The sequence below is a fragment of the Chroicocephalus ridibundus genome, chromosome 4, assembly GCF_963924245.1.
Source record: "Chroicocephalus ridibundus chromosome 4, bChrRid1.1, whole genome shotgun sequence".
In the NCBI taxonomy this organism is placed as follows: domain Eukaryota; kingdom Metazoa; phylum Chordata; class Aves; order Charadriiformes; family Laridae; genus Chroicocephalus; species Chroicocephalus ridibundus.
In genome coordinates, this window is record NC_086287.1 from 47522786 (window position 1) to 47811143 (window position 288358).

Below are 288358 nucleotides of genomic sequence, written 5' to 3' on the forward strand. Positions count from 1 at the left end.
CTTTGAATTTATCTCCTGCTTTATTGCGCACTGATTACCCCTTGCGGACAAGCCCATTAGTCTCTGTTAGCGTGTTTACGGTTTCCCCAGAACAGTCTGCAGCGGGACTTGCCATGATGGAGTCACTTCATTTTACAAGTGAAGCAATTTGAAAAATCAGTCCTAGTGCATTTAAAAAACCCAAAACTTTCCTAGCATAATTATTTATCCCTCCTCACTCTTTTCTCCTGTCAGCGCATGAAGATGATTTTATACCACACCATTGTGTAAGCTTTTTGTTGATGTTTGTGTAATTGCGTAACTCAGTAAGGAATAATAGAACCAAGATAAACTCAAGGTGATGACAGCTTTTAATACTGAACTGTTATATATTCTGTGTATCATGTAAAGTATTATTAACTTGTTGGGGTTACATAGAAATCAGTTAGCCAGACTGTAAAACTGTGCGACTACCAGGATAGGTCTTTGATGGTATTTCAAATGGGCAACTGAAGGTAATTTATTTGATTAAAAAATTAGCATTTACAAGTTTTGCCTTGCTGTGATTGTGAGGGCTGATTTAGTAACAAATTGAAAAACAGGTTTATTTGGTGATGTGCTGCTCTAGAGTAGGCAGGGAGAGATAGCCAAGCTTAATATTACATGGAGTGGAGGAGCTAAGGCTTCACTGATGATGTTCTTTCACCTGAGAACCTGCATTGGGTGTATTGGGTCAGATAAAAGGTCCAGCTAGCCCAGTGCTCCATGTCCAGCGCTGGCCGTACAAGATGCCTAGGGAAGAACAAGGCAAGCAGGAACGATACTTCACCCTAATACATTCCTGCTTTCAAACTGTTTTCAGCTCCTTGGGCTAGATGTGGTTTTAAGGTGTTTAGTAACCCTTAGAAGACTCCCCTGGAGCTCACGTGAGCTTTATTATCTATAAGGTCTTTGTGGCAAGAAATTGCACAAGTCCACCACCTGTCACAGGAAGAACCACTTTTCTTGTTTGCTCTGAACCTGGCTGCTACCAGCTTCTTCTCTTTTCCAGACCGAAAAGTCCTAGCTAACGTAAATAATTCTCCAAACGGAAATCTTTCCTTTCACCTTTCAACACTACTGCTAAAGTAGACCCTTTTGCCCTTTGATAGTAGAAATTATTTAGTAGCTTTTCAAACAGTTAACCCCACAACTTCTGTTGCACGGTAACATTCAATTTCTGTATAATCCTGTACACCTGTCTACCAGATTCTGAACTGTCGCAAATCCGTAAGTTTGCTGATTTCAAAGAAGCTATCTGTTTAGACCAAATGTGATCCAGGATTTGCCTTTCTGTTTATTGCTGGTGATGTAAATTTAACAGGTGTTCGAAGATTTTTACAATCTTTGTAGGTGACCTTTAAAACAATCAATGATTTAAATGCTCAAAATAATTTCTCTACAGAATTAAATGACAAAGAGAAGTTTGTAAAACAAAGTAGAACTGTGCTTTTTCCTTTTTGAATATAGGCCTACTTCCCCATTGAATTTGGTCCAATATTACTGCTTTGGTGAGAATTGGAATTATGAAAACCGTCTATGCCCTAGAAGTGCCTTATGTAGCTTATTCTGTGGATAGTACGAGAACACTGAATATTTCAATAGTGAATACTTCAATGTGAGTATGACAGCAATGGCTAGGGTGGGCAAGTAACCTCTATAAATGAAAGTCCTTTGAATTGTGCACATTTAGGAGGAACATTCAGTAGCGTTCAAAGTAAATATGAACTTTTATGAACTGAAACAAGGAAAGACTGTAAAATAAGCAAAGTGAAGCTAAGCAAATGCTTTATACAAGCAGTCTGTGGAAGAAACAGGAAAAGGTGGAGGCACAGCCTGCCTTTTTAACTACCGTGTTAAAAATCAACATGCAAATTGTTTATGCAGAAGTCAAAACCAAACCAAGCAAACTACCTCAGAGCTGGGCAGCATTCCACCCAGGGAAGACTTGTTACATCATGCCTTAAAACTGCCAGCAAGAGCTTCAGGGAACATTAGCACGCAGTCCGTGTTGGAATAACCCACGCACCAGCTAACAAACCAACACCTGGAGCACATAGCTGGCCTTACTTTGCTTTGTAGAGCTGCTCCCACCCTTATTGCATGCAGTCAGTATATAAATATTAACGCTGATCTACATATGTGCACTTGTTCAATAGTTTGATGAGTCATCTGAGGCAATCATGCAATAAAGAGTTTGTTTACAAATTCCCAGCAAGATAGCATTTAACAGGATGTAAGTTATATAGCTGACTTTTACGTTCAAACCTGCCACATGGCAAACTATGTTTCACATTTAAGATATTAAACAACTCTGTCATTCCTGGTTGCCTCTTGAGTCAAATTTTGTGCCTTTATGAGAGTGGGTTTTAGCTTTTTGGCCTAGTAAATTTCGGGCAGAATGTGGCAGCCTGAAGAATTTGCTGACATACTGTAGTTTCCTCTCCTTCAGAGATCCTCCTTCAAGAGGTCCAGTTTCAACCAACTGATTTTGTTAAAGCAATGAAATAAAAGGTTGATCAGGGATATAGACTCTTATACTTCACTGATTAAATGCTTTTAATTACTGAAAATTGAATGGAGACGGTTGCTGTGGGAGGCAGGTTATTTGGTAATGGCTAGTTGCAGAATCTTAGGCTTTTCTGTAAAGTATCTAGTGTACAATTCCCGTGCTCCTTAGAAATATGAAATATATTTCTGTGTTGCAGCAGTGGAACAAGTATGTTTCTTTACAATAGCTGTATTAGTCTTAGCTTACAAGGAACCGTGAGGCTCTCCTCCAGCACTGTTTTCAGCAGACACAAGGCATGCTGAGAGGCTGTGGCAAAACACAGTACAGGCAGAGCACTGGATGCTGGATGAAATGCTTCCAGAATAGTTGCACTACCTCTGTGCTATTTTATAGTGACAGCCTTGGACATCAGTGCCTATGCTGCTGTCTGCTAGTTACTTAGACAATCAGCTGATTTATGAAATAATCTTATTTTCTAGCAGTTTCCCTCAATTCTGCATGGGCACAGGGTGCAAAACTTTTCTAAACCATTTGTTGCTCACACCCCTCACGGTGGATTCTAATCATATTTTCCTCTTGATGTCAAGGAATAGGACCAATTCTTTATGAAAGTGCTGCCAATAGCATACTATTAGCTGGAAGTGAGCTGGGTAGCCTCCTGCAATGAACTGCCTTCTGTGCTACCTCATCTTTTAATTTGTGACATCTTATTTTAAATCGCGCATGGTGTGTCAGGTGAAAACAGCTGCATGGAGCTCGGCGCCATTCACACTTATATGAACACTGGGATTGTACTTACGTTGTTCTGTGTCCAGATTTCTGCCATTTTCCTTAAGAAAGCTGGTAGCCAGGGAGTTTTCCCTTGGTGTGCACGCACCAGCATTATGGGAATTGTAGCCTCATATTCTCTTTCAACTTCTAAACTGACTCAGTAGTACCTGAGGTCTATTGTGCAATGCCATCTGTGTAACAGCTAATATTTTCAACTGTTCGCCTTGTAGGATCCCAGAGCATTTTCCAAAGTAATATACAAGTGTCATTTACTGAGCACTGTATGAGGCTTATTAAATAAGTAACATTTGAATTTTACAGCTGAGTAAATATTCCATACATTCAATAAAATCCAAAGTCAGAGCCTACATAGGGTGGGTCTCAGTAAGAGTTGAAGAGAGTTGGCATTACCAGAGAATACAGAATCTACTGAAATGAAATTTGAACCCATAGGTCTGTTAACAGATGGAAAGAGTCCCTAGGAATAGGGTGTGTGATGAAATCTTACGATGAAAAAAGCAGCTCACCTGCACTCACTGAAGGTTTGGACTTTAAAATAAAAAAACTTCAATGCAATCAACCTCCCCCAAGATACCAATAAAAGAAAGAATTTGTCATGCCAACAGAAAAAAACTTTGCAATAACTTCTGGCAAAAATCCAGCATCCAATATTATTTGAAAACATATTACAGAGTCAGTACTTGTTACATCCCATTGCCATCCTCTGAGAGCCACCATCTAATGATTGCAGAGCTCTTTTGCAAATGTTGGCTCACTGCCTTTGAGATAGTTGTTATCTTGCCATTCTGCAGATGGGAGTGGGAAAAGGTAATGATGAACAAACTAATAAAGCTGATCAAAGTTCACACAACAAATTGTCAGCAGAGATGATAGGAGAAGCATCTTAATTCCAGTTCATCTACTGTAGCTTACTCATCTACATTTGTAAGGTATACCTAACACTGAGTTTATCCTGCCAGGTTAATATGTACCAAATATGTCAGGTTTTGTGCAGCTGCCCTGCCAGAGGTATGCGTTAATCCAGGACAGCTACACTTCTATAGCATGACACTGTGCGCTTGTTCTTCGGAGTAATGAAGTAGAATTTTACCATTTACTTTGTACAAAATTTCAGCTGTAGCCAAAAAATGATTTTAAAATCTGGACAGAATAAGTTGGAGAAGAGTGGATTGAAAAAAAGTATCAGGACAGGAAATGCATATCAGTGTTACAGTGCTGGTGGAGCTGATAGGCACTCCAGCCAAAGGGAGCAGTTGGTCTTACTGAAAGACAGATTGCATGATTATCCCACAAAACTAGCAAAAGCCACTTCACATGTTCATCTTTCAGCCACTTGCCATATTTCTCTTTCTTGTAGTAAGGAGACTACTGACATTTATAGCAACAAAATAGCATGAAGGTTTCTCTCCACTAGCCACCAAGAACCATTTCTGGCAATAGTAGCTATTTGGTTCATATCAGTGGACATTTTGAAACATGTAAAACTATTACAGTAGAGATTTAAAATGTTCTTTTACATGTGTATGTTCTGATTAAGAATATTTAGAAAGTTGTCTGTTCATGACAACAGCCCTACCACTTCAAGAGGTAAAATGGTCAAAGGTTTTGTATATGTCTGACACAGAGAACTCAGAGGAAGTCATTGGCAGATGAGACATAACCTGCTTCATTTGTTTAGGTGGGAACAGAAGCTGCTTCGCTCTTCCTGGACATGCAGAATATTCTGTCAGTCCAATGGGTAGGTGCATTTCTTTCCAAGAGGCGCTGTTGGTCAGCTTCTAGGACTCTGCCTCTAGAATACACTCTTTAGTTGCTTATGCCTCCACATTTCTGGGGGGATTTTGACTGAATGATATGTTTGCAGTATGTAAATACATGTATACATACTTCATAAAAATAAAATTTATTATTTAATTCTCTAATCGCATTATTTCATCTGTGAAAATTTTTGTGTTACACAAATGTGAAAGAGAGAATAAAAAATAGAGCTTATAATAATTATTACAGGTTTGAAGCCATCCTGGATAGTGATTATTGTTTATGGAGTGGCTACAGAGGTACCCTGGAATGATCAAAACCTGATGTATAAATCCTGCTGCTCCAAGATCTGTGTTGCCATTAACATGCTTTTGACTTCTCAGTGGTTAAGCTGTATCTACATACGTCAGTTTTCACTGGTTCCCTTTCATGGCACTCCTATTTCTGTTATCACACATGAACTTGGCTGTAAGATCAACAGGAAATAGAAACATCAAAAGGAAATAATAATTTGTTTTAAAATATGTTTGTAAAAGATTATGTAAATTTTTCATCCTTGATGTCTCCAAAGACAGAGGAACTAAGCTGTCTTCACCCCTTCCCTGGAGGCAACTCTTAGAGTTCAAACAAATAGCAAGTCTCATTTGAACACGATATAAGTATATACCACGTAGACTGTGTAAGATTTCTTTGCTGCACTAACCACGATAGAGGGTAAAATACGTTGCCACCTATCCGCTGTTCTGTGGCCACCCTGCAAAGGTACATTCAGTTAGGTGGAATTGGTAAAGAATTTTGGTTTACCTTTGCTAATATAAGACTAGATAGATAATGTATGTGTTTCTAGTTCAGCCTATCTACCACCTGCAGTATACATGGGAAGAGAGGAGCACAAGAAGAGGCTCACCCATTTTGAGTCCTTATGAGACAGGAATCCTCACTTACACACTGCATGCTTTTGGGCATAACTCTCAAATTAGTAGAGCACTTCTCCCTAGATTCCCTGTGCAAATTAAAATTTTGTCCTACCATTTTAGATAAGATGAATTCTAATCTCACACGTGCACCAGCTTCATATCTAAATTTTACTTCAGAATTGAAAAAAAGCTTGCATACAGTAGATGATAGCTTATTATTAGTACAAATAAAACACTACTACAGTAGTCAAACACAGATTTGCTTAGAAAGTAAAAGTGGGTCTTTTAGCCCTCTTTCAGCAATGGCCAAATCTGTAACTGCCTTGGAGTAACCTGGTCCAAAACCAGACTGTACAGTAATGTAAAGTAAAACCAGACTGTACTGTAATGTACAGGTAACTGTACATTACCAATGTTGAAAAAAAGTCTGGCTGATTGTTAGAGATGCTATGAAGTCATCATTTGAAAATTAATCCAAGAAAGGTGAAAAGTTAGTGATGAAAATCAGTTTCAATCCTTCATATTGTGCAACATAACATTTTTCAAAATTACTAGAGAAGCCTGAAAAATGTGGCTTTTCTAACTACATTGAACCTTCTTTTCCGTCTTTAAGGTTAGAAGTAATTGATTATCAAAAGAATAGAAAGAAAATTAAGAAACGAGATAGCCAGTTCCAAAACCTCGTAACAGTGCAGGGACTCTGAGCGTTGCTGACAAAAGCTTTGTTTCTCCCCACTGGCTGACAGTTTCCTGGTTACAGTGGGACACGGAGGGAGCTCCCACCAAGTGGGAATGCTGAATGTTAGAAGCAAAACCTTGAACAACCTTGGCATTTGGCGGAGAACCAACACAGTCGGGCATACCAGAGTAGCGTGCATACCCTTTGCTCCCAACAGCCCTTCATTTCCAGCAAAGAGCCTGGCATGTTTTGAACCAGTTGGAGGTTGTTGTTTTTTTTTTTTTCTCCCAGGGGTAATAGAGTTTAATAAGTAAGAAAGAAAGCCCTGAGTACATCTATCACTGTGGCAAGACCCATTTCCAGAGCTGCAAGTAGATGTTTTACCTCATTGCAGGAGAAGGGCTTGTTCTAGTTCCTGCTGGTGGAAGTGAAGGCTGTATTTCTTTTCTGGTAGATACTTTATGTCGGCGGGGAGGTTATTTTATTTTATGAGATACAAAGCCATGCTTTATACTTGTTTGTTAGCCATGGTCTTTGCTTTGTGCCAGCACTGCAGGAATGAAATTCAACCGAATGCCCTGCATATAACTTTTTAATTTCCAGGTAGAGTACCGTATCTGGTTTATCTGGCCCTTGCTAGGAGGCAGATCCTTTTTCTTAATGTACTTGTTAATGGAAGAAAAAACTGGTCGTTCAAGTTACATGTGGGGCATGTGATTTGAGAATGGGCTGATAAGTAAGTGGTACTGATAAATTGATTTTACTTGCTTATTAGCTGTTTCTCCATTTATGCCAAATACTGGTAGACACAATAACACAAAATGCCCTTGGGACATTTAAGAACTATTTCAATTGTAGCTACTGATGTAATAATAAAATAGCAGAAATTAATCAAAAGCAAAATAAAATAATTGAGGCTAATGAAAGATTAATTGAATAAAATGTGTTTGTCTTGCCTGGTTTTGGTTTACAGAAGTATTTATGCCCAGAACTCAGCAGAGTTTCATGTGACATGTGACAGGCTGGTGCTACAGACTGTCTTTCTCTGGCATATCTTTTATCAGTGGGTCATCCATTGAAAGTGTGTGCATAAGCCATTTGCAAAGACAATGCTGAGAAAGAGGACAGCTGGGGTCATTATTTGAAAAGGCGATAGTATTTTCCCTATAAGCCACAGACAAAATGTTCCACATTTCTATTTCAGGCAGTAAACCAGACCAGGCTGTTCTTGAGTGTAAGTTTACCTTCACAGGAAATCCATTGTTTGGAGAGCTAATGGAGCCACCACACCCCTGCGCGCACACAGATAGGGCTTTCTGATAAGTTCTTGTTCTCCAACGGACGTGAATACCTAGGAATTATCTGATAATACTATTGTTAAAGTTCCAACACTGAAAATCCTACAAGAAATGATAAATTTATTTGCACAAATTTATTGGGGTAGGGAACTTGATCTGAGCAAGGAAGAAAATTAGCAAGTAGCAATTGTAATGTCCAAACCAATGCAAAACCAAATCATCGGTCTGGAATAAATTACCGGAAGTTAGGAAGAATCCCCAACCCAAGGGCCAAGTTCTTCTTAAAGGAAAAGAGTGACCTGGTGTACAAAAATACCAACAATCCAGTAGTTTTATTTATTTGCTTGTGGGTGCATACAAATAAAAAATTACTCTGAAGAAACATTGAATGCATTGGTAAGCATTCAATAATAATCACCACTTTCCCCTTCCCTCTGGTAGTAGAAATAGGAGCTGAGTAAAGCTAGGAAATTTTCATGCAAAAACGTGTTGATGATGAACAAGCACATCTCTTTTGTAGGGGTAAATAGTGTCTAGAAGAGAAAATTGATACAGCTTTAATGTACTCTGCAAATAATGTATACACCAGAACTCGAGTGCCATGCATTCAGTCACTATCAAATAAATCTGAAAAAGGAAACCTTCAAATATTGTAGCAATTAACATCTTAGTAATACCACATAAACATATTTAGATGTTTGTAATCATCTAGAAATGCTGCCTCTCCTAGTCTTTTACAGTGGAAAAATGATGAGTTTCTGTCTGTAAGGACGTGTTAGCTTTTCCAGGAGTAAGAGATGCATGGAGACGAACTGAAACATTACAGAGAAGACTTCCTTCTTTTAGTCTCCATCTACATCTAAACCAGATGTTCAGTTTCAGATTAGGTCCTACTGAAAGAGTAGATGCAACACCTTTAGCACCTTTGGAAAATTCGGTTGGAAAACATAGTTGCAAAACTCAATTTGTTTATAGGACAGTTCTCAGGGTGTGAAAAATCTGTTTTTTAACATTATATACTCCCCTTGCTCCTTATACAAATAGCCTGGCTAAATGCAAGTAGAGTTTTAGAGAAAAAGCTAAAGGCACATTCTTATCACCAGAGTAATCCTGACAAATCTGAAACTCTTACTCCAAAACTTAAGGCACTTGAAAGAATAGGGACGGAGCTTTGAAAATACTGGTCCAAATGGCTGACAGTTTATGAAATCAAGTATTTCTGCTGTAAGCAACTGAAATGGGTTCTTAAAGTGGGACGTGCTGGACCGACTTCAGGTGGCAGTGCCCACACTGCTGCTAGCCCAGCTTGTAATGCAAGCTGCATTGCTGGATTTTAATCTTGAAGCAGCATTTACTATGCATAGTTTTGGATGATCCAAAACACAGTTTTTGGATAATTTGTATTTAACTTACTCATCTGCAGGGACAAATTATTATGTTTACAGAGGTGTACTACTTGTGGCTCAATTTAAAAAAAATATACATGGAGAAGCTCCTTTTGTCTTTGCCTTTACTGTACTGTCTTTCCAACATGATGAAGGCATCGCCTCTGTTCTGCTGGCATGCACAGGCTGCTGCTGTGACAGCAGAGCTGTCCCCGCTTCATTCACCCAGAAGAGACACCACTGTGCAGCAATATTTTCCACATAACCACAGGCATCTCTGACGTTTATTGAACATCCACAGCGTGATTTTTTGATTACGTGACCTGCCAGGCTCATTTTAATAGTGTTTGCACTTCGCTCCTTTTGACCTTTAAGTCTTTGCTTGCTATGAAAGTCCAGTGTGTGGACAGAAACAAAATGGTATGCCACATCAAACCCCCCGTCGGAATTCAAAGTGAAGCGTTGTAAAAGTGGAAGTGTCAAGAAAGAATACGCTTACACTGATTTATATAAACACTTTATTCGAATGCTTTGGGTACAGATAAACAGTCCTTGTGCAATATTTGTTATGGCTTCACCTGCTTTAAGCTGGAAACTGGAAGTGTTTTGATAAATGGGACAGAAAAGTTTGTTGAGTTGCTTGCAGCTGCAAGCACTTCTGTAAGTTATGCTGAAGCGCTATCTTACATCTTGTAAAAGCAATACGTCTCGGTAACTACTTTTTTTTTTTTTCCACAGAGGAGGAACCATTATCTTGCCCTGCGTTTACAAGGACTGGCTGTACCTGCTGGCATTTCCTGGAAAATGAAAGATACGCATTTTGGTGATATTCTTTAATAGACCTAGATGCAAGTCTTAGTTAAAGTATTTTTAAAAGTTTGTTATAACATTACTAACTTGTGTTTTTTTCAATTATTTGAAATTCTGTTTTACCTGCAACTAAGACCTAACAGGGCAAGATCAGATTTCAAACCAGTGGAAAAAGGAGGAAAAATTCTGATGGCTAGAAAAGAAATATTCGAGGGACCCTTTAAAACATTCTTTAGAATTTAAGAAATTTGGTTTTATATTAAATGACTCATAATATTCTTATGCATTTTTTAAAAAGTTTTATTTAACACTGGCAGTTTCTGTAATCTCCCTGCTGATTGTGGCTTGATTTTCCTTTAATCCTAGTGACGTGTTTTCTTTAACTCTTGTGTTCTGGTTGCATTTCTGCTGATAAAGGCATACAGCTCTCCTGACTGGTACCGTGTCCAGGTACTCATAACAAGTTGACTGCTAAATGGAGGGTAAATGAACTGATATAGATGTCTGTATTCTTTTCCAACTCATCCTCCTCCCCAATATATACAGTCTTTATTTAAGAGGGAAAAAGGCATTACACCCTCCCACTCCAGTTCCATTTTTTTTCAAATGTGATTTCTATGTTTGTTTCCTAAATATACTGGAATTAGAGCTGTTCCTGCCCATGCCTTACTCCGACTTTATATGAGAAAATAAAGTTTGGATAAATTATGCTCGAAATTGTATTATTCTTTGTAGCCAGCAGAGAAAAAAATGCTTGTAACCCTCTCCTGTTCTGATTTTGATTGTGGTGGTACTTGAGTTCTACTGTTTTATAGTGGTGTGGAATAGATAACAGAGTAGCTGGCATGAAGAAAGCCAATTTGCGCCACTGAGCTGCATATAGAGGAATTCAGATGAGTGTGTGGTTTAACTCTGGTGTCACCTGTAGAACTGGACATCCTTATCAGTGAAGTATTTGCAAGGTACAGTTATACTGCAATGAATAAAAAGTGTTCAGAAAACCTAAGGTAACCAAATCCCCAAACTGATGCTTAATAAAAATCCCCAAATCAATTCCAGAAGTATTTTTTAAAATGCTTTCTAGCTCTAGTGATCCTTCCTTTCAAGCTTACATCTACGACTACGATAGCTAAAAACTGAATTTGCTTCTGAAGTTTTTGAGGCCATCATACAACTCAAAGGGACAAGGATTTAAGAAGTCAGGTATTTTTATAGCAGTTGGTGGTATCCATTAAGACTGCTTTATGGCACTGGGATTTGGAGCTAGTAAAGAACAGGAGACAGCTAACATTGCATACAGAAAGAGACAGTTCACAAAAATAGAATTTTGTATCCTGTGAGGGTTAAATGTGGACTCCCAGTATGTGTTAATGTATTTGGGGGGCAAAGTTAAAACATCTTTACATTTCATTTTAACTCAAGTTGCTGCTCAGAGTAACTTCTGAGACAGGTGGCAGGATGTCTCATCAAAGTGAAACTAGAGTTGCCCTGCTGAGATTCCACCTGCTATGTAGAAGTGCGTCACCACCTTGCCAAATGGAAAGAATTACCTGACTCCAGCAGATTTTGAGTCTGTATCAGGTAAAAGTGATTCATTAGGGTTGTGCGATTGAGCACTAGAAAACGTACACTGGACAACTAGAACTAGAAGCTTCCACCTTCAAGCTGCAGAATTGTTCAACATAATTTGTTTCCTAATCATAGGAGTGAAAAAGCATCCCATGTTCTAGTGTAAATTTCCCTTCTCGAGGGTTTCAGAGTACCCACAAAACCAAGACTTTCACCCTTAGTCACCTTGATGAAGGAGTTCTTGTTGGAGTCACAGGTGAGGTTCTACACTTAACAATGAGATTTTCTGTGGTAAAAAAAAATTAAAAAATCAGCTACTGGCCTTTTAGTCTGATTTAGGAAATGTACTTCTATGTGTACATACCTGCTGCATTTAGGATTTGTAAAAAGTTAGCGCTCCGTAAAAGCAATTCCCTCAGTGGCTTTTCATTTCTCTCACTAGTCATTTAACTTGCTTTCTCCCATTATGTCATGGCTTAGCACTGCTCAGGTCACCAAGTCCTCAAAATAAAAATGAGGCTGATAGCAGTAGCTTCTATAGCATGGTTAGAACTAGAATACGAATAAAAATAACTCATACCTGTACAGGTTATGTGCAGATTGATCACATCTCATTTACCAGTATGTCCAGTGGATACTGGGGCAATATCAGTACTATATCGCTTTCTTTGGTTTAAGATAATATGCCCATAGCACAGAATATCATGGACTTGGAAGCAAATAAACCAGCACTAGTATCCTCATTGGATTAAGCAATCACTTGAAATGCATTTAATTTCACACCATAGCAAGTACAACTGAAATCACAAGCAGCATATTAATGAAAGAGCCCATTTGTTTTAGCATTGATTTTTGTCCCGTTTGCAGACATCGTCTCTCAAAACAGTTTGCATTGAAAGTAACCTAATATTTTGTGGGTTAGTAGGCAGATTTATCTCTATAAACCAGTATTTTCCCACTGGACAGGGAAGATCTATCAGAAGAAGGTATTCAATTTTCAGATGCCTCCCTGGACAATTTTACTTTCTTTCACAATCTTTAGGTGGATCCTCCAAGCAAAGGCAACATGCAGTTAAATGGCTTGTTTGGAAAGCTCTGCCTTAATTTCTGAATCATTTTGATGTAGCTTAGAATCATAAAATAGTTTGGGTTGGAAGGGACTTTAAAGGTCATCTAGTCCAACCCTCCTGAAATAAGCAGGGACATCTTCAGCTAGATCAGGTTGCTCAAAGCTCCATCCAACCTGACCTTGAATGTTTCCAGGGATGGGGCTTCCTTCCCTTACCTGCACTGCTTGCACTTTGGGCCTTTTTGCATATATTCAGACTTTTCAAATATTTTGAACTTGTGGCACTGTTGTTTTTTTTAATTTGGTTGTGTTTTTTTCATATTTTTTTTTCTTCCCCATGAGTGGATAGTAGGATAGCAAGTTTAAGGTTATCATAGAATCATAGAATTGGGTTGGAAGGGACCTCTAGAGACCATCTAGTCCAACCCCCCTGCCCGAGCAGTGTGGTCTTAGAGCAGGTTGCACAGGAATGCATCCAGGTGGGTTTTGAATGTCTCCAGAGACGGAGACTCCACCACCTCTCTGGGCAGCCTCTTCCAGTGCTCTGCCACCCTCAGGGTAAAGAAGTTCCTCCTCATTAATTATTAATTATAGTTATTTTAGTTATATTATTAATTATTAGTTATTAATGGTACTTTAGTTTTTCTTACTTTTTCTTATGCATGCCTCAGCAATAGCTCACTAGTGGATTTATGTCACAAATGGAAAATGTTTCTAACCTCTTTTGAAACACAAACTGTTTTGTTCTTTTACCTGTGTAAACATTGTACCTAACCCAATGGGTTTTTGGAATCCAAATCCTTGACTAAGTTTGTAGGCATGACCGCAATATAATTCTTAGTAATTAAAATAATAACTTCTATCACAGTAATAGGGGCTAGCAGAAGCAACTCAATACCTGACAGCCACTGGCAATCTGCTTACGATTTCAATTTCTAAACTAATCTCTAGTGTTGTCAGTTAGGAATTAAAACCTTAGGGAAAATAGATATATCCATTATTTTTGCATTTCCAGATCTCTCTGGAAGGTTGCTATGGGCACAGAATATTACAATTCTTTCTGTCCTCCAAACAATGCTTGCAGCAGCTATGACCCAAGCTCCATGTTAGTAGGCAGCTGACCCATAACATATGAAGTCAAAAGAGAAAAACCAAGATACACTTCCACAGACCTTATAAGCACATTTATAAATGTTTACTAGTTCTGGGAAAAAACAAACAAACAAACAAAATAAAAAAAAAAGAGGGCTTGTGGAACAAGCCGGAGAAGACAAGTATGAACAAATACATCACAGAGCACTGATAGCAGGACAGCTCTTCTGAGACTGGGAAGAGGTCTCAGAAGGATGTGATAGTTACAAAAAAAATCCATCCCTACCAGCTCTGGCTTTTACACAAATCATAGGATACCAAAACATACTCTTACTGCGATTCCCACTCCACGTGCTACCTTCCCATCTCTGCCATTTCATCTCCCAAGAACACCGAAACATTCCCAGTGCACATTACAAACTTTGAAAATGTGTACAGCTTTCTCATGTGAATGCTGAGGAAATTACAGTTACATTAAATGCCCTGAAATTCTGCATCTATCTCAGTTCACCTGTGTTTATGCGCATTTTCAGGATGCATTTTGACAAGCCACCCAAGCAGGACAAGTCGTACATGCTGAAGTTAGCAGCCAGACTAGTGAGGGGTGCTCAGACAGAGCAGGCCTCCCTCACGCCCTGCAGCCACAGAGCACTTCTTTTACTCTCTTATTACAGTATCTTGTGTGATTTCTGTCCTTCGTAGGGATCATTATATTAAAAAACCCAAACAAACCATACTGAGCTTCTTCCTTGGCCGAGATGCTCTAGCACCGCAGCCGGGGACCCGCCTGTTGCAGGCAGCAGCCCTGGCGGGGGCTCCGGGCAGCGCCGACCAGCTCCTCCGCCTCTCGGCGTGCGCTGACCGGCAGCCGCGGCCGGCCCTGCCCGTCGACACTGCATCGCTGACGGGGCGATAAAGCCGGCTCTGCCGGAGAGACGTCTCCTCAGCGGCCGTGAAGGCCTGCCCCGCACCCCCTCGGAACTCCCTCGCAGGAAGAACGACGGCGGCGAAGCCGGGCGCTGCTCCCCGCACACACCCGTCGCCGCTCCCGGCCGCCCCATCCCCGCGGGCCCTCGCCGCCGCCCAGCAGCCCCGCGCCCGGCAGGGACAGCACGGCAGCCCGGGGAGATGGGGGGATGCCGCCGCCGGCGGCGGCCCTCAGCGCCGGGGCGGCCGCTCGCGCCGGGCCGTTGGGGTCGGGGTACGCAGCAGACCGGCGGCGGGCGGGGGATGTCCCCCGAGGCGCATGCGCGGCGCGCGCTCCGGCGCTGGATGACGAGAGCGATCTGGCAGCATCAGGAGCCCGACCCGCGCGCTCCCATAGGCCGCCTTCCCCCGGCCGGCGCGCGCCCGCGGCCGAGCTCTTCCTAGTGCGCTCGCGGAGGGGCGCGCGCGCGCGAGCCGACGGTTGCCCGGGCCGCGCGCTGCCCCGGCGTAACGCCGCTCCTCGCGCTGTCAGCTGCTCGCGCGCAGCGCTCCCCGCCCTCGGCGTGCGCGCTGCCCGCGTCTCGCGCTCCGTCCCCCTCAGCCCGCCGGCGGCTCCCGTTAAGCGGCGGCGGGTTCCTGCTTCCGTCTCCTCACCGCGGGGTCTCCCCGCCTTCCTCCCCCGCGCCGCTCGCCCCGGCGTCTCCCCTCGCCCGGCACCCTCGGCGCCGGCAGCGCGGGCCCCGCCAGCGGCGCCGGCACTCGGGTAAGGGGATGCGGGGGCTGAGCCGGGAGCGGCGGTGGCGGGGAAGCGGGTGCCGAGCCGAGACCGGGCTGCTCCAGCCAGCGCTCCCCATCTCTCCCCCGGGCCTGGCGCCACCGCCGTTGCGACTCCGGCGCTGCTCAGCAACCGCCGCCGCCGGGGGGGGTTGGTGGTGGTGGTGGCGGGGAGGGGGCCGGTCCCCCGCCGTGTGCCGGGGTCCCTGTGGGCTCCCTCACCTGAGGGGCGCTGGTGGGGCCTGAAGCGGCCGGAGAGTGCGGCGGGGGCCCTGCGCCCGGCGGGGGAAGGGGAGGCCGGGGTTTGGCGGGCGGCTGGGGCATCACCGTCGGTAACGGGGCCGGGCCGGGCCCGGGCGGGAGGTGCGTGCGGGCACCGGGCGGCGGCGGTGCCCCGGGGAGCGGCGCGGGCAGCGGTGTTGCCGCGGCGGGGAGCGCGGCTGCTGCCGTCCCGTGCGCCGCGGCCGCAGGGCGCGGGGGGCGGCCTCCAACTTTCCTTGTCCCAGGAACTGCGGCCGCCCGAGGGGACGCCTGGGTTTTGGAGGAGAGAAATACGTGGGAAACGTGGGCTTTGTGGAGGGACCTTACGCTGTAGGGCCGCCTGGTAGCTCGAGGAAGTGGTTGTCTTAAAAGGGTGCGGAGCCATCGGTTGTTGTCTGGGGCTTTTCCCACGGCGACCTTTACCGTATTTCGGCACATTTAACTGCTTTGGTCTTGGATTCTATTACTGATGAGGCTCTGGCAATTTTTCCTCTAGTCAAGTTTGTGCTTAATGTATGCTCAGGTCTTTCACGCGTGTGTGCGAGTGTGTACGCACAGTGTTCTAGATGCTGTCCAGAGACCAAGCTGTGACCCTCTGCTTTCAGAAGCTCATGATTGAGGGTAAAAGAATAGGTAGAGACTATAATGCTGTGGTGCAGGTTGTACCAAAAAGCCTATGGGCACAGACATCAGCTGAAAAATTGCTTGTTGAAAGACTGTAAGTTCCTTGGGGCAGTATCTGCTGTCCTTGTTCTTCAATGAACACATGGTACACTGTGATCCACATGCTGTGCATACGTGGATGTGGAAAACAACCATGTGTTCAGAACATTCTTCACTTTGTCATTGATCTTGTATTAGCACTTAGGGCCTGTCTGTGCGCATGTGTATACTGAAACATACACATCAGCTGAAATGTCTATGTTTCAGTTATATACATATATATATGTACTTCCTCTACCCCAAAATGTAGTATTAATGTTTAGGCATTAATTGAAAGCTAATGGAGTAAATACTTCAGAAAGAGTGTTTTTATTTTATAGTAGTATTCTTTTTCCTTTTGCTAAGGCATTCACCACTGTAAATTGTCAAAACCTTTAGAAAAGTCTGAACTATAAAAGCAAATAAATGGCTAACATTGCCTGTGCTGCTGCTGCGGCTTGGGGTGGTTTTACAGAAGGCTCTGTTACAATTCCTTCCATTATTGAAGAAAGCTAGTTACTAGGAGTTGGTGTGCTTTGATGTATTTCCAGTAACATCTGTTTCTCTGATTATTACTGGTATGCTTACCGCCAAATTTTTATTGATACTTGTTTGGTTTCATATGTATATGTTCCTTAAACTGACAAAGTAACGTATTGCAAAGTTTGCATATTTTCCCCACAACACATAATGAGACTTTTTTTTCAGTGTTGAAAGTATAATTGATTATTCATATTTTCTGAGCAAGCAGTTCAATAATGAGGGAAGGGTAGGAATCAGCCTGGAGCGTTGAATCACGCAAATTCATTGTTTTAGTGATGTAGCTGCCAGGACATTTGACAACTGGGAAATACAGAGGGTCAGACTGGAAGTTGTAGCTTTCTCTGTCTTTTACTTTTGTGTCTTTGTTTAAAATTTTGGCAGTTTCATTAGCTGAGCAACTGAAAAATATTAGTTCTAGCTAATATTAGGACAAGAAAAAAATGTTAGCTATGCTTGCTGTAGCAAAAATGGAGCTAATTCACCTTACATGAATCAGTAGAGGTAGTACTAAACCATATAGGGGCTTCCTTTTGCTTTGGCATCTGTAGTTTATGATCACTTTATTGGGACTGCAAACAGAGGCTTGATTGTATAATGGAATGGTTATATATTACAAAAATTGCAGACCATTCATAGGATTAATCTGAAAAATTTTATTTTTGGTCCATTCCTATCTCTCTGTAGCTGTATAGAATTGCTGCTTTATCTGTCAGATCTGTTCTAAACAAAATGATTTTCCCCATCTTGGAATTTATGTACAGTAAAAAATAATAAATGATAATTTTACATATACATTACCTGATCAGTCTGTTCATTGACATTTAAGGGGATAAAGATGAAGCAGGTTTGGACCTGGGTATTTAAATCTTGTTGCAGAGTCAGAATTTAAAATAAAAAGTAATTACTATAATCTTAGACTGGTCTGGAGGGGGAGCTAGTGTCAAAGCAAAATGTGACATATTTTTTTCTGGATTCAAAAGCTTGCTGTTTGGTCATAGAATATGCTTCTAATACAATAAGTAAAACAAATGTAGATGATGCATGCTATGTATGATTGCATTAATATGCATCTCTTTTATATGATGAATACAATCTGCAAGTGAAGTGATGTGTGTGTATTTTAGGGAAATTGCGTGGCTGTTTTGTTATTATGCAACAAAAACTATCTTCAAAGAACTTTGAAGTTGTAAGATCAAGCCCTCATAAATCGTGAAATGCCAGAATTAGGGATTCTCGTAAGAACTGTAATTTGGCCTGTAAATATATGGTTAAATGTTACACTTTTCCCTAGAATATTTCTTTCAGTGTATAGCATAGAATGGCATATATTGTGTTCAGTGAGTGATATTGAATCTTTTTTCTTGGTATCAAATAACGTATGGCCTCACTATTTGTTATGTGCTGTTCATAGTATACCTTCTTAATTTCCTCTTTTGCTGTTTCATTACCTTCAGTCTCTAGTGCCTTGCATGTTTCACTAGTAGTATTTTTGCAGAAGTCTCTGGAGAAGTGTTATGTGTCCCTTCATGTTGAATATCCAATTTAGGGCCTTTATGATGTAACTTTTCAAAATAATGTATCAGTGTATTAATGATTTGCATGTTCTAAAATGTTTTCTCTTAAAGGTCTGTTTCCCTAGGTAATTTACTAACAGTAATGGCTTTTCTTTGTTATTTTTTTATAGATGCCTTAACAGGGATCCATGAATGCATATGCTAGAAAAGACCTTGCTGCCTGATTAGTAGTATGGTGTCTGTTGATTTAGACTGCAAATTTAAATACTTAGATCTGCTACAATGTTAACCCCAAGATACTAAGTCCAAAATTTTGATCAGTGGATTGCCCATTGAAAGGCTTTTTGTTTGTTTGTTTGTTTGTTGTTGTTTGTTTTTGGTTTGTTTCTTTTTTTTTTTAAAGATGATTTGCTTGCAAGGAACAAGAAGAAAATAAAATTCTCCAGGACATTATTAATTCCCTCTCTTTTCCTGCAATACCTATCTTATTAACAGCACACTTGCCAACATTTGCAGTGCATATGGCAAGGTCCTTATATAATATAGTGTCGTTATTTACATTTTTTTTAACATCTTGTTCAGTAATATAGCAATAGTACCTTGCACACAAGGGCACAGAGGACAAGACCAAATAGTCTTTAATTTTTGTGATGTGACTATAATTTTTTATTTTTTTTTTTAAACTGAGGGTTAGTTTTTTGGTACTCATTATTTAAAATGAATACTTTGCGCATAACAAAAGTGTTCAACATGCTAGATTAAAAAAGGCAGCAACCCTGATGGACAGGAGGAAACTTTCTATCATGTGAGATTGCATTATAGCATATAAGTCTTTAGAAAGGCTGAAATGTGTATATTTTGCCATGAGACTTCTGCCACTTGAGCTAGCAGAGAATGTGATACTGGTAATTAGTAATCCATATGTGGTTCCAATGATAAGATTTGTGAACGATTTTCTGAGATTTTTAAGTGTTTCAAAGTAGTGAAAAAACTCTGGAATTTTGGGTTCTATTCCAGGCTCTGGGAATGATCATGTCCCGGTAGACGCTGATTTTTCTGCTTATTCCTTCCCTGTTATCTACTTAAATGTCTTCCTGTCCCAATCTTTTTTGCCCTATTCTGAAATTTTTATCACAATCCTATTTTCCCCATCTAAATAGTTTGTTTCTTACTAAAGGGCTTCTTGTCTGAGATCCATAACTACTGTGCAGGGAGATTTTGACTAATACGTTGTTTATCTCATTGTTCTTTCACTGTTTGAATCCTATACGGTTATTCACACTCCTGTCTGCTAGTCTCAGACTTCTGTCCACTATCTTCAGCTTCACATCCCATTCTCTGTCATGGCTAGGATCTGTCCTCTCTATGTTTTGCTTTTCCACTGGCTCCTGTTCTGTCTTCTGAAGTTTTCCAACTTCAGTGTTGTACTTCATTCTGCTCTCCCTACCTAGCTGTTCTCTCATCTGCATTTGTTTACTCCTTTCCTATCAGTCTTCTCACCCATCTCAGACTTTGTGTGTAATCAAAATTCAAGATTCTGTACACCACATCAACAGTTATCAGCTTTTTCCTACATTACAGTTCTTTCTTCAGTGAAGTCCCGTTGGTCTCCCTCTTTTTGACCCTTTTGTTCACATGGATAGCTTACCTCTTCATGCTTGCTGGTTCCAGCAGGACATCACTGAGAAGCAATTTAGATGCCAGTGGTCCATGCTGATACTCAGGAAAACAAGCAGGCCTATCTAGAGATGAGCCTGGCTTAACAGGGAACTTTACAGGAACTCAAAAAGGAACTTCGTATGGCAAAGTAACCTGCTCTGTTCATGTGGGGTGAGCGGTGGACATTGTCTACCAGGATTGCTCCAAGGCTTTTGATATGGTGCCTCACAGCCTCCTCCTGGAGAAGCTGATGTCTTACGGTCTAGACAAGTAGTCTGTGCAGTGGGTGGGGAACTGGCCGACAGGCTGCACCCAGACGGTGGTGGTAAATGGCTCCTTTTCAAACTGGCAGCCTGTCACAAGTGGGGTCCCCCGGGGATCAATATTGGGCCCAATGCTGTTTAGTATCTCATAAGTGATCTGGATGATGGGATCAAGTGTACCCTGATGAATTTTGCTGGTGACACCAAACTGAGTGGGGAAGGGGACACTTTGGAAGGGAGAGCCACCCTGCAGAAGACCTGGATAGGCTGTGGAAGAGTGGGCTAACAAGAACCTTATGAAGTTCAACAAGCACAAGTGTAAGGTCTTGCACCTGGGAAAACATAATCCAGGAGTGTAGCATGGGCTGGGATTTACCTGGCTGGGGAGCAGCTCTGTAGAAGGGGACCTAGGGGTCTTGGTGGATAATAAGGTCAATATGAGTGAACAGTGTGCTGCTGGGGCAGAGAAAGCCAACAGGATGTTGGGTTGCATCAACAAGGGCATCACCAGCAGAGAGAAAGAAGTCATTATCCCACTCTATTCAGCACTTGTCAGGCCTCACCTGTGGGTGTGGCCTGACAAGAGAGTACTGTGTTCAGTTTTGGTCCCTGCTACACAAAAAAGATGTAGACAGGCTGGAGAGGGTCCAGAGAAGGGCCACCAAGATGATCAAAGGACTGGGAAGCATGCCATATGAGGAAAGGCTGAGAGAACTGGATTTGTTCAGTCTTGAGAAAAGAAGGCTTAGGGGACACCTTATCACCATGTTCCAGTATTTAAAGGGTGGGTACAAAGAAGATGGAGACTCCCTTTTTACAAGGAGTCACATGGAAAAGATGAGGGGTAATGGGTACACGTTACTCCTGGGGAGATTCCAATTGGACACAAGAGGAAAATTTTTCACAATGAGAACAATCAGCCATTGGAATAATCTCTCCAGGGAAGTGGTGGATTTCCCAACAGTGGACACTTTTAAGATTCAGCTGGACAGGATGCTGGGCCATCTTGTCTAGACTGTCCTTTTGCCAAGAAAGGTTGGACCAGATGATCCTTGAGGTCCCTTCCAACCTGGGATTCTGTGATTCTATGATTATGTGATTCATGTCTGAACTGCAGTGCAAAAGTGGGATATACAAGCAGTGGAAGCTGGGACAGGCAACAAAGGAGAAATTTAGAAATGTTGTCCTATTATATAGGGATGACATCAAGAGAGCCAATACTTACCTAGAGTTGACACTTGCAAGGGAGGTCAAGGGCAGAAAGAAGAGTTTCTTTGAGTACTTTAGTAGTAAAACACTGGACAAGTAAAATATGGGGTTGTTTCTAAATGTGATGTGTCATTTAGTGACAATGGACATGGATAAAGCTGAGATATGCAATGCCCTCTTCGCCTTAGTGGGTCTTCACCAACAAGGTCTCCCAGGCCTCTGTGATTAGTGGCAGGGTTTGAGGAGAGTAGCTATCAGCAGTGGGTGAGTCAAGGATTATTGAGAGAACTTGAATCGTACAAGTCCACGTGGCCAAGTGGACTGTGTCTGAGGATGTTGATAGAGCTGGTCGGAGTCACAGTGAGGTCCCTCCCCATCATCTTTGAGACATCTTGGATATCGGGAGAGCTTTCTGATGACTGGAGAATGGCGTATGTTGCACTCTTTGAAAAAGGCCAAAACCAGTTCAAGATGCTACAAAGCTGACTAGCCTCCTTTTCGTCCCTGGGAAAATAGGGCGTTGGTTATGTCCTCAGAACACATTTCTGGGCACAAGAAGAAGGAATTAATTGGCATCAGTTGGCATGGGTTTACCAAATGTAAATCATGCACGACTGTTGCATTCTATGATAAAATGGGTGAATCTTTTGATGAGGGGAGAACAAGGTAAATTTAATTTACCTTGACTTTAGCAAGTCTTTCAACTTCGTCTCCAACAATATTCTTGTATCCAAATTTGGACATTACAGTCTGAGTGGATGGAGAACTAGATGAGTAAAAGACTGGTTGGATGGATGGACTCAGAAAGTAGTGGTTAATGTGTCATATATGGAGGTTGGTAACAAGTGGGGTTCATCCTGAGAAGGTGATGGTGTGTGCTCTTGTGCCTGCAGGTGACACCAAATTGGGGGGAATAGTTGATATGTGTGAGGATGGCACTGCCATTCAGATGGGCTTTGGCGCTGTGGACACAAGGCCCACCTGGAGCCTTATGAAATTCAGCAAGGACAAATGCGAAGCCCTGCACCTGGGCAGGGAGAGTACCTTGCAGTGATACTGTCTGGGAAGCAGCTGTGCTGAAGAAACCTGGAGTCCTGGTGGACAGCGCTCTGACCATGGGCCAGCAGCAGCATGTCCCTGCAGAAAAGAAGGGCAACAGCATCCTGGGCTGTATTAACAGGAACATAGCCAGTAGGTGGAGAGAAGTGATTATCCCTCTCTACTTGGTGCTCATTAGACTACATCTAGAGAAGTGTGCCCACTTTTGGGACCCTCAATGCAGGAAGGACATCGATGAACAGAAGTGAATTCAGTGGAGGGCTACCAAGATCGTTAGGGAGCTGGAGCACTTGCCCCATGAGGAGAGGCTGAGAGAGCTGGGTTTGTTCAGCGGGAGAAGAGGTGGCTTCAGGGGGACCTAAAAACAACCTCATGGTGTTCTTTGAGGAGATCACTGAGAAGATGGAGTCAGGCTCTTTCTGAGGCCTGTAGTGGAAGAACACAAGGCAGTGGTCATAAATTGAAACAAAGGAGGTTCAGATTGGGTATAAGGAAAAACTTCTTCTCCATGAGTATAGTCAAGCTGTGGAAGAGGTTGCCCAGAAAAGCTGTGCAGACTCTGTCTTAGAGGTTTCCAAGACCCAACTGAATAAAGCTGAGTAACCTGTTCTGATCTCCTAGTTGACTTTGAGCAGGAGGTTGGACTGGGGATATCTGGAGGTCCCTTCCAACCTGTATAATTCGGTAAGTCTACAGCTGCGGATGCTTAGTTCCATTTATAATGGAATGCAGTCAGTACAGACAGAATGTGTAGGTGACTCAGCTATAACATATCAAAACAAAGTCAATAACAGTAATGTTACAGTGAGCTTGACAAAAACATCATTTGGGTGTCAGGGTATGCATTTTGCTGTCTCTTGGGAAGATGCATGTGGATCTTAGAGCACGCAAGTGATTAAACTTTTTGAAGAAAAAATAGCCTTTTGCAATGGAGCAAAAGTGTATTTTTCTGTAACTTTACTTGGGAAAAAATGTTTTGCGTACAATGAAAACACTGAAGTAGCTCAGCTTTGAGTGGACACCTGGCACAGAATCGGTCATCTTGGAAAGCCTTTGGCAACTTAAAAGAAACTGAAAAATGAATCTTCTACAAGGAAGTATCTGTCAGCCTTAAAAACAGGTGATCTTTCTGGGTCATTTGTCATTTGATGTAAATGTAAATTCATATTATGTAGCTCATAATGCATCATTTCAAGGTGGTGATTTTCTGACTTTCTGTTAAATCGGTTGCAATAAATTCTGAGTTTTTTTCCCCACCAATATGTGATATACTAGTTCCCTCACATGATTATTTTTTGTCTCTTTTCTCCCCTCTGTCCCTCCCCCTCTGTGTTTCCAAAGTGGGGATGGGGAACAAATAAAAGAAGAGAAGCAGTCCTAAGATACAAGGAATCTAGTAACTGTTTTGGAAGACTTACGGCTACAAGTCTTCAAATCGGAAGAGTTACTTGTAGCAAACAGTTACTGTTAAATGACAGGCTGGGAATCTTTTTTTTTTTTTTTTTTTTTAAATTATATTTTTGCTAATTCAAGTTAATTCAAGTATGAAATGCTACATGAAAAAGTCTTTGAATTACCCTTTTCTGAGGTTTTTACCCCTTTATATGTACTGGCTAACCTGTAGTCTTTGAGGATCCTCCCTAAGACGGTTGGTGATTTCTGTAGCAAAGCATAGTTTCCCGTGAATCAACCATTTTACTTACTTCCAGCAAATACTATATATTAATAAAGCATAATTTATATCTTTTATTTTCAGGTGTAATACATTCAAAATAAAATGAAACACTGCAGATATCGGTCATTCTAGGATTTGGTGAAATTTGTCCTGCTAGAGTTGCTTTATGGTAGCAATATTAATTCAGAAAGTAAGTGCTTTTTAGGAGTCTGCTTTTATTATATGTTTGCTTCATAACTTCATAGTGGTACAGTGAACTATTTTCTCTAGTATTAGAGAGTTTCTTTTGTGAGACAGTTAATAGCAATGAGTATCACCATGACATTATAAATTCTGCAAGGTAGAGACTGTTTTTAGAAGCTTGTGGAACATTGCTGTGAATATCTTATGGAAGTTAATTCTGACTTGCTGTGTGTTAGAATCTTTCTTCAAAGCATTACTCTTCCAAAAGATTTTGTAAAGGAACAGTAAGAATTCTGTTCCAGCAACTTCCCCATGTTCATCTTTAGTTTATTGAATTACTTATGTTGATCTCCACCATAATTTGGTTAGAACTTGCACAGTGTCATAGTAACTTTTTATGCTAAGCCTGATTTGTATGGGTACAAATAGATTTGTCAGGATTTTTGGAGTTTAAACTTTAAAGTTTTTGCCTATAAGGAGATTTCTCTTTCCCCTATTTATGGTTTTGTTTCAGTGAGACACCTTTCTGGTGTTGTGCCATGCCTTGGTATGCTTACATAGTCTCTGCACTTTCTTTCTATGTGGTCTGGGCTTTTTAGCTTTTTAAAAGGTTTGGAAAGACTTGTTTGCAGTTCACAATCTTCTGCATGCATGTCTTCATGTTTCTATTTATGTCACAGTTCTGTTCGGATTTTTTGGTTTTTTTTTAGCAGTACATCATCTTACTTTTTGGTCTGTCTTGGGGTGTTTTCACTGTTAGGACAGTATGAATTACACTCTTCTCCTGATGTGGCCCATTGTTTAGGACACAGTGGCATTGGAAGATATTTTCCTTGAGTTGTTTTGCTCTGCAGATGCCTAGTCAGTGCTCTGGATTTTGGGATGAACTGCTAGAAATTCTCTCTGCAGCTTTTGCTCTCTTTTAACTTCAGTGAGGTGGTACTCGACTAAGTATCAATACTATTAAGTTTGCCCTACCAGTCTGTAAAGATGGGTGGCAATTTGGGTAATACAACAGCTTACATCACACCCTATGACAGCATCTTCAAACAAAATAGACTTTGTTTACTTCCTACGGAGCAGTGGATGTTGTCCCTTAGCAGGTTGGTGATGGTTTCTTCTGATGGAAATTTTTTCCTGCAGTGGCAGCAGGACCCTTGAAATGCGTGTGAGAAAGCCCTTTTATCCTCCTTCTCCACTTTATTACAATGGATAGCGCTCTTACAGGATGAGGATGAAAGAAACGTTGATCTCTCAAGGAGCTAGATATACATATAAGGTACAGAGAGTTCAACATAATTTAAAATGCTTGTTTGATTTTCCTGTACAACATATTGCAGTGTCATGCATAGGTAATGATAGATAATAATTCTGCAGATTCCATGTCTACAGAAGTGCTGAGAGAACATTGTCTCTATTCAGTTGATTGCTCTTCACATCTCTCTATGCGTGTGCACAAAATCACTTGCTTGCAGTTTTTCCTCAGGCATGCTGAACACACATCTCCAATATACCCCTAGATGCTTCAAGCTATTGGGCCAAGAATAGGAAATATCCTGACTACTGAAATCTGTCAGTAAAGTCATAAAACCATGTCTTAAGATGTAACAGTTTATGCTGGTGTCTCTCAGTCAGAGATGTTTTCATCCTAGACTCTCCACAGGGTGAGTTTGAGATACCATTTTACAGAATGTTGATTTTTGCTTACTTCCAAGTCCACTGTTTTCTAAAGTCTTACAGGAGATAAGATCATGCTGTCCCGTCTTGCAGAGACAGTTACAATTTTGTGACCAATTATATTTTCAATTAGGACTTCCAGGACTCTGCCTTTCATGGCACATTTTCTTATGTAGATTGTGAGTATATCTACTGTTCCAACTGTATCACGCTCAGCTTCACTATTTGAATGGTGTGGCTGTTTAGGGTGGGCTTGCTCATTCTTCATGAGTATAGAAGGGGAACTGTCAGATTTGTATGCCTACCTAAGTGGATTAGTTAGCTGTCTGCATCTCACCAGTGTTGATCTATTCACCGTTACAATTGATTCCCTGCTGAAACAAACTCAAAATAATTTATTTTTTTTTCTGTGTGGCAGTTTTTTCTCATTGGTCTTACTTGGAAGGTTTGTCTGTGCTTTCTCACTCTACAGTTTTGATATTGAAGCAGAGAACACTCATGCCATTTTTCCCAGAAGATGTTCCATATTATGGGGATACCCGAGTCCACTGTCCTTTTCTAAAGGCATTTTTTTGTGTTTTAGCAACCTGCTCTCTTCCTTTACTTATATAAGTTATTTTCTTCGCTGTATTTAGACAGTATATGGAGGGTCAACCATTGCAAGACCACTCTCAATAATCTTTGAATGCTCATGGCAATTGGGAGAAGTGTCCAAAGACTGGAGGAAAGCAAATGTCGCTCCTATCTTTAAGAAGTGCAAGGAGGACACAGGGAACTACAGGCCAGTCAACCTCACCTTTATCCCAGGGAAGATGATAGAACAGCTAATCCTGGAAACCATTTCTAGGCACATGAAGGACAAGAAAGTAATCAGGAGTGGTCAGCATGGATTCACCAAGGGGAAGTTATGCTTGACCAACTTTGATGACCTTCTATGATGAAATGACTGGCTTGGTAGACAAGGGCAGAGCAGTGGGATTTGTCAGCCTAGACTTCAGTAAGGCTTTTAACACTGTCTCCCATAAGATCATCATAGAGAAACTGATGAAGTATCGGTTGGGTGAGTGGAAAGTGAGGTGGATTGAAAACTGTCTTTGTGTCTGGGTCCAGAGGGTGGTGATCAGCGGCGTGAAGTCTAGCTGGAGGCGAGTAACTAGCAGTGTAGCCCAGGGGTCAATACTGGGTCCATCCCTGTTTAACATCTTCATTAATGACTTGGATGATGGGGATGGAGTGCAACCTCAGCAAGTTTGCTGGTGACACAAAACTGGGGGGAGTGGCTAATATGTCAGAGGGTTGTGCTGCCATTCAGAGGGACCTTGGCAGGCTGGAGAAATGGGCAGACAGGAATCTCATAGTGTTCAACAGTGAAACAGCAAGTCCTGAACCTAGGGAGGAACAATCCCATTTGCTGGAGGCTGTCTGTCTGTAAGGCAGTTTTGCAGAAAAGGAGCTGGGATTCCTGGTGGACACCAAGTTGAACATGAGCCATCAATGTGCCCTTGTGGCAAAAAAGGCTAATGATATCCTGGGCTGCATTGGAAGGAGTGTTGCCAGCAGTTCAAGGGAGGTGATCATTCCCTTCTACTCAGCACTGGTGCCGCCACACCTGGAGTACTTAGTCCAGTTCTGGGCTCCTCAGTACAAGAGGGACATGGACATACCGGAGAGAGTCCAGCAAAGAGCCACAAAGATGATGAAGGAACTGGAGCATCTGTCCTATGAGGAAAGACTGAGGGAGTTGGGGACTGTTTAGCCTGGAGAAGAGAAGGCCTGGGGGAATCTTATCAATGTGTATAAATACCTGAAGGGAGGTTCCGGGGGCAAGATGACCTGAGGGATGGTGCAGTGTACTCCCTGGATCTCAGTAAGAAAGGCATGACAACAGGTGGCTTAATAACTGTTTTAATAAGACAGACTAAGAAGAGGGATATAGATAGCAAAAAAATCTTACGTCTCTTCAGACGCTGGGCACCGTGTTTTTGTGCAGCATGGGTTGGAGGAGCCTGGATTGATTTTTCCCCTCGCACATTGTACAGAGCAGATCCTGTCTGTGGAGAGAAGCCCTCCTTTCTGGTCATTTAAGCTATTATACAGTTCCCTCACAAAAACCCAACTCTTCCTAAAGAAAGTTCTCATGAGAAGTTCTCTCTGCACTTTTAGATAAAGGGAAGACCACACAGGTGGCATAATCACTGATACGGAGAGGGAGCTATTTGCAGGCTCCTCTGTTACAATTAGCTGGCTGAGTATATCCCGCATCCAAGGAATTCGTGCAGTGCAGCACAGGCTTGTACCCACTCAACTGTGACGTGAATCACTGACTCCTAAATGTGCAGCTGTCTCTTGGTCAGGATCAATACAGGAAGGTACAAAGAGGATGGAGCCAAGCTCTTTTCAGTGGTGCCCAGTGACAGGACAAGAGGTGATGGGCACAAACTGAAACACAGGTGGTTCTGTCTTGAACATAAGGAAACACAGTTTTTTACTGTGAGTATGTGTAAGAACTGGCACAAGTTGTCCAGACAAGTTGCGGAGACACCATCTTTGGAGATACTCAAAAGGCATTTGGACATGTTTCTGGTCAACTGGTGCAAGGTGGCACCACTGGACGAGGGGGTTGGACAAGATGACCTCTAGAGGTCCCTTCCGATTTCATCCATTCTGTGATTCAATGCAGTGTTGTGGTTTTATGTTTGTTTTCTCAAGGGAGGATGCTCTTCCCTTGACATTGAACATTTTTCCCTGTAGTTGAGACTGGATTCCAAAAAGATAGAGTTGTGCTAAAACCAATATTCAGACTCTCATCTGACAAGCAGGCAGGTCACTAGAGTTTAAACTCTAGTGTTTGCGTCTTAGTTGCCAAATGGCTTCTTGGGTCTCAGTTATGCTTTCTACAAGGATTCTTTTATTTATTGCGTAAGCATCTAGGAATGATTCTGTATTTGATTGAACGGTCTTCTGATACCTGTCAACTTCTTTCCATTGTCTTGTCTCTGTCATAACCTTACTTTTTTGCTTTATTTTTTTTTAAATTTACGGAAAGAATCTGAGGATGTATAATGTGCTTCACCTTAACTCAGATGCAGGATGGAAAGCAGTAGACCCAAGAAAGGGTTAAATAAGTTATGAAGACAGAGGGAGCATAAAACTATTAGTCCAAATGTCTGAGGCATGTAATTTGCTGAAGATCTGAATGAATAACAGAATTCTGATTATTGGTTGATGATTTTTGCAATTACGGGTAGCTCTTGTTGAAATATTTGATAAATACATTAACGTGTAATACGACTTCATTTTTCCTATGCTTTTGTCATCCGTTGTAATAATGATAAAGGAATTTTTATGCTAGGTTAGACCTACTGGCTGTAGTCAAGTGAATTGTTCAAGAGCTAGTGACAGCTTTGCAAAAAGTAGGGATCTGGTAGATAGCAGTACAACATTTCTACAGAAATTATGTCATATTGTTCAGGGAAGTAGAATGATTGAAATTAATTTTTGAAATGAAGGAGCATCATTAGTTTATCTGAAGACATAATTGCAGTGTTTGCTATACTTTTACTTGAGAAAGTTGTTTATTTTTTGGGGGCGTTTTAGCTGAATTCTCAGGTTAAGTGCCTGTGGTTTTATACAGAATTGTTAAAATTAACTTGCACTCAGAACTTAAGGATACAATTGCTTCTGGACAGTAATTTAGGCAACTCAATATTTTGAGCTTCACCTGTTGTTAAGATATCCTTTTATCTAACTTTTTATGTCAGCTTGACAAAAGTTAGCATTTGGAAAAGATGAAATATAAATCCTTTTTATCTGCAGTTTTTGTTAATATGATGTGTGTCTGTTTTTTTTCCCCCAAGCTGATTCTTGATCAGTACTTTTATATAACAAAAATTTTACTGGTTTGTTAACTTTGGGGATCCCTTCTGTAGTACTTTGACATGGCAGATTCCAGGTTTGCTCTTGGTTAAATAACATCCTGCTTTCTCAGCAGAGAGTCCTCACCTTAAAGTAGAGTAGATTTGTGAAAGAATTATGTATTTAGAAGACAAGCATAAAATTGGCTATGATACAATGTACTAAAGGTTTTCAGGTATTGTCAGTCATGCCACGTTGGTTAAGGCGTCTGTATGATATTTTCAATGTGTTTTGCTACAGGTTGTTTAGGAAAATAAGTGATTAATCTTGATGGCTTTTTGTTTTTATAGATTTATATGACTAATTTTTTATGTTTCTAAAAATCTGAGCTGGTAGCTGGAGATATGGTTTAGTGTCCCATCAGAAGTATCAACCAAAATATCAATTACATGGTTATTTTTGAAAATAAATGTGAAAAATCAGAAGCAGAATTGTATCTTGTTAATTTCAGAGTGCTGTCTCAAAAGTGCATATGGATTCTAAACAGTCTTTCTCTGACTTGCTTAATGTTTATGTAGCTAATGTAAATATGGAAACACTTTTTCACAGTCTTTAAATGTTTATTTGAATATTTTTTCTCATGACACTGATGTGAAATGTTGCAATATGCTCACACTGTGTTACACCGCAAAGGTGCATCCTGGGAGTTCATGAAGATTACTGTTTCCTGCTGAGAAGTTTGTAAATAGTGGGTGTAATTCAGTGCCACCTGCAAGTCAAACATATTTAGACAGTACAGTTTTTCATTTATTGAGGGGGTTTCCATTGATCTGACTTCTAGGGCAGTAAAGAACAGCTTGTGTGCCTAATGTTACTGTGTGCCATTTCTGTTATTCAAGCGCTCCGCAATCTTTGGATTGATAACCTTTGTGAGCGGCTTTTCTCCTAAGTCTCTTACAAATGTGTAGTATCGTTGTTGCTTGAACTTCTTACCTTCCCGTCAGAAGCAACCACAAGGAGATTGATTATTTCTTTATGTGGCTTAGACATATCTTATCAAAAGAGGTGATAGCTTTAACTGTGCTTTTTGAAATCATAAGTGCTTTGGAATGGAAGTGTATGGAATGCTCCTTGGGACAGTTCTTTTCTTAGTTGTTGCTTGAAAATGTTGCATCAGTTTGGTGTTTATTAACTGCCATCACCTGGTGTTGAAGGATATCTATAGGTCAGGGCCCTTAGATTATGGCATTTTTTTATTTATATGTTAGGTCAAATGTGATTATAAAGAAGGAAGTGCTGTGAACTGTGAATTCCCATCTGAGAATTCTTCAGCTGTGTTTGGATGTGCTGTGTGAAGATTTACTGTTATTTTGAAGGTGGATAGTCCCAGGTGTGCACAGTTAATATGAACTAACATTAAAAAACTCCCAAAATACACCGTGACAGTATTTAAGAATAATCAGTGTAAATACTTCTTGTGGTATATTAGTAGCACATATATCGGTGTGAAAAGTTTCTGATGGAATGTGGTAAACCAAAATGGAATATTGTCTTTCAAACTGTGATTTCTAATGGCATTTATACTGTTGTAGGGGCCTGTTTTCCCTAAGCTGCATTTATTACATATGTGTAGTTGGTGACAGTTGCTCAATCAGCATGTGTAGTGTGTGGAGAAAAGATACTTGGAAGGAAGAGACATCAGTTCTTGAGGATGCTGTTTGAGCCTCAACAAAACATTTTGTCTCTCAGCTATCTTTTATCTTGTTCTTTTTCAGCTTTAGACTTTCTGTTTCCTGATGGAGACGTATGAAGCATAGTGACAAATTTGTCCTCCTTTATCCAGTAGGCTCTCTAATGAGTTCAATGATGGACAGTACTGCTGTCAAACTGTATCTCTGTACAGCTATGTGTATAGTGAAAGCTAGTACAAAATCTGCTTTTACATCAGGTTTAAGATTACATCTCAATGTTTATTAACATTGTCTCAATGTTTTTTCTTTCATGCTTCCCTGAGTTCTTCCATATACTGCCTTTTCCTTTCATACTGTCCTCTTACTGGGATCAGGATTTAGCAGAAAACCTAATTTTAGGATGCTATATCCCTCAGTGTTTGAGTACTGCCTTGTGTACTTTGGATGGTGTCTGTTAGCATCTCTTGACTGCTGTGGGAAAGGGTGATCTATGGCTAAGTGAAGCTGCTGTTATGAAGGAAAACAGAAGTGATGCTGTATGAAGACTAGCTTACACATACAGTATAGATTATACATATCTGTATTATACATATATAGATATACATATATACGAAACTGTATAATTATACTAGATTATATGTAGTATATAGCTCACATAGGTATATGACTGTACTGGTCACATAGGGTAGCTTGTACCACAGTGATTAGATACTGTGGGGAAACTTGAATTACTCACCAATATATGCTTGTTTTGGGAGTGAATGAATGAAGAACTCTCAGCAGTGGAGCCTTTAACCCACTGTAAATTCATTGCAGTGAGTCTGTTTGCTTTCTTTCGTACATTATAAACTGAAAGAGATAAAAAGATAGAATTCAACTTTATTAAATTCAACATGTAACTCTAAAAATGATATTTGCTTCTTATCACTGAGCAGGAAAGACATATGGATAATTTCCTAAAAATGTCCTTCATAAATTAAGCATCAGAGGAATAAGAGAGAAATGCAAGATTGCCTAATGGATAGTGTAAGTGGGAGATAGGAAAATAACAGAACCACTTCAGGAGGAGCCTTCATGCATACATTTAACAATAGTCTTTTCTTAATATCACACTGTTTTAGTCTGTTTGTGGTGAAGTACGCTCAAGGAAAAGTTGTGTCAAAGATTATTCAAATATGAGCAACTTAAAAGATTTGAAACCTCTCTGAAATGAAATGTACCGTATTATTAGTACAGGTTTTTTACCTAACATTTAGAGTCTATAAAGCTTGGTGTATAGGATTGAGGAATAGTTTCAAAGGCATTTTCTGGTGTACATACATAAATTGCTTATTTTTTGTGTAATATTCATGTTAGTAGAATTATATTAAATACAAATTTTCAGCTTCCTTCATTATCAGGGAACATCAGCCACCTAACAGACAAATTTCAAAAAGGTCCTTCAGATTTTTCTTATTGAAAATCCCTGACCACTTCTTTGATCTTAATTGCTAGAATCTCAGCTCTGATAGTCGTCTTGACCTTTGTTTGAAGATCTATCTTTGATTAGCCTGTGTCTGATAAACATGAAGCTGCAGTGCTGTCTTGCCTCAAGGGAAGCAGTGTTGTATCCTTTTTTCTCAGCTTCCTGGATGCTGAACACTGCTTGCATCTGTTCTTAGCCTTCCCACGGAGCAGCAATGGCAGCAGTATGAAATTAATACCATCTTTGAAATCTGCATAGCTGCTGATGTGGTTCAGAATCACAGCGGTGAAGTTGACCCCAGTCTTGTTAATGTCACCTTACTGCTATTTGACCAATCAGTTAGTAAAAGCAGAGTCAATCAAGCTGTTTGATAACAGATTTTGGATAAAATGTTATGATTTTTATTTGGTTCTTGTTTGAAAAACTTGAAATGAAAGATGAAATTATGTATGAATTCCTAGTATAATTTCCATAGCAATATCAAACTGTGTGCTCACTGTGTGCAGGTTTGAAGAACGTACCTTTTCAAGGAGGAAGAAAAAAAAAAAAAGAATAGAATAGGGTAGGCATCTAAGGCGCAATAGAAGATGCTGTTTCTTTCTTTTAATCTGCTACTACATCAATTGTTTCTATACATACATAAAAGATTCTTAGTAATTCTGTTGGTATTTCTCTTGTGTGCTCATTTCTTTTTCAATATAAATTTCTCTGACTCTAAAAGACTGAGTAATGGTATTTGTAGGGGTAGCCAGTATTTGTAGTGGGTAGTAAGGTGTATGGTTTTTAATTTTTAAAAAAATTTATCTCCTTTATATCTGATGTTTGATAGACTGAATTAAATCCCACAGTTTAAAATAATCCCTCATAATTAACAGCAAGACCCTCTGGCTTTTTAATGTAAATATGAAATAGAAACAAAATAGATATTTTTTTGGCTTACGGCCGTGTTCTTTTTGTTTGTTGTGTTTTCAACATCACAATTGTTTTTCAGTGACATGCATGGTACTGGCTTTCTTCTGTGAAGCTTGCTGATTTAGATCTTACTTTTTTTTGGCTGGGATTGTCAAACATTGTATTCATAGCCTTGTCTTTTGGTAGGATAGGCTTTCTCTTTTGAACTAATTGCTGTAACCCGTAACAAATAATCATGAGGCTGTACGGCACAAACAATTTCCTTCCTCAAATTCAAACACAGGTTTTTTTTCTCATTGAGTTTCTTGACCTTATTTCAAGAGAACAGGTTTTGCCAGCATTTCAGCCTTTATTTCTTCTTCATGTTGTCTGTATTCTTACTTAACAGCTTTCTTAATTTGGCTTTCCTGACAGATTTTTTTTGGTTTTCTCTTTCAGTAGCTTGTGTTTAGAGAAAGTGTTCTCTCTGCGTGATTTCCTTGCCTCTAAATTTCCTCATTCTTTTGGTTAAATTTCTAAAAATCGTTACTTTTCCCTTCTCTTAGTTTTCCGTACTCTTCTACACTTTATCTGCACTTTGTCTTTGTTTCCTAAAGCTAGTTTGATTTCAAATCCCTTTTGGCTGCATCAACACTAATAAAGTGGACCATTGTCTGGTATTGAGGACAGCTGGCATGGATTGAGATTTGTCCTTTCTGTTAATCTCTCAGCCTTCAAAACAGGTAGGTGCATGTGTAATACCATTTGGAAGTTTTCCCGGCCATGTGATAACCCTCAGACTGTTCCCAGAGGTTGGAAGAGTGTAGTTGCTTCTATGGGGAGTATTTCAGGACTTGTTCTAACATGACGATTTGCATTTAAGTGTCTGGGAAAGTTTCAGGCATTAGTATATTGATGTAACCTTTTAGGTTAACTTTCATAAAGACAATAGTCAAGCCAGTTACCAACTAGAGGTTAACTCAGTTATGTCTATGATTGTTTCCTGAAAGGCCTATTCTGTGAGTCATTAATATTAAGTCTTGTGCTTTGAATGATTCTGATAGCTGTCTAGGAAAAAAAAAAAAAAAAAAAACCAAAAAAAAAGAACCAAAAAGAAATGAATGACCTCTCTCAACAGTCCCTCTAAAATGTCATCCACCATCCACTTAAATTTTCTTGTTTGGTAATTTATAGGAGATCTACACTTTCCTTCTCACTGTAACTTTCTCATTTTAATGTTACGTGGAGTCTTCGGCTTCTGTTGCATTCTGGATCTCAGAGCAAGTATACAAACCTTGGATATTTGAGACAAGAATTCCTGCTCCACTGTTTGTATCTGTCCTTCCTGAGCCAAATATGCCTTCTAACTTTATGTAATATCCCCCTATATGTAGTGTCAGTTGAGTCATATTTTTGTTTACTTTCTGAGATTTCCGGCTTTTCCTCTTTCATTCACTGTAGTTCTTGCTTTAGTTTACAGAGATCAAGGAAGCGTGGAAGATAGTCTACTGTTTGCCACTTTTTCTTCCTTATGACCCTTTAACTAACCATGCTCACCACTCATCACTTCGAAGCCGTGATCTAGATTGCCATTTTTAAACCTTGTTATATTACTAAAGACGACAGTCTTTGCCTTTAATTTGCTCACTGGTGATATGAATGACAGCAGATTTTTAGCTTGCCAGGCTGGGAAGCACAGATGGCACTTCACATGGCTGAAAAAAGTGGGACTCTGGGGAAAAGAAACATAACATATGTTTTCCTGGATTTGAGAGAGCTAGGAGAGGTCCAGTGCTTGCAGTGTTTTCACAAATTTTCTCCAAATTTACACTACACATGCAAGTGTGTAATGTATTAGCAATGTCACTGTAGCATACATGAAACTTTGTAAAGTGAAAAATGTAGGGCTGTGGGCGCTGAACAACTGTGACCTGTCTTCTGGGAATATTGGGATGTGTCAGCTAGTGTCATGTATTTTTTCAATGAAAGGGAAAAATGAGTCAAGTGGTTGGACCAATGTGTCTTGAAGGAGAGGAGCAGGAAGGAACTTGAGAACTGCACAGCGTCACATTGGTTTATTACATTCTGGGTGACCTACCTCCTACCAAGTGAAAACGTTAAAAATGTGTTTCTATTTGGGATGTTATTTAATAGCTTAATTCGTAGTTTGGTCCTTTAATATGTCCATGAAAGAAATCAGCGGATTATGTACTGTTCTTTGTACTGTATCAGTTTTGTAGATTGTTTTTGATTTATGTCTTGAGAAACCATTATGTGTGAAAATTTCAATATCATGAAGGGACTTTATACCTTATAGCAGCTGTTCTATATTTTCTTCTGGTTAGGATAAGCACTTAATGACACAGAATTTTGCTCCCAATTATTATTTGTGCCATTCAAAATGGTGTACTCTTAGAGCAAGGTCAAAGTGGCAAAGTCATATCTGATAAGGAAAAACAAGCGTGAGGAAATCTCTGTCTTTTAGGCTTGTTTTGAGGATTTTTGAGGAATAATGCTTCCAAATCTGTATTTTATTTGAGTAAAGTAGAATTTCATTGAAAAATTATATGTCCTTCTCAAGCCTGTGGTAGTCAAAGCTTGTTTGAAGGGGAACTTTCTCTAAAAAATGGAATCGCAGAAAGAATCCTTGCATTTCAGTGCAAAACAGCTAGTTCCTGAGAGCCTTTTTTCCGTGCGCAGTAGAAATTAGATGATTTGGCTTTGATCCTTGCATATTATGGGTTGAGTATATTCCAACTTTTCTTTATCTCTTAGCACTAAGGAATCTTAAAATAAAAAAAAGTTTAAAAACATATAATATAGATAATTTTATATGTATCTCTTTTTTAATATATGTATTAAAAAGATTATCTTTCCCTCTGTTCCCCTGGGGTGTATTTTCTTTCTATATTTATTTAAGGAAACTTGTTTCGTATCAGAAACTAATAGTGATACCAGAGAGATGGATTGATGGGTGTAAGAGAAATGAAGTTCAGTTGTTCAGCTAAATAACTGTTTCTCCATTAGAAAACCACATTCCCTCTTATCTTAAAACTGGAAAACACGTGCTCTGAACTTCACTTGGCTTACAGAAGGAATAATTTTTCATTTGTTTTTCTTTACCAAACATGAAAAAACATTCAGTGTAACATTTTAGCTGTTTTTCTGGTTTGTTTGTTTGTTTTAAAGGGTTTTGTTGTTAAAATTGATTCTTTTCTTGTAATGTTTTCTCTAGCATAGGTTCAGTCGCTTCTCAGACAGCTACTTGAAACTGTAGAGCTAGCATTGAAATAAGCAAGTGACTTCATTAAAAAGCTGGTCTGTGTGCTTCTGAAATTGCTAATGTTAGAGAAGGCAGGATTATCATACCTAGTAGTGGAGGATGATTTATGTGTTTGGAGTAATAAAAAATGACTGAAGTTCAATTAAAAAAAAATAAAATTGCAAATTCACATACTTGAGTGCTGACAAGAACTCCTGGTATAACTAGACTGGTAATCAGAGGTAGATCGCTGTTGTATGACCCAGATCCTGGTCTGTCTCCTTCGCAGATGATGTGGCTTTGTGAGAGTAACATGATTCTAAGACACACCAGCTGGTTTCTAGCTTTTAAAAAAGATCGTTAGGACCAGCCAATAAAGCATTGGTTGATTTGCAGTTAGGACAGTATATAGCTCTGATCACTGTCACACTCAGGAAAGATCGAGTCATGTGGAAACGAAAGAACTTTTAGCGTGATTGTGCTGAAGTTGCCTTCTTAAAGGAGAATGAAAGAATTTGGCAAGTAAAGTCTGGGAAGAAATGAGAGTAGTCTTTACTGAGTGTGAGGGCATATATGGGAGAGAAACAACTGAAAATAACTGAAAATCTTGTTTATAAATCACAGAGTGAGGTCTAGTCTTACAAAATCAATAATGGTGAGAAAGAAACTCAGTGGTTCAAGGTGATGTTTTACATATTTATGTACAAAGACTGTGTAAGATGATAAGGTTGATCCTGGAGTCAGAAATGAAAAATGAACATATGATATTTCTTGGTACTAGAATAGCAGAAATCTCTGAGAAAGAGGATAAAGCACCCAAGAAAATATTTGATTGTTGTTTGTCATGAAGTTTCCAATTTTACAAATTCTGTTCTTCAGGGCTACAACTGGTATGCTATAGAAATCAGAAGGGAATATTTATTTTTTTTATTTTTCTCTTGCTCCATAATTTATCTTCTTCAGAAGCAGAGGCAGTTTGCTGTTGACTAAAGCTGGTGTTCTGGGTGAGGTGTCTGATTTTTCCTGTGGTATTAGGAAAGTAATCCATATGGGTCTAGCGTCTGTGTGCAAAGTTAAATCAGTTTGCCCCAGTCAAATGGGGAAGGGAATAGGGAAGTGTTTCCAGTGTTTACTTTTCTCTTCCCGCCACCCCACCCCTTTGTATTCCTGAGATGATGCAGGCATTTTCATCTTACGCTTTTGTAGTAGGAGGGACTTACAGTGTGTATGTCATCCTTGAATTCTCTTGCTGTGGTGTGTTCAAGTTTTGCGTTGTTTCAAAATTCAAATTACATGAAAAGAGTTGGTGTAATGTTTGGACTTTGTTTTGAATGGGTTCTTGTAATGCAGGAGACTGGATTAAACACTCCAGGTGGTATTGAATCCTTTATAAGGATATATATATATATTTTTTATAAGTATATTAATTTTTCTAAAAATAAGAGGTACTGACTAGTCCATGTTCACCTAGCAATTCAGTCAGAGGTCGGGCGTATAACTAAAATTTCCTATCTGCAAGGTTACTTCATGACCTTTATCTCCAAAAAGATCTCTGCAAGAGGGGCAGACTTGTCTGGAAGGCACCACTGTCTAATTAATCTAGTGATATTTGTAAATACTGTTCAGATTATTAAACAACAAATACAAAGATTTTTTTAAATAGTTGTAGTTTTTACATTATAAATAGAATTCCATTTTCAGGGTGGAAAATTGTAAGTTTTTTGGTAGTTTTACTCTGAGTCAGTCAAAATTTTAAGCTGACTATTTTTTTCCAGGATCTTTTTATGGAACTGTGGAATAGACAGTCACTTTACATTAGTTGTGATGATCTTAAAACAAAGGAGTTTATTTTTTTCCTCTTAGTAATACATTTATGGATGGGGAAAAAAAAAAAGTAATTGCTGCTCTCACGCATCTTGATTTCAGTACAGCATTTGTTACTTCTTTGTGAGTTACTCTGAGCAGACTATGGGCTACAAGAACATATTCTAAAACCAGTGCATAATTGGTTGCAAAACAATACTTGGAACTGAGATTAAAATTACATCATCGTACAGGTAGAATCTGTTAAGTGGAGCTACAAATGACTTGACCAGACTAGTATGGACTGTTATATGTTAAACCAACTCAGCATATTTCATTGCTTTGTAATATTATTATTTTTTAATTGTTTGTGCTGTAGACAAGTTTTCCTGGAGTAGAGGTATTAAACTACATTGGAATTTTGTTTTTTCCCCTCTACTTTGTCAATAACTGTTAAGTAGCTACCTCACCTTGATGGTATGTTAGCGTACAAAAAAAGACCCAAATAGTCATGCTTTCTTTTTATTGTTCCGTGTGCTTTATATATTTTAGGATACTGCAGTTCAAAATTTTGGGGAGCTTTTTGTAGGGCATGGTGAATTGCCCAGCCTGGTAGGACTCTGGGCTTTTGGTACTGCCTGTAATTCTCTTGCTTACAGATAAATCAACTTGTAAATTTAGTAATAGTTCTTTTCATTACATGAAATGTAAACGTTGCCACTTCATGTTTGCTATGAGCCAGTCTAAGTCTGTTTTTCCATACATATGGCTCACACAATATGCTACCTTCTACCTGTTATTGAGGTTGTAAATGTGGACTTATAAAAAGATACAGCATAATGCTTCATATAAAATTAAAAGTAACTGTCATTCTAGACTGTGCTCTAATGGGTTCACTGTGGGGCTAGCTTTTGGAATAGGTGGGCTCCATATTCAGCTTTGCTTGGCTTCCTGACTCACCTTCAGCTGATAGTTTCACCTCTCCGTTTTTGTGAAACAGATAGTATAACTGATTTGATGAGAGGTACAATAAAAGAACTAGTTTAGTTTTTGTGGAAAGCTAAAACTTTGATGTTACTTTTTATAAGTGGGGTAGCAGTGTTGTATTTTTGGATGGATTTTTGTTGGATTTCCGAGTCCTTTTTCACAGGAAAAGCAGTATACTTTTTAGTGCTGCCTTAGCTGAAGTATACCCAAACTATCAATCTCAAATGGAAATGAAAATAGGCTATCTCACTCTTTTGGCAGGCATTCAGTTTTTGGAAGTTCATGGGCTGTGACCTTGTAGGTGTTGATTGTTTTAAATAATTCATTACATGAAAAAGAAAATACAGAATTCAGGTTTGGGTTTTTAAATCTCTGTTGCTGCTTTTGAGATTTTGAGAGTTGCCAGTTCGTTTGTTCATTTAATAGTACAACTGCTCTAGAGTCTCTTCGAAATATAAAATCTCTTAATTTTCATTCAAAAATAAGACTAATTTGGCAGAATTCTCATTGCAGTAAAAGACAATTATCTGAAGCATTTATCATGTTCTCTTCATTTCTGTTCCTGGTACTATTGTTGCTTTGATTGGTTTCCTATTTATTTTTCTTCTCCAGTTTTATCCCTTCCCTTGAAGTCAGGATCCCAAATTAGCTTTTTCAACATCCAATTTATTGCTGTTTCAAAGTCTGATTTGTGCAGCCTTTTGATTGCCTTTCTATTAGATGGCCAAGAATCAACACTTAGTTCAGTAGCATACAGCCATTCTGAATTAGTGAGACCACCGCTATAGAAGAATATAAAATATTATAAAATAACTCTGTGCACTGATAACCCAAAAGTAAGATTTAGTTTAAAACAATCTATCTACTGTGTTGTATATGGTCTACTATGTATGTTATGTTATGTAAAAACATAAATAAACAAGTGTTACAAATCAACTTAATTTGCTTACATCTGTTTTAAAGGTAGAGTCTGTTCTTTTCATGTGGCAAATATTTCAGTTTGAGGAGTTTACTATTTTAATTTTTGGCATCTGGTATTAAGATCTTGATCTTACAATTTTTCTCAGTGTTTTTTTCCTAAAGCCTGGCTATATATATATCCCAAGAATGAATCCACTGCTTTTTTCCCCCCTCACTTTCTTAACTTCTTTTCACAGATGCCTTGAGAGTCTATACTTAACCTTTGTTGTTTTTTTGGCAGTAAAGCAGACAGTTTCTATTTTTTGGACCTCAATATAAACAGCGGTTGTTCATACATATAAATTTCTGTTTTCATAAGAATTTTGCTACAACTTATCTAATCACAAGTCATAAAAAATTCTGAGCATATTTTTAATAAGAGTGTTTGCATGCATCTCTTGAATGTTGTATATAATAGTCAAAGGATGAAAATACAGATAAAGACTAAAAAGGATAAAAACTAATGATCTTCTTTTCCTTTTCTGCTTTCAGATAATTACCTAGGCTTCAAAATGAAAGTGAGGAAGAAGAGTCACCAGAAGTATTAATTTGTATAATAATTATTGCTGGTAAGTACTACTTTTCCTCTGTGATGTTGCCTCCACTAGGACAAAAAGTATATGTAAAGAAACTAGATGAAGACCTGTGCTACTTACACAGCAACTGAAAACTGCCCTTCTTAAGGATTTCTTAAATTATTGTCAGCTGGAAAAAGCAAACTTTGCAAAAGAGAGGTCAGGTCCTTTGCTTTTATGTCAGATCACTGACAAAATTGGCTCAATCGGACATCCGTTTCACCGTTCTTTTCTCCTTACACCCATTTCTCTCCCTTTTCCTTTTTGCCTCTCACCTCTAAAAAGAGAAATTCTTTGATAGATTCATTATGTATCTTCTGTCTTATGTACAAAGCCCTTATTCTTTGGCAGTATTTTTGGGCCCTTTCATCTATATTGCGGATACTACACGGGATATATCTTAGCAGATAACTAGAAAATCTGTAATATTCTTCCTCCCTTACTCCCGTGCCACGTGAAATATCTGTGTACTCCAGGCCCTGGAAATGAATGAAAAGCACATAGGAAGAACTTGCATGACTTGTCCAAATCTCACTTCTTATCAGAATTGGCTGGTCCCTTGTACATGATGTTACATAATGCAGCAGTTTGTCTGTATCTTAGTTTACAGTTTTGTAAACTAAAAAATTTTTTGATTTAAGTGTGAGCCTGGATAAATGCATATAAGCTTGCTTATACTTAGTTTTTGTACTTCATTTTGTACTGTGTTCATGCTACCTTGGCTTGTCTGTAAGCTGTGGCGATGGTTACATTCTCACATGTAAAATTATTCCCATGGTAGTCCTGTCCTTTTTTTTTCACATTATATTTCATTCTTGGTCTAATCCATTCCATCTATGAACTGTGGTTTTGTAGTTTATTAAAAAGGAATTGGATATTTTTTATTACATTCTAAAACACTTTGTTATCCTTTCTTGGACATACTGTAAGTTAGATTTATCTGTGATAGGCTTTTGAAGATAAACTAATCTCTGTAAAAGGTCTTTATATTTTGAGTTTTAAGGTTTATCATAGGAGAACCTGAAATTGTGGATAGATATTCTTTATTTCTACATATCTAAATAGTTCAACATATGATTCCTGATGGAAAAGGGAAATATCTTTTCAGAAGGGTGGGTTGCTGATCTAGCCCTGCCCTTTTTATCGCGATCAAAGCTGGACCATCCCTCTGTGTTACTGGAGTATCTGCTATCTTTCTTGCTTACTACTTCCCCCCTCACATGAGGATCAGCAAAGTCTCTTTCTTGTTCTAACATTCAGTTCACTGTTTTATTCTGGTAGTCATTTAGCTTGGATTCTTGTTTGAAAGATAGCGTATTGCTTGGCTGGCTCTCTGAAATACATTCTTTATTAAAAGTGTGTTCTATATAAGTCAGTTCTGATGCAGCAGTACAAACAACAGTCTTTCATGTCTTTTTCCTTCTCAAGAAGAGAGGTTACTAATGTATCCCTTGACTCGCGTGTTTAGTGCAGTGAAAAATGATACCAGGCTGAGAGGCAACAGGGAAGATTGGATTAGAATTTAACATGAACTAACAAATTAGAGTGATCTGGTAAAAACGGGATACAAGTCATTAGCGGCAAGCTTTTAAATTAAAGAAAAATGAATTAGGCAAATACAGAATAAGGAATGGATGAGAATTTTGAAGAAAAAGATTGAGGGTTAAGAGCTGACCATAAGTCAACAGTATCATGCACAAAAAAAAGTTCTGAAAATGTAACATCATACCAGGATAAATACATGGAAGCACTGTGATGAAACACTGTGTAAATCCCTCTCCTCAACTTAGGGTAGAAGTGGAGTTAACTAGCTCATTGTGTCTGGTTTTGAGCCATGCACTTAATACATGCAAACAAATCAAAATTACTTGGCCAAATTCGAGAGTCCAGAAGACAGTAGTACCAATGATCAGAACACTGGATCCCTGACTTATGAGGAGAGGTTGAAAAAATTGAGGCTGATTTAATACAGATGGTAAGTGCTGCAGTTCTAGGTCTCTGGAACACCACAAAACTTAACAAGCTTACATTTTTACCATTGGAGATTAATGCAATATGGCTTGTGAAGCACTGCAATAGACTGGGAAGAGCATATGTCTGTCTTCAGAAGTTCATAAAAAGTAGTAAGACACATAAGTATATGTGATCTCACCTTAGAGGAGAGGGTTGGTCTAAACCTTCTGATAACCTTATTACACTTTATGATTAAATGTCTAGTTCCTAGCTGTGTTACTTTTGTTTAAAACTTTTTTTATTTTTATTTTTCTTAATTTCTCTTGTGAGTGGAGCTTGGGAGAATAGCTTTTTGCAAAAGATGCCCAGAAGCACCACAGAATCTCTTTCTGGATATTACAATAAGTTTTATTTTATTTTATTTTATTTAGCTTAAGTATTTTCTTCCAATGGACCAAGTAACTTTTGGTCTTGAATGCATCTAATTTGAAAGTTAAGTATTCCAAATCTAAAGCATTGACTAAATTTGGCAGAATTAGAGATGGTAATCTGGTAGATACTATTTGGCTATAAGTTAGTAATATTTTTATAGTGCCTGAAAAGGAGACAAGATCAGAGGAAATAGCCAGACAAGTTTGTTTGCAATATGTTTCCTCCTTCACAAGTTCCTGCAGTTAAATATTTAAGGGGTTATGTTATGGTTTTTTTTTCATATGAAATACAGAGAGCTGGTATAGCCAGTTCTGATGAAAGTATCTGTGAGTTGTGAATTTTTATCTAATATTATCATTTTAGATAAAATGATAGACCGGGGGTGGTAGTCTTGCTTACTTTTTGTTATTTATTAGAAGAAATCGTAGTTGTCATGGAGAGAAGAACAGAGTGTGGATAAATGACAAGGCTATGTCTACAATGTAGAAATATTCTGAAGTTGTTTTGGCTTTGCTGCTTTTTTTTTTTAATGATGTCATTGTACTACACTGATAAGTCAGTACTCCTTTATTGTGTCTATGTTTGGATTATGTTAAATGGTGGCTAATAAATACTTCAGAAATTGTCAGAACCTGTTAGCATAGGAAAATCTTCATTTAATTGTTTTTGCACTTCAGTCGTGGGATTTTTTTTTTTGGTGAACTCTTTTGCATTTAAACAAATGTTGAAATAACCCATGTAATGAGAAAAATTAGATACCTTGACAGTATGTAGAAAAAAAACCCAGTCAGAAAAAATAGGTTAATTGTAGGGTGAGTCACTTGAGCCTAATGATACTGTCTTTTAATCAGATTGATTTTTCCTAAAGATATTTGTTGTAACTCATGTTAACTCTACTAAAATTAGTTAATGAATCGAAAAAAACTGTCAGCAAACAGGGAGCTTTTAAACCCTAAGGAAGGTTCCCTTAAGGCTGCATGGCAGGGGGTTCTTGGTCATTGTCTTTGCTGGCTTTTGGGAAGAATATATTGCTCCTAATAAATCTCTAAAAGTTGTAGTTTTAAAGATACAGCAGTTTTAATGATAGAGATCACTAACTTGAATTGCTTGGCAAGTTGAACTTAGTTGAATAACTTGTATTTGGATTGAGACAGATGCATGATCTAGATGCAGTCTAGAGACTAATATCGTAGACTGCACTGACAAGTTAGAGACAGGTTTTTTTTGAATAAAACAACCAGTAGGAGGGATGTAGGGGAGGTGATACTACTGCTGTATACAGTATTAATGGACTATGGTGGGTATATTATGGCTAGGTTGGAGGTCTAGTCTTCAGAAATAATCTTAGGAAGGGGGTTAGAAAAGAGCTATAAGAATCATTCAGGTTCTGGGAAAGTGTATCTCATTTTAAAGGTTTACGAAGCCTATTCTATTGAGGTGTTACTTGGGAAGTTTTGAAGATTTGCACGTTATTCCTATATGAAAGGGCTCTGGTAAAAGCTGAAAACAGGCATGTTTGGTAACTAACTAGTCGAGCAATTTATCTGGAAATCATTCACTGTCTCTCATTTGAGCTGTCTGAACCACATGGATGCCTTTAGTTAAAGGTATGCATTACCTTGGACAAAATGTGTGATTCTGATGCAAAAAGTAGAAAAAAGGTTCAATGATAATTGGATTTCAGTGATCAATTTGTGGGATGTCAGATTATGATGAAGATAGTATTAATACAATCTGTATAAACAAAATCCCCCCCTCCCCCAGAAGGCTTCCTAAATTAACCCTATCAATACTTGGTTCAACAAAAATTTCAGAAAGTATTGTGACTATTGCAATTAGCTTTCATTCATAGTGTATAAAAATAGGCTTGTAAGCAGCTGAACTTAAATAGGCACTTTGTTAAAAACCTCCTTATGATATGGCCATGATTTTTAAACCACTTTATTGGAATAGGAAGAATTTGTAGCAAATAGGTAGATTTGTAGCAAAGCCCACAATTCAACATTTTGCTTGTAGTAATAACACTTAGTTATGGTAGCTTTGCATGTCTCGATTTCAAAATTCAGCTTTTGCTGATAAATCCAAATCTAGTATTTAAACAAATTTTTTTTTATAAATTAAAAGTGTCTCCTGCTAACATTGTTTCACTCTATAGATGCCATGTTCCCTGTCTTGTGAAATAATCTTTCATTGGTGTTCCTCACAGTGTGGTTTGTTGGCAATTGGCTACAATTTCAATTGCCCAATGGTTACTGTGATTGTAATGAGGCTGTTGTCTTTAAAATTAACCAATGTATTTTGGGTAACTTTTTCTGTTGCAGTCTGTGTAGTGTGAACTGCATAGAACTTTTCAGCACGTGTGAATTGTAGAATCATGCTCGTTGCAAGGAATTTCCATTTAGTTCAGCCCCTCAATAGCAGCTCCAGTTAGAGCAGCTTGGTCAAGTCTGGTTTTGTATATCTTCAAAAATGGAGATTCTCCATTATCTGAGAGCTTCTCCAGTGTTTGATAATCCTTGTAGGTTTGGATTTTTTTTCTTTTTTTTTTTATTGAGCTGGAATTTACTGTGTTCCAAATTGTGTCTGTTGCCTCTAGTCCTTCCCCTGGGCAGAAAAAAAGTGCAACCCCATCTGCTTGGTACTTGCAGGAATACCTCTGTGTATATCATAATTATACAAGAAGAGAATCAAGAAAAGGATGAAAAGTTGGGTGATAAGGTGGCTTCTACCAGAAGAAGAAAAGAGAATAACTAAAATGCTGGTGCTGCTGTCCACACCTTTGACTTTCTGATGCACTTTCATGCGATCCCTGTTTGGAATACATTAGGAACATTATTACCAGAAAGTGGATTTCTTTCAAGGCTCAGAAGAGGGTACCATAGTAACATCTGAGAAAATAAATTCACTGAAAGGGGGATGTACCAGAGGATACAGAGTCTTAGAAAAAGCAGGGAGACTTTGGATACCAGCATGAGGCCTGATGAATGGGTGAAGTGAGTTCAGGGACGTAGCTTGTATTTATTGTTTTTATGTTGTTGTGGAAACTCGACATTCTCCCTCCCCTTCCTAGCAACATCTTCTGGCTGTAGCTCTGAGAACATGATAAGAAAAGGAAACAAAAGAACTAGCTCTCAAAGCATCTTAAAAACTTAGTTGGCCATGAAAAGCCCATGAAATTAAATAAGCTATTGTGTTCTGGCAACCAGGTAGGATTTATGGTTATGTATTACCTAATTGATTAATTGCAAACAAAAATATGTCACAACCAAGGCAATAAAAATAAATACATGGGAGATCCGAAATCCTCTTTTAAAGAAAGATAGTAATTAGTTGGCCAAACAAACTGATTTTTAAGCCAGATTTGGGAGGTAAACAGGAAATAGGATCATAGAATCATAGAATGGTTTTGGTTGGAAGGGACCTTAAAGATCATCTAGTTCCAATGCCCCTGCCATGGTCAGGGACACCTTCCGCTAGACCGGGTTGCTCAAAGCCCCATCCGGCCTGGTCTTGAACACTTCCAGGGATGGGCCATCCACAGCTTCCCTGGGCAACTTGTTCCAGTGTCTCACCACCCTCACAATAAAGAATTTCTTCCTAATATCTAATCTGAATCTCCTCTCTTGCAGTTTAAAACCGTTACGCCTTGTCCTATCGCTACATTCCCTCACAAAGAGTCCCTCCCCATCTCCCACCTCTCCTGTAGGCCCCCTTCAGGTACTGGAAGGCTGTTATAAGGTCTCCCTGGAGCCTTCTCTTCTCCAGGCTGAACAACCCCAACTCTCTCAGTCTGTCTTCAGAGGAGATGTGCTCCAGCTCTCTGATCATCTTCGTGGCCCTCCTCTGGACCTGCTACATCTGTACTGAGGACTCCAAAGCTGGACGCAGTATTCCAGGTGGGGTCTCATAAGAGTGGAGTAGAGGGGCAGAATCACCTCCCTCGACCTGCTGGCCACGCTTCTTTTGATGCAGCCCAGGATACGGTTGGCTTTCTGGGCAGCAAGTACATATTGCTGGCTCATGTTGAGCTTCTTGTCCACCAGTACCCCCAAGTCCTTCTTGGCAGGGCTGCTCTCAATCCATTCTCCAATAGACTTGTACCATTCTCCAAATGTGAGTGGTACAAAAGGCATTTCTTAGTGTTTTTTTATTATGATTTTTTTGTTTTTTCTTCTTGTGCTGTTTCAGAAAAGTTTTGAGCAGATGCCTTTTCCGTGCCATACAATCATAGAATCATTTAAGTTGGAAAAGACCCTTAAGATTATTGAGTCCAACCATTAGCCTTACACTGCCAAAACTACGACTAAACCACATCCCTAAGCACCATGTCTGCATGTCTTTTAAATATGTCCAGGGATCGTGACTCAACCACTTCCCTGGGCAGTCTGTTCCAATGCTTAATAACCCTTTAGGTGAAGAAATTTTTCCTACTCTCCAATCTAAACTTCCCCTGGTGCAACTTGAGGCCATTTCTTCTTGTCCTGTCACTTGTTACTTGGGAGAAGAGGCTGACCCTCACCTCACAACAACCTCCTTTCAGGTAGTTGTAGAGAGTGATAAGGTCTCCCTTCAGCTGTCTTTTCTCTAGGCTAAACAATCCCAGTTCCCTCAGCCGCTCCTCACAAGACTTGTTCTCTAGACCCTTCACCAGCTTCATTGCTCTTTGAAAGTGCTTCAGCACCTCAATCTCTTTCTTGTAGTGAGGGGCCCAAAACTGAACAATATTTGAGGTGTGGTCTCCCCAGTGCTGACTGCAATGCTTGCTATGATTGCCTTCAATATCATACAGCAGCCATAATCACCACTGCCTTTAAAATTCTGGCCATTTTTAGTGCCAAATGTTTCTACATTTGTATGTTCAGCTACTCCAACAGTTCATCCTGCAGCCTTTTGGTATCTGTAAGGTGTGATGAATGGTATACACTTCTCTTGAGGGTGGTGACAAACCTCTCCTGAAACAAGCTGTTCCAATTTGGAGAGATTCTCATAGTAAAAATGTAATTGTACTTTCGTTGAGGTATCAGATACATGAAAGACTGACTTTAGGAGAAGGGAAGACATAGATTAGGAAATGATTTTCTGAGCTTCTCTGGTGGTAAAAAGGCTACTTGGCAAGCAGAGATGGGAGGCATGATGTATTAGAGGCAGTGCAGCAAGACTGTTCAGTAGAACATACACATTAGATGGAAAAAAGGGAAGAAGAATTGCCGCTGGCTTTGCAGGTGGAACTGAGACTTTATTTTATTGCTCAGGGAACAAACATGTTACAGAGTACTACGCAGGAATCCCAGTTCAGTTCTCAATACCATACTCCCCTCTGCCAACAGGTTTTCAACATACCATTACCAAAGTCAGCATATTACTGGTAACATTTTTGTCACAAATACTGTGTAAAGTACAATGTGTAACAGGAATATTAAATTCTATGAAGTCCATCCTTGTCTTGAGGTATTACCAGCTGCTTTTCAGCAAATCAAGTGCATATTCAAGGGTCATGTTGCATCTTATGCAGTAGTTGTATCACTCCTTTCTCCTCTTTAGACACCCTGTAGAATTTCACTTGTCAGGCTAAAGGTAAGATCCTTCAGAATGAATATTGGCATTGCAGTTCTGCCACTGAATATGTGCCTTTCCAGGAAAAATCTGATGTTTTCACAAAGTCCTATTTTAAAAAGATTTTTTGCACCTTCCTGCCCAACCGTGTTAATATTGATAGAAAAGTACTGCTTTCCCTTCTGTGCTTAAGATTGGCTTAGAAAGACAGAAGCGCTGTATGTCTCTTTCCTCTTGGTTGATCCCATTTCAGAAATTCCATTGTCTTAAAATGTTCTTTTTCCTGTATGTAACAGTTGCAGTGCTATGCAGGAGGTCATGTTTTCAGTGGCTCTTTATGTGATGATAGCTATTTACTTCATATTTCCCTTCAAATAGATGATCTGGTGACTGATAGTAGTCTGGGATTGAAAACTTCCAGAGGGCAATCATTCCATTTTGCCCCATTGTCAAATGACTTTGATTTTGTTGTCAGTGGTGTTAAGTGGTAGTCATATTACCATGAACGTGATCTTCTCTATCTGAAGGGTGTGAGGAGATTGCTGATTGTCCTATAGCTGTAACAGCTTATAACTCGGTGCTTTTTTTCACAGGCCCAAAAGCACCACTCAGCACTGTGCAGCTGGTCAATGAATCTTGCAGTGATTGGTGATTTTTATGCACCATTTGTATCATGCATCCTTTCTCCTTCATTCCTTTCCTTCTCATCTTTATTTCAGCATGATTTGATAGTAGTAGAAGTCAAACAAATATGAAAAAATTGTATATGCTATTGTTAAATGTGCATAACACTCATCAGAGAAGAATTCTTTCTTCTTCTGGACTGTGGCAGAATGAAAACTAGTGCAGTGAGCCACAGGTATTCTAAAAAGTGCACGCTAAAAAGCAATGAATGGAGTTGTGGGAAGTGGATTCTGAATTTTCATAATGTCCTGAATGCTGTGATTAGCATCCCACAGACCATTATAAAACAATCTATTAATCATGTCTTACGCAGTTATAAAGAAGGCTCTGGAATGTCAACTGTATCGTGGACCTTTCTGTGGTTACAATATTTTTGTGAACAGGAGCCAGAATGTTTGCAAAAACAAGCTTGTGTATGTATGCTGTAAGGTGTCACTATTGGCAGCAGTATGACAACTGATGCCTTCTGAAATAAAGCTTTTTTTTAGTGTAATACTATTAGAATAGGTTCTTAAATTATTTTGCTCAAAATTTTTTGCTGCTACTAAGCCATTTGTAATTTAAATTAACATCCAGATTAAAGATTTTTACCCTGATTTTTTTTTTCCCGCTGGTTCCGTTCAAAGAAATCATCTAGTTGGTTTAAGTCTGCTGATCTCAATGTTTTGTTACTGTTTGATAATGCTGTTTCCTGCTTTTCCTGGGATATTCCAGGAAGAAGACTAATTTACACATGCCTGGGATCTCTGCTTTTCAATTCGTAATTGTTACTTTTAAGTAGCAGATAATTCTTAAAATGTGTTAAGATGTGAAATGATTTGTATGATGAACCTGAAGCTGTGTTACAGTGGATTATTATTTTGATGTCTCACTAGAGTAGGGATCATAGAACAAAGCAAGGTCAAGAAAAAGGAAAACTCAAGCTTTTTTCAGAAAATTAGTGGAATGCAGTTCATGTATTGTAATGGCTTCAGAGAGTATCTTAATAACATATGCTGTACACCCCTAACTGCTTTTATTTCTTCTACATGCCTTTTGGAGCGATGATCTTTCAGGCTCGAACTCTGCATATCTGTCAAAGTTGGCAGTACTTGAGGGTTTTCCCCATTTGCCTTATGTTGAAGGATTGCTTATTGCCTGCATTTAATTTATGTTTCTGCATTGACTTTTTCGTAATTTAGTAATGGTTGTAAACATATAATCTGGAGAAGGAGTTGATGGCAGACAGCATGAGATCTTTTCCTGCTCCATGTCAAATATAATCAGTAGGTTCTGATTTCCTAAAATCTATTGATTTTCTCCAACTCCGTATGTACTGAGACTCAAAACAAACTGTAAAGAAGCATCAAAAGAATTAACTAACATATAATTTGATATTCAGAAGTTTGTTGCAATTTGGTACTTCCATGTATTTATGCTCCTTCCCTGTAGATGCTCACTAAGTCATTTCCAGCAACTTCTGTTAGTGTCTTGTATTTCAGCAGGATCTTAATCTGTGCCATTTCTTTAGTGACCGTAAAAACATGTGTGTGCCTATACGCACACAGGAAAGGATGTTTTTAGTGTGGTTTTTTTTCCTTTTTTTTTGTACACACCTACAGTATTTTTTCTGAAATGGAATTTATTCTGTTACTCTGCTTAATGCTGTAGCTTCTTTTGTTTTCAGTCTAATTTCTAATCTGTTACAGTGAGTAATCAAATGTTTCTTTAATCTAAAATGATTGTTCTGTTTATGAATTGATTATCTTTCTTCAGTAGCTAAATTGCTCAATGTGACTCCTTGTTCAGGGTTCCTCAAGGCAAAAAGAATTTTGCTGTTTTTGCCCCCCTCTTACTCTGGGCCAGTTCACGCAGTCAAATTCTGGAGAGAGTTCTATGCTTTTCTGTTGTGTGTGTGGGGATTTTTTTGTTTGTTTGTGGGGTTTTTTTTGTTCTTTTTTTTTTTTTTTTTTAAATCTTTCTCCACCTGTCATTTAGTTATTCAAGATTAAGGAGTGAACAATTAAGCAAGCAGGGAAGACAAGTTATTTTATAACAAGCTAAGAACCAAGGAATTGCTAAAATTTTATTTTATTTTATTTTTTAATACCGAATATGAGGATTCTTTTGGGATCATTTTGGTAGAATTGGCTGTTGTGCAAAGTGTTTGGGGGAACCTAATGTTTTTCTTTGTTGTCAGAATAGATTCCTCTCCCCGGCCTTCATTTTATTATTGATAATGGTCTCCTGAACATTTTAACATTATCTTCATTTCCAGAATCATCAGAACTATGAATATGTGAAAAAAGTTTTTATGGTGTGTGATTGCAATTATTTAGTGAGTTTCATGCCTTTTTATTTATATCCTAACATTCATCAGTTTTGGTCTATAATACACTTTTTTGTCAAGCAGAGAAAGTCTGAGAGAATAGGGCAGGAGAGAAGAGAAGGCATAACACTTAAAGCAATAAAATGCCCCAAACCAACTAACAAGCAAGCAAACAAAAAAGCTTAAGGAAAAAAGCTCGTGCCAAACTGTTCCAAAAGCCTGTGTTGTACATGGGAAATCTTCCTCAACAGAACTGTGAAATGATGGCCCACCCTACTCTCTGGTGATGAGTGCTTCTTTCATAGGCTATAACTTTATCTTAGTTGGCTATAGTTCTATACTAGGACAAAATCCTTTTCATATGTATATATAAAACTGACTTTGTTGTGTAATTGGTGTAGGTACCAGAAAAATAGAAGGTGGCATATTTAATAGAAACTTTAAAAGAGTTCCAAAGCTTGTCTTTGAGGCAAAACGTCTATAAATATAACTTCTGTGCCAAGCGAATCTGGAGAAACTGTGAAAAAAGGGTTATTGAATATGTATTTAAGTATGGTAGGTTGAAGAAGAGCCAGTTTAGTGGTGATCTGATCAATAAACTGTTATTAAATTTCCTATTGTTGGCAAGGCTCTTCAACAATCACTTTTAGAAAAATGAAAGTCTGCTGGGAAAAGAGAAACAGTCTTTTTGTGAATTTTTAACTCTGTAAAGGAATAGAAAAACAGTAGTATGTGGTTAGTTTTCATAATAGGAAGAGTGTAATGCAAGGATTCATCTTAGTCTGCTCAAGGAACTGTGCTGGGTCATGTGTATTTCATCATGAGAATAAACTATCTGGAAAGCAGGATCTCTTGAGTTTTTCTGTATATAATTGGTATAGGAAACTTAAGCATTATGTTTCGTTCTAAATAATCTTGACATAGTGTTTACATTTTAAGTGTAATTTTTTTTTCTCCACTTCTCTAAAAGAAAGTTAGAAATGAGTACATATTGAGATTTGGGAGGAGGTCTTCCTGTGGTCAAGTGATGAATAAAAAACGCTAATCTGAATGGCACTAAATGAACCTCTGCGTGTAACATTTCATGAAGATATGGCTATTTGTGTTACTCAGTACAGTATGTGGAAGCCTTTTTGAATACTACGTGAAAAGACTAAAAAAAGTATTTTATACTCCATAAATATAAAGTTGAATTTGGTAGTAAAGAAGGTTTTGCACCCCATCCTCCCCGAATTTGTTCTGTATTTGGCTGGTATTGTTTTATGTGTACCTAAATAACAACCAGCAAATTTTTTAGCTTAGTTCAATTTGTTTTGGTTCACGTTTAACAAATGTCAAAATACTGCTTTAGGTCCATTGCTAGCTCAAGGAAGACTATGATTTTTGGGTGAGTTTTTAGATGGAGTTAAATTCAACTCAGTGTACTAAAGGTATAATTCAAACCAATGGCCTTGAATGTTCCTATTTTCTTGATTATGACCTTAATATGCATTGCTTAAGAAAAAGACCTGTGAAGAACGATTTTTGTCTGGCAGTTGTTGCTGTTTATTGCATATATAATTTCTTTGTGTATTGTAATACAAATATTCTAATAATATCTTTTAAAGCCTGTTCTGGCTTTTGATAGCACAGGAATGTTTTTATACTTATGCATAACTGAGTTTCTTTAAAAACTTATTATTATTTCGTAATCTGAAACAAATGAAAACATTCTTGTTGTTTGTAGATCTGGTTGGCAATACACCGTGATTTTTGCTAGCATCAGGAATCCCTTTTGCAGTTTTGAAAACGTTAACAGATCTATTAAAAGGAAATCAGGATAGTGTTTTGTTGGTTGTTTTTTTGTTTTTTAATACTGGAGTTGAATTTTTGATCACCCAATGCTATTTTAGACTTCCATCTACCATCTTTGCCATAAAAAGCAAGGTATACTGGTATATTTAAAATGGATATTCCATCACGTGTATGTTTTGAAAAGATTAACTTCTCATGTATGACTGAAAAAATGAATAAATAAAGATCCCCAAACTTAAGTTTCTTTGGGTTAATGAGAACTGGATCTGAAATCCTTTATTTCTCTCTGGAGCCACCTATGCAAATCACAGTGAGATAAACTCAGTATACATAATTTCTCTTCCACCCTTTGTTGCATAGAGAGGTTTTCGTGGAGAAATCTTATGAAATCTATTAATAAGTATTTAGACCATTTATAAATGATTCCATATAAAAGTACGGAGTACTGTTTTCATATATGTCAATTAAAGAACTTTTTTGTATATATTTATTTCTGTGAAATAACCAGTGACAGTTTGCAATAATAAATTGTATGCCCATCACTCCCTTTTCTCCAAAGGAAAGTAAAAATACCCTGCCAACTACCTGGCATTTGAAAATAAGCTTCTGAAAATCATTAACTAATAAAATTACCCTGGGCTACTACAGTGGTAGAATGTCATGATATTGCATGAATTTTTTCTTACTTGCTTGCTTACATTTCTCTTCACTCTCTTTCCCTCAGTGTTGCTGTCTTTAATATAGATTTGAAATGTATTTAGTAACTACATAACAAAATTCATCTGGCTGTCATTCAGGTAGCTTCTTTTTGGTTTTATTTAAGAAAACTTACATCGGTTTTTGACCTCCTGATGTATGGACACTGATGTCCATCATCACTGCGCTTCTGAAAACTGATGATCATAGTGTGAAGTAGAATATCTTGCCACCAGTTCTGTAACTATTTTAAACTGCCAAAGCATTACACTGACCATAGCAAAAGATTTAACATGCACTTGTGTTTAGCAGATACTGTGGTAGTGAAAGGTAAGATAGCAATGACAAAAGTGATTTTAGTAGTGCCACTCTAGGTAAAAATAAAAAAGCACAGCATTCTCATTTGATCAAGGTGTTATAGTTTAATGAAGGAATTTAACACTTCTTCATTTTGTTCTGAATTTAAAAAGAAGAAACGTTATCACAAAATTAGGATACATTTTCTGAAAGAAATTCAGTGTGAGTGTTCCTTTTGCCATATAAGATGTTTAACTACATAAAGGGCAAGTCTAAGATTCTATTCCAAATAAATGCAGTGGCTACTAACAGTCTTGAAGTCTTTTATGTGGTGTTAATTGACACCTGTAAAGGTTGCTTAAGAAACCATAAAACTGTTATTTAGAGGAACTAATTATCATTGCATTTTCAACATCTTGTGAAATTGTTATTTCTCAGCATCCCAAAAGCTGGACCCAATCTACAAATGTGTTCAAATTAGTATTATGTTTCATTTCAAGTTGATGCCTTTATGAAGAATCTGAAAACAGCAGATATATGTGGTCCAAGTTTATTCAAGTTTGAATAAAGTGCGAGCAGAAGAGGCAGAGTTAGAGTTTCATCTGAGATACTGTAATGATATGCTTAGATATTTTGATTCTGATGTCTTTACAAGTTAATGTTTACAAGTTATGCAGGTTGAGAACAAGAAGATTGTAAAATACAATTCAGTCAGAATTTTGGCGGCTGATTCAGTCTTTATAAAAGCATACATATCTGCAGAAGGCAAAAGCTGTCAGAACTGGTATATCTAAAAAGTTCAATTGAGCATAAGGAATCCTTTCTAAAGAAAGAATTCCAGTATTTGTTTTGTTGGTAATATTGTGTTAAAATTGTGGTGATGGATGGAGAGTGGGGAGAAATTCAATTACTACTTCATCAATGTTATTTGTCTAATTTTCAGTTTCTGTTTTTCCATGTACTTTTAGGATATTTGAATAGCAGACATTATAAGAATTCTTATAATCTTAAACTTATAGTGTTCCTTGAACTTTGAAAACAAGTTGTAATATCTTAATCTATTTTCCCCTCCCCCCTGACAGACTCGAAATGTAAGGCTTTATGGTTACTTAAATTTTAAATGAAGCCTGTGGGTTTTGATGTTCTGGCAATCTCAGTCTTTTACTCTCTGTAACGTGATTAGAAAATAGGCCAGGCACTATTGCACCGAGAATGCGGTGTTGGTATTCTGTGTTTTTATCCCCCCTGATAGGTGAGTTTAGTAAGTAGTTTATTTGACATCACTGACACAAATGCATGTAAAGGAAAAATGAATAGTTCTACAAATCGTTGACTGAATATAATTCTGAAAAGATTAGGAATAACTCAGACCAGTTTTGGCAAATGAAAACGTGTGAAATAGTGTAGGTAGTCAGGGGTTCTGTTTTTTTTTGTTTCTGATAATTCTTGTGTATTGATTGCAGCTGATACTTTGGGTGTGTATGGATGCTTCTGTGAATGTCAGTTGCAGAATCAGGATCTAAGTTAGGGGTGCAAAGCAGAGGGCAATAAGTCCTTTGAATACGGAAGGACTGAATTATACCAGCAGCAGCATGTGACACACTGTGAGCACAGTTTTATTTATTACTCTCTTTTGAAAAGTGCATTCTGCCTGTGGTTTAAATAGTAAACATACACATGAAATGTTAAGTTAATCTCCATGTAAGAATGATGTTGGTATCATTTACTATCAGATTTATGGGACCATTTCTGTCTCAAAATTGTCTTTCTTCTCATTGCCCCTTGACCTATAAACCCAGAGATGGAGTTGCTTGAGGTTTTTAAAGGTCTGTTCAGTGTACTTTTTTGTCTAAAATCTTCTGGTTTTAGCAAAGGCAACTTCAAAAAACAGTACTTCACTTCTGAACACCTCAGGGTAGATAATCATGTATATGTAATGTTTAGGGCATTAGGGAGAAGACCCTGCCCTCCACTTAGCTTCTGCTGCCATTTGTTTTAATTGTAAGTCTGTCATTTTCAAATGGGTGTAGTAGGCTTATTTTATTGTTTTCTTGATTTGTTGTTGCTTTTTCATTTTGTGAATAAATTCAGGAGTAGACGTGTAGGTCCTTTATCCTCCTTCCTTCCTGTGGAGCTGAACTCTAATGCCATCTGGAGTCTCCTTTACCTTTCTAGGTTATTCTGTCCTGAGACTCACTTTGCTGAAACAATTATCCGTCAGACTGGTACTAGATTTATTATCTGCGGCTGGGCCTCAGCCAGGCACTAAGGGTTCCTGGAGCGTGTGACTCCTGCAGGAGGCTGCTCAGAACCATGGAGAGCTCTTTCGAATACCAGTGTGGGTAATAATGGGCATCTTTCAATTTTTCTTGGTGTGGTTGCTAAAATTAGGCTGCACTATTCAGAAAAAAAGGAAGTTGAAGGCAAGTGCTAAAAAAACCTACGCTGAAAGTAGGATCAAGAAGATAATATCTGGTATAAAAGCAAGTACGTGGAAAAAATGTAACTTGCAAGTTCAGGGAATGGTGAGATACTGCTGGGGGACTACTAAACACAGGAGCAGCTGGCCGTGATATAATCACATCGTTATTACAAAGTGTTCACTACAAAGGAAAATACTGCTTTTCTCCCAATAGTGAGTCTATGTGCAGTGATTCTATGAATTTAATGGCTTGCTTTGTGGATGGTATTGTAAGCTTGCCTAGGAGACAGTAAGAAAAACACATGACTACAGGTTTTTCCTAATGCTTGAGCTTTTTAAAAAGGATATTTCAAACCCTACATTATGTTCCTTGTTATCAATCTGAAATACTTGAATGGGATTTCACTAGAAGTACATGTGAGAAAATATGCAAATTTAGCTTTTAAGTAATTATTTACAATACAGTATTCATATTTTTTAGTAATTACAGACTTTGTATGAAAACTTAATTGGTCTTATTTTTAGAATGTTTTGTTTATAAAATAAAATATTCTTTGTTAAAAAAAATTCAAGCAACTTTGTTTTGTTTCTGTTGATAAAGTTATATATTCACACACATTATATACACAAACACAAAAAAAAACCCCAGACCACCTTGCATATTAAAGAAAATAGCTCACTAGTTACGGCTGACAGTTTCTAACACTCACCATGGTTTGACAGCAAATGTATGAATTAGTGATAGTTATGTTACAAATAAAAATGGGAATTCTGACTAACAGTGTAATGTTAATACTTGATATAAAAGGGGTTGAACAAAAAGGTAATACTTTCAAAGGTGTTTTAAACTCAGTAAGTTTTAAACTCATCCATCATTTTCCCTTAATAATATGTCACACCAATTTCAGAAGGAAAAGCCATTGGCAGCTTTATGTGAGCTTTCGACTTGCAAGTTTCACAGTCTTGTTTTATGCATAGCCTTACTATTGTGCAAAGTACTTTGAGTTTTTCAGTTCCTTCACTTTCAAATAAAAGAATAAATGTCTTGCACTTCGGCCATGGTGATGGTGAAGTAGGGAGCAATCAAGTTTTGGTGGCATGGAGCTCTATGAAAGCTGCAAATGAGTGTAAATTAGACAGCATGAACCTATATGCTAATACACGTTAAGTTGCTTACCATACTTGAATTAGCTCATTAATTATAGATCAGATGTCCTTATTGTGCTTTTTAGTGTGTAAAGTTCAGTGTCCTAAAGTAAATGTTTTTTATCTCTGAAAACAGAATAGTGTACAAAAGAAAATTGGAGTGACAAGGGGGAATTTTTACAGGTTGAGATACATATATTGTGACACAGTGGAATCAAACTTAAGGCAAATACTTCTTTATCATATGGCAATATTAGTATTTACAGTGTTTAATACATTTTTTCTTGTTCTAATAAAAGCACTGCATAAAACACTGTTCAATTTAAATTAGAAAATGGTGACACAAAGCAAGGCATTATTTAGATAATGATAACTTCAGACATTCTTTCCCTGATGTGGCCCACTCAAAATTGTATTCTGGCATTTCTGTTACTGGGTTGTCAAATCATCCAGTCTCCAAGCTTCCCATGTGTAACACAGAAGGCTTTTAGCTCTGTTCCGTGACTTTTTTTCCCCAGCTTCTGAATACTGTATAGCCTTGACTACGCTTTGAGTTTGCAAAACTCAAAGCACTCCAGTTTTCTTACGGCTGCCAAGCGTCATGCATTTTTGCATAACTATTACAAACTCAGCAGCTCTCTGCCTGTTTTTCATCTTGATTTATAAATGTCCAGCTGAGTTGTGAACAGGCTGATGTTAAGTTTCTTGATTATTAGATTTTACATGTTGCTTTGATGCTAGCCAAAAGAAGAAAGATTTTACCTCCGATCTTGCTTCTGATGTTTGCAGCCATTAAGGAATGACATTGGGAAGTGGGTGGAAGAGAAGGTTTAGTGGAGAGCTTCAGCACCAACAAGAATGGAGAGGTCAAATTTCCATAAAGGTTGTCCATCTTTTTTGTCCCATTCTGCTCCTTCCCCAAGGTATCTAGATTATGCTACCGATAAGAAGCTGCACTTCCCCCAAGCAGATGAGGCAGCTGTACCTTGGTCCCAGAAAAGCACTGAAAGAGAAAGCAAAACATTTGTGTGTCTGCTTCTGATAAACTTGGATTCTAATGCAAAACTATGGAACAAAGTAATATTTTGGGGGTAGGGAGGAAACATCTCCTTGCTTTGTGAAGTTCTTGGCTGTGGAACCACGTGCAGTATGAAAGATGTTACCTTATTGTTGTGTATTGTAAGCAATGTTAGAAAATTAGCTGTTTTCTTCTTTAACCTCCTAATGAGAAGTTCAGCTTGATTTAAGAGAAATGTCTGATAAAATTTGGAGGGCATTAGCTTCTTTTTAAAATCACGCTTTTTTGTGGCTTTTGGAGAAAGAAAATCAAAAGTTTGGCTGTTGTGGATGAGATTGTCTGAAAAATCATCAAGATCAGTAGACACGTTCAAGTACATTTGAACTAGGCCATGCTAGGGTTCCTTGGGGTCCATTCTTGTAGAGAAGTGATGGCAAATCTGTAGCTTACATGCAGTTTAACTACAACTCACATTTTAGAATCATATCATGTGACCAGTAGTGGGGTCATGCTGGCACAGGGCCTGTTGGTTAATAGAAATCCCCAGCTGCTGGAAGAAGTCATCCAGCAGCAGTGAAGTTCAGCGGGATGTTCCAAGCCTTGTTCAGGGAAATTTCTGAGCACTTTATCTTTTTGGAATACGTGCTATACTGTGTGGCTATTGACCATGTTAAGGTTTTGGTATGCAGCTTGATGGGCTGAAAAGATTGGTCTTCTTTATTCTAGAGGTTTACTGATCTCCAGAAGTGTTTCACAGAATTAGGAGTATTAAGTTCTGTACACTAATAAAAAAATAATAAGTTCTAAGTTTTGTTAAGAAAGGGATGGGGCATTTCTGTTCATCAGCTCTCATCTGACTAATGCAGGCAGAAAACCCAATTCTTTTCAACAACTCCATTGAACTACTATGTATTTTTTGTAAGCATTTTTGGTTCTTCCATTTAAAGGGAATGAGTGACTGAGAATCCATTACCTCATTAAATCATCTGTTTCAATGGCTGATTCTTTTAGCTGTTATACACATACATGTTTAGGAACTCCTTTCCCCTTCCTCATGAGCTGAATTTATCTAGATTAAACTCCTGTGTTATGCTTTTGTTTGCAAGTGTAAGAAGCAATTCAATGTCAGAAATCCTTTCTTTTTTTAACGTTACGTCCTGCTAAATTCCGTAGTCTGTTCTTTTTACTATATTGCTTCCACAGATTCTCACTCTTCCTGTTTTCTTTTTGAATGAGCAGGAGCTATCAGTAGATTATTAACATATTAACTCCGATTATTAACTCTGGAGGAAGATCATCCTTGTTGTTAGACTTGATGTTTGAACTTTTATTATTCATTCTTGACTATGGCTATATTAGGTTAGGGTTGCATGGAGTCAATACAGTAAGTAAACAAGAATAAATAAACCTGCTTTCTTATATGATTGTCCTGTTCGTTTGCTAAGATAATTTTTATCTTACAAAGATGCTTGGTTAGTTCAGATAAGACAAAGGTAACTTCTTGCTTTTCTGTGCTTCTGGTTAATGTATTATCTTAATAGTTAAAAGGGACTGTAAAACTGAAGACCTTTTTATCCATTGCTTATTAAAATAAGTTCATACATATAATTTCCGTGGAGCATATTGTTTCTGCAATTGAGTCTTTTATCTTTCTAAAAGGAAAATCACCAGTTGCTTTTTGTCTTAAGTGTTTGACAGAGAATCTTGCATCTGTTTGACAAGTAAGCAGCTCCTTTCCTTTCAAGGTACAATTCCCTCTTCTGTTTAGAATTGCATCAATTCTAAAAGAATTTAGAAATTACTATATCTTTTTTCAAGCCTTCAAATGTAATATGTTACAAAAATTATAAGCACTTGTATTTATTACTGTATCTAAACCAAAGGAGTGCTTAATATTTTCGGACAATATTTGTTTTTATTGTTGGTGTAAGTCTTTTATCTAGTTTAAAAAAGTTCTTACTTCTGATTAGTTCTTAACTCATGTTAACCTGTTTCAAGGACAGTGTTCTGTGTATACCTTCAACATAAAAAAACACCAAGTGCTGTTGGTATGGATCTTTCTGAACCACTGCCATTGCGATAACTGAACCACTAGGTGTTCATATAGCATAATTTTCAGAATGTTTGGTCTGTGATATTAAAATTACTTAAATTGGGGCGGGTTTTTTGTGGTTTTTTTCCTAATCTCTGACCAAAAGCCATGTTGTTGAAGTAGAATTAGTAGTAATACTGAACTTTTTTCTTCTCCGAGTTTTGTTTTTCTTTTTTATAAATGGAAATAAATTTAATAACTACAGGGGCATAGGACCCTGGATTGGCTATAATTTTGATGAGGTTCTGCCTAGGCTTTCTCTTTATAATTTCCTTCTCAAAGGAGACCAAATGTTTTTTTTAATTAAAAAAGTGACAAGTTTTATTAGAATAACAGCATAATTCACATTCTAAGTATTGCAAACTCAGTGGATAGGGAAGACAGAATAAAAGTAATTATTTTTTTAACAACTTTTTCCCTGCCCACATTGTCATTGTGAGTATACTGTTGCTTCTCGTTCATTACAGTTAATTCAGTGACTTTAAGCTGTGAACTGCACAGTGCCCTCTGATCTGTTGGAATTTTTTCCTCTCATGTAAAGTCAGGCAGCCTATACCCTGCTCCTTGATGCAATTTCTTTGCTTGGGCTGCAAGCTCCTGTACTGCAATTTTCTTGACTGCGATACTGTACAATTTCTTGAACCTCTAGGACCTGAGCATGGTCAGGATATCTCCAAGGAATACTTTCTCTGGGAAGCCCTACCTGACCCATTCATCTTAAGCATTATAATGATTGTGAACCAGGAAACAGAATGCTTCCTGCCCCCTAATACTGTCTGTCAAAAGGAACAGAGCACACTTCTAAAAGGTGTGAAGCTATATACAACTAAAGGTATTACTAGAATTCACAAAAGGCAAGACTTGGCACAATATGTATATTGTCTCTAATAAATACTAAAATGAACAAAGAATGATTTTGTTATGAGAGCTGAATTATGGTTTTAGGTTAAGAAGTTATGAAGAGAGCTTATGTTTTTTGCAGGATAGCAGGAATTTTCTTGAAATTTTGGGAGTTTTATTCTTCTGCTATGGATATCTTTTAAAGGGCTATTAAATTTATTTGTATTTTGTTTTCTCCGGATTTGTGATTTCCTCAGTTGCATTAAGGGATTATTCTAGTATCTTTTAATATTTTGATTAAAAGAAAACTAATTTTCTTTGCAAGGTTTCCTTGATATGTTTATAATTTTTATAAACCGTAACATACATGAAAGAATATATATGAATACTCTTGTATTCATTTTATAAAAAATAAGGTTAAAAATAAATATTCTATCCTTGGTGTTTTTTCTTTTCAATTTCAAAAGTTTTGACTGGTATTTTGAACAGGGAGTAATGCTTAGAAATGGGGAAACAATTTTTTGACAAAGCTGCTAAATGGCTGATTACTTTAATTGAATATGCATATTTATATCTTGCGCTCAAGATTTATAGCATCTTTCAGCTGCAAATTTGATAGTATCTGTAAATATTAATGAATTCAACCTCAAACATAATTTTGAGGTTGGCAAATATTAACAAGGGAAACTGGGGCCTGATGAGACTGGCTTGTACAAGTTAGTCACTACATCAATACATACCCTAAAATATTCTTTGATTCAATTATTTGATTGCTAGATCACATTGTGTCTAATCTAAGTATAATGAAAGATGTTAGCTAAAAATATTTTCGTTATGTGATTGATCTTTGTGGAAATCCATAATTAGTTAAATAAGAAGTAGAAAATGCAATATTTTAAGGTGAAGAATTAGCTTCTTTCTCTATGTTATGATACAAGGGCAAATCAAAAGGAAGATGTTCTTACAGAATGTGAAACACACTTGTTTGTGGAAACTAAAGGGATCTTTTTTCTTTTAAACAGTTATTAATTTCACTTGCTGCTGGACTAGTGGAATTATTTGTTAACCTCCAAGCCCATGATGCAGTTGTGTTTATTTCCTGCTGTCATGGAGAGGGTAAGCTGTTCTTCAGATATGTTTTTTAAGTTATGATATTTACTGCTATTTATGTGAAAGATAATATACTGTCCTGGTTTGAGCAACACAGGACTAATTTCTAATGCTTGGGAAAACCGCACTTTTAGAAGACTCTAGTGTCTGAATTCATGGAAATATTTACTTTATAGTTAGTTAGGCTACGTGAGATTCAAGTTCTCAGTGTTTTCAAGCCTTGCGAGGTACAGGGATGAGGAGCAGCGAGACCTCGGCACTTGTCTTAAGCTGGCCACGGGGATTATTTCATACCATGAAATTCACATTCAATATAAATTAGGAAGTTTGCTGCGTAGTTCTCTCTATCCCTTGATGGCGGCAGTCCAGAGAACTTCTTGCCTGGTGCCAGACCCCTGAGCCCTTCCCTTCCTTCTGAAGCTGTAGCACTCGCAGTGTCCGACATTTGCTGTCCACTGCTGGGAGAGCACAGCTTCCTGTTGATATAACTGGCCGAGTATAATTCTTGTATATTTAATATTGGTATCAGTATCAATACTAGTTCTTTAGTATTATTGTTAATTATTTAGTCTTATCCTATTAAACCTAGTTATATTTCATGTTTCCTTGCTTTGCGCAATTCCCCTTCCTGGGTGGGGAGGGGTCATCAGGTGACAGAATAATTGTCTAAATGACAATAAATTGTTATGGGTTTCTCAAACCGTAACATATACATTATACATTTACATGTTGTGCACTTTAGAAATGATTATTTTTTTTTCATACGAAGAGCTGTAAAAAGTGCTGATTAAATTAAATTCCTGTGGAGTTCTGTTATTTCATGGAATCACAGAATAGCTGACATTGGAAAGTATCTCTGGAGATCTCCTAGTCCAACTCTGCTGCTTAAAGTAGGGTCAAATGGAGCAGGTTGCTCAGATCTGCGTCCATTCTCCAAGGATGGAGGCTTCACTAACCTGCCCAGCCTGTTCCAGTGTTTGACCACCCTCACACTAAAAAGTATATTGTTAGGCTTAAACAGAATCTTGTGTTTCAGTTTGTACAAATAAAATGGAATGGAATGGAAAGGAATGGAATGAAATGGAATAGAATATTTCAGTTGGAAGGGATCTACGATGATCATCTAGTCTAACTGCCTGACCAATTCAGGGCTGACCAAAAGTTAAAGCATGGTATTAAGGGCATTGTCCAAATGCCTCTTCAACACTGACAGGCTCGGGGCATCGACCACTTTTCTAGGAAGCCTGTTCCAGTGTTTGACCACCTTTTCAGTAAAGAAATGCTTCCTAACGTCCAGTCTGTACCTCCCCTGACACAGCCTTTAACCATTCCCATGTATCCTATTACTGAATACAGGGAGAAGAGCTCAGCACCTCCCTCTCCATTTCTTCTCCTCCGGGAGCTGTAGAAATCAGTAAGGTCACCCCTCAACCTCCTTTTCTCCAAACTAGACAAGCCCAAAGTCCACAGCCTCACAGGACATTCCTTCCAGTCCTTTCACCAGCTTTGTTGCCCCTCTCTGGATGCATTCGAGGACCTTCACATCCTTCTTAAACTGTGGGGCCCAGAACTGCACAAGTTCTCAAGGTGAGGCCACACCAATGCTGGATACAGTAGGATAATCTACTGGTAATTTACCTTCTTTGTAAGCTATGTAAGTCTGAAAAGTCATCAAGCTCTAACATTCAGTAGCAGAATCTCTCTAACCAAATTTCAGGAAGGATAAAACACATTGCATCTTTCTCCTAAGCTTGTTCTTGTTGGTTATGATTTTGTTTTCTAACCAAATGAAATGAGTGGGCCTGTAGCTTTCACATGGTTAAGGAAGTCTCTCAGTACCATCTCTTCCTGTCAAGGAGTTTTCTGTGGTGAAGATCCACAATTACAATATTTGAATGCTTCAGTATTGAATAAATCTCTGCTTGCAATGATATTGAAAAACATGGTGAATTCCATTAGGAAAATGCTTAATTTGAGAATAATCTGCTGATTATGTCAGATGAGCAGATCATATTTATTTATGTAAAATTATAAGGAAGTATATGAAGAGAAGGTCACCCAAATTGCTCAGAGCAAGCCATACAGATATAAAATTAGGCTTTTACAGAAACAGTAGTAAAGATGAAGGTGTGGCTGTAGGAATAAATAGTAAGCAAGTCTCGTTATTATGTTTCCTTATGTCCTGTGACAGATGTGAACAGAAGTTAAGAAGAAAAGAGAAGTAAATTACACAATAATAAAGTATACATATGGAATACTACAAAATTTATGTCCTTGTTCCAGAGAAAGCAGGGGATGGATAGTGTTTATGGATAGAAAAATAAAATCATATAACTGAAACAGTGAATTTGAATGGAAAACTAAAGGAATTTTAATTTTGGATACTTTTAGAATACAAACATGAAAACGTGTTCTGTGGATGGGTTTCTGTTCTCTGAAAGAAGAAAATAAGATATATTATTTATATTAATAAAGGTAATTGAAAAGTTATAGGTGAATGAAATGCTTTCTAAATTGTTTCCAGTCAATATTCTAAAAAGTTTGGAACTAAATTGGATAAAGTCTCTTTAAAGTTAAAAGGACTAAAAATAAGAATTTCTATATATAAGATGGGAGCTTATCAATTTGAAGACATATAGATGCAAAAAGATTTGCAGGTATTAGGTCCTTGCAAAATGGGTGCTGACTGCCAGAGTAATGTGTCCATGAAAAAGACAAATCCAGTCCTAGGATATATCACAGAAAGCCGGTCCAAGAGAGAAAAGCAAGTATTTGTTTCATACAGTACACTGGGACCATCTTGTTGTGTCCTATATACAATTCTGATTCCCGATGTTCTGAAGAGACTTAACTGGAATGGGAGCTGGTGCAGGATGTGGAGAATTTGTAAGCTTCTTGCACTGAAGTGCTTGTAAACTAGTGCATCATACTCGGAATAGCGTATAAGTCTGACAAGCGATATGGCTGCTTTCTGTAGATACAGCACTGTGTACAGAATAGGGCAGTAACTGAGCTCTCTAAACCGAGTTTATACTACTGTGAGAAAACAAAAGTATAAATTAACAAAATATAAACTTAGTTTGGAAATTAAAGAAGGCTTTTAAGCATTGGAAGAACGAGTTTTTAAACAGCCTTCCAATAATGGGGAAAGGAAATCCATTTTTTTTAGGTGTAACATGAAAAGGTTTCTATGACATGGTCACCTGAAGTATTAGGGCGTAGGATTTGACTGAAGAAATCTTATCTATATGACCGAGTTCAGATTATGAAGACAGTATTTCATTAATCAAATAATATATAAGCCTTTGTAAAGGATGCATTGCAGACCCCATGAATAGTATTTGCAACATTTGCATACTTGTATCAAGCACTGCAGAGTCATTTAAGTGTTGTTTTTGTCATATTATCCTTAGTTTTATTTTAATATCCTAAAAGAATAATTTCTTTAGGCTCTAATCCTTTGTCAAAGGCTGTGCTACTGCATCATTGTAACATAGGAACTAGAATCAGAAAGTCGGTTGGTTTTGGGGTTTTTTAAAATTTTATTTTTATTAGAGCAGAGCAGGTTAACATTACTTAGAGTAGCATGCTTTCCTAAGATAATTTTTGTTAGTGAAATCTTAAAAATACTAACTTATTTAAATTTACTTTACTTTTAAGAGAAACTAACAATGTGAAGATTCAATCTAAGTTGCATGTACAGTGTAACAGGCTTTTTAAGTGTTTCACATTTAGTGATAAGTCATTGTGATAACCCGTAACAGTGGAGTGAATTTCATGTTTCATACTGTGAAAAAAGAATTGTAGATAATGTAGATGCCATTAAATATAATGCTGCGTATATTAGCTATAGTGATGAGTTTTGCTTCGTGAGCATTTTTTTTAATTTTCAACATACATAGGTACACTTTTTAGAGTGAATCTGGGTCAGTAGGTGGTTGAGCCAAAAGTAGACTTGCTTAGCTTGCTCTGAACTGGATCTAAAATAACTTGAAACTGTAAATTGCCAAGAAAAAGCATAATGCTATTCTGGGGCCATAACTCTGCATGACAAGCAAAAATACACGAGGAGAAAATCTCCACTCCATTGATGAATTTGTTATTGAAAGCATGTTGGAAATAGCAAGTTAACAAGGACCTTAAATTTAAGTCATGGAAGGTGTCCTTTCATTTGAAATTATGGTATTGGGCTATTCAAGTTTCTAATCTGTAAGTACGTACCTTTTAAAGCTTTAAAATAACCAGAAGGCATTACGGGGGCAAGATGAGCAAAGATAGCATATGTTTATTTTTTCATTGATTAATCTTTTTTGCTGTAGCAAAATAACTTTGACATGGATGCACATTATTTCTCCTGATGATATTGGAGCTACACTTCCGTCTTTTTTTTAATTATAATTTTAATTAGGTTGGTGTTCTCTTTACTGTTTCCTTTAGTCATTTTGTATGTGCTACATTGCATTGCATTGAAGCAGTGGTTTTTAACTGAACCTTCCCTGTTAATTTAACAACAAAACATTTTTATATGCTTACAATCAATTGTAGCTTCATGTGTAGTATGCACAATTTGGTTTCCTGATTAAGGCATTGAAGCAGACCCTTATTTTTATGTAAATATTCTGCCTTCTCTTTAATGGAGTCTAAATGAATTTGTGACACTAACCACATTTTCTGCGCTATGCATTTAGCAGTAAATAAATTTTAATTTTACTTCCTTTCTCACAATACTATTTTCCATTCAACTGATGCATTAAGGATTGTATATTCCTAATTATTTATAATAGCAAGTACTTAGCAGAACTTTTTTTCTTCACTAAATAATACTGCATATTTTGTATTGATGTTTTATAATAGAGCTACAGGATTAAATTAAACCTGAGAAATAGCTTACTGTAGGTGATACTTTACTTTCAACTTAGCATTTGCTTTTAATGTTACTTTGTTCTTATTCAACAAAACTTTTTCCTGATAGTGGTTTGATTTCCTTAGTACCTGAAACAGGAGTTTGAAATAACAAATTGTTTTATAAGGAGTGACAGAAAACTCCTACATTTAATACAAAAAGCTTCAATGATAGTTGCCACCAGTATCTTATTTGTTTCTCATTATTTTGAGAAGATTTCATAGCTGTTTGTAGCCTTTTCATCTTCAGTCTCCTATGGAATCAGGAGACCCTTTGCATTCATACGTGGAAGATTTTCCACTGTTTACGTTAAGTCCACACTGCTTTATTTCACAACAGTTAAAAGCTGTGTCTTTCGAGCCTACATTCAAGAATCACTGAAGGTTACCACTTTGTGGTATCTCCATTCTTCTTTTGCCACTATACTGTTGTATGCTGCTGCCTCTACTGACCTTCGACTTTCAGTCCATGCCTAGCACCTGTGTCAGTGCTGTGACTGGGATTTCTGTGGATGGTAGCTGGGTTCTGATGAATGGGAGGTGATTTCCCTCTTAACTGCATGTAGTGAAATTTAAAAAGAAAATTAGCTTGAAAGATTGCTATAGAGATAATTCCAAGAGCTGTTGGGGAGAATAGAGGAGTCCATTCTTTTTCACTCCGAACATCCAGGGTAAGCCCTTTCAAAGAGACAGAAGAGATATCTTATTGTATTGTATTGGAAGGTGATGTTAAAAGAAAGTAGTCAACCATTCTTGGTGTCCCCTAGAAGGGAGACAAGAACTAATCTAAAATTGTAGGGAAGAAAATGCAAATTAGCCAATTGTCAATAGACTATGTTTTGATGTGCTTACCCACTGGAAAATGCAAGGGACTCTTTACTGGTAAATCCAATCAAATGTGAGGCAAGAAATCACAGTAAATCTCAGGGGATAACTAGTAAATTAAAATAAATGTCTTCCTCTGGTAAAAAAAATGTAACATAGTATTCTTAGATAAAGGATCTTCACTGTATAATAGCATAATTTAATAATAACACTAATCATTATTATTTAGATATTTTCCCATTTCCTGCTTAATAAAATATATTTATTGGTACTGCTCTCCCATACCTCTTAAGTTTGGTGGGCTCTTATTTTGATATTCAGTATCAGATGGTGTTAATGACCATGTATGTTATGATTCATCTCAGGTTTGAATTACTGGATTTGTGGGCTGCTGATGATTTTTTCTCTAACTTCAGGCTCATACTTTCCATCTTGGTAGTCCTGAGCTTAGTTTACAGTATGGAAACTCATGAACAGCTATATAAAATTAAATAAGGATAAATATTGACATTACATCTTGGCTTCCTGTCAGGCAGATATCTGTGTTATACGTCTGCATGTGGAGGTCTTTCAGAAACTGTAGAAATAGAACAGTTTTAAAAATGTGGTCATATTTCCTTTTTGTTCCCCTATTTATTTTTATATTTCTGCTAGTCTTTTATTTATTATAATTTAATTTATATAAAGATCTTGTACGGACTTTGAAATACTGAAATACTTCGACATTTTGCATTCCCAGAAGAGTATGAAATAGAAGAAAAAAATATAAAAGGCACATTACAGTGCAAAGCCAATAGCTAAGAGTAGTTAGAACTCATATATAATTAGATACCCCACTTTTTGAGATGCAGGCTGACTGTTTAATGTTAGTTCAGAATGTTCTTCCTGTTTGTTCAGATAGTTTGTAGTTCAGTTGTTCAGATCTTCATTTTATATTTAACTGTACTGTGACCTAACTTATAAAAAGAAAAATGACATCATCAGAGATTCATAAGAATCAAATAAAACATGCTATCTTTTGCATTATTTTCTGAAACATTTAAGAGTATTTTCAGAACTGCTTGTTCTTTAAAATATTAAGTCTATTAATTGTTTTAGACATAATTTTATTTATTTTCAGGAAGTAAAAACAGGTTTACTATTAAAGGAAGTTAACTTTAAAGTGTCGGTACTTTAAAATCATTTGCATAAAGCAATGTGAAGGTGCTACAAGAACAATGTACTTGAAAATAATTACTATACACCATTAATTGCTTGAGATGTACAATGATGTAAATAAAAATGGAATTATTTTCCCCCCATATACACTTGAAATTTTTATAAGCTCTTGAGAGCCAAAAGTACTTGACCAATTTTATCCTCAGAACCACAGACAAGTACTTGATGAAGCTATCATTCCATTTTCTTCCACAGAACGATTGCCTGATATTTCTCCTGTCTGAGTTGCTATTTATCCTGTTAAACCAAATACTCAAGAAGTTACTGTTTTATTAACAATGAGTTCTAAAATTTGTTTTTTTAAAGTAAATGTAGGATAGTTAGCCCTTTTAAAATTTGGTCTTTCTGTGTTTTGTAACACAAACCCTTTAATAACATTTAAAACATTATTTGTTTAACATTTTAAATATTCTTGTAAAAATATTCACACCATATCAAATCAAAGATTTATCTAGCCTCATGTATCTCCAAGACTGGCTTGTAGTGGATGTCTAGGGAAAACTGCATATTCTGGTGATACTACCCTGGTATATTCTCCGATTTCCAACAATGTGTGATTTGGGATTCTGAGAGTATTATGTGGTATCTTTGTGGGTAGCCGTTGATGAATTTTAATCTTCCTTGAAATGGTCTAATGGCCTTTGAATTGTAAACTTTTAACACCTACAGTGTTTGATCAAAATGAATTTAATGCTGGAATTGCACATTTTGAGAAATACCTTATTTGTTTTGAATCTATTCAAACCAGAAAGTTTTACTCATTATCCCCTTGTACTAGAAGTAACAACAAACAACTATACTTTGTTTACTTTCTTATACTGTTAATGATTTTTATAATTTGCCATGTTGATTCCTGAGTTTTCCGTTCTACTACTCTGTTTAGCCACTCATAGCATTGAACAAGGTAGCTTTTCTCTTAAGTAGTACTTTTATGATGTCTGTAGCATCTGTTTGTTCTCATCACAATTCCCAGCATTAAATTTACCCAATCAGGAGAAGAATATTTGAAGTCTCCTATTGTTTTTTCTTTCCTCTGCCTTCACAGACTTTGTGATTTCACTTAGTGTGTTAGAACCACAGTCAACCATTTTCTGGGTGATTGGTAGTGTAGATGTAAGAATACACTTTCCCACTTAAACCTTGAATGTCAGTCCATCGGGGCTTTGTATTAATCATTCCTGCAAGTAACTCGGCTTGCTTCGCTTATAGCAACAATCCTCCGTGGGTTGGGCATGGCCTATTCTATTTCATATAACGTGGGTTCTTTTAACTGGTGTTGTGATCTGTAAAGATGAAAAAAACACCGTCTTCCTGAAGGCAGTCCCACGCTTTTGCCAAGCTAAAGCAAAATCTATATAAAGCTTTCCTAGAGATCTGTAGAAAATGACATGCTCCTAGTGTGGGATTTTGACATTACTTTCAAAGAAAACTGATCTGTTTATAACTCACCTTGTCACAGATACATTAGATGGAAAAGCCTGAGAGGTACTACAGATGTTTTCCATTTCATTAGTAATATCCAATTTTCAAATAGTTTATCTTGTGTACCATCTTACTGGTCTTAAGTGGAATTTTCCTGCCTCTTTCAAAATTATACAAACAAAAAAAAACCCTTCTGCAAGAAAACTAGAGAAATTTTTCAGCATTTTTAATACTACATTAGGATTTTTGTGTCTGGCAGGCAGATTTCTGTGCTGCAGGCAAATCTCCATGACTGGGTGAGTTTGGAAGTTATTGCAGGTTGGGAAATCTTTTCTCTAAACTTGAAATGAATTGGAACAGAATGAAAAAACTAAATGAAATGAAAAAAGAAGTTAAGGTGAAAGAAGGATTAAACAGAGAAGAATAATTTGGGAGAAGGTGGGTATGGATAGCATCTCAGAGAAATATGGTAGATTTACAGATTTCAGAATTGGAAATATAGATTATTTTGTAAATTGAGTATAAACAGTATATATATGCCTTTTACAAAAGGTAGAAATGTTATATTGCAGAGAAGGAGGTGAGAAGTACTTGTTATTTTGGACGTGCTGATCAGTTAAATATCAAAATCTGTTCTGTATAGAATGAGGAGATTCTTGCACTCATTGAATGATGTTTTGCCAAGTAGAAAATGAGTTGAGATGATTTTTTTAAATGGTGCCGTGGTTTTAGATGAGAAAAGGTATTACCTTTAAAGCATTTTTTTGCATTTTTATAGTTTTAATAATAACACTTGTTGAAATGGGTTTGATAGTTTTAAAGCAGAAGAAAAATGTTTCTAAAAATTAGCTTTCTAAAGTCATGCCCGGTTTTCAAATGTGTGAGTATAGCAGTGCCACCTAGGTTCTACTTGAAATCCCCCTCTCTTCTACCTCTTTCAATGTTCAGTGTCCTTACCTGTTTTAGCAAGTACAGTGGAAGGGTAAAGAAGGAAGTTGTGCTGTCTTGCAATTTTAAGCAAGAAATAAAATTTTGGGTTTAATTTTAGATGGGCATTTCAGAGGCCACTATAAATTTAAGAGTAAGGTATACAATGGATTGTTTGTTTAGAAGTTATTGCTTACACTCTTTTCAGTGCTTGCAAGTTGCTTAATTACAGCTGCTGCTAGGCCAATCTACTTGCAAATAGTAGAATGTATCGTAAGAATGGCTATAACTCTTCTGTTACAGGGTGGGAGTCATAATAAAAATGGAGAAGAGAGTTCATAAAAGAGAAAAAAAGAGAAGATGCATTTGTAATTGAATAAAAGCTCGTTGTTGATAGTAAAGGAGACTATTAAGTTTACCACAGAGTGATTTTTGAACCATTTTAATGTGTGAAACAACATGCAAATTGGTAAACATTTCTCATACAAAAAGTAGCATTTCTTCTGGCCATTTCAAACCCAGAATTATTTGCATATTCTTTATGTGTTTCATTATTGAACTAAGCATATTTTTTGTGGAAAGATAAAAGCTTCTTTCTTTTTCTCCTTAACAGAAAGTGCGAACATTTTTTATCTTCATTCCTGAATGTTAGTGACAATACATTTAGCTTAATTGCCATCCGATATATTTTTATGTATCAGAATTATAATTTCAGATTTTTTTTATTCTTTTCGCAGAATATGAGTGAAGAATGATGCTATATTAATGCTTTCTATGTACAGCACCATAAGGATTTTCTCTAAGGAGTTGCAGTAAGATAAACACTGAGAATAATTTTTCTCTGGTACAATGTGGTGAAGAAGAGGAACTTCGAAATTGTCCACTTTTGTACAGGCGAAGGACTTAAAATGTTTGTTATTTTGTGAGCAGAAGCAGTTCTGGAGTGAATTGAACTTCTGAAAATGCGGCCATGGACTGGTTCCTGGCGTTGGATTATGCTCATCCTCTTTGCTTGGGGAACTTTACTCTTTTATATTGGTGGACACCTGGTACGAGACAGTGAGCACCCAGATCACTCTAGTCGCGAGTTATCCAAGATACTTGCTAAACTTGAACGTTTAAAGCAGCAAAATGAAGACTTGAGGCGGATGGCAGAATCTCTCAGGTAGGATCTAAAAGTAATTAAAACTTTTCAGAAAACAGTTGAAATCTGAAATATCAGAAATTAAATTGAAAGCGTTGTTTGTGTGTTTTTTGGTAAAATCATGTTTAACATTTAAAAGTATAGATAAGTGTTTTAATCAGTGCTATAACTAACTGAAAATGTATTAAACAAATAATGTACATTTAGTTTTGGTCTAATATAGTCATTATTTAACAGTTGTTATTTAATGGTGTCCAAGTGCTACTGTCACAATAAAAGAATTCTGTAGGTGATGAACTCCTCAATGCCAACTTCAAACAAATGCAATTACTATGACATTCGAGCCAATTAGAACAGCTAATGACTTTTCTACACTTCTGCATGCAGTAACTGGGAGAGCTCGTTTTAAAAGTGCTGAAAATTTGTACTTGTTGAAGATAAACGTGGACTCCCTGAAGATGAGCTGCAGTAGACTGCTGCATTATATGAATTCTTTTAGCTAAGTTTTTTTTCCTTGCCTTCCTGCTAAACTTGTAGCAGTACTTGTAAAATAGTAGGATCATCTCCCTTTTTATAGTTATTTGTTACATTATAGATGGGTATAATTGCAATTTAAAGTGGGTTTATTTCACCTTTTCAGACAGACAGCTTTTAATGTAGTATCTTCTTTCCCAAGAACTTGCAAGGGAGAGCTTCTTAGGCAGGATGTGTGCCAGAGTCAGATTGGATCTAAGTATGTAGATGTCACCACACACAACCTAAAAGTCCTGATGGATTGTGGGGACAAGTTCAGAGGCTTCATATGTTTTAGGAAGCTAGAGAAGAGCAAAGCTCAATACAAGATTTTACAGAATGGGAGAGTGATGTTTATTTTTTAAATCTCTCCCCGTGATCTGAATTCACTGTCTCTCTCACAACCACATACTCACAAGCATCAGGACATGCGTGTAGCAGTGGTCTTGCAAGGATCACCTGTGTAGAACACGGAGAGCAAGAGGCACTGGCAGTTGAGTCTTCATCATGTCTCTTGGGTGGTTCTTGCTTGGTAATGAGAAACTGATTTTGGACTTGCTCCCTTTAGGAGCAGATGCCATTTTGGATCTTACACCTTGCTATTTTGCTTCATAAAACATGCAAAAGTTAATGAATTGCACAAATCTCTTTGTTTTCCTTACTGGCGTGTTTTATGGTTCTAGTCCTGTTCTTGTATCTTTAAGTCAGTTTGTTTCTCCGCTTGATTTGAATGAATTCACGCATATGGACTCTGTAGCAGTGAAACAAATACCTTTCCTCGTAACCCTGTTCTGATGTTTCTTCTGGTGCATTCTCGCTTTCATGCATCGCCAAGGCTATTTGATCTGGTCAGCTGAGTAGACTTTCCTGCCTTACTCAATTTTCTTTTCACTGCACTCTGTTCCTGGTTTCTGGAATGCACTGTAGGTATGGTTGCATGCTGATGAGGCTTCTTAGCTTAGAAAAACAAATGGCTTAGTTCTGAACGTGTCAGCCGTGAAGAAGTACCTCAGCATTCATGTGGAGCTGCACAGAGGTGGAGAAATTCTGCTGACCCAAGTGCCCTCTGCACTAAGCATAGATAATCTTCACCTTGAGTAATATGGGAATGAATGGCTGAGTGGGCTCTAGTTTTCTCAGATCAATTTATTGATATATGATAACAACTACGTTGGCAAAAGGTTTAACATATTTTTGTTGACAAAATGGTGTAATGTAGAGTATGCTGCTAGGAAGAAACTTAAGCAAGATCCTATATTTGAATAAATACAGTATCTTTAAATTCCTTTAATATTAGAAAATAATAGTCAACCTTAGGGTTTCTTGCCTCAAAGTGGGAAATATTTGGCCTTGAATGTAAAGATTACCAGCCTCCATGCTTTCAGCCCGCTGTGTTTGCCTGGCACTTGAATGAGTGATAAACTGATGTATCACACAGTCATTGAAATATAACCAGTTCAAATTACACAGTGACTAGAAGAGAGTAAATGTTCTTGATTTTACTGATGACAGGGTACTCTTCCTCACAATAAGGAGGCAGTAGATACAGGAGATGCTTAGATACAGACTAAGCTATATTTTAGCAGTGATGATTTTTCTAAACACCTTTCTGTTTCCCTAACCTATTTATATTCAGATAAATACTACATTTTCAGTGGCCAAGTTTTAAATAATAGCTTATATTGCTGATAATTTTCCATGATTTATAGAAATAAAAACATGAGTTTAGTTCTAATCTAAACATGTTAGAATTGAACATTCCAATATTCCTTTTCTATGCTGCAGTTAATTGCTGCAAGTTTCTAGAATTAAATTAGATATCCAAAACTGTCTTAATTGGACTGTGTTCAGCTTCTTTTTTGTGAATATGTTGCTGAAAAATATTTCTGAGACCTTTCTTCAAAGTCGTTGGGTGTAACCACAGGATAATCTGAAACTCTTGACTGAGAAAGCCTAAAATGACTTTAAATGCCAATTTGAACACCAGCACATCTCCAGGTTCAGTAGTCAGTGCTGGCCAGAAATGAGCCAGCTCGGAACTGGAAGATATTCAGGCATAGTGTTTTGTTGGAAGTGGTCTGAGATTGGTGAAGTACTAGACTTTGAAGGAAGTGCCTTTACATTATTTTTATTGAGCAAAACCCATGATCCTGGTTTTATAGAGACTTCACAAATAGGAATGAGAAATATCCTGGTCAACCTGCATCATTAAAGTATTAAATCATAAATGAGATATAAAATTTCAGTATCTCATTTCTTTGTTTGCCAGATAGAACGAGTGATGTTAAAAAATAACTGTTAGCTTTAAAATAGTCCCATTTACAGATTTATAGCAATATGGCTGTTTAAAATGAGGCATTAACCAACGATCCATGGATTCAGAACCTGTGTCCTGGAAGAGATCACCGCTGCTATGAACAGAATTAAAGAAACAAAAAAAGTTCGTGAGTTCAGAAATTGAATTAGAATTAGACAGAAAAGATTAATTTTGCTCCAGTCAGCATCTTAAAGTGAAGACATAATTTGTTTAGGCTTTACTGATCAAAGGCAGAAAGGCTGGAACTATTATTTGAATATGACTTAATTGCTAGAACTTTTGTTTTTGTACTGAAAACTCTTAATTACTGATACTGGCTGTCAAATCCGAGTGATTAAGATGACAGCCTACATCAGTGCATCTTGTAAAGGTAAAACTCTATTGCCAACCTGGATTTTGTTACACTGAGGTAAAAACTTGGTTTTGCTGCCCTTCTCCACTAAGGTTTTATATCTAGAGAACGAGAGGGTTTTTTTATTCCAACAGAAAAGCAGGACACTTTTTGCAGTGAAGATACAGAATATATTATGGCACGCAACAGGATTAAGCTAATGCATGGATTTAAACATATTTCAGTAATAACTTTAGGTTACTTTGGGAGGTATTTAAACAAAACGAAAGTGCCTATCTTGAAAATTGTAACAATAAACAGGCTTTTGATAACTAGTTAAAGTATTTTGAGATAATTAGATAAAACTTTTGGATAGTAAAAACTCCAAGTTAATAGAATTCTATCTTAGTGGGCAAAGAAGCTTTCTGAATGGTAGAAAATTACCATAATATCTGTCTGTGTCATTAATAATAGGTAGTTAGGGCAGGGAGGAAGGGACAGAAAGAGGGTATGGTTATCAGCATTCAGTAGTTTAACAAAAGTACGTTGTTGTAACAATTTCCATTTTGAAGTTAGAGAAAACTGGTATTTAATCTTTAGTTACATTAGGACCTATATAGTAAAATACATTGCAAGACAATGCTTTTCAGTTGCCTAGCGTTTCCCACTGTAATGGGTTCTTGTGACTTCTCTGACTTGCATCTCACCTGATAAAAGTGTCAGTCCTCTGGGATGGTTGAAAATAGGAGCTGGGCTGTGCTTAGTTTCATCCAGCCATCCATGAATGCCAGCATACAATGACAAGAAGTGATCTTTCCGCTCTGAGATTTGAATGCTCTTTTGCTGCCAATTTATGTAGCAGCTTCTCATCCCCAAAGACAACAGCAAAAAAAAAAACAAAACCAAAAACATGCTTTATGAAACACACCTTATGTGTATGCAAGATTAACCATTCAAAAGTTGAGAACTGTCATATTTGTGACAAAGCTGTATCAAATATTGCTCATCCCTTTTTTGCTGCGTGATACTTAAATCATATTTGATCTTGTAATTTTTCGTCTAGCTGTTTCTTTTCACACAGGATGCATGAGGAGTAGAATTAAGGTTTTAGGGCAGTAAGAGGACTGTTTTTTGGGGAGTTTATTTTGTGGGGGTTTTGGTTATTGTTTTTGTTTTGGTGTTTTTGTTTGTTTTTTTCCCCCCAATATTTGTATGTTTGCTTTCATCGTGTTGTCCTGGGTTTTTTAAAAATATTCGCAATTTATTACCCATATTGGTCAAGAATAGGTCATATTTTTGTAAGGATTTTTGGTGAGGTTATTTTGAGATTATTTTTTTTTAATATGAACATTCACAATAGTGCAAGTTGGAACTGTCACATCTTTTTGAAAATTGCCTGAAATAAAATTGTTCCTTTAGGAGGTGAGTACACTTTTGTGGTGCGCTTCTGATGACTTGAAAGGACTTCAAGCACCACTTAGTTTTTACAGTACATTTGAAAAGCCTTAGGTGAGAAGTTACTGTAGTTTGGGTTTTTTTGCCAATATGATGCTTTGTAAAAACCTTACTTGTGGGCTGTAAAGAGGCACAGATCTATATTAGTGATGAAGAAGATAAATGAAATTGAAGGTGTTTTGTATTACCAGTGCTCTAGAAATTATGTGCATGAATACTGTGGTATAATGAGATTTGGAGAGTTACCATAGTCCTTACATGTTTATTAACAATATTGTGTGAGCAAATCTGTGTTGATTTTAGAAGCAGCCTGGATTCCATTAGTGCAAAACGTTAATAAAACTGAGTTTTTTATAGATTGTTATTTTACTATTCTATATCCAATAGAATTAGAAGAGCCTTTTCAAGAACACTTAGTTCAGATGTCATAGGTCTCGCAGCAAAAAGGGAAATCTTTACTTAAATTTTTGTAGTTATATAAGGGAAACTCGATAGGGAGTAATAATGAAATCAAAGTTTTACATAATGTTGTTTCATTGTCTGTAATGTCGTTTTAACTGAAAATTTTACTTACTGGTAGGATTATGATATAACTGCTAAAGGCTGTCACTGTTCCGTCTAGGAGATGTAAGGCTTTTAGGAGGAGGAGAGCTTAAAATTACTACTTTTGTAATGCCTGATTTTCTTAAATGGATACTGGTTGTGTTTGTGCCTTCATCTGTGTCTGAGACTTCCTTTTTTGCAATACATTCACATTTCATAGTGTTCATGTGCTTCTTTGCGTCTTGCTGGGTGATAGTCAAATTTTTATCTCTTATGCATATATCTCTTTTATATATCTTTTTATATTTATCCTCTCCTGGAAGATAAGCCTGGCAATATAGGAATCAGTAATCTCAGATTTCTCTTCAGGGAAATAGAGAATCTTGTTAAATGTATTCATATTGTGTTCATATTACTAATACATCACATTCCATATATATTTATTTCCTACAGTCTATTAAATATTACATTTCGTACAACATACATACAATTCTTTTAATAAATATGATAACCTGTTTCTTATCTGAATGGGATCATGTGTTATAAAGTAGAACAGGAGTGGAAAAGGGGAAAATGTAATCAAACAAATAAAATGAAACACCAGTATTTCTAGACATTATTCTCATAGTTCTCAGAGTATCTTCAGAAAGAAGAGGTAGGATTTTAATTTTGAAAGATCGCTATAGTTGCTTTAATGTAGTTGGCACTGAGGCTGGGATAGAATTCAAACTTGGGATCAATTAATCATAAGCAAATCTATTAAAATACTGCTGTCAATTACTCTGGGCCCAGCAAGCCTGTAGTAAGCATTGAAAGGAACTTGGATACAAGAATTGATTTGAGTTGATAAAAAATTAAATCTTTTTTAAAAAGTACTGTTTTCTATTACATGTATTTAAAGTGACTCAAGTTTGAAGCTGAGGCTATTGCACAGGCCAATGGATGAAGGAGGAAAATCACTGGTCTATGTGATGTGCGTCTCTGCTCTTTTTATTGTTTTTTGTGCAATTCTGAATTAAGGAAAAGGATACATCTTCAGTGGATATAAATCAGCACCGATCAGGGCTATGCTGATTTAAATTGATAAGTGATGCTGCGTTCTCTTTATTTGAAGGTAACATTGAGTGTTATTTTCCAGTTTTATTTACTGAAAAGGTTTTATCTTAGGAGGGTGAAGTGACAACTTATATTCTGTTTGTTTGTTTGTGTGTGTTAGTGTTGATTAATAATTAAACATAATTTTCTTCTTGTGAAGAAAAAAAGAATGAAAGAAGAAAAGCCAATCATAATGTGGCTTTAGTTAGTTATAAACCTTACAGCTCCATACAAAACCCTCAGAAAGATATAGGTGAAAGAATGAGAAAATATTTGAGTGTGACCTTGTGAAATCTTACATTTTTGATTTTGCTTATAAATTAGGGTAACCTTTGAAATACCTTGGAAATAGGAAAAGGTTAGAATGGTTTTTATGATTTGTTTTAATTTTTTTTTTGCAGTTATCTTACACAGTATGGCAGTTCTTCCAGCTAAATTGAATGACACTACATTCAAGTTTTGAGTGGTTCTTTTTGCCTTCAGAGATTCAGATTAGAGATTGCTACTTTGCTGTCCCTCCTCTATGTTACCCGAATGTGATGAGAAAGTGGCCTCAGTGATATGGATGGTGTACACAGAGTTCTTTTTTCTGTCTTTAAGTGTAGCTGGATTACTAAACAAAGGACAAAGCAGAAATGGGTTATCTCTACAAGATAATCTTTTTGATGTTTAAGGCTATACAGTAATATCTTTATTTGATAGACGTTCATTATGGAAAAGATAATTTATATTTTTATATATATAAATATATACAAATATATTTAGTGTATATAGTATATAAATAGTATATATGTAGTATATAAATATACTACAAAACGGTAGGATACAGCATGCAAAAATCACACCTTGTTGGTGTATTATCATGGCTGCCCATATAAGTGGATTATGATTTTGCCTATATTGTATTTATAACTTAACTAACAATGTTATCATAGCAATAAGTGAAGGATGTTCTGTGCTAGATGCTTACTGACATGCTCTTTTATTATTGATCAGAATCATCATAGTTTAGATAAACTTACTTTAAACTCACTTCTAAAATTTTAAGGAGCAAGTCAGTTGTCAGGACTTATTTTGGTATGAGAACTTATGTATGTGTTTTTCAACAGGAATTCTTATTCATAAGTATGCGTTATTCCTAGGATATTCTCCACTAGAAGTTATCTACATAGATGATGCCATGAGTATAGAGAAGGATTTTAATTCCAACACTTTTACCTCAAATGTTGCCTTATCTCCAACTCAGTTGATGTACTTGTAGAGGGCAGTAACAAGCAAGCTGTGCTGGTTGCAGAGAAGAATCTTTTCCTTAATTTTGAGACTGGATGAAAGTGAGGAAGACAGCAATTCCGAGTCTGATGAGGTAATAGATGTAGAGACAAAACTGCAAAAAGAACAAATCACTTCAGTTTTATCCTAAAATTATGTAATTTTTGAAAGTCCAAACAACTAGCTTAGGAGAATGCCCCCCACCCCCATCCTAGCTCCTTTTATCTTAACTACCTAAGTACAGTAAACATTTTTATTGCAGTATGCCAAAGCAAGTTGAATGTTAAATATCATGTACTTTTCTTTTTTAAAAACTTAATTATATCAAATGGTCAGAATTATTGTGCTTCTTTCATATCATCCACAACCATCCTTCTGTAGGATTCTGTAATTGCTACTTTAACAGACTTTCCTTATGTTCAGGGGATGCCTGTGCTGCCTGAAGATTTCTTATGTTGATGATTTTGTATCATTTTACCTTATTGTTCTTCGGAAATTCTATCTTTAGGGAGTATGACTTATACAAGATAAGACATTCCATTTTTCCTGGTAATTTTGTGGTTAGTTGTCCTGTCACAATTCGCAAATGGATTGTTCATACAGAGGGAGTATATTTAGGGAGTGCACACATTTACTAAACTTCTGTAGGCTATGTAGCTTCCTCTTTTGCCTCTCCCGCCCCTCTCTGAAAAAGTGTCTTAAATGCTATGCTTTGTGTTATATACCTTTCTGATGCTTACATTAGGTATTTATTCCCTTCAAGTGTTCCAGTGAAAATGGACTTTTCGTCAGTTCCTAAATTTTTATTGGTATTTAATTATCCAGATCTGAGAGACATTAAAGTTAATGATGTCTCAGTAGGATCTTTAGAATGCTGTCATTTCTGGTTTAGTGTGAAGATACTCCCTCTAACCACTATTTTCTCTATGCTAGAGGCATCTTTCGTTTGGCAAGGGGTCTTCCCTTACGCTGCCTTGAAACTCTGTATATGTGTGTGTGGATAGAATATCCCTTTCTCTTTGTGCTTATATTCCATTACAAATGAAGAATCATCTTCATGTTCTGCAATAATTCTGTATTCTTTACAGTTCTCAAGACTTTTCCTTACACATCTGTTTCCTCTTTTCCTTTTCAGGGTCCGCTCTTTCAAAGCTCTTATAGAAGGTGGAATAATTTTTAATCCTTGTATCCATAAGAAGTGTAATTTCTCTGGAAATGAAAGGGGGTTTTATTTTCCCTGCATTAATTTTTAATTTGTAAGGAAAATAGAGGTTAACATCTAATTTCTATACTTTAATAATTTCAGTTTATTAAAATGTGAATTCAAGTTGAGATGATGAGCAAACCTCAGTAATACTCTTAGGATTGATTTAGGGCTCTCACATTTCAGGATACGTGTTTCCATACTTCTCTTGTGCACACATACCAGAGATTTCACAAATGATGCTACAGTTGCTAGTGTTGTTTTAGGTGACCAGCAGTTTAGAATACTGGAGTTGTCATAAAAATTATCATGGTGGTCCATTTGAGAAGCTAGGATCTTGTTTGGAGGCCAGAAAGTACATTGAAATCATCTTGCGGCAATATGTAGGAAGATGTAACTTAAAAGTGGAGTTCCAGTGCTAAAGCTCTGGTCCTCTAAGAACATACGTCCAGCATTCAAGACCAGAATGCATTTTATGTGTGAATATAAAAAGTAGACAAAACTTGAGTCTTGTGAAAGTACGTCCCTCGATTAGGTTTTCCTGGTGTCAGTCCAACAAATGGTCTGCAAATACTGTTTTCACAAATAGAGACCAGGATTGGTCTTGTCAGTGAGGGGAAGTCTTGTAAACAGTACAGTTTAACACCAGCTTGAATCTGTGTGCTGCAGCTGTATTATGCACTGTTTTTCTCCTGTGGCACTGAGGTTTTAAAAATTTTATGTATATTAGTATGTTTAATTTCTTCTGATTTTAAGAAAATGCCAAGAAGGCCATACAGCAAAACAGTATGTAACAAAAATGAGTGGAGAACTGAATTGTTAATGCAAATAATGTAACAAGTAACAATTATATTTATAAATCATATAATTTCTTTATTTTCTATATCCTAGGATACCAGATGGTCCCATTGATCAGGGACCAGCTGCAGGAAAGGTACATGCTTTAGAGGAGCAACTTCTGAAGGCCAAAGAACAGATAGAGAACTATAAGAAGCGGACAGGAGATGGTTGGTAGATAAGTTTTCTTTTATTTCTAAAACAAGTTTGATATTCTATATCAAAATGTATTAGTTTCTTAACAAATAATTCAGCTACAAATGCTGATGCTTTTATACTTTTTTTTTTTTTTTTTTAAATAGGAGGCCTTGGAAAAGACCATGAAATATTGAGGAGGAGGATTGAAAATGGGGCTAAGGAACTTTGGTTTTTCCTCCAGAGTGAATTGAAAAAGTTGAAAAATCTAGAAGGAAGTGAACTGCAAAGACGCATTGATGAATTTCTGTCTGATTTGGGTCATCAGGAAAGGTACTCGTATGAGTTGATTCTGCATATATGTTGTATATCCAAAACATAGCACAATACCGGCTGCTAGTAATAAAGTTAACTCTATCCCAACTGAAACCATGACAGGATTATGGAAGGATTTAAGTAAACTACTGATACACTACTTAAAAATCTCTTAGGATGAATTACTGATATGTGGGCTAAAATATCCTGACTGAAGCATGAAAATAAAATTATTACTTGTATTTCATGGGACATAAAGTACCTATCCAGTTTATGTCACTACAGCTTATACAGAGTATAATACATACAGAGTATGTCCCTTTAACTTTTTCATTTTTTTTATCAGAAAACCTGGATCCTAGATGCCTGTTGTTGCTTTTCAGTTGCATCTGTCTATATATGCACATATGTGCATATTTGTACATATAACAAAACCATTAAAAAAACCTTGAAAATGTTTATTTTAGGTATCTGATTGTGCTTTTTATAAATACTGCAAAGTAAATTACACTGATCATTGGGATATTACATAAATGGAATACTTTAAAATTGGGTAAAATCTTAATTTCAGGACTAATTGTCATTCTGAAAAGTCACTTCTTTTCATAATTAGAATTTAACAGAATGTTTCGGATAGAAATGACCTTTAATTACATTGTCATTATTATGTTGTTAAAAGATGTGTTGGAATTATATTTTCAGTTGTTGTTGATCTTCTGGCCTCATTTTGAAGTATCTTTTGTATTATACTAGAATGTTCTGAATGAGTTTTGTTCATGCTAAAAAAAATTAATCCAGGAAGCATTAAAAATTCAGTAAAATCTGTCTGTAAGCCTATTATATTTATAACTCTATGTTCCCAACAGGATTGCAATGGCAATTTGTGTCTCATTAGTAAACATTCATAAGTAAATAGTTGAATTAACTAAACATACCACCATAAATAAGTACCTCTTTCCCTCAAATGCTGAGATCTGCATATGTGAACATCAGTAGTAAGGCGTTAGCCTTCGAAAATAATACTGTAAAAAAAGGGAAAAATAGTAAGAATTTTCAATTCTTTGGAAATAGTGTAAGCAGTATTTAAAATATAGTTTAAAATAATATGAATTTGATTAGTAATGTGGGCAAATAATTTAGTCTGTTAAGTTTTGTAATTTGATCTTCCACAATTCCAAAACCCAGTTTGTCACAGATTGATGGAGTTTAAAGTGAGAAGGGACTATTCAATAGTTGAGAGTTATTATCTATATAAAGTAGGCCATTACATTTCATCCATTTATTTCTCTGCTGAGTGTGATTATGTATGTTTGACTGAAGTGAAAGTAGTGCTTGTCTGAAACAGAATTTTCCAAAAGACTTGCGATCTTCAGTTAAACAGTCAACTAACACAGAAGCTGACACTTCCTAGGACAGTTTGTTTCAATAGTTACTGCCACTCAGAAATATTTGTTCTCCAGAGAATTTATTTCCATTTAGGCTTCTTGAACTTCAGGTCATTTATTCTTGATGTACCTTTTAAACTATCTGTGCCAAAACTGGAGCAAGTAGTCTAATTCCAGATTTACTGATGTCCGTCATGGGAACAAAATCACTTGTGTACACATCACTGCTCTGTTTAGATAGCCAGGATCACATCAGGCAGTTGCCACAGTGGAACCTTGAATAATGTTGTATGTCTGATGCTGGATGGTTTTTATGCTCCTGCCTCCCAGGATGAATCCTTTTCTTACTCCTTTCCTTCCTACACCAATGACTCTTAATTCATTAAGCCCACCTTGCGAGTTTTCAATATTTCTGACAGCCATATCTTCAGACCTCTCCATACCTCAGGATGAGTTGAAACCCATACTAGAAATGCATACTTCTTTGCACTGAATAATAAAAGTCTTCATTGTAGACCTTACTGTAGAAGTTATGAGATTAATCCCTCTGTCGAAGTCTGAAGCCACTGTGGTATTGGAAGAAGTTTGTATATGATGCAAGCAGTCAACAGCTGCTCTTTTTTTTTTTTTTCCACTTTATTTAAGAATTTTCTTTTGAATGAAAGTGTTCTTTAGACTGACACAGTGGTTATCAAAAGCCAAATGTCCTGGAGACTGTTGAGTCTTAGTAGTAGGTCCCCAAAGAAGACTAAAAGTAGTTTAAGCTAAAACCAAACAACCAGAAACTAGGTGTTATTAAAATAAAATTTAGACAATTTTTTTACAATATGCAAATTCAAAGTACTTGCATAAGAAAAAGCAGGTACAAAAATTTTTCTAGAATATTCAGCCTGTGTTCTTGATGTATTTATAACACTGGCTTTGAGGAATAGAATTATCTTGTGTTGCTGAGTGCTCTTCTTGGTTGCCTCTAGTCCCAAGGAAGTTCATTCTTTCACCTTTTAAGCCAGGCTGTCTGCTTCTTTCTCTTTAATCTTTCAGTCTTGCTGCATGAGGTACAGGAAAACTCACAGCTCCTTGTATGCACATCTTCTGGCCTGTGAAACACTGCTGTCTCTGGGGTGTTCTTTTCCCTTAGGATGCACAGTAGCTCCCCAGGGAAGGAGCAATCTCTTTTTCCCTCCACATGGTCCATCTGGTCTCTTCTCCTGAAAGGAGACTTTTAAACTTTGTATTTTCAGTTATTTTATAACAAGATTTAATAGAAATATATTTCTATAAAGTAAAAGGAGAGTATGCTGATTACTTAACACCACAAGTACAGAAAAGACATTTTTAAGGCCAGTGAAATCGAGCATTGGAAAATTGTTTTAAATGTGGCTGTGGTTGCATAGCTGCTTTTAATGATAGCACAGGATTATTTTTTTTAATGGTTTGACCTGAAATTTCCATTTTTTTCTTTAAATATCCAGCATGGTTGCATCCTGATTGAGAAGAAAAATATATTTAAATCCCAAGAAAATGCATGGGTTTCCTTTTTTAATTTGACTACTAGCCTATAATGCTTTCTAAAAATTGGAAAACACTGCTTTAAGAGAAGCGTATTCATCATATATTTAGTGATTTGTATATAACCCATTGCATTAGTTCTACTGCATCATTGATTCTGTTCTAATTGTCCCTAAACTGTGTTTGCATGTTATTTTGAGTCTTATGCATCTTAGTTAGTGATTTGAAACTAGTTACCTGATGATACTTTAAGTTGTTTATTTTTTGCACAAAACCAGAGTAGGGTGTTTCAAGCTCAGTTACCTTGTAAAACAATATCCAATTTATATAGTTTGAGATTAGAATGTAAGTTTGGTACTTCCACTTGATTGGCAGAAGGTGAATTTCACTGCTGCTGAACAATTTGGGTATAATGTTTAATACAGCAACGGTAGATGAAAGAGTAGGTCACTGTCACTGTTATCTTGTGTAGAGTATGGGTATGAAAAACGGAATGAGTGTATGAGAATGGAAAGATACAGATCCATAAATACAGTTATTAGCGAGAGCAGGTTGTCTGATAACTCTGCTGATAAAGGTAGCTCTGTTGCGATTTGATTTATCTCAATATATGCTGCTTAAATATTACATCATTGGAAATAGTTACCTAATAGAGATACCTAGTCGGCTTGCTTCTCACTTGCTAAGCTTATTTACAAGGGATAGCCTTAGCTAACTAGGTTTGTGGTTCCAGTACTAACAAGTGCTGCCAACAAGAGTGTCTTGTATTACTTCACTGACAAGACCACTTCACAGCCTGCTAAGAAATAGGCTTGTCTTTTTGTAACCTCTTTTTTGTCACCTCCCAAATTTCTCTGCCTTTGTTTTGTTGCATGTCTTTGTGGTGATTAAAATTGTGGCTTATCAAGAATTTCAGGCAATAAATTGCAACCTCTCAAGTTCAGGTGAAAGAATGAAGAAAAGTGGTTCAAACTTAAAATATAACATTGTTATGTAGAAATGCTTATCAACTTTAAATATTCTCAGTCTATAAAGACGACTTTGAAATTATTCGTTCTGAATTGGGCTACCTGTTACTTGTAGAATAGCCTTTAATGTTTTTAGAAATGTTTTGAACAGTTTGCCTCTAAATTTGTATTTCCTCCCCAAAGCCACAGATACAAAAAACCCTTTTCTTGAGTGTTACTCTTTGGGCTGTTTTTCACAAAATTCCTGGCTAATCTCAGCAAATGAATGTCACATACCATATGCACATACCAGAAACAAATGCTCTATAGCAGGCCTGATAGTTTTTTTAACCCATCTCCTGTTTAATGCTATAATTTGTCATGGGTATGGAACATAGGTTAAATGGACACAGTCCATTTCTTGGCTCCTGTTTGGATTGTGGGGTACAAGGTGGCATGAAGAAACTGTTTTTGAGGGTATAATTGAAATATCTGTTTAATTTTTCTTTGATTTAATCCTTCAATTTTAAGGTTGTTTCCCATTTTTTTAAGATATTTTCCATTGTCGTTTATAGGTCAATAATGACCGACTTGTACTACCTCAGTCAAACAGATGGAGCAGGAGATTGGCGAGAAAAAGAGGCCAAAGATCTAACAGATTTGGTACAGAGGAGAATAACTTACCTACAGGTAAGAGGGTAGAGCTTTTAAATCAAGGTAAACTTCTTTTATTTTTACGCATAGCAGTTAGCTATACCCTTGTAATGGAACAATTACATGACAGTTTTAAGTGAATGTTTGTATATCAATGAATTACATACAAAAGAAATTAGAAAGTTTGTTTCAAATGTATTTTATATGTATATGGAATGATAGTATTTCAAGCAAATCTTTGTGATTTTGGGGTTTTCTTGTTGGTTTGGGTTTTTTGTTTGGTTTTGTTTTGTTTTTCCATTGTTTTCACTGGGCTGTACTTACCTGTTGTATTCTTTATTTTATTATAAAAGATAAGTCTCTGCTTTCCATTTTTGATTCTTTAGAGTATCGGAATACATATGTTTGCACAGTGTTAAAAATAAAAATATGACTGTCCTTGTATGAAAATTATGAACGGGCAGCTCATTTTTAAAAATATAAGTATGCAAAATTGAAGTGCTTGTATAATGTATTGTCCAGTCCTAGACTGTTTCAACAGTTGTGTGGGATGCTCGTATTGTGAGTACGTAAAGCCATTTTAATATATGTGCTTGTATGTGTCTCAAATTTAAACAAAACTTGATCTGAAGGTTTTTGGGACTTTCATTAATGTATGAATGAAGTGAGCAGAAAGATATTTGATGTAGTCTGTTTTCTTTGTACTTGGCTTGTTTTTCCTTGCATATGTGCACCTCACCACTCTGTTTCGTATGGTCACCCCTAATGTCTGATCTTTTCTTTATGTAAATAGCTGAATTTCATTCTTAGATGTTCATTATTTCACGTTTCACAGTTCTGCTATTGGAATTTTCTCTTCTGTGACCAAGCTATATATTTGTTGCGTGTTTTAAAAAAAAAAAAAAGACACCCTAACATGGAAAAAACTCCCTGTAAATTATGCAGGAGACATCACTTTATTGTCTTCCTTCAGCTCCATGAGAACTGTTCCCCATTCTTTCATTTTGGATGTCACTGTTTGGCAGTGGTGACTATAACTACTTTTCATGCTCATAAATATGGCCTTCCTGTGACTTTTTCTCTTCTTTCATCTTATCAGTTTGTGGTCTTATCTAAGCATATATGCATTTCTGGAGAGTGATTGTCTTCCTATTGTATGTTTTACAGAACAGACCTTAGTTCAAGAATAGGACCTCCACGCATATTCAATGAATAACAACAGTAAAAGTAGTTTAGGAGAACAGAAGCTCAAAATTGAAGCACTAAATAAATGCTTACATTGTTTTCTAGTGAATTTGAAACAAATTTACTTACTGAGTGAGGAGCTGGGAGCCCAATTACCTCCTCCTAAAATGTATTTAGATGCACATAGTCTATGATAAAGGGCTTTCCTCCCTATTAAGGTAATTTATTCCCATTTTTAAAAAAAATGTAGAAACAATATTAACAATGAAACTAATGCCAAGTCACAACACATGCAGAATCCTAATATTTTGTATTTGTAACACAACCAGTTAAAGCCTTTCAGAAAGCGTATTATATCCTCAGGCACTTCCAAGAAAGGTAACTGTCTTTATCCTCCTTGAGAAGAAAACCAGATGATGAGCACTAGCAGGTGATTTACAGAAAGTTGTGGCATTAGGTTCAGAATTAGAATTAGGTCTAACATACTTGGCTCAGTTTCCATCATAAAGGCCTTTCTTTTTCTGTTTTATTTGTAAATTTGTTAAGAAGGAATCAATAATAAAATTTCTGTCAGGGGAAGAACTGAGCATTTATTCGTATTTATGCATGTAAAATATAAAATTAATCATTATGGTTTTATCCTGTAACACAGAGAAACACATAGGAAAAGGAGTGTTTCCCTCCTTTTTTTCTTTTTTTCTTTTTTTTTTAAGTTCTAGTGTTTTCCGTATTACAGAGGGAATTACATTGTTTTTTGTTTTTAAGAAGTCATCACTGGTAGATTATAGAAATTAAAAACATATAAATGCATTACTGCTGCACATCAAATTCCATATGACTGTTTCACATGAAAGGATCTAGAAACTATACAGAAGGGACATGTGTTTCCTTAGTAATTGTCTTTGACATTTAAGTTGAAGAATTTTGACATACCTAAAATTTTCAATCATTCTTTATGTGTGAAAATTTATAGTACCTTAATTTTTTTTTTTCCTGATGTTTTCCCTTAACACTAGTTCTTCACTAGGCTATTTGAAGTGAGCATCCACTAGCTGACAAATGACAATAGACTGTTGATTTATGGAATAGCACCAAAATAGGTTTTTTGTTATCTTGTTTTTTATGCAGTCTAAGGTATTACTTAGCTAGTAATAGGCCTCCCGTGAGTTCATGTCACTGTGGAAAATGATGGCCAAGATTTTAATTAATCTGAATTTTGAAACTTTAATATTTTTTCTTCGTTTATGCTTATTTTAAATGTAGTTATCAATACAAAGTTTCACTTTTCATGAGTCATGCTTAGTTTAATTATTTTCTTATGGAAAACATGACAATCTCCTTTAGACTTGACTAATTTAAAGTTTCTTAGACGTTTAATTTAACGGTTGTGCCTTTACCAGTTCTTCCATGTTTCTTGCATGAAAGTCCTGCTAAGATAATTAGAGGCCATTTCTCCGTGTATTTGCTGTTTCTCACTCCTTTTTATGGTCTGGTTTTGATCTTTGAATGGACTTTGTCCCTTACTCTATGACTACTTTGTTTCTTTGAAGCTTTGTTTCTTAGTGCTAAAAGGCACAATCCCACCACCCCCCCACCCCCGCCGCCCCAAAATTACACTGTAGCAAGAAACTGTGGGTAGAATGGTTTAGTGCCTACTGGATGATCGTTTAGCTCCAGGTGTATACTATTACTATCATTCATATAAAAGATTCAGACCCTACAGCAGGTAATTCTCAATGTGTGCAACATTGCCCAAAGTCGAGGTGGAAACCGAGCCAACTTTTCAAAGACAGAAAATATTCTTTCTCGTGAGTAGTTGCAGTCTTTGAGACGGGTCATTCACATATACAATTACTACTGTCTCTCTTTTCCTTTTTATTCTTTCGTCTGAAAAAAAACAAGGATTCAATCTCTTGCCTACATGCTTGTATACTAAGCGAGATGTAGGCTTTTGGAGCCCTTCTAAAGATAAAAATATCTCCTTTCTTGAACGATTGTTGCAAGTAATGATCCAAAACTGGAATATGTTTGTGACTACACAAGTTAACTTGCTTTCTAGTGTGGGTTTCAGGATTTTGAAAAGTATGGGGCTGATCGTGAGTATGCAGTGTAAAGCAGTCCATGTTCTGAAATTATACATATACACCTCTATTCATAATATAACTGTATTTAAAAATGAAATTTAAAAAATGAAATTGAACGACCCTTGGCCCCCAACTCCTTACCAAAAAGAACTATCTGGAACATATTTGTAAATTATTTATTTTTTGGTGAAGAATAAAGGTACCATATAGTTTTCTTTCTGGTACATGTAGAACAGTGACAGCTGCATTATTTTGGGACATCTCCCTGGGAAATCATTTAGCTGAATGATTGTGAATAGTGATGACTGCTACTTCATTTGGATGGCATTATCATAAATTTGATTTAATGAGGCTACATTTAGCTAGTTCCCTGTAGTTAGAGCAACACTTACAAAGCTATGAGCTTATATTTAAGCAAAAGACTGTATTTTCAGAGATGTTCATTATCAAACGATTGAAGAGAGTGTGCAAGAGATGTCAGACAAGGGCTCCTGTAGTACCGTATATTCTGGAAGTGGTAGAGTGAACAAATGATAATGAAGGCGGCAGTTTGTTTTCTTCCCCTTTCCTTTTGTGCTTATTTTTGTCCTATTTATTTTAGGAAGTTTGTGATTCAGCATGCAGTCACCCAATAGCAGAATATTTTTGCCTCCAATTTTTAGAGAAATCAAAACATTTTGTTCAAATTTGAAGGTTAAAAATGTAAGCAGAGAAGGGTTACTAAGTACTCAACATCATCAGTTACAATAGTCATAGTTTGCCATATCCATACTATTTATTTGGGGTTGCGTATGTATGCAAAGAAAAGAAAGTTGCTTACAAGACTTGATTCCAAGGTTTCTGGATTTTGCAGTATTTTGGGTAATTTAATATTTTTTTGTCTGTGTCTTAAACTGTATTAGATCCTCTTTCTCTGCCATTAAAATGAATGATATATACTTCTAATAAAAGTACTCATGCTAAAATGACAATAACAAAAATGGCTGTGGGCACTCTGCATTATGTGTGAAAGGATGTTCCCTTCACAACTGTAAGTCTTCGAAAGTGTAAACTTGTATCCTTCAACAATTCAAATCTAATGTATTATATCTTTTCCCGGTTATTCCACTTCACTCATGAGAAACAATTTGTAGTGTTTTGTGGCAGTTGTAGTATGCTGTTGATAAATTCAAACTAATAGGAAACAACGGGAAAAGTAAATTCCAGAGTGGAAAAAAAATTTCATAGAAAATTGTCCGTCAGCATTTACTTTTTTATGAAAGACTTCAGCTATGTGTCTGTATGGGCGCTTTTCTAGGAGAAAATATGATTTTTGTAATGGGCAGACCTTATGTCCCTTCAGTTTTCCTGTGGTAGACTCATCAACCTTAAGTTTATTTGAAAGCTTTCTAGCATCCTGATAATTCACTTACTCAACGAGAAAAATGTTGTGATTGCCAGTGTTAGTTTCTGAATAGATTTAAGAAGTAGACCTAGGAATAACCTAGTAGAACCTAGGAATAGCACACTTTAGTAGTCTCATCTTGAAATGATAAAAGCAAGATTAGATACTGGCAAGGCAAACAGTTGAAAAAGGCCATATCCTTAAGCTTAACTGAAATGTGTTCCTGGCCACAAGTGCTACTTGCTTACTTAGGTAGTGTAGATCCAGTCCAGATTTGTGGTTATGAACTCATAATGTTGGCACATTCTAGCTATGTCTTCTAGTTGCCTTAAACTTGAAAACTATGTCTGTTATTAATTTGGTTAAATTTTAATCATTTTACTTACATACACTCACTCATTTAATTATAAATAAGTAAGTGACACCAGTAGTCATCCCAATTGAAAGGAGATAATGACAGTCGTGTAGTTGCCCATATCTAAGGGGAAGTCATTGAACAGAATAATGAATAGGTTCTGTCTCAGATTCCAGTTTACTGACAGACTAGGAAGGCCTAAAAATGTAGCATCTAACAGATGGTTATTTTTACCTTGTTACATTATTTTCTACAGCGTCATCAGTTTTACATTTTCTTGATGCAGATTTTTCTGTGGAAGTAAGTGGGGAAGGTAGAGGCAAGAAACTATTAGTGCATCAACTTGAGAAAAATGAAGTTTGCACTTAGCCTTCTTTAGGCACCACAGAATCCACACAGGAAGGATTCGTTAATTAAAAATGCATAGGAAACTTGTTTGATTAGTTTTGGTACTTCCAGAATTACTTGCATTGTCGTGGGAAATGATGTAATTTAAATAGTTCATAAAAAACGAAACTGCCTTTAAAACACATTTTGTCAAGTAAGGTTTCTATAACTAGCCTACTTCAGATTTGGAAGTGTGGCTTGAATTGAAAATTTCTTATAAAGCCCCAGGAGCTCTGTTCACTAGCTGGAGGATGTTGCTCAGTCATCCAGCTCTCCGTGCAAACCAAAACCTACTCATTGAGAGATTTAGTTGTACATTTGATGGAGTCCCAGATATACGCATTTCTTTTTCTTTCTATTTTACTACTGTAGATTTTAATAGTTCTTAATTACCTACAGAATGGATTGAAACTTACCTACTGGTGGATTGAAATTCAATTGTAATTATATTTGTAATCTGACATTTTGTCCAGTGAGTGATCAGCGGATTTATTTATTTATTTATTTATTAGTTACACATCTCTGGCTCTTATTCATCTTTTTTGTGAACAGATTCTTTCATTGTGTATTGACATCATTCTCTCAAAAAATAGGATTTTCCACAGAATTTGGGTGGGACTGCCTCCTCCAGCAGACTGTGTAGCATTAATGAATAAAATATTTATGGAAAATATAAGAAAGAACATCTTTGTTAACGAGCATCATACTATCTTTATGAGGTTACTTGGTGATTTGTAGCAGACTCCTTGCCCATTCTGCTGTAGTTTTCTTGATTCATTGATGAGAATACATGTCTCTAAATTTTTTCAAATTTACAAACAACACAGTTCTCTCTCAGTAAAATGTGTGTTAAGTAGCAGGGTTTACTTTTATGAGTTTGTCATGTGCTTTGATGGGTAACTACACACTTGAAAGCAGTGGAAGGCGGTGAGATATTGAAGCAGCATTTTTGATATTTTTCCGATCTGATCCTGCTGACTGTGAATAGGCTAGCCAAGAGCCCCGGAGAAGAAGCTTCTTTGAGCACTGAGAGAAGTGGAAGATGGGGATCTGGAAATAGTCCTAAGACTATTTTTACTCCAGTCAAACAATGATAGGGGATGTTCCCAGGCACTGGAACATAATATTCTATACGTTTAAATTGTTAGAATGGTTCCTGGCATGCTTTTCACACACATCAAGTAGTTTTCTCCCAAACAGTTCTTTGACTGTATTTGAGACTTAGTACAAGACACTTTTCATAAATCTACTGTGTGTGGCTACCCTGTTTTAAGAGATTTAGAAAGTTTAATAGCATGTATGCAGTCTTTTCTGTGCCAACTAGAAGTCGTCTTAGGCACGTTTAATTTACTGCTACAGATTTTGCCTGTGTTTATATGTTTCAAATTATCATGTTTATAACAATTTTGATTTGATTTTATTTTTGTTGCTATTGTTGTATGCTAGTAATCTGAATGTAAAAATACCACGAACTGTAATTTTGGAGCTATACGTTACATTAAGAAAATGCTATGGTGTTTCATTATCTTTCAGCAGCTTATGGAGTTAGTGGAGTGTGTTTTCATTTTACTCAAGAGTACTCAGTCACCCAACAGGAATAAGAACCAAAACCGAACTCATGGTACAAATAATGTGCTAGAGACTGTTACATCTATTGATTCTTTTGTTTAATATGTAGAATTACATGAACAGGGATATGGTCCATTCTCACCATTCTTGCTAATGGTTCCATTGAAAACATTGCTGTTGTTTAGGGGAAAAATAAATACCCACTCAGTAATGGGTATTTCCCACTATAGCTATAATTTTTCCCTCAAAGCTTTTTCCAGGTTTTCAGTTATTTTACAAGACAATACTGATTTATTTTAATACTTCACAGGATTTCAGTGTCCTTTTTTGGTTTGTTTTTGTTTTAATTAGAGATATAAAATCAAGACCAAAAAGTTGTTGCATTTTAAACAATTTATTTAAAATATCTGGTTTTAATACCATCACTATTCTGCAAACTTTGTGATAAACAGCCTGAGACTAATACTTGCAGAAGAATTTTAAGCTATTAGTTCATACTCCAGTCATGTTATCTTTGAATATTAAAATTGTACATTAGTCATCTGCACTGAATTTTGTACTCAGGTACACAGAGTTATGTACATGGGGAAAGACAGTATTTAACTCACATATGCATATACAGTTGACTAATACCATTGAGTAACAAGATCTTGGAGTTACCACAGAAAATTCTTTGAAAATACCACTTCAGCGCTCAACAGTATTTAAACAGTATATCTGCATTGAGGATAGACTGTGCAGTTCTAGTCCCTTAGTATCAGAAAGGATATAATAAAACTAGAAAACTTGCAGAGGAAAGTGATGTGCATGATCGAATACATGAACCTGGTATCTCTGAGAGTAAAGACTAAATAGATGAAGATTTCAGTCTGTTAAGAGAACTGAGAAGGGGATGCGATACATAGAGGTCTACAAAAGCTGGAGTACCCTGGAGAGTTTGGGATGGAAATGACAGTCTAGCCTCTTCTCTAGAAGATATACTTCAATACAAGACTTATACTGTGCCGCTCTTGCAAAATTAAGTTTAAGTTTGAATTTAACAAGGCTTACATATTTGGGGCAGTCAGTCACAGCACAGAATCTGCTTCAGTCTTGTTAGTCTTCTTGAAAAGATTTATAGTGGCAGCATTCCTTTGGTGAACCATAGATACTAAAAATGACTTTTAAATAATTTGATTTAAAAGCTAATGGTTCATGTTTGGTATGTCTTAGTTAAAATAATTTTTAAATGGATGCAGGAGAACAGTTTTAAATAAGTCTTATGAAAATAAAGTAGCTACCCAAGCCAGTTACTCAAAAGAAGCCATTCAAGGATATTCCTTCAAACAGGCAAACCCACGAATGTTAATTAAATCAAAGACTAAACATCACTGTTTCTCTCATTACTAATGCAGTTTTGTAGGCTGCAATGTAATAGGTGATTTCCCAGCTCCATTAGTAAAAGAGATGTCAGACAGATTCTGTAACTCTGCTACGCTTATGCAGCTTGTGACCTTATCTGTCAAATACTACGGAAGAACTAGGGAGGTACATTTCTTGCAGGGAAAACCTGAGTCTACTACTTTTCTTGTAACCTAGGCAGGGTAGGTCATTTTTGGCCTAAAGGACTATAAAACTTCGTAAGAAAGAGGGAGCTGGAATCTGCCAGTGCTTACAAATAGAAAGTAATGGCATGCTCCCTTTATTTGTGTGAGAATGTAACTGTATCAGTTTAGTGGAAACCCTGAATTTTGTGAGAACAACAGTGTATGCTCGTGTTATTGGTGATGACAGACCACCAAATCCATTTTGCCAGTTATAAAAATCCTCTTTTATTTTAGGGGATGTGTAACATTCTCTTCCACAGAAACACATAATTTTAACCATTTTATAGTTCTGAAAATTTGTTAGTATTTTCAGTTGTAGTGTTTATATAAGTAATTCTGAGAAAAATAAGAGGTGTAAACTCTGGCATGGCTTGATAATCTGATCTTTTACATATTGAAGTATGTTTTGTGTGGTTAGTTGTTTCTTTTTTTTTGGTTGGTTTTTTTTGTGTTTTTGGTTGGGTTTTTTTTAAATGCAGTTGTATGGCTGTTACATAACAGGGCATGACAATCCGGAAAGTCCCTACCATCCCTCCCTTGATTATGTGCACAACTCAATTGGATAGAAGAGTCTGTGATGAGCAGTGTAGTTAGGGATGAGAACAGAGTACACTGCTCATTCAAATCAGAGTTTTATAATCCTTTTCTATGACTTTAGGCCAGGAGGAAAAATCTTCTGTCAGCCTTCACTGTATTTGAAATTGACTGTTGTTATCATTTATCAACTCAATAGTTTTATGTGTTGCTTTGGCTGGCATTTTTGGCTTATGAACACACAACCTATTCTGATGCATGCAACGTGATTGTAATTTTTGTTCCTTCGCAAAGGTTATTAATTCCACCTTTTTCAGGAAATACCAGTTGAAACTGCAGTATACCTCTACTTTCTTTTTTTTTTAAGTTTTCCACAAAAAAATTAAACTCAAATGCTGCCTTGTCTTAAAATTTAAGGATAGCAATTGGAAAAAAAACCCCATAGTCATAAAGAAATTAGCTTAACTAGCTTTCTGTTTGTCACGAACATTTGATTTATTGATTTTCATAGCTAATTAGGCTTTGAATCAGATGTTTTTTCCTTAAAAATGAAAAAAATCAAATGCTGAAGCAATTGTCTCATTGCTTTTTTTTCCTCAGATCTGCACTATTCTCTCTCTTACACAACTGAATGCACAAATTAAAATTTTTATTAAGTATTTTATGACTCAGAATATTCACATTATCTTTAAGATCATTTAATGGACAGATCTCAGTTCTGCAGAAGGTGATTATTGTTTTTTTGAAACACCTAATTTGTTGCAAATTTACAGAAATTTTATTTAAAGTTGTTAGATGTGAGAGGAACAGAGTCTATACTGATGCTCAAATATCAGTATTCTTGCAGCTTAACCAAAACTTAACTTTTCATCCTAGAGATTTTATAAAAAGCCTTTTTGTAATGCAGAAATATGTCAAGACATGTAAATATGAATGTTTACAGCAAAGTACTATATTTTACAGAAAGAGTAACTTCTGTAGGTTATGTTGTTGTGTTGTCCGTGTACCTAAAAATATTTATTAGTTTGTACTTTTAAAAGTAGCATTCACATCATGTACACATTTGCCTCCTTCCTTGTTTCTTGGACTGTGGAAGTGTAGTATATTATTTTATTGAGAGTGCATGCAGATTAAAATTCTGTCTTTTATTGGTCTCCTCAGGTATGTGTTTCATATTCTGTATTTGGTATATGGTCAGTTAGTCTGGGAAGCAGTCCATTAATAAGAGTCTGGTCTATTCTGTGTACTATAAACAGGTGGAAATTTTCTTTCATTGGATGTCATGCATGCTCATTGAAGGAGAACTAACAAACTTGGAAAAATGCCAAAGGAAAAAGCATTCCAACACTGAGCATCATGTTGATGAAATGTGAACTCTGAGTCCAAATGTTAGCTTATTCTGACAGATTTACAAATGGGAAAGTAATTTAAAATGTTGAAGGTATTCTATTTTACATTAGGATAGTGAAGTACGTTCAATAACTGTTCACGTTCACAGGGAAGAATTCACGTAAAATTTTCATAGAGCTGAAGCTTGCTCATCCATTTTAATATGAACTGTATTATAGCAGGATGACTTGCATGATTTATGACATTTGTCAGTTGTTCAGAAAAAAATATGCCTTTGTGTATATCTTCTCTTCAACTTCACTTTTTCATCCATACTTACAGAACCCGAAGGACTGCAGCAAAGCTAAGAAACTCGTGTGTAATATCAACAAAGGCTGTGGCTATGGTTGTCAACTTCATCATGTAGTCTACTGCTTCATGATTGCTTATGGCACCCAGCGAACACTCATTTTAGAGTCTCAGAATTGGCGCTATGCTACCGGTGGCTGGGAGACAGTATTCAGGCCTGTAAGTGAGACATGTACTGACAGGTCAGGTACCACCACTGGACACTGGTCAGGTAAGACTTAATAACTCAAATAATTTCTTGCTTTTTGCAGCTTCTTTCATGTAGAACTATTTTGATACGTTTTTCTTTAATTTTATGTGGAGCATAATAACTAAGGACTGCAATTGTATACATAAGCAATTTTTAAATTTTATTTTCTCATTGTATTGAAAAAATATTGTCCTTATTAAGATATCTTTGCTTTGACAGAGATTTTTTAATACAAAACTTTTGTATTTCAGATTTAAATTACAATCCTTCATCAGTCTGCCACTGTGTTATGTGCCAGATATGAATCTAGTTTTTGTGGGAAGAGACTATTAAATAGAGGCTATTTATTGTTGGTAAACTTTAAAACAGTAAAGCATGTTTCAAATACAAAGCAAAACAATTCCAAAGAAAGTTGTGCCCAATAGTCATTCACACACTAAAAAAATGAAATAATTGAAATAATTTTAAATGTAAACTGAACTGACTGGAAATTCAGGTTGTAAAAATAGTGGCAATGTTAAATACCTTTTTGTTTGTAGATCAGTAAGTTGATCTGTTCTTATACTAGGCTGAACAATTTTGCTAGATAGCTAGATGGGCATTCGTGTTTGGAGGATGAGATAGGTTTGTTTGCCTCAAAGAAAACAGCATTCGTGTTCCTGGAATTCTTGCAGTCAACATCTTGAAGTTATTAACATATGCATGGTTTTATAGTTTTTTCTATATACTTAACACATTTTTGAGGTATTTGTCAAAATTGAGTAGGTAAGCAGCACAACTGAAGGTAGCTAGCAATATGCAAGGTAGCAAAAAACTTCTTGCTCTCAATTTATGATAAATACTAGGAAGATTTTTTTAATTAAATTTCTGCACAGATAATTCTTACGTGAATAATTGTCAGCTCTTTAAAACATAGATTTTATTGACTCTTCTTCTTTTGTTAGGCATACGTATCTTTTCCTAAGTCTGTAATTGGTATTACAGTGTGAGTTTCTAAATGTTAGAATAAATTCAGGGAAGACACGGTGTTTCAAAAAGAATATAACCGACTGTTCTTACCCAAGAGTAGGTAAATATAGTGAGATGTCTTCATCGATAACAGGAGATTCTTGGTAAAAAACGTAATTAAACAATTGGGTTAGAGAGAGGTGGAACATTAATTTTAACTGTGTTTTGTATTATTGACAATTATAGTCCACATAATAATTATTGCTTGAATAGATAAGTTAACAATGGGCTAAGCTGTGGACAAAAACAATTTAGGGTGGGAAACAGTAAGGGAGATATTGTGCCACTTTTCAGGCTATAGCTGTTTTATTTATCAGCACTGATGGAAATTTTGATTGCTAGTGTGTGGAATTTTGGCTCAGTAACTCTCTGCTTAAGGACAGATAAGAAGGACGGATACTTTTTATTAGTTATGTTAATTGTGCCTACAGACTCAAGAACAGACTCAAGAATTTCTTTCCAGTGCAGCAAATGTGACTTGTATTTCATTGGAACATTTAAAAAATTGTAGGGATTTTCAATAGAAGATTACATTCATCAGTAAGAGATAGTGCACTGATGAGATGTTATTTTAGCATACAGTTCGCATATTAGAACTGCAGGAGCTATAGCATGTCTTTTGCAGACCAGTGCTATCCCAGTGCCATAGAGACAATATACAGTTTGTTTGGATTAGCAAGCAGAGCTTTGCAATTCTGGGTTGAAAGAAACTGGTTTCCCTGCTACCGTTACCATTCTTCCTCTTCTGTTGGCTACCCTGATACACGGATTTTGGATGGAGTATAAAGTCAGATGCAGGGAAGAATGGCCAAATCTCCAAGTCATCAGAGATTGTATGCTGTTCCCTAGAGTCACAAATACTCCCCTTCCGTCATTTCTGACAGGTACAGGATTACACTGTGTTTCAGGAGAACTCTGAACTAGTCACTGGGCTTGGAAATTAACGTCAGTGATGAAAGGAAAAGAAGAATGTAGATGTTCATTCCTTCACTTCATCTGTCTTTCTGTCTTTGAAATGGTGGAACATGTGGCCAGTCCCATAGCTACTTCCAGACAGGGAAAAATTGTCTCACAAGTGTCTCAGTTTTCAGTTGTCATTCCATAGTGATTGTGCCTCTCATAATTTCTTAAATTATTTAAGTCCTCAAGCTATTAGAGGCAGAACTGATACCTTTCAAGGATTTCTAGTTACATGTAGTGGAAGTGTCTGCATCTTCAACAATTGTACTGATCAGAATGATTGCTTTATAGTTATTTTACTTCCTACTGAAAATTCTTGGGAGCTGTGTTGTATGCTAGGGTTTGTTGGTTTTTTTGAGAGTGGTGTGTTGTTTTGTTTGTTTCGTTTATGTTCTTTTTTTTCCAGAGAATCAGTGACATTTCTTATTCATGTTGGATCCGATAGTGCTTGAAGCTCTTTGTTATCTGGTTGATTAGCAGTTTAGTGAGGAGGTGTGCCCTGAAGGATATGTAGAGGAAGGAGAATCAGCTATGCAGTGGACAATTCTACCCAGGGCCTATTTGAGTCCGGTCATAACAAGAATAAAACTTTGCAGAAATGTCCTTGGTCCAACACGTCATATGTGTGTAAGTGTCAACCAGATCTCATAATTTCCACTATTGTCTCTGTGGAAAAGGTTTTACAAATATTTTCTGCTTCAAAATGTTCCTCCAATTAGCTGTTCATAGCTGCTTAGAGGGTTCAAATATGATAACCTTGCTGAATTCAGAGGAAGGCAGGGCAGAGTAAAGCGTTGTAGGGAGCTGTAGTTTAGGATAAAATGCAGAAACAGTACTCGCCTTTCCAAAGCAAGCACGTATCTTTAGTTCAATAAGCTAGTCTTTTGTCTTCTGTAGACAGTATTCCAAGTCCTTATTTTAGATATCATACCAAGAACAATGCTGTTTAAAAGCAAAACCTTTTCATCATGAATATAGCCAAACAAGTTCCCTAGAGAGCGTATGCAGTCTCCGTCTTTGGATGCTTTCAAGACCTATCTGGGTGAAGCCCTGAGCAACGTGTTCTGGTCTCAGGGCTGAGCCTGCTTTGAGCAGAAGTTTGGAGTAGATGTCCTTCTGACCTATAAAAGGTATGATCTGGACAAACTTAGTAAACGAGTTCAACTGTGGGAAGTGTTGATTATGTCTAATAATAACCTGGTCTTTTAGCCTAATGAACTGGTGCTGTCCAGAACCATCTACTTTAGAAAGTACAAGAACAGCTTGCAAGTAAGGGGTAAGCTGTGTCAAAGAGGTCAGTTCCTCCTATTTTGGTTACACATATGAATCGTCATGCGTGCAGGTGAATTTTACATCTTTCTCCATGTGGTTGATAGACAGAACATATCAAAATCTTTGGTCTTCTCAACTGGACACAGTATACCCAGTGCATATGCATATCTTAAAGAATTTAACTATTAAAGTCTTAGAGATCTCAAATTAACTTTTCCGTATTTACAAAATCCTATTTACAGACTGGTGCGTAAACATAATTGTGTGTTTACACATTGAAACAACATTTGCACATTGAAATAATGTCTGTTCTTTAAAACTTCAAGGTGCTACAAAACTTTTCTTTGAAAATTATAGTAGTTTTTGTGAATGAGAATTTTTTCCAAAAATTATTTCTTAGAACTGGTTGAATATTTTCTAAAAATAAGTAGAAATGGAAAACTGATATTGAAAACTTAAGCTTTAAGTTTTATTCACGTTTGGAAAAGTTAGCAAGTTTGCAACTGAAACTGCCATCTGGGCATGGTTCTGGGCAGACTGCTCTATGTGACCCCACGATTTAGTTGCAGGCAGTTTTGTGAGCTGTGCATTTAGCATAATGAGCTGTAAATCAGTGTTCTGGAGCACTTATGCACACATGGCTTAAAAAGACTATGTTTCCATGAAAATCTATTAAAATAGATGATGATTTCCTGCAATATGGGCTCTTGCTGATGAAAGTACAAATAATGTTTCCTTTTAGCTCCCTACAGTTTGGGGTTTTTTATTAATTTCTAGATCAGGATGAATAGTTTGAAGACTGAACGCATGAAATATCTTGATGTGATCAAAATTTTTTAAAGTAAATGAATTCCACTAATTTGAGTTTTGATGTTCTAGAGATAGAAGATATTCAGCTATGAAAGACAATCTTTCTTGGGTTAGCCTACTGGCTAGCCACGCACACTCTAAACTCTGTTAAATTCTCATCTTCTGCAGTGGCGTGATCACTGAGGAAGCATGACACTGACAATTGATCTCTTTTAGTAGCTTCAGCATAGCTTCAGTTGGAATCTTCACTGGATACTTAATTGCCAGTAAATTTGAAAGACATTCTGTCTTGCTGAAGATTTCCATATGGTGTTTATATCTTTCTAAATTTATATAGATTTTGATTTCTTCTTTTTTTTCCCCCCTTTTTTTTTTCTTTTTATTCCCTGTACCTTTACAGGGATAAATAACTCTAAAATTCTTAGCTGTAATTAAAAACAGTTAGTCGCAAAACCGCACTTTTATTTCTGCCCCCGCCCCCCTCCCCTTTCTTAAATCAGCATGGGATTTTCTAGATTTTCAAAATAAATGTGTAAAAATGCATTTCCATTTCTCATAAACACAATGTTTCTTCTTTGTAGTGTACTTACTATGCTGTGTATATGGGTTTTTGATAGAAGTTGATTTTTAATTATATATCAAAAATATTCATACAAGTCAATACTTATAACAAGGTATCAGTGTAAATTACAGAATTAGGCCAAAAAGTCAGAAAATTACAGCATCTCAAAGAATTACTTTCATGTAATTTGCAGACTTGCATAGAATAACTTAGTAAATTGTGCTTTATGAAAAAAATGTTTAAATCTGTACATTTATCTTTCTTCTTTTTAATTAAATTGCCTCTACGTGACCCTTTTATTTTAGTTGTATTAGCAACATAAAGTTTTGAGGTTTCTAAAGTCTTATCTTCAGAAAACAATTTAGATAGTAATCTCTTCTACAAAGAATTACAAGGTTTATATGAGTTGATAATATATATATTTAAAATATTTTTGGTCCAGTTCTCTCCTAACTAGGCATAAAAGCTAAGCTTGTCTATTTCAGAAGAAATTAGCATGTTTTTTGAACTTGGGAAGTAGGGTGAATTTTAATAAGCAAGCTGACATTAGTCTGATAGCAAAAGATTAGTAAAACGTGTTCGCATCTGTGCGGAGAATTAGGGGTTATCTCATCCCTTGTCATCCCTGGCAGGAATTGTTCTTTGCATTTAACGTGGTATTCCTGCAAGTCAAGTTCAAGTTTTTCTAGCTTAAATATGTTAAAAGATTGAGAATTCTATCAGAGGTTTTTGCAAGTACAGCTGTTATTTTACACTGTGGCATAATTTTTCTTTTTCCTTTGTTTCACTTAAACACTTTTTTACTGTCGTTCTAGAGGAAAAAAAGTCTTAATATGAGCTGGTTAATTTTGAAATGATGTCTTGCCTGCAATTGTTAACTTACTTGCAGTTCATTTTTCCTTGATATCTGTAGCCAAACTATTTATGAATAATTTAGGTAGGAATTGCTATAAGAAGCATGTATTACTTCCTAGTAATAAAAGCCAAAATATAGAGAGCTTGTGAAGACACATTTATTATTAATTTTTTTTAAATTTTCTTTAAAATAGTTATATTGAGCATGAATATTTTTAATTTCCACGTCATAATTTTCTGTTATCATTGCAACATGCTAAAACAGGGTAGGCCTCTTTATTATTTTTTATTTGCTGATTTATGATATGCTGGTGGCATTCCCCGATACATTGAAGGAAGTCTATAAAATAACTAAATAAAAAAATGGAACCTAAAAAAAAGAAAACATATTTAGGACACATTAATATATGATTAGGAGTCATATCTGCATTACATGAGGGGGAGTGAAAGGATTTGGAGGTAAAGAAGCCATCTATATATTTTAAATAACAGTGTGTTCTCATAACTGGCCTGCAGACCAGTAAGATGAAAGGTAACTTGAAACAGAAACCTGAAACAAAGTTTCCTGCAGTTACATTTGAATATTGACTTTGGTGCCTCTGGCCATGGTTTGACGAATGAATGCTTTTAAGGCAGAGGTACCCAGAGGGGGAAAAATGGCAGAGCTCTTCATTTGGTGGTAGTGCCAGCTTTTAAGTATTCATTGAACTATAAACTTAAAATGTGAATTAACTAATACGGTTATATGTATAATTTAAGAAAGAGGATACTGTGGATACACAAAATTAATTTTTAATTTATTAAAGCAAATCAGGCAACAGTAATCAAAGGGACTAAATGAAAATTGCAAACTCAAACCATAAAAAGTTCTGCAGAATTAATTGCAATAAATAAAAAAGTTTCATTTAATGAACTAGATCTTCCTTGACAGTAGTTTTTCTTTTACATAAATCAGATGATTTTTTAGTATTAGCCTAAAAAACCCTTTAACTTGCATACAATTGTATGAATTCTGTTTTGTTCCCATACATCACTCTTCTTTATAAAATCTTGCAGAAAAAAATGTTCAATTTTTATTTCTTAATTCCTAATATCTTTTTCATACACTGACTTTCATTATTTGCATTTTAATTCAAGCAAATTTACGTTACTGTGAAGCATAGTGAGCAATAGTGATTAGAGAGAACAGAGCAGAACAGCAATCTGTCTTGTATTTTCCCTTTGTTTCAGTTGTGTTAATTTTGGAATCAAGCTACTGATGTTGCATAGATTTTTTTGTTGTGAAGGTGCTTTGTAAGATGCTCTATGTGAAAACATTTGTGTATGTAAACATGAAAATATATTTAGAAAGGTGTAACTCTTAAAAGGACCTTAGAATTCGAATGAGGTAGAGCTGAGTTTTCAGAGCAATGCAGTAGCCTAAGGGAGCAAAGTGTGATCCTTGTATCTAAGTGGAGGGTTATTGAATGGTAGCCAGAAGTTATTTTCTCCTTGAAGAGCAATGGCCAGACTGCAGCACACTGTCTGGTTTTGTTATCTGTCCTTCAGAATGGATATTGATAAATATGAAAGGATTCTCAGAAAGAACTACACTGATTCAGGACCAGAAAAATCTACTTTACAGTAGAGATTAAAGAACATAATTCAATTTTAAAATGAAGCAACGTTAAAAAACTGGTCCTGCCACATTATATAGGCATTTCTATATGAGAAAAGTTTCTACTTTTAGACAAAGGCACATGGCTGGACAATTCAGATTGGAAATAAGCACTGTTTTTTGCAGAAACATTGGCTGACTGTCCCAGCTGAAATCAGGAGGCTACTGTAATAATTTATCTAGGGGATATGGTAGATTCTCCATCAGTAAGTCTTCATTTCATCAAGATTATATGCGTTCCTGAAAACCGTGGATTATCTCCCTTTCAATCTTTTAATATTTTGCATGTGTGGCATAGAAGGATATTGTGATTTCAGTGACCCGGTTGAAGCTGCGGTCTGGTACACAGTAAAGAGGCTAGGATGAGGAAGACTGAAGAGAGCCATGGGCAACTGAGTAGCTATGCCTTGGATGAGCACACGTAAAGTCATTTATTTTAAACAGTCCTTTACCTGCTGTTACTCAAGAGATTGGAACAGCAGAAAAACCAACGGAAAAATAAGCTGACACATTTTTAAAAATGTGTATTTACTTTTTTGAGCAAGATGAGTCAATCCATGAAAAGAAACACAAGATATAACTAAAGAGGTAGATGTTGTCTTTGAGCATATGGCAAACCTTTTTGGCTTTCAGATATCAGATCAGTGCTTAACTTTATGAACAAAACTGTTAGTGGAATAAAAGAAGTCAAGTCTTAGGGACAAATAGAAATCAAATTCATTTAACCAGCTGATCTTACAGTGAAGGAAAATACATATATGGAGAGATGGGGTGGAAGGGGAGAGAGATTTATTTGTGCTTTTGAGCCTACTTTACATAATGTCTTTGAAGTCATTGTAAATCTCCTATCAAGAGTTAGGGATGGTTATAAACTCTGGAAAAAGATCTTTTCTAATGGTTAAAAATTGACTGTAAAGTTAAGGTCCTTTGGAACATTTTGAAATCCTCTTCTGATTAGAAGTCGTTGAGTCAAAAATATTCTGAGTATATACAAAAATAAAAATGAAACTGATAGAGGTGAATTCAGAATCACACAGCGGGTAATGAAGCAAAGATTTCAGTATACTCTGAAAGCAATTAAATTCTTTCTTGGTAGGAAATGTATGTCATGAGACATAAGTAAAAGAAATTGCTTTTTTGCCTCTTTTTAAAACTGACATATGTTCATGCTAATGTTATCACCAGCAGACCAGATAAAAGTACTGTATGTCTTTTTTAGTTTTACCATTTCTTAAGTTAAAATTAGGCATACAACATTTTTTTTATCATTGCAAGTCAGTATTTAGTGTTGCTTTTTATGAAATGTGCATTCTTTATGAAACATAAGTTGGTGCTTTCTGGATCTCAGAGAAACTAAACAGCTGCTTTGCCGTAGCTTTACAAGTGATTTAAAAGATGATTTGTGATTCAGTTTCTAACCATGGGTAGAGAAGATTGTATTTTTTTCCTGCTAGCACCAATTCTCATTAACTTTTATTCACATATAAAACAATTTCTGGAAAGGTAAGTTCTTTTCATATGTATATCAAAAAAAGATGCTCAGAATACTGTAAAGAAAGGTGTATTTAGAAGATAACTGGTAATGTAATTGAACTCAGTGCCAACATCCATGTCTAATAAAAAAACCCCCGTTAAATATATTTCTGGGTTTTTTTCCCTTTGTCCTTCTTTACACAGGGTTTACTTATATAGATCATCTGCCCATGGCAGCGGAAGTGGAGTCTAGGCTTCCTTGAACCCTAAAATAAGTTAAATTGTAGCCCAAAAGTACATTATTTATTTTTAATTCTTTTTAAATTCTTGATGTGGTTTTTTGTGTGTTATGAAAATGCGTACATCCAAAATCAGAAAAAAAAAAGTATTTAGAGTTCATCTTAAGAATATATTAGTATTGTCATAGCTACATTTATCTAATATAGGTCATAGTCTGAAAATTGGAAAATTGTGTAATTATTGTTTCTGGTACAGAAGCTCATAAAAGTCTTGTTGCGATAGGTATTTTCCAGGTGGATAGTATTATAGAATGTAAAATTTTGCAATCGGAATTGGGACCAATAAGATAGACACAGCAGAAAATATTAGTAGGGTGAGTAATTTTATACGTAGCGAAATCCACATGAAGACATTTACTCTTGGCTTAGTTTTTAAATATAGTATACAGCAAAGTTATGCATAGTTATAATCCCGTCCTACTGTTTAGTAGCCTGGTATTCATTGCAGACATAGTACAGAAATGAAGATACTTGTGAAAGTAATTTCTGTACCTGGTGGGAAGTAGGATCAAGCAGTAAAACCGAGAAGCAGGTTTTGAAAAAGAACAATATTCTGTTCAGAGAGCTGAGAATAAAAAATAAATCTTCAGAAGGAGTTTTAGTTTGGAGGGACTGCAGGCAAAAGGAGTAGAAGTGTCATAGTCAGAAAATGCCTGGATGGTGTCTCCCAACATTGATGTAAATGCTGTGAGTATCAACATACAGGTATTAGTTATCTCCTTATCAATTCATAATTAACTCAGTTTTACTCAACTTGTCCTTTATATGTTGTTATATTATTTTCTGTCAGCGTTATATACGTTTACATCTGTTAAAAATGTCATGCCATTTCAAAAATGAACAACATATACCAAGATGTTTCTGGGGTGTGGATTTCTTACTACTGCTGGGAAGATAATATTGTAGCAGTTATTTAGCTATGAACACAGTAAGAATTTCAAGAATACAATGCATTCTTTAAAAAAGAAACATAAACATAAAAAGGTAGTGTTTTTTATTATTGTAAGATACTCTCTTCAGTTGTTGCAACCCGTACTATAGTTACACCACTTCACTTCTTGGTATTTTTTTAGGCTCAGTCATCTATATTGCTGCAGTCACTAGACATTGTCCAGTATTATTTTTTATGTTAAAGTTCACTTTGGGCACTTCTCTGCTTTGTAGTTTGTCAGTTTAGGAAAACTTAAAAGACTGAGGATGATTTTCCAGCAAATTTTATGGCCAACATTGCAGTTAGGATTATTCTGTCCTTAAACCTCCATCCCTGTTTTCTCCTACTTATGGGATGAAACACTAGAAGGATAAAGGAGAAAATGAGATTAGAACTGAAACATTCCTTACTCCATGATAGCACTTTGTCTGGAAGAATGTTGCTGAATTAATAGAATAAACGAAATGTTAATGTTACGTAGCATCTACTTATTAGAGTGAGCTTGATATGCAATTAATATTACCAGTTGTAGCTAATTATTTTGGATGGTAATGGCTGTTGAAAGATTTTGGTTTTAGCTATGGGTCTAAAACGTAACTGCTTAGAAAGTCAAGCATGCTGTTGGAAGTTGCATTTTCTTGGAGAATGCAGTTTTTTATTCTTGTTATTATTTACATCATAAACTTTTTTGAAAATTGTCTGAAAACCCTATGTACAATGCAAAATATTCAGATATTACTGCAGGATATACCTTTATTAAAATATTATGCGAATCAATAAAAATTTCATATTCTAAGAAAATCTTTATTACATAGTCTCATATTTCTTGTCATTACATGTCTGTGAATGACTTCTCACCTAACATGTTAAATTGCAGTTCCTTATGTAAGTGGAGGTGCTGATTTTTAACTTCTTGGCTGCAACGTAGTGTTGTAATTGTGTTACTTTCAGTTTTTTTTCCTATTTTTAAGCACATAATCATGCAGAAGAATATGAGATTAGTTTACACACAAAGACAATATGTCTCACGGCACCTCTTGCAACACACCTTAAAGTTTGGGTTTAATGTGTTAAGACATTTGGCTTGCTTTATTGGTGTACTGCTCTTCAACATTTTGTAGCCACAGTGGAAGTTTAGTTAAATGGGAAGACTAAGTAAGAGAAACCAGGTAAGTTAATTTGGGGAGGGGGGGAGAAATCTGAAGTGACCATCCGTTTATCTGAGAGAAAGTTAAAAAGTTAACTTTGCATCATAGAAAGCAGAATTTAGGTAAATCAAATTTAGCTTGCGTGAGGGTAGGGATTTCTGAGTTTAGGACTCCACATATTGTTTGTCAGGTTATATGCTGTGTGTGCATCTCACAGAACTCAGAAACAAAGTATTCTCTTCCAGACAGAGGGATGAAATTGAGGAAAAAATTAGGAGAGAAACATAATTGAGACTTTCCGTGGTAATCATACAGTTGTCCTACCTTCATCTTGCAATTCTGGTATTTGTGTGGAGGAGCATTTTTTGCTAGGGTGATAAGAAGGTCCCAGAAGAAACAGAAGTCTTCAAATAGAATGGGAGGCTGAAATTTCTGATTTGAAATGTGTTTGTAGCCAGAACAGCATATCAGAAAATGATGGGATGTTTTAGCACTCACAGTAATTTATGTGAGAAGAACCGATAATGTCATGCAGCAGAGGAATAGCCATGTCTGCTTAAAATAACAAATAAATAATGGTAAATAAAAAGAACCCAAACTATCCACCACAATGTTTCATTTAAAAAGGGGAACTACATAAAAAGTCATATTGCTTATAAAAAGGGACTAAATGCTGGCAAGCAGCATGGAGATCATATAAAATATGGACCAAACTCATGCCACCTGTCAAAAAACAGGTGAAAAAACACCACCTTTTTTCTTTTCAAAGGACAAATACGATCAAGTTGCTTGATGTTGTTAAAAGGCATTTAAAAAATCAAAACAAACCAACCCAAATCAGTTTTTGTACAAATGATAAAAATAGGAAAGAATATAATTTCTAGCAAATTACATTTGAAAACATGGTAAGGAAGGCTAAAAAAGATTTTGAGAAGCTTGCTAAAGGCAAAAAACTGATAATAAATCCTTTTTTCAAACACAGCAGAATAAGGAAGCCTGCCAGAAAACCTGGAGGGCCAGTAGATGATCAAGGCATGAAAGGAGCACTGAAGAAAAGACTGTAGTACAAACTATAAAAATCTTTCATATCCACATTCATTATAGAAGAGCTGAGGGAGGTTCCCATGCTGGAATCTTTCTTCATAGGGGACACTTTGGATGCTCTTTCTCCAACAAGTGCCATTAAAATGATTTTACAACAAAACATTTTGTTTATAATTGCTATTTGTTTATAATTGCTTTTGTTTGTAATTGCTGTTCTACAGAACAATGTAAGGTGGCTGAAGGAATACTATTTTTCAAAAAGGATTCCAGCAAATCACAGACTCTGTATTTAGCAAACTGACAGAAATAATCATGAAGAATCAATTTAGGAGATACACAGAAAAACATACCATAGTGAAGAAGGGTAAATGAGAGTTTTATAGAAGGAAATAATGTCTCATAAATTTGGTAGATTTATTTGAAAGAGGCAAAAAATACGTCAGCATGGAAGACTGAGTTCATTTAATATCTTGCACTTCAAGAAAGCACTTCAGAAGGCTTCCCCAGATGTAAACTACCATGAGATAGAAGCTCCTGATGTATATAAAATTCGGTTAAAAGAAACTTCAGAGAGAAAGGGTAGAAATTAATGATTAATATTTCTTAGAGAAGTATGTCACCAGCAGAGACTGATGCAAACTTTACTCTTCAACATATTCAGAAATCATCTGTCAAAGAAACACAATGTGAGATGGCAATATTTCTAATGATACCAAGGTATTTTGGTTAGTGAAGGTTAAAATTCTTTGTGAAGAATTACAGAAGGCTCTTGCAGTGGCAATATTTTTAACAGTCTTACAACTTGTGACACAAAGTTCACTTGTGCAATCTGAAATCTCCCATACTGCACTAAATCCATTTGTATTTTAATAATTTCTTCATAAAATGCATCTGTGTGCTCTTCCACACTATAATCAATTAAGTCCACAATATTGAATGTTGATTCTGATTAAGCCATTTATATAGGCTAAGAGTACTATAGGTTCTCATTTAATTGGATGGGGAATTACGTTAAATCTATTCTTGATAAAGGAATAGTGTTCTTAGAGGTTGTTTTCCATGTCAGTAGCATTTTTTTAGTAGGATTGGAGATAAATGGGGAACATATTGCTTTTAAATACAGCCATTGTGCAGTAAATTTTCCAGTGGCAGAAGTAGAGATGTATACATTTCTTTAATGTTTGATGTATATAATTGCACTATCTGTCTGATAATGTTCAAGGAGTAAAAATGTGGAGACTTTATACAATGAGTTCTCCATATGTCATTGTTAATTTAGACTAAGATTTGATGTCTTTATAAAACGTGATTGCCTTATAATAGTTCCATGCATGGGCAGCACCATACGCAGACTAGCAAATGCATTGTTCAATGAGAATTATTTAAGTATGTTGAAGTGAATGAAGGTAACCTAGAACAAGGGATTTTTATTCATGAATAAATGTGTCCACTGAAATAATTATTTTTAAAATAGGGTAGGGACTTATGTCCCTATGTTTCTTGATTAGAGGAAGTTAAAGCCCTGTGGTTACTTTGTAGACTTGGAAGTCTAAGGAGTGCATGAAGTGGGGGAAGAAAGTACTCTTGCCTCTGTTCTCTGCAGTGGTACCAATAACTGAGCACATATTTGATCACATATCTTATGCTGTTCATATGAAATACTACCTTTTGAAGCATGGCTTTCCCGTTTTCCTAAAAAATTGATGTTGCCCCAATATACTAGCAAAACTAGTACTAGTAGGTCAGTGATTAATTGCAAACTTTTCTCACAAGCATTAAATCAGGGATGGTAAATCATAGATGGTAAACATGTTCATGAATGCCATCTAACACGTTTTGTAGAGAAATCATTAGAACCTATTTTCCTTTGTCTGCTATTACATAAATCCTGGGACAAATCTCAGAAACATAGGTATTTTGTTTGCAAGTGCCCTTAACTCCTGTAAGAAACAGTAGTGGTTTTAAGTTTCTAATAGTGTGCAGATTAATAATACTTTTATATTTATACTTTTTTATATTAATACTTTTGTATATAATATATATTAAGCTTTTATATTTGTGTGTGAGTTATATTGGTTTTTTATAAATTCTTCCATTACATTTTCCCCTTATTTTCTTTGAAAAATACAAAATTCTCTCTTCAGATGATAGACCAGTTGAAAACGGGTATACATGCTATGACTGAAGACCAGAAAAATTCCCATTTCCATTACTGCAGGGTTACACTCTTGGTTTTCCTCCTTTTATATTAGTAGACCGTATGAAATGGAATACATCCCTGTTTCAGTTTCTTTCAGATGCACTGTTAAGGTGAAGTGTGCCTCATTGCTATGAATTTCGAACAGCATTGCAGTTTTATTCTCTGCTGTTTTATTTATGGCTAACTAAAATGTCTTTTTGTCTATGTGTGCCTTGAGGGTTGTGTTCCATCTGGACTTGCATATGATGAAGGTATTTTTACTAATTCATTGAAAGAAGAGTCTTCCAAGTGTTCAAATTAGGACAAGATAAGATTGGGAGCTCAACTTATAAACCACTATCTCAAAAATACAGTAAATGTCTAAACCGGGAGCTCTTCTCCACTAGACACCTGGACAGCCAACTCTGAATGTTAAGCTCCATTCTCTTGACTGGTTGAAAACTTTTAGGTCTCCTAAAATATTGCCTTGAAGTTATCTTGGTTTTTGCATGCTTATACATGCTTGTTACAGGCTCATACATATGTCCAACTAGCATATGCATGCCAGAGATCAGTCCCTGCAGGTATGTTCCTGCAGGTAAGTCCCTGCAGCTTCTAAAGAATTATTATAAAAGTAAGCTGTTTATCTTCTATTCCAGAAAAGACAACCTAATATTCAAAGCAAGTATTTGGAAGTATTTTCAAGTATGAAGTAATAAACATTAGACTGAAATAGAGAATAAGCTTCACTGGAATTGTTTCGAATCAAATCCAAAATTAGTTTTTCTTCAGTATAGCTGTAAAGATCTTCAATATGTATTTTCCTAAGTTATTTCACCTATCCTTATCTTACTTTTAAATTATCAACTCTAACTATTGTTTGCATGAATAACTAAACCCAGATAACATGGCAAAACCCCTTTGTGTTTATAAAAGTGTATTTGCCTTTGCAAATACATTTTATGGTATTTTCTGGTAGTCAGGGAGCTGGAGCTTTTCTTAAATAGATACCCCTTTCATATAGGCTGTTTAGATGAAATGGGGCATTGTTCAAAAGCAGTTTGAGTATATAAAGATAAAAGGAAAAATAAATTACTAGTAAGCTTCTTGATTTCTACTTAGTTTGACAGTCTGCTGAAAATACCTTCACTGATTGTTACATGAAGTCAATTAGTGCAATCATACACTTCATCTGTAAACTTTCCAGCTGGCATGCTGCGTATCTAAACAACTGAGAAAGGGAAGAATCTTTACTTCTTAACGTTCCCTCGACGTGACGTGACAATTGCCATAAAAAGCTTCTAATATTTAAGCGATGAGAAGTTTTCAATAAAGTGAAACAGGAATGTTGGTCTTTATAACGCAGATCACCTGAGCTGACTAAAAGGAATAGAGGCCCTAAAGGCATCAGTAGATGCTACGGCTTTAGTTGTGTTAGGGATGTAGCTATTTCAAATGCAGAAATCAATAGACTCAGTTCATGCTTTCATTAGGTCCAAGACGGAGAACACTCATTAAAATCTCATTACTTATTAGGACAGTAAGAACACTGTTTATCCTTACATTGTGGTTTTGATTATGGGTAGAGTTTTCAAAGAACCAGAATGACATGGGAAAATAAATACTATTGAAGTCAGTGGAACTTGTGTTACAAAGAAAGACATGTTTGTAGTTCAGGAGCTCTGAAAGTTAGGGTTTTTGATGGAGCAGAAATAAGGCTACCATAAAAGTTTTATTTTTCGGGGTGGGGGTGGCTGAACTGATAAAATTGTATCTTTGGCAGAGAATTATTTTAGCTAAGTTTCTTGTGAGAGCAAAGGTTTTGTCATCATGCTGTATCTTTCTGTCTACTCTTTTTTTTTATCCTAATTTAGAACAAGTTCTGAACATTGGATGAATTTTGGCTGAATTTAACCAAAAGAAATAGGTCTTGTTGAGGTCTCTCAAAAGTCCTCAGAGTAGATAGCCTGGATATGTGTATACTGAAGTCAATATTCAGGCCTTGCAGCAAGTGAGACGCCGTGACTGACTGATTACGTATGTCTCTTTCCAACAGGCAAACAGTACAGAGAGTGGTAAGAGACATGGGAATACATGAGGGTAGTTTCAAGAGTAATGCAAGAGAGGAGAGGAAAGGATGCAGGAAAAAAGCTCTGGGAGTGCTGGGTTGAGAAGAGTAACAGAAGATGTGTTGGCATGTTTGAACACATTTTGGTTTATTCCCTCCTGAAGCTATCGAGAATCGGCCTCATGGGATGACAAATGGGACAACACTATCCATATGGCATATAAAATCTGGGGAAAAAAAAATAGGACTCTGTTTTCAGTTTCTTTAAAACTGAATTGCAGCGAATCTATTCAATACCTGCCTGTCTTACGGGGTTTGATCAGATAAAGGATGATTAAAACAGTAAGTGCAACACTAGTGAGAAAGTAGTCAGAAACCAAGTTCAAAAACTTTGTATTAAAAATGTGCAATGCAAAATCTTAGAGAAAAAACACTTAGATATACAAGTTACATTTTACATTGACTACTATAAAAGCAAAATAGGATTCTTTATCTCATTTTAATTCCATATTAATTCAATTTTTAATTCAACTATGGCATAAAGTCCTTACTAGGTGACTCTAATAATGTTTTGAAATGCCCAAAAGATAATTGTAGGAGACGTAGTCTGCAACACAGAACAGATAAAAGCATACTTTTTCTTTCTTCTGAACTAGTTGACAATTCATAAATAGCGTAATAGACCAGAACTTTGCATAGTTTCCATTTTTTATTTTGTCTGCTTTGTAAAGAAAAACATTAAAATATCGTTGAAGTTGATGAACCATGAACCTGCTGTGTTTGCAATACATAACAGTAGCCAGCAAGACAATGAGGAGCCTTGTGAGAATTCAGCAGTCCCTCTCACCGTTATCTGATGCTAATCTAACAGCATTCCTAGCACTCTGACATATCTTGTGTGATTTAATTTAGAATTGTTCACTCAGTCGGGGTGAGGTTTCAAATTGGCAGGAAGTCTTTCAGGTTGTAGAGCTTACTTAAGTAGAGCTGTGATTAGTCTATGCAAGTTGCTATCAGCTTAAATAAGTCTGTATTATAAAAACAGAAAAGCCATGAAGCTATTCCATTTTTATTTGAATTTATTCAGTTGCTTTTCTAGGAACACACACTGAAATTAAATTGAAGTTCTCAATTACACAACAGGAATGTCCTTCGCTCAGTGTTCCTTGTCATACTTCAAGGACAACTTCTTGAAAGAATACTTTCAAATTAGATGACAAATTTTGAAATAATAGGGGAATGAATAAAGTGCTCAAACAGGTTTTCAGTTAACATTAACTAATATTATTGATTGTTACTTGAAACGAGGCTGATATTTTGCTCTGCAAAGTAATGAAAACCCAACAAAAATGCCCATCCAAATGCAGGTCTGAGCCAATGTTCACATGGCAGGAAGTAAGGTAAGGTAAAATGACAAAATTTGAAAGGTTGTTTTGAGCCAAACCAACATTTTTCAGTCTTCGAAGAAGTTGATATGAAAGATACAAATAGCAAAAATTTCTAAATGTGTTTTAAATTAGGACAAAGATGAAATTTGAGAAGCAGACAGGCAGTAAGATTATGCCAAATCATGAAAATTTATGTAAGTCCTGTGAGCTATAAAATAAGCGATTAAGGTACATCGGCATATTGCAGGGAAACAAAGCTATGCTTTTTATAACACGCGCAGCTCATTTCAGTATTTAAAAAGTAATCAGTGGGACTTCTGGAAATTGAAACTGTGTTACTGATCTATTAGTGATGAACATATCCAAAAAATGGTGATAAATAAGAACTATGTGGTGCAAGTGGCATGGGTCATCTAAAGAAAAATCAGTTTCTTTACAAGTCTGTGATTTTCCTCCAGAGTATGTTTTAATGATAGAAGGGTGGGTGTTATCAGTATTGCAGTACTTCAGTATTGCAGACTATTACAAAAACACTTGATCTTTTGATTACTCAGTGAAGGAAAAATGGATTCAGTTGCAGAACTTTGTAGGACTATTTTTTAGGTTAATCCAAACTGAGAAATAGCACCTGGAATCATATGAAAGCTAGCTATAAATAGAATTATAGAGGCAAATTTTGGCAACTGTAAAAGCAAAATAAATCACCTAGGAAGAAGTGGCTCAAAGTATTGCTGAAATGTAAATGACTTAGAACAACTCCAGAGGTATCTTGCAACCTAAATAATTCCATGATTCTGTGATCAAATGTCATAGTTGGACCTGCACTGAGCAGGGAATTGGACCTGATTGCAATGATGATACTGTGATTTGAACTACTAACATGAGAAAAAAGATGTAAGCATTAGTATGGATTATTACCTTTTATGGCTTATCTGTTATTTAACAAAATACAGCTGGGAAGTGGAAGAACTGAAGTATTTTAAAATTTAGAGACTACATAGCTAAAAACTGAAGAAATGTGTGGATAAAAAGATCATTCTGTATTTTTAACCCAACTTCACTATCTTCAGTTGAACAGCTACAATTCATATCAATCAAGAATGTTACTTAATGTTTTTGTAATGCATATGCCTGCCTATCAATCTGACTGTATTTTAGTTATCTATTGTATCATTGATTTTGATTGCAACTTATTTCTGATTAAATCAAAACATTATCCTGCTATTCAAAATTTCCATGAAAGTTTTTTAAACTGTACCCATTGAAAATAGGGCAAGATCATTACCTGTTAAGAATCTTTCAATGAATACTGAAAAAAAATACAAATCAGTAGGTTAAGGAAGGTGTCACTTGCCTATATGGCTGTTGCAGAGAGTTATTTATGCCTTCCAGTTACTGATGAGTTACTCTTCACTGGTTTTGTCTGGGACAAAAGCAAACAGTTGCTGTGAGTTTTCCTTTTACTGCATCTGCAATCTCATACTTTTTAAAATGGGTGAAGACTAATAGGAAGTTTTTTTCTTCATTGTTCAGAATGATAATAAAGGTAATAAAAACTAGGAAGTTGTCAAAAAGTTTCTTAGAATTGTTACATATCTAAGTGTTTGATAACACAGATATTCTAATCAATGACGTCAAATGGCTGTGCTTTATCACAAGTTTGTATGTTTGGATTAGGTAGATTTACACACCTTGCCCACTTCTCATTTTATGTAAATTGTTAACAAAATAGAACATTGTTGAAAATAGTGATGACCGTATTGATAGTTTGATTTTTTAATTTTAAAAAACGAAAAACAATTACACGTGTTGTCTCAATGCAACAGTCTGTATGTCAGAATTATTTTGTCAACAGTTAGTAACTAGCAAAAGTCCTGACGCATGAGAGGCTTCTGTGACCATTTCAAAATTTTTAATTATAATAACAATGCATTCTTTGGTCTGTTTTTGTGAATATTTCATTTTATGACTTTCCATTTGTTACCCGTACTTTCAGTGATAGTTCCCTTGTTGAGTGTCATATTGTGTAGTTTTACAAATTAAGGAACTCTTAATCTTCTCTGTGAAATAACCATATGATATTTTCAGTTCCTTCTCAAAGAGTAGTTTTCCGTATCTCAAAGTGCACTCATTAACACTTGACCTAGTAGTTAATTTTGCACAACCAAATTGTTGTTTTGCCTTAATGAAATACATTTTGTTTGTTTCTGATCTTTATTCCCAGCAAATCTTTTGCAAGTTCATTACTATTCGAACAATGTATCACATACAGTTGAAAGCTGAAATCTTCATGTGGGGTGTTTCGCATCTTCTTTTGTATTTTTGTGATTTTGTCATATTTTAATCTAGTTTGCTCTATGCTGAGAGCTTTCATAGTTATTGCTGGCCGTTCTTGTTTTCTTCAAAACCTTAGGAGAGCCCGTGGAAATTTTTAGAAGCACACTCTTATCCTTTAATAGTATGGAATAGTATTGAATAGTATTGGGTGCTTTTCAGGATCAGAATGCCAATTAGTGGGTCAGACTGCTCAATCAGCTTTATCAATAGCAAGACTTTCCAAATGGCTGTCTTTACACAACAGCATATTTTTTCAATGATAGAATGACATATAAAGAATTGTCAGTGATACTATACTTAATAAAAATTCACCTTTTTGTATGCACCTTAGCATCTCTGCTTTTTCTCCTCAAAGAACTGCAGCAAATTTCCTTCTCTAGCTTAAGATTGGAGTCTTTTCTTTCTTCTCTTGGGTAAGATTGCTATTGCTTCTTCTGCCTTGTGTTCCTTCCCCCACTCTCAGTTAGGGGGAAAGAGTAAAAAGGATGGAACCCCAAGCATTCTTTCATACCATTCCCAAGCTAAACGTTTCCTCTCTAGACTTCTGACTAATACTTCACAGCTGAACCAGATGTAGGACTTCCCTGGCTTCAGGCTGCTTTTCTTTATTCCAGCTTTCTGAAGACATAATGATAAAATATTATCCATCTTCTTGTAAGAAAACTTAAATGCTCAGTATTTTTACTAAACTGATGAACTCTTACTAAATCTTTTTCTGTAAGCGTGATATAACGGATGGTAGAAATATGAATTGGCTTCTTGAATTGAAAAGTATCATTCATACCTGCAGTATGTATTCTATGGGAAATTCTTCTAAAAGATCCCTTTATAGTGGTGTTATACAATGCAGTGATGAAATATGCGTAGATGTATAAATAAATCTATGAAGACATGTCTTCCAAATCTATTAAAAATTAATTGAAATGTACCTGATCATAACAAACATTCCTTATTCAAATAACCATATCCCAGAGAGTTACTGCTGGATTTTGACTAGTTTTGGTGGGCTCACTGATGTTAATGCTCACTGCATTCTGGCAATGTATGACTTAATCATGCACGTGTCATATTTCTACGACTTTGACACAAATATACTGAAGTGATTTTTACTGCATGCAAAAGCGTTCTAACCTTAGGGATTTTTCACTGTTCTTAAAATAAGACTTGTTATCCTTGCTCTGAATTGATTTTTTCAGCCATTAGGTTTACTTGGTCATCAACAGTTACATGAGTTTGCTTTGCTTATATTTAAAACAGTTTTCTTTCCTGGCTGGTGGGCACCACTAGACGGAGAACGCGCCGTCTTTGCCAATAAACACTGCAGACAATGAAATATTCTTTGGAGGAAATGAGCACACTAGAAATCTTACCTGAAATGTTCAATGTTTCAAAAATGTAATGTTTTGAATTATGTTGTCATGTACTGTAATTTATTTCAGTATATGAAAATAGCTTTGAATTGTCAATTATGTAGACACGTTTGTGTAATTTGTAAAAACGCTTAAAAAATGATTAGTAGCTATTGAGCCTTCAGGAAAAGTCCCATCTAAAACATCTGTGTATTCCACTTTAGTTAGTATTTAAAAGATAACAAATTCTTACCTGTATCTAAATCACATGCTTGTATAGTGCTTGGCTGTTTTCCTTAATCTATTTAATTTGATACTTATCTTCATAGTTTAAGTTCTTCAAGACAGGAATTGTCTCTCTATCTGTCCTTTCTCCCCTTCTGTCAGTAGAGTAGCTAATTTAATGGATTTGATGATGTCTGAAATCCTGAGATTTACTACAGCAGGGCTGTACATTTATTTTTTTAATAACTTCTTAGGCCTTAAAATGTTTCTTTTTTTATTTTTTAAACAAGTAACTGAATTTTAAGCATTTTAGATAACAAGTCTGTTCAAGTAAGCCTTAGCACACAGTAATGGTGTAGCTGTATATAAAAAGGTATGAATACATAAACAGGAACATGTTTTATATTTTATTAACTACCAGCTGCCAAGGATTCAAGGACCTTCAACCTTGTTCTACTGGAGTGGATTGTTAGATACAGGTCTTACATAAATCTAGTCTAAGACTGTGATTTTTTGTTAATTTTTTTAATGCTATTTTGAAAAACTAGAGCAAAGGTTATGTAGTCTTTTTGAAGTTGAAGATACAGTTTAGCTGATATCTTTGGGATGTTACTTGCCAATGGTAAAGCTTATTAATAAAGTAAATGCTTGACTCACCCTAGTATGTATTTTAAAACAGGTGAGGCTAATGATAAGGATGTTCAGGTGGTGGAACTTCCCATTGTTGACAGCTTACACCCACGGCCACCTTATTTACCGTTGGCTGTCCCTGAAGACCTGGCTGATAGGCTAATTCGTGTACATGGGGATCCTGCAGTGTGGTGGGTCTCGCAGTTTGTGAAATACTTGATTCGTCCACAGCCTTGGTTAGAAAAAGAAATAGAGGAAGCCACAAGGAAACTTGGTTTCAAACATCCAGTGATCGGGTGGGTATTTAGTTTTCTTTTTCACTGTGCTTTAATATCTGTATATAGTGATTCATGTTCTTGACAAATTGTTTTATGATGGTTGTTTTGCAGGGAGAGAGGGTGCTTTCTAGATGAAGCTGTTATTTTTTAACTGTGCATAGTACAAGTTGATTGCAAGTACCTTTTCAGCATAGCTGTCTACCTATAGTTGGACAGATGTATAAAAGGCGCCTCAAGAGAAGGTTTGCTTATATGTCCTTCCATTTTTAGAAATATAATATAGAATTTCATTCATGTAATTGCCTTACAGCTTGTATTCCAGACACTTTTCTGTCTGGGTCTTCTTTTCAAGTGCCTATAGCCTTTACATTTGAGGAAAAAAGGCTAAGCCTACATTTTACATGCCACAATCATCAACTGTTTTTATTGTTGGCCTCACCTGAACATGGTATGTGCCTTTCCCTTTCCTGCTGATGTTTTCACTATTGTTGTTTCTTAGCAGTAACTATGAATTGGAAAGGTCTGTATGGGGAGATACGGGGAGAAGGAAGAAAAGCACCGATGGGCAATGAAGAGCAGCTTGTGGAAGAAAGGTTTTACTGTCATGTAACATGAAAAATGTCACTGCTGCTGTACAAGAATCTGCAAATATTGCTCTCTTTGCCATAATTTTCCTTCAGTCTTTCTTGGAGTGCACAATAGTGATGTCCAAATGTTAGCTGGCTTTCTACCATTGAATTGGTAGGCCACTTTATTGCTAGCGGATCTGAAGACCTGTTAGGTTTCCAGCAGATGGGGAAGATGCATTTTTAACTACCTTCATTCAAATCCTGCATTGTAGTTGGTGTCCCAGTATACCCATGATGCAAATATTCCTATTTTGCTTTTGAACTCTATTGATCAAGCATTATCTAACTATACTGGATAACTTAACCTTTTGCACAAAAGGAATGCTTTGTATGCTATAATTAAATCTCCTTCGTTCTCTTCTTTCAGTTACCCTTTGCCTTCCTTGGAAGATTATTATATTGCTTTCAAGGACAGACTGACAGCTAACTTTATGTTGCCAGTGTGTCCGATAGACATCAATGAGTTTTAATCCATTCTGGTTTTATGTAGGGTTTAAACTTAATATGCATTGTAAAAGCACAGGCATGACATTTAAAGTTAAAATTTCAGATGCTAAACTATGTATTGTATTTATGAATTAAATTCCTAGTTTCTGCCTTTTTCCAGTGTTCACGTCCGAAGGACAGACAAAGTAGGAACAGAGGCAGCATTTCATCCCATTGAAGAATACATGGTACATGTTGAAGAGCGGTTTGAACTTCTTGCTCGCAGAATGCGTGTTGACAAAAAAAGAGTGTATTTGGCTACAGATGACCCTTCACTGTTGCAAGAGGCAAAATCCAAGTAAGATGAATTATGTTTATATTACAGTTTGTTCCTTCTGGATAGCTTTACAATTTCTGACTCTTGTGCGCACAAATCTTAGTATCATTGTTTTGTTATCATTTAAACAGTTAAGATTGCATTTCACCTTCCAGTAATTTTGATTTTTCTCTCAGAAATTCTCTTTTTTGGATGATTTTTTTAATCCTAGCTATAGGACGTCCCAGCCCGCAGTAGAAAATATAACTGTTCAAACCTGGAAATGCACAGTGTGGATGCATTTACTCCTAACTTGTCCTGTATTTTCCTGTAAAAACTCATTGTTAAGTTGCGTGTTTTGCAAGGTGTCACTGAATGACAAAACCTGTTTAGTAAAATAAAGCAGATGCATATGTAAGAATAATGTTCCATATTTAACTATATCTTTCTTGGGTTATGGTGTTTATGGGATATAAACTATTTCACAAGTGCTTATTGCCATGACTCTGGAAACTTGGTTAAGTATTTTGGATACATTCAATTTAGGCGTATTCATTACTGAGTACAAGTTCACATGTTTTCCTTTTGAGTACTATTTATTTATCTGTCTACTGAATAGCACCTATTTCTGTTTCCAAAATTTTATCTCCCTTGAGCATACTTAGTTTTTCATTTAAGCAAGGAAATGAAGACTTTTCAAAATCAAGGTAACTAAAAAATGGCAAATTTTTTAACTTTTATTCTTGGTAGACATGCTTAGAAAAATATGTAAGATAACATAATGGATTACAAATTTTCTTTGGCATATACAAGGTAAGCAGAAAATGTTCTTTTGTAGTAAAGGAATTATCTACCGCATTGCAAACCTGTGTATTTCAATTGTGCCATTTCTGTTTTTCTTTTGTATCTATAAAGGGCTGCTGTTTGAATTAGAGAGTTTTGAAAAAACTAAACGAACATATACAACTCCAGATGATGGCAATCTAATCCTTCCTTTTTTGTATATGTAGAGACAAGAACAGTAGCAGAAACAATTATGATAACATAACATTTAAAGTGCAAATCTGAACAATGAAAAGACAGGTAATACAAAATTGAGGTTATAATATTTAATTCATTACATTGTCCTAAATAACTTTAATTACTGCTTGTAGCATAGCAGAATTCAATATTACTGCAACAATCTTAGTTATGCATTTTTTCTTTGTGTTCAACTTTGAATCCCTAGCACGATATACTTTGGCTTTGTGAATAATAATGAGATGCACCACCTGCGTAAACATATCATCCCAAGTTTTCAGTAGCAACAAAAACTAATAGTAGAATTGTGACTTGCTTAGTAAAACAATACTGAATTTTATTAAGCATTGCAGTCTCTGTGTCAGTTTAAAGTCCATTCCAAATCACACTTATTGAAATATAAGTACAGCTCATTAGTACAACATTCATTTTGTATGTTTTCTTAATAAAAGCCATAGAATCTGTAAGTAGTGAAGATTATTTTTTATGTGTTGCTGCTGAGTTTTCAGGCCATAGCTTACACTGAAACATAATTTCCTAAGTTGCTTGCAATCGAGTAGAAGTCATTTGAAACCTCCTGTGATTTCACAGAAGGCAGGATGCAATTTGATGTTTCAGCATTTAAGGGTGTCTGAAGGGCAGGTTAAGGTCAGGTTTTGCTCATGAGGAACCTTTTCTTCCTCTTCTTGTGAAGAAAATACAAATTAGTTTACACTTCTGACAAAAATGTTCGAGTCACACTGCACTACTGAGCCTTGATAGAATCAGCTATTGCATTGTACTGCAGCAGCTTATGTTGCATTCATTATTTGGTGCACTAATATTAGTAAGTACTAGATATTATACCTCTCTTTACATGAGAGTGATTGGCTGTCAAACAATGTTGGCATTTAAATAATGAAAATTTAGCCAACATTCACATGAATAGGCACGTTGTTTCTATTAAGAGAAGTATTTTACACTACTCAGAGTCATGAAAATGGAAATGTTTTGAATTAAGTTTCAGAAACTTCCCTTGCAGTCAGTTGTCTGCCAACTGCAAGTACAATACTAAAGACAGTGGAGTCAACACTATCAGTTTGCAGAGTGTTTTTGTTTGTTTTGTTTTCCAAAAGAAAGGAAAAAGTGATGTATTTTCAGAATTAGGATGCTATAGAACAACATGATTAGAGATAGACCGTGGTTTAGAGTTCAACAGCTGTAAAGATTATGAAATTAAAGCACTCGACAACTTCTGGTAAGCAGAGGTCATGCTGTTTGTCTTAGGTAAGTAAGTGCTGTGTTAGAGATGGTGTAAAATGCTTGTTCTTCGGCTGATTTAGTATTTTCTGATACAAAATTGAATTTTCTTGTGTATGTGTTTCTAGTCTATAATATTATTGACAGCATCTTCTCTCTTTAAGGTAGAGTATTCACAATAATGCAGCTGAACACGTACATAAATTCTTAGGAAACCATATTTAATACCTTGCTAGTTTATATATGAATCTATTAAGGTCTCTCTTTTTCATGTATATGAGCAGTAAAATTCAACAAATTGCATTCTTTCTTTCAGGACGTTTACCTGTAAAGTCATCTGTATTTTGCTGTTTCATCTTTTGCAATAATTTGCCTCCCTCATGAGGTTTTTTTTCAGCACTTATGAAAGCTTTATTCCCACCCTATTTCACTATTTATTTACTTCCGCAATAGCAAGTTAATGTCTTTTCTCCCTGTATGCTATCTGTAGTTTAGCTGTTGCAAGCTTCCCCGCCCCCAAGTCATAGTGTGCTTAATATATAGAATTCAGTACTGCTTCAAAGTTCTTGAGTCTGATGAACAGCTCATACATTTCCCAAGACCTGAATAAACACATTATTTCGTACTCCATCTGTTTACACACAGGCTCACACTGTTCTTTGAGAGGGAAGAAAACTTGCATTGCCTGTTCTGGACACTGCCCCAGTCCTAGCAAATTGATAACAGGAGCCTGGGACTCGCCTTGGTTTGCACCTGCTGCACAGTGTAGCAATAAGCTGTAGTTACACAACTAGTTATTCAGCTTCTGAAACCAATTGGAACTTGAAATAGTCTCATAACTCTGCTTAGTTTGTATCCTTATTTGAGGCTGGTAAATGCAGGAAGGAAAGATTTTAAACTATCTCTTCTCTACCTTCATCTGATTTCTTCTCTTACCTTTTTCCTAGGGGGAAAAAAAAGTAAATCCTTCCTGGCCTGTATATAAGTTTCAAGAATTTATTTAGGTAGCTTTATAAGAATTAGATGTTGTTTTTTAGATATGTGGAGGAGATATACTACATGTAGTTAGTCTGATACAAAGGAAAACGTATGGTGCCAGTTTCCCTTCTTTGTTTTTGTCTTCACAGTCTCCTCCTTTCCTGTTATAAAGAAGAGAATGTGTGGGTAATATGTTTGGAAAGCTAGAAGAGATCCTACAAAATTACTGTATTTAGGTGATTTCTCTCAGTAAGAATATGACATCTTATTATTTGTTATTCATTTACCACTGCATTCAGGAATCCTAGTAATAGGATCATGCCTGAGTTCGGCTTAAAACAAAAAAAAATCCCCCAAAATTTATGATGTAAATTTTACATAATATAAATACAGATAGAAAAGGGAATAGAAGGAAGCACTAGCTAACTATAGAGCTTTAGAAGTTTCATTTCCTTTATTCTTTGTAATCATTGTGGTAAGAATAGCTTTAAACAGAATCTAAAGCATTATATTGAGTGGGAAGGAGAATTAAACCTTGCCTTATGCAGAAGGTCAGTGGGCCACATATGGCTAAGCTTGAGAGGAGTATAGGTTTGGCCTTTTACTGTATTTTTCTTTATGCTCTGGTTTCAGCCTGTGGTGGAGACAGGATAGTGAAATAGAAGATTCTTTGGTCACGCCAAGTATGGCTGCTATTATGCTCACATTTTAGGGTGTTTAAAGGAAATGTGTTTTCCGAAGCATTAATATAGCATGGTGTGTGTGGGATAACATGAAAGTGCTTGTTTGAAAACTTAAACATATGAGTAGATAAATGCTAAGCTGGGATTACTGGTTTGAAGAAATAGGTTCTGAAACTGTTGATAAGGTGAATTTGGATCAGCTTTACAAACTGGAATTAAAGACCGGATTTAAAAGTATCTCAAAGACTGTTTCCAGAATAAAGGGGGGAAGGAGAAAATTTTAAATATGTGCATAAGATGTGCAAAAGTTCTGCTTGGGTTTCCTTTGTTTTTTAACCAGATCCAACATGATATCGGTATGCCTCATTTGTTAAGTTATTAGAATGATCTTTTGCTCGTAAGAAATCAAATTCTTCAAGAAAGGTTCTTTTGTCTATACTGAGCATTTGGACTCTGATTTTTGAAGTCTGAAGGAAGTGGTTAATTTTAACAGTATTCCTGATGCCAAGAACTTGCAAAGGGGTGTGCAAATATCTTTACTATGTTCACTGTCCCTAGAAATGACATCTTCTGTTAAACTTTCTTCATGTTGCTACCCTCAGAGCTGTGTCACTAAAATAAGACTGATGTCCATTTCCATTCCTCAGATAGTTTTCACAGTAGAGTATGACATATTTCCATTTGGTCTGTACTTTTTTTCTTAAAAAACACCAACCTAATATTCACACAATGGAAATAGAATATATCAAAAATATTGTCTTGTCATCTGTTGTATTTTGAGAACTGGTTAAATATTGACAGAAAATGTTAAACACGAGAAGATAGGAAAGAAAATTATCATTGTGATAGAGGTCATCTTGAAAAAAACTATTTCTTTGTACATATCCTTCTATAATTTCTCAGAACAGATCTTATCAGTTATTCCAAATGAATAATGTTTCCACCTTCTCTTCCCTTTTATTTTTTGTTGTTGTTTTGTGGGTTTTTTGTTTGTTTTGTTTTGTCTCGTTTTTAATGTAACACGAACTTCCCCTGACGTTCATGATCAGATGCAGCCTTTAAAGTTGTCATACTATCTCTGGGAAAATTACCGTGCATATATTATTTTTTGTTAGAGCAGATGTTTCTCTCAGGAACATAAAATTATATTAAAATTGCTATGAAGATAAACTAAAATTCTTTCTCAAATGTGGAAGTTCTGCTTACGGCTTTTTGATTGGCACTTGAGATAAATTTCCTGATTTGGTAGTCATGGCTAGTGAATGTTAGATGGAAAAGCCTGCTATATTTGCCCATTTCACTTTTGAAAAGAGTTTTCCCATAATTTTGACATTAAAATGGAGTAAATTAGGGAAATTCTTGCAAGAGATCCTCATAATCTACATGTCTACTGTGTGTCCAGAGTGTATACACAAACTGCATTGTTGTATAGAAGTGCGTGCTAACTTCAGAATCTTTCCAAGAACTTGCGAGTGTAAACTTTATTTTGAGCAATGTTCAACGCAGGACGGTCAGGCTTTGAAGCATCTACTTACAGGTCTAAGTTGTTATTGCCCCAGCATTAGGGCCTGCTCTATATTCTGATTTTCTTTATTAAACAGTATAAGAATGATTAATTCTTCCAAATGTAATATTAGCTGCCTCGCTGTCTTATATAATACGTTGCTTTATAATTGCTATGAAGTTGTAAATTTGAAAAATAAATTTTATTTTAATTATTTTGTGATTAACCCTGTACTTGAAATTTTGTAGTTGGCAGGTTAGTCGCATGAGTTGCACTCCATGGTTGAAATATAATTATTGTGTAACAGCAATGTAATTACGATCTCTGTTAATCTACCTGGAATTTTTCATGTCAAACTTATTTTTGGTAGGAGGCTGTCTGAAAATGTAATTAATTCATGCTACTTCTTACTATTTATTTCAGATTTTAGTTCCCCAGTAAAGGGGTACAAATATTTTGAGGAAGACTATTCTTCTTTTCACACTTTTTAAAATGATTTTTTTCTTTCCAAGTCATTGTTACATGTTAAAAACTTCTGATTTTATTTTTAAAATAATATAAAACAAGGGTTTATATTTCAAATAAAAATATTTTGACTTAAAGTATTATTATTTTGCTTATGATATGTCAGAAAGGTGTATTGACATGAGGTTTTACACTTCTTTTATTTCCTTTTGACCAGGAAATAGCAAAATTTGTCCTCCATAGAGCCTTAATAACCGTGAAAGACTTTTTTATTTTTTTGGTTAGTTTGGATTCATTTATTTAATATGTCCCTCTTAACAGGTTACTGATTTTCTTGCATGGTGTCATAATGAGTATCTAATAGAGAATATGGTAATAAACAAAATGTAGTCTATTAAAGACACTATCCCTTATTCTATTTAGTAGTAGGGGAAACGAAGTGATCTGTGTATACTTCATCTAAAATCAGTAGCATTCACAGAGTGTGACATACACTTCCTCATATTTTTTCACTTCTACAGTGTCAAATCTCAGACTTAAAACATTGTTTTATTTAATTTTACCTTTTCTGCATAAAGAGAGGGCGTTCTTGGAGGCAGAAGTAACACTCTAAAATGGTCAACAAAATTATAATTTATTCCCTGTAAAGCAGAGACTCACTTGAAAGAAATTAACGATCTTATCTTGCAGCAAAGATGAGGGTTCTTTAAAAAAACAAACAAACAAACAAAAAAAAAGACTTTGCTGTTAAAGGTGTATTATATTTTCACAGGTATCCAAATTATGAATTTATCAGCGATAACTCCATATCCTGGTCAGCAGGACTTCATAACAGATACACTGAAAACTCCCTGAGAGGTGTTATTCTGGATATTCACTTTTTGTCTCAGGCAGACTTCCTGGTCTGTACATTTTCGTCCCAGGTAAATTGCAATACAATACATATGTACCAGTTCTGAATCTCAGTTTTCTTCATGCTCCTGTTATCTTATTCTCAGTGGTTTCTCATGAGAATTTCAGGAAGAATTAAAGGCTTGCAATGCTATGGGAACCTTGAAGAGGACTGTAAGCACTGGTTGATGTTACTGTCTTAATTAAGGCATTTGAAATAAGCAAGAAATAGTATCAAACATGTTTAAGACTTCCTTGTTTTCCATAAAGTTAATGTATAACTTGTATCCATTCATTTCTATGCAGCTTAGTTGAGGCATTTGAAATAAGTAAAAATAATTTTAAACATGTTTTACACTTCTTAATTTTGCATAAAGTTAATATGTAACTTGTGTCCATCCATTTCTACGCATCATTGCACCCTACTACAGTTTAAACGTGTCTGCTGTTGCCTTAGTTGACTGTGGGAATGGAAAAGAATGAAGAAAGCATTTAATTTCTCTCCAGAGTCTATTAGATTTCTAGCAATCCACCAGCAGCGCAATAAGTGTGAGTTCTGACCACTGTAATCCATAGAGACCTCTTGTTGCGTAATTATAAGCTACAAGCTTCCTTTCTTGAGTTGTTTGATGAAGCAAGTTGGAGTCCATTAGAAAACTGAATCATAGAATTGTCATCATTGGCATTTTCTTCTTATTACATCATATTGTATATTAATTTCACATAACATGAAAAGCTGTTTTAAAAAGCTTTCTTAAGATTAAGAAAGACAAGAAAGCAGTATTCTGTGACTGATATGCTGATCCACCTAATTCAAGGATGGCAAAATATGATTGAAATCAGAGTGAATGGTTTTTTACCTGTTGTTGTCATATATACTCTTAGGTGACACTCCTGGTTAGGAAAGCATTCAACTATAGATGGCAATAGATTGTCATCACATGTGATTGTACTGTTACATGGAAGTGGACACCAAACTGAAAGTTAAAATTCACTTCAAAAAGAAATGTTTTCCACAGCCTGAAATATAAATTGTCTTCTGCGCTGTAATGACAATTAGATAGGTAACAAGCATAGCATTAATACTAATATATGATCGATGCGGTGATATATTGACCTTGATAGCCAGAATTCTTAATGACGTTAGCAGGACAAGAAGACAGCAAAACCAGAAAAAGCATTGAAAAGCCTCTTATCCCTCAGTCATGCTTGTGGATACATTTTTTTTCACTGTTCACCAGACCCTGTGACAGAAATGACATTTTATGGCATATTTAGGAGGCTATTAAGATAGGCTACTTCAGACCAAGACATGACTAAACTCTAAGTAAAAATCGTCACTAAGAAAAGCTTGTGAGGAGCCATCCACTTGTATAATAATGTTTGATTCAGCTGAAGTATGTCCACTGAATACATATCAAGTGAAAGAGGTGATCACCAGCCAAGACCTAGGGCTGCATGTCTTAAATACCACACATGCATTGGTGTAGAGACAGTTCATATTCTGAAGGAAGAATTATGTGCTCTTGGATGAAAACTTAATAAGAAATCTCTAAATTTTCTGCTCTTATTATATTCAGATAGCTGTGTTAAGTGTTTGCTTTAAATGAAACACTGGGTATAAACAGAAGAAACATGTTTAAATATAGGTACAAATGACTTCGATGGAATGTATTGTAATTGAATTGTAAGTATTGGAGTAATTAAAAAAAAAATGTATGTTAAAATACATTGACGTAGTTAAGCTGATATAGGTTGATGAAGACCTCCAGAGGTCATCTGGTGCAACCCCCTTTGAGCATACCTTTTGGGTACATGGTATCTTTGAGCTCCAGTCTCATTCTACATCTCCGGGCATTTCACAATAGACTTTTGCTGGATGACATACTGGTTTTCCAGAGTTGCAGAAAATTCTACTGAAGTCTAGGAAATCCTGTACTAGACTGTTACTCTCAATAGCTGAGACTATGAATTTAGTACAACTATCTACTTAATTTGTTCAGGGCAATTTCTTGTGTTTTAATAATTCAAACTCCTCAAAAATAATTTAGCACCAATTTTGCTGGTCATGGAACAATGTGGATCTCTACAGTATTTTCATATATTTGGCTTTTCTAAGGTCTGTTGCAAGTTTTCCCACTGCTCAGAAAGATTTCTCTTTTATGGGTTTAAAATTTGATCCTCTGATCTCTAACATTTGAACTACTATCTCTGTGTCCTTTCATCAATTAAATAAAAAGTTTGGTACTTACTTTGCCATTGAAGGTAAGCAAAATCAGGCTATTAATGACCATCTTTTGTCCAATCTGTATGAAGAGGAAGTAAGGATAAGGATGTAGTCTAATTTATTTCCAGTGTGATTTTTGGACTTTCATGTTAATCAATTGTATGCTGACCTTTTTCCACTTTCTTTTCCTTGCCAAAAAGAGTCAAAACTTCATTACAGAGGTATTAAGTGAAAATTACAGTATGTGTGAATAGGATCAGATGCTTTAGGAAGTCCCCTATATTAATTCTTATTTATGCTACCAAAATTAAATGGATACTGACATAAGCTGAAGAATAGATATTTCGTTAAAATACTGTTGTTAAAGAAATTAGGCCCATCAAATGATGTGGAGTCAAGGGAAACAATCTACCTTGGCATATTTCAGCCACATCACATAAATTGAGATGTACAGAGAAGCCACATGATAGTTACACAAATCATAACACAGTATCAGAATTAAGATTGCACATTAAAACAAAGAGCTTTTCTGTCTCTTCAGTCTTCATTTAGATGAAATCATAGCTCCCTCTGTCTGATGTATTTTTCTTCATAATCACATTTCCTTCCAGGATTTCTTAGTCTTTGTATTTTGCATTGTACATGTAAGTACAGAAACTGTCCCAGAAGCTATAAAATAAATAACTTCTTATCAATATGTGGGTAATCAAATTTTTTTATATGCTACGGTGTATAACAAGTACTTTGAAATAATTAACTTCATCCTGATTTCTGCAAGCTACTTCTGAAAACTTATTTCAAAGATCAGATGGAGAGGGATAAAAGGAAATCTATTACATTTTTAAAGCAAAAGCTTTTCTCAAACAAGCTAGGAAAGTACAAATGTCTAGTTTGACTGATCAGAGTTCTATTCACTGTATTTTTAGGGGGAGAAAAGAAAAGCTTTACTATATTTACATAGACTGAAAATTATGAAAAAGCTTAAATGCTTCTTCATACTGAAGAAGCCTGCTGTATTGTTAGTTTATCAAGCTTATGCAAACTCAGAGAAAGATACATTAATATAAATTGGAAGTCAGAAAGGTCACAGTGGCCAAATCAGACACCTGATGGAGAAGAGCTTTCTAGCCAATTGTTGAAAAGAGCTTTATTAAATATAGTGGCAGCCTATTTTGTTTCTGGCAATTCTGAGAAATACAACATGATTCTCATGTTGGGACCTGTTTCCTGTCTGAAGAAAATTCCCTTCATAAAATGTGATACAGTGACACTTCAAAGTGCATTTTTCTTCTTGCCAACCTCATTATTGTCTTGCTGGAATTCAGTTTCATTTAATTGTCTTCCAAGTTGCCATCACTGTTCTAATATTAACAACTTTTTAAAGCCTTGTGCTTCTGTAACTACTTGATTATGAAAATTGGAGCTTGCTTTAGAAAAGTAAATATAAAGCCTCATTATTGAAAAATAAATTTTGAAAATGCAAGTTCTAAAGGTTCAAAGGGAAGTAATAAACAGTTTTTATTAGTAGTAGAAAAAGAAAACAAATGTTTTTTTACATTTGATTGGCTACATGTAATTGATTTTAAAAAGCAGGATGGCTAGTGTTCATATGGATGTTTTCAATTTCTTCTGAAAAATGGACTGTTATAATTATTCATCTATTTATTTATTTACTAAATCTGATCACCAGAATACTAATTAAAATGCTGCAAAATTAAATGCTTGTTATTAGTAAATGTGTAGGTTTTTTGGTTTGGGGTTTTTTTGTGTGGGTTTTTTTTATTGACCTGGACATATTAAAACTTGACCGTCTTGTGAAATTTAACTGTTAAACGTTGGTTGCTGACTTGTGTGGTTTATTGCAGGCACAAACAATACTTATGACTTCTCTTCTGTTTTTATTTCTAAGGTTTGTCGAGTTGCCTATGAAATTATGCAGACGTTGCATCCAGATGCTTCAGCATATTTCCATTCTTTGGATGATATCTACTACTTTGGGGGACAGAATGCCCACAACCAGATTGCTATTTATGCTCATCATCCACGAACTGCTGATGAAATTCCTATGGAACCTGGAGATATAATTGGCGTAGCTGGAAACCACTGGGATGGTTATTCAAAAGGCATCAATAGGAAATTAGGAAGAACAGGCCTGTACCCATCTTATAAAGTTAAGGAGAAAATTGAAACAGTCAAGTATCCTACATACCCAGAGGCTGACAAGTAGATTAAAAAGAAGACATTCGGCAGTGATTCTCCATTTTGATTGGTTTGAACCAGTCAACACACTAACTAATGGTTTATATGGGATTTGGATATGCATTTTAACATGCAGTTAAAATCGAAGCCTTTAGTAATGAAACTGGATAAGAAGCTGAGAACAAATGGATGGGCTATTACCTGAACTTAAACATTATTTGTTATATGCACTCTCACACATGCACACACAAAATCACATGCAACAGGAAAACTGTTGTTTTATACTTTTTGTCTCTTTTCAGGATTTGTCCCAGTCATTAGTCTTACATGAGCTTTGGGCTCTTTTCTCTGCCATTAATTGACAATAATGTTTAGACTTACAACACTGCCACATTGTGTAATTTGAGTGACATGAACATATTTTGTATGTGCAAAATTTAAAACATGGTGCCTATATTTGAAAAATTTGTGACCTTTTTAGAAGAGCCATGCCTATTTCACAATGGGCAAGAGTCAATCTTCAACTGGTGTTACCTTGACCACTGAACTTTCTTCAAACAACAGATTCAGATTTCAGACTAGATTTCTTTACAAGTTTATTTTTAGCATTCCATTGATTACTTCTCATCATTAATAAAATAAAGAATACATCCAACAATAAAATAGTCCCTGTCTGTTAGGAACTTTTGTAAAACAATGCCATTAACAGATTCTTTAGTACTGATAATGTTTCTGGACATTGCCTTTGATTAAAAAAAACTAAAACAAACCACAAAACCCACAGAGGAAAAAACTGATGGAGTTTCACTGAATTTTTAAACACTCATTAAGTAGTACAACAACTGCTAGTGGCACAGTGTTTCTCAGTTCTGTGGACAGTGGGTTTTAGCAGAATGACTTCAGTGGCTCAATTTCTTACATTTATTCTCTAGCACTGTTCTTTTACCTTCCGTGTTTTTCTTCTGAAAATATTTTTTGGGGGATAATATAGATAGACACTTATGATTTTGGCATTGAGTATAGTTGCTTTTAAGTAAAATACTCCAGGTTATCCCATTTATAGAACCTGCCAATCTAGAGTACTCTAAAAAAAAAAATCTAACAATTTGCCCAGGAAATAGTAGGTTCCAAGAAAATATACACAAGGATGAATTTTTATGCATGAGATGATAGATTAAATTGTTAGTAATTCTTAGTATTTTGAAATCTGTTGCTAGTCTGCACTCTATTAAGAAAAGAGATAATTTACAAAACAATTTTACAAACAAATTTGTAGGTTTGGGGATTGTGTGTGTGTGTGTATATATATATGTAAAATGTACAAGATATCAAGAGATTATTTCCAAATAGAAAGAATATTAATAGCATTATACTGGTTCTAGTGCAATCCAATCTGGAATACTGGAAGTGCAGAAAATGTTTACTATTCAGACATTGAGAAAATGCCACATGAGTAAAGATTAAAAAAGCATAACTGGTTGACCTTAACAAAGCAAAAGCTAAAAGGATATTTAATTATATTTATAAATAGACCAAGAACAGTGTTGACATAACGAATGGATACACTTGACCATGAATAAATTTTAGGCTGAAAAGTAAAAGGAAATCTGTGGAGGTGTGAAGTCCAGGGAAAGTCTGCTAATTGAAATAGTGGTGAGTAAGTTGGAACTTGATTGGTATGTAAAGGAATTAAGAAAGTAGTTCTCTGTGACATTACTTGCAGGACTGATTCTGTAGATCCCTTCCAGTTATGTGTTCCTCAACTGAAAAACTATTTTGTGTCTTGAATAACAAAATCAAAGCTGAAAACTGCTGTGGGGAAAAAAACCAAACACATAAATTGCCTGTTAATAGTATTAAATAGAAATATCAGTAAAATTGCGCATAGTTACCAAATGGGATTTAAAGAGGGACTGAAGGATAAAAGCAAATGGGTAACAGTGGCCAAGAAATGCTAAAGATGATGAATTTTTGTGACTAAAGATGACTGGAGTTAAACTGGTGTTTCTTTATATTGGAGTTACTAAGGAAGCTGTTCAATGTTAGTTTACTGTCTAAGAGATTCTGATAGATTTTCCACTAACTTTGCCAAACTTGTGGTATTTCAGAGGCACAAATTTAGGCTAAATTATAACTTTTTTTTTTTACTTAAATTTGAATTGTACATATAAAGCTATTCCTATTTTCCTTTTCTACTTGAAAAAAAAAATCCAAACCTGCAAACGTTTCTTCCTCAATTTTTCAATCAGTACATTTTAGCTTTCAGAAAACTACTTTAATTATTTCTCCACAAATATTACAATATCTGTTTGATATTTATAGATGTTGAAAATGTTTTATTTTTGAAGCTCTTTACTTACAACTTCAGAGCTCATTATTTCCAGCTCACTTACTTAGAGCGTGATGCAGAAATAGTATTCATGAATGAAATAACATATGAAAATTTCTTCATAGTCAGGTAACTCAATTGAAAATATCACTAAAGAAGATAAATAGCAGAACATCTAAGAGGAGCCCAAAGGCAAGAGTAGAACTCCTGATGTAGTAACAAGAGAACTGAAAACACAGATGTTATAGAAGACGTACCTATATAATGAGGCAATTCCTCAACAGGCTATAAAGCTGAAAAAATATTGGCAAGGTACATGTGCCTCCTTACATATTCTAAGTATCTAATGAATAATGAGCTCGTTGTCTTTGAGAAAATGATTATGAAATGGTATGAAATTATAAAATTATTGTTAATAATTAGAAATGGACTAATGTAGATGCTATGACCTTATTCTCCCTGGACCGTATGATCCTCTAGTGCTTGTAATGCAGTACGTCTCAGAGGAAGGAACCTAGCAATACATTGCTTAACTAGATGTATCTGTTTCTAGAGATTTTTTTCCTTTAAGACTACCGGTTAGTTACATCTTGGAATCCTGTGACCTTGGGATGTTAAAACTGAATTTGTTTTATATTAAACAAAATGAATATTAGAGACTTTACTCTCAATTACAGTGGAGTCCAGGTAGTATGAAAGGATCTATGGGTAAATGAAAATGAGACCCCCAAATTTTTATTGTAGCTCACAGAAAAGCAAAATAACAGGAAAGAGAAGTTCTGTCTTAAATACCTGGAAAAAAGCTGAATCTTTTGAAAGTTGTGAACTCATTAAGATACTACCCAGAATGCTTGCGAGCAAGCTGCTATACATCTTGTTTCTTCCATTCACCTTGTAGCTCTGCAACAATCCAGCCATGTAATTTTTGCCTCATACCAAACCACCAAGTCTGACATCCATAAAACAGACAGCCATCATACTCTCTTAAACAAGCTAATGTTTAATTAAATTTTTCCTCTTTAAGGAGCATTTGTGTGTGTGTGTGCGCACGCGTGTTGTGTTCATAAAAAAGAATATGAACAGTGCTCTTCCCTTCTTTGCTGTTTTACATTATCATTCTTTGTCACGTTCTCTGTAATGACTTATTTTCTGGGTAAATGTAGTCTCTGTAAACTGAATATTCTACTTGCTTCTTACCAGCTGGGCTAAGAAATTCATTCTGAGTAGTTCAGTTAACTAGTTTTCTGTGACACTGGTGCACCTGGAGGCTGTGGTCATGAGCAGCAGTTCGCTGCTGCAACTACACCAACCTGAGTTCGGTCCTTGATTCTTAGTCCAGCCTGCAGTCAGATGCATGGGATTCCCAAGCCTCCTCTGCCAGCATCGTATCCCTGTAAACTGTGCGGTATTATGGATTTGTTCATGAAGGGTGATGTTTTATTTCAAAATTTTTAAATATCTGTCTCCAGAGGAGTCTTTTGTGTACCCCCTCTACCACTGAATTTTAAGGAAACTTGCAGTTACCAGTAAGATGTCTCTCCTTTACCAGTTTTTCAGAAAAGAGAACTGGTGATACCTTTCTTATGGAGAGAGATTCACAAAGTGAAAATTTCCTCCATAGTGGGTTTTATGTTTCTTTGATATGCAATTATAAAATAAGGGTCTTGGCTTCTGAGCTAGGAACATAATAGAGTATAAAACAGAAAATTTTTATTACAAATTCTTGATAAGGGGAGGGAGATTTTCCTTCATGCTAGTGGAGTAGCAACTACCATTTGGAACTTTTTCAAAACAGTGAATTGAACTTTTGTTTTTCCAGGTTGTAAGTTTCTTTGCAATGTAATCTCTCAAGTTTCTAAAGAATCCAGGTAAAAATCATGTGCTTAGTTTGGGAGGTGGGAAGGAGAGAGTCTAATAAGAAAACATAATATTATACTTTCAATTTAAGTTGCTATATCAGTTTATAAAGCCACAAATAAACTTTCAGTGCTGGAATAAGGACCTCTGCCAGCAAAATCATTCTGCTCTTTGCCAGAAACACTTACAATTTGCAACCCCTCTTTTGATTTTGCCTAATTCCAGTCCCAGTCGTGTATAAACATCATGCTGCTTATATTCTGATCATTGATTGTTAACTCTATTATAGTTTCATTCCTTGTTTGGGTGGCTTGGGAGCAGGCTGTCAGAGGGCACAAACTTTGGTTTAGTTATCATGTTGAATTAAAATTGCATTTAAAACTCACAAAAATTGTTTCCCTAAGGCACCACTAGGATTCTAAGTACAGTCTACAGACTTTTGTCAAGATCCCCTATATGTACCTGCAAGCTTATAGAAAGCTGGACCGAAGCAAAGAAAGTTCTATCAATATTAGCCACAAACAGGTTGAGTTAGAATTCATAGTATGTTGTTAATTTCTAAAAAGCATGAAAAGTGGCACTGCATTCTACAAATAAGAGGATAGTATAAAATTTCCAAGCCTACAAAAACCAAAAATTGCTAGTCTGTTTGCGTGTGTCACTAGATGCATTCACTGTGTACAAGATTATTTCAGAATCAAAGTTCATGAGGCAGAAGTCTTCCAGCATTACTACAGGCATCTGAGAATCCCTTCCATTGATGTGTCTGCTGGTCTTTACCCTTTTGGTACCATGTACAAATACCTAACAATGCTGATGATGTTTGCTAATTAGTGGAACCTTCCTTTATTTTGCATGCTTGTTTCCTTTGACTCAACTTACTTGTCAGCAGAATCCTATTGCCACTTCAATTCAAACAAGTTTGAATTAATACAAAGGTACGGCAATTGTTTGCACCAAAATCTCTTTACCATTGCTTGAAATTAACTTCATGCTCTTAGACTGACTCCTAAGGAGACGCTGTTGAGGGAAGGAGTTAGCTCCACTGGACTATAATGTATATCTTCTATGACTGCTAACACATACATGTACTGGTTTTACTTTCAATTTTGCATGATTTTTCCACTTTATACAGACTCAAGATTTTGTTTTTATTTTAGTATATTTATGAAGGATTTTCTTGAGCATGTTTGAACGAAGTCACAACTATCCTACATTTTTTTTCAAGAGGCATATTGGACCTCACTCCATTTCCTCTAATTGTATTAAAGACATCCTCTAGCCCCATCATTTTAATGGAATCATTTAGATCAATGTTTCCTGAAGACTATGACATTTTTATTAACCCTACTGCCTACTTGCATCTGAGCCTGATCTACTGTGATTTTATGAACCTTCTTCAGACCTTTGGGCGCAGTGTGTTTTGATTTCCTTGCCTAGTGGCTAGTGGTCATTACTTGACCAGGAAGTGTCCGTATTTGATTTTCATAATACAGTGTGAAATTATATTTCTTGCAGATTATTATTTTTTTTTTTTTTTTACTAAATGCATTTTCATATTTTCCCTAACTGGTATAGTCAAGAATTCAAAGAGAAAACACCATGATCCAATGTGCCTAATAAGTGTTTAGGAGGCTTACAAGGTATAGAAGTTCCTTGCCTAATAAGATTTACAGCTCGCACCGTGGCAAGTTTCTTGACCCAGATGAAAGATATACTTTCGTAGCATTCCCTATCCATATTTGCCTATCAATAGACACTAATGCTTGCAGCTTAATATACAAGTGATAAGGACACATTCTGAATGCAATTTTTTACAGGACCATAAGAGACGTGTCATTTTCTTTTCTTCAGCCTTAGAATCCTTTATTTTAGCCTGGTTTTAGTGTTCCTGCTCTCTTCCATTGGCATTTTTGTTTGTATAATAGAGATGCACAATTCTCAATTACTCCACTACAAGTAGAGCCACAAGAATATTGTATCTCAGCTGTGAGAATCCACTGAACGTAGAGATTGCTGTCCAACTGTATACAGAAGATCTGTCTCTAAAAGAAGCCAAGTATGTTTGCTGATATCTTTGCAAACAGTACCAACTTAGAAGAATGGGAGGAGACCAAAAAGCAGGACGTCCTACTTCCTTCTTTGTGAATGAGAAGGAATTGGGCATCCGTTATGTCCAACCAAGACACTGGAAAACAATTGACTAGTTGATGGGAGTAGTTTGCTTCACTACTTCAGCCTATTGCTGGAGAATGAACTGTGATGAGTTTATAATTTTAAATCTGTGGTCTCTTTGTAACATCTATAAAATTTTATTTGTTTTCACTTGAGAATAAAATTGTTACACACAAAGCATAAATTCAGGTTTGTGGGATTAAATGGACAGTGTTTCTTCATGCCTCACATAGAGTTCATTGCGCACTAGCATTTCTTAAAATGATTTTTTGTTTATGACTAAACTTCAATTATTCAGCAAAGATAGACAAATCTTGTCATATTTTTTAACCTGTGCATCACTAGAGGTTATACAGAGGCTAGCGCTAATGAGCCTTCATATAATACATTTAGGGTTGATGGATTCATTTCCTTAATTTTTTTTTTATGTACAACAGAAAAAATGTTTTCTAAATATTGAAATATGATAAGATGTATCTGCCTGCTCAAAAGGTATTTCTCTAGGGCTGCTGATATGTTATGACTGCTCTTTATTACAGTGATTCATATTAACTCATGTTCTCATGTTTCCAAGTGTGTTGTTCATTCCTTTTGTCTGATGTTTAGATTATAAGATTTATGATCCAGGAGTCTCCTTTATTTTGTGTTTCCAGCACTCTTGTCACAGCAGGACTCTCGTCATTCAGTAGGATCCCTACACAGTACAGTAATATGAATAATAATTGTAGTCATAAAATGGGTTAGGCATTTCATCTATAATGCTAAATTCAATGTGATTTTGTAGTTTGCTTTTATTTCTGTTGCATTAATATTTTGTTAAGTTATATATATTTTTTATTTGCCATCCCGTGTATATGAAAAAAAAATTGTTAAAAAAACCAACAAAACAAAACCCAAACCCAGATACCAGAAGTTGGATTCAGGAAGTATTCTTAGTTCCTTCTTACATGCTGATGACCTTTGTTAATAGTGGTAAATTTGTATGTTTGGTTCTGAAACAGCACAGTGATTTAAGAAATTACCTTATGTACTTTTTTTGCTCTCCTTCCTTCTCTTGAGACTTAGTAACTAACCATGTGTGTACTAAATCTGTTTCCATGTGAATTCAAACAGGTTCAAATCTGTGCCACTGCTGATTGGGTTCGTATATATTAGTCAATGAGTATTTTCAAAGTAAGCATGAATGTATATCCTTCATTTCAGAGCTTTTAAAATTTAATGTAGGAGAGTAAATGTAAGAACCGTAGGAATAATAGGTTTTTATTATCTTTTGTTGAATGGCTAGAGCTTAGTCATGCCCTTTTTCATGCTCAAGATAACACGTTTCAGGAACATGATATGGAGAGACAGATGCATACACTGTAGACAGTTATGTATCTAATAGGAAGGGACAAAATCTGTTGAAGAGCCTGGAAGAAACCTCTAGAAGATGAGCATGCAACCGAGGTAATGGTTGGCTTGACATGAAGGTGTTTCAGTCTTTGCTTTATCTGCCGATGTGGTTGACTGGAGGTCTTGTTCTTCATTTAACAGACATACATTATTTTGTTGTGACTTCATGCAGGATGGATGGATATTGGTTCCTGAACATGCTATTCCTTTTTGATAAGATGCATCATGTCAGTGCAGGTGCTCTGCTGTACTACCTCTGTAGTTAAACAGTCTGGATTTTCTCAGTGCAATGTTTAATTATGTTGTGTCTCTCTTCAAAATTTCTCTTTAAGCATTTTGTTTTAGTAAAGCCATACACAATGGTTAAAAAAAACAAAATAATATCATTTTTTGCTGATTTGAGTCTGATGTTTATTTCTGAGATACCTGTAATTTAACTTGCTGACCTACAAAACCACAACATAGATTTTAACTTTTTTTCTGTGGCAAGTAGCTTACTACTGTTGGCTGTAGACAACAATTTGGTGCTGAAAGGAAGCTTTAAGCCTCTGCGAGTATTTCTGGCTCTTACTGCTGTCTGAGAAACAGTGGTGACCTCTCCTGACAGTGGACATATGGAGTCCCCAGAAACTAGTTTGGGCTAATTCTGTGTGATACGCTTTTTCCTACCAACATTACCACTCTCTTGCCTAAGTCTGTTTTATCCAGCTTTACTTTGTTTTAGAATTTATCTTGAAGTTCCTGGGGTACAGGGAAATGGTGTTGTCTGTGCTTGAAAAGCTGTTGTAAATGAGTTTTCTAAGCATGCAGCTAATACAGGAGACAACAATGTCTGTTAATCTCTTCATTTATGCAATATCTTCTCCAGCAACTTCTCTACCTGTGGTGCCAACTCAATTTCTTTGTTTCCAAGTGATTTCCTCCCTGTCTCTGTCTTATATGTAGAATGATCTTCTACTTTGTTCATTGAGATCTCTAAAAAACCGGTGTATGTAAAAAAAAAAACAAAACCAGAAAATTAAATGCAATTAAATTATCAACACATCTACTTTTTTTATCAATTACCTTCTATATATCACATTTTTGAATTTTAAGTTCTTAGAAGCAAAAATTTTATTTTGTTATTGTTCAGACTTCTTAATCCTGAAACAATAAATAATATACAAAAAGGTTTCTAGAAGGCAGAAAGCTTTTCCAAAAGCAGTAGATTGTTTAGTACAAACATAATAAAAATTAGAAATCCCATTAAATTCCTAAATGTAGAACTGCGTGAAAGATTACTCTGAATGCCAGAGTAAGAAACACACAGGATTATAATTTTTTTCCCCCTGGTTTTCCCCTATTAGTTTAATTAGCCTACCTAAATTGCTGCTTATCTGTGTGTCACTGTTTACTGCACAGCAGCATGGCTAACAAATGATACGTGAAATCATTGTCCTTTTTAACTGGAATGTTTTTATTAAACAACAGTAGCTATGACTAACAGCAGGTTTCCATATTGTTTTGGTTTGAGGTTTGTCAGTTGTTTTTCATGGCACACACTCAATGACTGAATAATAAAGAATGTAAACTACTTTTTACTATTGCAGACAGATTCAAAGGATAGTTGAGTCCCTCCCAGCAGCCAAACAAATTGCTTTGGGGAAACTCCCCAAATCACTTAGATTAGGGAAAGAGTAAGTTATTAGATAGAAAGGCTCATATTGAGTTCAAAGAAAAGTCTCTGCTCTGAAGTCTTCAAACTTTCTGTCTAGGGAAGATTTAGTTTTCAAAGTGTGCATCAGAACAGTACACTGTACCCATGTTTTCTCAGTGTTACTATTTGCATGAGGATCTATTAATTTAATGTTACTCTGATCTTATACTTTTTCAGAATTCATAACGTTTATCAAGATTGTATTTGTATACGATAACATAACAACAGTATGCTACAAAACTAAACAAGAGTTTTTTTAAATTTCCAAATGCTTTTTCATAATTATGTAAATTATGAATAATTATATAATTATATAAATGCTGTATACATAATTATTAGTACTCTGGAATTGATGCATGCATGCATCATCAGATTACCGTGTGAATACTGAGGTTAAGTATCTCTAGCATGCTTGCAATTGCAGAAAGCTTTTTTCCAGGAATCACAAATGAACATTCCCTGAGTGATCCTTTTTTCCAGCAGTAGTATCATTTAGTTATGTATCCGTTTGCAATGAAAGGAAACAAATCTTTTTTAAAGGTAGTTGGAACCTGTGTTTTCCTGAGGATGCCTTTTTGATTCCAAGGTCAGGTGTGTTCCTTACCATTCCCTTGCTTCTGAGACTTCTCAAAAAAAAAAAAAAATAGGTAAAGCACTTTATACTGATAATTTCTACATAGACAAGACAAACTTAGATCACAGGGTTGTTCAAATTCTCTGCCAGTTTTCTGGCAAAAAATGGTGATTTTTTGACTGACAACAAAGTATTAGTTTCACACTAACCTTTTTCAACTGCACCTGATAAGATTGCTTTTGTATGCATTTCTACAGACTTATACAGGCTATGCTTAATAAAAGGTTAATCTGAATACCAGGAAGACGTCTACTAAGAAAACTTAATTATTTTTTTTTTAAATTGCAGCCACTGACGATAATGCCTGTAGTTTTCTTCGCAAGCTTTGGGCCACTCCCAGGATTTACTTCATGTGCACTTGCCAGCAATTAGTCTCTTCTGTCCTTTAAAAGCCAGTATCCTTTGTCTTTAATGAAATTTCTGAAATTTTACTGTTGCCATGTGCTTCATGCATGTGTTGCCTTTCTTCATCTTTTTGTGTTATGTATGTTTTTAAAGACTGAAACAGCTAGAATAGACTTTTGAAAGTTTTGGTATCGGAACAGCCTGACACGTGTGCACATATGCTCTCTTTTTCATGATTACAAGGTTTCCATTAAATCATAACCAAAGCTCCTAAAAATACTGATAAATATACACAGTTCAGGTGTCATAATAACCCTAAGCCTTGGTTTTGAATTAAGCTGTTAAAAATTTACCTCTTTTGAGAGACTGGCAAGTTCTCCAGTTTGCACCACAAATTTTCAGACTAGATATGCAGCAGAGTGCAATGCTGTGAATGGTCAAAGACACCAATGCCCAGTGTAATCGCAGCGCGTTCAAAAGTTTTCACCAACTTTGCTTATTGACATGTACAAGAAAATAACAGAGACTTCTCTATAGACCTTTTGCAAAGAATTGTGAGCAAGCATTGTTCCAGGTATGATTTCTAGCTAGGAAGTCCTTTCATCAGTACTGAAAAAGGACTGGTGTCTTACCTCATTCATTTATTGTTTGGGAGAAAATGACAATTGAATAGGGAAAAACACATGAAGGAAGAGAAAAGTTAATTGTTTCCATCTAACAGATTTGCCTTTGTAACATGCTGTTCCCATACGTATTCCACTTTTTTCCAGCTTTCCCCTTTGCTTCAGATTTCTTTATACCTCGTGAAGTCTATAGTGATAAAGAAGTAAGAGTAGAATGTTTCCTTTACACTGTGTGTAAATGGCTGAAGTGTACTTTTGAACTGAAGGGTCTCAATTCTCCAACCTTAGGTGCAGGAATGCATGCCCAGCCCCAGTGGAATGCACACAGCAGCAATACCTCTGTAAAACATAAGCTACCATACAGGTACGTATTTTTTAATTATTAAGGGTTTAATATTGAGAGAGTTGTGCATCTGCTTTTCCCTCAATAGTTGTCTTACATATTTCTTCTACTCTTCAGCATGTGATCAATGTCATGGAGGTTTTAGTTATCAGCCACTACACTCTTGGGCTGTAATAGCTCTTATGGCTGTGATGTTGGAGGGTCTAAGGCAAGAAGAGCAGACCAGTCGTCTGTCAGTTCTTTTCCTCACAGTGTTGGTTAAGAGATGGAGTAACTAGCAGTGCTTTTATGCAAATATATAGTTCCCAAATTCATAATGACATTTTTATCTATCACTGATTTAGGGTTATTTATCCATGTTCTGGAATGTGTATACATATCACTTTGTCTTTTAGTTTTGGGCTTTTTATTTTGGGAGAATGTTAAAGCAGACTGAGTGCCTTTATGAGAAACCTTAAGTCACTCATTTTAGGATTTGTTCCCTTGTTGTCCAGGTATTCACAAACAATGGTGACCAAATTAGATGTGCATGCAGATGGCAGTGTAAATGATGTATGTTCATTACCATTTATTCCTGTTCTTTTTGGTTCCAAAATCCTTACAGCTTTATGTTTTGATCTTGCCAGAACTTGGAGCCTGCTCAGTTGTTTGTTTGAAAGCAATATTAGTTTTCTTTCTTCATTAAATAACGCTATCATGAGGTCCTGAGGAGGCCTGAACTGCAGATCTCAAGGTATTGCACTAGATAAAAAGCTTAGCTTCAGTTGTTGTTTAGAGTAACTGCAGTGATTCTAGCACTACTGCAGAATCTAGTCTACATCACTATCAGCTAGATACTAGTTGTAGCTATTACTGCAATGTAGTCATATCACTGAGAGAAGTCACAGAATTCATTCCCTGGCTCAGCAGGATTAAACAATGCATATTAGTGAGACTCTGACCGTTATCTCTCTGAGAATTTAACTGCTTGGTGGTAAAAATTAGTTTAATCTTTATCCAAGTTTGGGGAGATGTACTAAATGCAGCTCAGCTAGCAGTTTTCTTTGTTGTACAATATACCCCTCACATCCAGCACAGATCTCTGTATTCTTCTGATTAGAGAAGAAGATCCAGATATTTGTTTTCCATATGGTTGTATCAGTAGCCTGTGCATACATGATGCTAGAAGTGTAGTCTGTTGGTGGAAGGTTAGGCTTAGACAATATGGTATCTGAAATGGAAGTTGAAATCTAGCAGTATGTTTAATGAGGGCCTTGGGTTTATGCATGTATTATTAAGGTCTACGATAAAAATCTAGTGTTAAGCAGACTCAGTCAAGTGAAGAAAGGGGATGCAGGAACAGGAGGGAGAGAGAGGGGTCAGTTACTTAACCATCCCTACTTTTAAGCACAGCGACAGTGTGCATAGCACTCTGGTGACTGAGAATAAATGTGGCTGAAACAAACTGTTAATTTTTAGTGAATAAAATTGTCTAAAATAAATTGTGATTTATGACATGAAGTATGTATGACCTCTATATATGCTGAGTTGTTAATGTAGGTAGGCTATTAACCATCTATTGCAGCTTATTAATTTCTTTACTGAATTTATCACAATCTCTCTCATATTCATGTTGATTCACCACTTTTCCAATATCATTTATTCAACTGCAATATCATCTATGCATATTGTGGTTCATTCTTTATTTCTCTATTTTCAGGAACAAAGTTTGTCTCTAGAAATTGACACTGATAAGGTTATAACAGATGGGAAATGAGCCTAATTTGAGCATATATATTCTGAACAGAGGCTAATACTAATTGGCCTAATTGTTACTACTAAAAATGCCATCAGGTGGTGATCTCTTTGCCTTTGCCCTGACATCATTTAGATTAGAGCAGTGGCAGGACTAACTCTCAGCTTCCAACCTGCCAGTGCGGAATACAAACATTAAAATATATGAAACATAAGAAATTAATGTTTGAGTTCATACTATGTCACCATGTATTAACATTAATAATTCTATAAGTTTTTCATTAACAAAATATTAATATTTTCTAAGTTTAGTCATGTACATTTAATCTATTTTCAATCCAAATAATTGACAATTTCTTGTAAAAACGAGGTAGCATTTATAAATTAGAAATGAGAGTAGTAAATCTAAACTGAATTGCACACCTCAAATAATGACCAAAAAACTCAGAAAACATAAAACTGCTTTGATATATTTGTATCCTGATTTTATAGAAAATTAAACGTGTCAAAGAAGAAAAGAGGAGGAAGAATTCTGAAACCTGAAGGTTAATGACAGTGCACTTACCTTCAGATAAAAAAAACCCTTGTCATTGGTTCTTGGTCTTTATTTTGAGATGGCTTCAAGTGGCTCATCTCATTTAGTTTGAAAGAGAGCTTATGTTTATGTTTCACCTTCCAAGTGGTGTTAGCTGTTTTTTTGTATTACTACATTTTTCCTTATTAATTAAAGTCACAGTTACTCGTTCCCATTTCAGCACATATTAAACCCCTGTTGGAGAATGATTCCCTACAGCATCACAGCTCAGAGAAGCAGGTGTTTGACTAATGTTCAGTGAAGATGAAAACATTTTGAGACAGATGTTCAGAGGAAAAGGAAACATAATCATTATTGCTGGGTAATTATAAATTAATTGAGTTTTGCTTTCATTGTGCTGAAGTCCATAAGTGCTGGAAGATGGTAAAGCTGTAAGAAAAGTCCTGATCATCACGTATGTCCGCATCTCAATGGTCTGCTGCCTGTACTCCAGTGGAATATAGTCAGACATACTTCAGAGAGTTTTAATGCACCAGTGAGGGTAACAGCAGCAATCTAACCATAATAAAGTGGAACTCACCATAGCCTTATTAAACCTGCATTCAGTTTAACCCTAGATTAAACATACCTATGCAACACTGAAGCCCTAATTGTAGATGCACTTGAAAAAAATTACTGTTAAGCTGACTCTGCACTCAAGAGCTTGCTAGTTGCTCTTTTGAGAATATGTCTTGAAGACTAAGATTAACAAAAGACACTTTTACTTTTGAAACTCCTAGTGGCTATCAAACCTAATGAAAACTGTTTGGACCATCCAAATATGGCTACCTAATAGTGCTTAAATGCTAATTAAAGATACTTATCATCAGGAATGGGGAACTTATTGAAGTCAGTTCACAATTTTAGCCTTTTTTTCTGGCAAGCTACTATATTCTAGAAATGATAGGTTAATTAACATATCGTAACCGTTTGGGAGGTTTTTGTTTGCTTTTTTTTTCCTGGAAAGAGAAATGACATCTGAGCAGATGAACTTGGCAAGCAGCATTGTGTCCTGTGAAGGGACCTTAAGTGAATGTTCTATTTGAAAACTGGAAAGTTTCTCAAGTCTGTGTACTTTTGACAACTGTCTCTCTAGAAAATAAATTCTGCAGGAGGAGTTAAGGCTACTTAATTGATTTTTTATTTTGGATTGAGTGGAATCTTTTGCCTTGTTTGTACTTCATTCTCCTGTGGCTCTTCCAAGGATAAGGCATAATAGAATGAAATGATTTCTTTTTGTTCACTACCTGTAATCTTTGACCTCTTATGCCTTTATGGTGGATCCCTTGTAAGGTAAAACTTTTCAGTGTTCTCCATTATCCCTGGTTCTAATTGCTCGGATGCTCGCTATTTGAGTAACATTAATTATTATTATTCTGAGAACAATTTCTGCTGCAGAACAGAAAAACCTAGAGAAGGAGTCTTTTTCTTTTTTTTTTTTTTTTTAGTTTGGAGGCAAAGGCTATTTTCTGCTTTGCCAGTGTAGAGGGGATCTGACTTCTGAGACAGTATTTTTATGAAGTTTGTATGTGCTTTTTGGTTTTTTATTTACACCACACAACTTTCCTGCAAAATACTGCTATATCATGTACCGTACCTGACAAGATTCTTCTTTTAGTTGTACTCCTCTCCAAAGCATAAGTGGGGAGCCCACAGAGGTAACATAATTTAAGCATGATAATGCTCTCTACACTATTAAATATTGAGGCTTTAATTCCCGATCAGGCCAGAAGCAACAAAGGTGCTAATCAGTTTTCCTTCTTTATTCTCATTCTCTCAAATGGTATTGCAATGAATGTATTAATTGGTTTGGAACAGTCATTGTGTTTGGAGGAGGTTCCTAAGAACTAGAAGAAAGCAAATTTCATTCTTATCTTCAAGAAAGGCAGGAAAGAGGATCTTGGGAGCTACAAACTGGTCAGTCTTACATCAGTCCGTGGGAAGCCATGGAGCAAATAATCAGGGAAAACATTTCTAAACATATTAAGGACAGAAGGTAATTTGCAGTAGTTGGCACGTGTTTATGAAAGGAATGCCATGCTCGACCAACCTGACAGCCTTCTGTGAAAGGTTGGCTGGCTCAGTAGATGAGAGGAGAGCTGTGACTGTTTATCTTGAGATTAGTAAGGCTTTTGACACAGTCTCTGAATTGCATGCTCTAGACAAACTTCTGAACTAACTTTTGACTAGAGAAGTGGACAGTGGGGTGGACTGAAAATTAACTGAACTGCTGGGCTCAAAGGTTTTTTATCAGCAGCATGAAGTCCAGCTGGAGGCCAGTCACTGGTGGTGTACCCAAGGGATGGCACTAGGACCAATACTGTTTCACATCGTCATTGATGACTTGGATGATGGGGGCAGAGTACGTCCTCGAGTTTGCAAGTGATCCAAAATTGGGAGGACAGGCTGACACATGAGGTCATTGTGCTGCTATTCAAAGGGATTTCGGTAGGCTGGAGAAGTGGGCTGACAGGAATCTCATAGTGTTCAACAAAGAGAAGTGCCAAGTCATGCACCTGGGGAAGAAGAACCCCATGCACCAGAGCAGGGCTGAGGACCAACTGGCTGGAAAAGAGCTCAGCAGAAAAGGACTAGGGGTTCCTGGTGGACAGCAAGCTGAATATGAGTCAGTTCATGCAGCAATAAACGTCAACAGCATCCTGAGCTGCATTAGGGAAGGCATTCTCAGCAGGTCAAGAAAAGTGATTATTCCTCTCTATTCGGCACTGGTGAGGCTACATCTGGAGTGCTGTGTTCAGTTCTGGGCTCAACAGTGCAAGAAAAACAAGGACTTGGAGTGAGTCCAGGGAAGGGCCACAAAGATGATTAAGGGATTGAAAAATCTGCCATGCTGAATGAACTGGGATTGTTTATCCTAGAAGAGACTCGGGATTGTATCAATGTGTATAAATAGGTGATGGGGCAGAGAAAAGGAGACTCTTCTCAATGATGCCCAGTGATAGGACAACAGGCAATGGGAAGAAACTGAAAAACAGGAAATTGCATTTGAACATAAGATGCAGCTTGTTTACCGTGAGAATGGTGGAACACTGGAACAGGTTTCTCAGATTGTGGCATCTCAGTCCTTGGAAGTATTAGTAATCCGTCTGGACATGGTTGTGAGCAACGTGCTCCAGTTGACACTGCTTTGAGCAAAGGAGTTGGACTAGGCGAGCTCGAGAGGTCCCTTCCAACGTCAGCTACTCTGTGATTCTGTTTGCTAATCGAAATACTGTGGCCTTTGTCTTCTTATATTTAGAAATATCAATGCAGAGTTCCAGGTTCATTTTCCAATGAGTCCATGTTAAGTTGGGTCAGTTTGTGAATAAACGATGAAACCATTTTGGAGGTAAGAATTACAGTTGCTTCTGTCGGATGAATTAGTTTAAGTAATTAAGTAACCCAAAATGCTACACTGAATTCCCCTGTGCAAAGCTCTGTTTTTTAAAAACTTGCTTTACATCTGTGTGCTAACTCTGTTGATGTTAGTGGCACCGAAAGTAGCATAATTTGAGAAGGATTTTTAAATGTTTTAGTGGTATTTACAGATCAATAGAGAGTAGGATTTTTCTCTTAAAGTTGAATTGGCCCTGCGAAACTGATAATAATAAAAATTTTTAAGATATTACTTTAATTATTGAGACTGATACATGAAGCTATTTATACACTGGAAATTAGAGGGAAGGACTATTTTTTTATATAGTGACTTTTCATAAGTAAAAACTGCAGCTAAAACTATGTTAAGTGTAAGGAAAACAGCCTATGCAGTGTTTTGAGTATGAAGGAAAAAAAATAGCACAGATTTTTTTCAAGCAACAAGAATATCTTCCCTAAGCAAGAGACACACATTGAGGCCTGCCTGTGCAGGTATAAGAAAGAGCTTCATCTGAGAAGATCTTCAAAAACCGGCTGGAAAAGTTACTGAATCATCATAGGACAGTTGTTGATAACAATGTTAGTGGTGGGTTGTTCTTGCTCTGTAAACGTAGCAGCTCCTTGTAAGCCCTTGTGTTTTGAAAAAGGTCACTTAGGAGATTTTCCTTGCTGTTAAAGCTCCTTTTGATGCCAGCTAGCCTAGAAGAAATTGTCACTGATGAAGAGTTGCATAATACAGTTGCCAGTAGTGTCTTGAAAAATAGTCAGGTAGTAAAAATTATAGTCTCTACCCATGGTCATGGAAAGACATCAGGCAACCAAAAAAAGGTTGTGTAGCCAGATTGGTTTAATAATATGTGTAGCAGCATGACACGTTAACTGTACATAGTTCCACATTAGGTTACTTCTGAGTTTAGTTGAATTGTGCAGCTGAGGAACTTTCTTACTCCGTGGGCCTGCAGTGGTTTTTATGGTTACTGATACTCCTGACCACCAGAGTATTTCTCTGTGTACTGAACATAATGTATCTGAGAGAAGAGATTTAAGCAGTTCTGACATTTCATGTAGTATATTTTTTTGCCTCCCTGAGCCAGAAATCCTAAGCTCTTAAATCATTATCTAAAGCTGGAGCTTCTATGTAGATTCAGGGAGCTGCTTCTGTCCTTCCACTTCACAAATTTTGCTCCTTCAATGGTATTAACATATGCACTCATCTTGCTATTTTAGTCAGAGTAAATGTCTCAGCACTAACTATCTTCTCCCTGTCTGCTTTCAGCTAAAACTTAAACTGATCATGCAAAAGAAATAGAAAGCTCTTCAGCATGCATTTTAGTGTTTAAGTCATTTTCACTTAAACATATGACTTGAGATTTAATTTAAAAAACTTGAAATATACTTGTTTTTCCTGTAATAGGAGCCAGAGCAATTGCCAGGAAGTATGAGTAGAAAATGCAGAATGGTAGTTTCAATGGATAACTACAGTAACAACATACTAATAAATGGTGATAATGGCATTTGTGAGATTACCGAAGGGAAATGGAAAAGGCTTTGGGTGATATCCATATGTGTTCATAGATCTCATTGAGTATAGGCTGTTTTATATTTATTTACCATTGTAAGAACATTTGAAGTTGCTTTCGGGGTTTTGGGAACTGTGTACACGCACAACAAAAATATATCAATGCTTTGAAAAGCTTTGAATTTATTCAAAGAAACCTCAAATAAACTGCATCAATAAGTATAAAGTAACAGTTTCAGAATAGAGACAATATTCTGTTGGACAGTTATAATGACCAAAAGCATATTTATTATGCCAGATGCATGTATAACTGTCAGATAGAAAAGCCTGGGTTCTTTCTATCTGTACCATTGGCATATGCTAGGAGTTGAAACTTAAGTATTCTGATAAGACCTCTGAAGGACTTTGAATTATTTTTTTAACTGCTAGGGAAGAATAGACCTCAGTAGCCAGAAAATGAACACTGAACTCCTAATTTAGTTATGAAAGAAACAAAATAAGAAGTGCGGAATCGTTATTAGGATTGCTGATAGAATAGACTATTTAAGTTGGAAGGACCTACAACAATCATCTAGTCCAACTGCCTGACCAATTCAGGGCTGACTAAAAGTTAAAGCATGGTAATCAGGGCATTGTCCAAATGCCTCTTCAACACTGACAGGCTCGGGGCATCGACCACCTCTCTAGGAAGCCTGTTCCAGTGTTTGACCACCCTCACAGTACAGAAGTGCTTCCTAATGTCCAGTCTGTACCTCCCCTGATGCAGCTTTCAACCATTCCCCTGTGTCCTATCACTGTATCACTGGATACCAGGGAGAAGAGTTCAGCACCTCCCTCTCCACTTCTCCTCCTCCGGGAGCTGTAGAGAGCAGTAAGGTCACCCCTCAGCCTCCTTTTCCCCAAACTAGACAAGCCCAAAGTCCACAGCCTCACAGGACATTCCTTCCAGCCCTTTCACCAGCTTTGTTGCCCTCCTCTGGACGCATTTGAGGACCTTCACATCCTTCTTAAATTGTGGGGCCCAGAACTGCACACAGTTCTCAAGGTGAGGCCGCACCAACACTGAATACAGCAGGATAATCACCTCTCTTGACCAGCTGGTTATGCTGTGTTTGGTGCACCGCAGGATGCGGTTTGCCCTCTTGGCTGCCAGGACACACGTCTGACTCCTATTGAGCCTGCTGTCGACCAGCCCCCCAGATTCCTTTGTGCAGGGCTGCTCTCCAGCCCCTCCTCTCCCAATTTACACTTGTGCTCGGTGTTACTCCACCGTAGGTGCAGAATCTGGCGTTTGGACTTGTTAAATTTCATCCCATTAAATCATAGCCCAATGTTCTAATCTATCTAGATCCCTCTGCAAGGCCTCTTGTCCCTCAAAACAGTTGACAGCACCTCCTGGTTTAGTACTGTTAGCAAACTTGCTAATGGTGCCTTCAACTCCTCCATCCAGATCGTTGATAAATGTATTGAACAGAACTGGCCCTAGAATTGAACCCTGAGGAACACTGCTGGTGACTGGTCACCAGCCAGATGTAGCCCTATTCACTACAACCCTTTGAGCTCTTCCCTTCAGCCGGTTCTTCACGCAGTGCACCGTGAACCCACTCATCCCACAGCTGGACAACTTGTCCAGAAGGATGCTGTGAGGGACAGTACCAAATGCCTTACTAAAATCCAGAAAAACTACATCCACTGCCTTCCCTTCATCCACTAGTATGGTAACCTTATCACGGAATGATATCAAATTACTTAAACAGGACTTTCCTTCTGTGAATCCAAGTTGACTGTGCCTGATGATTGCATTATTCTTCAAATGCCTTTCAATAGTACCCAGTATAATCTTCTCTGTATTTTTTCCAGGAACTGAGGTTAGACTAACAGGTCTTGCCTCACGCCCTTCTTGTAAATTGGAATAACTTTGGGTAGCTTCCAGTCAGCAGGGACCTCCCCAGACTCCCAAGGCCTTTGGTAGATGATCGAGAGGGGCCCTGCCATAACATCCACTAGCTCCTTCAGTACTCTGGGATGAATGCCACCAGCCCCCATGGACATGTGAACATGCAGCTGATACATCTGGTCCCTTACAATTTCAGCATCCATAAATGGAAAGTCGCTGTTATCACTTTCGTGGTCCTCTGACTCAGGGCACTGGGTTGCCTGAAGTCTATCAGTATTATTAAAGACTGAGGCAAAAAACACAGTAAATGCCTGCACTTCTTTATCCCTATTAGTCCTTAGACTAATCCCATTAGACCTTCAACAAGTATTGGTCCAATGTTTCCTTTAGATCTCATGCTTTTAACAAGGGCTTTTTTAAGTATGTTATCTGAAAAAACACTGGACAGTTTTAACCCTAATTGAGCTTTGGCATTTTGTGTCTTCTCCCTGCATAAACAAACCACAGCTCTTCCTGTAAAGCCTGACCTTGCTTCCAGAGATCATACAGTTTCTTTTTCCTCTTAAGCACCACAAAGAATTCCCTGTTCAGCCAAGCTGGTCTTCTGCTCCACTTGCTTGACTTACGATACAGTGGAATTGCCTGCTCCTGTGCTTCTAAAAGGTGGGTCTTAAAGGTTGACCATTCACCCCCTCTTTAGATTGCCTAACATTTTTCGTTATGAAAGATTTTTGTAATACATTGGGGTTTTTTTCCTCGAAGCTTTAATACCGTATTGTTTTTGACAACCTTTGAAGTTTGTCAGGGTCAAAGACCTTCAGCTAGAGACAGGTCTTTTGTAATTTTTTTTTAAATTCTCATTGAATTATAAAATGTTACAAGTTGCTGTTTGCCTTCTTTCGTTTGTATTTCTGAAAGAGATTTTTGTAGGCTGCCAAAAATTAATGAATGTAAGGACCACAAGTCCCTGCTGCTGCTGGGATGGAGCAATGTGTACTGGGAACATTCAGCACCTGCAGGAGCACGTACAGCAAAAAGGAGTGATGCTGACAGCAAAGTGCAATTGATTCATGATTGATCACCTGACCCAACAATGCATCCGTTTTTCTTGCGGCTTCTTAAAGGGTAAAAGAAGAGGCGAGAAAAAGATCTATATATGTCCTTCTGTTCTACCAGACTGAGCACATGACACGCTATCCCATCTCCCACTCTAGTATGAAAACCCTTGTTCAAAATCAAACATTGTTTTGATTCTGAAGTCATGTTCTCAGACATTAGGAAATACTACCTTCCTGCTTGCTCCTGTGAATTTTATTCTTTCCCTTTGAATCTCTGTATTTTAATACAGTTGTTAATTACATGATCATGTTATTGTTATATAGGAGTTGCACATCATTTAATACATGAGATTTTTACATAAGGGAAAAGATTAAAGCTTGATGAGGAACTTTTTCAGTAAGGTTTTATTTTTAATACAACATTTCGTAAAAAGTAAAGAAGGAGCAATGATGTAATTGGAATATTACTCTGTGTTTAAAATACTAAATCCAAAGGAAGAGGCAGTATGAGGAAAATAACAACTATAATATTTTCTAGGAAAAATAATCACGGTTCAGTTGGGAGGCTTACTCCTTTCCAAAAGGGAAATAGTCTAGAGATGTGTTGACCTGAGCTGGTAGGGACATCGTTCTGCATAACTTATTTGCTACTTTTTCAGTTTTAGAAATGTGCAGAGTGTTTTGACAAAGTAGTGTGAAAATGTAGGAAGAGGTAGGCAAGCTATGGGAAACCTGTTGGGTTTATAGAAAAAGTTGGAGGCAAGGCAAGGAAATATTGAGAATTAAGGAACGGCAACCAGTGAGCATTTAAAGAAAAAGGGATGTGATAATAGGGTAAACTATTATTATAAACATTTGCAATAATCAGACATTAGATAAAATAAATATCTGAATCTTAAATTTTGATGAATATAGATAATAAGTGCAGGTACTTAGAAATTATATAAATTTACAGTAAAATTAAACACAGCCATATATATGGTAACACTTTTATTGTATTTACTAAAAAAAGTGTTCAATGAAACACTTGCAGGAGCATAGTCAATTTTTTGAGTTTTTTTACTAATAACTCACAGCTACAAAGTGTGGAAGACTGACACTGTGACTGGTAAGGCTGGAGAATCTTCAGAAGGTAGGTGTGGTCACTGGGTAAGTCCAGTGTGTGATGGTGTCTGGCACTTTACTCTTCAAGTTCAGTTGTTGATATTAGTGTTTATGAAACAGAGAATGCAAGCAAAGCAGTGGATAAACAGTCAGGATGCCCATATTTACTTACCTGATCATATTGGACCTACTAGTAATGAAAGGTACTTGAGTGACGCCTGATGGAATCTAAGCAGAGAAAACATACATATGGAGAGGCTTGATGTAATACGCTGTTTGAACTAATTAAGGCAAATTTACATTTACGTCTAATTTTGACACAGATGCTGTGAAGGTTGAATAGTTGATGCATGGATCCTTTTTTCTTTCTGTTGTGCAGCTCAGGATGTGAATGCGAAAGCATTTATGACAATGACCTGAAACTACATCACAACATGTGAGGGGAGACCTTATCACCCTCTACAACTACCTGAAAGGAGGTTGTAGAGAGATGGGGGCTGACCTCTTCTCCCTGGTGACAAGTGATAGGACGAGGGGAAACGGGTTCAAGTTACGTCAGGGGAGGTTTAGATTAGATATTAGGAAACATTTTTTCACTGAAAGGGTTATTAAACACTGGAATAGGCTGCCCAGGGAGGTGGTGGATTCACCATCCCTGGAGGTGTTTAAAAAAAGGGTAGATGGGGCACTTAGGGACATGGTTTAGAAGTGGCTCTTGTCAGGGTAGGCTAAAGGTTGGACTCGATGATCTTAAAGGTCCCTTCCAACCTCAACAATTCTATGATTCTATGATTCTAACATCGTCTTATTCAGGCTTCAGTCTCTATTGTGATCTTTGGAGGAAACACGGCCTTAAAAATGGAGAATATTTGAGAGGAAAAATGTTTGGGTTTTTTTCCTTATTTTGATAATAATACGTGAGGTAAATCACAGCAAGTTATAAAATAATGTTTGCTGTGATGATCTGATTAGGTCATCATTTGGAGTGCACTTTGGTGAGAAATAAAATCACAAACTGCATAAATACCTATGATGCACACTTTTCTCCTTTTCTGAGGACTCTGTGTTTTCACTTTTTTTCTGAAATATATAGAAGGTATGACATGATAGAGGTCAAATTTGCAAGTAGGTAAATGGGATGAAAACAATTCTTCATACAGTTAGTAATGTAAAGCAAGAAATGTGTATGGCTAGTCAATCACATATGCAGTTAGCACTTGCATATGCTGATGTTCTTATTTTACCTATGTCTACTATGCTGTCTCTGCAGCTTGGTCACGTGTAACTGAACCAACACTAAGCTGTACAGGAAAGAAACTGGATAAGAGAGGGGCTGCAGAAGCAAAGAAAGTCGTGTACACTAATGGCCTAGGTATTTGCACAGCTCCTTAAGTGGGATTTTAGTCTTATGTTTTATATTGGAATTTGTTTTATCTTCAGCAATAAGAAGGGCCTATTACTTCAAATTTTATGTATTGTTTACTAATACACTGATATTAATACAGAGCTATTGATGATTAACTGTCTGCCTCTGAGGATCATCATGTCATTTGTTACAACTGACTGACTTAAACATTCTGGAATAGTCCTAGGACTTGGATATTAGTGTGCCATGGAACAAGTCTGCGTGTAAGGTTTTCAGTTGGAAAAGAGGAGGATACGTATGTTGTTCTTGAGATTTGTTTGCAGTCTCTGTGAAAATGATCTATAAATTTAAGTCACTACACAAATATATGCATTACCAGGGCTGCATAGAACTGTGGTTTGAAGTCTGAGAGGAATAAAAACATGGACTATAGTAGGCTCAGTATCTCAACATGTTTTTATGTGCTATAAAAGTTCCATAGGTTCTGCCTGTATGTGATTCTAGATAGTACTATCACATAATTATGTTTTCCAAATCTGTTCTTGTCAGAAAAGTAATCTGTTGGTACTGTTCATGTAAAAAAACAAGCCCAAACCTAAAAAACCTCTGCTAATTTTAAACGTATTATATTTACTTTCTAAATGAAATCAAAGGTACAGATCTATGTGTATATATTTCTATACAAAAATGCTTGGCATGAGCACTGGCCTTAGAGGGCATAATGATTGAATGTGTCAAATTGTTTAAAAATAAACAACTGTTAGGTAATCTCTCTGACATTAGTTTTATAAACTGCTGCTGATACTGCAATGACTTGTGTATTTCAAGTTAAACCCAGTTTAGGATAATTTCTTATTCTACTGTTCAAACTCATCAAGTGAGTGTAATTGTCACAGCAGGGTACTAGTGATGTGGTAAGAATGCTCAGACTCGCTTTCTCTGGAAGGAATAAATGATAAATAGAAAAACTCCCAGCAATTCCAATATAATCCACAGATTTTGGAGAAAGAACATTTTTAATAGGATCTACTTAATATTCTATCCCTTGGTCATTCTCGCTGGATTAAAATTTAATCCAATTTATTAAATAGCGTATATCATAGCAATATCATGCACAATACATACGTAATGAACAAATGTATGCACTGTGTAAACAGTCTTCTGCTCTGTGTTTCTTTGTATCTTCCACTTGAGAGACTTAAAATGTTAAATGAAAGTAAACTGGTTAAATTCTACAGGATTTTTATTTTATACCTGAAAATCCCATATTCTGTCCACAAGATTTCATGTTATTCCCTTTTATATTCTCTCATATAACAAACAGGATAATCCTGGGCAGTGTCATATGCAGATATTATATTTTCTGATGTATCAATGAATGAAATCCTGGCTTCATTTATATCATCAGGAATATGTTGATTGAAGCCAGGTTTTTACTTAAGTTCTTTTTCTGGATGTCCTTTCAACTGTTTTGTTTGGGATAATAATAAGGATTTTTTCTGTTCTATATTCCAGTTGAAGTGTCAAAGATGCTTGTAAGGTTGCTTCTGATGTGAAGATCAACCTTTCCAGGTAAATACCTCTAAGGAAAATTAGTTTACTTTTCCTTGCTAAGAATCTTGTAATCAAAGATATTACATAAGATTAGGCACCTTAAGCCTGTTTGGGGAGCTAAAATACTGATTAAATACAGTTCTTCTGTCAGTGTGTGTACATAGGACAGTCCCAGCAGTGTTTTTCAGCTGGTCGACAGGCTATTTTCCAACCTTAAGCTTGAGAATGGGAATGTTTCATGCATCAGATTGATATGAGAAGAAAACTTTTTTAATCTTCTGATTTTAGTTTTTCGTGGATACCTGTTAATGTGGTGGTGAAGCCCTACCTTGAGTACTGTGTCCAGTTTTGGGCCCCTCACTACAAGAAAGACATTGAGGTGCTGGAGCGGGTCCAGAGAAGGGCAACGAAGCTGGTGAGGGCTCTGGAGCACAAGTCTTATGAGGGATGGCTGAGGGAGCTGGGGTTGTTTAGCCTGGAGAAAAGGAGGCTGAGGAGACACCTTATCTCTCTCTACAACTACCTGAAAGGAGGTTGTAGAGAGGTGGTGGTTGGTCTCTTCTCCCAGGTGACGAGCAATAGGACAAGAGGAAACAGCCTCAAGTTGTGCCAGAGGAGGTTTAGACTGGATATTAGGAAAAATTTTTACACTGAAAGGGTTATTAAGCATTGGAACAGGCTGCCCACGGAAGTGGTTGAGTCACCATCCCTGGAGATATTTAAAAGATGGGTAGACATAGTGCTTAGAGATACAGTTTAGTGATGGTTTTTGTCAGTGTTAGGTTGATGGTTGGACTAGATGACCTGAAAGGTCCCTTCCAACCTAGGCAATTCTATGATTCTATGATTCTAAGATGTTAACCTTTGATCTTTTAATCCCCCTGATTTTTGTATCCATAACATAATAAAAAGCAGTCCTCTGAGCAAATGTCACTTTCATCTAGGTTATTTAGGCTGCAACAGCTTTATTTTTAGTCTTTAGAGGATGTAAAGCGTCTGTAGTAGCTGTAAAACAGGAGCCAGTTTGTTTTGTCCATATCTGAATTGATCATCTTCCATCTGAGACACTATAAACGTGAAAATTTAATGAAGTGTAGAAAGAACAGTGGTACTATAAACATCATTACCTGCCTATACCTGATTCATCTTCTCTGTTCTTGTTACAAAACTGTTCAGGCTGGTCAGTTTTTTTCTGAAGTAAAATGGAAATTTTCAATGAGTGAGTTGAAGAAAAGTCAGAAAGTAACAGTGTTGATTCCAACAGCCTGGATTTTAGACAAAGACTCTGGTAAGTACCCACAATAGTGTGGTAGTGTCAAAATATTTCTGACCTTTTCAGTTTAATTGTCTTGAAAATCAGTGGTATTTGGTTTTGTTACTAAATCATTCCCCTTTCAGCGTTCGTAATGTAAATGTTTTCTGAGTCATGTAGTTAAAAAAATTAGAGATTGCACAATGTGGTAATATAGAAAAGACCTTGATATGAAGCAAAGGAATGATTAGGTAACATCTGATTACCTTTCTTTTTCTCTGATTATTTCTATTATCTCTCTTCTTAAAAATATAAGTAGCGGACTGTTCCACCTGGGGGAAGTTTTGTTAAGGAGTAAGGCAATAACTAAGGTCATGTTAAACAGGTATATCTTAAAATGTGGGGGAGTATGGAAAACTAGATTTAATGCAGCCCAGGATACTGTCAGTGTTTGTTTCAAGGGCACATTGCTGGCTCATAGTTACCTGTCTGTCCACCAGAAACCCTAGATCCTTTTGTCCAAAGCTGCTTTCCAACTAGGTGGCCCCCAGCATTTACTGGTGCTGGGGATTGTTCCTCCCCAGGTGCAGGATGTGGGACTTCCCTCTGTTTAACTCCATGAGATTTCTGTCAGCCCATTTCTCCAGCTTATCAGGGTCCCTCTGAATAGCAGCACAATCCTCCAGATATCAGAACTGGACACAGTACTCCAGATGGGGTCTCATGAAAGCAGATTAGAGAGGCAGAATCATGTCCCTCTACCTGCTGGCCACGCTTATTTGATGCATCCCAGGATGCGGTTGACTTTCTGGGCTGTGAGTGCACATTGCCAGCTCATATTGAGCTTCTCATGAACCAACACCCCCAAGTCCTTTTCTGCAGGGCTGCTCTCAATCCATTCTCCGCTCAGCCTTGTTTGTGATTGGGATTGCCAGGTGCAGCACCTTGCACTTGGCCTTGTTGAACTTCATGAGGTTTGCACGGCCCCTCCTCTCAAGCCTGTCCACGTCCCTCTGGATGGCATCCCTTCCTTCCAGTGTGTTGACCACACCACACAGCTTGGTGTCATCGGCAAACTTGCTGAGGGTGCACTCAATCCCACTGTCCATGTTGCTGGCAAAGATGTTAAACAGCACCGGTCCCAGTATTGAGCCCTGAGGAACACCACTCGTTACTGGTCTCCACTTGGACATCAAGCCATTGACCACAACTCTTTGAGTGCAGCCATCCAGACAATTTCTTATCCACCGAGTGGTCCATCCATCAGATCCATGTCTCTCCAATTTAGAGACAAGGCTGTTGTGTGGGATAGTGTCAAGGTAGATGTAGCACACATCCAGGTAGGTCAGATAGATGATGTCAGTTGCTCTTCCCTTATCCACCAATGCTGTAACGCCATCATAGAAGGCCACCAAATTTGTCAGACATGATTTGGCTTTAGTGAAGCCATGTTGGCTGTCAGCAATCACCTCCTTATTTTCCATGTGCCTTATCACAGTTTCCAGGAGAATATGCGTGATCTTGCTGGGCCCATACTAGCCTGTACTTCATCAGTTTCTCTATGAGTATCTTATGGGAGACGGTGTCAAAAGCCTTACTGAAGTCTGGGCAGACAATACCCCTGCTCTCCTCTTGTCTACCAAGCCAGTCATTTTATAGAATCATAGAATCATAGAATGGTTCAGGTTGGAATGGACCTTAAAGATCATCTGGTTCCATCTCCCCTGCCATGGGCAGGAACACTTCCCACTAGACCACGCTGCTCAAAGCCTCATCCAGCCTGGCCTTGAACATTTCCAGGGGCAAGGCATCTACAACCTCCCTGGGCAACCTGTTCCACCACCTCACTACCCTCACAGTAACGAATTTCTTCCTAATATCTAATCTAAATCTACCCTCTTTCAGTTTAAAACCATTACCCCTCATCCTATCATAACACTCCCTGATAAAGAGTCCCTCCCCATCTTTCCTGTAAGCCTCCTTTATGTACTGGAAGGCTGCTATAAGGTCACCCCGGAACTTTCCCTTCTCCGGGCTGAACAGCCCCAACTGTCTCAGCCTGTCCTCATAGCATAGGTGCTCCAGCCCTCTGATCATCTTCATGGCCCTCCGCTGGACCTGTTCCAACAGGTCCATTTTATCATAGAAACTCATCGGATTGCTCAAACATGACTTCCCCTTGGTTAATCCATGGTGACTACTCCTGATCACCTCCATGTCCTTTGTGTGCCTGGAAATGGTTTCCAGAATTAGTTGTTCTATCACCTTCCCTGGGATCAAGTGAAGTTGACTAGCCGGTAGTTCCCTGAGTTGTACTTCTTGCCCTTCTTGGAGATAGGAGTGATATTCATTTTCCTCACATTCTTGGGCACCTATCCCAATCACCATGACTGTTTGAAGATAATTGAGAGTGGCCTTACAATGATATCAGCCAGATCTCTCAGCACTTTCATGGTGCCCCCCATGAGGGCCCATGAACTTACATAAGACCAGTTTGCTTAGTATTTTCAAACCTGATCCTCTTCCACCAAGGGTAAATATTCCTTGCTTCAGATTTTCCCCCTGGTTTCTGGGTCCTTGGATTTCTGAAAGCTGGTCTCAACTAGTGAAGACCAAGGCGAAGAAGACATTCAGTACCTCAGTTGTTTCCATGTCCTGGGTCACCAGAGCCCCTGCCTCATTCAGCAGTGGGTTCACGTATTCCCTAGTATTCCTTTTCCTACTTATGCACTTGTAAAGGACTTCACCAGGTTCAATGCTAGGTGGGCTTTATCTTTCCTAACTGTGCCTCTGCATGCTCAGGACAGTGTCTCTGTATTCCTCCCAGGTTACCTGTTCCTGTTTCCACCTTCTGTATACTTCCTTTTTGTCTTCAGTTTTGCCAGGAGCTCCTTGTTCATCTATGCAGGCCTCATGAAATTTTTTGCCTGGCTTCCTGCTAATTGGATGGGCTGCTCTTGGAGGAGATGATCCTTGAATATCAACCATCTTTCTTGGGCCTCTCTTCCCTCCAGGGCATCATCCCATGGGACCCTGTCAAGCAGATACCTGAAGAGGCCAAAGTATGTTCTCCTGAAGTCTAGGGCTGTGATCTTGCTTTTTTCCATGCTTCTTCCTCTCAGGATCCTCAACTCCACCATCTCATGCTCACTGCAGGCAAGGCAGCCTTCAACCTTCACATTCTTTTGTTTGTAAACAAGGTCCAGCAGAGCACCTTGTTTACAAACAATGTCTCTACCAACCCCATTAAGAGGGCAAGATGTGTAGTTTATTGTTTGAAGGAAACAGCTAAAGTTGAAAGATCTCGTCCCCCAAATCCACCATAAACTCTTCAGGCTCCTTTATTCCAATTCTGTTGTAATTTTCAGACCTCTGTGTGGTTCACAGGGCTGTGTAATGAATACATGTCCAACAGGACATCAATTGACAGGACAGAGATCAGGTACATCTTCTGGCTACTGTTACCAGAATCATACTGAAAGGAGCTATTCTTTGGGGCTTTTAGTGTTTTTATGTGTGAGTAGGAGAAGAGTAATATGTATAAGTCACATATACACCTAAAGTTACATTTTATGTCAAATCAACAATTGCAAGGTACGTAGACGAGAATTTTTCATGTCACCTAAAAGCAGAGAAATGTGTGAATTTTTTCATACCTCTTTTTCTATGGAGTTTTCAGGGTGCATTATCAGGTTGTACATAAAGGTAACACTTGGCCATGTTTTTTTTCAAGAAAGTTCAGATAGGATAAATATTCCCTGTACCAAGGAGAAAAGTTAAAATGATGGAGCTGAGGCAGACATGCTGGACATAATATGAGATGTGGATGGGGAGCAACCTGTGCCTGAGAATGCAATTTGAACAATGGAAAGTGTGACAAACTTCAAGAAGGTCAATCTACATGTCAAATTGTGTGTCTTTGTGAAGCTAGGAGAGTAGGCACTGTCTAAATAACTCTTGGGTTTGTGTTTATTTTTTTTAATTCCCCTCGCTGCCAAAACAAATTTCTCCTGAGTGCTTGATTGAATGTTACTAAGTTTGAATGTCTCATTGATAAACAAATCCGTCCAGGTGTGGCTAAGCACTGCTTGCTCAGAACTATCAACCAATAGTATTAACTTCACGAGACTGGACGGGATCCAGTGCTCGCTTACAGTAATGGGAAGTTAGAAATTGGAAAGTGAGTATCTTTTGAAACTTCTTTTTACTGTATAGAGGAATGGAAGCCAGACAGACAAGTGTTGTGATTCAGTCTTCAGATAATATATTAAAAAATCATTAATTGATTTCTTCCCACCCCCTAAATCTGTAGTAGAGAAAAAAAAGAGAATCTAGAAATTAGTTTTTCAAGATTTCATCATAAAGAATATGGAGAAGAAAGAGAGAGAAGTAGTATCCATTGGCGTAGTTTCTGGGATACCTCTGCCCAAGGTCCCAAAGGGCCATCAGAATGGGCAGGGTATGTAGTGTTTAATTTAGCTGTTTGGAAGTTGAAAGGACACGGTTCTGCATGACAAACTTTCTGACAGTCTTGGTCTAGCCTGATATGCTTCTGTTGAGTAAGCACAAAATTTGTTCACAGTTTCATTTATGAAGAATGAGAAAACATGTTTGAGAGAGGGGCAGCAAGGACTCAGGTGTAGCTATATAGTTCCTTAAAACCTACAAAGCAAACAGAAGAGAATTTGTGGTGTGTTTGATTTATTGATTTTAATCTACAGTGAATTGACAAAACGCTTTTGTCCTTCAGTGCACCTGTTAAAGAAAATATAATTGCAGAGAAGTATCTGCAATAGATCATGGAAATCTGGTTTCCTTCTGGTGTTTCATCTTGGCAGATGTGCTAAATGGTTATCCCTTTCTTCAGATGGTTCTCACACTATAAAATACGACCTGCTTTTTCTCTACTACATAAGCCAGGAAAACTGCCCATGCACTAGCAGAAACAAAATAGATGACCTTTCTGAAACACTTGAATTTATCAGAGCTATTTATCTGGCACTTCATTTGTGTGTGCCATAGACATTTGAATTGGCACGTTTTTGTGACTTCACCCTTCTTGCTCCACATCAAATATAATTTATGTTGGAAATGAGCAGACAGTGTGAATTAATACTGAGGCTTTATTAATCTTTAAAGTTATGAGATCCAGGATTATTTTTTTTTAACTGGAGCAACTGGATTCTCTAATTGAAGGCATTGCAAGCTAATTAGAATCACACCGATAATTCTGCAGAGGGCAGTGGTTTTAATAAGGAAAATCATGGGAGTGGAACACTTCTAAACAATACCATTAGGGTTCTTCTAACGGGACCCAGTTAATGATATGGAAAGAGGACAAAAATAGGTGTTTCATTAGACTTAGGAAAATCCAAAGCTGGGCTAAAAATAGCATATGCACCCACATGGTGATACTGAGCACATAGTTCCATCTTCTCCCTCTCAGTGATATGTTACTGTTTCGAGATACTGATATAACTGTGTAATAAATAAGCAGCTCTGGTAATAAAAAATAACATTGCCCCGAGTATATTCTTTGGAGTTTCAATTGAGGGAGCTAGCTTCTTTTTCTAACTAATTTAGTCCTGTTTCTTATTAATTAATACTTTGGAATTTGTAGATGAATGGACATAGGCATAATAACTTAGAGGAGTTGATTCATTTAAATTTCTAATTGGGATTGTATGTGTTGTTTACTGTCCTCTAAAGATCAAACAAATCTAATGACATGAGTCTGAATGATGAAAAAATATTACTCTTGCATTGTTGATGACAGCTATTCTTTAAAAAATATTCAAGGAAAAAATAATTAGCCCACAGCTGCTGTGGGCTAACTGCCCCACGAACATTCTGACTGCCACACGAACATTCTTCAGTGAAAAATTACTTACTCATTCAATACATCTTGAAAGGCTTTATTAAAGCATAATACAAAATTCTCTCAGAGAATTCACTGACACATGCCAGAGGGCAGATTAATGAGAACGGGATAGCCAAGCCACCTGCCTGATTTCTGTACTGACAATTCGGTGGAGTTTTAAGAAATTGCTGAACGAGTCGGTAATTTTTCATTGCTAGAAGTAGAGAATTTTAGACTTTCCTTGACTTCCTGTTTAATATAAAGGGTAACAAGAGAAAAGCAGTCTTAGCTGCAGGGACACTTGTAGCACTTCTGGCTGTAATATCAATGTAGCTGTCACATTTGTTGCCTGACATGGCAATTATGTGTGTCGCAAAGAGGAGACAGGTTTGCTGTAGAGTATTCACAGCTACTTAGCTAAAATCAGAAAGATTATTATAGAAAGTTGCAATTAATTACAAAATTGGCATGTAGAATATTGTGATCAAAACTGATATATCTCTCACTAGTTTTCTGATCTCTTAAATAATTGGTAAATCTATGCTGGTTTGAAGAAGTACATGAGTAAAACACTTCCGCTGCCGTGGTTGGTTGTATCATAATATATTCCATTTCAGAGAAAGAAAAAAAGACTAAAAGTCTTGTAGGTTTCAGTGATACTTGTTTCTCAACTTTTCAGAGGCATCTCTGGTAAAATACTGTGAAAATGTTAACTTCCCTCCCGGAGAAGCACTGTGTTCCTTTCTTGCATTTACTCAGCCCTTCTTAGTTCAGTTGTTGATGGAAGGGTCCTTTTACATCTCTCCTAGTTATTAACTAATGCTAAATGATTGCAATCCATAGTAAAGAAAGATACCTCTGGTGCTGCTTGTCAGACTATCGAAATCAGCCATCTTCAGTCCTGCAGACTGCAGATGCAGCCTGTCTCAGTCTCATCATCTGGCTGTCATGGTAAAAGGTTTGTCTGAGGCATAAGCTTTATCTCTGGTAGCTGTTCTTGGAAACATTTTGACAAACTAGCACCTCCTGCCTGTCTACTGCTTTTGAGTGTTTATAGGGTTCTTACTGTAACAGGAATGTCAGCAGCTATCCAGGTCTCAGTCTAATTTATGTAGTGATTATCAGGTGATAGAGATGAACAGACTCTATATCCCCAGATATAGAAATATCTGGGGAGAGATATTTGATGAAACCTCTCTGCTCTATTTAAGTTAATGAGACTCCTCAGAGCATCTTATGGAAGTTTAAAATACTGAGAATGACAAATACGAGAAATTTATTGGTTAGAGGTCTCATCCTTATTTGCTCTGACTTACAGATGTGATGTCTTGTTGAATATTCTGTATAGAATGATCCAAGGAGAGTTATAACCTGTGTCCTACTACACGTCATCATATTGCAAAAAACCTGTAATTGGAACGAAGGGCTGTCGTAGACAGCTGTATCAGTAGAGACTCCATGAGGAAATGGAGACTAAGCTCCCTTCTCAATTCTAGCTGCAGTTCCTCTTTGCATCTACATTATTGGCATATTTCCATATTTTTATTTCAAAGCACAAAGTCAATGCTGTCAGCAATTTCCTCATTCCGGAGGTGCAGATCATTTGCTGGAACCATTACTTCACCAACATTTTTGAATGGCCTTGCTTTTCTACTGGGGTTCCATTTTTGTGTGATCCTCTCTGTGGAGTTTTCCTGCATGATTCTTGTCACCCACCTTTTTATTTTACTGCTGCTACCTTTTTTTTTAAAGAGTGGAAGAAGATCCCAATGCCCACAGTTGTTGTAAAAAGTGTGATTGAGCTGAAAATACCCATATTGTTTGCTAAAGACATCTCAGTGGCCAGAAATCAAACAGATCATAGAAGTTGCCATCCTTTTGTAATTCATTTCTACAGTGTGAAATCAGGGTATGGCTCCCTAGAAAAGGGGGAAATTCTTTCTGGAAACAGATTCAAACTCATGCAACCTTAGATACAGATCTTTAGAACGAATGGAATAGAATAGAATAGAATAGAATAGAATAGAATAGAATAGAATAGAATAGAATAGAATAGAATAGAATAGAATAGAATAGAATAGAAATTTCAGCTGGAAAGGACCTACAATGATCATCTATTTTGGCCAAACTCAAGTAGGTCATCATTGCCCACAGGCTGGAGTAGAGTGTGCCAAAGGTTTCGTCTTCTAATTTAAGAAATAATCAGGTGTACCCCCAATTACAACTTCCAAAAAAGAACTTGGCTTCCTTATCACAACTCTCCAGAAAAGTTGGCATCTTTCATTCCTTAGGCACAGGAAATTCATAACAAGTTTCCTCCCAGGGCAATAAGAGTCTGACTCCTGAATTTGGAGGATTTTTTACTTTCTTTTCAGGGTTGTCTGTGATTTGGTGCAACTGGGCTTTTTCCTCACTTTGCTACCTCTATTGAATTCATCACTTGATGGGGAGCAGTTGTGATTGAATACGGTATAGGGAATTCGAACTGAATTATAGCTCATTCATTCTCACCATAGGGCAGGGTGAGAAGCTTACATCATGCAGAGCAAATCTGTCATACCAGAGCAATTCATCTGGCTTGCTCCCACCAGTCTTCTTCTCAGGGGCCCCTCAGAAGACAAGAGTCGATGGGCTATAGGTAGAATAACTTGTGCTGGCAATGCATTGCTTGTCACCCTGTTCCTCAGTAACCTTGCTCTCTCTACTCCTCCCATCCCCATCGCACAACTGATGGTTGACATGACAGCCATCCTACAACAGCAGTTCAGGTGATGGGTGCAGATTTGGCTATGTGAAGACTGGTTGTCAAGCCATGACACGGGAACACTCTCCATGCACCATTAGATGTGTGCCTGTTACACGATCAACATAGCATATTGTCCATCATGTGATCAATGTGGAATACACTGATATTTTTAGTGTAATTGTGGCATAACTTCACCTATGTAAGAGGGGATGGATGAGGAGATCTGGCCCCAAGTGTTTCCATCAAAGCCTATGTGGCTTGATTGCTCCAAAAATAATTCACCCTATTGTAGAGTATAAGGTTTGCAGAAACTGTTTTGTCCTTGTATTTACTAAGAGATCTGTAGAAAGTGGCTTAGAGGAAGCAAATTTATTACTGTTCCTCTCAACTCAGCCAGAGAGATTGCATCTAGTTCAGTTCTTGCCTACAGAGCTTGTCTCAGGTCAATGCATACACAAATTAAAATTCCCAAATGTGACAGATGGTATTTGTTTTGTGTGTGTTCTCAGTTGCACACTGTGTCCCTTCAAGATGTAGCTGGGAAGGAGAGACCTTGGAAAGGACAGCAGGGGGTGGGTGCAGCTTTGGGGAGCTACGGGGCCTGTTTGGTGGAGAAGGTTCCAGGGCTGGCAGGTCTGGCAAGAGGAGAGTCGCAGGGAGGCTGCAGCCCACAGGGGCAGAGGCTGCTCAGAGGAGCAGTCAGCATGACCCAGAGGTAACCGAATGAACTTCCTTGGGATTAGAGGAGACTTGCAAAGTTTGATGCAGTTCAGAAAGCCACTGAGCTGTCCCAAGTTATGCCTACAAGCAAGGATCTGTCTCCAAGGACGCAATGGGGAGAGGGGAGAGCGTTTATGAAGCGGTTTTATTTTCATTTTGTCTGATGTAGTCACTTCGAATTTTTTACACTTTAAAAGCTTGGTTACTTATATTTTTTTATATAACCTGTCCCTTCTTCAGGTTAAAAGTCATAGAATCATAGAATCATTTAGGTTGGAAAAGACTCTTGGGATCATCGAGTCCAACCGTCGACTCCACTCCACTCCACAAAGTTCTCCCCTACAACATATCCCCTAACAGCACATCTAAACGAGTCTTAAACACATTCAGAGATGGTGACTCCACCACCTCCCTGTGCAGCCTATAAATAATATAAGTATATATTATATGTCTTTTAATGTATATATAATATAAGTCATTTGTCGTCTTATGTTATCTTGCTAAAGAAAAAGGTAAATACATATCAAAGCGTTAACCAGCGCTAGCTTCCTACAAATCAATCATTTCTTGGCATTTATTATTTTTATTGTTCCTGTCTATACAGGACTCCCTCAGCTGATCTTTGGTGTGGCTTTCTGTTGGTTTTGGCATGATGCTGGAACTAACTATAACTTCCTGAAAGTTAAACCTTTGCTCTGCAGCTTCTGCTGTCTTAGTGCTTCCTTCTACACTAACACTGTCTTGTTTCAATGACTTCTACAGAAAATGCATCTTTTTTTCCTTTTCTGTCCTCTGTTTTTCTTAGCTCCTGTTCTGATTATGTGCTTAAGTCTGTAAAACATTTGATGACTCAGCTTGTTTGAAATATGCAGTTCTTTTCATTATGGTGCAAATAGGAAGAGACCTAAGGAATATCGTTGACTTTGACTGATTGTAGGCAGCTGGAGTCTTCTTGTGCTTCAGAAAATCTGCTAGGATGCGTGGATTGTGAGAAGAAATGGAGGCTAGTGTCTTGCGGGTAGATTTCTCAGCCATATGTGGGACTAGAGAGGTATTTATATTGTCACTTAGGACAAAGATGGATTTTTTCCCCATCTCATTCCAATTCTCTGCTGCTCAGCTCTGGGTTTTCTCACACCCGCTCATAGCATTCACAGACTTGCACAATCACACGCAGGTGAGACAATCTTCATGAAAAATTAATATAATTTTTTTTTAGATCATGACATTATTTAGGGCTTTAGGGAATGTGGTATAGTCACTTGTTATGCAGAAGTGCATCTTATCAGCAGGTGCCCTTGCCATGTTCAGCAAATGATACTTCTATTCTTTTGCTGGCAGGTGGTCTCAGAACTACAAGTGTTGAGCGCATCTGGCCCTAGTGCTTGGGGACCGCATCAGCATAAAGACTGCCATTTCTAATTACTAGCAAATCAGAAAGTGCAGCAGAAGGATCCTTCCAGTCCTGACTTCTTTTGAGTCACATGCTACTCCTGAGCTGTAGCAATATGTAATTAGCCAGTTCGTGTTTGCTGTTCTCTGCAAAGATCCCTTCAAAGGACCTTTCAAAAAGGGCTCTGCCTCATCTTTAAGTATATTCTTGCTGGGCTTTTCTCATCTAAAGAAAATATGTCAGAAAGATAAAGAATTAAGAGCTATAAAATACCCAGATAAGGAGACAAAATATAGTGTGTAAATTATCAGTGTTGCCTATTGATTCAGACAGGTAGGACAATATGAAAAGACCGTGTTTCACAATCATGGTCAGCCTTAGGGTCGAAAAGCCTTAAGCCAAGGGTATAAAAGGCACATCGAAACATTAGGCCATAATCTCCAATGTAAGAAGAACCTGGAAGACATTATGAGGTCTTGACAACTACTGTCCTTGTCCAACATGGCCTGACTACTTACTGCTCGTGAATATATGGATATGAAAGAATGGTCATAAAAGAATTAATGAGTTAAATCCGTGAGAGGAGGACTGAGTGAGTGAAATGAGTTCTTACTGAAATAAAATTCCCTTTCCTTCCTTTATGGTCTCTTACTGAGTTTAGTCACAACACTTGTACAACACCAGCACCATAAGTTAAATTCAGAAACACAACCACTTCTACATTCTGTTAGTAACAGTGATATTATGACATTTAGAGGAGGCATGAGAAGAGGCTCGTAATATTTGAATATTCAGTAAGTGTAATTCAAAGCTTAGGAATGAAGAAGCGGGAGGATGGCATTATTGTTCCTTTCCTTGACGTGTCAGTAGGTGTGTAAAGAGGTCCTGTCACTATTAATTCAATATTAAAAATATATGTTGTGTTGAGAGATGGCTGCTTTTATTAACAGCAATTACAGTCGACGAAGTTCATTTTTGAGGAGAAGCAGTGCTACGTTTCCAAAACTGCATTGCTTATGGTTCTGTGCATTGTTTGTGTAGTATTTAATTTTTGTTGTTTGCTATATTTCTCAGTTTGAACATAGTATTAGACTGTAGTGTTGAATCCATAATTCTCAGTTTGCTTTTGGGTCAAATACTGGTGTAAAGTAGGTCTGTTCAGGCACAGCCTTAGAATGTTCTCTCTGCTTAGCATTTGTTGAGGCTCTAAGCATGTGTTATTTGTGTGCAGAAAAGGAGATGTGCTCACATTCACACACAGAAGCAAAAAAGAGAGAAGTGGGATCGTGAACTGGGAAGCGCTAGGGTGTTTACATCTAGACCACTGTCCTAGGCTGATGGATTTCCCCTAAGCACAGTGGGAAGGACACTGATGTGGTGCTCAGCAATGGCTTTATGAAATGCCTTGTGCTCTTTACAATGTCACAGGCCCCTCTGCGCCAATGGGAATTTTGCCTGCTATGAGCCATTAATACTGAGGTCGCCATCTGCTTGTTTCTGCTTCTGGGTGAAGGCAAGGACTGTCTTTTTTCATATGAAGTGAATCTGCAGCCAATGTTTGTTTTTTAATATCTTTATTAAAGGAAGAGAAAGAGCTTGCATCAAATGAATAATTATCCTAGAGGCTTTGTGCCCATTAGTGGCACAGGAAAAGCTGTCGACTGTGCAATCCTGAAACCTATAGTGGGAGTTTATAGCATTTGTAAAGGTGACAGCCCAAACTATTCCTCTGTACTACAGCTCTGCAAATGTGCTGATGTGGTTTTACACAGAAAAGTATTGCCCTCAAAATATTAGTCACTGGCAATCATGTCGTAATTTCTACAACACAAGGCATAATGCTGCTTTCTGACATAATGTGTCTGAGTCTTCTCTATATGGTCATTTGCACTCCCTTTGCAGAGGTTTAAAACAGAACCATTTTCATTTTCTAATGTTACATCTGGTTTGGGCAGGAAGACTAACTATAAAAGATGCAGAGCAATTGAGAATGAGTTTGTCCAAGTCAAAATGTCAGTGACTGTCAACCAGCTTGGGGAGACATGGAGTCTCCACCAAAGTATCATTAGCCTTCAGTTCAATGCAGGACCAAACACTCTTGAAATGGATATTAACAGGGGGCTTGCAAAATGAAATGCTGGACATTCCTGCCACTTTTTCCAGGAAGGAATTAGCAAAATTGTATCTCACCGCACAAAACAACATGATTAAACAAACTACATTCTCTTTTGTTGTTGCAATGTACTTGTAGCAATGATGTTATTTAACCCTCTGATATAAAATTGTATTATATTCAGTTTATAAGTTTCAGTGATTTTTTTTAAACCAGCTGGTAGTTTTTTATTATATTGAAAATAGTAGCGAAGTTTGAATCATCTGCTTCCTACAGAATCTGCAGTTTCTCATTTTCTTTTTGACGTTTGTCATCGTATTACTGAAGAGGATAAACTGAGAACAGAAACATGTTCCCTATTACAAGGGCTATTCTAAGTGTAAGAATAACGACGGATGTTGAAGGGAGGGAAGTTCAGGAGGTGAAAAAGATGTAGCAGACTACATAAGAATTAGTAGCTAAATTCAAGTGAAGATTTCTGTGGCATAAAAAGAATGAAAACATTTTCAGGGAAGATTTTGCAGACATTCAAAAAAGGCTTCTCTCAAGTAGTGTTAGAGGAAACATGAAAGAAAGTATAATTGACATCATTAAGTAGGTGTTAATCTTTTAATAATGAATAACTGATGATAAGTAAAATTCACTAATAGAGTTAGGGCTGGTATTAAGGTTAAGATAGCTGGGGGGTAATTTTCAGGTACCACGGAATACAGCCACAGGTCCTTAGTAAAAAGAGAATGGCCAAAGTACCAAGGCACACCATGGCTTTTTACCTGGATTTGAGAGCACAGACAAAGATCAATTTATTGCCTCTGTAGGCTCTGTTGGGTAGAGAACTGACACCAATTTGCGCCGGAACTAGGATCCATAAAGTTTGTTACTTTGCTTTTCTGACTCTGCCTTATCGCTGCACGGCACAGCTCTGGCAGCTAACAAGACTCAGACCACGATCTTTATTTTTAATCAAAATAGCTTCTTTTTTTTTTTTTTTTAACAGAGGATCCTAGCTCATAGATGTGTAAAGAGCCATACCAGATCCCCATTACTTCTGTTTTTTTCATTTGATAGTGCAGATGTATTTCATGTATATGAAAAGATAGTTCAGTGCATTGTTCAACCTAGTTTTCAGAGTCATTTAGCAGGACTAGGGTAATCTGGGAATAATGTGCGCTTTTATTGGTAAACTGAGCACTTTTAATATAGGTATCAAGACACAGTAAACGTGCAAGTCCCTCATATGTTTTTTCTTACTGCTCTTCAGATTAAATCAGCAGCATAACATCTTTCTTCTGTATTGTAATGGAATGCTTAATTTAAGCCTGAGTGCTGCTTTGAGATACATTTTGTATGAAAGATCTTTCACAGAATAACATTGCTGTATTTTTACACTGTCAGGTCCAAGAAGCAAATGGAGACCTAGGAGATATATCACAGAGGTTGCTTGAGGTAAAAGCTGAATAAGGTAAATAGCAGATCCAGTGTTCAATCACTTGGGTGAAACAAACATTGGATGCCTGGGACAAAAACCAGGGAAGTCTATTTTCCTTTGAGTGTTGTGAGTTGCACCCCCAGTGTTAACCAAATCTTTCCTACTGCAGTTTCTGTTTAAGAGCTGTCTAGTTTTAATGTGTCTTGTACTCCTTTTCAGATAAATGTTTATTGACTCATTACAGGAATTTTATAAGAAAAAGCAATGTTGGGGGTTATTCACTATTTTCCATCATGTTCTAAAACTGCTTAAATGATCAACAAAGAAATTTTAATAGTTCAGCTGACATTTAGCATTTGAACATTGTCATGAAACAACTAAACATTTCTTCTAATGAGTTGTTTGGGAATCCCAGATAAATAATGCCAGGGATGAAATACATTATTCTATGTAGTCTGTTTGCTTATTTGACTGCTTAGTGACTAAACAAGTCAGATAAAACCGAGTAGTTTAAACAACATGCGTAACTGTGGAACCAAGAGTCCACCAAATCTCATTATTTTTACTGTCTCCCAGATGTCACTTTCAGAAATTTAGTACCTGACCATTGCTAGGTGAGGTCAAGAGAAAGATTTTTATTGGTATCAGACAGAGCTGCGTTATGCCTTTTGTGCCAACAGAAATTGTTTAAGATGAATGCAGCGCAGAATACTAAAGCTCAGTATATTGCAGTTTTGTGACTGGCTGGAAAGCAGGGCTGTTCCTAACTGAAGTTATAGCAGCTGGGGTTTCTGCTTGTATAAAAGTTGGATTCTTGTTTGTTTGCCGAGTCCCAGCTATCACGAGGAAGTTGAGGACTGTCAGAGAGACCATTACAAGTCACCAGTCCTTGAAGCATCTCTACGTTGCACCATATTCCTCTAGAATACAGGAACTAATATGAAGATGATGGAAAAATTAAGTCTCTGTTGCGTATTCTTACCTGATGTCCCTGAAGAGTCAAATGATTTTTTTTTTTCACCCTTTGCTATCTTTTTATGCCATGTGTATCACCTTATGGCTATACGGCTACCAAGAACTTCTGGTATCAGTAGCAGTAATGATAGGATTTATGTTTTTATATTTCGCAGAATCACAGAATGGCTGAGGTTGGAAGGGACTTCTGGAGGTCATCTGATCCAACCCCCCTGCTCAGGCAGAGCCAGCTAGAGCCAGTTGCTCAGGAACGAGTCCAGAAGACTTTAGAATATCAACAAGAATGGTGACTCTGCAACCTCTCTGAGTAACCTGTGCCAGTGCTCAGTCACCCTCACAGTAAAAAAGTGTTTCCTTATGTTCAGACATAACCTCCTGTGTTTCAGTTTATGCCCATTGCACCATTGAAAAGAGCTTGGCTCCTTCTCCTTTGCACCCTCTCTTGAGGTATTTATATAGATTGATAAGACGTACCCCCCCCAGCCTTGCCTTCTCTAAGCTAAACAGTCACAGTTATCTCAGCTTGTCCCCATAGGAGAGCTGCTCCAGTTCCTTAATCATCTTCGTGGCCCTTCATTGGAGTCTCTCCAATATGTTCATGTCTGTCTGGTACTGTGGAGCCCAGCACTGGACACAGTACTCCAGGTGTGGCCTCACCAGTGCCAAATAGAGGGGAGGGATCACCTCACTTGACTTACTGGCAATATTTTCTCTAATGCAGCCCAAGATACCATCAGCTGCCTTTGCTGCAAGGGCATATTGCTGGCTCATGTTTGACTTGGTGTCCACCAGGACCACCAGTACTTTTCTGCAAAGCTGTTTTCCAGTGGGGAGGCCCTCAGGATATACCGGTGCCTGGGGTTGTTACTCCCCAGGTGCAGGACTTGGCACTTCCCTCTATTGAACTCCATGAGATTCCTGTCAGCCCATTTTTCAACTTATCAAGGTCCCTCTGAATAGCAGCACAATCCTCTGGATTATCAGACGCTCCTCCTAGTTTTTGTGTCATTGGCGAACTTGCTAAGGGTGCACTCCACCCCATCATTCAGATCATTAATGAAGACATTGAACAGTTGTGGACCCACTATTGACCCCTGGGATACATCGCTAGTTACTGGCCTCAGACTGGACTTCGTGCTGCTAATCACCACATTCTGGGCCCTGCCATTCAGCCAATTTTCAGTCCACTTCAGTTTTGCTTCACCTCAGTTTGCTTCAGATTTTCTTCATACTGAGTATGGTTTATCACTCAAATCTAAGTGGAGCTGAAGCAATCATATAAAGAGAAACAGTTCAGGTCTAAAATTAAATATATTAAGACTGTAGTGTTTAGGTAATGCAAATGAATGTTCGGATCTGTCGCTTTATCATTTTGTGCAAAATCCTGTAAGAGTTTTCTTTTAGGTAACTGCTGGTAGTATATAAGATACTGCTAGTTTATATTTTATTTTCTTTCTTCCCCTGAATACTTTGCTACTGAGTAGTGTTAGATTTAGCTGTCTTTTCTGTTTGCTGCAGGAATAAGGGAAGTACTTGTAAACCCCCATGCTGATACTTTCATTACCACCTGAAGAGATGAGAAAGTAAGCTTCTGCTACTCATGCTGTTCTTGACTTCTGTAGCAGTTCATACTCAATATGGACAACTGAATATTTTTGAGAGGTTTCCAAACCATTGAATTTTGTCCATGTAGAAGTTATCAGACCTGCTTGCCCAAGGACTGAAGAGAAGACAGTTCTTTTCAGCAATAAGTTGTGTTCAGAATAGTGTCTTCTTGCTTATTCCAGAAGTATTGGACTAACTTCTGTACTTGTTGGTGGATTGTGGTGTCCTTTCATCTGAACTTTCAGGTTTCTGCATCAGGATGAAACTAGATAGCACGAACTATCTCGTGATACAGAAGTGTGACTATAAGCTTTGCTGAACAAAATCTGTAACCACCACTGTCCTGTAGTTGTGCTTTTCAAATTAACAGAGACTTCTGATGATGGGATTCTAGTAGGGTAATTTTCAGTCTACTCAAATGAAGGAAAAAATGACACAACCCACCTCTAAAATAGGAATGTGATTTGGTCTTTGGAGGAGACTAAAGAATAGTTGTGTAACTGTTCCCACCCCCCGCCCTGCTATTTCTGGCCAGAGCACAGAAGAGCTTGCTTTGCATTGCCAGTCACAAAAATCCAAGATTCATCAAAATCCCAAGGTTTCTGGGTGCACCATCAACCCTTTGAATCTTTTGAGATTTGTCTACAATTTATAATGTATCTCAGTCATTAGATCGTGCAGGCTGTGTTCTTAAGCTTTTTAATGTCAGAGAGTCAATGGAAATACCACAATTAACATGACAATACTTATTTTTAAACCAACCTTTTGTCAACAAAAGAACCCATAGAGCTGCTAGTTTTCCTTGTTGGCTGTCATGCCTCCTGTCCCAGGGGAAACCATCCCTGTCTGATTGTGCTGTGGCACTGACAGCTTTTTGCTGCAGGGAATCTTCACATATTTTCCCCAGGTAGACAGCAATATGATGTCATTTTAGCTGTTTTGGGGAACAGACACAGTAAAAAACGCAAACACAAGAAAGTGGAACTGTGGGGCTCACAGGATTAATAAGTAGCTGTGAGGTGCCTCTATTCTATTCCTGGCTCTGTCATTGTCTTGCGCTATTGTGAACTAGTAAATTAACCTTGTTCTGTGACTGCAGCACCATTTATAAATGGGAATGATAATGCTTAGCACCACAAAGGGGCAGTGTAATTCTTTGCTAATTAATATTTATAAAGTGCTAGATTCTCCATTGCTCTGCACCTTTGCAGTCATTTACATTTGTGCTAGATGAAGACAAAGTGGCTGAAAATTGTGTTTTATACCCACTCTGCCAGTGTGAAGGGCTGTACAAGGATTACCGCAATGGAGAATCTGTCTCAAGTAATTTTCAAGATACTTTTGCCTGTAGGCGCAGACCTACTAATTCAAGCGTGAAAGCACCTGTAATAGCTATATTCACAGTTCCTCTTAGAATATGGTACACAAAGTTACTGAAGTGTTAGTTAAGGTACAAACTTGCAGGACACTACTTTTCACAGCAGACTGTTTGTGTGCAGGTTCTTACATCCAAAGGTAGCTTATCTGCCAGTGAAAAAGGGTTAAAGTATATTTTATTTACTGTGAAAGTGTAAGAATTAATATCCTAGCTTAACTTTGCAATAACTCTTTCATATCTTCAGATATTTTTATAAGCTTAGTGATCACATATTTTTACTTCTCTCGCTGCGATACTGTAGCAAGTGTTTTAGGGATGATGACGAACACAGGAGTTCAGTGATACAAAAGAAGCCAAAACGTTTGGGGTTTGGTCCTTTACTTGCTTTCTCCTCTTTATGAGAGAAGCCTTTGGATGTGAGCATACCAGTAATGTTTACCTTGTGGAGATCTTCCAGGTGTCCCTGACAGGTTAATAGAATCACTGCTCTGTCATGATTCTCCGTTAAGCTGCCTGAAAGACGGCAAGACAAACTGCCATCTTAATTAATTGATGAAAATGAACAAAGAAAACAGGTAACAGAAAAATCAAGTTAACACAGTGAGAAGATGTATTTTTGTCATTTGGCAGTAAGATCTTTGCAGACCCTTTTGGCAGGCTGACGCTAATCAATGCCCGTTTGCCATGCCTAGCCCAGCTTTTCTTGCAACTAAATATAAAACTTCTTTTGAAATCTTACTACATGACATATTCTAAGCTATGAGGGAATGAATAAGGAGTGTCAGTACTTTTGGAATTAGGAAAAGGAAATTTATTACTTACTAGGTTGTGCATCTACTGTTCTCTTAGGCTGAAGGCAGAAGGTGATTGCAGCTTTATTCCTGCTCAGTTCAGGTGTCGTTTGAAAAATTATGGAAATAAGAAGTTTTGTTCAGTTTTTATCCACTTGTCCGCAACACTTTGCTTTGCATGCAGCACTGGCCGGAATCACGTATGTGTTAATCACAAAATTGCTTTAGTGCACATTCTTATTGCCTCTTTGATTATGGGCCTGTCACCAAGAGCCTAGCTGTTCAGAGTACTTTCTGATTAATCATGCTCTTCTCATCAGACACTTCACTTGTAGAGTATCAGATAATGATCCTCCTCACTGAGTGTTAAAGGTTTCCCAATAAATAGAAACTGTGACTGTTGGGAACTCCAGACAGTGTGGTATCCATTAATTAAAGTGACGGGAAACTATTCGGTCTGCGGCTTGTCTCTAGAAGATTAGCACAGTAATATATTCACTTTTTATGCTTCCAAGCAAAAACATAGGGTAAGAGAAATGAGGTGATATGAAGTAAGCATGAGCATGATCAGGAAGTATGAGCTGATATTAAATACCCTACCTTGCAGGCTCTGTAACAATCCTCCATCTGCTGTTATTGCACAAACAGAAAAGTGTTTTCTTTTGACATCTGTTTTGTGTTTGTGTTTGCTCATAGAAAGCATCATGTAACTGAAATAATCCAACTCATCCTGTCATAAATACAAGGACAGAGTGGCCTGCATCCTATTCGGTCTGTCTTCTGGAGCCACTGTAATATGTGCTCTAGTTCCTTGTTCAGTCTGTAGATCAGGAAACAGGATTTCTACTGGTTTCCTGTGGAGAGTCCTCTACAGTCTGACACCATGGGTAATGGCATTTTTTATTACAGATGGAAATGGACCAGTTAGAAAATAGCTCTTGATATCCTTTAGTACAAAAAGTAAAACAGATTCCAGGGGCGGAATTGAGTGAATTAGGGAGGCGGGAGAGTAAAAGCTAAAATCTGCTTGTGTGCCTTGTCTGCTACATAAATGGTTTGATGATTCAGATCTTTGTGTTGTATGCTTCCCTTGATATTTACCCTCTGCAGGAATGTCTCCTTGTTCTGTAAGGCTGCAAGATGCAAGGGCACAAAAAATATGGGACTGCCAATTCCAATGATGTGGTGATGGGAATGTTACATTTGTATGTACGTTATGTGCATATAACATGTACACTATATTACATTGGAAAGACAACAGATCAGTAATCAAATAGTGATCACTGATAGATGTCAGTAATCCCTCAATATAAATAATGGTAGTAGTTTGGTGAGGTTTTTTAGGTCTTGAGCAAAGTGACATTTGCCTTATCAAAATAAGGATTCGTCCTAGTAGCCAAGTTACAGTGGTTTACCAAGTTACTGATATAGTGCCTGACTTACAATATTGTTTATGAGTTGACTCAGCCCATAGCAAACGTAAAGCAAATTTGATTTGGTTTAGTCAGCAATGAAGGAATCTTAAAGTGAATCAGATTTCCTCATATTGAGAGCAAAATAAGGGTAAATACACACAGTGTGGCTCAGTTGAGTTGTGGTAACCTGTTAGATCACAGCAAGGTGACGGTATGCATTATTCCTTGCTCTGCTCTAAGGTGCAGACCACACAGAGAATACAGTATAATACAACAGCTGATATAAGGCTTCTGAATTTCAGGACACCGTTGTTTAGTCTCTGGTTTTCCACTGACTTGAAACATGACACTGAAAAAATCATTACAAACTCCACACCTTAGCTTCTCCAAATGTTGGCAGTCGATAATAATTCTCAGCTGCTCTTGTAAGACATTTTTGTATCCTCTGATAAAAGGTCAAATTTGAAGGTATAGCCTTCCATAAAGATGAATTAATTCAGCCTTTGTTATGTACCAGAGTTTTTATGAATACATCCCTTAACTGAGAAAAATCCTCATGTTTTCAAGTAGCTGACTACACCTAAAATGCTTTTTAAGTGCGGCTTAAGTGCAGCTAAAACCAGATACACCTTTCATCAGGCGAGTGAAAACTGTTCATGAAGGTGAAATTGAGCCCTAAAAGTCCGGTTAGTGTGAGACTCACCGAGTTAACTCTGCTGAGCTTTATTTTTTGCAGCACAGTGACTTCCTGAAAGCATAGCAAACCATTCCAATGCATGTTTCCTTGACCAGAGTTAAAATTCACAGGGATGGTAACCTGTTCTGCTCTAGACACGATGTTGATTCTCCAGTCAAAGCTAATATTCCTTCTCGCTGAGCTAGGTAACAGGAATGTCAGGCACAAATGCTTCTCTCTGTTCCTTTCTGGGGGAGGAAGAAACCATGCATGCGATTTGTTTCTGTTCTCATAGGGCATGCAGGGGGAAAGCTGGCCTGATTCTTTAAATGCATGTCCTGTAACGTGTTTTCCTGAGAGAGGGAAGGCTATAGATTTGTGCCTGGCAGTTTGAGCAGAAAACAGTAATTCTGTGGTAAGTCTTCTATTCTTTGGGACATGGTTGCACAGTCCTATGATGATTGCTCAAAAACCTCTGACTTCTGCAGCGGTGAAATTTCCATCTGGTAGTGAGCTGGTCTTGTGCCTGTGAACTGTGGGCCGTGTACCAGAGAAAGACTTTCAAAGTCTCTGTCACGCATGTGGCTGTTGAGTGGAGCTCAGAGAGAGAACAGGTCGGATGCATCTGTGGAATAAGACTGTCGTCTTCTGAAATGCAAAGAAGGAGCAGCAAAATGAAAACTAAGGGGCGAAGGTTTAGTTTAGGAGTTATCATTGGAAGCAGCATTAATTTAAGCAAGGCATATATTTACCCTTAAATGTCCCCAGGTTCCAATCTAATTATTGCAAATTGAAATTTACTCTTTAAATTATACTAACGTATTTTACTACATTTTATGTCAATTCATTAAAATGTATGTACAATTGCAGTTAAGTTTAGTCTGAAACTCAGCCTTAACAAAATAATTGTTTAGCAAGTCTCTGCAATCTGCCCAGATATGTTGAAACAAGGGAAATATTATTCCAGGTGCGACATTTGGGGTAGGAATGGACTGAGTAAGTTTTCCAAACTTTAAGAAATAGAGAGGATTAAGCACTGGAGGTAGAACTAGTTCCTACAAGCCTCTTGAGGAACATTCTGGCTCTTTATTGAGTCTCTCAGTATCCCACAATGAGCTGCTTCAGGGAGTTAAACTCATTAGAAAAAAATTGGAGAGTTGAGATTTCCTCTTCAGAATATATCTGTTTTACAAATAGGGGAACGGATGATCAGTGCTGGCAAGTGGGAGAGAAAGGAGGACATGACTGAGAGTGAGGGAGACACGATTCCTCTTAGCAGTAATGCTAGATTTGATTGCTTCAGTCATATCATATACCCACCAGTGGCTGAACCAAGGTACTGCAATTTTATTCACTGAAGTCAGTGTGAAGTATTTCAAGCCAAATGCACACTGGTGAATGAAATTCTTCTGAAGTTTTGCTCCCTTTTGATGATTTTTTTAGATAAGAATCATACTTATGCCAAAATGTTGTCATCAAGCCTTTGTTTTAATTTACCTTTTAATCAAGGTGTTATGTAATAAACTTCCACATGCATGGTTCAGCTTTTCCATCATTGTTTTATTTCATACATCATAAAAAAACGTTACTAGAAACCTTCTAGTGAAACAAGCATTCAGTAAAAAAGCTGTTCCTGTCTTCAGCATAAAATGAGATTCAAAGGGACACAGTATCACAGTGGCATGATATTATATGTGTTTGTTAAAGGGAAGAACTGCTCCTTTCAAATAGTTTAAACCAAATAAGATGGAAGTGGTTTGTTGATTTACTAATGACATGTAGTTAAAAGGCAATTATTGAACTGCACACTCAGGAGCTATATCAGCAATACACCACAATATCAGGCACTTAAAAAATGTTAATGAACATCTGCAAATGCCTAAATACCCTTCTTCAGCTAATCCTAAAAGTTCTAATGCCACCTGCCCACCCACCGAAATGGCTGTGTGGGTTACAGGCACATGCCCCTCTGTGGGTCCCTCTACGTGCTCACCCCTCCTGTGGCAGATGTGGGCGCTCTGCCTCTGTGTGGACCCGTGCCACTTCCCACAACCCACTGATGCACACGCTGGTGAGAAAACACCCCACGAGCTCACGTAGGCACACTGCAGATGTGGGTGCCTCCTTGTTGCACCCCATACTGGCAGCCCAGGAGCTGCATGCAGGCTGCCCGTGGCATCCACGAGGCAACTCTGGGAAGGCACAGGCAGAGGCTGTGATGCCAGCAGGGCAATTTCTAGCAGTAACAGACAAGGTTTGACTGCTGCTGTTTTCACTCCAGTGTGTGTCTCTTTTGCTACAAATTTTCATGCCGCGTTTATACTTCTTTTCAGGCTGATTCCTCCTTTGTTTCAAAAGTCTCTTTGTAATTCTCAGTTACCATTTAATCTGGTTGATGTTTGTCTTCCTCTTTAGCATGACCAGCTTTGATGGTCCTCATCTTCTTTAGCATGACCAGTTTTGGGCAAATGGCTTCCAGGTATCTTTGTGTATTCGATACATACTGCCCACACACACACCCCTATTTACATTCATCTTTTAACAGGTGTTGTTATCCAGGCCATTTACCAAGGGCAGAACATGCAGGCACCCCCACAGCACCCACATCTATTAAAAGAATATTTCTATTATCATACCTAGCTTATCACATAGTCATCTCTACTGTCTTGACCTGCTCAGTGTTTGCCCTTTATTCCACTGAGCGGGTCAATTAAATGTATTTGCTGCTTATAAATTAACAAATAGTCATATCAGTAAAAAGCTTTGAGAACAGTGAATGTAGAATGAGATCAGTATTAACTGCAGCTAGTTTTATTAATAACATACTATATAATGTTGTATGACAGAAGTGGGAAAATGTGAAAAAAACTGTTTTATGTGGCATCATTCTGAGTTGTTTTACCTTCTATCAAGTAAGCAACATAAATAAGGACACTCTCCACATGTATGAATTAACAGTGTCTCTGACTTTTAGCTGTGTATTCACAGCTTACCAGAGGATAATATCTGATAGTGAATAAATAAAGGAATAAATTCAAAGCTGTACAGAAACCACTCACTACCAGAGACAAAACTTACCTTGGCTTCCAGCCTTGATAATGGTCCCATCTGCATGTTTGATAATAGCATTGAATTGGCAATTATGACAAGAACTAACTCAATTTGATGCATAGGCTATATCAAAGATTCCAGAAAGACTGTATTTATAAAATATAGTATGTGTCATATATATTAAATTGGTGTCACTGTCTTCTACAGGTCAACCAATGACCTGCATACACAGAACATTTGAATCAACTTGAAGATACACAGTTTTTCTCACTGATATTGTTGTTTCCTTAACAAATGCAGATTTTGAAGAAGTTTTTCGGTATTAATTATATCTAGATGATTAAAAGGATACAAGAGATGAGATGCTTCACCGCTGATACACCTGGGGACCCAGGGACAGGCAGACCCACTTTGAAGATGAGTGTTTATTGAAGCACAGGCAAGTTATTGAACCTCTCTATGATCCTATTTTTCTCATAAGTAGTATGCCAAGATTCACTAATCAGCATTTATGGACTGATTCCCAAATATTTCAGGAAGCATACTTCATGGATACTTCATTTTTTTCACTTTTTGCCTTTTGAGTATCAGACCATTACTTTGTGTCAAAGTTTCCATTAATATTAGTGTGCAGATCCTACTGAAATATATTGAAGGAAGTTAGCAAACCCTCTTTTTGAGTTTAAGAACATGTAAGAGAGACGCAAACCGCACACCTGCGTTTGTACAAGATACCACATGAGCTGATAGTCTAGAAAATCTCATGCAGCCCTATGGTGCGGTCATCAGATTTCGTTACCAAAGAAATGATGTGAATTTCATACTTACTGTTTATACAAAAACCATTATTAAAAAAGTGAGCAATCGGGAAGGACAGTCTGACATTTAGAATCTTTCTAAATCACAACAAAAAGGCAAACAATCATCCAATGTTCTAGAAATATTAAATAATTAATCTTTGTATTTTTATTTTGATTTTTTCATATTTTAATTTCATTTTTATACATCTAAATTGGTAATTGTTTTGTTTAAAGTAGTGTTATGTTTCTTATGTGGTTATGAAATTGATATCCTCATTGATAATAGCAGTTGAGTAAACCATATTCAACCTGGTAATTCGTAATTGTTATTCTAACTCATAAGAGGGCAATGGAATGGTAATTGCTGTAGCTTAATTTTAAATTAAAAAGTCTAGGGATCTCTACATATTAATACTTTCTAGAAGAAAGTTTTGAGATATTTTATTTGGGACTCAAAAAGTAGTTAAAATCTTGACTCAGGCCTGCCGTTGAGGATCAAAAAGTTTGAATGATCCTCCTTGCTCCTATCCCCCCTGCTCTCTAAAACTAGAGTAGCTCCCAGCCGTTCACTGAGCATCCTCACTGAGTGTCTTCACAGCAGCGTTCTCTGAGACAAATTATCTGTGGATAAGGTTCATTCCAAAAGTTACTATCCCTCTTCTTTGACATTCTTTTCTCAAACTGCTTCCACTTTTTTGATATTTCAATGCCTTTTCAGTCAGTCTTTCCTTTCCCCATCATATTTTTTATTTCCTGTCTCTTTTTCTCCTTTGTCTGCTCTGTGTGAACTTCTTTTCTGTCAAGCAGAAGAGCTTGCAGATTTATTTTCTTGCTTTATTTATTGCATGAATGCAGTATCTTTTTAGCAGTTTCTGGAATTTACTTAAAGGAAGTATTTTAATGATAGTAAATACTTTGCTATCACATTATTTATTATCCCAGATGTATAAATGCAGCATAAAAATCAGTAAGCATTGATTTTAAATTAACTTTCTTTTGTGTGTTCCTTAAGGCATCTGCTTCATGATTTTCATCTACACCTGACCATGCAGTTCTGGGTTTTGCTGTGGTACCCAGTTGTCCTGGGTGGCAGACTGTTCACATTTCCTCTTGTAAAAATGGCTTCAGAAGTATAATGGTCCTGAAAGTGCTACCGGGCATTTCAAGCCTAATGTTCTCTCCCAGGGGAGGACGAAGAAATCTGTCCACTACTGTGAGGATAGCAAGTCACTATTAGCATGATCCCAAGATTGGAAAATAATTATTATCTTTAACTCTGTTGCATCTTGCACATAGATTTATTAACAAAAATGGATCTAAGAGCATTTAAGTCAATGATGTTGCTTGTGTAGGAATCCCAGATGAAAAGAAACTTGAACTCTTAAATCCTCTTCATACTCCCTTTATTCACTGTTTACTTTCTCCTCTGAAGGGTTTTTTTTTTTTCCACTTTTGATTCTCTAGTCCAATCACTTAAATAACATCATAAACAAGTCACTACATTTAATCATTCATTCAAGTAATGTATGGGACATTAGGGAATGTGTGGTCATTAAACCTCTGCATTTGAGAGCAGGAGCAATCTGAACTTCTCATTGTAGGAAGCCAGCAGAAGGGTTGTAGACTTTGCTGCTCCGTCTTATAGCAGCTGGGAGGGTGGAGGCAGATGGCTAGACCGTGCTGACTTTTCTACTGGAACATCCCAGTGTCGGTCTTATTATTTCTCCTTCTTTCTGTGAAGCAGAAAATTTCTGCATTGAATGTTTTCCGGATTGCACAGAAGCAGAGGTAACAAAATTTCAGTCAGGATGACCTGGTAGGAAAAGCACAGGGTGGGGAATCAGAATGTGTGAGTGCTGTTTCTTACTCTGCTACAGACACCTTAAATGACCTTCAGCAAACCCATGAGTTTTCTTTAGTATTCCTCCTTGCATGATACCTAACCCGCAGAGAAAATATGAGATTTAATATATTTGTCTTTGCCAACTCTAAGTATTTCTTGAATAGGAGGTGCTATAAAAATGCAAAGTATTAATTTTTTTATGTTTTTAAAAATGAATGAGAAAGTTAATATTTCTTTTTTGTTGAAGTTTTATGTGCACAAAATTAGATTGGTCGTAATGGTTGAATCAGTAGCAAACTGATCAGATCTGAGTCAGCAAGATAAAGTAAATCAGCTTTAATTCCCTATATCCAATATTCTGGATTGGCATTTACAGGGGGGAATTAATAGAATATTCCTTGAATGAGCCCTTTTAATATTGCAAGTAGCAACGTTTTTTCAGTGATGAACCTTTTTGGCTCTAGACATGTAACAAACCCTGCATTTTATTTTCAGTATAAACATCAACTAAGCCTGAGTAATCCATATTTCTCTAGCCTGCATCTGATTAAAAATGATCAATTTACTGGAACACTTTCCTATCTACTGTTTAATCAGTAATTAGTTTCAAGTTAAAAAAATACTTCTCTCTAAAAAAAAAAAAACACATTAAACTTACAATGTCTGATGAGAGATGAATACAGAGGTTGTATATTCATACAGATCTAATGCTAGTAACTGGATCGGTAACTTGTGACAGATCTGGGCTGTGCATGACATCCAGAAGTTTTTGAAATCTGAAGGAATGTGGTGTAAGAAGGCTGTGACACAAAGAAAATGTTATTCATGGAAGCATGAAAAGTCAAGTACAGTTTCACTACCGCAAGGACCACTGAGTACGAGTCATCTGCAAAGAAATAAATCCATATGTAGTATAGCTGTTAAGGAAGAAGGGAAGATAGCCTGTTACTTAGGACCTTAGTTGTAGTCTCTTCTTAGGCTTCTCGGTACAGGCAGGCCTTTATTTAAAAAAAAAATAAAAATAATTCCCATTTAACAGTCTCACCTTTGCTATGTTCATAGACTTTAAGGGAGATTGGCTTGGTCACAGCATGTACAGTGATGGATCTCAATAGCTCTGCAGCTCTTAAAGCATTAGTGGTCTGTGATGAGCAGTACAGGACAGTTATGAAGGATGGATGGCTGGTAATTTTGGTGAAGCTCTATAAGCATTTGCTATATATCTCTTTTTAGTGTATCAGCTTACCCATTTTATCACTGATGTAGACACAGTTATGATTTGCATTTTCTGGAAGAGTAAATGTGTAATGCTATAAATTATTCATTACACCTGTGTATTTCAATCAGAACAGGAGACAATAAACAGCAAGAAAAACAGTAATAAAGGCAATAAAACCTGTATTAGAGTCCATTCTTGCTAAGGTACTGTCAGACCTAAGAGATTGCCCCAAGTTGCACACAAGCATATTCTGCTTCTTTTTATTAGAAAAAAGCATTTCCATTAAGCAGTGCATGTTATTGATCTCTTGTGGAGCAACTTAACGTTTGAGCAGAGTTGACACTTTATGAATGGTACAGAGCTACATTAATGTTCCACATCACCATTCATACTTTTTTTTCACATCTAAATCTTGCTGAATAAACTAATTCCCCCAATCAAATTGTTATCTTTTATTTAGTTTTGTCAGGAGTGATTTACATCAATTTAGGGGCTTATTTAAATACAAAATATGTTTAAAATGTATTTATAAGAAACATTGAATTTTTTTGTTTCATGCTTTAATACCAGGTTAAAAAAATCTTGGCTACATTTAAGTAAGCATCTGAGTTCAGGGGTTGTGTTCTGTGTCTGAGCCTATGTCTGTCATTGTTAATGCTTATATTAACATACAAATATCTTAGCTGGCATGGGGTTAGAGTCAGGCCATACAACAATTTCTGGCATTCCTTGTTGCCTTTTATAATATAAGAATGTTAACCTCAGAATTCAAACACCACAAAATTGGAAAAAGTAGAGAGTTGTGATCCCCAAAGCTTTAATCTAGTAATTATATACAAAACTTAATGAAGACATTAAGAGAAAAAAAGGACACTTTGTGGTCAAGGATAGATCCATCCTTTTTCTGATCTTGGAATACCATAGCATCTTACTGATTTATGAGAGAAATTTGTTCTTAGTGCCAAGCCTTGCTTCCCTGGAGTCTAATCAGTGCAATGTATGTAATAGGATTTGGGAACAGAAGTCAGTTATGTTTATAGTATGGCAGGACAATTCAGATTGGAAGGGAGCACAGGAGCTCCCTAGTTCAAGCTCCTTCTCAGGTCAGGGTCAGCTAAGGAGTTGGACCAGGACACTCAGCTGAATGTTAAAAACCTCAAAGGATGGAGGCAGCACAGCCTGTTCTGCTGCTTGACTGCCCTCATGGAGAAAGGTTTTTCCTTATATCCAGGCTGAACGTCTCTTGTTCCATCTTACACCCATTGTCATCCCAGCATGTGGCACTGTGGAGAGCCTGGCTGTCTTTCCCATAGCCTCCTATAGGTGCAGGCAGGCCGCTGCTAGGTCCCCTGAAACCATCTCTTCTCCTGCTGAACAATCCCAGCTCTCTCAGCTTCTCCTCACAGGACAAGTGGTCCCCAACCATCTTGGTGGCCTTTTGCTGAACTCACTCATCTTTCCTGGCAGACCAAAACTGGATGCAGTACTGCAGATGTGGTCTAACACGTGCACAGCAGAGGCAGATAATCACTTCTCTTGATCTACTGTCTGTGCTGCTGTTAACGTAGCCCAGGATGCTGTTGGCCATATCATTTTGACATATTTTTGTTCCTTCTGTTTTCTTTGAACAATGAAAACTCAATTACATTGATCTAATTTTGCAAAGAACTAGGGTTATGACAGAACTGAACATCATTCTGTCTGCATTTCTTAAATCAGCTATAACTGCTAACCTGCCTCCCTTCTCAGGAATATCCTCTTTCAAAAGGTTTAAATAATATTAATGCATTTATTCAATTCAGTTTGATTGAAATCTGTGTTTCTCATATTTTACTGAGATGTTATGGGAGAGGAAAATATAACATGTAAATTGCCTGTGCAGGAAGAAAAACAGTAAGAGGAAAAGTGAAGCAAAAACAGTATCTGCCAGAAGTCCAGCAGTTATTCTTTGGCAGCTGACTTGCAAAACAGGGACAGTATTTGTATGTTTAAATCATACCGGTAAATAAATAAATGAAGCCCTTGTGCAGTATTTTATGCAGGATACTGTGGACTTGGTAGCTTGTTGTTTTACCATTTGTAATGAGAAAGGACAACAGATAGAAAGAAGCCAGCATTAAACCATAAATGAATGAACCGTAATGTCTTTAAATCCCATTGTGAGCTAATGTTAGATTGTCATTGGTTAAATGTGTTCAAGGACTGATATTAATAACACTCTAAAGTGAGACATGTCAGTTCCCTAATGGAATGGGGCCATTCAAGCAATATATTTGAAGACTGGTCAGCAAGCCAGCAAGAGCAAAGCGTATGCATGGAGACAAGGCAAAAGGAAGATCAGAGGATCATCACTTAATCCTTCCATCTTAGATTGCCAGAGATGAGAGAAAAATCAGTTTTTCGCAAGAACAGTTTGTCCTGCTGGGCTTGTGCGATGCTGCAGTTCCAGGAACAAAAGCAACAGGGGAATATTTTTATTACAATACTGCTCTGAAAATGAAATAAAGGAAAGGAAAAAAATCCTTCTCCCTAATTACAAAACAGAAGTTGTTAAAAATATCTTCATGTCTTCCAATTCTACAGTAACACTCATCCCACAGGGTTTTAAAGATTTTATCATCAAAGTCACTCCACTTCCCATCTTTAAGGATGGGCATCCATTTCTGCCATGTTCCACTGCAGCTGTTTAAAAAATGGAATTTGGAAATGAAGGAGAAACAACTCTTTAAATGGAAATACAGGTGTATTGCAATAGAATGTGATGGAATTTAGCCAGTTCCTCGAATAGTAATGATTATCCTTCGTTTGGGTTTGGTTTTTTTGAGATGTAATAAGACTATACTTGAAGGCATATACTCCTGGGTCTGTACAGTTTCAGAGTATTTCTCTTTCTTTTTTGTCTTGAGCAGATGAAAGTACATTTGAGGCAGAACTATATGGTCAACAGAGATCCAGCCTCTTTGTCTGTCTTTCTACTGTTACGATCCATAGGTGCTTAAATGTCCTCTTAAGCCAGAAACCATTCTCTCTGAGCTAACTTAGCCATGATAGAAAATGAGATCAGTGTTGGGTCAGACAATCTGGTACTAACAGCATGCTGCACTGAGGAATCTGTGCGATGGTTTTGAAAGCCAAATGGGGTGCTGGAGGCTTTAGGGTTGCTTGAAGGGTGGGAAGCTGGCTTGTATTAATTCTCAATAGAAGGTATGAGGAAGTCTGAGGTGGGAGAAAGTTTGAGATTTATATTCACGATACTGTTGGAGGCTTTGCCTAAACCTAGTTGTGCTTCTGAACATTAAAATTGCTCATGTATTTATAGGGATTGGTAGAGTCTGTACCCAGGCAGCATCTGGCCATCTGCTGTTACAAGAAGGGGTTTCATTTGTGAGACAGGAATGGAGAAAATGCTTTTATTTTAAAATAAGAGCTGTGGAGATTACAGTGTGGGTGATCTAGTAATTACCAAGGATGTGCATGCAGTTGATGTCTATTAAGAGTACCATATTTTTTAAAGAAACAAACAAACAAACAGAGAAACCAGGCCAAAACAAAACAACATTTTTCAAAGTGCAGGGCTTGATTACTGATTCACCTTGACCTAGGAACGCACAGCAGTACAAAGGTTGTTAAACCAAAGGGTTGCATCTTTTCGCTATTGGATGGGATGATCAGCAGGTAATGCCCTGCTGGTGGGCGTGTAGGGAGATTTACAGTCTCCACACGTAAGTCGGGTGATGTAGATACATCCTTTGGAATATGTTTTCTGCGTGCCAAGGAGCACTCCCTCCTCTAGCACACAGTGTGACTCAGACGGTTTTAGCTGTGCCTTTGTCATGGTTTCAAGGTCACACCATAATATGGGGTTGATTACGTGATTATTCTGCTTTTGTTAGTGCCAACTGTATATTGCTGTCAGATTTCTTTCTTCTAAAATGGAAATAGAGAAAAATCTCCTGCGTGTCCACAGCAATCTATTCTAAACCAAATAGTAAATTTGCAATGGCCAAAAAGGTAATACAGTGAATACCCTGCAGGGTCCTGTTCCAGTTAAACTTCTGAGAAAGGTGGATGTTCCTTTCAAATGATTTTATTGGTTAAATGTAATCACGCAAAGTAGTCCAGTCCTCAAATTTTTAGAAGATGATATTATGACCCATAAAAGGAATAGTCTTTATCTTAGTTAGTTTTTACATGAAAGACTGACACTTTCTATTAGAAGGTAGCATTTTTATGAGTTGTTTGAAAGCAATGGAACAGTGAATTTTTATTTTTGGTTTAACACAAAGGACATTATATGCTTTTGGCAAAATGCTAGATGTTTCTTGGTGAATCCAGGTTAAAAAATAAAAAGAGGGTGGGAGGGCTAGGAAGAGCAACAGATGGGGTATACACTGTGACCAGTGATAGGGGATCATCATGGGAACGTAACTATTTCTGATGGTTTTTCTATTTTAGTGGTATTGTTTGAGAAAATTCTGGATAAGGACTGCTGCAAGCTTGCGCTTCTTGCACCTATTCTGTGTGAAGCAAAAAGTTCAATAGTTCTAGAATTCCTGGATGCAGTTTGCTTGGATTTTCATTGTGGGAAGAGAGTTGTGCTTTATCATGGCGACAGCAGAAGCTCTCAACACTGTGCCAGGAATCAGTGCAGAAGCTGGCATGTGGCTGTCATAGCCAAAAGGAAAAGAAGACAGCATGGATTAAAATAGTTTTCATGTACTTTTGAGGGTGTTTTGCATGGCACTTCAAACGGTTTAAAAATCAGTAATGGTCCACATGCTCATTTGGAAACCATCACTTCAGAGAAGATCACAAGGGCTTGTGAGGCAAGGGTCGTTACCCATGTCTTCTGTCTGTGTGTGCGGTGAGGATTCCAGTCCCGTTTTAGAAAAACAGAGAGCAGAAATTGTGTAGCAGATGTGTGACTGCTGGCACAACATTGGGAGCAACAGAGAGAACTGGTTTCTACTTTTTCCTTCCCCACATGGACTATCAGGGAAGCAGTGAAGAAAAACAGTTACTGCTGTTTCCCATACTTCAATTTCCTTTGTGTACAGAGAGAAAAGAAAACGGAAAGAACATTGAAAGAGACAGCGTCCCAAATAGGAACAGAAAGCAAAGCTGAATAGCAAGGAGGGTCAAGTATCAGCTGATGACTGTGAATATTGAAATATGTGTCCATCCCTAAAAGATGTCATTTGGGGTGGCCACTCCACGCTTTACCCTTAGTGAGTGAGAGAGATTAGCACAGCTGAAGATCACGCGTATTTACTGATATTCCTTTCATCCGGTCTGCAGCAACTCTTCAACTCCACATCTGCCCATCCCTGCTTTTTATATTCAGTCCCCAAGTCTGTCCTCTTCTGCATCTCTTCAGTCCTGTTATTTTTTATCAGGGTTTGCTGTAATTTTTTTCTTCCCTGGCTTTGTTGTTGTCTTCTCATACCTGGCATGGATGATGTAGATCAAAGGCTCACAGGACCTGTCCCCATCATTCATGCAAGGGGAGAGGTCAGACTTGAACCCGAACTGGCCTGATCTGCTGCACCTCTCTGCTTTCCTCAAGCCCTTGCTCCTGGGAGAACGGCGCGACTCCACGAAGGAGCTCTTTTCCCACCTTTGGGGAGGACACTTAGTCAGAAGTGGCTTCCCAAGGGAAAACTGGAATTCATGGGAGGACTGGGGAGCTGCTCGGCCAGCTGCAGCCACAGTGGTGTGACTCGAGAACAGCACAGGCAACGTTGTAATGAGCAAGACGCTGCCAACTGTTACTTCATCTGCCTTGAGAGTTTGGGAGTGAACAGTGAAAGGAAAGGAAAGTGCAGCCAAAGGCACTTAAATATCATTAGAGTTATGTAAATCAGGCAAGTTAAAAAGACAGAACTGAAGTGTTATTTCCCTCCTGGGGAGTTCTGGGGATAACTGAAAGGGAGGGATGTCTTGAACAAGGGTGAATTAACAATTTTTCTACAGTGTGAGATTTTGTGGGTAGACACAAGGAGGAAATAACCTCATATCGATGTCTTATTTTTCAAGGCTGATAAACAGAAATACAGAATATAATCCTTTAGGAATAATGTTTTTTGAAAGGTTCATACTTGGCTCTAATATTTTAACTGTGCTGAGTGTTGGCCCATGAAACAAAAATACACTTATGTGTATTTTTGTTTTTTGTTACTCTCACAAAATGTTTAAAGTAGTTTACTTTTAACTGCACATTAATTATTTTGGGTTGTACATAAGTAATTCAAAGCTCAGAGTAACTAATAATAAATAGGGCTATTAAAGACCACAGAACACCATCTACTTCCCTAACTCTTCTCATCCATGGGCAGGATCCATTACACCTGTAACTTTAAATTTTGAAAAGATATTCCCTACAAATATGTCTGCTAGCAAGGATGATGTTCAGCTCGGGTACAGAAGGCCAGTGCGGAGCAGCCTGCCCTGCACAGCTCTGCTGTAACGGCTGCGTGGGACTGATGAGAGCAATCAGTTCCGCTCAGTGCTTGCCCTTCAAGGGAGTTTTGGTCAGCTCAAGATGGGATGACTGTATTTGTAATTGTATGTCTCTAAAAGACCCAGATCTTCGCATAGATGTTCAAAATTGGGAGGAGTTGAGTTGTGATCGTGTATGAAAGACTAATAGGAAAAGTGTAGGCAGCTTACTAGATAATCCTCTGGTCCATGTGGCAAAGGGCCGGCAGTAGCACGTTTTGAAATTCTAGGTCAGTATTTCCTACATTACAGATTTCAGCTCGTGACTCTTCCTATTCCTTATATGGGAAAATTAAAATCTTATCTGAGTTAAGGTGCTAAGGATGGAGATACTAACATGTGGAGATGTGACTTTCTGCATGTAACCAACTTACGATAGCAATGCCACCTGCAAAAAGATAGACATACTGTAATCAGAGCTCTCGGCAGTGTGCAGAGAGTAGCAGATGAGGAGGCGGGGAGTTGACATAAGAGCTGGGGAGCATCCAGCCAAGGCCAGTGAGGGTTTTTATAGAAAAAAAGTGTGCACAGAGGAGTCGGCAGCTAACAGAACATAGACAAAGCCTGGGCCCAGTACATGGAAGCATTTTTGCCTGAAACTGCCAGTACATCTGCATTGCAACATACTGTCCCACGGAGATAACCAAGAAAGCTGGCTGTGGCTGCAAGGAATTCTGCCTGGGATTACTTTTCTTCCCAGGAGCATTTTATAGCTAGCCCTGTGCACCTAAGCCAACTAATGTAAAGCTTCACCTTACAGGCTCCAGGGCGTTTTGGACATACCCTGATTCACCAAGCATAGAGGTTGAGGCTGATGAAGGTTATGACTGCTGATAAATCTGAGCATTTGTTACAGATAGTGGCTTTACTATAATTTATGAGCAAGGTCCTGACTCTCAGTGGCAGAATAGAAACTCTTCACATCAAAGCAAATTGAGGGATTCAGAAACTATTCTTAATAAGAAAGTCTATCTGGTATAAAATGAGGTTGTCTTAACACTGTATCTTGGTACTAAAACTGTGCAACTGTTTTTGCTGTCTTGAGGAGATGTTAGATTGCAAACACTTGAGAAGTCATGTATGTGTCCATGGGGTTTCTGTCAGGGCCAAGATATTCAGCTATAGATGTGCAGTTATGGAGTAAAGACTGGGTGGAGATTTCTGGATTTGTCTGAATGGCAAGAGCAGCAAGCGAGAGTTGTAGGTGCTGCAGTTCCTGAGAGAGGACTTTTTTTGAGACAGCTTTCTGGGTGTATCTTAGCAGATAGTTCACCTGAACGGCAAACACCATCTCCTGTGCGGCCCTTGTGAATGTGCAAGAACAAGAGTTTGGAGGGGTGTGCTGCAGCGTTGTAGCCTACTTGCTGGTTTGGAAGTAGGATATTCTTCGCCAGTGCTGCCCACTGGACCTGATCAGCTTTTTTGCAGGAAAGACTTAAATAAGTATATAATCACTAGGAATTAGTAAATGTACTACATATGAAGAAAAAATGCTTGAATGTCGATAATTTTAATGACCAGTGAAAGGACTTTTTGCTTTATGTCACATCATGGATATTGTGTAGACACTGCAGTGTCCTTGAGAACCTGCTGCTCTGGGGTGGCAGTGGTGTGACACAGGTGTTGTAGATTGTGCATCAGGATTAGCCTGTCTGCTTTCCCACCGACTCTGAGGGGACACTGCTTGAAACTCATATTTAAACTCTAGGTCTTTCCTACGAAAATGGTTTTTCTAGCTTTGTCATGCAGTTGCATGATTTTCTTAGAGCTGTTACGCTCAGCAGTAGGACAAAATCCACATTAAGGAGGAAAGCGTGACAGTGCCTCCTTGGAGGAGGCAGAAGTTGCCGTGTTTCAAGGAGGACAGAAAAACAGTCTTGGAAGAAAAACTGATATGTTTCAACCTTACGGTAAGATGCTGCTTTGATGATATTGCAACAAGACTGTACTTTTCAAAAATATCTAAAATGTGCCTTTAAATGTGAGCCATAGGAAATTGTACAGGTGCCTGCTAATTGAGCCACTCCATGTGAGAGGCTTTTGACATGAGTCATAGGTGCAACTAAGTCATACATTCATAACACTCTTTTATTCATAAATCTTAGCTAAGAGATACAGAAGTGGATTATACTTTTAGACACACAGGAGAAGAGATGAGCAATGGGCTGCACTTTTTAGAAACCTGAGAGTTGCGCTGAAAAGATGCGAAATGATTCCTAGCTCAGTAGAACCTCACCTGCAGAGCTGCAGCCCGCAGAGGTCAGCAGTAATAGGGAGACCTTTCCCTCAAACAGGCAAGAAATGGGTAACCTCACTGAGTCTGGACTCGAGCATAAGCTGGGAAATAAGAGCAACTGCTGCTCACAGAAGCAAAGTACAATAAAAGGCAGGCATTTCCATCTGATGGTGAGTTCAGGACTCAGTCAGGGCTTGCAGACCTGATGCTCGGTGGGGGAGAAATCGTGTGGCCTAAACCAGCAGCAGCTGCTGTATCACAGGATTAGTGATTTCTTACACCTGTGACAGGCAGCTGTCTGGGAGCCAGTTTGGTTCATTGTGCTCCCCAGCAGTGCAGTGGGTCCCACTGAGTTCCTGCAGGCATTGTAAATGGAGATTTTTCTCTCTGAAAAGGCAGCGGGACTCTTTCAAAACCAAGGAGGTGGTAGTGTATGCTGCTGTACCTTAGTGCTGCCTGGGGGTGCAGGGGAAGAGGCAGCCAGCTGGTTGTGCTCCTGCCTTGGAGTGGTGTCTTACACACTCCTCCGGGTTAGGAACCTGGGGCCTGCTTGTGCTAGTGCTCCCTGTGGTGCAAAAAACCCCTGGATCACCCACAAGGCAGCCACAAATGCCTGAGGCACGCAACAGCCCAATTTCCTGTTCCCAGGTGCTACAGAGAGTCAACTGCCTCTCCACAGAGTTTGTGTAAAGCAATTATACTGTTCCAGCAAATTTTTATAGTCTCTTTGCAGAGTTGTAAATGTTTATCCAGAGTGTTGAACTGTGGAGAATGTACATCTCAATCTCTGTTCTTCTGCAGCTTCATCCAGAAAGGGAGCAGGTCAGTCACAGTGCAGAGGTGCTGTGTACCATGCTTCGAACCCACTGGCCTTTGCTATATTCACATGAAATAAAAGTGTGAATTTCTGCCTGCAAGCATGGGGACTTTCTCCTTGCAAGCAGTGTAAAACCGTGGAGATTTGGTCCATAAAATCTATGTCTCAACTCCCTTTCACAGTGTTTATTGAAGTGGCTAACACTTAATGAGGCCTCAGAAACATTTGTGCAATTCTTGTGGGTGCTTGAGGACCTAAAGCAAGTCCTGGCCATGTGATCCCAGTTTTGCTCTGCTGTGTCTGATCAGCTTTTTAAGTTCTCCTAAGAATAACCATCAGTTCTTTGATTTTTCTTTGAGTTTGTTTTATCTGTCTTCTTTACAGTGCTCTGTAAGAACGCTGACCTCATGGCACTGCTTTCCTTGGCAAGTGGTGTCTTCAGCTCAAGTTGGAATGTGCAGTTTGCATAAGGCAAGTAAAAACCGTCTCACACCCTATTTAGAAATATTGGTTAGGTAGTAGAGCAGTATAATATAGAAAGAGGCTGTGGAAGAAAAGATATATCTCACCAAAAAATCATTAAAAACAAAAGCAATGTATACTTAAGTTGCAAGAAACTCTCCTCTAGGGGCCCTGAAAAGACAAATCCACAAATATTTTCAGATTGATATCAGGAAAAGAAAAACAGGAGTGAATAACATAGCGCATCTCTTGTGAGACAGTGAGGTGCACAATGTGAGGTGGTGCTGGGGATGATTATATTCAGCCACTACAAAGAATAAAGCCCCCTTTCCCAGCAGGTGACCAGCTGACCACAAACCAACTTAAAATGAGAACCTGCCTTCTCTAGCCATGTCTGATAGGGACCTCACATTGCCTACACCTGCTTCTCATGCTTAGCTTTTTTGCATTTCTCTGCCTCCTTCAGTTCAAGCGATGGGTAATTGTGAGCTCTGTTAGCATGCTGAAGTTAAGCGTCTGAAAGGACTGTTCATCTGTTTCAACTTGATCGCGTAGTAGCTGTAACTTAGCAAAGCGCCAGGCAGTATTTGAGGTATGGTGTCTTTTTACTATTTTTATGTTTTTCTAATAGCTACTGTGTGTGTCAGTATATTCTTTTAATCAAAGTTCCCTTTCCCTTGATTCTGTGAGTGCCTCAGGCTGCTCTGTCTCCTAGGACAGGCAATTGCATGGTGATGTACTGAGGTGGAAGGATGGTCATCTCTGAATTCTTGTCTCTCTTTTAGGTGCTAAGAATTTGCTAATGTGTTGTGGCTGTTTTGCACAGCCGCTGTGATGCATAATCCTGTTTTAAATGGCTGTTGGGAAGGCACACAGCCATTGAACTTTGCTTCTGGCAGAGCTGGTACGTCGGTCCTGGTGAACGGGAGTTCCCTATGTCATGTTGCATTGTTCTGACCTTGATTTCATAGGCTTGTCTTCAAAGGCAATTTTTTCTACACTGGTCAAGGGGAAGTTTATATTTTGTATGAAAAAGGTGTGTGTAAGAAATTGTGAGAGAACCAGAAATCCTGGCTCTCTTTAACGCTCAGCTGGAGGGCTAAAGAGAATGAACTTAAGCCTTGCTGCTTAATTACTCCAAAAGGCAAAGCTTAGGGTCTCAGGTCTGTTTTCTCCTTGCTGCTCTTTATTCTTCCTTCTGCCTCCTTTCTTCAGTTCCTTAAAATAGCAGTTCTGTCCATATTTTCCTTCTGCATATACATAGCCCTAATTTTAGGCACAATCAACATGGAGGATGGCTGCCTACTTGGCTTTATGCCAGCGTTAGACATGGTGAAAGTGGCAGTGGCTGCTGCTGAGAGGACGGGTGTCAGGATACATGGGTTGATGGCAACACCTGGCTGAGAAAAACAAAGTAGTGGCAAATCAATGGAAAAAAAGCTGCACCTCTCAAACGTTTAACTCTGCTCTTCATCCCAGTTTTGGCCTGCCCACTCTGGTAGCGAAAGTAACCTGGCCCTACCCCCTCCTCCTCTGGTGTTACTTACGTTGCTAAGAATACTCCAGTCAACTCTGTTGGTAGGCTTTTCTCCAGTAGCAGTCAAGGCTAGTTTTAATGAAATTAAAGAAAAGCCCTTGCTCTTTTTGACTTGAATGCTTGTTGGATCTGGGTTACAGCTTGTTGGAGACCTATGTCTTGATTTAGACTGCCACTAAATAAAGAACTGCTAGTGAGAGTCCTCTCTGCAGGATTCTCCAGTGTCTAAAGACATGTTTGGTGATTTCATGTCCTAATATTTTAATGCATCTCAATTGTTTTACTGTTTGGTTTTCTTTCTTAGCCTAATAGGGGCAGATGGGGAGAAACCTTTAAGTGGTCTTTGGTGCCTACTTTTTGTTTATCTGTGTTTCAACTTTTTACATATGTAAAAATGCTGTCACTTGCCTTACTTTTGTGAAATTCTAGGCTGCTCATGTAAGCCAAGATTGTTTATGCTGAACCTGTAGGCTAACTAATAGCTTCTGGGCTGTGCTACGGGCTTGTCTGTCTTCTTCACTGTTACTCCTTGGTCTTGTTGAACACATTTTGCCTTTGGTTATACTCATTTTGGTTGATGCAATAGTAAAAGGAATGAGTTTCTCCAAAGATGGCTGTAAAAGATTGCAAAGATGTTTGTTTAAAGATTTAGCAAGCGTCAATAGGAAGTGCATTTGTCTCCTGGTAAATTTATTATGAGGCCACAGCACTGGTTAGTTGCATTATCTGAAGACCGTTGCTTGAACAGTCTGCTGTCTTCTTGGTAGTTTTATAAGTGATTCTGTCTTCAAAGCTTTTGTGCATTTGTGAACTGAAAAGCTCTGTAGCAACGTTTATGCAAGTTTATTTTTTCCTCCCAGCAAATAAGTTTGAATCAACTACCGCTGTGCACATAATAGCAACACAACGCTTTTCACTCACAGAGTGCTCTCTGGGCAAAATTAGCCTCTAAAAGCAGTTGTGTTAGAAGTGGGAATATATTCTATCCAGAAGAAATCCAAATATAGAAAAAACCCAAATGACTCAAAGGTAGCATAACAAATGCTGTAACTCAGCATAACCAGGGCTTTAATTTGTTGACACCCTTTTCCAAAGTTATGAGGTATCTTTTGCCCACTGGCCACTTCCTCTAGTTGAGGAAGCGTAGGCTGAGGTTCTTAGCTTATGAGTGCATATCAAAAGCTAGGCTTATACAAATGTGTTTATGCTTCAGTCAGAGCTGGTGTTAAATCAGCTGCAGCCACCCTGGGCCGGTTCTCTAGGGATTTATTCAGCTTCTTATGTGACTCTTGCCGTCCATGCTGTTATAACTGCATAGCTACCACTGCCCAAATGAGCTAGTTTAAATCTGCCTTGGGTTGCGCTGTAGATAGCCTAAACCTCTCTCAGCAGAAGAATGCTTACTCAGTATTTTAGAAACTGAGTTTACTGGAACAGTGAGCTGCCTGTGGGATTAGGAGGCTGCCTATCTCTGCATTCCTGCTGCGGAGGGTATTGGCCCCTGGGTTGTATCAGTCCTTGTGATTTGTGTGGTTATAAAAAAAACCTGCTTGCAAGTGTTTGCATTAGAGATGTCATCTTCATCTGTGTGTGTAAATATGTTGCTGTTTCTGTTATTTCCCCAAACTGTCGATTGTTCATCTGTCATTTTCAGTGATCGCGCACACTGAACTCCAGCATGCAATAAATTACCTTCTGATCAAAATGGGTTCATTTGCCAAATGTTGCAGGGAAGCAGCCTGGCAGAAATTTATACTTAGCTGATAAGAAATGTCAGAGCTGAATATTTATATGTTAATTGCGGTACCAACAATATGCTTACATCCGTAATCTTGCCTACAGGATCACCACAGAATTACCTCAATTAAAGACAGAAAAGATTGGTGTAGACAGATCATGTCAATCCATTCTCACGGTCTATTACAGGATTCCCCTGCCCTCCCTGTAATGGCTTCTCAGGGCTTGTCCAACCTAATATTAAAAGAATCAAGAGATGGAAGCTTTCACTATGTCCCTTGGGAGATATTTCTACTCTTGCAATGTTGTTTTTTTTTCTGATGTTCATATCATGATGTAGTTTCCTTAATTTCATTCATATTAATACTCTTATTATAAATGATGGCAATCATTGATATAAAAAAAAATCATTGTAGAATAAGTGCCATATTTAAATACTATGGTGAAGTAAATGTAAAACTTAACTGATGTACTCTATAGTTGCTGATCCTTTTTGTTTGTTTGGGTTTTTTGTTTGTTTGTTCGTTTGTTTTTTTATAGCTGACATATGCTGTCAAATATAAACTGCCACACTGGGACCTAATGTAAAACAGTGTGACCCCTAAAAGTGTTCAGAGAGTAAGAGACTCTGATTTTTTTGTTTGTTTGTTTTTTACTAGTCAAGCTAGATGCTTGACTACTTCAGCCAAAAGCAATGTGACAAAGTGCCTGTATTGTAGTATAACACTATGTATTGAAGAGAGGTGTGACAAAGAATAGTATGGTGGTTTACTGCTATTAATGTGGCCATCCAGATATTTCTACCAAAGTGGTAAGTGCCATGTGGATTATCTAGCCATGCTCGTGAGCCCAAATCAGCCCTTCGCTACCTCCTTTATGGCTCAATAGGGCCACATGATCTGCAAAACCAGCAGTTTCTTTAACACATCCACCAATAATCGTGCAGTCCCAATGTTTCTGTGTATTTGTCCAGTAAATAGAAAAAAATTGCTGCTTTACATTTATATCACTATTTTTTGAGTGTTGAAATGAAAGAACCTGTGTGTATTTCTTCTGCGTATGCTTTTCGGAGGTGTACATGTTACACATTGAAGGTACAGCGTTGTCAATTTGTGCAATGGAATTGCTGTCAGTTCAGATCATCTTTCCAAACAGCTCACTGTAAACTTAGGCAAACAAATGAGTGCATGCAGTCTGAGGAGATGGGAATTACGTATCATCAAAGCGATGAGTGAACGGCTGTGATGTTTTTAGATAATTTTTTTAAAGGTATGAGCAGAAGGTTTAGTTGTTGTATTACATGTTATTGTAAGAGCTGGACAAAACCTGCAAAAAGTTACGTGTAATGCTATTAAAAATGTCATTTAGATTACAAGAGTCAGGATACTCTTTTCTTTGACTTTTCCCATTACTCAGACCTAATTGTCTTCTCAAATGCTCTTCCTTGTGTAGCTTTTGCCCTCTGCTGGAATAAAGCAAATGAAAGCCTGTGTGCTGCCACAGTAGGATTTGAAAAATGTGTGCTTGGTTTTGTTCTTCCTTAAAGGGTGAAATCAGTTTCAATTAGTTTGTGCTCATTTTGATCTAGAAAGCATAAAATACGCAGGACTGCTGTGTGCCAGGTTATTCTGCTGTCAACAGGCTGGAGGTCTGTTGTTTGGTTATACCCTTAACACTAGTGCCATGTGTTGGAAAACCTTAGGTTGCTCTGGTGGCTGGAGCCAGTGAAATACTTGGAACAAGAAGTGCTGTGTGATCACCCTTAGGTGATGACGGTCGTCCCTGCGCTCGGTAGTTTACGTTCATAGGTGTTTTTGAAACTGTGTAATGGCTCCCTAGCTGACAGCATCTCCTGTCTGTTTTGTTATACCCAGAGGGAATTGCTACCCTGTGCGTGGTGACAGGGTCTGCCTGCCACAAAGTGGGAGATGGGCACAGTAGCTGCTCCAGTCATTAGAAGCTACTGGTTGTTCATCTTAATGAATTGCAAATAACAACTCAGCTACTTGATTAAAAAATGAATGTGCTCCTGTCTGTGTTGTTGTCACTTGTAACCCTCACCTCCCCTCAAATCCTACAGTAATAAGGGCTTGAGCACTTGCAGTTAAATCTTGCTTTGTCCGGAAGGAGCAGTCCAATAGAGAACTAAATGTATCATTCCCTGTTTTTTTAACTACTATAGGGTGCCTGTCTAAGAGGAAACTATGGACACTTCTAGTAGAGCCCATTTCTGGCAACAGTGATGGTGTAGGGGGGCCTCTGTAACGCTGCCCCTGGGGCAACAACATGTCTTGAGCTTGTTCTTGGTATGGTTGTCTTTGCTTCTACGCAGGTATTGCTGACAACTGGCTTCACTGTTTAACTCTCAGCCTATTTTCAGCTCTACCTGACTCCTGCTAGGGGTCTCCACTGTAGCTAACTCCTTTGTTGGTGTCCTCCCTTCATGCACAACTTCTCTACTTGATCCTTCCTTCGTTCTGTATCTCTCTCCATCTCCCCCCTCTCCCCCTCCCGCCCTGTTCCCCCCAGTTCCTTATGTTCGCTGGACTTTGCAAAGAGTCCTCCATAAATGAATCCTATGTTAGATCACTTTCTTAGAAAAATCTGTAGTCCCAGCTCTTCTGTTTTGTGTGTCAGGGGTGTAAATGCTGTTTTAATTTGCATCTGGTTTCTGAGGCAGCTTTTTCATCTCTGTCTCAAGCAAACTGTGTTCACAAAAATGGAGAGGCTTAGACCTTTCAGAAATTGTCCTCTCAGATCTTCTGTGGAGAAGGAGAGGGAGGAGAAATCAATAACTTTACTTGGGGGGCAGGAAATCACTGGATATAATCTTGCAAAATCCTGTAAACAACTGAGTGCTGCCAAGACAATTCCTTGGGTATCATTTGTGCTCCTCAGTAAAGAACAGGCCATAGGAGAGGGCAGATTACCCTTCAAGTAAATAATCCTGGAGTCAGGAAGCAGATGAATTTCTCTTTCTTCCACCAGTTAGAAATTTTCAAGTCAGTCAGGGAAGGGCAGAACAGTAAACTGGCTACATGGTAACAGTATCTCAAACATGCATTAACAGCCTGGTTAAATAACACTGTTCAGGTTGGGTAGCCAAACCTGTCACAAATGTTTCCAGAAGGAAGCATGACTATGCAACCTTAATTCACCTATAAGTGTGTATCCTTCACTTTCTTGTAGCATTGTTCCCCTGTACGGTATTGCCTATGTACAGCAGCTGCCTAACACAGGGATGAATTAGGGAGTTGCTACAACAGGCAAACAAAGTGTGTTTATATAGGGGTCCATGTTGGGACCAGTACTGTTTAATATCTTCATCACTGACATATACAGTGGAATTGAGTGCACCCTCAGCAAGTTTGCAGATGACACCGGGCTGAGTGGTGCAGCTGACACAGCTGAGGGATGGGATACCACCTAGAGGGACCCGCACAGACTTGTGAAGTGGGCCTGTGTCAACATCATGAGGTTCAACAAGGCCAAGTTCAATGTCCAGCAGCTGGGTTGGGGCACCCCCTGGTATCAATGCAGGCTGAGGGATGAAAGGGCTGGGAGCAGCCCTGAGGAGAAGGACTTAGGGATACTGGTGGATGAAAAGCTGGACATGAGCCGGCAATGTGCCCTTGCAGCCCAGAAAGCCAACTGTGTCCTGGGCCGCATCAAAAGCAGTGTGGCCAGCAGGTTGAGGGAGGTGATTCTGCCCCTCTACTCTGCTCTGGTGAGACCCCACCTGGAGTACTGTGTCCAGCTCTGGAGCCCTCAGCACAGGAAAGACATGGAACTGCTGGAGCGCATCCAGAGGAGGGCCACAAAAATCTTCAGAGGGCTGGAGCACCTCTGCTATGAGGACAGACTGAGAGAGCTGGGGTTGTTCAGCCTGGAGAAGAGAAGGCTCCGGGGAGATGTTACTGTGGCCTTTCAGTACTAAAAGGGGGCTTATAAGAAAGATGGGGACAGGCTTTTTATCGGGGCCTGTTGCAATAGGAGAAGGGGTAGTGGTTTTAAACCAAAAGAGGGTAGATTTAGTCTAGACATAAGGAAGAATTTTTTTACAATGAGGGTGGTGAAACACCGGAACAAGTTGTCCAGAGAGGTGGTAGGTGCCCCATCCCTGGAAACATTCAAGGCCAGGATTGATGGGGCTCTGAGCAACCTGATCTAGTTGAAGATGTCCCTGCGCATTGCAGGGGGATTTGGACTAGATGACCTTTAAAGGTCCCTTCTAACCCAAATGATTCTATGATTTTAAAACTGTGTTGGGCAACTACATTCAACTGCTGTTTCTGTGTTATACAAAGCCTTCCACTTAAAGATTCTATATCAGAGGTGATTACTAGTTTTGTGTGTTTGGCATATAGAAAATAATGAAGGCTGGGGTTTGACTTGCAGAAGCACTGACAATGTAGAGATGTAGTTGGAATCTATATCTATAGATAGATAAATAATCATGGAGTTGGAAGAAAATGAGAGATGTTTTGCATCATGTGGTGGGATCGACTATACCTTTATCAGCATTAGTGATGTTTGCCAAACTTGTTCTTAAAGTCATCAGTGACAGATCCTTCAAGCAGCCTAAGTATGCTATTGCAGTGTTTATCTGTGTTTGGTTTTTTTTTTTTAAATATGTTTGCCAAGTATTTTATCTCAATTATTCATCTTGCAATAATGGATAGGACAAGAAAAATGGGCATAAACTGATATTGAAAGCATATGATTGCTGCTTTTTTTTTTTGGGGGGGGGAGGGTAGCAGCCTTTTGTGTATTTGAAGACTTTTGGCTTCCTTCATCCTTTTAAGGCTGTATGGTGCTTATCTGTCTAATCTGTTCTTTGGTGGTGGTGCATTTTAGCTTTCTGTCATCTTCATTTCTCTCATCTGGGTGTTCTTTGACTAGATTTTATCACTCTTGAAGTGTCGTCTTCCCCCAAGATGGGTAGCAATATTCCTAATGAGGCTTTATCAGTGCTCAGTGCAATAGAAGGATAACTTCATGTGTCTTGCAGGCTCTTTTCAGTGTGACAGAGGAAAGCAGGAATTTGCACTCCTATCTCATCTTGGATTTTAATAGGCACCAAACAGCTGATCCACTGATATTGCTTTCAGAAATGGGTGAAACAATGTGGCTGAAAATTTCCAAAATAATTCAGCTCAAGGGGGGAAAAATGGCTTCAAGCCAAGTAATTGGAGTCTGGTGCTTATGGGCAAAAGGAAGGCTCAGGTAATCTTGAAATTAGCTGGTCTCAACTCTACCTGTAATACAGCTACGTGTAGCCTAAGTGTCTTTGCAGGCCTTCAGGCTGATTTTTTCCCTCACCTTCCCAGAGAAACCTTAAATATCTTTGTTGAATGAAGGTGGTCAGAAAGTAGGTAGAACAGCATGGACTTCAGCAGACAGTAATCTCTACAGGAAACTGCTTTAGCGTTCAAAGAAAAATAGTTTGCCTCATGAATTGCCATCCTCATGTCTTGCACCATAGGCGTGTGTACGTGTTTTGGTTTTATTCTTTTGAGATCTCACATGTAAGCTGACTAAATCAAAACTCTCCTCGTGTTGGATTCAATGCTGATAAAGATGTAATCTATCGTGTTACAGCTGCCTTCAACATAGTGAAGCTGTGTACTTCTTTCATATATGAGTAGAATTCTTTTACTAGATAGTAAATCTTCAGTACTGGTTGGTCAGTATGAACACATGAAATATCATATCCAGTATCTGCTTCCCATATTCTGAAAAGCATTTGGCTATTAGAGAAGGCCGACCTTTGACTTGGAGGCTCAATAATTCTAATGAATATTTCAAATAAAAAGCAATGTCTAGTGTCAGCTGTTTCTGACAAGTTTCTGGGTTTGTGCTGACAGGCTGTGCAGGGGAATGTGCTGTGGTTCTCAACCCCTCATCAAGAATTTACAAGAAACCTTGTAATACTTTATTCTGTGGTTATAACCTTCTGCTGTTTAATTCTTGGTGCCTGCTTCCAAGCGATTATTTACTCAAAGCTGGCACAAGAAATGGACTTATGTAAAATGTTATCCACAAATTCTGGTGTCCAATTTATATTAAACCCCATCAAGGTAAACAGTGTACTGTTCAGGGTTCTGGATAGTTTGTGGTGGTGGTCAGACACTGTCGAGCCTTGTTACTGTCAGACTCATTAACAAAATTGCTCTAAGCTGCTAGAGAAACCATTGCATTAATGTTATGTCATCATCAATGTCAAGAGGAGTAAGATTTAAGCTTTGAAAACAGTGGCAGGGAAAAATGAAGGACATAGTCTTAAAGGTGTCTTACTTCCTCATTCAGAGCAGCAATTATCTTTCTCAGAATGACTGTGTACAAATAATATAAAGATGCAAATTTTCTCTAATAAATATGTTAGACTTCTCAGTGATACTTCTGACAACCAGAAACATGAGCATCATAGAACAAGATGCAATTCAAGTGGAAGGCTGAGAGATCCCCTACTTATGCAAACGCTCCCAAGTGTTTCTTCAGGAGATCAAATCTGTATTCAATAGTACTGAATTTTGCAAGCCTTTGGTAGAACACTTCTTACAGAACGTAGCCTGAGTCTTGCTAAGTAAGTGGAACACTTTTCTTCTCCATTTAGTTGTCTGTCATCCATCTTTATTTGCTGTCATTGATGTGACTGAGCAGAAACCATTTATCATGGTTCTTAATGATCCTTTATTAACTAATTTAGTCAGTGAAGCTCTGAAATAGCTTCAAATAGCCACAATACTGAGGGAAGGCATGCTAAAGCTCTTACTTTTGTAAGTGAATTGCTGTTACCTATTCTTCTTTTGTATTCACTCACACCCTTGGAGCATTGGGAGTCCCTCATGTTTTAAGGAGACTGCAAGGATGCACTTTGTTAGACAAAGGATGATTTTACTTTGTCACAGACACTGACATTTCTCTTTTACCTCTTCCTGGGAAACTGCTACCTCAGATCATACTCGGTTGCCTACATATCCTGGTCATGGCTCTGCCTGAAAACTTCTGAGGATAATTGCTTTGCTGTGGATCCCCTTGAAGCATTCACGGGTAGTCCGATTCAGAAACAATGTAGTGAGGAACATCAGCATATCTACGGTGTCTGGATTGATTTGACAAAAGCATGTAATGCTTTCACTTGATCTACTCTCTGAAAGTTGGAATGAATTGGACTGTTCTGATATTCTTTTAGCCCATTCTGTTAATGATTGGAGAGATCCTGTGCAATAAGAAATCCTTCTTCAGGGGATCTTCATGTGAAAGATGGATTTGAGTATGGTTGTATATTTGTATCTCCTCAGCTTTTCAGTACTGTGGATCTTGACCTTAGCCTGTGACGTACTAAGGGTGATTTGTTCAGCCCTAGCAAAGTTATTCAAATCTGAGTTTTGTGAAACCGGCCAGCAGCAGATGTACAGGGTTTAACTGGCTGCTTTATAACATCATCCAAACACTTTCATCTAATTGGTATCCAAGAGGCAAGGCTATATTTCAGCTTGCCCAAAGCTAGCGCTGAAGCCCTCTCTTTGTTGTAGTTGCAGACTCAAAAGTGCACTGTTCTTGATATTTTTCTCTCTCCTAATTGGTGATAATTACTTCTGTGTTTTTGGAAAAACAAATGTATCTTGAAAGATATTTGCAAAATTTTCTTTTACATGCAGGAGGAGTACAATGCTCAGCACAGATTACTGATTTAAATCTTTGGCTGTATTTACTTGCCACAGGCTAGGCACAGCATGAGAATGCAAATTCCAGAATGCCCAAGTGGGTCTTCTAAGTTAGCTTGCTTGTAGTGACAGACCACTGGAGTGACAGTGCAAAGGCAACCTGAAGTCCTCCCTTACAGCGTGCCAGATCAATAATTGTGAGGGATAGGCTCTGAGGCATCTGGAGACAAATCTTTCCTTGTGCTAGCATAGCTCTTGATGTGAAATATGCAGCTAAGCTGGAGGTCAGGAGAGAAAAGATATTCAGAGAGATTCTGTTGCCGCATCTCAGTCATCTAAAAATCACATGTTCAGCTTGTAACCATGTGTATTATGTGCAGGATGACGAAACTAAATACAGATATTTAGCACTGAAGAAATGGAAACTGTTGATTAATAAAATGAGAGAAGAGAACTAGGGGGAATTAACTTTTTTTTTTTTTTTTTTTTTTTCAGAAATGTTATTCGATATTGCAGTATGACCAATGTTGCGCTGCAGTCAGTGCCCTTCTGACCGAACTGAAATGAGCTGCTTCTGACAACATTTTAAAACAATGAATGTGCTCTATTTCTTAGCATAATGCATACCTGCACTGTTAAGCATAAACTATATTGCCTTGTGATGGCAGCTCAATGGTGTCTGTAAAATGATTGGGTGACTCGTGCGTAGCTAAGGCTGGACTGGAGCCTATGTTGCAAAAAAACCCTTAAAAACCAGAAATCTCAAGCCCAACGCCCTGTGCTAAAGGACCGAACTGCCTGTAGAAACAGCTTCTGTTCCCTCCTCCCCTCCTTTTGCCCTCTGCAACAGCAGCGCCAATGCACATCTGAGAAGCCCTGTGTGTAGGTGTTATGCAGTTGTGCAGTTCAGACTCTAAACAGAGGAGTCGAGTCTCTGGAGCCATTGATCTTTCCTGAGAGCTAAATTCAGGACATATTTTATGTTTTGGAAATTGTAATATAAACTAACAGGCTTGAGCAAAGCTGAAGGGAATAATATCAAGATAGAGAGGAGGCATTCGTAGAGCAAAGAATGAAAAACTGTTTAATCAGATTGAAAGCAACTTTGTACCCAGTGCTGCATACAGTTAATAAGATATAGTCATATGCCTTGCTGTATTGGGACTTCATTGTATGGTGTGTGGGTCGCTATTGTATTTAAAAAAAAAAAAAAGGGCAGGGGGCAGTTTGGTGAGGAGAGGGACCAAGATTCTAATCTTTGAGACTACATAATAGAGGTCACCCCCACGGAGGACAACAGACCTGGTGTAACAGCTTCTCCACTGTTTCTCAACCGCGTAGATCAAAGCAGTTCTGTTGATGTGGTAAAGAAAAAGAACTGACTTCCCTGTGCAGGGGTGCTCCCTGGTGCTGTAACAGAGTGCGCTGTATGCTGACACTGGCCACGAGGACTTTTATTCAGATTAAAGAATTATTGAGTGGTGCATTTCAATCAAGAAGGCAAACTTTAGAAGTTGAGAGACTGTAATGTATTAATGGTATATGTGGAGGTAATGTGTTCTGGTAAGTGAGATTGTGTAGCTTTGTCATTATTATTAAATAGAACTATTTGCAGTATTAAAGGGGGCCTATAGGAGAGATGGGGAGGAGCTCTTTATGGGGGAGTGTAGTGATAGGATGAGGGATAATGGTTTTAAACTGAAAGAGGGAAAATTTAGATTAGATATTAGGAAGAAATTCTTTACAGTGAAGGTAGTGAAGCACTGGAACAGGTTGCCCAGAGAAGCTGTGGATGCCCCGTCCCTGGAAGTGTTGAAGGCCAGGCTGGATGGGGCTTTAAGTGGCCTGGTCTAGTGGGAGGTGTCCCTGCCCACGGCAGGGGGGTTGGAACTAGGTGATCTTTAACGCCCCTCCTGACTCCAACCATTCTATGATTCTATGAAATGAATGTGGTAGTAGTCTGTCACGTCTTTGTCAGATAAACAAATCAGTTTTGTTTGAAGTTTCACATTGTTTTGACAAACTTTTACACTTGATGCCAAGGCTTTTGGGCCTGAACCCAAGCCCTAAACTCTCGAAAGCTTGCCTATGAGTTGCAGAGATGGCGATACCAAAGGAAAAGGCAGAGGAAGCCTGAGTGCCTCAGGTGACATTCATTTTGGAGAGATCTTTGCCTAAAGGTATAGGTCAGGATGTCCCATATAAGGGCTAGTTCTTAGTGTCCCAAACATCTATGCTTTGTGTTAGACTAGGCACGTTGTATAGCTGAGAGAAGGCTGAAAGGCCGCATAGAGGAACAAACTGAATTGCTCTTCTCGTGCGTGGATGAACTGGCCTTATAGAGACCTGTGAATGGTAATACTGCCTAGAAGGTTGAAACTGCAACTACTTTATTTTGATGTGGCTGAGTGAAATAGATTGTGGAAGACATCTGCTCTGGAAATGTATTTGGCACAATAAATAACTCTTACGTGACTCTTCCAGGAAATATTGCTGTGACATTTACTGTTGTGGGGTTTTTTTTGTTGTGGTTTTTTTGTTGTTGTTGGTTTGTTGTTTTTTTTTAACCTGTATCCTTACCTAACCTTTTTTGAGACTGAAGGATCAGCTGCTTTAAAGAGATAGCTCATACTTTCCTCTGAGCAGTGGTTTTATTATTATCATAAGAGTGCTACAGACACGTGTGGCATTTTTCAGACACTTCCAGATTGTTACTCAAAGGGATTTATAATTTGATCCCTGATCCTACATTAAGGTTTTTCAAGCGCCGTCCACTGGGTCTTGCAGAGCCACGTCAAAGTGAGTGAAGTGCCCTATGGTTTTGGGGTTTAAGTAAATATAGTACAACAAGGGAAAACAAGAATAGCAAATACCACCCACACTTCAGCCCCTGTCGAAGGACCTGTGCAGATAAGGAAAACAGCAATGAGTGCATATAAAATATTTATTGTTACCTCTGTATCTATTTACTCCTTTATTTAAACCAAACACGTATATAACACTGATTAATTTATTTGTGGGCTAAAATCTAGAAATAGTGGAATAAAAGAGCCATATGAAGATGAACGGTAGAAAGCAAATTCCAAGAAGAAAATAGAGGAGTGAGAATCCAAAGGTTTGATTTTTCAATTGTATCTGTGTATCATGAACAATAGAAAGTCACATAAATGTTAGTGTTGCTTTTTCACAATATTTTGGCAATGATCTTGACATTTTGGTTTGATTTGCATAAACATTTAATAATCTTGTATGGTTGTTTTCTTATTTAATATGAACTTTTTGACATAACAGTTGAAAATATGACCCCCTGAAGAAGCGAAACGCAGACTATAAATAAGAATCCTAAATTAGTGTAAAGTGATCATTCTGGGGAGTCTGGCTGACGATTTTTTGCCACGTGGTTTGCAACATTGGGAAGTTAATTAAAAAAATAATTGCTGCATGTTGCTGTTGCAATGTCCTCCCCCACTAAAGGACCTTGAGATGAAATTAACCTACCAATAATAAATATATACAGGGAAAAGATCATTGTAATGGAAGAAACCAGTAGAAAAAATGCTAGTAGATGTGGATATGAGTTTCCTGCCAGTTGTGTGTGTGGGGAAAAAAGCAACCTACAGATTGCCTTTCACTGCTTTCTTATCATCTTTGGACTTACTGTTATATTCCTTCTTTCACATCTTCTGGGCTGCTCCTTGCCTAGCTCTTCTGTATTTGCTGGGGTGCATGCCCTTACCTATCAACGCCTTGTTGTTAAAACAAAATTATCCTCCATGAGGTTCTGGTGTCATTGCCACTGAGAAAAATCTTCAACACAAGAGGAGAACCCGTCCTCATTGGTTCACGTTTCCGAGAGTTATTGATATAAACAGCCTTCTGACATCCTTAAGATTTCTTAGTTCTTTACAGCCTTTCCATCTTTACTGGTTTCATGGTTCCCATTAATATCAGCTACTTTGTGCCATTTCTAGACTACATGTGACCTTCCTATGCTACCTTGATCTCCTCTGTGCAGAAATTCTCCTTCTGCAAAAGGCTGATATTCAAATAAACTGTAAGTGACAACGATGACCACTTACATGCATAACAGAAAAGGGAACCTTCTCTGTTTCTTATGCTGCCCTGCCAGTCAGTAGGCTGGGGTTGCACAAGAAGTTGGGAGGGTACACGAGCTGGCCAGAGGGATGTTCCAAACCATATGACATCATACTTAGCAATAAAAGTTTGGGAAAGGAGGAGGAAGAAGAGGGGAAATTCAGTTATGTGAATTTTTTTTTTGCCCATGTTGTTGTTAAACATGCTGAGGCCCTGCTTTCCGGGAAAGTGCCTAGATATCTACCTGCCAATGGGAAATAGTGAATAAATTCCTTTCTTTGCTTTGCTTCACTATTAAACTCTCTTTTTCTCAGCCCATGGGTCGTCTTGCTTTTGCTCTTCTGATTGTCTCCCTCGTCCCTCTTGGGGGGAGTGAGAGAGCAGCTGCGTGGGGCTTAGCTGCCTACTGGGGTTAACCCACCACAGTACCTCATGTCCAGATGTAGGAATACCAAACAATTAAAGGAGTTGGGATACTATCTAGGCACGTCAAAATGAACAACAGGAAAGGGGACTACAAGAAGGAGTAAGGGTGAGGAGTCCTTTACACTGTGTAGGTGTCCACCCCCAAGAGCTGGACATGTTATTGCTATCAGGTGCTGTACGGACCAGGATCTTGTCTTGAGTGTGGTTGCAGGACAGAAGGATTTAATAGACTAGGTGACTCCAGGCCTAATTCCTTCCTTTGACTGATGAATTCTAGTACAAAAGCACGTCTGATAGCCTGGAGCTTACTAATATGAAGGAATCGGACCAAGACTCACAGCAAATGTATCCCAGACCCTTTTTGCCCTGTTCTTGCCAGCTTTCTTCCCTGGTAGCACTCTAGCTGCCAGCCGCACTGCAGGAGGAGACTGGTTAAACACTGTTGGGCTTTCCTTCAATAAGAGTGGGTGCTGTTGCCTGCTGAGCAGTAGGAAATGATATGTATTTCTTTTTGCCACAAGATACCGCTGTTATGGGTAGATGTGTGGTATTATTTCCCTTTTTTCAGTAATGACTTTTATTTGCATGCTCAGAATGACACAGGACGTTGACTTAACTCTCACCAATCCTCCTCCTCTCCTCTCTCCTTCTCTACCCATTTACCCAAACCTATTCCTGGCAAATAACTTTAAATTTTAAATGCTTCAGGATTCTCTTTTCTTGTCCCCACTACCCTTTCCGCCTCCTTCCCATAACTTTTCTATTTCAGTAAAGGAAAATGCCATGTGGAGATACATTATATTGCCAAATATCTTTTTGTTATTCTCTTTTGTCAATGAAGAACCAAATGCATTAGAGGAGCATGGAGTGCTTGTGCGAGCATGGAGTCGTGCCAACAGAGAGCGTACTCAGATTTCTAAAACCTGTAGTTTAAGGTCCAATGTTTAATAGCCCTTCTATCATGTGGTGCATCTGAATCATTGCGGGGATTAGGGGAAAGAGAGAGAAAGAGATTCCTTTATTTGTAAGCTCTGCTTCAAACCTGCTCCAGGTCAGCAATGCAGAAAACCTGCCTGTATAGCTTTTAGAGCTTGTATAGGAAAGAACATGATACTCTGTTTTGTTCTTTCTGGACAGAAATGGCTGGGATTACATTTGTCATGAATGATATAACTGGGCTCTTTGAAAAGTGAGGCTAAAGCTCAATGGACATGTGAAATGAATGGTATCCTTTTTATCTTTGTGCGTGTCTCTCTGCCTAGAAGTTGCCCATATATTTTGCAAGTGTACCACAAACAACCATGTTGTGTTGCCATGGACAAGTAAAAGACAGCAGGTCCTAGAACTGCCCACCGAGATTTTTTGGCAGTATTAATTTGAGAGGAATGTTCCAAGAGCAGGATGTCTCGTGAACAGTTTTGTCTGTAATCTGGTCCCTACTTATGGCAAGTTGCGTCAGTCACAATGCTGAACAAATGCAGAGAAATGTTTTTCAGTTATCCCGCTTGTTAGATTGGTTAGATATCTCACGCAGCTCCTGAGGCATGAGGGCAGTGGTCACTGTGTTTGAAAAAAGGAATGAGGGGAAGGCTGATGATATGTGGGCAATGAAGCAGTATTTGCGGAAAAAAAGCAGTGGCAAGGGACCTTTTGGGTATCTCCCCTGAACATAAACAGAATTTTTAGACTGAGGATTGTTTGTGTTGTGATTAACACTGGCTGTTTCCCCTGTGTCCTCCCCCCTTCCTCCTAACCCCAGCAGTTTCCTTGGGAAAATACTTCATTTATCACAACTAGAAATTTCTGGGACTGTGTTGGTTCTGATCAGACTTACCCAAGAACATTCTCAAAACCAGGATGAATTGTAGGGGAGGGTTTGAGAGAATTCACGGCAATAATTGCTTGAGTTTTGCATGCTTGTTGTGTATGACAAACTTAACTATGTGATGACTATTTTAGAGAGCTCCACCCCCCCTCCTTTTCCTCTCCCCATAAAGGTTGAGTATCATTCTGGTGCAGAATGGAAATACTTTAAGAATCTTTAAAAATGGCATTGCAATAGCAAGACTGTTTCCCTCTCTGATCTGGTTGAGACTGGAAATGCGGAAAGAAGGTGATGGAAGCTGTAGACCACATCATGTTCTCTTGGGATGCGATGTGATGTTTTCAAGCTGCCAATGTTCTGTGTGCAGCTAATCCATTTCCATTGGCATCACGGCTGCAGATTAGGCAGGGTGCATCCGCACACATGCGTTACCTTTTATAGGGCTGAAATAGTCCTATGGGGCTCACAACCTTCTCGTTTGCTGCTCTGACCCATACGACTCCAAGTCACAATCCCATGTGCGTGGATGTCGGTCATTTGAAAGGCTTAGCTCTTACAGAAGTTAATGTCATTCTTAACTATATTTAAAAAACATATTTTTTATTTATCTTGTGGAGAAACATCCTATATCATTAGCTCTCAACCTGTATTAGTCCAATAAAGGCAATTAGTTTTCCCTATGGCAGAAAGCCTGCTCAGTATTTGGCAGCTGCCCTTGGAGCATATCCTTGGAGCAGATGCCTGCTTGCCTGCCAAATAAGATACAAACTAGATTTCCAGATGATTGAATGACGGTGGCAGGAAAGCAGCCGTTCATCTTGACTCCTCCTCTATTGCAAATCTGGTTAATCAGTGAGAACATAACCACTCACCATTAGTGCATGCACTCTGCACAGCCAAGATATCCGCGGATGGGCCCCATTGGGAGAAGGTGGGATAAGTTAAAAGGAAATGTTTTAATCTTTGTAAACATTTGGTTTATAATGAATACCAAATCTGTCTTTTACACTAGTGAATTTCCAAGCCTGATTTAGTCCGTAAGGAAAGCAAGAAATGAGTATATTAGATCAGCAGTCCCGATACCCTGCCTCCATCAAAGTCTTGCACTGGGTCATAACTAGGCTGAACTCCCATGCAGCAGGAGGATAACTGTGGAGCTGTATTGTGTGGCAGATTTATTTATGATCAGCTTTTAGGTTCAAGCACCAACTCCACATTAGCTGCATTTGTGTATCTGTGATGAAAGTATACGAGAGTGCACTCTGCTTGGCCCAGGAGGACAGGCAAGCAACCTAGTGACCTGTGCCTCTCTTATGTATTGTTTCTTTCTGTTTTTTAACTAAGATGTATCTTATTTAAACATGATTGTTTCAACACAGTCAAAGGTGAGCCGGTGATTGCTGACAGGTAAATGTAAGAGCTGGACAAAGGGCTTTAGTTCTGTTCCAAAACCCTTGGAAACAACCACAGAATCACCATGCACTTGTGAAGCGGAGCCAGGTTCCACTTGGAACCTCATGTTCTAGCTAGATAACTGGGAAAAAAGGCAATAAAAACAAAACAGCTCTGAAAACAGAGTTAGGGGTAAAAAAAGAAATATTTTTTCCCATGGTGGAAAAATAAATACAGTAGAACCACTAATACACTTAGTTGAACAAACGTGTTTCCAATAACTTAACAGAGTTATCCGGTTACAGTTGTGAAGGGAATCTGGCTTAGCACAGAAGTCAGGGACTAGATCTTCAGTTGATGCATGCAGATGTGGTTTCTACTGAAGTCCATGAGGTTATGCTAATCCGCAAAAATGGAAAGAACTGGCCCCAGGGCAACTACAGTCTAGGGACTGCTGTTGCTCTTCCATATTCAAAATGCAGGTTTCTCTGTAGCTTTATCTTCTCCTCCTTTCATATAAACAGTGGGGAGAGAAAGATTTGTAAACCTGCACTAACTTAATGAATATAATTTTTAATATTCTTTCAGTGATTATTTCATTTTACTTAAGTGTATCAATGCGTATGTAGCTGTAAAAGCAACTGTGTTAAAATTACTGTGCAGCAAAAAAACCCCTAACCTTAAAAAGATAGAGAAAAATATTTGTTGCAGCTGTATCTAAAAATGGTTTGTCAATTTCCTACCCTTCATTAAAAATGCATTACCTTCTGAAGCTTTTCTTTGACCTAAAGAGACTTAAAGCTAAAGAAATACATATAGTTATTTAATTTTTAAAGAAGAAATCTGGAGAGGATGAGGCCAGAGTCAGCATAAAGCTTTTCGGTAGGGTCAGCAACGCCCGGGCTTGCAGTCCCAAGGGTAGCTGGGGAGTGGGCTGCTGAGACAGGGTGGGGGAGAGGCAGGGAGGGCTCAGCAGCGTCGGAGGTGGGTGCGGGGCCTGGGCAAGGGCAGGACAGCTGGACGACCGCAGGAGCTCTGTACAGAGCTAGGAGGTTACAGCAGGATGTCAGGGATTAGCAAAGGGATAAATCAGAAGTGTTAATAATGGAAGCATGGAAGCTGATGAGGAGGAGTGTCAGCAAGGTTTTGGGGAAGGTATGTGAGATTTGGGGGGGTTCTCTCTTCTTTTCTCCACCTTTTTCTCTACACCTTTTTCTCACCCAGTGTTTCCTCCCTCCTGCAAGGAGGGATTGTGTGGTGAAGTGGTAGGGCCAAGATGAAGCCCCACAGGAGGGTCCTGGAGGAGAATCAAGCTTTCTTCTCCTGTTTCTGCTCAGGATGGGGCTGCAAATGAAGGTGGCAGCAGCTGTTGCTGCTGTGGGGCTGCCTTAAACATCCGTGGGCAAAAGCAGAACTGTGCCAGCAAAAGGCCCGCTGTGAGGGTCACAGAAGAATCACACAGGGGCAAGGCAGGGTGGTTTGCCACCCCAGGCTGCGTCGTATTTTTTGCGTACGGGTTCTCTGCATGAGACTTCAAAGTTTGGCTGTGCTCTGAAAAGAAACTAGAAGAGCTTTAAATTTTCCATCTGTTATTTCTCAAAAAAATGCATGCAGTTTAGAAGTAAAAGAAGGTTCCTTGTCCTGCTGTTTCTTTGAATGTTCAAGCTGGACTTTTTCTCTGGCTTTTATCTGTTTCAAAGGCATACTGCCCTAGATTTAGACCCTCTAAAGCTATATCTATGTTTGTTGAACAGATAAGGTTTTTTTCCTAGTTTCACCTAATATTTGTTTATGTTAAAGTCTTAAAGTAGACAAAGTGATTAGCAATTCGGGTGTATTTAGCTAGCTGAGAGAAATCCACAGGTTGTCCAGTGTTAAATATCAGTAGTTCTTCTGTGTAAAATATATATTGCCATCAACGCACTAGAGATTTAGAAGGAACTAAAGACTTCTGAAAAGAGTCCTTTTTTCCCTAGTAAAAGCAGCACCAGTGGTACGCCAGTGTCACTCCATTGCCTGGAAGCAAACAGCTACGTGGATTCAGGGTCAAAAAGAATTCACTTCAGTTTACTTCCCTCAGCTGTATTGGCTCTGAATTGGTATCACAATAAAAAGCCAGTGGTAGCCTAAAATCAATAAGCCTAAAATCACTAAAATCACTGCACTAGAATCAATAAGCCTAATAGCCACTACATAAAGAAAATGTATCTGAAGCTAAGCCTGTGTCCTCGTAGAATCTGTTCACCTTGGAAAGAGTGGATATATTTCCTGTTTTGCAAGGTTGATAAGAGGTTTTTAGTTTTACTTTCTTGATGGGGAAACAGAGGCATAAACAGTACGAGACACATCTGTCAGTTCATTGTCTATGACAAGGGTAGTATTTGAACTAAAACTTCTGGAATTTCTCTTTTTACCTTCCTATAGCATCTCTAGCATCTAAGGCCTGAAACAGGCACTGCCTTGGTATACGCTGCCTGCGTACACTCAGTATGCTTGTTTCTCTCCAGCACCAGAAAAACCTGTTTCGAGTGCAGCATACGGGCAGTATACAGACAGGGAAGAGAAAATTTTCAGCAAAGCTACTTTTCAGAAATCCTTTGGAACCTTTAGCTTCCCATGAACTTTATTTATTACTTCATTCACTATTTTGTTTTAATCCTCCCTCCGTTCTGAGGCAAGAATCTTATACAGCTAAATGACACGTTTGGAAATCCTGACATGGATCACCAGGGTGAACTGGTGCTATGCACAAAACTGTATGAATATTTAGAGGTGATGAATGGTCCGTGTAACGGGACAGAGCCTGGCTGCCCACTCTGTAGAGGAATCCATCATCAAAAAAACCCTGTGAGGCAGATGGCACACATCTTATTAAATAATTTTATCTTTCTCTTCTTTGTTGTGAGTCAGGTGAGTGCCAGTTACTAAATGGTCCTAGGACATACTGTGCTTCCTTGGGACTAAGGACCTGATTATATTTAGACTAGGTGCTGGAGCTTATCCACAACTGTCTTCACGCTCATAAATCAGAGTTTCACTGCACACCTAACCGTTCAATTCCCTTCTCTCCCATAGCAGATTCTTTGCATTGGTGCTGAGCTTTCCTCCCAGGCTCCCACTCTCCTCTCTCTTCTTATTTGTTAATTCCAATTACGATGAATCTGCCCTAATGGACCTGTTCTGGCCAATGTATTCATGCTTGCTTCAAGCAGTCTCAGATCTATTTTAATTACTCTCCTTTTGGTAATTACTGTCTCTGTTTTCATACTCTTTTATTCTTTTTTCCCCACTTTGCTGATATAAGTCTTTGAAAAGAGGTTTTGCAATTTTGCAACTTCTTCAGATAGAAGTCTGTTGATCAATTAATATTGTTTCAGCTCCTTGGTGAATTGCAGTTTCTCTCTTAAGCTGTCAAGGAAGGCAAGAAAACTTTGTATTTTGTATTACAGCAAAATTGCCCAATAGTTCACAGGAAGGAGTATCCATCACTTTCTACCTGTTTACAGAAGTTAGACTTCTGTTACTTTTATAGGGAACGATAAGAAAGGACAGATAGCAAGGATGTCTCAGTCGAAGTTTATCCTCAAAGTCTAAATGATGTGACAGTATTTGTCTTATGTTTTCACAGCCACTTTAATCCTAAAAAAAGCTAACCCCACAAACACAGACACCCCCCAACACCCTCCTCCCCCACCCTGCCCAAATTAAGATTGCTTTGCTATGGATGCATGAGAAAATCTTAAGTTTCGCTTAAGGCTCTCATTATCTTTTCAGTTAAAATACAAAAATAGTCTTACAGAAGGTGAATGTTTGGTGTTTAGATCTAATTTCAGTTAAAATTGAATTAAGTGCGACTGGATAGATTATTGGAAAGACTGTCCAACTGGCAAAAGGTGGACTAGATTCTATAAATAACTGATCTTCTATTGCCTACCTTTGTGTGGTATGAATTGTATATAAATATTCTGTTATAATTTGCTTGTAAGAATTAATGATGTAGCCTGAGTAATGTCTTAGGCTATGATGCTACTTGGGGCATTTTTATGGTAAGAAGAGAGAAACTCCTGTTTGTTATATATATGTTTGTGGTTAAAATAAATGATAAATGCTTGCAGGTATGGCCCTTATGTGATTCATGTGGAGGATACTGATGACATTTCAGCTTCTTGTAGAACTGGAGCTTAGACAACTGGAATAATAGATGTGCTATAAATCATTTTCTTTAGAGCTTTGTGTTTACTTGATGGTACTCTGATCTGTGACCTACTATTAGTATTTCTTATAGGAGGAGCCTAAATTAAAAATACCAGTTCAGGAAAAAAACCCCTGTACAGCTTATGGAGTTTGGCATTTTAATACCGTATCCATACTGTGTTGTAATTAAAAAGAAAAGGGTGTATTTGGGAGAAGAGAAGAAGGAGGAAGGCTTTGATTCATACTTAGGTTTCTGCTGCTCTCATTGCTAATTGTCAACCAGTGAGACCCTGTAACCCTGTATCCGGTAGCTATGCTAAATGTGTTCTTAAATGTTGGGGAGTAGGCTGAAACTTGCATCATGGACAGATAATCTTACATCTGGTTACTAAGATTTTATTTATTTATTAATCTTTCTTCTTAAGCATTTGGTATTGCTGTCTGTCAGCTACAGGATACTGAGCTAGGTAAACCAGAAGCTTGACTCAGGTACAGCAAATAACAGCTAATCAGTAACATGTTTTTGCTTGATTAGTCTTGGTCCCCCGTTCATGTTCTCTGTATAATAGCATCCATTTCATGCTCTTTGGGGCCTTTAAACAGAGGGGGGTGTTCATCTTATTCTCAATGGTTTGCTTTTTATTATTTTTTTAAATCTAATTCAGCCATAAGTTTCTGGCTAAATCCTAAATGGTACTGCGACAAGGTCTTTTTCCAATTTGCACAGACTTTCACTCTGATTAATAATTTTAATTCTGTACCTAGTGTGATGTAGATAGGAGATGCTAGCAACCACTCCGATTGCACTTTTCCACTCCTGTCTGTGCTGCGTCCTTCCTAAAGACCATCCTTTTCTCTGGGTTATACCACTTCAGATTTTAGTACCGAAGTATTTGTGCTATCGATTTATTTCTGCAAAAGCAGTAGTCTTGCTCACTCCTGCTGTAATGCTATCATTTGCCAGTTGTCTCAAAAGCAAGGAATTAAAAATTTGCACAGGTTATTTGCTCTTTCTTTGAATCTTGAATACTGTATTTGTCTACAGATGCAATACCTCCAAAGGGCTAGCAGCTGACCACAACTTGCTAAGGGAGCAGGGGTGATTTTGGTTTTGCCCAGATAACTTGTAGGTTTTCAGATGTCAGCAGTGAATGGTGTTTTCTCTGGTATTGATTTGTTTGGAAATGTCTCTAGACTTTGATATTTATTTCCACTTTTTTTTTTTTTGGTGAATGACTTTTAAATGAGAATGAAAATAATATATAGCTGCTTTTTTGTTTGGTTGGCTTGGGTCTTGTTTTTTTTGTTGTTGTTTCTTCAGCAATGGGAGTCACTCAGCTACGAACAATCATTCAGGTACCTGATACAGTTTCTATTGAAACACCTCTGGAAATCAATATAATTCCAGTAGCATTCATAACAACTGAGGTCTGATAAATGGGATTGCAAAGAGGAGCCACTGGTCGTAAAACTCTACATGCCAAAGTCCATTTAGTGCTTCCTTTTAAGAGCCCCAACTGAGAAAACGCTGTTTTGTTAAGCTTGACAAAATAACATCTCGCTCCTCAACCAAATGCAACTAGGTGGATCTGTTTTAACTACATTGTTGGAAAAAGTATTTCAATATGCTTAACAGTTGCTAGTTTAAATGCACATTTTCTTCAGGCTATGCAGAAAACTACACTCTGCCCTACTGCCTCTGGGTTTTGTATGTTACTGTCTGTACTTTTTGACCTCTACAGGGAAAGTTATATGGACTTAAAAAGAACCATGTTTGTGTATCTCATTCCCTTTGGGTTATCTGCTTGGCTGACAGGAGTTAAGATAGAAAATCACAAGGAAACGCACAACAAGGTTTTAGAAAACAATGGAAGTATTGATTAGGAACAGCCTTTCCTGACTCCAGTTGCTCTGCATCATTTCTACAGCAAAGCCCAGGTCGGAGGGATCCTAGTGACTGAAAATGCTGACTGAAGCGAGAAGGTGAGCAAATTGAAGCTGATAAAGAAGTGCAGGAACAGCAAGTATCTGTCTTTCTGACTCTACCCAAAGATGAGAGTCAGCTGGGCTTACCCAAATTATCATTAGAGACTGAGCTTTTGTAAGAAATTTTGTATAAAGGTCCTTTGTATTAAGCTAGTATACAGAATTTAAGGACCCTTTTGACTGTTGAATAAACTCTGTCTTAGATGAAAGCAGAATTTTTGCCTCGTTAAGGTTATGGGTCCCCACAGAAAGAGATCTAAAAAGTGGCATATGATTATCTTGCTGGCCAGGTGTTAACATGGTCGATAAATGCAGCAGGACCATATTGTTTTCAGGCAAGGGAGGTACAGAAGCTGTTACCTAATGGGTGTGCTTGAGACAGACTAAAAGGGTCCAAGGCAACGTTAGACCTGTAACATCTTTCCTGTTCTACTCCTCTTCTGCTGCAGAACCTGGTTGCTGTAGTGCTCACATTTCTTGCACTTTCACCCACGTGATTTTTCGGCCCTTTTCTTTATGTAAAGCTTACTCATTGACCATAATGCCTTGGTCTGCTTACATACTTTTCATGACATGCAAGATGTCATTCCCAAGAACATATATCGGTCTCCTTATGCTCCTTCTGTTCAGCTGGACATGTTTGTTTTGGGGGTTTTTTTTGGGTTTTTTTTTTTTAAATGCAGAATTATCTTCATAACACGTAGTTGGGGGTAAGCCTCATCACAGTTTTTTCACATCCATGAATAGTTAGAAATGTACAAATTGTGAGTTCCTGCCAGTATTCATGAAACTGTGGTTGTACTTTATTTTTCCTGGCTGCTGATCCGCTGAGACTAATTTAATACCTTTTATTGTTTCCTTCATTTGGAATTACAGTATTAATCAAATATTACAGTTGTGTCATCTGCACCTCTCTGTTGGGCTACTTTTCCCCAATTATGAACATTTTGATGCACAATGATCTTTTAACCAGAGAACAAATTATTGTTGCTTCATATTGCTTTTTCTTTTCTGAGTTTGTTCCTTCAAGATAGAAAGAGAAGTCTTCTCTCATATCACTCATGCAAAATTTTATTGCTATTGCACCATAGTCATGATCAAGCCTATGTTTTCTATTGATTAAAATTTCAAGTTTTTGAGAAATATATATACCGCTCCCATCTGAGATTGGAGGACAGCCAACGTCGCAGAACAAAGAAGCTTGATTCCCGGAAAGGCTAAGTGCTTTGGACAGACCTTAGCAGTCTTCCCACCTCTGTAGAACGCAGGGAGAATAAAGCATTTCCAGTGCTGCCATTCTGGACCCTAGAGCAGCTTTTGTTGAATTAGAATTTAGAAACATATATGAGAAGTCATTTACTCAGTAAATTAAATGCTTTTATGTGAGCCTGAGTATATTTAGCATTTGGTTAAGAGGCTCCCACAGTTGTCTGAGTACTTCTTTTCCCCTCCATCCTACTCCTATTGTCGCTAATATCTATAAATCTTAATTGAAATTACAGAGCTGACAAAATGTGCTGTAGTCTGTAGTCAGTCGGGGTGAGAAGTGACACTCTGGTCCTGGGCCAGCAAAGGAATCAACTCTGTTTAACCAGTTCTAATTGCACGGGCTCAGTGCTTTCAGGTTTGAAACAAGACTGTCACACCTCAAAGTTAAAGTTAAATACAAGTAAGGGGCAGGGGGAGGGCAGGAAAGGTCCAGTGCTCAGGAATATGTGCGCTCTGTGTGTATGGCTCTGAATACTACAGAACAGGCAAGGTGCTTTTTATTTAAATGCTTTTTTCTTCTGACTGCATATTACTTAAGAACTTATTTCAGAGTTAACTCTTGGACAAGGATCTATTTAAAATGAGGATCTATGTATTTAATCACAGGTTGAACGACTTTGAGGAAGGTGCCAGGGAACTGCAGAAAATACAAGTTTGGTGGCTGAGGTGCCATGGTCGAGATGAGATGTAAAATGAAGGATTAGGACTTTGTGCAGGAATTAAACTGTTTTATTCCAACACAGAAGGAAAAGGTCTGAATGACCCGCATTGGAATTCTGACATATTTAATTGATGTAATTTTAGCTGTGCCTGTGTAGCGCTTTCTCTCGTGCATCCACATTCCCATTACAATGAATGCATCCACCTGTCTGCAGCGGGAATGTGGGATATGACCCTGCTAACCTGGCTCTGAAACTCCCCTCCAATTTTTCATTCCATAATTCGGATATCTCTGCAGGTATATGTGTGTGCAGGACAATCCAGTGAAGAATTATTCTCCCTTCACATTTTTTTTTTGTTTTTAGCTGATGTTTTGGGTCAAGAATGCCTTTTGGACTAATTCACATCTGTCCCCTAGAGGTCAATTTAACTTTTACAGCAAATACTACCTCTGCTGTGCCTCCTGCTCTGAGGTGTTTGCAGCTGTTCATATCTCTGTAAGTCTTGGGGAAATCAGGTTTGTTTCTTGTGTTGCTCTCCTATTTGAACTCTTATTGGGATGCTCTGCAGGCTCCACTGGCAGAAGGTGCCCTCCTCCTGCCCCTGGCTTTATCATGCACTCAGTATATTTAATCTCCCCCTCCCTGATGTAGTCCGAGGGCTTTAGCAAGCTGTTGACATCTTCCTGAGGAGAAAGGGCTCTAGGGAGAGACGTGCTAGACTGATGGTGAGAGAGAGAGGAGACTTTTAGATACCCTGTGTGCTACCTGTCAAAGAAGAAAAACACCAAGAAGTTAGAACAAGCAGGAAGAGTCTCCACAGACTTGACAGCTGAACTTCTGAATGAGCTGTAAAGTGCTTTTTAGCTCTTCCGTGCATTGGTGTTTAGGAGTGCAACTGCTCTTGAAGATGAGCGCTCTCTCTGCCTTCTGGTGACTTCTAGTGTTCACCGAGAACACTGTGGGACATATGAGGAAAACACAGTTCTCAGGCTTCGCCTCAAGAAATTAGGACAGTTGGGCTTAATCAGCTTGGAAGCTCTACTCCAGAGAGTGCTCTTTATAAACAAACATATGAAAAATTCTCAATCACTCTTCCACCTACGATCATACAGATTTCAGAATTTAAATGATCAGTCTCAAGGCTCTTTGAAAAAGTCAGTGCGTCTAGATTGTTCTGGTGAATGGTGAGGAGTCCGTAAGTTCTGTGTGAAATGTTGCGCAGTGTTCCCCTGTGAGAACCTCACGACGGGTACAGAGAGAGCGCAAGTCAACAGACAGTGTCAGTGGAGAGGTTATCAGAGTGTGAAAAAAATGGAAGGTGCAGACAGTATCCGACTGGTGACGCAGTGACCTTATTCCAGTCCCATTTAGTCACAGGATATAACCATAAAGGCCCAGGCGGTGGTTACAGCACAATATGGACAAATCTTGTTTGAGAGGTATTGCTGTACATAGATGCATCTTCCTCACATAAATGTGGGGGGTTTTTGTTGGTTTTTTTTTCAAAGTAAAACACACAGTGTGCTTTTAATTAAAATAAGTAATAATGTCTAAATAATAATTAAAAATAATGACTAAATTTTAAGAGAGATTACTCTGTTATGGTTTAATTGTGGGTCTTAAGAAGGCTCACGAGTTCAAAGAAAACAGTCTTCGTAGGTATCACTCTGTATAAGATAGATTCAGATGTAAGAAAAAGGATAGATAGATCAGATAGATGAGTACAAATTAAGCGTTCTGCTTATGCCTTGTGTTATAACATGCTAAAAAGGGTAGGGAAATAATGACTGACTCAAATGCTTAATTATTTTTTTCTAAAAAAAAAAATGCCCAATTCTTCATTATTGCTTCTTACAGTACATGCTTAAATGCATTAGTGGAGAACTGTGCGAAAAATGTAGGTTAAGAATGGTGGTGATATTCCTAAAGTCATACATTATTTATTAAGTCATGCTTCTTGAATTCTGATCTGATGTCAGCTACGGGAATTGTATAGAAAATGGACTTGACCAGTATAGTCAAATGATTGACTCCGCTCTCATCCCAAATTCTTATTTGCCTAAACCAGTTTTGCTTGGAGACAGCAAGTCCAAGCCTGGGATCTTCTGGTGCCAATTTCTCCTATTCTGTGAGGTTTTTCTGGGGGGTTGAGTGGTTGTTCTTTGTTTCCATGTTCAGGAACTTAACTGCATATTCAAGCAGCCTTTACCTTTCATCCTTGGTGTTTCCTAAAGACTTTTAGGTATCGTTTTATAATACTTTTTTTCCTCAGATTTTGCTTTCTGACGCTTAACAGAAAAAGAGTTCACCTCTACATTGCAAATCTACTACTGTGACCACTCCGTGCCTTGTCACTTCAGGCAGGATCTTTCCCCTAGTTGTTCGTCTAACAATGCATTCCATGCTTTATCTGGGCTTGACAGGCTTTCCTTTTTACCTTTTTACTGGGATGCTGATTTGCACATAATCCAGGCCTAGATTTTACTTCGTTGTAGTCTTCTCTAATGCTTTAAGGAGGTGATCGTCCACACACCAATCTTGCAAAAGTGAGTACAGCTATTACAAAAGCGCACAGATTATTCTGTTCAGCTACAACGGAAAAGAAGGATTTCTGTAACTGTAACCCCCCCACCTCTCACTTCTTTTTGTCATTCAGTAAGAACTCCAGAGTTCTGTTTCAGCCAGGAGCTTTATAATAATGGAAAAACATAGCTCGTTATATGATCCAGCAACTGGTTACTTTCAGTAGAAATATGAATGTAAATTAAGACCACCCTAATAGTGTAAGATTGCTATTATTTTTAACTCCTTTAGAAGGCTTTTGATCTCACCGCCTTGCTTACCATCACAGCAGTACTCTCTTTTTGTGTCACTTTACCTGCTTCCCAATAGAGCAAAACCAGTTCTTTGTTTTGAACACAGTGTTTTACACAACACACTGCTGAAATATGGGGATTTTGAGTATGAAGTATGCTTAGAATATCAATAGGGTTCAATTGTCATTAAATCAGTCCTAGATTAAATGTAATGTAATGTATTCTTTCATGATTTTGCATCCTAAATCAAGAGTTACTTATGCTGAAATCTGAAACTTTGAATCTTCTGTCAACTGTGATAGTATATATATATAGATTTAGCCAGTAGTTTGGCAAATATTAGAAGTGCTTCTAGAACAAGAACTTTGAGGCTGAGAGTGGCAGTTGAATTGCCCAGATTCAATGAGGTTAAGGAAGCTGAAGGAACTTTTTGACTCCTTTCTCGTAAGTGATTTTGTAAAGAGAACTTTTTCCTCTGCCATTGCTACCCTTGATAGATCTGTTATAAAAGTTAAAACATTTATCAAAACTGCCACAGATCTTATGACCCGTAGAAGAAGGACTATCAGCCCTTAATTGCAATAGCTGTGTAATTTCAGAACTTCCCTTCCCTTGTTCACCTACTCTCTGACCTTTATGTCAGCTTCTAATTTCCTTCTGTAATTGACTCTTTCTCTTTGTAGTACAGGAAACTATGGCAGCAGACGCATCTTCTTAATACAGTGGAAGATCCAAACAGTGCTGTCAAATGCCTAACATATTTACTTGTATCTATTTTACAATCAAGTTTTTGGAGAAAGGAATAGTCTAAAAAAAGTGTCAGATGAAAAAGGAATGCGTTTCCTTAAATTTTGAGGTTGTGGGTGTTTTGGTTTTAGTATGTAAACCTCAGTAAGGACTTAAAACACTATCTTCAAATTTGTGCTGAAGACTGCTGTTTGGTTCAAGATTAGTTCATTTCAGTGACATGTGCTAATGGAAGCCAAACCTAAGTTTACTCTGCTTCAAGAGGCAGCTAATCAATTGAGACAGGGCCTGAAGAGAGGAACTGGAATAGCCTCTGAGTATACTCTGAGAATACTTGTGTGTGAATCTCATCCAAAGTGAGGTTTTTGTATCTTGCATGTTTATCTCTCTTTTCTATATCACGATAACTCTATTTTTTTTTTTTCTTTGAGGAGACTTCCGTTTCAGTTACTGCCTTTCCCAGCTTTCCCTGTGTACTAGTGTATTTATTGACTGACACAGGAGAGAGTGATTTGTGGATCTACTCATGAATGCCCTTACCTTACTGGGGTAATCAGCAACACTAACAGTCCAGTAACTGGAAACACAAAAACCCATGGACTTTAGTTCCAGGCTACTCCAGTTGGAAGTAATGTTTAAATAGATCGAAGTATCAGTTAATAAGGTAATGTTGGCAATTGAAACAACTGGATTCCTAAAAAGGATCTACTTCTCTTACACGCCTAGTAGCCGCAAAGTGAAAAAATGAAGACAGTTCATTCTTGTTGAACTATAACCAAACAGGCCCGTCTACAGTTTTACAGGACAGAAGAGAAAGTACACTAGCAGGAAAAGAATTGCTGTAATTTTTCATGCCCTACTTATGCCTGAGTTTAGGGAAACAAACCCTAATACGCTGGATTTGCTTTAGATGTTGCACTGTCTTACAGTCCATAAACCTTTTGCTGCTGGCCATGTTTTTTGTCACTTGTTATTAAAATGTTTAGGACACCAGAGAGTAGAGGGCCAAGACTAAATCTTTACTTGGGTGTTTAAATCACAAAGTTGACATGTCTGTGTAATCTATTCAGAAGTCAAGAACAAAACCAATACTATATCTTCTGTTAGTATGTATAGCTGTCAGTAGGGACTGCATGACAAAAATTAATAAACCCAACCAAACTCAAATTTTATGCTTAAAACAACCTCCACCTTCCACCAGTGAAAAGTTTTCTAGAACTCGCTCCTCCACAGCCACAGAGAGCCCATGGTGCTACAAAGGGGAATGGCACAGAGAATGCATGTGTGTAGGGAAAAGCACAAGCCTGTAAATAGTACGTAGTCCTACAGCACCCGCTAAATGCAGGACTTCTTAATTTGCCTTAATTCTCTCTATGTTGGGTTGAAAAATAACCTTCTGACAACTCAAGGGGCAGCCCTTGGCGCTGAGGAAAGAACAGATTGTTTTTCAAAGTTCAGAAAGCAGATGAATACGTTGCATCTCTATCCCCTTCTTAAGTTTTACTAGTTTGGTTCTGTCTAGGGACTACCAGAACAAGCACGGGCCTCCACTTTCTTGTCTTTAATAACTTTTGTGTCTTGTGCTATTTTTAACCACTTTGGGCCTGGGTGGGGATATGCATCCATCTAGGAAGCAGTCTGCTTACCTTTGTCTGTCTTGATTTCCCTTCCTTTCAAGATGTTGTTCAAGATGTTAGCTAGTACCATACTTGTTGAAATCAACTGTGGATTGAAGAACAGCTATCTCTGGAGATATCCATCATCCATTTCATTAATTAATGAATTAATTCAGAATTAATTGATAACCTTCCTGATACAAGTGTCCTAGCCCTGGAGGTATCTGCCTCTCTTCATGAATTCAAGGGAGGCTACAGGACATAGCGTAGATCAGACATCTAGATTAAGAAGCTGAAGTTGCATGAGATGACTTTGTATGTAAGAGTCTTAATTAAGGCTAGTTTTGTCCAAGATCAAGAAGGCTTCTGGTGCATACTGCATCAAGTATCATTGTTAAAGTAATTCATGATTCGGTATCACAATCCATGACGACTTCACAAAAATCCAAAAGAGCTGTCTCTAAAATCATAAACTAGATATGGAAGATGCAGCTTAATATACTTTATGTTGAATCTTTGGTCCTTGCTTCCAGCACTGTGGAGTACCTAGGACAATCCAGAGATCTCTTACAGTAAAACATTATAGTGATGAACTAAATGAAACTCTTAATTCCTTGAAAAGACCAGGAGGTTTCTTCCATCTTTTGGGAGATGCCAGACTGGCTTTAGGAAAAGGAGGCTCACAGCCTGAAAGTTTCGTCATACACCAGCTCACTTCCTTTTAATTTTTCAGAAAACATCAGATATGGAGAAGATAGGAGATATTTCAGTGTGGGAGATCTGTTGCTTTTGTTATCCGTTATGGATCTGTCTCCTGGTAGTAACTGAGAGCAGAGTCTTTACAGGGCCAGTGGCTCTTTGAAATCATACAACTATTTTAATTCCAGTCTCTTCTTGATCCTCCTTGCTGACTTTTCTCCCAACTACAGCTAAAAAAGGATATTGAAGGTACTTCTGGAATTCAAAAGGAAAAGAATAACACCCATTCCTTTTCAATGACAATGACAGAGTTTTGTATGTGAGGTTCAATTTGCCCACTCTGCATTCACAATGATGAAAGGTCACCCAGGCCAAGTGCCAGAATGATTCAAAGCAGTTGACACGCAAAGAGGTGTTCTCTCCTATATTTCACTCATAGGAAGTAACTGCAGGTTTGTATAGAGGCAGTACCCTAGATAGCTTTGGTGGCATGAATGCCCAAAAACCAGTTATCCTAGTCTTGCGCTATCCTCTACATCAGCTAGTTCTCAAAGAAATATCTTTGAAAGAACAGGTATACTGTTTTTCAAAGATGAATAAGTTTAGCAACTAAAGTATAGCCGGAAATAGAAATACTTTGCATTCTTTAGGATGACTTGGAGATCTACTCAACATGTTTTCTGTTTCATAAATGCTGTTGTTTGTGTACACCTACACACATCACACTTAAATAGCATAATTCAAAGAGAAAAGGATAAGATCCATTTTTCATGCCTATGATGTCACCAAAGCAGTGACGGGCGGGGGGGGGGGGGGGCGTTAAAAAGAGAAAGTAGCAAGAAAATAATAGAAACCTAAATATTAAATGTATCCTATAAGTTGTAAGAAAGCAGCAGAAGCCGCTTCAGTGAGCTGGAAATGTGCATTCGCATACAAAACTATGAGTCAAGTGAGATACAGCTGAAGGAAAAGATTTGGTAAAAGCCCAGATGGAAGGGGAAGGAAAGAAGTAATACATGACCAACCCAGAAATAGGATGCGTGTTTTGTCTGATATAATAATGCCTCTTTGGACTCAATGAGAGGTTGAAATGGTAATTAGACATGGCTTGAGACATGCTGGGTAAGCTGAGCAATGGGAAGTAACAGAAGAGATTAGTTTCTCCAGGGAACACACGATGTGCATCGGCCTAGCTAGACAGCCTTGCTTCTGCGCTTTCTTTGTTTATAGTGTAGCTGCTCTCAGCTGTCAAAAAAAACTATGCATGATAATCTCTAGGCATATCACTGTTATTACTTTACTTATATTGAGGGAAGGATGAACAGACAACCGATTCTCTGGTTAAGGTTTCTTAAGCAGACAAGAGAAAATATCTCATATTCAGCCTAAAAAGTTTTTGCTACTGCAACTGCTGTCTGGTCCAGAATTAGTATGTTGATAGAGACTTTAAATGACATTTTCTCTGCATATAAAGTACTTGTCCCCTCATATTATCCAAAGATAAGCAGTGATCCAAAAGTGGGAATAATGTTTACCTTTTTTCTAGTTATACCCTGTAGCTTCATATACGCTAAACATTGAATCTGTCCCTTTTGTAGCAATGAGAGGAAATTGATCCAATACCCATGGAAGCCTACAGTGTTTTTAACTATAGTATTATGTGCATTACCATTTTGTACTGTAGATAAAAGGTTAAGGAAAAAAAGACTAAAACTCTAGTTTTAGCTAAAACAACGACAACTCGCATTTAACTAAGTATTTAATTCCTTCAGAGGTATTTTGTAAGGATTATTTTATTACTTAAATCACCAGTATAATTGACAGGGACTGGCTGTTACAATGGCAGACTATGATAGTTCCCATTCTGCACAAGCTAGAGCGCCCTTGCAGGAAACACAGAGATGCTTGGTAGACAAAACAGCAAAAGAGGTCCTGGCTGAGGGAGAACAGGTAGAGAACTTCCCTTTCCATTACTGTCACTTCTTTTCTTCTATCGAGTGATAAATTTCAGTAGAAGATTTCCTTAAACCCTCAAACTTTTGTGCTTCTCTTCATTATTTCCTTAAGAATTTTTAAGAACTCCCTTGTGATTATGATGTCTGAACTCTCTTTATATTAAGAGCTTTTATTTAAATAAACTTTCCCCTTTTCGTTGAAGTCACTTTGCTCTTGTTAATTAAAACCAACCTTTGGAGTATAATAGTGATTACAACCTGATCTTTTGCTCTGCATATTGAACTGGGACACCTTCTGGAGTTCAGAGTGCCATAAAGAATACGGTTTAAACATGATCTAAAGTCTTTGGAAATGGGGAAAACTAAACATGCTGATTTTCAAGCACAACTTGCCAAACATTTTGCAGTCATTTCTATGAAATATCTGAGACATCATGCTCCAGAGAACTTGAATCAAATGTGAAACTGGTTGTAAAATCAGTGAGAAGGCCCTGAAGGAAAATTTATTCTGTTAATAGATGCAGTTGCCATACAAATACATTAATTTCCTCTGTCAAGAAATTAACTGTTTTCTAGCTAATTTTGTTTTCATTCAAAACCAAGTTGCATGATCTATGTGAAATGAGAATAGTTCCAGTCAGAAAAAAAAGTGTTTTATGTAACACACAGCTCAATTAATTATCTAGCTATACAAGAAAGTCCTCTTTCTAAACATGAAAACAAGATGAATGCCTTAAATACTGTAACTCATGCATTAACACAAAACCTTGCTCCTGACTTCCATTGAGTGTGTGTTTGAGGCACGTGTGCCAGTAAGCCTTACAATGCATGGAGAAGGGGGGGAAAAAACCCTACACCAAAAACACACCAGAAAAACATATGATTAAGCCCTTATATGCTGAACCAAATTACAGAATTGCTTTTTTTTGTTTGTTTGTTTTACTGTATGTTCAGACTCACCCCAAATACAATCAGGCTTATCTTATCCCTGGTTGAGCTCTAGTGATCCTAAGCAGCAGAAGAAAACTCTTCAAAGTGGAAGCTCGGTTTCATACAGTTAATTTCAGAGCACAGAAAAAGACAGTTGTCTTAGGGGTAAGGCTGGGACATCAGGATATTTCTTATTAGGACAGTATACAAATAGAATAAATCATTAATTGGTAGCGTAAGTCTATTCCACTACCAATTTAGGTAAGTTAAGGATCCTACGTACAATCCTGTATTTTTCTTTCTCACCTGCCCTTCTGGAGGAATTGTCTGCTTTGGAAATTGGAACAGCGAGGTGCAAGTCCTGTATCTCACTGACAAACTGAATAGCCTTGAGTGAATGGCCTGGGGAAGTCCCCAAAATGAGATCGTACTGTGCTTGTCACTCTAATTAAATGGAAATGGTATAGGCACAAAGTACTTGGTTTCCAAGGTAGCAAAGCTAGGAAAAACATGACAAAATGAGCTGGTCTATGGTCAGCAAGTATGAACTTTAAGCCATTATATTTTAAGGTGAGGGAATTCTCTCTATTCTTTGAAAGGAATTTTTAAGGAAGAGATTACCAGAAGGAAAACAAGTCACGGACATAAAGGTCAGGAGGCAAAAGGGAATGCAGTCTAAGGTGAAGTGGCAATTTCATTTCCCATCAAGCTCTGTTTAAACAGTTAAGCAAGACCAGAAAAAACAGCAAACCAAACCAAAAATCCCCCCCCCCCCAAAAAAAAAAAAACAAACCCAAAACACCCAAACGCCCAGCCTAAACCCCACCAAACAAGCAAAAAGAAAAAGAAAACACCACCCAAACACCAAAAAAACCCCACAAACCCAAACCTCATACCTTGCAACTTATCTACCACCTAGTGACAGTGTTGCTCTGGCGTAGGAGCGAGGTGCTACTCTAATGGGGTCGACCCTTGGGCTGTACTCGCATTTACAATACATGCCAAATGCTGCAAAAGCATCAGAACTGGTTTTGTTCGGGAAGTTTCCAGCTGTCAGAGTTATTAAAGAGTAGAAAGCCTGATTGACTTACTCCACAGCAACTTAATGCAGAATCATATACCTCAAAATCAGTGACTTGTTTAAGAATCATGATGTCTGGATGATGGGACCTGACTCTATTGCTGCGCCTCTTGCCCTAGAGTTGGAGCAAGCTTCTTACTGTAAGTCTTCTAACAGTTCAAAATACCTCTCAGGGCTAATACCATGTGACCCATTTAAAATGCCTAAATATTAATTTTAATTCAAATTGCTCTCTACCTCCTATTTTTTATAATCTGCATCTTCAAATATAGCTTTGTGTGCAACTAAAAAAATAATCATTTTTTAGTATAAGATAGAACTTTTAAAAATACAGATACTCACAGCAGAAGTAGTAGTGTACATTGCACCTAGAAACGTGTTTGCAAAACATTCAGATTCTTCAGTGGGACTTACCAGAGAGTGCAAATATAGACTCATTTATCAAAATCTTAAATTCTTGATGTTTCTTTAAATGCTGATTTTTTGCAAAGGCTTTAATTCCCCATATGGAGGCACTAAGCACCAGCCCATTTTGTTCCTGGCAAAACTGGAGGAAAGCTTATTTCAAATTTCTAATTAAAATTCTTTCTTGCTGCGTAAGGAGCCCTGATGGGATTCCTCAGGGTAGTTGGATGGGTTTCTGATTGAATTACAACTGGCCCGATTGCGTGAATATTTCATTTAAATGTTGTGAACTGAAAAGAGCAATTAACGACAACCTGAATAATAAAAAGCACTACTTTACCTTCAATCCCCTCTTCTCCCACAGTTGATTCAAATTAGATACTTAGTCACTGGGAAAAAAAAAAACCAAAAAACACAAACACAAAACACCCTAACAAACCAACCTAGAAACAAATACCCAAGCATATGGGAAGAGGAGACGGCTACAGTCATCACCCTTGAAGTCAGAAACTCTTTGCCTGGAGATAACGATTGTGTATGTGACACCGTTGCAGAGCTGCTCTCAGGAAGCATGACTGTGCTCCTGATCTGTCGTTTATTCAATATCCTACACTAACTTTGGTTTCTGTCCAATCTCACCTAAGGTAATTTCAGTCCATCTTCTCATCTTGTATTTATCAATATCATCACCAAGATTTTACTGAAGAACCACACTGCCCATAGGTTCCCTGGGGAACACTTGCTAATCTGGTTAAAAATTCTGAAACAAACAGAGTGGATGAACCCTCCCAGCCCTAGTCACAGGCTTTTGGGTGAATTCCCATGCTTACAAATGAACACTTTGGCAAGGGCAATTAGGAGTGATCCAGCTGTGTCCGATTCCCTGGCTGGATTATATGTGTCTCATAAAGCGTACAGTCATATGAGCTGCTGCTTGGGGTAAAAAGGCGAGAGTTTGGGAAGTCTTATAGCAAAACCAAATCCTGGGAGTTGATAAGGACATGCAGTTTCTTCTGATTTGTTCTGGAAAGCCACTATTGACAACTTGGACAGGTTCTGTATGCACCCTGCCTTTAGACAGTCTGCTCTTCTTGTTTTTGTAACTTTGTCAACGTCTTAAAATAAAAAAGCTCATGAGAGTTGGTCTAAAGCTAGCCCAAGTTCCACTGTTTTAAAAAAAAAACTCTGATGACTGATAGGACCTTGACAACTGGAAGAAAATAAGTTCCTTAATGATAACCTTTACCATTATTAGCGATCCACAGTGTTAATCAGAAGTTTAAATTGTCAACTTGATTATCATAACTGTAACAGTACAGTGACTAAATTAGGATAAGTTAGTAGGGCTAATGTGTTCCTATTATAGAGTTTTCAATGACTGTATCAATATTCACAGTTCAGAACAAATACCCTCCCTTGTGTTCCCACATCAGGAACAGCTCAAATTAAGCTAGCAGAGCTATACTGGGAAAAAAAGCGAAACCAGAGGCACTGAAAAGGACAGGAAATAAACCCACAACCTAATTAGTCTTCTGCAGCAGCCATGGTGATTTCATCTGTAGAATGGAGTCAGCACAAGGCACTGCATGAGGATCAACGTTACAAGCCTCAGATGCAAGGGTATGAGCTTACTGTGGCGGCTACGAACTGTTCTAGTGATGTCTGTCCCTTGCCAGCCACAGAACATCATCTTTCACTTTGTCTTACTAGTGCAGTACCATCTCAATTTTCTTCCACAGAAAATTGACACGCACCACCCCCCCCACCCCCCCCCCCCAACTGATTTTCAGTTGGAAAAACACCAAAATTGTATTTAATGATTAAATGATGCCACTCTTCCAGATTTTGGGGCTTCCTTCTTAGCGGGAAAATTCTGTAGATTATAGCAAATAGTAATAATATAATGTAATATCTATAAGATAGAATTATCATAATATAGTATATCAAATACAATTTGAAGCATATTCTGCATGTGACTTAGTAAATTTGCAGTTCATTTTTCTTTTTCTCCAGGATAAACTTCACACTCAAACGGCGTATATAAAGCATTTCCCCCTTGTACAGTTCGACCTTTGTTTTTGACCTACTGTCCGCACACTAGGAACAGTTTTCTCAAATGTATTCTGCCTGAATTTCTCATTCTAGTTTTCATTCCAAACAAATCCAAACCTGAGAGCAAACCTCAGCTGAAAACAATATGGTTTGGATTTAAGAAAAAGTCGTCACAATAAACCATAAGATTTTATGAGGTTTTTGGTGCATGTCTGTGAGTTGACCTCAGTACTGCTGGGAGCAAACCACAAATTTAGTCATAGATGATGGAAAAATTTAAATTTATAAACTAGAAACTGTAGTTCAGACCAAAATATCACACAAGTTCTATGCATCAATGGGCTAAACTACATTTCAAATCACACTTCAGATCTAACACTGATCTCAAACTTCCACCACTATATCTACAAATATCTTCAGAACAACATTTAGGAAATGTTTAGCCATGGATCCGTATATTTTAAAAATATATCTGAGAATCAGTTTGGTTCAAGCCAGCCTTTGGCTTTTAGGGAAAAGAAGGGAAATACAGGTGGGCAGGCAGGAGCTCAAATTAATAAGTTTAAATCTAGAGCCAAACATTGCAAATTGGTTTTATCTCTGTTCTAAAATTAAAAAAAAAAAAAAAAGGAAAATACCTAGCTTTAAACTCCTTTAAAAGTATATGGGCACAAATTTAAGGTTAAACTTGGTATTTGAGCTGTTTGTGATAATTGGTGGCTCAGTCTGTTTAAGTGAAGATTTGATGTCCGGGTGTTGGCTCTGCATGCACTCACATCTGTCAAAGTTCCATTTGGGCTGTGCAGTCAGACTATGTGGTTAATCGGTGGGTGGGGTGATTTTTTTGGGACAGGGTTGTTTGTGTTAAACTTGCAAGAAGTATTAACCTTGTAAGAGATACTTTAATGGACTAACAGAATCATTGCCTTAAGTCTGATTCTGTTTAAAAATAATTGCCCTAGACAAGATAATGAATTCCTGTAATAAGAAAACTACCTCTTAAGGAGAGCTGTTGCTATACTGACACAGAATTTTATCTCAATGCTTCAGTGGAGATCACTGGTCAGTCCTCCTGAACTGAGTGATGGCATGCCTGTGGCAGACTTCATGGTTGCATTGGTGTGCTAAGGCAGCTGCACTGCGTTTGGGATCATAGCTGACTTTTCCTCACTGCAGTCCTCAGAGCTGGGTTCAGATGTTCCTGAGGCATGCCAAAGAATTTATTTTTTTTTGTGACAGTCACTTTTGCAGGGTGGCTGTATCCAGCATCCTTTGGCAAAAGTTATCTATCTGCTGGTGGAAGCTACTCAGGGATTGTTCTGAAAGAGGACTGTTATCTTGGTTATAAAAGTTACACTTATTTCCCTTTGGTCACCTACAGCCAAACCTCGGAGTAATCTACATGGGCCAGAAGTACAAGGGAGGAAGAAACTCTATTTTTTACCAGCACAGCCAGATAGAGCTGTTATTTGAGAGGAAGGGCATCCGCTATAAGAATGTAACATTCATCAGAATGTGCAAGGGCTGATGACAGAAGCCCTTGCACAATGTAGCTTTAACCAGCCTTTTATGTTGTTATAATATTCAGGCCACGTGGAGGAAGGTGACTCTTCATCTCTGCTCAGCACTGGTGAGGCCAACAGCTGGAGTGCTGTCTCCAGTTCTGGGTGCCCCAACACAAAAGAGACATGGAATTCCTGAGTAAAGTCCAGCAAGATAATAAAGATACTGGAGCATCTGTCGTACAAGGAGAGGCTGAGCGAGCTGTGACTGGTTATCCTAGAGAGGAGAAGGCTCAGGGGGGATCTCATTAATGTATGGTGGAGCCAGACTATTCTCAGTGGTGTCCAGTGGGAGGATAAGAGGCAATGGGCAAACTGAAAAACAGGAAAACACTTTTTTTACCATGAAGGAAGTCAAACACTGTAACAGTGTTTCTCAGTACAAGACAGACATGGAGCAGGTCCAGAAGCGGGCCACAAAAATGATCAAAGGGATGGAACACCTCTCCTATGAGGACAGGCTGAGAGAGATGGAGTTGTTCAGCCTGGAGAAGAGAAGGCTTTGGGCAGACCTTACTGCGATCTTTCAGTACTTAGAAGGGGCTTGTAAGAAAGACGGGAACAAACTTTTTAGGAGGGCCTGTAGTGACAGGAGAAGGGGTAATGGTTTTAAACTAAAGGAGGGCAGATTTAATCTAGATATAAGGAAGAAATTTTTTACACTGGATCAGGTTGCCTGGAGAGGTGGTAAATGCCCCATCCCTGGAAACATTCAAGGTCAGGTTGGATGGGGCTCTGAGCAGCCTGGTCTAGTTTAAGATGTCCCTGCTTATTGTAGGAGGGTTGGACTAGATGACCTTTAAAGGTCTCTTCCAACCCAAACCATTCTATGATTCTATGGCAGGTTGTCCAGAGAGATTCTGCAGTCTCCATCTTTGGAGATATTCAAAACCCACAGACATGGTCCTGGGCAACCTGCTCTACCTGACCCTGTTTAAGCCAGGAGTGGTTGAACTAGATGATCTCCAGCGGGTCCTTCCATCCTCAATGACTCTGTGATACCTGTCAAGTGGAATGCATGCTGTATGAATGGGCTTATGCCAGCAACTCATATTGTTACCACTGGGATGAAAGCCTACTACAAACTCCGCCCCCGCCCAGACAGTGAAGATACATGGGTTTCAAGGAGGGGAGTAGGCAAGGTAGAGAATTCCCGCTCCTGGAAATCACCTTGCCATCACTACCAAACTGAATTTTGCTCACCTGTAGATGGCCTCATATGCAAACAGGCAAAATTATTTTTTGCCTAGATGATGAAAAGCCTTGAAAATGCACTCGCACACAGTATGAAACACTCTTTAAAGTGTACGCATTTTAGTTGTGCTGCAGAACTTTTATTGAGTCTGAATCCCTGACCTCCACATTATGTTTTTGTTCCCTGTTGTTCTGGTTTCAGCAAGAAGGAGTTAATTTTCTTTCTAGTGATTGCCATGAAAGGAATGTCAACAATGCATATTATTTTAGTTGTTGCTAGGTGATGTTTATGCTTTTCAAGGACTCTTTTCAGCTTCCCATGGAAACCGAGAAGGAATATAAACAGAACAATGGAACGGCCAATGGAATATTCTGTATCATAGATGTCATGCTCAGTATATAAATTGGGGTTGGCCGGGAGGGAGATCTGCAATCACTGCTGAGGACAGTGCCAATTCACCGGGTGGTGAGGGTGACTTGTGTCATTATTATTGTTATTTTACTTTTCTGTTCTCGTTCTATTAAACTGTCTTTATCTCAGCCCACCAGGTTTGGTTTCTTTTTTTTCCTTTTCCCCTCTTTTTCTTCCTCTTCTCCCTATCCCTCTGGTGGGTAGGAGGGGTGAGCGAGCAGCTACGTGGTCCTAGTTGCCAGCTGAGGTTAAACCACAACACCTGTGATTTTAGATATGACCTTAAAAAACATGCTGAACAACAGTGTAAGACTAAATCCTTATTTTTTAGAGAGAACTGGTTTAATGATTTGCCAACTTTGTTTTTCATATGGAAAACATTTTCATCAATCTTTCTATTTAAGCTATTTCAAAGAAGTTTCATTTTGGAAACACAAGACAAACATTAAAAACATCCCGTTTGACATTTTTGAGAGTAGAACATTTTGATTTTCGTCCAAAACAGCACATCTATATTAAACGGATTTTAAAAGTTCCATAAAATTCATAAGAGGTCAAATTAGGGTAACATGTTTCGATTTTAATCAAAACCAAAAGAATTTAAGTCACCCAAGAATTCAGAGCTTTTCTACAGGAATTTCTTTTTACAGAAAACCTGACGTGCCTTCTTCTGTTTGAAAGTGTAAGAAAATAGATTCTTTACAAGTCATAGATTTCCCACTAAACGAGAAGCCTGTTGTTCATTCATTTTTATTTTTTTTTAAATAACAAAAGCTGCTGCATTTATGGCATTTGATTGCTGTTTGAAAAACATACAAACAATCACAAATATAAATTAATATAAATCATCGTTTTAACAATTTACTCATCAGAAGTATCCTGCAAATGAGTACATACAGGTATATATTTTTTAAACCTGTACTTCTTGCGTCTTTCCAGGTATTAAATATTCTAATTATTTTCTAGTTGAATTTAGATTTCTCAGAATTGCAGAATATGCGGGCCCAGGATTACTCTAGAAAGTCTCTCCAACTTTACGTGACCGCAGTGCTTTATCTAGTCAGACTAACTCTGTTGCTGCCAGAAAAGAAAATTTGTTTGTATGCATAAGCAGGCTGCAGGTACAAACAAAATGCAAGATGGACAGCCCACTCTGTCTTACACGTAGCAGGCACGCAGCTCATTAGACTTCAGATTGCAGCATTTTTATTTGTAGAAATGAGTCAGAGCCAGCTGGACAGCTGTATTTCCAGAGCCCAGTTGGAACTTCTAGTGCCAATACTTAATCTGTCTTTTCACCATATGAATAGAAAACTAGACAAACTGAATGTAAAAGTTGCATAATGATTATCATAACTTATAAAAATAAATTACACTAAGCTTTTGGTTTTTTTTAAATAAATAAAGGAACACAAGAGCAGTTAATTTAAGGAAAAAAAAATGGTCATCACACATTCTTTGTTTCTCTTCTTCCCTAATATATAAAACTAGTTTAGTTAGAAGGAAAATTAGTCAAATGCTGAGCTCTCAAGGCTGTAATGTAAACATTTTCCAACATGCACTATTAGCTAGCTTCACACAGGGACCCAAATATATAAGTACCCCTTTAAACACATAACCCCACAATTTAGATCCTCAACACCCCTGGCTCAGCTGCCACTCTGGAGATAACTAGACTTGTGTGGCACTTTGTGTTTTCCACTAGGCAGGCACAGTGCAACACAGCCTGAGTCCTGGTGGCGATGAAGCTGCTTGGCGTCTAGTGTCTAAGCATCCTCCACCACGGGCATTTCTCCTCCTAGCTTGAAGAGTGAGCCAATGAGACACATGTGGTTCAAATACACCAGCTGCCTCTGACTTCCCAAAAAACACATGCTGGCTGGGGTGTTCTCCTTTTCTCCACTATTGCCATCACTGGGGTACTCATCTGCACGACCTGGGGAACAGAACTGGTTGCTTTTCTTTCAGGAGAAGGTAATAATCACTAGCCTTCAGATTTTCTCCCACTGTGTCCCAGCAGCTACGAAAGTCAGCGTGTTTCGCCTTTGACCCATTCTCAAGACAGTTTCTATTCATACCCTCTTCCTAACTAGCCTTCCTCAAGGCACACAGCCCTCTGTCGATAGACAAGATCAATCCTATCCCTAAAGGCAACTCAGACAGCACCTGAACTGGAGTGTCAGTGAGGACCGCGTTTCACAGCTGCACCCTACATCTCCTCTTCTGTCCCATGGTCTTTCAACAGCACAGCTGATTTACTTATTTATACACAGATCAGCTGTAGACAGGATGGAGACATTGGATGAGAAAAGGTGAGACTCCTGCTTCTTAGTCACATGAAGACACTCAAGCCATAAAAATATCTACTTCAAACCCCACTGACTTCAGTCTGCCAGCTGCAAAACACTCCTGAACAGCCTAACACTTTGTGGAAGAGTAAAAGCTACAAAACAAAATTATGTCACAACCACCACCCGTTCCTAGTCACCCGCAATAAGCAGTGAATCAGGTAACAATGTCCAAAGAGCTTAGAGAAAATAGATCCAACCATTACCCTATTCTCATTAAATATGGGCGTCATTATATTCTGTTCAATGTGTCTCATCAGAGATACTGTAGCTGTAATGCATTTGACACAACTTATTTATAAATCAACATTTGCAATTTCCCCAGGTACAGATTCTTTTTTGGGTCTTTTGGGGTTTTTGTTTTGTTTTGTTTTTTGGTGGGGATTTTTTAATATAGGGATCAATTTTTACAGGTTAAATTTTACTAAACAATGAAATCCACATAAGTAAAGGGAAGACCTTCAATTTCAACTTCCATAATGGTACTTAATTTTATAAATTAATGCTTAGAAGTACAGGAGCTGAAAGAAGATAAAACATGTTTACGTGCTAGAGTGCCTTTCCAAAAACTACAGATTTGATAATGTTTTTAGACAAGAGCAGTGAAATCATATCCCAAGGGCATGCAAACTGTTTTTCAGTGTTTTCTTGACTTTCAGAAGAGGCAGAAAATAGCAGATCACAGTGCATAACACTTTATGAATTATCTTATTGTTTAGATTATTTGGATTCTATATGAAAAGCTGTCACGTACCTTACACACTTCAAATCTGCTATGAGTCTGCTGTGTGAACATCGAGTATTTAAGATGAGAGAGCTCACAACCTGGAGTCCATTAAGAAAAAATAACCCCAATCAACTCCCACCCCACCCCAATCCTAGTCAAAAAGACCCAAACCTACTGAAACCACACTGACAATCTGGAGCAGTGACCAGCCCCTCTGACTTTGAATAAATTGCTTTTTTCGTATGCTGTTCTTGGTTTTTCACTTCAAAAAAAAAAAAAAAAAAAAAAGATTGGAGTGTTCCCAAATATCTTTTCAATTATAACAGAATTCTTATAGTCTAGCAGCTTAGAGACTGTAGGTTAAGAAAACACATTTATTACAGAAGACCTGAGACTGCAGTAATTAAGTGGCACAACTGAATCATAAATAGGTGAAATCTCAAATCAGATTGCGCACACGCAACTGTATTCCCGCTCCCATATACACAATACACACATCTGCCCTAACTAAGTATATTTTCTCCATGACACAGCAGCTCTCAGCAAGAGTACTTCCAGAGAAATTGTCTGGGAAACCAATCTCGTAGAGTACGCTGGTCACAGATGCACTTGTTTTCCACTTACGAGATGCATCTCTTGCTGAGTATGCCTACAAAGTCCATCACCCATGAAGCACTGATATGACCGGGAAAGGAGTATGAACTCATTAGTACAGCATTCTCAGGAGTCCGGACCTCTACTGTTTGCTCTTTTATTATCATTTATTTTATTTATTATAGTAGTTGTCTCAGAGCCGACCAAAAACAGGGCACCCTTTTTTGATGAGCACTTTAATACAGGGTAACTGAGGTCATTCCTCTGTGGGGAAACTTAGGAGAGAACTAAGCAGAATTTCCAAAGCTTTCCCTTTAGTATATATGGGACCCCACTATAGACAATCATATAGAAAGAAGGTTCTTTTCGTTCAATTAAATTAACTCAGCCTAAGCGTAATATTGAAGTATCTGCCAGTATGTTATAGCCACAAAAATACTGAAATGAAAGTACAGCATATATAATCAAGTTCCTTCCCAAACACAGCCTTTAGTTATAGCCTTGGGATCGTTATCACATTTCAAGTCAAGTACAAGTAATAAGAACTTGTGGTTGTCTTTTTTTTTTTTTTTTGGTCAAATGAGAAGCAGAAGCATTAGGGTTTTGTTGCCAACACAGCTCTCAATTGCATACCACATTGCAGTTTTCAACCAACAAAACACTGTGCTAGCAACACGTTGCAGCACAGACTGGGTCTCGCCATTTAAAATGCAACCCAAACATCCCTTTTTAGATATGCTTAGAAAAAGAAAACAGAAGAAAGGCGCAAAGGACTATGGTTGCAAATGGGGCAAGCTGTTACATTAGGTACCACTACAATCTTCTCTTTCTGCTGATCCTGTATGTCCCTGTGTCCCCTATTTTCATTCGTTTTACTAGTGGACACATAGCACGACACAAATTGAGACCCTCTCATCTCTGCAATATTTGGTATTCTCAGAGCACGTCTTCTGCTCACAGGCAGCATAGAAAATAAGGTGTCCTACCTTAAACTTAGTACTGAAGCAGAGAGAACATTTTCTTTCTCCATACAGGAGACGTAAGTTTAAACCTGCCCAATCCCAAGCGAAGATGTGAATCCAGCTCTTTTCCCAAGGTACTCTAAGTACCAAGTTTCAGGATATTCAGTGGATTCTCAAAGACTCCCATAGAGGTTCTTTCACTTGCCATAAAATAATGAAACAGGGACTGACAATGGGGTCTTCCAAACAAGTCTTTCAACCACCACACTAGAGAGTAATATTCTTGGCTTGTTTCATCCTGTGAAATCAAACTGGAGAGGCAGAGACTTAGCCAGTGACTTAAAGATGTTTTGGGGCAGGACACCATCTCCTAAGCAATACATCTATCTTTGTATGAAATTAAGCAGAGAAAAAGAAATTTAATTTTGGTCTGTCACCAACCATACGTATATTTTAGGTAGTAGCTGTTAAGTCTAAGTGAGGCACTGGTGCCTATCTTTCTTTTTTTGATGAAACTAATTTTAGAAGAGAGCTCACAGCTATGAAGCTGGATGGGATATTTCCCTGAACCCTGAGGTTAGATGTCTGGGTCTGAAAAGAATAGTTCAAGAAAACATGCTTAGAAAGGTTCCTGGTGAATTTTTTGGTCTGTGTGAATCCCATCAGTATGCTGCCTTCCTATATGATATCCTGAGAAGTTACCCTGAGCTCTTAATAGGCTTGCATTAGAAAATCAAGCTCCCACAGTCACTGTAAAATGACATACAGATTACTAAGTATTATTATTCTAATGACAAATCTGTGCAAAACAAATGCTTCCCAGCATTTGCATTTACCTATGCAAACCATAGGTAAAGAAAACAAACAAAATCCTGATTTTGTTTTCCCAAATGCAGAGCATAATCTTGATTTGTAGCTATTTCATTTGGTTCAAGTTTGGTTGCTTTTGTTATTCAGAGGTGCTGGGCAAGCTCAGCAGCAAAAGAACATGAGAAGAAGTCAGTTTTGCAGTTCTTATTTGACCTGAAGAAGAACTGAACCTGAAATTTGATGGAGAATATTTGTTTTAAAGAAAATTGTTTTAAAGCACAAAATCCTCAGTAAGTGTAAGGCAGCAGTGAATGCTCATTTGTCCCACCTGAGATTGCAGATCTTTGTACTTTTCCCTGGGCCCCACTGCAACCCACCTTGTACCTCCCCACCTTCTATCACGGAGGCTGCATTGCTGCAAGCGTGAATTAAGACCCCATGAGACATTGGATGTCTCAGTATGTTTGAAATCCAGTTTAATTTTAGGATGTAGATGGAAGATAAGCCCAAAGCTTTGTTTTCTTCTTTAAAATTCACTAGAGAACTGCGAAATTCCACCAACATTTGAACAACTGCTAATCTATAGAAAGGACAGGGGAAAAAACCCTTTTGCTTTAATTCCTCTACATCTGAGCATTATGTTGAGAATGAGGATTAAAGTGAGATACACACATCCAGATTTATTTGAATTTAAACTGCACTGTATCTTTTCCATCTCAAATCTGACAAAGCTGAGGGCATGTGAAGAACAATGTCTCGCACAGAAACATTTTCATACAAAATACTCATAGCTTCCCAAATTTACGAACAACCCTCAGGAATTCTAAAATGACTAGATCTTCTTTAGCCCATGGAGAAACAAACTCAGCAATTCTGTTCTTATATATAGTACATGTTTTTTCAGCCTCCACAAACACACCCACTTTTATCAGATTCTTTCTCCCCTCTCAAACAGAATATTTTTTAACCTTTTGGATACACATCTAATACACACTCTGTGTCCCCCTCCTCTCTTAAAATCAGTATTAGTTCTTTGTCTCAAGGAAATGATTAAATCAAACTGCTACCCTAACAAGCAAATAGAATAGCAGAAGCCCTTTGCTTTCAAACTAATTTGCACTAGCAAAGTCAACCATTCCTTTCTCTGGTGTCTTAATTAGAAGTCTTAATCCCTCTGATTTCGCACTAGAAAAGTGAGAAATGTGGCGGTGGTACATGAGCATATTTATTTTATATAGGCACACAGGATTTAGAAAGTCCATTTTACACACAGTATCAGTGTTAATGGCATATGTTCTTCCTGATAATAGTTCCAGCCTTTTGCTGGAATACTCAACTATACTCAAATAGAGTTTTAGATAGAGGATCCAAAATCCCCTGCCCAAACACATTGGTTTGGGCTATGATCTGGATCTTTAGTCCAATTTTGTAGCTACAAACTGACTGTTGATACCTTAACCACAAACCCATACACGACAGTACTGAGCTGCGCATATCATCTACTACTGGTAGGCTTCCGTAATCATCTCACTTACAGAGAAGACTTCTTAAAATGAGCCAGAAGAGAAATATTGTAAGATGCTTACTACCTTTCTACATAGAGTAATGCTGCCTATCTGCATCATGCTGTCTATTATAACATGAGTAAAGTTATTTCATATCCAGTCTGTGAACATAAAATTGTTTCCTGTTACAAGGTTTTCTGAATGGTTTTCCACTCATTACTAAATATTTCAATCCCAGCTAGAGAGACATTTAGGTAATGACACCGAGTGAAAAGTCTTTGTATTCTTCTGCAGGATTACATCTATTAGACTGCTAATCTAAGCCTGAACCTGCAATTACAATTCTGTGGAGTAAGGAGCAGATGCTTCTGCCCCAGCAAAATCCTACTCAACCTTTATAAAATGTTAATGTATACCAATTTATAGACAGATCAAAATGTGTTATGTGGGATCATCAGACAATTCGCTTACAGCATGAAATAAACGTAACAGAGCTAAAAAGGTGTCTGGAATTGCTTTTTGTCCATAAGCAAAGTACATAAATCAGTCATCTCAATTGAAAATTGGGGAGGGGAAAGAAGGAGGCAAAGAAGGAGGCAAAGAAGGAGGCAAAGAAGGAGGCAAAGAAGGAGGCAAAGAAGGAGGCAAAGAAGGAGGCAAAGAAGGAGGCAAAGAAGGAGGCAAAGAAGGAGGCAAAGAAGGAGGCAAAGAAGGAGGCAAAGAAGGAGGCAAAGAAGGAGGCAAAGAAGGAGGCAAAGAAGGAGGCAAAGAAGGAGGCAAAGAAGGAGGCAAAGAAGGAGGCAAAGAATCTATAAATTTAAGAACATATATACATACATATATATGCATACAGAATATTATATATATAAAATATATTTATAAATATATATTTTTATATATATTGTATTTATATATGTAAACATATTTTATATATATAAAAATCAGAACACTATGAGAACCAGAGGACCTATCATAAATATCACATCAATTGTGACCTTCTCCTGGTTTCTCCAGTCACTGCAATTACGAGGAGGAAAACCATGCTTAACATATACTTCTGCTGTAGGGCACACAACACCCTCCTGTAGGCATTTTTTTTTTTTTGATTATGAGATAAAGCATGCAGCAGCACCACCTCCAACAGTTTTTGGCAAGTTTAACATATTGCCTTCTACAAGACATGCTGGTAACCACTCAGCCTTCTTTTAGGTGGAAGCTAGTGATAGGACCAGGGAGGTGTCCTCTATCACTTTGCTAAGGGCAGTCGGTATTCACCAGGCATATATCCTTTTCCAGAATTTGCTCATTAAAGCCACTTCATGCCTGAATTCAAAGACTAAAAGCTACTCCAAACTTATTAGAAGCTCTCCATAAACTGGTACAACAACTGAATGCTACTCAAGGGCTTATATAGATGTAAGCTATTAAAAAAAATAAAGAACAGAGTTAAATGAAGAGTAGAAGAGATAAGAATTCAATTCATTCAGCAATGAAGTGCTGAAAACGTACCTATTAAAGCAGCTAAGTAATGCAAATGCCTAGAAAGTGTATTAGCAGACACCCCAATCATTGACTTCACTCTTACTGAAAGTTCAGTATGTCAGAAGAATCATCTTCCCTTTGTTGAGTCAGAAGTTTCTGTATAAAACAGCATCTAAAACACTGCATAAGATATGTCACTGATAGCTTTTAAATATAAAATGCACGGGAAACACCTGAATTGATTCTTATGCTGAGAGGTGGGGAGAAAGAGAGACTGTGGTAGGAATCAAAAAGATGTTTATACAGCATTGTAGGTCTTCAGTGGTTCCAGTTACACTCACTCTAATAAAACTTTCAGCACTTGGAAGCCCTACCAGTATCCAATATTGCTGTCAGAAATAACCTGAAGAAGATTTAATGATGCTGCTGTGACAATCAAGGTCTACTGAAAGCAGTTCTTCCTGGTTGTGAAGACCAAGGAAAAAAATCCAGTCTAGTTCTATGTCCAAACTTTCATAGGGTAAACACAAACTTTACCAATATTTCAACACAGAAGAGGATGACAGGATGACTGCCACTAACTTCCACATGTGTTTTTAGAACAATTAACCGTAGACTCTGAATTGAGTGATTTTGGGGATATATTGGTTTAGAAATCTCAAACTTCAAATGTAAGTCTGGCAAGAAGTTGGGAAATTTTATCAAGCTCATACGTTCTGATGATATTTTGGATTTGTGGTCCCACAAAGAATCAGGCCTGGTGTTCTGTAAGTGTAAGTGAAACCAAAGTAATGGTTGCCAGCACAGAAGGCACAGCCATTTTCAAGATTCTGCAATAAAATTTTAATTTCCCCAGAAAAGCCTGTTTTCCTAAATGGTTCACGATTACCAAAGGAAAATGTGTATAAACTCACAAACAAATGTTGCTCAACCTCCTCAGCTTTTGTTTGATATAGAAAAACAGAAGTCTGACTCAATAGTTATATCCTATGCTATTGATAATAGAGCTTTAAACTACCAAATTGAAGCAAGCAGTCTGCAAAATACGGCACTTCGAAAATGGAAGCGTTTTCTAATTTGCCAATTAATAGGAAAACTGATGGTGAGACCATTATCAGCTTATTTAGCAATATTTGCAACTCTTTAAAGTAACAAGGAAAGCCAGGTGAAGAGGCAGGTGAAGCAAGCACAGGAGAGAGGGGTTATAAAAATTACAGCTGTGTTAAAGTCCTTCATCCAATTAAGCACATAAACCGGCGCTGCAATTTTCTTCTGCAAAAATTAGTTTGTTCAGTATCAAGAGATCAAAAGGAATGTTATTGTGAAGCGACTCTCCCCGCCCCTCCAAACCATTATGATCTCTCTGCAAAACTGAGCAGTCTTGTCCAGATTCCTTAGGTGGTGTTTCGGCTCAGAAGGAACGAGCCTGCTCTCTCCCCTCTGACACTCTCTTAGTCTCAGCTATTCTGGCTTCTGAAAAGCCACCAGATTAAATGAAGCCAAGCAGACACAAAGTGGAAAGAAAACACTGCACCCATTCCTTCTTAGTCCTATAAAGAAGTACATGCCAGGATCCACCATCCCAAACATCTGCTCTACATAATTTTTTTCAGAAGTCACTTAATACTGCCCACCGTCCAAAAACACACACAAATCTTTCAAAAACTTGTTCTGCTTGACCTCCTTGAGTCAGCTCTTCTTGTATTACCTGCTCCCTCTTGCAAAATTATTTGGCCTAAGCTCTTACATTGGTCACTTAGCATTTTCTCCTTATGGTATTTTTGATAAAGACTTCATCTCTCAGTCCTGAAAATGAATTAATAAAGCTGTGACCAAGTTCCATTCCTAATCTATTCAAAATCTTTTCTTCCTTCTAGGGAACTCGGATACAGGCAGAAACTGTAGTCTGTCCTGAGCTTAACACTTACACATACTCCCCAAGATGGGTTCTTTTTTCCCTTCCTGTTATTCAAATCTTATATTTCCAGCATCAGTTTTAATTTGGATTGACAATAACAATCTTTCCTGAGTACTTTGACCTTTCCCTCCAGGAACTTATCCCAATTATCCCCTAGGGAATACAAGGGACAGGCCATTACGGAGCTGGGACAAAGTGCTCTGTTAGAGCTCAATGCCTGAATCAGCAGTATGCCAGTTTAATGAGCTGACAGAAATTATTGTGCCTTTCTGGAAACAAGTGGCCTTCTTGTCTCAGGAGAGCAATGTGAAGTGACATATTGAGGCAGTACTGGCATTTCCATCATCACCGTTGCCAGGGCTTGAGCTTAAGGACAAGGGTACCGCTGATCTAAACAGCGTGCAGCACTGGTACATAAAGCCATGAGAAAATTGCCAAGTCATAGCAATGAGACATCACTTTGACTCTCTGTGAGCCATGGGTTAAAGTGACTGAAGGAAGCTTTAAAAAGAAATCGCATTTGTTACATGAGCTTTATACGGGGCTCCATGTCTTCTTCCTGCACAGGCATGGCAGAAAGAATAAAGCCTGGGAAACAACAAAGACCAGGTAACGAAAAAGGAAAACAAGTCATTTTCCCCATTTTCACCCCTGCCTAACCTTCATCCCACCCCCTCCCCACCACCTACTTCTATACTATCTCGGTCCAAGTAGAGCTGTGGTAACAAAGAAAGAGAAATTACGTATTTCTGTGTTAATAACCCTGTCCTACCAGAGTCTTTGGTGATTTCAGTCCAGTGTCAGTGTCTAATATTTGCTAACGATGCTGAGCACCTAATACAACATCCTTTGGCTATCCCATTGAGCATAAGCTGTTGCAGTATCAGGCCTAATACATAAAAGAAGTTCACTTCAGTGTGAGAGCTACAGGAGATAACAATGAGCCGCAGGTATTCAGATTACCTTAAGGGCCATACGGGCAAGAGTCAGCCTCCTTGTGCCCAAATCTCTCTAATTTAAAGTAAAGAAGCTTTGCATACAAATAGGAAAACTTCAGTTTGATCCCCTTTGGGTTTATGCCAGCGTGCCTCCACTAGTAGGACAAACGTCAGGAGGAAATGGAAGGAAGGAAGAGAAATAAAATGTATCAAAACATGACTTTTTTTTTTTTTTTTAAACATCCACTCCCTAATTCTTTTAAGGTTATTCCTTTTTCCTCTGCCCCCATTCTCCCACCTTACTTCACACCAAGAAACACACAATACCAGAACACAGAGGTTCTGCCAGACAGCTCATTGTGTACAGCCAGAAGCTGTTTGGCATCATAGTGTATCAAAGAAAACCCAACTCACACCAACAAACACCAGTCAACTAAGGCGACTGGAGTAGAGAAGCACTCTTGCTGCAAAGTAGTAGACATTAGTACTAGCTTTCAGTAATGTCTTTGTGGCCTCCAACAAACATAGTCCCCATCGTGCAACACAGACCCTGGTAGTATCTTCAGCCTCTTGCCTTCTTCATTTTCGGTCATTTGGTGAGGTATGAGCAAGGAGGCTGCTGATCCACTGAGCAGTGGGACAACTGAACAATTTTTATTCACCAGCTCCCTCTTCGGCCATTTCAGCTCTCAACAGATGCTGCCAGCAGGCGAGAGGGCAATTTAAAAAGCAGCCTGTCTTGGGTAAATACAGGAAAATAGCACTACATTTTAGGAGTCCAGTCTGCATTCAACTCACAGCAAAAATGTATTTCACTGCCATCTACTGCAACTCATTCTGACACCGCAAACCCTACTGAAAACGGCCACTGTCCTCCTGGCGCACTCCGTTCCTCCAAGGACCCAGCGCTGACAGATGCATCTGCGTGGCTTTTGTTTTGTAGCTAGGGGGGTATTTTTGCTATTTGCTAGATAGCAAAATCATTCCGTGCTATTCTGCTTGGTCCCTGCTGCCTCCTAAGCGGTGGTGGTTCCCCAGCACTTCTCTCAAAGCGTGAAACGTTATTTTAAATGAAGAATTTGCTGTCTGTCTCAGTCTGTTAAGCGTGGTTGTTACTGTACTGTGAGCATACACAATACTTTGCAGAACAGGGGACGAGAATTGTCTGTTATATCAAGAAATTCGAAGTGTGCTAACCAGAATACCCGCTGAAAGAAAGGAAGCCAGAGCTGTACTTGAGTTCAGTTCAGATTTTCCTCACACCTGTGACCTTACAAAGCTGTGATTCGACTGTGTCCCACTGTAAAAAGAAAGGATTTACTGGCACAGAACATCTGAGTATTCAGTATCTGCCCATCACCTGGTTTAAAATAACCCAGCTGAGGAAGCAGCCTGCCTCGGTTAGCTTGGGAGTCTACACGGACCAGCGGACTCTGCTCAGCAGGCAGAACACAGGAGAGCACAGGACTAACACAGCCGTGCTGCTGGTACTGCAGCGGGCACGGGTGGCTCTGCTGTATCAACGTACCCAACGCGTACCTTCAGCCTTATTGCTTAATGCAGAATGGAATTAACCAGGAATAACTCAAGCTAAGGTGGTTATACCAGTCCAGGACTGGCATCCCAGGAGAAAGTCAGGACAGCTAAGATTTGGTAATGCTGGTCAGAAAGTGTTTCCATAAAACATTTCATTGGAATTCACTGATTTGCAGAGGGGTTTTTTTTTGGTGAGGAAGGCCGAGTTTCAATGTTGTTGTTTTTTCAAATTTGCATCTTGAAAGCATTTCAAAGTCATCCAAACACTTTGTTTTGACATTTTTAAAAATGAAGAATTCTCTTACTTTGGTTTAGAGCGATTGCTTTGAAATTGAAGCAGTTAAAGTTTAAATAAAATATTTGGCTTCAGCTGATACTTTGCTTTTGATTTTTTTTTTTTATTCGAAAACTTCAAACAAGTCGCAGTTTGATACAGGAATATCTGATACAGTAATATCTCAAATCTCTGGCTTTCTCATCCCATAATATGCAACCCAGTTCTGCTTGTCAGCAAAGAAATCGGATGCAGAAATTTTGCTGAATCACTGTGCCCTGTGGAAGGATCCATGCTGTCACACTCACACAGAAAGTAAACTGTGGCAAGTGTAAAAAGGGCTCCAAGACAATCATTGCCCTGGTTCGACAGAAACAACTTGAAAGTTGAGCCTTAAAGTGTCATAAGGATAGAAAAGCAGGGGTTTGGTGAAAAACTGCAAGGAATTAAAGGAGCAAATATATATTGGGGGGTGTGCGGGCGTTGAAATCAGAGAGGAACACATGAAAGAAAGTTTAAGCTGAAGCCCTGTGTCATTGCCCAAGGTAAGAGCCGTTCTGGTCTGTGCACTGTTTAAGAAAGGAAGACCTTACACCACAGGAGCATGCTTGACATGCTGCAGGATTACAACATCTTCATTTAACTTATTTCCTAGTCTGAATGATATTCAAAAGGAACATATCTCACAAGAAAGAGTCCATAAATCCAAATATTATGCTTAGCAATTTCCTTCAACCTTCAGTAAATTTAGTGCTAGGTTGCCAAATTGATAGTTGCCAAATTGATAGCCCTGAGAAATGAAGCCTTTAAATTATGCTAGAGGAAGATATGCCAGAGATGGTGTAATTGCAGACTTTTTACATGGCTTTGGCGGTCCTGAGGGAGGATATCTAGGGCTGAAGAAGGAATTCAAGCCCAAGGCCTCTATCTCTCTGCAGCATCTGTCAACAAATATCTAGTGAACCTGGTTTTTGTTCCCATGCAGATTCTTCTCCACTAGAAATTGAACAGAATTATTTTATCTAATCCCCCAAAGACACATCAGAAAGGAATGATCTCAATTAACTGCTGGTCAATCCAGATGCAAACTGGTAAGGGAAGACTCTCTAGTACATCACGGGAGTTCACACTTTGGCATTCACCAGAGCTGTACTGGGGGTAGTGGGGAATAGGTGGCTCTGCTCTGGCTCCTAACCACAGAGTCGCTGCCTTCAATCCACCAATAGATTTTTAAGTCAATGTGCAGAATCTGAGATATGCTCCTACAAACTGCAGATCATCAGGTGTGTTACATTCAATGAATGGAAATTCCTCCTCTGTCTTGCTCTATTTTCTGAGCCCTCAAGGGAATTGTTGGTGACACCTGTACTCCCCACTATCGAAGAAGTTATACTAGATGTAATTTTTATTTTGAGGTTGAAACATCTGGGCATGATGTCAGATGTAGCAGGAAGCAGCACATGCAATGAGATCAGCAAAGGTCTCGCAAACCCCGTGGCTAGCCAAAGGTGACTAATGGGCACAGACAGAATAGGTTTGTGTATGTCCCCTCTCTGCTCTCGAAAGATACACGATGGTTTCTTGGAGGAACAATTAATGCTGCCCTGGGTACTACTCACAACTGATAGTAGCCCTGTGAAGAATTTTCTTCTGTTTTTTCCCCCTCACTTCGAGCCAGTCTCTTGCAGATTGTCAGTGTTTTCATCGTGGGACATTTACTCATTTAAAGCTCTTAGTCATCTAGATACAATTCCTTTTTCATTTCCAGCTTGTTCGCTTCCACATGTAACCTGACCAATCGCACGTGGCAGACGTTGTGGAAGCGTGGCCCTGATTTTTACTGGGCCTAATGCAGATCTCTCCCTGCAATGCAGTCTAGAAACTTCGTATTTTGAGAAGCCTACCCTGGAAACACAGGCTAAAAACAGGCTCTTTCCATCCAAAGAAATTCTGCATTAATCTTGCTGTGCCTTGGTTCCCCAGATAACCAGAGGAGCACTGTCTCACTTCTACAGATAGGGTTTTATGGGAATAAATACCTCATTATTTAAAAACTGTTTTGACTCTGTAGTGATCAGAGAATGCTAAATGTATATAGCCTAAACCAAACCAATGCAAACATACATTCCATTTCCTATCAATTTCTTCCTTTCTCACTTCTTTACAAAACTGTATTCTGGATTTATAGTGGCAATATTGACATACAAATCCATCACAGCGTGCTACTGGGGTACCCAAGTACCTATAAGAAGTAGGAGTTTGAACAGTAAATATCTTGTCAATACAGCTTTGGGAAAAGCGCTCTCTCTCCCCTCCAAGCAGGTAATGACAGGCACTCGCTACGACGCAGACAGCAAAATTTGTGGAGAATAGCATCAAACAAAATAGCTTAGGGCTCAGATACCTTCATCACTTGCATATGACTTATCTTTTATGTTTTCTAGGAGTACCTTAAAAGAAAACAAGCAGCAGATGGGAATTAAGTTTGAAGTTACCTGAGATTTGACTTCCAGAGCTCATCGATCAGCACAGCTCTATATGGGCAGAGAATCTTACCTCAATGTTTCAGCTGTGACTGGCCATCCTGAACTTGTAACAAGGTTTAATGAAAGCTCATGCCTTCCTCCCCTGAAAAAACTTTCAGATTCTGCTTTTCAGATAGTAAATTTCATATGCAAGGCATCACTGAACTAGAATTTCTCCCCCTTATTGGTTCACTTTGTAGGACAAAAGAGGATCTTACAGGAGAACCAATGAGGTCATTACGTGACCAAAGTTACACGTTACATCATACACTTCTCATCCCATCGTAAGCCTTTAGTGCCAATGTTCCACCTCAGCTTCAGATCACACATTACGAATGGACTTAGTTCTTTGGTCATTTGCTGCACCTGGGAGGAACTTTTCCTTCTCAGCCCAATACCACCATCAAGAAAGTTTGGAACTTTATGTAGAAGTCATACCGCAATTCCATATCTTCTGGGGTTTTTTGACACAATGAGCTTAATCCTCATGTCGGAGCACAAAACCTGTCTTTTCTGATGGAGCAAAACAATGGGAGATTATGAAATGATTCTGTCATTGACTGACTGCAAATCCACAAGGGAATTATATGACGTCATTGAGATGCCAAAATAGGAAAAATGTATCATGAAGAATTCAAACTACTTTGTCTGGAATTTTTTTTAATGGGATTTGAAATAGATCTTATTGCTTATTCCCAGTTAAGGATACCACCATACTGCCAGAGAATACCTTCTTTTCCTGTATGGACTTTCTACTACTTATATGATTCTGTTAGATTTTTTTTTTTTCTATTAAGCCACATCAGCCAAGGTCAGTGCTTTTATAAGAGATCTTTCGGGGGTGGGGCAGGGGGAGGTCAGGAGTCAACTAGGTACGTATGAATGACTGATCACAGCATGTTTTCTCTCTTCCTTAGTCCTGAAGCAACACCCAGGACCATTATTCAGCTAAACATTTTACTAAGATCTTATGTTGTTAAGGACCCTGTGACACACCTCAAGATTGTGAACACTTGCAATTTTCCACCCAGAGCTCTTATAATCATCTGGTTTAACAATTCTGTGCAGCATCTTTGCAGGATCACAGGATGGTAGGTGTTGAAAGGGACCTCTAGAGATAAGGTAGTCCATTCCCTCTGCTAAAGCAGGTTCACCTAGAGCAGGTTGGACAGGATGGTGTCCAAGCAAGTTTTGAATATCTCCAGAGAAGGAGACTCCACAATCTCTCTGGGCAGCCTGTTCCAGGGCTCTGTCACCCTCAAAGTAAAGAAGTTTTTCCTCATGTTGAAATGGAATTTTCCGTGCTCCAGTTTGTGCCCGTTGCCCCTTGTCCTGTCACCGGGCACCACTGAGAAAAGTCTGGCCCCATCCTCTTGACACCTGCCCTTTAGATATTTATAAGCATTGATGAGATCCCCTCTCAGTCTTCTGTTCTTCAGGCTAAACAGACCTCTCAGATCTCTCACCCTCTCCTCATAAGAGAGATGCTCCAGCTCCCTGATCATCTTCGTAGCCCTCTGCTGGACTCTCCCCAGTAGTTCTGTCATTCTTGAACTGGGGAGCCCAGAACTGGACACAGTACTCCAGATGTGGCCTCACCAGGGCAGAGCAGAGGAGGAGGATGGCATCCCTTGACCTGCTGGCCATGCTCTTTTTAATGCACCCTAGGATACCATTGGCTTTCTTGGCCACAAGGGCACATTGCTGGCTCATGGTCAACTTGTCCACCAGGACTCCCAAGTCCTTCTCCACAGAGCTGCTTTCCAGCAGGTCAACCCCTAACCTGTACTGGTACATGGGGCTATTCCTCCCTAGGTGCAGGACCCTGCACTTGCCTTTGTTCAACTTCACTAGGTTCCTCTCCACCCATCTCTCTCTCTAGCCTGTCCAGGCCTCACTGAATGGTGGCACAGCCTTCTGGTGTGTCAGCCACTCCTCCCAGTTTTGTATCATCAGCAGACTTGCTGAGGGTACACTCTGTCCCCTCATCCAGGTCATTGATCAATATATTGATCAAGACCAGACCCACTACTGGCCCCTGGGGAACACCACTAGTTACAGGCCTCCAACTGGACTCTGTGCCACTGATCACAACCCTCTGAGCTCTGCCATACAGCCATTTCTCAATCCATCTCACTATCCACTCATCTAACCCACACTTCCTATGCTTACTTATGAGGATGTTATGGGAGGCAGCATCAAAAGCCTTGCTAATGTCAAGGTAGAAAACATCCACCGTTCCCCCTTCATCCACCCAGGCAGTCGCACCATCATAGAAGGCTATCAGATTGGTCAAGCATGATTACCCCTTAGTGAATCCATGTTGACCACTCCTGATAACCCTTTTTTCCTCCATGTGCTTAGAGATGATATGCAGAATGAGCTGTTCCATCACCCTTCCAGGGATGGAGGTGAGGCTGACTGGCTTGTAGTTTCCTGGGTCCTCCTTTTTGCCCTGTTTGAAGACTGAAGTGACATTGGCTTTCCTGCAGTCCTCAGGCATCTCTTCTGTTCCCCATGACCTTTCAAAGGTGATGGAGAACAGTTTAGCAATAACATCTGCCAGCTGCCTCGGCACTCATGGGTGCATCCCATCAGGGCCCATGGATTCATGGGTGTCGAGTTTACCTAAATGATCTCTAACCCATCCTCCTTGACCAAGGGAAAGTCTCCCTTTCTCCAGACTTTTTCCTTTTACCTTCAGGTTCTGGGATTCCTGGGGTCTGGCCTTAGCAGTAAAGACTGAAGCAAGGATGTTTTAATCCTGGTTTGTACCTAAACTTGTGTAATGTTGCTATACACTATTATAAATTGGCTGAACTTTTTAACTGCTGTATTCAGTGGCTACAGAAGCAATCTCTCTGGACTGTATTTATCATATTTATCTAACTCTGCCACCCTTCCAAACCATGATACTCAAGTGTCTCACTACATTTGGTGCATTTTCCCCTTCATATTACTGCTTTGATTGGGGAGCTGTTATTATGCAGATGTATAGATTGTAACTGAGATACAGAAAATAATGAATTGTCTGTAGCCACACAAACATGTAGTTTGAGTCAACATTTTCAGTTCCCAGCAAAGCACCTCAAAATTCTTCAATGATTCAGTAACAGCCAACTAAGGATTTTATAACTATGTTGACAGCTAGAGCACTTACATTCTGTTTTGAGCTGCAGGGAACCTGGAGATCTCCACTGCATTTATTTCTGTGTGAAACAACCCAGCATGTCACGTGTTCTGAAGAATTGTTATTTCTTTCCAAAATGGTTTAGGATGTCTAGTGTTTGCAAATATGACTGCAATTAACTGGTTACTCTTGGGATTGGGCAGAAGCAAGTAATAGTATTGTAGGCTCACTCAGAGAAGCTCAGACTCGACAGATAAATTTAGTATATCGTGTTGCTTGCACTGGACTTGGTGTCCAAATTTCAGAGAACAAGCAGCGGCAAACTTCCTACTAGAAAGCCCTAACTCAGGTCACTGTTTATAAGGAAGCAAGAGAGCCAGAGAGCAGGCAGTATGATTTTTTTTCTCCAGCCTCTGGATTTTAGATATGACTAAGGTGGAGCTGAAGGAAAGAAAATAAAAGTTTGGCAGGGAAATAACTTGTGGTGGAAGTAACTGCGTTTCAGTGTCCCAGTGCAACTGGCTTTGAGCTGACAACCTTTGAGAACCGCCTTGCATGACCCTACAATACAGTGGTCTGAATGCCAAATATTTGTGTTGGCAACATTCAGATTGTAGTCTGCATCCATTCACACACAGCCTGTTTCCACATGGGGTGTCCAAATCTTCATACACGAATACCATCCCAAATGAATACATTTAGGCTAAGCCACACAGACCAAATATTTGAGCAAAAGGATGCTGCAGAACACACTTTCCAACAAGGCCGGGCGGCCACAACAAGTCTCAGGACACAGCTGAGCCCAAGCTGTGCAGTGGAGTGTAGCAGACTAGATTTGTCAGGCCAGGAGCATTGTCCTGTCCCTTGGCCATGCTGCCTTCAAGTCCCTTGTCGTGAACATGCCTCTGTCTCCATCACAATGAAACAGAAATGAAATCAATGCATTGATCCTAAACGGATTTACATAATTTCTTTTAGATGTAGTATGTCATCTCCAGATGAAGGGAATAATGTAGAGAATATATCATCTGTTCTCCTTCCCCAGACAAGATAGAGCCAAGCTAGAAAGATATAAAAGGAAGAGCAGACAGAGCAAAGTGGAGCATACAACAAAACAGACTGTTATCTGATAATTCTGAAAGTAAGCATCTAGTGCAGGCTTTTGGCACAAGCTGCATACCTGCTAAGAGTGGGCATGTTGAATTATTCATTCTTTTGGTTATAAATAATGCACTGCCTGCATATATCTAATTTAAATAGACCCATAAAGCCCAGTGGATTAGTCACTGCATGCTGCCTAAAAGTAACAGATCATCTAGCCAAAATCTCTTAGCAAACTCCTGCCCTCAGCAAGGCTCTTCCAGAGGATAGCATTTTAAAGACATTTTCTCTGCTGTTTTTCTTGAAACAGGGATAATATTTTGTATGTAAGAGCTTAAGAGATTCAAATAGGAGTGCCGCACTGTACCAGGACACTGTCTGTCTGCTTGGAATTGTTCCTGCATAATTTTCCCATATGATCATCCCGTAATGACAGCACTGTTCTCGCTAACAAGGAGACTGCACATCCCGTACTGCAGAGTAAGAGAGTTGGTAACCCGACCAAGGAAGGAAACTGGACGTCAGGACAGTTGTTCTTAGGTATTATTTAAGCAACAGAAATAAATCATGCATTCAAACCTTAAACACCGTGCTACAATAAAAAAAAAAGGACTATCCCCCTATATCCCTCGCTTCTCTGTACTTGAATTTTGTACATCAGTATCCACCTCCTGAGTCTTCACTGTGACTAGCAAACGTAATGGGATAGTACTGGCCCAACAACCTTCTGTCCTTGAGATAAATTTCAGTGTAGGCTAGAATCAAGGGAAGTTAGGGTGGTTTTCATTTTGCTGTATCCCATAAGGAATCCAAGGAGAATTTGTACTTCTGAGGTAACAAAGACTTTGTAGGCTGACTGCCGGTTTTACCAGCCTCTCTAGGACGGGTCTTCACACCCTGACTGACAAAAAAAGTTCTGTCTTACATGAGATCCCTTTGCGAGATGCTGAGAAGTACTGTCTATCTGAGATTATGAACACCCAATATAAGCTCAGTTCTGGGATGGCCAATCATAAATTTCAGAACTGCACTTTGCCCCCTGCCCTCCCCTCAAATTCACACCCCCAGTTCTAACGTGACAATGCTCAACTACAACACATTGTCACTGAGCACCCAAAAAGCAGGTCATTTTCACCGCTACTTTTAAAAGGATGCGGCAAGCATGCACCTCCTCATCCAGTGAGCCAGGTCTTGATAATCATAGACCTGGCTCTTGGTTTCTGAATAATGAAAGCTGAAGGTCTCATCTGCTATTTTCCCTATCAATTGGGAATATGAATATTCTGATGAAATCAGAGTTCTGGTTTTACTGAAATGAAATATGTTTAGGCAGAAGTCTCCAATATTTCCTCCCTCCCACAAGTGATTTCTTTTACTTCAGCTTTTTAAAAAAAAAAAAAAAAAGGGGGGAGGGAGCGATGGGGAAGAAGTGTCATTTTATCTTATATTGTCACAATTTTTCTTTTACCCAATGATCTTAGCACAGAATAGGACATAAAACATTACAGAAATCACATCTTATTAAGCATTACTGACATGGTTGATTACACAGCAGCTTAGATATTCTTCTCTTAATACATAAGGGTAAGTGCTGTTTAGTGTTGAAAATCTTTTTACATTTAACATTCAAGCATTCCCTGTTTATAAGATTAGAAATTAGATTTGTTCAACTGCCACAAAGAGAGAAAATGGTATCCTGGGCTGCACTAGGAAGAGCATTGCCAGCAGGCTGAGGAAGGCGATCCTCTCTCTACTCAGCGCTGGCAAGGCCTCCACTGGAGCGCTCGCTCTAGTTCTGGGTGCCCCGACACAAGACATGGACTTCCTGGGGTGAGTCCAGAAAGGGGCCACTAAGATGGTAAAGGGACTGAAACTTCTCATGCAAGGAAAGGCTGAGAGAGCTGGGACTCTTCAGCCTGAAGAGGAGGAGAAGGTTCTGGGGAGGGAGGGGGAATCTCATCAGCGTGTATAAATGCCTGATGGGAGGGCTTAAAAAAGATGGAGCCAGACTTGTCTCAGCAGTGCCATGCGAGAGGACAAGAGGCAATGGGCAGAAAGCAAACTGCAGGAAATCAATGTGAACACAGAAGAATTTAATTTTTTTTTTTACTGCAAAGGTGGTCAAGCACTGAAACAGATTGCCCAGAGAGGTTGTAAAGTCTCCATCCTTGGAGACATTAATAAGCTGACTGCACATTGTACCGGGCAACCTGATCCAGCAGACTCTGCTTGAGTGGGCAAAGTGGGACTAGACGGTCTCAAGAGGTTTGTTGCAATCTCAACTGTTCCATGAAGAGAGTATGGTTACTAAATACCCGAGGTGAATAAAGCTGGCCTTTGACCATCAAAGATATGCCCATCTAACACTGAATTTGTGATTTAGAAGTTTAAAGGAAAACATCAGCTTTCAGTTTAAGACAAAACAAAAAAAACCTACAAAACAAATAAACAAAAAAACCCACCCAAAACCCACCACCCGCAAAACAACAAAAACACCCAAATCCAACAATTCTTTGTAAAGAACCTACAGTTAAAGTTAACCTATAAAACGAAAGCTAAGGAAAGCAAATAGCCAGGTTGTATATTTCTTGTTCTCCCCAGAACTGTAGTTAATGCCTCTTGTGGGTTCCCAAGGCTCCTTCTGGGGACAGGCAGAAACCTCTCTTGTCAGAAAGGTCCCAAATAGATTTGTGACTAAAAGGACAGGACCAGACAACTCTCCTCCATCGATATCAGCTGAACAGAATCCTTGGCTCTGCAACTTGACTTTTAGCCATGATTTCAGCTATGTTACAGGCCACACAACTTACCTCAAGAGGCCTGTCAACCTATTCCCAACAGGAAGTTCAGCATTAATCCCTGAAACAGCTTCTTGATTTGCCAAGAAGCAGCAACGTCCCTCCCTGCTCTCGTAGCAAATCAGAGACATGGAACAGTCAATGTATGTGCAACAACTGTGGTCATTAGCATTGAATACTACGCATTCACAGCAATCTGATACTTAGAGACATAGTGGCATCAAGAACATCAGGGATCAATTTTTCCCTGAAGAAAAAGGATGAGGTAAGCCTTATCAGCAGACAGTGGATTAATTTCTTATTGAACAATCATTAGCTATGTCTGCTCCTTTTGTTACAATCCTAAGAATTCTCAGCTGGCCTTTATCTGACTGGTCACACAGCACACCATGGACCAGTGTTTGGGAGATGAAGGGGAGAAAAATCTTGTTTTGTGGGCCTCCCCAAAGGCTAAGATCAGCCTTAGAAGGCAATACTGGCTAGAAAGTGGATTATGCTGCAGAATTGTACTAAAGACATTCCTGTCCTCCAAAAAAACCCCAAACAGTACACCCTAAAAGTAACGCCATATAGCTTAATGGGGGTGTGCATGTTTGTGTGTGCTAATCAATGCAGGCTTTAGGAATGAAAATATCCTGCAGTAAGTTCAGAAATAGTCCCCTCCAAACAATAATCAAAGCCTCATCATGAGAAGTGAAGAAAAAAAATGCCGTAACCAATATCAAAGGTGTGACAGCAGAAGGGGGTACAGAAAATCAGGCACGAATGGAATTACATTGTCAAGGGAGCCCTTCCCACTCCATACAATGTACATATGTACATTTAAACTTGCACAACAGATTAAGCATTGTAGAACAGCATAATGTACCATAGCCAATGACCCAAAAGAAATTACTCAAATGGAAAAATATGTGGTAAAGGAATAATTAGACAGTACAGCCTTACCTCTGTTGTGGCAAGGGTTTGAAGGGAGAAAATCATGCCCATTATTGTTTGCTTCACAGTTGGACATATGTTTTATATCCATTGCCTATGGACACATGATGTTTCAAAACTGAACCAGCGCGAAACCAAAGAAAAGCTCTCACCACGACACGTAGTTGTTATCTCACTTGTCACCCAATTATTTTTTTCTTGATAGCTTTTGGATGTAAAGTTCTTCTCATCTTCCCCTTCCATGCTCTCACAGACAAAACTTAAACCACTCAGGATGCTACCAGAAGCTACTGTTTGCTGCTTGTTGCTTCCCAGCAATCTCAATGTACAGATTTCTGGCTTTGATTTACTACTATCCTTCATTTCATCGCAACTCCTGTCTACCAATAGGAATTTCAACATTTGCATGCGCCTGCTGAATCCACTTTATTTAAAATAAAAATTAATCACATTGAATTTAGAGTTAAACACTGCAGTTGGTAGTTATGGATTCGTTCCAGACACAACGATCAACAAGATTGACAAAGATTTATATTGATTCTGCAAAACTTTGAGGTCTGTCTAGGATAGGGCATCTGCCCTGCAAGATGCGTGTTTTTTTTACAAGCAAACAAACAGACACCCAGTGATTTCAGCATGACATTTGTCTGGGAAAGAATTATAAGCACTGAATAAGCATATTCGAGTTTATCTGCATGTTAGACCAGAGTACTAACCAGTTCACTCACTCTCATTCACATGTTCTCAAGCACACTGTTTTTCCTTCTTGATGAAGTCACGCAGACTCTTACTCAATCTGGTCAAGAGCTAGGCGGCACCAGGAGGGAAAGCCATGCACGATTCAGAAGATATTTCCAAGAAGAGATATATCACATGCACTACATATGTGCAACATCCAGTCCGCAGGAGAGCAGGTGGCACACTGAGAAAAGAGCTGACAGTGAGTTTGAGTGGGAAGGAAAAGAAAAATTTGCCTGAGGCAAGATCATCATACCATCCTGCTGAAAACACTGTATAGTCTCCAAAGCATTCCTCTCTGTACCCTAAGGGCAGCCAGTTCACAGATGACACCAATCTGGGAAATCTACTTTATAAGAGATGAAAGCGTCCTCTGGGGCTAGTATGCGAGGAACTTGTAAGAAAAGGTTTCCTGATGGACTCCTTCCACAGCCCTCCTAGTGATGTATAAAAGATACTGCAGTCTATTTTGGTTTTCCTCTCACCATATTTTAAAATGGTACATACGCCTGCAAAAGGTTGAGGCGTAAATAGGCACATGGATTCCCAGATCAACAGGTTGCTCTGGCTCCAATTTATATAGACAAATACCATTTCATCATCTCAAGACTGTAAAATTGGCTTTATTTTAGCTGCTTGACTTAAAACAAAAAAACCCAACAACCAAACAAAAAGCCACACACAACAAAAAAAAACACTCGCATCCAAAACAACAGACAAAAAACCCCACACACCTCCCAAAAAAAAAACCCAAACCCACCAAACAAAACCCCAGAGATTTTGAAAGTTTTCCAATTTCTTTAGTGGAAAGAAATTTAGTGGCTTTTAGCATACACAATCTATGGTCTCATTTTCTCAGAGGATTTCAGCACATTATGGAGAACTCAGCCAGGGTGTGAAATGTTCCTCCTACAAAATACTCCTCTGTAACCTTCAGTTTTTCATAAGTGTTTGAGTTCCTGGAAACCAGGGCTTATCATCTTGATCAAGACGACACTTATGGGTGACCATTAGCAGAAGTCACCGTCTCCAGAAGCAGCAATAGGCATCCTAGCTACTACTTCCACCCACCATCAATACAACCTCCCTCCACCCTCAACAAAAACCCAACCCGACCAAATGATCACTTACCTCCAAAAGAAATCTTGCTAAAAGTAGATACTTATCTTTTCCTTCCTTTCCTTTTGCCTCAAGTTTTCTTCCCCCAGTACAAATGGAGTTAGTTTACCCTATTCTTCACCCAGACTGCAAACATTAATAATACAGAATAAGATTCTCAATTGCCTGAAGCAATTTTATTTTCCACTAGCTGCCCACTAAATAGCAGTTAAGGAGCTATTCCAGCAAATGGAGTGCTCCATGGCCTAGGGGGATGGTATGCCACATTCTCCTTCACAGCCACTGCTTTAGTTCCCCTGCAGATTATCTAAATTATCCATAATACAGCCTTCTTCATTATAGCTCTACGAATGGAGCAGGGCTATACAAAATTTTAACATTTCTACAGTGCATCACTAACCCCATCACCAGCTCAATATATTCATTAATATGTGGAATATTCAGAAGTAGAAGTTGGATAAAATTGTTGATCCACTATGATCCTATTTTTGAGGAAAAAAAAAAAAAAAAACAACAAACCCCCCCATGTTTCCACAAAGAAATCATCATAGAAATGAGGATGTTTTTGCTATATGAGACCTCCTCAGCAAAACATTAAACACAAACCCCAATTTCAAATGTTTTCAACTGTGACAACTTGTCTCTTCCTAACACTAAAGCACAAGTCAATCTTTTCTCATTAAATTGTGTCTTTTCCTAGGACATGTCTATTTGATATAGACAGAGTGTGAAGCCAGTACAAGTTTATCTGACGCACGAAACTCCAAAAGACCATTTTCTTCAATTTATAAAAATACCTAGGTACACATCTGGAAAAAGCCTGCACAAGAGCGATGGACTTATCTGAACTGTAAGGGGACCAAGCTGCTAGTACTTTCAACGAAGACTGTGAGCGGACTTTGAAACTGATGAGTGAGTAAAAGCCAAATGGGTGCAGAAGAACACACAGTCTGGAGCAGAGTTTCTTAGTGAAAATTCTTTACGTTATGTAAATGATAGGTCGGAGGATGAAAATCAAATCTACGTAGATCTAAGGCATCTACGTAGATCTAAGGAGCCTGTATTTTTGTATCAGATGTGGGTACCAGCACAGGCTCTGTAGAGGGAAGTCTTGCCTTCCAAATTATTTGAAGAAATCAGCAAGAACAGCAAAACAGTTGATGTAACCAAAAGGTTTTTTACAAAATCCCTCATCATAGCCTTTCAAAAAAACTAAGCAGCAGTGGAGCAAGTAGGACGGTCTGGGGATGAGTAAGTAATTGGCTAAAAGATGGAAGGCGGAAGACGTGGGGCATGGATAACTGGTCGGTGCTTGCAGTGGAGGGAAGTAATTAGAGGAATCTATTGTGTTTGTGCTGTTCATTTTATTCATTCATGACCTTGAAAAAGGTGTGCGTGGTAAGGCAAGGAAGTGTGCCAGCGCACCACAAAGTACATTCAAAGGACTAAGGATGAGATTGGACTGTGAAACCTGAAGAACCTTACAAAACTGTTGAATAAAATGGCAGGTGAAACCCAATAGAAATAAGCATAAAGCAATGCACACGAGGAAGAAGAATCCTAGCTTTATGCATGAAATGATGGCTCTGAGCTGGCCACTACCAGAGCAAGAATTGGAGGTCACAACAGCTGGTTCCAGAAAGTAACAAGCCAGTGCTCAATAGCAGTGAAAAAACTAAGAAAATGTTTGGAATTAGGAAGAGAATGAAGAACAGAACGGGTCACTATGCCACTGTTTAAATCAGCAGTTCACCCTACTGAACATATATATATACACACGAACAGTGTGTGCATTGCTTGAAAATCATCCATTATTAGAAAAACAAAAACATTCAGAAGAGGGCAACAGGGATCATGAAAAGCACGGAGTGGTTTCCATGCAAGTGATGACAGGCAGGCAAAACATTTCAGCCTGTCACAGGGATTTAGGTGGGATATGACAGGTGTACAAAATCATGAGTGACGTGGAAAGGCTGGATAGGGATACACGGGATAGCAAAACTCTTTTCGTAAGTATTTTGATCTTTATATTACAAATATGCACTCTGAACAGGGCCTTCCCTTGACCCCCGCCCTTCCCCTCCCAGAAGTATCAGGAGTTCTGCTCTCCAACATTATAATTCAGTGGCGGCAAGCAGTTAAACTAGTACAAAATTACTGAAATGGAGAAGAGACCTTAGCCCATACTATACATGAATTACTTCATCCACCACAGTGAATTTGTAATGCAGCCCTGTAGTTTAATAGTGAAGAGGAGAACAACTACACAGTTCATAAAAAGGGAATCAGAGGAAGCAGAACAGTTGCCTAAGCTGAAATTTGGCTGCAAACACTACAAATACTACAATACTACAAAGGTCTTTACCCTCGCTCATGGGAAAACAGCAATAATGTTCTTCTGTTCAAGACATTGACGCTGTCAGGGTAGCTCAGTCAGTTGTGTCAAATCACTTTTTTTGTGTACATATTTTAAAAATACATAAATAAATATTTTAGTAGATGAATTACATATAGATATATAAAAATACTTTTTTTTTTTTAAGCTTTTCATGTTACTTAAAAACTAACGATTAAAGTGCAAGCGTGGAGAAAAGTAAAAAGAAAGATTTCCAGGGACAAAAAGGATAATGTAACCTTTAAAAATTTGCTAAGGCTTAAGATTTGTCTACTCAGACACTGCTTTCTACCTCCATTTAATTAGATTTTAATTTTATTTTTACATCCTTTTCCTCTACAGATTCTGAGAAGTAATTATTTCCATATCAATTGATTTGAAGGAACAGTCCCAAGTCAGAATTAAGCAGCTTATGGAAGTTTGTCTTGTTCCTGGTTAAACATTCCTGCTATGCAGCGGGGTAAGCTGCTTGCAGTAATAAAATCCAGCTGAAATAATGGAATTGTGCTTGTGAGCCCGGACTTGGCCTGGCTAAGGGGAACTTCTTGAATGTCTCTCATCAATGTCAGAGATTTAGAGAAAGCCTTCCCAAATAATCAAGCAGGGGCAGAGAAACAAAGTAGAAGCTCAGTCTTTTCCCCCTAGTGTGCCTTTCATCAAAACAACATCAATTTTTTTACATGTTTCATAAATAGCACATAACATGAACAGTTCATCTTCTGCTTCTGTTGTAATAGGCAATTAGGTTCACAAACAAATGTGGTCTTTACATTCCATATACAAAATGCCAATCCTCTGTAAAGAGAGCTTCAAACAGGCGTTTTTTACTTTGAGGTATAAGTTCAGAAAACTTAGCAAACCAGAAACAAAGATACTTAAAATAATAATTAAGGTTAAAAAAACAAACAAACAAAAAAAACCAAAACCAAGTACAAAACAGTGGATATTTTTGAGGTGTTTATTGTAAATTATTTGCAAGAGCCAGATGGAGACTGGGAACTCAGAAATTCCAAAAACCTGGCGTTATGCTTTGGCTTTTAATCTCTTTTACCTTTTTACTTACAGCTGACAAAGAATAGTAGGAAAAAAAAAAAACCCACAAGGCTATAAATTTTAATAACATTAGTTATTAAGTGAAGTGTAAGTAGGTGCTGGTCAATAGTAACTGTTAAAAAAAAAAAAAACAAACCACAAACACCACACAGAAGAAAATGCCTTAGTAACACTTGTTATCTCTTACGTGCTCCTTCTGTGATTCCTGTGAGTCAGTTTGCACAGGAGCTGCAGCAGGAGGCTGCTATCGGAGCCCCTTTTCTGCACAGTGGAAATGGCTGCTCAGGCTAGAAAACGCACAACATACCTTAGGGTCTGTAATCGTGGACTTAACAAGACACATCTTGTGACATATCCATTCCATTATATATACATTAAATACGCCATAGAAAGCTACTTTTAAAGCACCTGCCTATTAGCAGAAATGCAAGAAAACACATTCTGTGCACCCATGTAGACGGGATATTTACTTACCGAGGGGGGAAACAAAAATCTTTGCTCTATGGAGAGCAAAACTAGAAGACAGTATTGCACAACTGAAACTCAGAAACATTATTTCTACACCCCTGGCTGGCACCCTACTGGGATGCTTACCAGAGATCAGCAACAATCTCCATTCTCTGGGTATCTCATGCCCTTAAAATGGGAGAAGTAACCGGATTCCAACGGTTTCTCACAAGCTCTGCCCTTCTAATCATGCTTTTTGGAGTTCAGATATTCTCACTTTTACTATTTCCTGAAAACTAGGACTCTACAGCCTGACAGCCCATGTCCGCGTAACAGGCTATTTATTCTTCTAGCACTGCACGCTTCCACAAATTCTGGATTTTGGAGTTTAGCTTCTCACCGATTAAAAATGATGCAACAGCTAAAGCAAGACTTTGAGAATATTCTCAATGGGACTCCTAAAATAAATCATGTTTCACCCATGGACACCACACATAATATAATCAGAGCTATGAAAATAAACAGCCAAAGATAACCGCCTTTCAGCGTCTTCAACTATTTTAGTCAGTCCTTTCATTCCTCTAGGTCCTCCCTCATTTTCCTGTCCAAGCCTCCTCATTTTTCTTAAATGCTTATTATTGAAGTTCCCCTTCTGTGAAGTCTCAGCCTCACTTACTGACTTAGTGACCTTTTCTCCCACCCCTAGCACAAGTCAGTCAATATTTTTGTTTGGCTGTAGCCCACCCAAAATCCTGTTCCTTGTAGGCTGCAGCTAGCTTGCTAGTCAAGGACAGGAAATCAGACTCTGCAATTCAAGCTAGCATCACATAATCCAGCAGGGAAAAACATCCAGACAGGATCCAGTGTCATTTATAAATCAAATCAACATTCACAAACACAAGCGGAGTTTGCAGACTGATATATAGCCATACAGTCTTTCAGCCTTGTTTCTTAACCACCCATCCGAGATGTACAAACTGACCTTTAAACAATTCCAAAAATAGGACAGGATAAATCCCCTATCTGTCACATTAAAAGCATTGTGCAAAGAAAACCATTTACAACATCTAAGAGGCTATTTCCTTGATCTTTTGAAAATTAGAGAGCATTCCTCGCTACTTCATGCTTTCTTCTAACTGTATTTAGAAGGGGATAGTTGTAAGCGCAAACATTGATTATTTAAAAAACGTTCCTACTGTTGCCTGTACTTGACTTTCCTAAGACCACAGCAGACCTGGGCGGAAGGTCTGCCAGGGTGCCAAAAATAACTGCCAGGAAAGCCACAACCGTACTACATAAGATATTTCAACCATATTCCTCCATAGCCAAATTTCTCTTCAATTTAAGCTGTACCTCCACCTTCCTGTTAAATCACAAACTTTTGCTGTTGACTTACAAACAGCTTCTGCTCAGAATACCTTGAATGACCAAGTCATCACCACCACTCGCTGGGGACTTTATTTATTTATTTTAGAATTATTCTCTAGTGGGGTAGATAGCAACAGTGAGATGAAAAATGTGGTCTTTGGTAGAGAACTGTGGTCTTGTAGTAATAGATATTAATAGGTATATATAAGAAAAACCTCCAACGTCTTAGATGGAGATGATTGCAGGCATAGTTTTGGGTTTTTTTCTAAAAAGGGATAATAATTAGTGAATGCAGGCTATATTTTTTACCTTGCATACCTGACAACAAATTCTTGCCTCAGCACTCTTTCTCTTTTATTCAAATCTACTCATTTTCTTATCACAGACTGCAATTTCTTCAGACAGGGAACATTCCTTTATTTTAGAGATGGTCAGTGATTAGGAGAACAATAAACTTTATTAGGGCTTTTAGATATTACTATTATACAAGCATAACAAGAGCATTCAGACTCCCATTAGAGTAGCCACACGAGTCTTTTTTTCAGGGGAAAAATGTGGGCATTTTTAGCTAATGTCTAATCACTTCACATACAGTGTAACCACCAGGTATATGCTATATTAAGGCTAATCATGATGTGTTTATTGAGATATGCCCTACAATTTATAACATCTGATTGGATAATAATCCAGTTGGGTAACATTTTATGAAGCAGTTTTCTGATTGAAACTATACTTTTTCTGAGCAATTGCCAGGACCACATGGGAGGCAACAGGCAGCTCTCAGTACAAAATCACTCTCAATTACCCATAGCCTGCACGCTCTAAATTGGATTGCCACTCAGGCAGACTAGGTGGACAAAAGAAAGTAATGAAGAAACAACTCACAGTTTTAGTCTCCAGGACCAGCTCATGTAGGCTTCCCTCATTCACAGCTCAAAAAAGGAGGAAAAAAAGACCTTAACAATACTTCTGTTTCCTGCTCAAAACTGAAAAGTTGATTTCACTGAACACCAGAGAAGCTCCCTGTAAAACCTGCTTCTGCTTTGTGGTCCTTGCTTATTAGGTAATAAGCTACACATGTGCCTATCCCTGCTGCTGGGGCACCATCTGCCCCCTTTGCTGTTCCTACGAGTGTCTGGCAACACCTGCTTGCCCACCAAGTGAAAACCATCGAGCTTTTAACCTCTGCATAGTCGACTACTGTTCAATGAGGCTGGGCTGGACCCAGGCTTCAAAACAACTTTGCTGTGACTGGTCTCAGCCCCTGGGCCGAGGGACTTGTAGTCCAATGTGTCACTGTGAGGTACTCCTTTTCAGTAGGCTGTTGAGACAACACGCTGCGCCCCCAGACGGCAACATATATCCACGGACAAGATTTTTATTCTTTTTTTTTTTTTCCCCTTGGAAACAAAGCTTCTGCAATCAAGCTGTGAGGGGCCTTCCTCCAATGACTTTGGAACCACCTGTCTGATTTCAACCGAATTTAAAAGATTAGATAGCAAAAGTGTAATTTGGATCCTAAAAATGTCATAAAAGTATTAATGCTCTGACAGAAGAGCTGCAAAGTGAGCTCTTATTAGACACCAGGCAATCTACATAGCAGAGAAGCTTAACACTCCTAGTAGTGGCTGCTCACAACCTCTTAGAGATGAAACTAAATTCACCAGATGGTATTAATTTGTCAGGGATGTTGTGGTTAGGGTTCTCTTTCTCCTTGAATTTTGGCTCATGTGATGTGTGATTTGAGACTTTCTGGTTTGTAGAGACTTTTAAGAGTTGGCTCAGAAGCTGAGAGATGTTCTTCGATCCAGACAAGCAGAAACAAAAAACCTGTCTACAGGTTCTGATTGTAAAGTGGGAGTAGTAAGCAAAGTGCAAGCCTCAAATTAGAATTATTTGTATGTTTACTGAATATGGGGGCTAGTATCAGAGATCTCACTGAAAGACCACCAAGCCTCACACAGTCCACTGACTATGACCACTGCTGTTTCACGTGGGCACCAGTGATACTTCCAGGAGCAGCCTGAGGGGTATCAAGAAGGATTATGGAGCCCTGGGAGCAGCCTTATGGGCCTCAGGGGCACAGGGAGTTTTTTCATTAGTCCTCGTGGTCAAAGGAAAGAGGTTTGAAAGGGCCAGTCGAATCTGGTGAATCAACAAATGGCTACAGGACTGATGCCACAGCCAGGGGTTTGGCAACTTAGACCATGGGACTCACTTTGAGAAATCATGTCTACTGGGGGCTGATGGGGTCCATCTGTCAGAGAAGGGGAAGAGCATCTTCAGTCAGAGGCTTGCAAAGCTTGTGAAGGGGGCTTTAAACTAGAGCTGCTGGGGGAGGGGAACTGCAATCCATCCCACTCCTACCAGTACGACACCAGTGTCAGCAATAGATGCACAGAGCCTGGAAAAGGATCACAGGTCAGCAGGAGAGCACCTGGAGTGCAGCACAAAAGAATTCCAGCCACTCCAGCCAGGATGCTAGCTTCATCGGGGGCCCAACTTAAATGTCTCTATGGAAACGCATGTAGCATGGGCAATAAACAAGAGGACTTAGAGAAGTGCACACGCCTGTTGGGCCTGTTGATCTTATTGGCATCATGGAGACATGGTGGGATGGCTCCTATGACTGGAGTGCTGGAAAAGAAGGATACAGGCTCTTCGGGAAGGACAGGCAGGGGAGAAGAGGAAGGGCTGTTGCCCTCTATGTCAATGACCAGCTGGAGTGCGTGGAGCTCTGCCTGGGGATGAATGAGGAGCCGTCCGAAAGCTTATGGGTCAGGATTAAAGGGAGGGCGGGGACAGGTGATGTTACAGGGGGGTCTGCTACAGGCCACCTGACCAGGAAGACCAAGTGGATGAGGCCCTCTATAGACAGACAGGAGCAGCCTCACATTCACAAGTCCCAGTTCTTATGGGGGACCTCAACCACCCCAATATTTGTTGGAGGCACAACACAGCAGGGCATAAGCAATCCAGGAGATTCCTGGAATGCATTGATGATAACTGCCTTCTCATGTGATAGGTGATAGAGGAGTCAATGAGGAGATGCGCCATGCTGGACCTTGTTCTCACCAACAAAGAGGGGCTGGTGGGGAATGTGAAGTTCAAGGGCAGCCTTGGCTGCAGTGACCATGAAACCGTAGAGTTCAAGATCCTTAGGGCAGCGAGGAGGGCACACAGCAAGGTCACTACCCTGGACTTCAGGAGAGCAGACTTTGGCCTCTTCAGGGATCTGCATCGTAGAGTGCCATGGGATAAAGCCCTGGAGGGAAGAGGGACCCAAGAAAGCTGGTTAATATTCAAGGATCACCTCCTCCAAACTCAGGAGCAATGCATCCCAACAAAGAGGAAGGCCTGCAAGGATGAACAAGGAGCTCTTGGACAAATTCAAACACAAAAAGGAGGCCTATGAAGGTGGAAGCAAGGACAGGTAGCCTGGGAGGAATAAAGAGAAATTGTCCAAGCAGCCAGGGATCAGGTTAGGTAAGCTAAAGCCCAGACAGAATTAAATCTGGCCGGGGGACATCAAGGGCAATAAGAAAAGCTTCTGTAAGTATGTCAGTGATAAAAGGAATACTAAGGAAGATGTGGGCCCTCTCTGGAAGGAAATGGGAGACCTGGTTACCCAGGATATGGATAAAGCTGAGGAACTCAACAGCTTTTTTGCCTCAGTCTTAACCGGCAAGTGCTTTAGCCACACTGATGAAGTTGCAGAAGGAAAAGGCAGGGACTGGGACAATGAAGAACTGCACTTACAAGAAAGTGAAGAGCCCTTTGAAGTGAAATCTTATTTTCCTAGTTCTCTCTTTTTGCTTGTTAATTCTGAATAATTCAGGTAAAGATGAGTTACATCTATTTATCAATATTTGATGCTTAAAATCACCACACTACAATGTTCACAGTGCTCTCATGGTTGAGCTCTCCGACTGACGTGAGTGCAGTCTCTGCACAAGATACATCAACTCACAGTGACAGCATGTGAAATGGCATACATAGGGTTTATAACCAGACTGCGCTAGCGTAGAAAGGTTACACACTGGGTGTTTGAGGAAAACACGTGATTGAAGTTACACAATTTTTGGAAAAGAAACAGCAGTAGTTAAATTTAGGATTAAATATCTTAAACTATACAAGAACTGGAAAATATCTTAGACATTCCACACAAAGCGCCACGTTTCCATGTCTTGTTCCTAGCTTGAAACAAATCCCTTTTAGTTCAGTATGAGTTAAGAACACGGTTCACACTGAAAACTGTTCTGCACATGTTTTCTTCAACCCTGCTTTGGGTGTTCACTGAAAGCAGGACAAAGACAGGCTATAACAGCACAAGTGATTATATATGGATAAACACAAAATGAACAACTTGGCCCTGAGTGCCATTTTCTCTGACCTCGACTAAGCAGCAATGCATTTAAACACTATTACAGGAGTTTTGCTGTAGTACCAGTCAATTTCTGCAGATGAAGACTGAACATCAGTGCTAGAGAAGCAACTAATGATCTTAGAAGGTTCTGCCCTACTCATCCTCCTCTGCCACTGAGATTGACTTAAGAAGAGCAGGTCAATGTAACCCTTGCACCATGAGGAGAACAGTCATAAAAACATGAGTAATACAATGCTAATAATGTATTTGAGTGACAAGCGCTGCTTGTTGGGTAAAGCTATGACAATCCTCTGATGCATTTTCAGAAAGCAGTGCTGAAATACTCACTGAAGATGATCACATGAGCAAATGAGATAGCTGCACCTTCATGAGGTCATAAACAGAAATTCAGCTTGAGTAACAAAGATTATAAATTAAAAGACGTCAATAGTTAAAAACAATAAACATTTTAAAGAACCTTACAAATATTAGGGTTAAATATTAATATTTAACCCATTTGGGTTAAAGTTCTATTAAAAAACTGTATTCTTGAAAAAGAATGGAGAAACAGAGATTCAGGATTCCTGTTTCTTTCAATAAATAAGGCTGAAATTAATATTCTGTATTTCTTACAACAAAGAAATAGGGGCTTGGAAGGTGGATGCATTTTTAAAAATGCTGAAATATAATGTGTCCAACTTCAGATGTCCTTTTTTTTACACCAACAGGCTGGAGTCCCCATCTTCTCTAGCTCTAAGGAAACCAACTCTCAGACTGTTGCTTGCCTATTGGAGGAGCTTTCCACCCAGGACCTGGTTGGAATTGAACCCCACATCATTTTAACTCTGCACTCTGGATTTTCTTGATTGGTCATACTTTTTGTGTCTTGGAAATACTGGAGTCCTCTGCCTCCAACTGGCTTCTATGCCCTGGAGCTGCAGACCTTGGAAAGTTCTTCCAACACTTTCAGGCTTTGAGTGTCAGATCTGTAGAAGGGAATTTGAAAGCTGAGTCCCAGTGCATACAGTTTGTTTACAACAGGATCTCAGCAGCCTGCTGGGAACCAAGGTGTGTTTCCATGCTAGGGACGTTAGTCAAAATGTTTTATTTGAAACATATTCTATCCAATAAAGTTTTCAACAAGAAGCTGCTGAAGATTTGCTAATCAATTCTATTCCTGAACTCCCCTGTCAGGCCACTAAAATAAAAAGGGAAAAAAGAATGGTCTGCCTACCTCTTGATTCTCAGGCTGCCACCATAAAAATGTTTAAGCATTGCATCTTCTGATCACTTCTCTGTAGTATGAAATATCCCATTCTGTGAATATAGTACTTCAGATACAGGACAATTACATTATTTTCCCACCGTGATAACATTTCTTCAGAAAACTGGGAAAAAATTATCGTACACAGCTGGTCTATTCTGCTATCACAGATGAAAAAGTCTTGGGGTAGAAAATTTGTCTGCCTCTTCAAAAATAGAATGGACTCAGAAAAGCTAGAATAAGCTTGTAGTTGTATTTCATAACCTGCAATAAAGTCTAATGAACCTAAAAACATCATTAGGGGAAAAAAAGTGCTTTTAACTGATATGTTCCTAGATTGATCCACCCAAATTTGACAAAAACAATGATAGATTAATTCTTTTAGTGTTCACCTATCATCTATAGGATTTGACTTATAGATGGTGACATCCTGAATGAGGAATCTGCACTACACTCACCAGAGATGATGTAACAAAAGGAAATGTAGCTAGAAAGATGCACTCTGAAACTCAATATCCTACACTAAGGTATTTTAACAAATTACTTTCAGACCTAAAGTGCTTGGATAAAACACGGAAATTGCATCCCAGAGCTCCCTCTGGTAACCCTGAAGACTTATCAATGGAAAGTGTTATTAGGTACTACTGTGTTATCTGAAATAAAGGTAGACTAAAAAAAAATACTGTCTGACCACTTGAAGTACCATTGTAAAATATACTGAAACTTTTTAGTGATTTCACAAGATACCAGTGTAGCTGATTGTCAAAATCAACAATAAAATACTTGATTGGTAAGAAATAAATCAACATGCTGACTACACTTTGCAAATACCAAGGACTTGTACACATTTGTCTTTTTATCTAAGCAATGATATTTTATGTTAGATTATACTAGTAATTTTTCACGAGTGGCAAATGGTTTGCTCTCTTGTAACTGTTTTAAGAAGTTCCCATTCCCTTCTTCACCTCTGTGACTTCATGTATGACAATTAATTGCATTTGTATAGATGAGGGGGATTGAAGAAGGTAAGGTAAGTGGCTTTGGGGAGGAGGATGGGTAAGCAGGAAGGAAGAAGCAGTTGCTACCTGAATAGAAACTTTCTATGTTGGGGCAATGCCATGTGAAGAGACTCTCAACTGTTTGTTCCCACTTTCCTACCAAAGGTTTCTACTCCCTACCTGTGATGAATGCCAATTCAACTATTGTGAGGCTGGGTTTTATGAGTATAGGAAAATAATTACATATATATGTATGTGTCTGTACTGTTTTCATATCTCTATCACTGGTTAATCATCCAAGACAAAATTAAAAAGCATTTCTAAATTAAAGAAAGTATGGGTTGGAGTGTAGCAGCATAAATATATTTTTTCTTAACTTGCTTCATTTTTGATGCTCAGAAATAAACGTTAATTCTGTAAGATACGAGGAATGGTACGTATCTTATGCTAAAGCTGTAAGAGCTGTGCATTGCTGTGTAGACCCATGTGTCTCAGAAACATTCCCAGGTGAATCTGGAGCCAGGTGAAGGGGTTAAGACAACAGAGAAAACACACTAATCAGCTTGTTGGTCAAACTGATGAAACCAGGAGCGTGGGCTCAACTTTATGCAAATATTCAAGATGAATGTAATGCCGAGAAACATCAGTTCAGCCACACATGTAAGCAAATGAATGACCTTAATCATGTGAATGTTCCCATTGGGATCAATAGGCTGGCCTGTGCTATTGCCACAAAGGACACTAGAATAAATATCCTTGCTGAAAAACAGAAAGTGATACTACAAAGAGCCCAACATAACTAAAGAAATTCTGAATTAAGCTACAGACACGAAAAATAAGAAAGAAGAAAAATGAAAATAATAACAATCTTTTAGTTGAGACTCTCAACATTTTACAGACATTCAAAACAGTGCTTGCAAATGATGCAAGATGGGGCAGATATGAACATTCCTGACAAGTCATGTCAGATAGCACAGGGTACAGAGACATTCAAGCATTAAGATTCCAGTAGTCTGCACAATAGCCAGGGCATATAATTCCTGTTCCTTTCTTTTAAGGCCATTCATTGATCTGAAAGCACAGCGCTCTTTTAATAAACAGGAAGAATGATAACTTTGTACTTAGATCCTTTTCCTGTAAGTAATTCGTGCTCCAGAGCAAGGGGTGAGCTCTGGAGTTCCTTGGTAGTCTAGGTCCTTATGCCCAACCACCCTCTTGCTGGTGGCAGAGAGAGCAGGTGACATGGCTGGGACGTCTATTACATGATTTTGGATTGTCACAATGGTCTGTGTCTCCGAACTGCCCAATTAAGATGTGATGGGGCCATGGTCATTTTAACCTGGCTTTGGAGATAAGCTCAGAACAGGCTACTGCCAAAATCAATGCCCAGTCCTTAGCTGCCCTGACCATTTCTCAGCTCTAATTGAGGATCAGGCCCATCATTTTCAACAACATGAAAAATACCTTGCCAGTGCCCTTTTTAAAATGTCAAATTCTCACTTTGTTTTTTTGCATATTCTTAAGTACTTTAAACTAAAATCGCCCTTGGTATCGTTTTCAGAGGATCAGTCTCTTGGGGAAAAGCGATTTTTCTTTTGACCTTTACATTTATCGCTAAAGAACATATTTTTATTCCTGACACTTGCTTGGAGAAGGTTTACAAAATTTGTCTCTCTCCATAGTTACACTGCACTTCCTCCTCCTCAGCTACACATGTCTTCGGTGGGGTAAGTGCTGACATACACCACTGACTTTTCCACTAGAAGGGCAGCTACAACATTGTCTCCAGACCACGTCAGGACAGAGGAACAAATGTAGGAACTGACGGTGCCATCTCATGGTGGAAATATAAACTACAAACGCAGTTTATAAAAGAAAATACAAAAATGGCTGTTTCCCCAGATAGATAAAAACAGTACATTGAATGCTTAAGGATGCAGCTGGGTGTGTGTGGATGAATGATTATATGCCAAAGCTGAAGACTGTTGGTGATGACAAGGGAATATAGAAAAGTACAATGAAAAAGGGGATAGAAATGCCCTTACATTCTCTTCTCATTGACTTGCTTTCATTTTCTCTTCCCACTTCTTTAGTTCCCTTAGCTTGGAAATAGAACTCACTTAACATGGATGACATTGCAAATGGCCAATACACCGAAGTCCTCACCAATTTAGCTTAAGCAGCAAACTTAGACCATCTGTTATGCCATTGATAAATATAAACTGGCCGTTACAATCAAGACTAAAAGGAGGAAATGCAGACTACTTACTTCAGTGTTGGACTTTCTCACCATGCACAAAGCATCTCCACGCATATGGGTAGCAGCAATTTGTCCTGCAAGTTGGGGTATCCAGCACTTAGGACTGGGACTGTTAGATGCCCAGAGGTTGAGAAGATTCCCGTCCAAATTAGCAGGGCATAAGGACCACTAAATGCAGTAATGTGCATCCATATTGCAGAGAAAGTCTATGAACACACCCTACAAGTTTCTATGGGAACCATGTGGATTGGACTGTAATTACACTGGACCTCAATAACTGGTTCCTGAAACACTCCTGTAGGAATACTGAGACAAAACAAAAGGAATCATTACTAGTCAAAATTAATACAAGCTTTTTGGTTTTCAAACAGCAAGATACATAGCACAGTTGAGGCTCCTCTCCTCAGTGTGAAGGCAGCCCAGGGGCACGTACGTGAGTGTGTGGTCAGCCCTGCTACAATTGTGGTCTCAGTGCTACGCCACCTTCACCACATCTGCTCTTGGGGATGAGAAGGTGGATTCTAGCGAGACCAGATCATTGGATTTGTGACAGCTGACAATGAGGAAGCATCCTTACACATGGTGGGCTGTGGTTTCGCTGTTGGGGTTTTTTTTTTAGTGTTGGTATTGGGTTCTGTTCCTTTATGTCTGATTTATTAAAATGCAGTGAAAGTTCCTACATTAAACCAACATCATCAGAATTTCAGACAAAGCTTGTCATGTGACAGCAAAAGTATTGTGAATTTAACCTGTCCTCGGTGAATAATTGTTAAGTGAACACTAATGAGTCTTCAGCTGGGAAAGTATGGGAATATGCATTTTTGGAGCCATTTATATAATTTCTATTTTTTTTTAAATTTTATTTTTTATTTTTCTGTTGAGAGATTTAACTCAAGCCAGTGCCCTGAAATAGAGAGGAAACTTGCCTGGGAGGAACTGCACACATGCTGAATATTTATATAGAATGACAATGCCATTTGATTTCAGATTTTCTTTGGCAGAAATCATTTCCATTCAGCATGACCCATATCTCTTTGTCTTGACAAGCTGAGGAAAACATAACACCTTTGACCAAAATCGAATGAGGCCTGAATTCCTCATTCTGTCCCAAAAGGCCACTGACTTAAATTAGATACATCTGAGAGGATGAATGTGTTTTAAAAAAATTACAAATGCTGTTCTTGCTTCTGTTTCTCCATAGCACAATGTATGAAGTGCTGTTCAAACACATGCATAAATTTAGTCTTTTTTTTTTTCAAGAACCTTATTATTTGAGGAGAGTGACAATAAAACTAACAGATTGAGGATGAGAAGAGTGTGATATAGAAGAAAAGTGGTTAATACGATCATTGCTCTCATTTTGGTAAGGCTACATGTAATAATAGTGCCTTCCCAGGACTAGTAAAACTTGTCCTACTTTTCCAAAATATTCTAGCATATCTCTGAATGCTACAGCTCTGCTACAATCACAGTCTATTAGGATCTGGCCTGATCATTTATGTGATTAGGACAGCACTCCCAGAAAACTGGGGTAATATGGAAAACGATATTGATGACTTGACACCTCATGATCTCTAGAGTCAAATATTAATGAGTCCCTCTGGAGGCAGCACCTGAAATAACCTCTTTGAAATGAAATGGAAAGCCACGGCTCTGAACACACAAAAAAGCCCACTGTGCTTTGTAAGTCTAGGAATATTAACTTAAGTGTTCGTTAGTTCTGCTGTAAAACTGTTTAGTTTTCTCTGTGACTCCATAGCCCGAATCCCTTGTGTAACTATTTAAATATCACATTAAGACAATATTGGTGCTGCACACTGAGATGCTCAAGAAGCCACGAGTGCCAAAATTAAAGTAGCTTGTTCAGCTTTCACTCCCCACTTCGTCCATAGCTGTTGCTTTTAAGTTATCACATATCAAATCTTATCTTATAATACATTACTTGAAATTGATGCATTTGAATGTAGCCATTTTCCTAGAACAGTAAACACAAATATCATCATTTATTTATACGCACTACTGTGTCAAAGTTCGGAGAAATCATTTCATGAAACACCTGCAGTAAACATCTCAGCAAGAATGTCTTTCACCATCCTGCCCACAAAAAAGTTTCTGTATTTCACATCACAGAGCCACTGGGTTAAAAATCCAAGTCTAAACCTCAGCTCTAGCTCAGGAATTTGAATCTGACCTTCCCTTGCTCCTGAGCAGTGCACGCTACCCCCTATGCCACACAGCTGTGCTACATTTTTCTCGCTCTCCTACGGTGATGAATCTAAGCAGTCTGCCTGTTAGCTGCAAAGTCACGAGGGTCACATAAATATCTGCAAGATAGGCAGACAGTGATGCTTCTGGAATTTTTGAAAAATAAGGGGAAACAACAGAAAATAAAGCAACCCATCTGGAATCTAAATCAAGGGTTGTTTTCCTTTTAGCACACACACACAAACCCTGCAAGGAGAACATTCTATCATTCTTGCTCTTTGCGTAATACCTCTGGGCCCTTTTATAACATGTAACTATCAGAAGCCAAAAATCCCAACTCACACAGATTATTATTGCAGTGCTTGGAAAGTTATTCCAATGAATCAGAGACACACACGAAAAAAGAAGAGAGCTATCCCTGTTCATTCAAAGGCTGTCCCACAGCTGCTTAAGGTTATAGGCTGATTCACTTGGCTTCTCTTGGTTTTTCACAGCTAGCAGAGACCTTGGATGCTCTGAGACTCTCGTATGCCAATCAAAATAAATTCTTAATAAACAAAGAAATCCTGCCTTTGAAATCCAGAGAGAATCATGCTGAGAGCAGCAGCTATGCAATATTTTCCTTTCTGACAAAGCAGCAGTAACTCTCTTGAAAGAATTCAGGAAATGACAAAAAATATCCTTTTCTCATGCTCCAAACTGGAATTTTTTTCCCCATTATCTTCACAGGATGAGCTGTTTGTGAATATCAGGAAAAAAACATTTGTTTTTAGCAATGAGGAGTCAAGCAACTTTTTGCATCATGACTATTCCAGCACTTGCCGCAGCAGAAGTTGTAGCAAGGCTTCAAATAGCAACTGCCTCCGTTTTTACTCCTTTTAAGGCCTGAGGACATTCCACTTCTGACCATAGTGTAGCTTTAGAAATCTTGAGTAACAAAGATAGTAAGCTGACAGCAAGAATAGGTTTAGTTTTCCTTTGGAAATTTAGTTTTACTACTGAGGCTCAACTTTTGAAATACTCACAAAAGCAAATCTGGTGATTTAGGCTCCCAGAGTGTGAGGGTACTCACAGTGTTTTCAAAAATTACTCATAGATGATGAACCCCGAGAGCCCAGATGCAGTGGCATGTGGAGTTAGGGGAACGATTAATCTGTCGCATCTTACATTTCTCTATGATTGCCTATTGCAGTAATGCGTGAGATTGCTGACAATGCTTTCCATTGCAAAGTTTCCAATAGACATTACAAAATCTACTAATTTCAATTTTCCAATAGCCCAGTTCAGAAGGTCTATATGTTACCCAAACAGCTATTGTGATTCTTATAGTATTAGGGATACAGATGGTTCAGCTAAGAAAGACAGTATGCTCAATTTACAGCTATTCATTGACTGAGATCAATACCAAAGTCTGAGAGACCTTGTTGCACGTTGATTGTAAGGAGTTCTGTGTGTTCTGAAAAAAATTTAAGAGCAGTAAGAGGCTGGAATTTATGGAAAAGCATAGAGGCGAAAGGGAGAGAAAATATCATTATTCTGGGAGTCCGAGATGACAAGGAATAGTGCATCTTTTGGATAAGAATGAGGAAATCATGTTAAAAATTAAATTGTAGACTGGCTGTGATAAAGGTGCCTGTGGAAATAAATGCATTTGCAGGAAAAGCTTTTGGAAAGTCAAGAGGCTCAGTCAGAGTACAAACATCTTTTCTCCCTCTCATCTCCCTTTTTGTCTGTCTTAAAAGGTGACCTCTCTGCAAGGATATTTGCTGGGAATCAGATATAAGTGTTGGAGGGTGACACAGGAGAGACGTACAGGGAGCAGAAAGCTAACTCCTGCACACACTGGCCATGATTTTGTGGATACCTGTTTTGATCATGGAAAAAGGGATTATCTAATGTCCAGGCTATCACGTCTCTATGGCACTTTACTTTAACAGGGACATGTTCTGAATCACCAAATGAGTGCTCTGGAACAACTGGCCAAACAACGTCAGCTGTCCGTCATCCTTTGGTTTTATGCTTTTATCTTGTCCATTTAATCACCATCTTAAAGAACAAACGAACAAACTAACCTCCCACAAATGGAAAGATGATATCATTACAGATCTCACATATGTTTCCTAAGACATTTCTGAAGCACTTCCAGCAGAAGTTAAAAAATACCAGTTTTCCTAGCTACTCCTTTCCCTAGTTTGGCCCACTGCGCAGTCTTTCAATCAGTACTGCCTTGGGGGTTACCAACAAGCCTGCCAAGGGATCTGCGAGGACTCTGCTGTGAATCCTATACTACAGCTGCAGAAGGAAACTTCACTTGGTTTTGGTGTGATGCTAACCAGAAAGCTGAAAGTAAGAATATTTTGTACAGTGGGCCCACAAAATTCACATTAACAATTAATGTACTTAATCTATTCATTAAGGAAAGTAAGGACAAATTTATACAATGCTGCTCTGTGAAGTAAGTGGTGGAGTTTGTTCTGAAAGTGTTGGGTATACGCAGTAGCACTCGCTAAGACATTGTTGAGGCGGCCCTGAACACTTCTATGCCCATGCTGCACACAGAGATGTGATGTAAGAGCCGGAGGGGAGAAACGCAGATGTGCTGACTCAGCAAGCATGCACTAGAAGTCCTTCCATTGTAAAAATGTATTCCAGGACTTGCCAATGATGAACTGCATTTAACCCGGCGCTCTGCATTCACTCCGCTGCTATTGCCGAACCCCGAGGCCAGGATCCGAGTGTGGTGCTGCGTTATCATTGTACTGCCAAGAATGATGGCTGAGAAAGAAATATGCATTTCACTTCTGGCATCTGCAACATGCCCACGGGTAGTCCTTGTTCGGTAACCGAACCACGTAAATGCTCATGTGTGACTTTTGTGTGGCTCGTTTATTGCACTTAACTTCTAGCTTAGCATGTAATATGACGTGTAAACAACTATCGTTCAGCATATGGGTATATAAATGCTTGGCCTAGTGGATTCTCATGTGCACAGAATTGTGAATTGCGCACAGCTATGAGCACTCTTAAGAGATGAACGTTCACACTTGACCCTTAGCCGTCTCTTGTAAATTTGTAGTATAGGCACTGGCATCAAAGCAATCATTCATTTCTTCCACAGCTCCTCTGTCCCTCAAGTGAAATTTCCATTTAAGTGGCCAGTGATCAGTGCTGCCTGCAGGATGCCTGCTGATTTAAATAGGTTTGTGCCAGTTTTCTGTAGCCTTGTATTTGAGCCAAAGGGCACGATAACGTGTGTGGGAGAAACCTGTCTGGAAAGTGGGAATAAGTAGATCTAAGAGTTTGAATATCCATAACTGTCATTTTCCCTTTGAGGAAGCAATCAGTTGAGTCCTCCAAATTGCAGCTGTCTTTTGTTGTCTGTACATGTTTGACCTCAAATCCCTATTCAAGGATAAAAAGGGACATGATCTGACAGTGAACATCACACTTTTCAAATCTAGAAAGTGGCCACAGGGGAGGTGAATAATATTGAAGCTCTAGCCCTGAATCCCAATTTTGTGATAGACAAAGTTGAGCACCCATAGTGTGTGTGTGTGTATATGGAAACACTTTCAGGTTCAGTTTCAGAAGAAAAGCCTAATCAAAAAAGTTTCTTTTCTGCATGACCTCTAATATGTCAACTCCCTGCTCTTTGTATGCTACAGCAACAGGGAGAACTGTGCCCAGAGGGATGCAGCCCAAACGAGAGCGAGGGGAGAGAAAGACAGTTATGAGAATAGATGAATTTGGACAGCAATCAAACTGGTCTTGTCCTCCCCGCTTCCCCGGCTTTGTATTTTAATTACACAGTTTAAAATAATCTCCTCAACTTTGGGAGGAAATCTGCTTGTCTGTGAGTATTTGATCTGGCATTGACTCCGTCTGTATCTGCAACTCTATTACCGTGGGGAGATCCTGGGATTCCTTGGGAAGAGAAGAGGAGATGAAATGGGATGTAATATGCTGAAGCCTGGCAAAAAGTACTGAATACAGCTGGCCAATAGCCAAATGCTTTCATTCCTAGCAGAAAGGCACTAAAAGAGACTGGTGACATTTAATTGGGCATCTTTCTGATTAAATAAATAGATAAGAAACCTCTCTGTACATGCATGTGCATTAAATAGTTACACATATATTTTGCCATTCTGAAATACTTTCCTCATTCCCAGCCTATTGTACATTGCTTTAAAGTTTACAAAAAGGTTGGGAACACCCAAAGAATGAAAAAGGAGAAGATTCATGTTTCTTTGCTTGTTCTGTGTTACCCAGGGTCAAATCCATTGGCTGGTTGCACAGT

The 288358-nt window shown here is 38.1% G+C and overlaps 1 protein-coding gene across 4 annotated transcripts; it reads left to right on the top strand.

Annotated features, from left to right (window-relative positions):
* Positions 1-15412: 15412 nt before the first annotated feature.
* Positions 15413-145626, top strand: FUT8 (fucosyltransferase 8). Of its 4 annotated transcripts, XR_010070701.1 has the most exons (13): positions 15413-15589; positions 41752-41828; positions 64092-64185; positions 74211-74638; positions 84236-84351; positions 84484-84649; positions 89048-89162; positions 99882-100119; positions 122343-122589; positions 123808-123984; positions 130604-130754; positions 134859-137789; positions 145520-145626. XR_010070701.1 is itself a non-coding variant. In XM_063332099.1 (12 exons), the coding sequence occupies exons 4-12, from the start codon at positions 74436-74438 to the stop codon at positions 135174-135176; spliced, it is 1731 nt and encodes a 576-aa protein (XP_063188169.1). In that variant the 5' UTR covers positions 15413-15589; positions 41752-41828; positions 64092-64185; positions 74211-74435; the 3' UTR covers positions 135177-143932. The 4 variants fall into 4 exon arrangements, 1 of the variants encoding a protein (XP_063188169.1); XR_010070703.1 differs by lacking the exon at positions 64092-64185; XM_063332099.1 differs by lacking the exon at positions 145520-145626 and having other exon boundaries at positions 134859-143932.
* The last annotated feature ends 142732 nt before the right edge of the window (positions 145627-288358 follow it).

Bases quoted from the DNA above. Each gene is read 5' to 3' on its own strand.
- FUT8 (XM_063332099.1), top strand. From the start codon at position 74,436: ATGCGGCCATGGACTGGTTCCTGGCGTTGGATTATGCTCATCCTCTTT. The intron at 84,650-89,047 runs GTACTCGTATGA...TGTCGTTTATAG, and splicing joins GATTTGGGTCATCAGGAAAG to GTCAATAATGACCGACTTGT. The intron at 100,120-122,342 runs GTAAGACTTAAT...ATTTTAAAACAG, and splicing joins CACCACTGGACACTGGTCAG to GTGAGGCTAATGATAAGGAT.